Source organism: Tetrao urogallus, assembly GCF_951394365.1.
Source record: "Tetrao urogallus genome assembly, chromosome: 12".
Taxonomy (NCBI): Eukaryota; Metazoa; Chordata; class Aves; order Galliformes; family Phasianidae; genus Tetrao; species Tetrao urogallus.
Genome location: NC_136825.1, coordinates 4,196,472 through 4,427,402, shown reverse-complemented (window position 1 = coordinate 4,427,402; position 230,931 = coordinate 4,196,472). Strand labels below are relative to the sequence as shown.

The 230,931-nt window shown below is 43.1% G+C and overlaps 3 protein-coding genes across 3 annotated transcripts; 2 read left to right on the top strand and 1 right to left on the bottom strand.

Moving 5' to 3' along the window:
* Window positions 1-25,308: 25,308 nt before the first annotated feature.
* Window positions 25,309-146,241, top strand: CMIP (c-Maf inducing protein; the record flags this gene model as incomplete). Its single annotated transcript, XM_079541225.1, has 21 exons — window positions 25,309-25,614; window positions 90,264-90,389; window positions 99,718-99,768; window positions 114,754-114,915; window positions 116,035-116,076; window positions 118,802-118,864; window positions 119,913-119,993; window positions 123,226-123,371; window positions 123,936-124,040; window positions 124,808-125,161; window positions 132,758-132,823; window positions 133,815-133,841; window positions 134,322-134,370; window positions 135,816-135,923; window positions 137,704-137,820; window positions 139,123-139,263; window positions 140,104-140,151; window positions 140,918-141,064; window positions 142,564-142,669; window positions 143,652-143,722; window positions 146,188-146,241. 21 exons carry the CDS (start codon window positions 25,309-25,311, stop codon window positions 146,239-146,241), a joined length of 2,370 nt encoding a protein of 789 aa, XP_079397351.1.
* A 21,445-nt stretch (window positions 146,242-167,686) lies between these two features.
* On the top strand, window positions 167,687-223,032 carry PLCG2 (phospholipase C gamma 2; the record flags this gene model as incomplete). The annotated part of the gene is given in 34 exon segments (XM_079541678.1): window positions 167,687-167,800; window positions 172,148-172,165; window positions 172,167-172,389; window positions 185,376-185,516; window positions 187,657-187,750; window positions 189,254-189,301; window positions 192,700-192,784; window positions 193,238-193,321; window positions 194,596-194,639; window positions 195,644-195,716; window positions 196,893-196,994; window positions 197,163-197,281; window positions 197,876-197,961; window positions 198,870-198,990; window positions 200,211-200,379; window positions 203,003-203,107; window positions 203,302-203,391; window positions 203,759-203,937; window positions 204,752-204,952; window positions 206,187-206,306; window positions 207,220-207,400; window positions 208,320-208,388; window positions 209,376-209,485; window positions 210,281-210,377; window positions 210,810-210,876; window positions 211,157-211,314; window positions 213,297-213,399; window positions 214,596-214,805; window positions 215,399-215,544; window positions 216,553-216,667; window positions 217,917-218,084; window positions 218,962-219,050; window positions 221,996-222,180; window positions 222,990-223,032. Coding segments are annotated over 34 exon segments (3,957 nt in total).
* A 5,924-nt stretch (window positions 223,033-228,956) lies between these two features.
* On the bottom strand, window positions 228,957-230,674 carry SDR42E1 (short chain dehydrogenase/reductase family 42E, member 1; the record flags this gene model as incomplete). The annotated part of the gene is made up of 2 exons (XM_079541243.1): window positions 228,957-230,064; window positions 230,607-230,674. The coding sequence occupies 2 exons, from the start codon at window positions 230,672-230,674 to the stop codon at window positions 228,957-228,959; spliced, it is 1,176 nt and encodes a 391-aa protein (XP_079397369.1).
* Between the last annotated feature and the right edge of the window lie 257 nt (window positions 230,675-230,931).

Sequence of the window (230,931 nt, the reverse complement as noted above, 5' to 3'; positions counted from 1 at the left end):
AAGACTGACCTGGTGATTTTTATAAAGAGAAAACTCAAAATAGGGATGTCAGCTGTTTCTAAAGGCGGATTGGGTTTTTGCTCTGCCTCTGTTCTGTGCTGGTTTGCCTCCGAGCTGGAGCCTCTGTTTTCCTAACAGATTCGCAGTTTGTTCTGTAATGCGAAATGTGGGCTTACATGGGGTTTCCCATTTACTGATCTGCAGAGAAAAGCTGCCCAAATGAACACCAACCTGCCATACCCAGGGTTGTATTTTTATCCATTTCTTTGGGACCTTCAAGCGTGCAGGTTTTTGCTTAGCTTGAAGAATTTTAGGGGAAAAAAGCTTCCCTCCCTTCCCTCTTTTTGCCTCTGAAGGTGCTGCTTTAACATACTTTTGATTTCGTTATGCTGTGCTTGGCTCCACAAAGCAACAATGTAAGCTGATTTCAGCTTTTGTTTGTGCTTTTATTGTTTGCGTGTACTCAGTGCTTTCTTAACAAATAATCCGTTTTCATTAGACAGCTTCCTAACAGCAGAAGGCCTTAATAATGCAAGGTGTAATGGGAAAGGGCTGCCTTTCTTTCCTTTCTGTCGAGACAAAAGGAAGGAATGCTGCACAGGAACTCTTCTGCAGAAACGTTTCGTGGCAGCTCATGCTAACATTGAGGTGAATGTAGCAAGTGTTGTACTGGGCACGCAAATAGGCTGAAAGAAGGGGCTGCTGGTGCTTCTGATGACTGTACCAAGCAGGAGGCTCTGGAATTAGCAGCTTGGCACTGTGGTGGCTGTTCAGTGAATTACAGCGTCCGCGCTGCCCTCATGTCATGGGAGGATGGAAAGGCTTTTGGGCTTTGTTAGCAGAGATCCAAGGAGTTCTTAGTGCACTGAAATCTGAAAGCTTGGAGGCTCTGGAGCCTTTTCTGCAGGGTGGATGAGTACAGATCTCAGTAGCCTGGGAATGCCTGGCTCCCGGTTTTTTTCTTTTTGTTTAATTAAATAAACAAACGTGTAATCGCTTCCCTCTTTGTATACTTAGCATTTAATGGCCTGAAGCAGCAGCCTTGACAGTTTGAGATTTTTCTTTTGAAGGCAAAATTAAAACAAAGTACCATTATTCAGATGAGTGCTCTGCCTTCAGAGTTTTGCCTCTGTATGTTGCTTTATTGAGTCCTAGGAATCTTGCAGAATTGGACTAACAAATTAAAATACACAGGTGAATGCTGACTAATGTATTCAGTATAATTTTGTACTATGAAAATATTTTTATTTTAGCATAGGAGAATGAAATAACCGCCTTGATTAACAGCTAATGATACCTGTATTCCATGAGCCAGGCAATAGGAGGATGATGGGGTGTCATGCCATTCCAAGCACTCTGCTGCTGCTCGTGAAGGCTCAGCCTTCTGTCAGATGTAAGATATTAGCGACTGCCAGGATATGGTCAGAATTTATTGTTGCCTTTTCTACAGAAATGTCAGTGTGTTGTGGTAGAAACTCTCACTTTCGTTGGTTGCCATTGCTGGCATGCAGTGGGACAGCTCGATTTACTGCCGTCATCCAGCTGTCACGCTTTGACTACTGTGCGATGGATGTTTGCTATTACAGGCTTTCTATATGCATGTGTTCTCTGTGTCTTTCTGTCCTGTGTGGGAATGAGCTTTTGCTTTTTTTTTTTTTTTTTTTTTGTTTTTTTGATGTGCCTATCCCCAAATCTTTGCGTTACCTCAAAAACAAACCCATTCATTGCTGAGGGCCAGGCCTTGGGATGCTCTGACCTGAGCGTGCAGTGTCTCTTCTGTGAAAAAGTGGGGAAAAATAAGAAGTGCTCTTTGGCTTCAGTCAAACTATGCAACGTAGAGCCCCAGAGAGCGGGATTCCTGCTCGTACAGAAGAAGCACGGCTCTTGTGTCCTTCCTAACCCAGTCCTTGGTCCAAGGTTAGAAGAACTTGTACTAAATGGCTGCCCAAGAATTCTTTGTCGCAATCAACTTGTGTGCTCTGGTTTTCCTCCTTCTCTCCTGCCTCTCTCTGTCTGGTTTGCTGGATGTTCTGAGTCTGAATGGCATGGTGTCACAGTGTACCCCCCCCCCCCCGTCAGTCTCGTGTTGTTGCAGTTGGAGCTTGTCTTGTAAATCCACCAGTGCAGCTCACCCACTGGGTCAGTTGGGGCCATTTCACAGTGTTTGCATCTCTTTGCTGTAGGATTTTTCGTGTGCTGCACACTCCAGGTAGGTCTGACTTGCTCACGTCCCCCATGTTGTCCTGTTGTGGTGCTGGTGCTTACAGTGACAAATACCTGTCATGTCTCAAATCCAGTTGTTTTGTTTCCACTGCTTGTGCATGTATGTGCGCGTTTGATTTTGCTGCTTCCATCACCGTTCAGGGATAAATGCTCACGCGGTCAGCACTGTTGAAAATCCTTTGTTCTCCCATTGCATCCGTTTTCCAGTGCAGGTTGTTCCTTGTGTTCCTCTTGCCCCTGTTCAATCTGTGTGCTGTTCCCCTGGTCCTGCGTCCCACGAGTCGCTCGTCTCTGTCATGTCCTCTCACCTCTACGTGCCTCCTTCTGAGCAGTTCACTCACACGTGGCATTTACTCACCCCGTGGTACCTCGTACTGCGTCTCCTTCCTAACTCCACTTACTGTTTTGTCTCTTTAATTCAGGTTGACCTTTATTTATTTTCCCTAATTCCCATCTCTTCCGTAACTTGGGAAACAGCAAATCTCCCTTCAGACATCTGTGTATATTCCCTCCCTAGCACATACGGTGTGAGGGGTCCAGAACCTCTCCGTCCCTAACCCCAGGCTCTTCATAGCACTAGGAAGTACCAAGTCTGAAGGTGGTGTTTTATTTCTTTGGGTAATTGAGAATGTGTGGCGATTTTCTTCTTTGGAAGCAGCCAACGCAGTGAGCAGTTGGTCTGCGAGAAGTTCGTTATGCTTCCATACTCAGTATTCTTAATTGAGAAACAAATTATTTATTTTGGGGAAAAACTGTAAATTTTTTTGTATTTGTATGTCAAAGTGGCCTTTATAGGAAAAGCACATAAAATATTTAGATTAAAATTGTTTAGTTGTGCAATTTTAGTGGGGATTTTTATATTGACAGGGTTTCTATGCATTTTTCAAAATCTATTTGCTGTTCTGTGTTAAAATTATTGGAAATGTTTTTAAAATGTGCATTACCACATTTTCCATGGTTGATCCCTTCGCAACCATTCCTTTTAAATACTGCAAAAACTTTAATTAACCCTGTGAATTAATTTTTGCCCCGTAACTATTTGCATTAATCAATGTAAGGAGTTACAGCATGAGTATGTAGCTGTAAGGGAATAATCCCAGTAATGTAGCTTAATTGTGGAGAGACTTTTGTGAGAAGGGCAGTATGCAGTGTTTCAATTGCACTTAAAAGGCTAAGTTAGCAAATCGAGTTCTTGCTGTACCTCACTCATGCTTTTTTAATATTATTTTTCCATCCTATAGTGTTTACATAAGCATTATTAAATATGTGCTATTTTATGCAGTATGCAATTCTCCTTCATTTTGTTGGGATAAAACTGATGTTACCAGATAGGAATAAGTTCTGAATGTGTGTGGTATCCTAATGGATCTGGTGGGAGCTTGGGGGAGGGAGAAGACCAAAACAGGTCCGTCGGTCTGTGTTTTCCATTTGGACACGTGCACATTTTCACTGAGGCTGAAATAATGAAACTTATGATGGGATTGCAAGTAATGTTTGTGCATTGGGGGGGAGGGTGGGGGACAACCGAGGGGCAGAAATACCTGTGGAGTTGTGCTGCGCCGCGTGTGCAATGGCCTCGCTGCCTATGCAGCTCTGGCCTGAGCTGGGTATGTCAGACCCTCCTGTTTGTGCTCTGATTTTACTTTCTTTTCTCGAGGTGTGATTGTAAGGTTTGCTAAGTCAACTTCCTGGGGATGGTTGTCATCTGATGCCTCCATTCCGTCATTCTCAGTATGTGTTTTGATTTGTGCTCAGTGCAGTTTAATGAGAGGTGCCATATTGCTCATAGGTGAGCGTAAGTGCAAGCTTCTGGGCAAACAAACACTGCATGCTACTGTATGTTTTCATAATTGGAAAAAAAATGTGCAATTTTGATGGCACTTTGACCTGTTGCTGAAACAATGGGTCTTGAAATGGAACAGACTCAGCAATTGAAAGCACTCTGTGTCTGTTAGATGTCGTGAAGATGAAAAAAAAGGCAGTTCCTCAAGTTGTACCCACAGATCATTCGGTATTGATTTTGGTTTTTAAGAGACTTATGATTTGTTCTTACAAAAAAGCAAACACAATAAACATGCTTATTGGTTTACTTTAGTTGCCATAAATTGCCCAGTGCAGAGTCTGGCCCACCTCCACCCGTTTGTTTTCATGGAGTGGTGGCACGTAAAGCTGTAACAGCGAAGCAGAAAGCTGTTTGCTTACACACCCGTAACACGACTTGCAGAACGGCTTTGTGGCTCAAACACACAAAAAGGGACGTGAGAATTTCCCTGGATGAAGTAGCACTCGCTTTGTTTACGTGTTCGGTATGATGTTGGGTGACTAAAGGGAGGTTCCCTTCTTAAAGTGTTTGAATTGTGCTTTGGAGACTTAGTGGCCACTGTGCAAATTGTGCTGTAATATTGTACCAAGGATCAGTGGAAGTGTTTTATCTTTTTTAATGTCGTTTGTATTTGACCGGGTTTTATAAATGTAAGAAAACAGAGTGCTGTATTTTGATCTGAAATTTGCGTATGGTAAAGTAACTTTGCTTTATGTATTGGAGGTTTGTTCAGAACTTGAATTATTTTCTAGAAGGGTACAGACCAAAATTAATTGTCTTAAAGGTGTTTAATAAACTAACCAAATAAAACATTGATGGTTTGAAAACTTGTCAACTGCTCGTATGATTTTTTTTCTTTCTGTTTTTAAAAGAAAGGAAAAACGTGGTTCAGGATTGTCTCTCAAGGTCTTACAAGGAATGAAAGAAATGCAGTAGATTTGATAAATATCCTCCATCTCCCATGAGTTAGCTGTTTTATTATTGAGCGTGCTACATACCAGAAATTTAATCAAAGAGGAAAACCCACAGGAAATAAATGAATGAGGAAAGGTGAAGGAAATAAAGTGAGAGGTGGGAGTGGTCCCTCTCGGGCTCTGTGAGGGCAGTGAGTGCTGGTGACAGCAAGTCCTGATGGCCGTTCCAGGGGCAGCGTCTGAGGGCAGAGGCTTCTGCTCACCTGTAAAAGCTTGGACCATTGCTTGAAGGTCTTCATCCTCCCCTGCAGTCGCCTTTGTTAGCCTTCTTCAAGCACTGCTGCTTTCATGAGACCTTTGAAAACAGAGGAGGAAAATATTTGAAGCAGAACAGCTCCCAAGGACAGGTACAGAGTGCTCGTTCCAGGGCTGCCAGATACTCAGCAGCCATCAGTTGCACTATGGCATGCGTACGTAAACTCATGGAGCCCAGGGAGCTGAGCTTTATGAGATGCCAGACGGCTTCCTGGAGCAAAGGCTGTGGGCTGAGTAAGGGGGGCACAGCTGTGGGGGCTACGAGTGGGAGTACAACAGGAGCAGGGAACTCAGCACTGCCGTGACGTTCGTCTTCAGGAAAACTCACGACTTCACCAAGAGCTCCACCTGCTTTTTCTTAAATGAAGAGACATGGAGGTAAGGTCAAACATGAGGTAGGTGGGATACGAAATCCGAGGTGTGGGGCTGGCTGAGGGAAGTGAGAAAGCTCCAGAACACTGCAGAAATGGGTGCTGTACAGGCTAAAAGGTGATGGTGTAGGATAGGAAGGAAAGGTAGCTATGTTTGCTCTGTGGAAGCCTCCGTCTGTTGCGTAAGAGCCGTACCAAAGTGAAGCACAGGTCCTGGACTGCCAGCCACACTGGTGCAGAGAGCCCAAGGCCTCCAGTGCAAACGTGATAGGGAAGCTGGTGTTGGTTTACTACTTTTGCTGGTGTTCCCGTGGTCGTGGCTGTGCAGATGGGCTCTGCTGTATCTCCTCTGTCTTACTGATTCTTGGAAACGGAGGAGGGTGAACTTGGATTCCACAGCCTGGAATGCTGTCTGGGGGGAAGAAGGCTGCTGCTTGATTTCCTTTAATTTCTGTGCACAGTGCAAATATGAGATGAAATTTCTCTTTATCCCCCTGAACTTTCTTCCTAAAATAACACAAAACAAATCCAGAAAAACTTCCTTTATCAAAATGTTCTCCAAATATTTAGCTGAAGTTGCCAGTGCAGGGGAACGAGGCCTCTGTACTTCCTCACCTACAAAACGTGTCACAACAGGACCTGGGACTTCGTGATGCAATCCCTCAGGAAAGGTCTGATGCCCACAGTTGAGAGTAGTTGGCAGAAAGGAGCTTTTATCCTGACCTGGGAAGGCTGCATCTCACTGGCTTTCTCCTGGCAGGAGTGTGCTAGGGGACATGGCACAGCCAGCAAGAGCGGCTGCAATCTGAGCTGCTGGGGAGACACCGGGGAGGGAGGCAGCCTTGGGTTTGCAGTGCTGGGCTCTGTGTCACTAAGGTGCCATCTGTGTTCTTTGCAGAGCCCAGGCATCAGAGCAGGTTTCCACCAGGCCAAGGTTTCCAGGTGAAGAAGAGAGGTGTTATGGGGAGGAAGAGCACCCAGCTGGCAGCGCAGTGTTTTGCAGAGCAGGTAGCTGGCTCCTGTTCTCAAGCAACTCAGATCGAGCAAAGGAGCCTTGCTTCTTGCTAAGCTGTTTCTAATCGGCCCTTTGGCACGATGACCACTGGAAACTGTCAAACTAACTGAAGAATGAATTGCTGTTCAAAATTTGTATCCTTCACCTTTTGTCTGGAAGCTGCTGCAAAGTCAGTCAAAACAAATGCAGATTCCATAGGGAAGGGAGCAGGTAATGAGTGGCGCTGACAGATTGTGGCTGCTGCTCCAGGTGAAGGCAACGGCCACTGGATCAGACCTGTTATTTTTACTTTTTCTCCAGTGTGTTTGGACTCGTGCAAGCTGGGCTCTGTCACATGTGGTCTCCGAGGAATTGTGAACCCCAACACTGTGGGCCGGGCTGAAGGAGTTGGCTGATGGAGAATTTACGGTAAGAGCAAATGTATTTTTAACCACCAGGATATGCTTATCGTCAGGAAAGGGCAAGCAGCACTCCTATCTCTCCAGGGAAGGGGAAGTGTTGAGCATGGCTTTAGTTTTTTCCAACTCTTTCCGAACTCTGAAAGGTTTTTTCTTCCTGAGACGTGTTGTCGGATTAAATCGGGGAGTTAAATAGACATGAGTCTTGGGTCACAGGTGAAAAATGCTAAATGCCAGGCATGCAGTGTTTTTCCATTGCATATAACATGTCTTTATCCCTTTTGTGTTCAGGAAAGACCTTCGGAAAGACTGCTTTGAAACTGATTTTTTTTTTTTTTTTTTAAACACACTGAGTGTCTGTCCAGAAGATTTTCATTTTTAGGGCAACTTTGATGTTTTCTGTCTCAGAGAGGGAAACAAACTGCCCTCCTTGCAGCCTTCCACCCCACCCCACTGTCTCTGCAGAAGCAGTGCACCAGGCAGCCATGATTTCAAGCTGCTTTTTGGCTCGGTCGCTTGACCAGAGCGGGGCCGGCTGTGCCGCCCTCGCTGCGGCCGGCTGTGCTGCCCTCGCTGCGGCCGGCTGTGCTGCCCTCGCTGCGGCCGGCTGTGCTGCCCTCGCTGCGGCCGGCTGTGCTGCCCTCGCTGCGGCCGGCTGTGCCCTGTCCCGTGGGGCTCTGGCCCTGTGTTTGAGCTTTGCCACCCGGGAAAGCAGCAGCTGTGTGCAGGTGGCTGTGCTTGGCTGCCTTCCTACCTGCACGCAGGGACACGTGGCCCAGCTCGGGGCTCATCTCCCAGCAGTGGGGCTCTGACGTTTCCCACTGGCTGCGTTGCTCTCACCAGCCCTAATCCTGCCTCAGGAGTAGGAAAGCCTTTAACATGCCGTGTAATTTTCTGGCAAGACAGATGATAATAATGATCCCTTTCAGGGCACCTGGGCAGGAGGGGTTTTGCTGATGCTATAAATACATCAGGTTGGGGTAGGAGTCACAAAAGGAAGGCAGGCTTTGAAGTGCTAAATGCTGCCTGCCTACCAGGTGCCTTGTGCTGCTGCTGTCTGTGCTGAGCACTGCTGCCTGCCTCCATGGGGGAGAAATCCAGTCTCATCTCCTGCAATCTGCAGCCTTCATCAGCTGCAAGTCCTCCTCCCATCCCACTTCCAGCCATTCTACAGCATCCCCTTGTTGTTTAGGGGAGGCTCAGGTTCGTTATTAACAAAAACTTCTCTGAAAGAGTGATGATGCAGTGGCACAGCTGCCCAGGCAGATCGTGGAGTCACCACCCTTGGAAGTGTTAAAGAGCCATGGGGATGTGGCACAGGGGGATGTGGGCAGGTAGGGGTGGGTTGATGGTTGGGCTTGGTGAATTTAGTGGTCTTTTCTAATCTTAACAAATCTATGACGAGAGAGAGTGCTGACAGTGGCCTGCGCAGTGAAATGGAAGGATGACCTATAGCCTGCTGTCAGCAGCAAACTTGGTTTCACCTTTGCTTTTCCTTCACGTGTTGACCTCACAGGGACAGGGAGGGCTGTGCTGCTGCTTGTGAGCAAGTCCTGGAGTGTCTTTGGCCTTCATCTCTTGCTTGTAATACGTTTGCGTTGGAGGATCCCTTCAATGGGCAAAGGGCCTGGACACCAGGCGGGGCTGTTCTCTCAGTGCAAGTCTCACAGGACTGCAGTTGAATCTTCTTTCTCATTGGTTTAGTTGCCCTTTCAGTTCCCCATCCTACTGAATAATGCTGCAGAATCCATTTTCTGTCTCTCAGTCCATCTCTTTGTTTCAGCTATGCCTGTGCTGCTCCCCTTGCTGCTGTAGTGCGAAATGTTCAGGGAGTAATGCAAAACTCCCTCATCTGAAAGTCTCATACCACATCTTAGAGCTTGCCATGAGGCATAGAACATTCCTGGTTCTACCTGCTTTGAAGAGGAAAGGAAAACTGCAAGCACAATGCTGTCTGGTCTCAGCAGAAGCTTTGGAGACCAGCCTGTTTTCATGGAAATTGGGTTGTTGCTATTAGTTTGGTTTTATGTCAGGACTTGAGTGATTCCTAAATCGTTCTTCTTCTCATAAAGCGGTTTGTGAATCACACACATGAAGTGACAGAGTAAGCAAATCCTGCTTCCCTTTGATGCATGGTCACCAAACCTTCTCATTTTTGACTAACTGTTCCCTGGAATTTTCTGGCTTATTATTAATATTTCAAGGAAAGTTATTAAAAAATAACACTACTACCTTGTTTTCTTGTTTAAAGAGAACAAGCAAGTTGTGTAAGCTAAAATGAAAACAAAACTGGTTTGCAGCTGAATAATTGTGTAACCTACATGTTAAGAAATGAGATGAGGAAAGGGTTGAGGAGAAACAGACCAGCTTGAACCCTGCAGGTGCAGGGCATTGGCTGGGGTTAAGCAGTCGCTGCTCAGTGCTGCACTCACTGCAGCCCGGTTTGGTAACGACGTTACGCCATCGTAATGCTTCTCCAAGTTGGGCAGGAGGCTCTGAGTGCAGAAATGTCCCATCTGTCTCCAGGCAGATGTGTGATGTCAAAACCAAGTTCCCCACTACTTGACAACTTTTCTATCCTTGCAGAATGGTGCTTTACATCCCGCAGGTATTGGGCTGCTGACTGACGCAGAAGGAAATCATTACATTTCTCTCTTTACCCAGATCTCTTTCTGGACTTTTATTTTTCCCCTTTTTCTTTTAAGCTGTCCTGATCAGTGGTGCAATTGCATTGGCACTGGCTCTTGCTTTGAGATGGGAGAGGCTCTTCAGATTTCACTTTGTTGTACACAAATGTATTGTTATAAAGGCCCTACAGGTTCATGTTTTCTTGCCTTATTAGCTGCTGTGAACAGTTTGGGGGTAGCACAACTATTGCCTACTTTAGCTTTGAGTTTGAAAAGCAAGGTATAACATTATCCTGAATGTTTTGCTATCTGTAGAAGTGACTTCAGCTGAAGTCTTTGCTTTTTCCATAGTTCCGTGTTGAGACAACATCTTCTTGCAGGATTTCTCTGGGACATTCAGTTCTGTGGATGCGGTCTGGATTTGTAATTAAGTAAATCAATGCCCTTTCTCCGTGATTGAATTCAACTCGGTTATCTGAGTTGAGGAGCATCAGAATAGTGTGGTTTAACTGAGAGAGCTGCCATCATCACAGCTGCAGGCATCTGCACCTTGTGCTCCTTTCTAGAGAAGTGGGCTCTTCCCTAAAGTTCACACTGTTTCCAGCACACAATGCAAGCACTGCTCTTGGGTCTGGCCCTGGGTTTGACATGTGGAAGTAGCATTAAATTTGCAAAGCAAAAAAAGGTTCCAGCCCAGCAAATACCTGGGGCTGTGGGTTAGGTTTTGTATTTGCAGAACTTTTGGTCTGACTTGCCAAGGCCCCTGTGAGTACAGTGGGCTGGTAGACATGAAAGTGCTGTGTAGAGCTGGAATGGCACTGAGTTAAAATGAGTAGAGATTGGGAAATCTGGAAATTTGGAGAACAAAGGGGGGGTCTGATCAGCAGAATTTCCCACAGACTTTACCACCACACTCACTGTACCAGTTTATTAAAGAGGCCTAAAAAAAAAGCCTTACTTCTTGCCAGCCTGGGTGACTCCTATCACAGCTATGACAGGTTTATTCTATTTGCAAGTCAAAACAAGTTTCTGCTCTCTCTTGGAAGTACGCAATAATCAAGACAATCCTTATTGCTACACCAGCTATCAATGCCTATAATATTTGGTATTTGCACTTTCCTGGCACCATCCTGATTGGCAAGGCAAAGCTTGCTTGGGTGATGAGTTTAGCGTAAGAGACTCTCCTCGTTAGCTATGGGTGCCATGAATCAGTATGATTAAGTGATTTGTCCAAAGCAGAAAACAGATTTAGTGTTTCTGTACTGCAGTCTTAATAAATCATGAGTGTCATCAAAAAATCATGTGTCAACAAATTCACAAATACTACCTAAAAATATTGCATCCTATCCCATAAATACGATCTGTTTCTATTTATACTATGGGCCTCAGACCTTTACCATTTATTTTTTTCCACAGAATGCCTAGAAACTTGAAATTATGGTAGTTTAAATCTTCTCCATGTTGAGCAAATGTCATCGGTGGCCTGAGCTCTGGTCCTTGCTCTCGTCTGCAGTGAGTGACTTGCAGGATAGAGAAGGACAGATAACCTTTGAGGTGCCAGACAATCACTGAAGATTGTCACCTGTCCTCCTGACTTCAAAGTCAGTTCATGTGTTGGAGGACGTGCCTCTCTTGTTTCCTGCTTTGAGACAGGAGGAACTGCCACACCACAGGCTGCTTGATCCAAGGCACTCGTCCTCTTGGCTGAGACTCTCCCCCTCCTTAGCAGTTTGTGTTGAAAAGAGTCATTTGGGGAGCAGAGCCCTGTGATGGAGTGTAGAGCAGAGGAAGGAGGAAAGGCTGTCCACACAGGTAGATTGGAAGGACTGTTTAGAGCTTCTTGTGTACAGAAGTGCTTGCTGTCAGCTGACTTCTTCAGTGGGATGAGCATAATTTCTACTCTGCTCCTGCTCAGAAACTCTTCCCTAGCTGCAGGGGCAGCCAGATACCTCCTTTGGCCACAGGGCTCAGCATGATGCAAACAGATCTCACCTTTAATGCCTCACTGCACAGTGATGCTGCTGGAAGGAGGAAGTATGAGCAAGGCAAAACCGCTCCAGTACCTTAGCCCTGCTCCCTCCCTTTGCTCTTCTGGTTATATGAATGCTTTTCTGCTCCTCAGCAGAAGTGTTGTGCAATGTTCTGCAGGAGAGGAGCCTTGGCTGCACACCCCTGTGCTTCTGCTGAGAGGAAGGCTGCATCCATTCCCCTACAAACTTAAGAGGAGCTACTTCAGCAAATTCACGCACTTGAATCTGCTTTCACAAGGCTAACTGGTGACAAGGGACACTAGAATCTCTTCTGAGACTTTTCACCCAAGTATTATGCAAATTGTATGTAAACTTCCTCTCACCTTGTGAGATGAGCCATGCCTGAATGCCATTTTAGTAGATGGGTTTGGTGCTGGGGTTTGGAGTTGCCCCATCCTACCCTGCACCAGTCCTGAAGCATCCCCAAGGGCAGCCCACCGATGAGCCCAGAAGCTCCCAATGTTTTCTGGGCTCAGGCTGACACTCTGAAATCCCTCCCATGTGACTTTCCACTGCGTAGCCACTGGATTTCCCAGTGGCTGGGGTCAGGGTAACTCCTTTCTGGATAGAGCCGTGATGCTGATGTGGCAGAACCAATCTCTGTGTGGCTGCTGGCAGAAGTGGCCCCGCTCCCACAGTTGCTGGTAGGCAGCTTTGGTAAGTGCTGCTACCAAAGCTTGGCCAGGACCAGACGTTCTTAGGGAGGCAGCAGAGCTGCAAGCAAGCATGGCCTTGGTCATGTACCACGGACCAAGCTCATCAGGCTCCCTGCTGCTTGCACACTGCCAAATCCTACTTCCTCTGATGCTCTTTCAGTATTAGCACACCAGGTCATATGTCTGATGGGTGCAGGGACAGGAAGTCTCACCAGAACTTTAAGGTTTGTGGGCATCTGGCTGGGGCCAACTTTGTTTCTGTCTCTCCTGGCCTCTGTGTTACTCATTTCTCCATATATATATATTTTTAATTCCCTTAAAATGGCTCAGCAGAGCCATACCTCCAAATCCCCTATTTACACTGCATTTGAGCGGATTTACGCTCTGTGCATTCAAACCTCAGTTTGCTTTGCACTAACCTCTCTGTGCAGGCAATCCCCAGTAACTGTGTTGCCCAAAGCAACTTGCCCGCTTGAATCGGGATAAGTACGTGCTTCCCAGCGGGTCCATTGTTCTGCTGCTAAATATCGCTCAGTTACCCTACCGAGCCAAGCCTGATTTGTATCTGTGGATTCTGCAAGGCAGGCTGTGGAATGCAAATCATTCTGGTGTATTTGCAGGTCTGCGCTGAGGAGGAGCACAGGAGCTTGATCCTTCTATTTCTCAATGGCTCGTTATTGTTATGTAAGTTGTGTTGCCCCACCACTTTGAGATACATTGCTGGGGTTTTGCAGGTCGCTGTTCTTTTGTAAGAGAGCCCGGGATCACAAAAATTGTGTGCATATCTAGCAGGGAACCAGCATTCCAGTGGTGATCGCACTACTTGTATGCAAACCTTTCTGCCAAAATCTCACCCAGAATCTATCTCCAGGCAAAGGTGGTGTCTCCTCAAGCACTTCACAGCGCTCAGTTGCTTAGAGAAGAGCTCTGACGGCAGATAATGCTGTTAGCATAGCAGTCTAATGTAAGGCAGACTGCTTTCCACCCTCTATCTCAGGTAAACAATATAATTTTTTTGCTTTCACTTAATAACCCCAACTACCAAGAAGTAGAGGAATAATTTGGTCATTGGATGTTCATCTGATGGAGAGCACAGAAGTGGCTGCAAATGCTTGCAGGTTTTAATAACTCTACAAAGTTACATTCCAGTCATTCTGGCTACTTGTCCCTTCTGCTCTACTTCTGAACAAAAGAAGCAATTTTATCAGCTGTCCAAATGAGAGTTTTAGGGACTTTCTTACACAGAACAAGGCAAGAGTAGGTTAAAGCTCCCCTCCCCCTCGCACACGCTTGCTCCCTCTCAAGCAGCTATCCCTGCTCTTACAGGCAGGCTGGGTGGATTAGCTGCGGTGCCAGGAAAGAATGATGATCCCACTCAGCACTAAAGTGCCCTGTGGGGAGGGATGACCTAGAAGGGAGCTGTGAGGAGGGCTGGGAGAATGGTGAGAGGAGGCACTTCTGCCTTACGTGTGAATTAAAATGTGTTTGATTACTGGATGGATCTAGGGCATCAGTGTGTCTCTGAGTCCTGCACGTAATGTCTCACAGATGAAAGGACTGTCTGGATGCAAGGATCTCAGCGCTTTTGGCAACCTCGTCCTTGATCTGAGTTGGCTCCTGTGCTGATGCACACCGCTGCATTGACACCACCGCTCTGACATCCAGGCCAGTTTTGTCACAGGCTTTGGTTTCTACAGGAAACTCACCTCCGAGTTTCCTCCATTAGCAGCGCTCCATCCCACCTCCCCTCCAGCTGCTGTATGGGGTGCTTTCCTGCGGATGTCCACATCAGGTTTTTTAAGTGCCCTCTGCACCTCACAGGCAGGACCTGTCTGGGGATACCTTTGCTTGCATTCAGAGCCGATATTAAAAAATGCTGGCACTAAACAACTAAATGCTGTCCACTCGAGCAAAGCCAAGACTCATCTTGAATACATGCTTCCTCTTCTGCTTTCTGTAATTTTGTGCTCTGAGTGGTTTCTGACTGACTTCCAGCAAGGTAATGGTCGACCTAACTGCTGTCACCTTCTATCATTTAAATACAATTTGGATTTTATTTATCTCGTATCTTTAGCAAGCTCTCTGATGTGACTTCTTCCTGGAAAAAAAAAATTCTGCCTGTTGCTGTCCTTACACAAAATAAAGTCTGTCTGTGTTCTTGCCACGTTTAGCTCTATATATATCCCTGGTACACAGAGGAGATATCAGCTTGGGAATTGGCATGCTGAGAGTAAATAAATGAATTTACAGTAAAGCCTGGTTATTGTTTTTAAAGACCTATTGAAAGGAGAAGACTGTTGTTAATTTTCTCTCATAATCTCATTTCAAGATGTGCAGCCTCCACTGGTCTGTCGGAGTGGGCCTGTGCTGTTATCTTTGCTCTCCAGTTGGAAACCCAGAGGACGCTGGCTCCTGGCTGTGCTCAGCAGCAGAAGCCCTTTCCATCATGGGACGGGATCCTGAGGGCCGCTGAAAAGAGCTGTTAATCCTGTGCTGTTTGCTTTGCACACCACACCCCTGCTTATTGCCCACAATCTAAATTACAGGGGCGGCCAAACTTGCTTCCTGTTAAAAACAATAGCCCTGGCTGACACATCACATCGTAATGCGCGGAGTGGGGGGGAATGGTGGGGTGGGTTTTATGGGCAGATGGGTCCTGGCCCTGCTGGGGGCTGTCAGCAGGGTTACCGCAGAGCTGGACAGATAGATGGCAGCTGGGGAAATACGTAGGGGGTGCTGCTGGTGGTCTGCCACAATGGGAAGTTGCTTGGAGGACGTTAATCAGGGCAAACCTAGCTGGGAATGTGGGGGAAGCTTCCTGAAAAGGATCATCTGAAGTTGATGAATTCAGTAAGAATTACTGTTGGAAAGCTAGTGAGTGTCCAGCTGTCTTAAAATCTCAGATGAGCTCTTCTCTGTAAGAAGAAGGATACTATTTTATTGCAGGAAATATTTTCATTAGGCAACTTTCATCTGAAGTATGTTACATGGGATATTAGACCTAATTTCCTGTTTCTTTTACCTCCTCTAGTCAATGTATGTAACGGTCAGAGCTGATGTTATTGGTGTCTAATAGCGTGACGGGGAAGAGTTGCACCGGGCAGGAGTTGGTCCCTCTGCAAACAGGGGCTTTGCAGCAGGTCCCAGGTACTTCCCAGGTACTGTGCTGAATCACAGCCAAAATGTCACAGAGAACATAGGTAACCTATCCAGCTCTTTGTGTGCAAACGTTTTTGCATTCACAGCATTTGGCCCACAAAGGCCAGGACCGGCTGGGTGTGAACAGGGCTGCTGTCCTTTGAACACATGGCCACCAGTGCCAAAAAACTGTGAGGTGTTTTTTTTTCTTTCTGGTGTATCAAGACATTTCTAGTGAATGTGCAGAAAATCCTTCACTTTCAGACAATCTGAAGATGTGCAGCACTTTGAAGTAGGAATTGCCTCTTTCTCCTTTGAAATAAAGAACATCACCTTCTTGCACACAGGGCCGGGTCCTTGCACACTGCTGCTGCCCCATGTTTACTCTGGTGAGGTGCCACCGAGGTTGGATGTTCTTGCTGCAGCTGAGCTGGCCCAGCACCACAGCAAAGGGGCGGTGAGTCAGGCCCACGATTGTTTAAGTGCAGGAAAACGAGCTGTAGGTGCAATGTGATCTGGGCACTGGAGCTGGAAAATCTGTAGGAACCCTTTTGCTGTTGGTTGGAGGAGACTTATGTTATGAAAGTGTTCCTGGGCCATTATTGAGGCTTATTTTTCAAGGGATGCTGGCATGTTGGGAAACTGTGCTTACTTCGATTTTAATGTTCTTTTGTTCTGCATTCTGACTCAGAATAATACCTTTCCCCTACGAGCCAGAATTACAGCTGGAACCAGGTTAGGTGTTCAAAATGAATCCAGTTTTCCAGAGATCTGCCTCGCTAATTGGAGTTAGAAGTAATTTTCCCTATCTCTACCCACAATTTCTAAGGGAAAATCCCAGGTGTACGCTGGGAATCCTGGTTGTGCTCTGGGAAGGTTCTTTGTCCCTGCTTTTATTCTTGCTGTGGGATCAGATGACGTCTGGCTCCATCGCTTTGTCAGCCTTTAGGTAATTTACTGTTTCTATCTCTCATCTACCATGATCTATACGATCCTCCCCTGAGACATGTTAATGTCTGGAATGAACTCCCCCTTCTTCCCTGGTGAACACTAAGGCAGATGATTAACTGTACCCAAGTCTACCCCTTTTTCTCCGTAAATTAGCCTTCACTGTCTTCCCCCTTCCTTTCCTTGGCTTTCGCTAACAACCTCATGAAACGTCTGACTCCTTGTTTTTTTCCTAGGGAAAAAATTTAAACAAAACCACATTCAGGCACACAGACATACACACGCAGAATACGAACAATGAGCATTCACAGACACCCAACAGCATGCTCACAGAGATGTGCTTATATAGAGATACGATGACGTAAATCAACACCCAGCAGCATTTATTAAATTACCCAGTTATATACACAGAGGCACAGGCAGATGGGTAAAGACTGCATTTTTTCTGGTGGATGAATGGAAACATTGCTCCGGTGCCCACAGGAGGATATTTTGGAAAGCAGTGGCAGCACCACATATTGAAGGCGATACCTCTTTATTCACTCTTTTGGACTAATTGGCTTATGCCAGGACATGGCAGCTACAGCTGCATACCAAGTGTGAACCCACACGGTTTCATAATCAGTGTGAAAACAGGGCCGCAGACTTTCCTGAAATCCTCCCCTCTTCCCAGGCAATGACTGATTCCAGAGACTGCATCCTAAATTCCTCCTTTGATTGCCCTGGGCAGCCTATGTCTTCCTTCTTTCTTTCTGAAGAACTATGAAAGGAAACTAATGAGCCTGCCATGATTTCCATAACTCTCATTTGGATATTCATTTACAGGTGCTAGTAACAGAAAGCTAATTCCTGGACCCTAAAATGGCTCCCTTCCCAGCTGTTTGTGTGGTGCTGCTTTAGGGTACAGGGTTGCTGTAGGCCCTGTGTACAATTAGGAGAAGATTTATTCCCAAAAGCAGCTGTACAGTTCCAAATAGGCTTCTTTCTTGCATGCCCACTGTCCTCAGAGAGTGGGGCACTGGGAAACACTGAGGTTCATTGATGGCTTATACCTGGGTACCCCCACACCCACTTACAGAGAGAAGTTAACTAAAACAGCTGCCTGCAGTAAACTGGCTCTCTAGCTGAATTTTTTTTTTATGGCTCACATACAGTTTTTTGTTTCTTTTTCCATTTAAAAATGCTGCTAAGCTAGCTGTAATCTCATTAGATGTGCTTGAACCATGAGATCCACCTGCATCCTCGGTCTGTCATTCGTATAGCATGATGCCTCCAAACATTCCAGCCCTATGATCCCTACTCACACTCTCCTGTGCAGTACACCTCCTGCTAACTTCACAAATTTTATTTCTTGTTTCACTGTCAAAATTCAGATAGTGTTTAGAACTGCTCTGATTCTTTTCTCTTTCGACAGCAGAACAAAAGAGAGGCCAAACTCACATTGTTTGTGCTCACAAACAAGACCTGCTGCACACAGTGCCTTTATTCTGCTGCTGTTGTGATACACAAATGTAAATTGATATCTATTGGTGCAACCTGCTAATGGAGGTAACCAATTTGCAAGTTGCTTTTCAGCAGTGCCATCCATAGTACTCCCAAGGTTGTACCAAAGGTGCTAAATAGGTGTTTCTTTCCTACAGTGCCCTTTTTTACCTGTCTTTTCAAACTTAATGTAGCATTAACAAAAACCTCCAGCAATATGTGTTCTTTTTGGCCTTTTTCCTATGTTATAAAACATAGCCTTATACACTGACAGTACACTGAAATGCCTCCCTTTTGCAATAGTGTGGTTTCTCAGAACCTCTGATTTCTGTGGTCAGTCTTAGCCACTACAAAACCTATATGCATCATTATTCTTTTTCATGCTCTTTTTTTCCCTTTTTCCCCTAGTTGTGATATCTGATGCATTTCTTTTAGGTATGTAGTACAGTTTGTCTATGTGGGTGAAACCTACCATTACTGACCATCTGTTCTTTTCATATAAATCTCTGGATTTGTCATCATCTTGCTCTGTTGCATGTCAGCTGGGACTGACCTAAGCAAATCATTGCGATTCTCTCATTTTCCCCTTAGATTACCAAGACTACAAGGACATTACGCTTTCAAGAAACCAGCTGTGCTTTGCTGGTAAAAATAAAAAGGTGTGTAATTACCAAAGCACGTCCCAACAGCTGATTTTGTTAATTGTATTTGGGAATCTGTAAATCATAAAAAAATAGAAGTGTGTTAAATTGATGCTCCTCTCTGCCCTTTGTATTTGTTTTCTTAGAATTCGTAGTCCAAGGACTGCCTTTATATTTATTTAGAAGGTGCTCAGCACAACAAAGGCACTAGCACCAGGTGTGCACTGTTATCAGGTGAGAGTTCACACCTCACATCAGAACCCTGTTCACATAAAGGTAACATTAGGGAAGGACTGAGAACCAGTGGGAGAGCTGCAGCTGCACTTTGTGTAACACTGCATTTAAACAGTTGAAACACACGATTTAGTAATAAAAAGAACAATCAAGGATGTTATTTAATCTTTTCTTTTGTCCTCCCAGACACCTCTGCACCAGAGAATCTGTGGATAATCCTGCTAATACTCCTGACACTTTTACAGTCTGTTTTTTTGGGTTTTTGTTTTTTTTCATGTCATTTGAAAACATCCAAGACTTTCAGCATTTCTTCCACTTCTCATTTCACTTCCCCACAGTGTTGGTTCAGTGACTGAAGATACACTTCCCTAATCTGTGGACTACCTTTTTCTTTCTTAGTTGCTCTTCCTCTGTTTTGAGGAAACTTCACCTTACTGTGGCAAGCCCACAGCTCTGCATCATATCCCATTCGCTTTGGACTTTTAATGCTTATTCTGTGTTACGGTGATCTTTTATGAGTGTTAATAACAGTGCCTTTTTGGATTGATGAGCACTCACAGCTTGGATGTGACCTATTGATGGAATAGGAAGTATTAGCTGGAGGTGGGAAGATGAGGTAACAGTAATGCAGACAGCTTAGCGGAAATGGTGACTTTCCACAAAGTGCTGCCAAATAAAAGCTTTTACGTATATCTTAAAGGAAAAAGGCAGCAGCCTGATGAATTTTGTTGGAAGCCTTTCTTTTTTCTAGGGCTTTTTCCATGCCTGGATATGTGGTGACCCTACAAGAGGGTAGAAAGAAGCACGTGAGGGAGAAGTTTACCACTTAGGGCTGCTGTCACTTAGAAGGGTGATGTGGGAGAATGATAGCTGCTACCATCTGCACTAAATTGGGTGCAGCAACACAGAGAAGAAATTTTAGGCCCTTACCTCTTCCTCTGTATCTTCTGCTGATTTCCTTCCTATCTACTTGTCAGTTTGTTTTAGTTGCCTTTTTGTTTCTGTTTGTCCTATTCAGCCTTAGACTTGAGAATACTGACTTGAGACTTCCTCTTTCCATTTAAATAAATTCCTCACCACAGCAAGTCTGTTAATGCTGGTTCAGCTCAGACATTTTTTAACCTTCACGTATAGTGCTCCATCCTACTAACACCAGGTAAAAGTCAGACTGGAGCACTGTTCAGATCAGCAGATGGCAGGCTCCTTCTAGCAATTGATACCACCAGCTTCGTCCTACGTACTCCTGCATCAGAACATCTGATGGTGACGGGCAGTAAAAAAGCAATGATTTCTGCATCATGCACGCAAAAGTGTGCATTGTGTCAGAGAGGAATCAAAGATATATGTGTTACCAGAGTCTGCGTGGCACGCAGTTAGCAACATACTGTTATTGGCATCAGCTGGGAAAGCGAGAACACAGTGAGGGAGTAAACTTGAGAGGAGTAGAAATCTGAATGCCAGAGATGGAGTCTGGAGACTGGAGTCTGATTTCCCTCTTTAGAGGTCACCTGTGGAGGTGTCTCCCAGAATTGATGCCAGGCTTAGAAGTGGGTGATGAGAAATTTGGGTAAGAGATGCTTGAAAATCTTAATTGTATGCATTCGTGATTGATGGCCCTAATCAAGCCTGTCCTTCCCTCAGGGGCAAATACAGAACTGCTCCTTTCAGGGTGGTTTCTTTAATCTTTATCTAGATAGGTTTTAAATGTCCATCACTCTTTTTGGGAAACAATTCTGTTTTATGACTTGCTGTAGCTTCCTAAGGAGCCACTACAGTGATTAACTCAAACTTCAAATGCAGGACTTCTAGCATTATTGATACAGCATCTCTTTTATGTTATATATGTTTGCCTGAATGTATTGTATTTCCCAGTTTCACCGAAGAGTGGTTTAAAAGTATTTTTAACAATACAGCATTGTTATGAGAATGAGCTGACTACCCAGTCTGATAGCAGGAATTTGCTCTGAGTCAACAGTGGTAATTTACAAGCATTGACTAACGAATTCCATAATCCACACAACACCTCTGTGAATAAGGGAAGAAAGCTCCATTATCTCTAGTATGCATCAAGGATTAAAATATGAGTGGGACAGCTGCTGTGTAAGAGTCTGAACGGATACTGAATACGAGTTGGGAATTCCTGGTGCTTGCTTCTCTATTTGGCAAAACCACCTCACATTTCTGTACTGATATCTCTCAGGGACTTGTTGAGCCTACAATAGCAGTGGGGTTCTTGTTTTGTTTTATTGTGGTTTTTGTTTTTTGATAGTGAGTATGAATGCAGTAGGCCTTTACAGCCTCCAACTGTAAAAATTTCAGTGAAACAACAGAAGCAGATTTGTTTTCTTCCTTCTTTGATTGGACTGTAGAAAGATTTTGCCTGAACCATTATTATCATATTATTCTGTAAAACAAATCAGGAATCATGCAAAGGTGGAGGAAAGAGTTATCTTATTCCTCCTTCTAGCTTTCCCTTTGAAATCATACTACAAATCCTGCTAATCCTCTTTGGGGAGAGTGCTCTGGCCCTTGTTCCTGTCTCCCCTCCTTTAGCTTGTCATACAACGCTACTGCATGGGTATACTCTCATACAAGGTGCCTTTAGGCAACAGCTTTTTTCCCTGTGTACATTTTGGCACCTCAAGTGTTTTCTCATGGGTTTTCCAGGCCCCCCACTGCTCTACAGCCTGTGTTATTGGCACTGAGCAATATTCACAAATTACCCATCTTCTTTTCCTTCAGAATGTCACATTGTTTTTGTTCTAACACACTGATGTATCTGCTCACAAAAATTAGATTCCCGAAAGAAAATTAAAAAATACCAACACAGTGACCCCTGAACTCCACTTTGCAATACTGTGATACATGTACAGCTGAGATGTCCGCTGGGCTGCATGGAGCCAAAACGATAGAACACTGAGGTTGGAAAAGACCTCCAAGATCATCCACTCCAACAGTCCACCCTACCACCGCCACTTCCCCACTAAACCATGTCCCTCAGTACCTCATCCAAGTGCTTATTGAACACCTTCAAGGATGGTGACTCCACCACTTCCCTGGGCAGCCTGTCCCAGCACGTGGCCACTCTTTTGGAGAATAAATTTCTCCTAATATCCAACGTGAACCTCCCCTGCTGTGACTTGGGGCCATTCCCTCTTGCCCTGTCCCCAGTTACATGTGAGAAGAGACTGACACTCCTGGTCACAACCTCCTCTCAGGTAGTTACACAGAGCAATAACATCTCCCCTGAGCCTCCTCTTCTCCAGACTGAACAATCCCAGTTCCCTCAGCCACTCCTCATACAACCTGTGCTCCAGATCCCTCACCAGCCCCATTGCCCTTCTCTGAACATGCTCCAGAGCCTCAATGTCTTTTGTGTAGTGAAGGGCCCAAAACTGAACATAGTTTTGAAGTGTGGCCTCATCAGAGCTGAGTACAGCTCTGGTCCTGCTGGCTACATTATTTCTTATATAAGCCAGGATGCCATTGGCCTTCTTGGCTACCTGGGCACACTGCTGGCTCATGTTCAACTGAGCATTGACCGCACTCCCAGGTCTATTTTGTTCATACAGGGAAGGCAAGACATCCGGCTTCTGCTTGGTATAATTTATATGGAATGTGAGAAGGGATTTTAGTTTTAATGTGCTCAGCCTAGGGTCACATTTGCTGCAGGTTGGATGGCTAAAGCACATTTCAGGAAGCAGCATGTTTTGATTTCACTTGTTAGGGCTTTTGGTTGCCCCATGTTGGCAGGCAATGTGAGATTTCATACCTGTTCTGTGTTGAATTTCCTTCAGAGATCACCTGCAGCCTAGAAGGGTGGATTCAGTGATCCGCAGACATAGCACCGCTATGGAGCTGTGTCCTTGGCTTGCTAGCAGTGGTGCTGCCTGATGTGCTGTCCTTTTGCAATATCTCAGTGAATTTCAACATCAAGCTGCAGATTTCAAGTGAGGGCCTGGATCTTGCCAGCTAACTCATGTGTTGGCTGCTGCAGAATACTGCTTTTTTTGTTTCTTTCTGTAATACACGAGTTGAAAACCTCTACTCTGATTTGCAAGGAAATTCACTTGAAATCACCAAACTCTCTTTGCATACTGCCCTCCTATTGTCAGACAGCTGTCAGCGATGACAATTCTGGTAGATTTAAAGCAGTGGTTTGAGCAGGTGGCTAGTTTGCACAAACCCACACCAAAATAGTCTCATTGGTTACAGTTCTGACTGATGGAAGTGTTGCTGTAGGTGAGTGTGTGCAAATAGTCTTACCATTGAGACCGCTATTGCGAGAACCAGAACAGTGCAGTGGGTCAGACAAGAACACGTCTCCCTTGTATCAGCCATCGTAGGAACTCCTAGAAACAGAGTTCCTGCAGTGAAAAGCTTACATCTAAACAAAGCTGTCCTTTTAAAAATTAGTTTCGAATTTTTTTTTTTTTTAAATTCCTTTCTTCCTTCCCTTCCCTTCCCTTCCCTTCCCTTCCCTTCCCTTCCCTTCCCTTCCCCTCTCTCTTTTCTTAATAGGAGATCCACACAAATTTACAGGTATGGGTAGATCTGATTTAATTTGTGCAAACACATGTGTCAATCACCCCTCACAGTGTACAGTATACAAAGCTTTGTGGGAGCTGCTTGTAATAGTTAGCACACAGTGGCTGGTTGGTTTAAGTTCAGGAAGAAACCAAGGCTTTTAGATATGGACAAACTGAACTTCTACAACAGAGATTTTTGTCTTCCTGTTGGTTGTATCATTCCTGTTATTAAATGAGTCTTTCTGCTAGCTTTAGCCAAATTCTGCAATTCTGTGCATCACTCTAGAAACTGGTATTTAGAAGCACTCTGGCAACTTCCTAGCTTTTTCTAGATTATTTTGATGCTGACATTCAACAAAAGTATTCACAGAGTTCGCTAGTATTGATAGGTTACAAAATCCTTCCCCGCTGAAAGTGTTTAACTAGCAATTCTGCTGTCAGATGCAAGCCTATTTCAACACAACGGCTTTACAGCAACAGTCACGATGGACATGCTCAGAATTGTGCACCATGCAGTCAGGAGTTGTTTCTAACAGCCGCCAACACAAAAGGCTGGACAGCAAAAGCTCCCAACCCTTCCAGTCGCAGCTCGCCTCTCCACTTTGTAACTGTGACTCCCGATGTGAACCTAAGTTTCAATGGGAGTTTTCTCCAGGGCAGGTGATGGCTCTGCTGGAACTGCACCCCTGCCTTTCCCATCAGCAATGAGTTTCAACCTTTAAGATTTAGATTTCCTCTGACTGTTGTGCTGAAGCAGCCCGGTACATTTCTCCTCAAGTCCTGACCTGGGCTGGGCCCAGCTTGATACATCCCAACGTTTGGTAACACGTGTGTATATTATATGAAATATACATGTTATTGGTCGTGGCGTGGTGGTTCAGTTCAGGAAAATGGGAGCAAGATCCACAGCCTGAGACTTCCTTGGCCTCTGGATTGTCGGGTCATCGCCCAGCCCTGAGGCAGGGCCGCCCCCACCCTGGGGCCTGCCCCGGGGCTATCTATCGTGATTGAACACAACAAAACCCCTTTTTCTTCCCTTTTCCAACAGCCTTTTCCTCAGGGCGGAGGGCTGCCCTCCGGGGGCGCGCAGGTGTGCCCACACACCTCCGCCCTTCCCTGGGCAGTTTGCTCAGGGTCGCACCGCCCTCCCCGGCCCCTCTGAGAACGGGGGAGGGGCGCGGCGACCGCGCTGCTTGCGCGGGAAGAGGCGCGCGCGGCCGCCAACGCCGCTGCCGCCGCTGCCCTCGGCGGCTCCGCGGCCATTGACGTCAGGGAAGGCGGCACGTGACCTCGCCGGAGCCAATCGGCTGCGCCCGGAGCGGCTTCGGCGAGAGAGGCAGTGGGCAGCGCTCTCTCCTCTCACCGCCTCCTCCCGCGGTGGCGGCGCGCGCGGGGACACCACACACACACACAGAGACACGCACACACACACACACAGATATACACACAGAAACCCGCCCGCCCGCGCCACACACACAGACACACAAATCACACACACACACACACACACACACTCACTCACATACACGCGCCCGCGCCCCGGCCACGCGCGGGCACCCACGCACCCACCTACATGCACACGCGCGCCCGCCGCCGCCCGCTGTCGCGCACACGCCCCGGGGGGAAGGAAGGAGCCGCGGCCGGCCACCCCGCAGCCCCGCGCCGATCCCCCGCCGCCGCCTTTTGTCTGCAGCCCCCGCCGGGAGCCGGGCGTGGATGTGGCGCTGCGGGAGCGGCGCGGGGCCCCGCCGCGGGGCGGAGGGGGAAGTTTGAATTCGGCTTCTGATCGCTTCCCTTGAACCCCGCTCCCTCGCCCTCTCCGGCGGCTTTGTGTGTTTTTTTTTTTTTTTTTAATTATTATTATTTTCCTCCTCCTCGATTTAAATTTTTGAGCCCGCCGCGTGGGGTCGGATCTCCTTTCTTTTCCTCTCCCCGCCTCCGCCCGCCGCCATCCCCTCAGCCGCGATGGATCGCAGCGGCGGCGGCGGCGGCGGCTCCGGCGACCGCGGGCAGCGCGCAGAGGACGGCAGGGCGCTCCCCGCAGAACCGCCGCCGGGCCCCGAGGGCACCCGCCCCGCAGCCGCGCCGTGCCGCCGGGCCCTGCTGCACTGCAACGGCATGAGGTACAAACTGCTGCAGGAGGGGGACATCCAGGTGTGCGTCATCCGGCACCCCCGGACGTTTCTCAGCAAGATCCTCACCTCCAAGTTCCTGCGGCGGTGGGAGCCGCACCACTTGACCCTGGCGGACGGCGCCGTCGCTTCGGCCACGGTGAGTGGAGCGGGGGACGCCGGCGTTTCGGGGTGAAAATGCGAGGTCGTGGCACCGCGCCGCTCTTCGGTCGTTAATTCGGGCTTCGCCGCGCCCCCCGCGCCCCCCGGCGATCAATGGGCCCAGGGCGGCGCGCGGGCGCGGCGCGGGAGCGCGCTACGGAGCTCCGCGTGCGGCTCCGCGTCGGTGGGGATCGGAGCCCCCGATTCGGGCTGACGGCCCTGGGCGCAGCGCGCAGCTTTACGCGGCTTCTGACCGGGCGACGCTGCCGTCGTGCCCCCCTCCTCCCTTTTTATTTATCTCTTTTTCCTTTTTTTTTTTTTTTTTTTTTTCATCACATGTGAATGCTTCATTTTTTCTCAATGATTTCCTTCTGGCCTTCCTATAGGACACTCATGATATCAATGTGCATTGGCTTTTGTGTGGTTTCCCAGGGAGGGTGAATGGAGATGGGCTTCATCTAGAGGTTGGATTTTTTCACGTCAATGAGCAATCCCCCTGCGTCTCTCAGAATCACAGAATCACACATTCTGCAAACGCTTGTCCCTTCTGCATCGCCCTGCAAATTGCACATCCTTTTTGCGTTGCTTTGCAAATACAGATTCCTTCTGCATCGCTCTGTAAACGCGTGTTCCTTCTGCATCACCCTGCACATACGCTTCCCCTCCTGCATTGCACTTCAAATAGATGTTCCTTCTGCATCACCCTACTGATACATATCCTCCTGCACCTCCATGCAAATAAACGTCCCTCCTTCATCACCCTACAAATACCCATCCATCCTGCACGGCCCTGCAGACAGGTGTCCCGCCGTGCCATGCCCTCAGGTAGGCCAGCTGCCTGTTCTCACGACACTCCTCGTGCCACACTGACACCTCCGTACCGCCTGCACTGCTGAGGGTGTTTGCAAGGGAATGTGGTTCTTTGCTCGGTGGAAGTGCTGTGTGAAGGAGAAGGAAGCCTTGGGCGAGTGTTGCAGGGGGAAGGCCCCAAAGGACGTGGGCATGAGTAGCTTTTTTTTTTTGCAGTTCCTTGTTTTAAGGAGATTCCGTCAGCACAGGGGGAAGTTGGATGTGATGGGGATAAGGTGATTTCCCAGCAGCATCCCCAGCTGGTGGTTGTCTGAGCACAGAAGGATGTTGGTGAAGAAGTGTTATGGTGCTCCAGCACAAACCTCTGTGGTGTAGCAATACTTAGGCATGAAGTTGTGTTCGTACAGGAGACGCCAAGCTCTGCTCGCTGGCAGAGCTGCCACCCAAGAAATCATCCCCCAAAAGATTTCTCAAGTCCTGCAGGGTGGTGCTTTAATTAATGCGATGGCATTCCTAACTGTTGTAGGCACAGAAGGAGCAAGTAGATAGCAAAGCATTGCATGTACCATTTCAGGCTCCATTTTGTTGAGCAGGGCTCTCAGTGCTTGGTATTATGCCTTATCAATTTTTTTTCCAGTGCTGGGTCTGAGTAAGTGCTGTGGTTCACAGGGATATCTACGCTTTGATATTTGAAATGCTGTCTGTTTTTTGTAGGAAGTAACTGGGGGACTGGGGTGTGATTTGCTCACTTGTTACCTGAACGTGTGCACGGTGTGCTCAGCAGGTGTCTTGGTTCCACGTTATCTCCATCTTCCTCTTTTTTGAAGATGAAAAGATGTGACTTAACCAAAACATGTGGTCCCCCTGCGGAAATGGGGGACGGGCACAAGGCCAGAACCTCCTGGAGACGTTGGTAGATATCGAGATGCAATTGATTTGGTTTTAGAAGGCTGAGGAAAAATATCCATCCCTTCCATTGACGGTGAGCGCTGGGAGTGCTCAGCAGCTCTGATAGCAAGGTCGTTTTTGCACATAGGGCTTTCCATAGCCAAGGTGCTTTATGAGCAGCTGCTAATTAATCTTCACATCGTCTCTCTGCAAATCCTCTGGCACGACGAGTTTTACTGCATTCTCTATAACATGAATAAAATCGAACAGGAAAATAACATCACTTTGTTTTGCATTTGAAAGCTAAAGTGGTGATGACACCTAAATCCAGATCTGGGAGATGGTGTCTGTGAGAATGGTGGATGGGTGATTGGGTGATTCCAGGCGTTTTCTGTCCTTTTCAGTGTCACCTGAAACGTGTGTTTGAATGGAGGTCTTCTCCACGCAGACTCCTACAAGTTAGTTTGGGGGCTGTGGAGCAGGAGCTGGTGTGTGTATGGGTTGTTCTGCAGCTTTTTCTGGTCTACACAGTATGTTCGCACATCTCAACATGAATACTGAGACCCTACCTACAGCTTTTTTGCAAGAGATGGCTGCTTCCTGGCCTCGATTCAGCAGTGATGTGTTTTGTGCCTGATAGAATAGCATTCTTTAAAGGAAGCTCCACGCAAGAATGCAGTGGAACAAGTGTTTGGGGCATCACATTTTAGCAAAGCGTAGAGAGGAAAAATGAATTTTCTTTACAAAATGTTTTTTCTGACGTTATCACAAGCGTCTTTCAACTAAAATAAGCCGATGCTCATGTAAGAGCAGTACTGACAGTGGAGTTCTGAATTGTTAGGGGGCTCAGTTACATGGAAACAGATGAGCTTGTGGAGTTCCACAGTGGAGGTGTTGGTGCTTGATGTGATTTACATCCTTTCCTTCGGGTTTCTCATTTTTCAAAGAACCGGTTACTAAAAAGCAATGCAGTTTCACCAGTAGCCTTCCATGCTGCCCAGGCTTTCATTCCTACGCTGGTTAGAATATTTCTCAGTGTAGGTAAAAACAAATCTACATTGCTTTGTTTTATTTTATTTTATTTTTTAAATTTAATGCCAAAGGCCCAGCAGGAAATTTTGATACTTACAAACTTTATATGCTTGCTTAGGGATGAATCTGACTTTCTTCTCCATGGGAGGAATAACGTTTATTTTATAAACACTTCCCAAACCCCAAAGTGTTGCCCTTGCTAATTTTTTTTTCACAAAGATCTGTCCTTGTGCAGCTTGAAGGGCAACGATAATAAAAACAAAGGAATGAAATCCAATTTAATATTCCTTCTGTGACTTTCGTTGTTGTTGTTGTTGTTGAAGAACAAACTACTGCTATCTTCAGCAGCAATGTTAAAATTTAATGTTCAGTAGTTTAAAGGTGGCAGGTGAACCTGAACTTCTGACATCCTTCTGCCCTGTCCCTTTCATGCCTCTCTTCTGCTTTTTCTTGCCCCAGCAGGGCAAGGTGTTGAGGACAGTGGGTTTTAAGGTTCTGGATTGGCAGGAGGCCCTGCGGTGTGTATGTACGTGCAGCAGACGAGGAAGGAATAAATAAGCAATTCACTTCTGCTGGCTAGGGATGACCTCTCTAATTCCCATCTGGGAAGATAAGACATAATTAAAACCATGAAGTTACTCATTAATTTCCCTCAAGGAGGAGGAAACTTTGGCTTTTCATGCTCATTTCAGATTTCCAGGTTCGCCCCTGGCAGGTAAGTTCAGTGTTATGTTCAAAGCTGGTGGCAAACCTGAAAAAATTGTGGAGTGCCTCTTACATTATTTCCAGGGCAGAGATGATCTATGAGAACAATGGTTTATTGACACGATAGCTAATGGGAAATGTACTTGACACGAAAACGTGAGTTAGGGAGCTGCATTTAATGTTTTCTTCTAGAGAAAAGAACATACACAATTAATATTAAATGAGGCAGGGCAGGATGATCTGTTTCAAATAGGAGAAGTGGAGTAGAAAATTGTCTTCTAATTGTTTTTTAAAATTCAACGATTTTGCTGCTGCATGTGTTTCAGCCTGCTGTTACATGGCTTTCCTTCCTTCTGTTATAAAGATAGAGCAAAAATTCCTATCAGGCCAGACTCATTGTTTACTTTAGTGCAGGTTCCCATTAGTTAGGAAAACACGCTTTTTAAAATCAAATTTCCCTTGAAAAACAATTAGCTCAAGTGGGAAGCATTATGCAGAACTCTGAAGTTTCAAAACAATCTTATAAGGAGAATTCTTCTAAGTCTTTCCTGGAAAGGGAATGTCATACCATTATCCAGGCTGAAAACAGAATGATAATGAATTAGCTAGAGGAATAATAGAAGAAGTAAACGCTGTGTTCAGTAAACCAAGTGCTGGCCTCAGTCATGAGCTATCGATGAGGCTCTAAGAATGTGACTTAAAATGAGCCTAATGGGCCTGCCATCATTATGCACGGAGCAAATATGAGTGCATAAATAACGAAGCAACTTCTTTGCAATCCAGCATAGCAATGGAATGTTAATTTACGTTCTGAGATAATATTTAGCATTGTTTCATACCGGTGGTGATTGTTTGCATTCAACAACAAGTGGTAGCTGTAGGTTGGGGTCTGTGTGTTTCTGCTCATTGACGTTTACCCCGTTGCCATTGATCAGGTATTTTCTCCAGACTTATCAGGAAAAGCACTGAATCTTTTCATTTGCATGCCACAGCGATCATTCAGAATTCTCTGCATATTGAGGACAAATTGCTCCCTGTTATCTGTGCTGCTGAAAGCGAGAATCTGTGTGGTAAAGGCAGGCATGTGGCTGCATTACCAAACCCCACATTTCTCTTGGTGACTTACTGGGGTCTTACTCTGCTGTGAGAAACTCGCTTTACTCAGTCCTCAGATAGGCATAAGAAAACCTAAAATGGTATTTCTTCAAAGTTGTTTAGTGCCTGTCAAACACACCTTTGAATATGTAGTTCCTACAGTGGTTAAAAAGCGTATTTACATGTCAGTAGTGTTAAGGTATGCGTTAATATGTTACAGAACTTGTATAAAATATGAAAACAGAAGCTACATTCATTGATAGAGTGAGAGCTCTTGAGGCTGTTAGTGTTAATACACAGCCAGTAAATTTTAGGTGTTTAGGAGCATAAGTAGAAGGGATAGAAGGGATACTCAGGAATACTTCTGCCTCACTTTTCCTTATGGCTGGGGAGCAAAGATGCGGTGCTCAGCACCGTGTGGGGCAACGGTGCCCTGCAGGAGCTGCTCTGGTACTCACTGGGGACCTCATCCTGCATCTGCAGGGACTGGCAGAGCTCAGCATCCCTCTGTGGGGCGGTGAGATCAGCCTTGTTTGTTTTCTGGTGGCTAGAGGTGGAAAGAGCCTGAGGGACCATCAGAGCCTGGGAGCGGTCCTTCTAGGAGAGGATGTGCAAAGCACAAAAAGAACATGTAGTTTATCAGAGGTCCTAGGCTCAGCCAAGCACCTGGTCTGTACCAGCTTCCCAAGTGACAGACTCAGGTTTGTGTTGGTACAGAGGCTGAAGCATTGGTCTCCATCAAAAGCATTGGTAGAACTGTGTATGTTGAGAGAGGTTTTTGGAGGAAGAAGATGGCAGGCTTAGTACACAGGGAGGAGTGATTCTTGGAACTGTTTAGTTATTGTACATCGTTTATTTATACATTTGAGTTTCCTAAATAACAGGTGAGTTTTAACGTGGTACAATAAAATGGCTTCTCTCATTTCCTTGTGTCTTCTGTGTTAGTAAGCATAACTGGATGGATAGGATTTGCTTCACTCCCCACATAGGATTTATGGAAGACATGATCTACCTCAAATAGTTGAAGCATTTTGGATCCTTTAGAGGTAATTAGATTGTGGGTTGCATGGGTAGGCTGTGGCTTGTTAGTGTTTTGAGCATTGCTAGTTGCATTGGTTTTGTCCTGGGTCTGCATGTGTTTATAGGTATGTGTGTTTAGTTCCATAAACATTTGCATATCAGAAGACAATTGATACCTTAGTGTGTATAACCCATATGGAGCACTAGTGCACATGTGTGCCCTCAGTAAAATAACCTTTCCTTGGGGTCATGTTGAGAAAACCTGTGTGAACTGGGTTGGGGAACACTTGCTCTATTGGAACTTTTTTGCAGATTTTCTTGTCTTTTTTTTCTTTTTCAACTGGGCTGGGGAACCGATCTGTTTCAGTGCAGACTTCCACCAAACTGCTGAGGAAGAAGAGAGGGAAACATGGCAGGCTGGAGTTGCTGCCAAAAACAATGTATTATTAAATCATTGCGTAAAATTTTCCTGTTTTGCACAATATTTAAGAATGCAGGGGCAATACCAGGAAAAGGAAAAGACAATTGAAAAGCATACATTATAACCAGGCACGTCAATGGTGAGTGAAGTTGAGCTCTTGTGGTTGCAGAGAAAAACATGAAGTCAGAACCAGATGCTAAACTAAAAGGCCTTCACTTCATGGGCTTAAAAACTAGGGGAATTTAAAAATACCCTCCACTTTTGGGAAAAGGGGTTCCTAGTTCAAAGCCTGGGGACACCTGCAGTTAATAGTGCTTTCCCATACTTACAGTCATTTCCTGACTTTGCCCTTGGGCTGTCGCATGACTGATGGGACAGAGCCATGGAGTGTGAAATGCAAAAGCAGATGAGATGCCAGGTGGCAGATTGAAGAGTGGAGTTCAGTGTGTCTACTAGACACATACCTGTTTTGAATGGAACTTAAGAAGCTCATCAGGTTGCAGTGACTCAGATCTGAACTGGAAGTATGCTCAGTGATGTACATTCTTGACTTGCTCTGTTGGCTTTGGTTGGGTAATGTGAGGAGGGGGATTACCACTCACTGCTCGTGGCATCTCCAGTAGGATGTAGGGTCCAAGCAGCATGAGGGGCTTAATGAGGCCCACGTGGGGCTGTCGCATTGGGTGTCTGCAGCAGTGCAGCTCCACAAAACGGAGCCCAGTTCTTCGGCTGATGGACTGTAGATGCTGAGCAACCTGCACTTGGGTGGATGGCTCTTTTGTGGGAGACAGGCTTACTGGAAATACCCTTGTGAGATAGAAGCATATGGAAACTGCTGCTGTCTGACCCATTTCATGCCATCAACACTATCCTGGAGGGAAGTCAGTAACGTGACTCCCTTCTAGGGGAAGAAGATGTGGCTGAGGACATGAGGACTGCTCACTACAATCTAATAGCCCTGGTAAGGACAGTACTGAACACCTCCTTCAAGGTGTAGTAGGACAAAGATTTATTTTGGACCTTCATATCCTGCAAAGTTGGGGGGGAAAAAAGAAACACACATGGAATCTGCTTCATTGTATTAGCATTTAATTATCCAGTAGGGTTGTGGTGCAATAAACATTGCCTGAAGAAAGGTGAATGTAAGTCTTTTCTGTTTTTTGAGAATCCATAATTCATTCATATGTTTTTAAGCCTTGAAGTTGTGTCTGCAAGGTATAATAAGAAACGTTTTTTTCTCTTATCAATCAGTTAAACTCATTTTTGAAGGGTATGTCTCTATGAATAGGAATGTGTCTTTTCTGGATGAGATTTCTGGTGATGTCAACCCAAATATAAGGCAAGAATTTTGCAAACAAAGAAGTCATCTCATACTTTATTTGTTTATAAGCATATAAATTAGCTAAATGCATGTGCAGGATGGTTTTAAAAACAACACTTTTGTTTTCCTAAACCGCTTGAAGATACCCATGGTGTGTTCCCAACAGTACATTTGGAATGATACGGAACAGAATTTTCTCAGCATTGAAACTGTGATTTTGCTGTGTTTTGGAAGACAGAGTTCCTTTCCTCCCAGCCTGTGTCTGTTTTGGCTATTTAAATATAAGCTTTTGGGGTCACCAGGTGTCTCCTGCCAGTCTGGTTCCTGTTGTAGTGGGGTTCTGTTGCACCACAAAGGTTTCTGTTTGCTGCTTTAACACAGTTAGTGTGTATTGGTGAGCAGGCTGTGTTCTTGCTTTATCTGTGCAAGCACCTAAAGTAAGACTAGAATGACTTTGTTATCCCTTTTCAGGCATGGGCATTATTAATAGTGAAGTAGAAAATGTTATTATTATTATTATTTTTTAAAACAAAGCACTTCTGTGGCAATTGCCCAGTGAAATCCAAATTTTCAGTCAAAATACTAAGAGTGTCTAAGTTTTACTTCCCCAAAATGTGAATGTTTGACCTTCTGTGAACAAGAAAAATAAAAAGTAAAGATTATTTTTGGCCCTTGAAACAATCAGAATATATGATTTTTGAATGTAGTGTAATGCTTCAATTCTGCAAATCCTTGGATTTTGACTTTGCTGTGATCTAATTGTCTCCAAAGGCATTCTGGTCAGTGTTTTTGGGAAAACAAAGAGTCAAAGTCTACACTTGTCTGCTGCTATTGATTCATGCTTCACCTGCAGCTCCTTGGGAGAGGTACACCTGTGGTTGCCCCTGCAGCATCCTAGGTGGGACTCCAGGAACCCGTGGCATCTCCTGTTAGCTTTGACTTGACGTAACGCTTACGATAAATCGGGTGGGGTTGGAACAGAAATGAAGAGTCTTTGGCCACCAGGCCACGTTGTCTCTTCTGATGTTGATAGCCATTCGTATTCTTAATGGTTGTAAATGTCATAAAAAATCAGTGGAGGTGTGAGAGAGTGGCACCAAGACGTGGCCCACAGGGTTGTGCTTTTCTAAGTGCCTTTCAGTCTTCCTGCACAGAAAGTACCTCCTGGGGAGCCAGGAGCAATCAGTTCAAGGTTCTTGCTGCATGTATGCTTAGTGCATTATTGTACTAGTCTCTTCTGGCAATCTACCACTGTACTTCTACTTTAGGGGATGTTAAGGTTGATTTCAGAAGAGTAAAGAGTAAGTCAGGGAAACCTTGACTGCACTCACATTGCAAAGTTTCCATAGAATCAGTGTTGTGGTCTGTTTTTGAAAAATGATCAGCAGTTTGCCCTCATGCATTTAATGCACAGACATCCTCAGGTTGAGATCTTAAATTTGGGAACTGTTTGAGAAGAATATGATTGCAGAGGCATCTCAAAATGTGTTTCCCTCTACTGTGCTATAAGCTGTCAACAGATAGGAAACTGAGAGTGGAAAGTTGCGTGGCCTCTTACCTACTGGTCTCTGCAATGGGCTTAGATGGTGCAAACTGATGCAAGTCTGTAGGCTTTTCCCCTGGAGCTGGGATCTGTTACTCCAGTTGGAGATCTGAGCATTGAGTTGTTCCTGGCAGCCTGGAGAGACTGTTGGACAAGGAAAGCTTTCTTTGCCCTGGTTGTTACGATGCCAAACCGGGCATTGGGTGTTGGTGATGGAGAGCTGTGTGGGGCTCCCTAGGATGCTCCATCTGCCCCAGTGGCGTTCTGCTATCTGAGCATTCCTTCAGTGCCCCAACTCTGGGAGACAGTGGGAGGAGGGAACTAACTTGCAAGAACAGCAGCATTTGCTTTTGCAGCATAGGAGATTTCCATCTGCTTCGATGGACTTTATTGAATGAGATCCACCATTGTCTTTGCTGTGCTGCTTAGCAGCCAAATATCTGTATTTTGGGTACGAACTGACTGTTGATGGCTTTTGGAAGATGTACCAAGTACCGTGTTCCTTATCTGAGAACAACATAGACCAGGGAGGGCTATTTGTATGTCTGGGGAAAGAGAAAGAAACATCACGTTGCAGACATAATTATGTCATTGTTTAAAGCAGAAGAGAATCCATGCAGTTGCTGTAAACTGCTACATTTAATGAAGATGTTGTGGTGGAATGAGTATAGCATTGGAAAAGGAGCTAAAGCTCTTCTTTTTTGTTTTTAGTGCAGGAGGGCTGGTGTTTCTTCACATCCTTCTTGCAAGAAGGATGTGCAGCTCCAGCTGTGTACTGAGGGCTCCGCGTACAATTCCTAGTCCTTTCTGTTTCGAAACACAAGCAGAATATTTTCCTTCCCAGTGTATGGAACTGAGGAGCACTGATGAAAGACATTATAAAAGAGCAAATCACTGGTCATTACTTTGTTTTGTTGTTCTTTCAGCTCTTTGTTGTTATCTTAGGTCCATCTTTTTTATCACCGCTACTGAGTGACTTTTGAGGAAAGTTTTAACATTTTTAGTGAAAGAGCCTCTGACATCCATGGGTGAGGAACAGGCTCTTTATCCTCTCGCAAGGCACAAGAGGCTTGAGTGGAGCTCTGGCGCTGAAAATCACTTCTACTTTGCAACAAAATGATGTGGACATTGAAAAAAGCATAAAACTTGTGCTGGCACAGAACTTTGTTACTGAAGGTGAAAGTACGGACACAGTCAGCATGTCTCGTCTGACTGAAAACACATTTTCTAAGGTCAGATAATTCGTCTTTTGTGATTGCAGTGATTGAAGCAGGAAATAAAGCTGGAAAAGCTTGAAATGAGGAGCAGTGTGCAGGACCAGACATGCACTTTGGTATTAAATATTGACATACCCCTTCTAGGTAACCGCTTTTCCTTTGGAACCTGGTGTTTGTCTGAAGACCATAATGCCTTCTTGTCACACGTTTATGGAGAAAAAGTTGCTGGCATTTAGAAATATTCCTAATGTCCTCTGTTCTAACGCTAACGTATGCTTCTTTCAGTGCTACGTCACTGCCTCTCTTGAAATTAATCTCGACTGATTTATTGCAAGTTATTTCGAATGTCCCCAGTGACTTGGATTGACTAATGTACTTTAAATCTGGGGAAATCAAATCTGCCGTGGGAGCTGACCATGTATGAAGCTGCTCGCTCACGGAGATGGAAGACATGGGAAAGCACCGAGCCCTCCGTGGCACGCTCCTGAGTAGGGCCATCCTCTGTTGGTTTGAACCCAAGCTGTTTCTAGGACAAGGCCTGGGTTGGTGGGTTTAATGCCTGGGTTGGTGGGTTTAATGCCCCGGCGGAGCTGGGACTTTGGCAGTGCTAGCTCTTGTGTATTGCCTGTACATTTGGTATATCCAAGTGGGTTGAAGGTGGCAGAGAGTGCAAGGAGAGGTCGATGTGAAGTGGCTTGAAGTAGGTCTGGGATCTGTGTGGTCCCACTGAGAAGTCTCTGAGGTGGTGGCTGCCTGCGCCTTTGCCGGGCCGTGGTGGTGGTGATTCACAGCGTGGGGCTGAAGTCCGTAGCCCAACTTCTTCCCCTGCTGCACAGCCTGCAGCTGCGAGGCCCCTGCTGTCTGCCAGCCCATCTGAATGCCGCTGGAAAATGATGGAAGTGCTTAAATGTAGTGGATTATGCATTTCCTAGTGCCTCTTCACTTATCGTGCTCGCTCTGACTGAGATAAAGATGCAATGTTGTGTTACATTATCTAGCTTTAACGTCAAGCATTTGGGAGGTTGTGTCTCTTTACTTGTCAGGCTTTCTTAGCAGAAATAGGAAAAATAAAGCACCCTGTGCATCTTCCTGCCTGTACAGTGTGTACCTGCAGATCTTGGGAGAGCTGCTGTCTTGAGATCCTTGTATCTGCTCTGAGGCTCTTACTGTGCTCAGATTTCACGTTGCCAGATTTTTTTTGCGTTGGTAAGAAAATCCTGAACAAACAATGCTCTGCTGTTTCCAAACACTGCAAAGTTTTCCCCTTTGCTTCCTGTTTTTGTAGTGTTTGTGAAAAGACCTTGTCTTTGCATTGGAGTTAGCATTGATGTGGATGCATTCAGCATTAGCTACTGTGTTCCAGCACGCAGGGGCCTGAGCTTTTCTTCAGCAAATGTTATTACTCTTTATTAATGGTAAGACCAGATTAAGAAAGACTCGTGCATGTAAAAGTGAAAGCACAGGCAGTGTTAAATTGTGCAGTCATGAGCTTGTTATTTCCCCTCCCCCCCCAAGCATGCGAGCCAGTTAGTAACCTAGTGATCCATACATGTGGCTTTAATTGGATATATGCCCAGAGTGCAGATTAATATGGAAAAGCTATAAAGGCATGGGTTCACAAACTTTATTTGACCACATGAGGACCGTCTGCATGATCCCATGTGGAATGTGCGAGGGATTCTCAAAACAAAGAAATACCTTCATGTACTTAGGCAGAGCTGCATGCGAGCCACAGGCTGTAGAGGTGATGTCTTGGCATGGAAGTGAATAGGCTGTTGATGAAATAGCACTTCATCAGCACAGTTATTCACCGTGTGCTTCATGCTTTAAGCAGGGCAGAGGTGCGTCCGGGGCCTCTGTGTCGCTTACCTGCCTTCATTTTTGAAATTGTTGAAGTTTTTTTTTATGATTGGATATAATCTTGGCCTCCTTTGGAAGTGAGGGGGGAGAATGTCCCTGCAGTGAAGTGAAAGCAAGCAGATGTCTTGACTGCAGCTGGCTAGAGATGAATCATTTTGTGTAAACTTGCCTGGAGAACATGATCTTTTTCCTCTATAAACCTACACTCCAGAGGGAAGGGAGAATCCTCATTAGTCAGTGACACCCTCCTGGCCTAAAATTCCAGTGATTCTAGTTTGCAGATCACATGCACAGACTACAAGCGGTATTCAGCAAAGACTTTCTTCAAGTTGTAACACAGATTTTCTGCCTCTTCTGGCAAAAATACTTCTAGGTGAGAATTATGGTATCCCTAAGTGTGTGAAAGTGGTGACAGACCGCCTCTGTGACCCCTAGAGCAGTTCAGAAGAGGCCTGTCCTAAACTGGCATAGCATTGCAATGAGGAGTTGAGTTGCGTGGGAGAGCACTGACCTGTGAGTAGCTGATGTTCTCTTTTGTGTGACTGATCAGTAAGATACATATTGCGTACCTCAAAGCTCTCTTCCTCCCTTTTTCCATTTCTCCCTGACTTTCTGGAAAGGACTGACGTGTACGGAAACAGCAGCAGTGCCCAGGATCTCACTGCAGGATGGTGCTGAGCTTGACTGGGGTCCCAGAGCGGATGGTGATGTTGTCTTCTTCAGCTTTTGCTGTTCTGTTTCTGCTTTGTCTTAGGATTTGTTCTGTGCCCTAACCCTGGGCCAGGACAGCTTTGCTGCTGGTTTGAAATGCAGCTGGGTGCTGGGGGTGTGCTGCTTGCAGGCCTCCTGCCATTCAGGAGCTGCAGGTTATCTCAGTACTGTTTGTTGTTCTCTTTGCCATACTCCCATGCGAAGGACGGCACGCTCTTCAGTTGCTCCCTGAAGAAGGTGGGATGGGAGCGTTATCTCCTGCTGCGTAAGCCCAAATCAACATGAGGAGTGGAGAGTTGGAGATAACTGTGCTCAAATAGTTGCAGAAAATAAAGTAGCCCTACTTAATGTTGTGTGCAAGTAGTTTCAGCCTTTGATTCCAGCCATTGCCTGGCTAACGAAGACTGGGGAGAGTCCTTTGCTCCCTGACAAGTATTCTCCACAGCAAGAATATGGGAATTGAAGCGACTCATTCTCAGGGACACGGTGGTGAGAATGAGGCACTGCCATGGTTGCAGGGCCATAATTCCCTGGAAGTCTCCGTTATGTATAACACATTAATTGAAGAGATTCATGAGTTGCTTAATGTCACATCACTTCATTTCCTCATCCATATAGGTAGAAATGGCTTTGTGTAAGTCTTAACCTATGTGAAAAGAAGTTCTACAGATTGTGTGACAAGTCGTTCAATGTTGAACCTGTTTCTGTGCATCCTGAGTGTTTCTTGCTGTGCTGCCAGCTAGGGGCAGAGGCAGCAGCATGAAGGCATGCATTTCTGAGTGCACAGAAGTGAGCAGTGGAGATGAGGAGGGAACTGTTTGCTGCTGGTTGCTTCAGTGGCAAGCATCAGAAGGATGGGTGCTTCCTGTTTATAGCTGATAACCATCTGCAGCAATTACACTGGTCTCACAAATGACATATCTCTACGTTTGTGTGAGCCTACGTGGCACAGGATACCTGTACAGAGAGCTGGAAATGCAATGTGATACTGTGTGGTCTTTGCCTGTTCCAGAGTGGATAGCAGCATATGTATCACGGGGAGCACGCTCCTGTAGATAGTAACGTGTTCCTTGCAGGCAGGTCTGACGTGTTGTGTAGGCAGCAGAAAACAAACAGTGCAGCCCAGTGCTTGCAGATTTGCACTGGAGAGGGAGAAGTGGTGCACTTACAGACATCTGCCTTACCTTGGGTGATAGTCCTCAGGATGTACCCTAATTCTGGCTGTCCCTCAAGGCCTGTGGTTCTGGCTGTGTTGCTCATTCCAGGTGAGCGCTGGACTATCATGAGTTCCCTGGCATTTGCCGTAGTCGATCATGTAGCTTCCTAAGGTGCTGCTTCAGCCTGACGTTTTTATCTCTTTATTAGTTTAATGACATGGGAGATATTGCATGAAAGAACACAGTTGAACGCTATAATAGCTGCTTGTCAAAAAAGTTGTGCCTTTTTTTTTTTTTTTTTTTTTAAACTAGAAAGCGAGTCAAAGACTGAGTCTCCCATATGGCGATTGAATTTTCCAGATGTATCTTTTGACTGTTGATCTGATTTTTGACCAAGAGGAGCTGGCTGAGGAGAGGAGATGCCTTTTTTGGCAGCTCTGTGCTTTAAGGCAGTGGGAGAACCAGGACCTTAGGGCTGGACTCGAACACCCTCTGGCTTGCTAGCGTCCAATTCCACCAGGAGCTCACGGTGGTTTTGGTGTGTGGCTCAACGCTGTGCTTACCAGGAACAGCTGTAATGCCCTAGCCACATTCTTTGTCTGTGGCATGCTGCTTAAGTAATGAAGAGTACCTTTCAGATCCACTAATAAATGAGTTTTCCTTCGTCTATGCCTTTGGGAACATTTCAGTACTTTCCCTGGCAGTGTATCACTGCTCTGAATCGTGTGTGGAAAAATATCTGAAGCAAATTAAACAGAATGACTTGTGAGTAAAAGATGAAGTCAAAACATTGTCAAGACAGAGATCACAGAAATGATGGCTGTGGTCTGTGTGTGACTGGGAAATACTTAATGATGCCAGGAGCAGAAAGCTGACCGTTGCAGACAAAGTTGTGCTTGAGGTTTCTGCGAGTTTCAAAAACCCCTCTTTATTCCTGTGATTTATTATTTCTGTGGTCACGTGGCACATTGTGAACACAAAGAGGCTTAGTGGATGGTCCGGTGAGCTCCCAAGTGCAGCAGAGCCAGCGTTAAGAGCAGGTCTAGAAAAACGAAGGTGGACAGAATGGGAGTTGAAAGAAATAAAACTGTTTTTCTGGCATTATTTGTGGGTTGGCACATCGAGATCTTGGGAGTCCGTTCTGTTTTTAGTCATAGCATCCTTCTCTTTGTTGGGAATCACTGAGAGTGATTTGGCATCCATACCCTACTAGTAAAAACAATCGTAACTACTTCTAATTAATGCGTTGTGTGAGCTGATTTGAGAGGATGGACACAAGTCCAGTGTGAACTCTGCATCGACTGGCAGTGTGTGTCAGAGAAAGAGCTGCTCTATTTATCTGATGCTGAATTGCTTAAATGTGTAGACTTACAAATATTCGGTGCATTAAGAAACTGCATTTTTTTTTGAGCTGAAGCCTGTATCTTCACTGAAAATTTGGCGTAATTTTATATCATTTGTGTATCAGGATACGAAATGCTTATTTCATGTAATGCTCCCATTTTTCCCTGGTGATTTTAACCTGAGTTCCCTCAGAAGGAGGATAAACCATTGGCCTCAACTGCCTATGCTGAAATAACCTTCCTGGGCCTTTTTTTTTTCTCTCTCCCAAATTAGGGCGCTTTAGCGTAAAAACAAAAACACCAGATTGAGATCCAGCAAATGAAAGAACGGCGGTTTTCAAGAGTGGGCATTTGGTTTTGAGTTTTTGTTGTTCTTGATGGCGAGAAAACAGTACTTCTGCAGTTCCTTATCAGTAGTTTATCCACAGCAAAGCTTTTAAACACAAACAAAAAGTTGTTTGGATTCGGTTTTGAAGAAAGGATTTTATTATTATTATTTATTTTTTTTTCAGACTTGGTTGGTTCATTCTCTTATGGCTTGGTTACCCTGAAGTGTCTCTTCAGGATGGATGTGTATGCTTTCTTCAGACAAGAATTAGGATAATATTCCTTTTGGTTCTCTTATGTTGTGTTTTGTTTTCCTTTTTGAGAGCAGTCCTCCCTTCATTGGGATCTTAGAAAAGGGTCTTAGAAAAGGCCTCTTCCTCTGTGCAGAGAGGAACCTTTGGTGGTAAGCTGATGTTCTGGGCAGTGCAGCCGGGATGACTAGAGGTGCTAGAGAAGGAGAGAGAAGCCTTGGGAACAATGGAGAGGCTGTAAAAAGCTGTTTGGTTTGTGCCAAGCTGGTTCTTTTTTAAGTTTTTTGGTTGTCATAGAAATGTGCCAGTCCGTGTCTCTCACAGATGAGCTCACTAAATGAATGGCTGTGCAGGATGAGTCTGGTTTCAATGAAGATGTTTATACTTGAGGAACACAGATGGACTTAAACCACAGCCCAGAATCTAAACACCCCTGAGCTCCTGGGGGAGGGGAATGATAGGAAATGAAATCTGGGTTTATAGAGCTCAGGCCTGCATCTGTCTTCCTCAGTTTGGCTTTTCTGCTTTCTCAAAAAGGAATATTGCCTGCAATAAGGATGCCTTGATGGATGGTGGATGATGGGGATTATTTTCTTGTGGGCCCAGCTCCTTTGGGTTGGAAGAACTTCACTGCCTGGCTCTGTGTGCAGGAGCTTAGTAGGATGCAGAGATGTTCCTCTAGTTTGCAACCTTCAGCAGGTATCTGCTTGGTTGAATCTGTACTCCTAGCACTCTTTGTCTTTTGCAATAACACCTTTTGAACGAGAGCTGACTATTTTAGTTCCTGCACCACACGTAAAATGCTGTGATAAGGTTGAGAGGAAGTTTGCATTTAAATTTCGCTGTTGCAAATGACTGCAAATGGTAGAAGCAGCATCAGACCTATAAAGCACTACAGAACTTTTAAAGGACGCAGCTAAGAGTGTTCAGTGGGATGTGTCACCGAGCGATGAACAAATGTAATGCCGTCACCACGGGGTGCTGTGTTGGATGGGCTGGTGCTCTGTGTAGGCAAAAATGTCCTTTGCAGGATTTAGTCTCCGGGCTGCTTGCGTATGAGCATAATTCTGTGATTTATCCTTACTTCTAAGAAGCCCATTAATTCTTGATTTTAATCTACATTTGGCATCATCAGAATGCCTCAAAGGAGCTTAGGTGTAAAGGGACAATAGCTGCAGTATCTCCAGGGTTTCCAGGTATCCCAGAGATCTGTTTATCTGGCTGCCTTGCTTTCCTTGGTTTTCTATTCCTGGAGCTGGGCTGCCGGAAATGATGCACACTGCTGAATGCAGAGTAGTCCTCGCTGTGCCAAGGCGTGCACTTAGAAGAATGGGAGACTGTGTCTTATTAATTGGTATAAATAATCAAGATTATGGAGCGCGTTGATTACTGGCTGGCTAAAAAAATGTACCCCCGGCAAGCAGCAGGTAGTAGTGAAACCACCCCCAGCAGAGGTTTTCACAGTGGGTGAGTCCTTTAAGGGGGAGCTGCAGATGTGCATAAAGCCCAATTAGCTGATTTACCAAAGGTAACAAAAAGGGCCGGCATGACAGCGTCCACTTTTGCCATCTGCAGAGCTGTGTTTAGAGAGCTCGAAAGCGATCGGTGCAGCTCCTGCCAAATGCGTGGAATTAAGAGGGGAATAGTGAAAGGACTGTTTTGCAATGAGATTTTTCATTTATGTCCTAGAACATGACCGTGATATTTCAGCCAGAAGGGAGCCTTTCTGGTAGCACCGCTGGTTTTGGTGTTTTCTGGATAGGTCAAACGTCAATGTCAGAAGAATACCAATGATCAGAGGCCACGCTTTGCAGCACGCTATCCTGGCAGGAGAAGCTTGCAGTGGTGCATTATTAGTGGAAATTACCACTTTCACTGTAGGATTTCATCTGAGATCATTACAACCTTGTTTTTAGTTTTGTAATTGGCTCAGGTCACCCTTCTTTGGGGGAGGGAGGCTTTGAGGGTTTTGTAGGTTTTATTTTTTAACTTTTAATTTGAAACAGTTTTAGCATTTGGATTGTTTGAAACAAAAACAAGAGAAGTCCCAACACGAACAGAATATTTTTAAAGGTCTTTATGGCTCTAAGTTCCTAACGCAGTCCAGATGTCTCCTATCTCTGCTCTTTCTGTAGCATTTTCTGGCTCAGTGTCATTTTGTGTTGAACTTGGTCCAAGCTGTGTGCCAAGTTCTGAAATAAAGTAAATCAGTGAATTGTTCTTGGATGTTTCTCCTTAATCCAAACCAACCCAAATCAAACTTTAGCTCTGACCTCAGGACTGCACATTCAAATATTTTCCTTTGCCTCCTCAGTTTCAAAGTAGCAAAAGCAGGAGATTACCACTTTGCAATATTTAAACAGACGGCTTGTGTGACATCCGTGCAGCTGAAGTAACTGCTTTACTTGGGACCTGGTGCCTCTTAAACACCAGTGATATTTGCCAGGCCTGTGATTCTTCGCTGTGATTCCCATTGTTGGGTCAGGATGCGCTCGATGGCCGCGCTGGAAAAGCATTTCTTTGGAGGCATGCATCATGTCAACAGATAGTAACCAAAGGAACTGTTTTGCAGCGCTCTTTTGTGAATGTTCCTGCCTAGATGTCTTAGAAATTATTAATAGGAAAAGAAACATCAGAAGTGAGTTTTAACATAACTGACTGTCGTTTATCTTCCCTTATGCAAGCAAGCATCTCCATTGTAATTAAACACTCCACTGAAGTTGGCCTGTCGTGCACATAAGCTGAATTGGTCACCTATTGTTGTTCTAGTGATTACAGGGCAGCTTGTGCAGAAAGAAAGTAATGGGCAGTAATGTTATCTTTAACAGCAGGACAGTTGCTGGCCATAAGGAGATTAAAATACGTGATACATTTGTGGCAGAACGTCAGCAAGTTTGGGATTTGCTAGTTTAATTCTTAGCAGGTTTGAGGTTTGCTAGTTTAATTCTTAGCTTTTGTCTTCTGGTTGGCCAGTTTCAGGTAAGTTAAATTAAACCTGTTGTCCAACCCTTTGTTAAACACAACTTCCACTGAAAGAAATGTGAAGCTTTGCTTTGACTTAGTGTGCTTTGCACTGGGTCCTCGAATGTTATCTACCAGGTGGTCTGGTGCAGCAGGTACCCTCAGCACAGGTGATGCTCCCAGGCAGGATGCCAGACTGGGGGTGTTGCAGATGCTGCTGCCTCGCAGTGGGGAGGGAGCTTCCAGCATGCTCTACATGGGCCTCTGTTGTTTCCCACTCTCTGGTTTGTATCATGCAAGATGATTTAGGAATCCTGTCCTGGGCAGAGCGATTGCCCTCAACACAAATTAGCCACCAAAACATATGTTGGAATCATCACAATTACTTTAATTACTTCTACCAGCACAAGCTTGCCCCCAGCCATTGGTGGATCAGGGTTTGTGGTGTGGGTGTAGAATACGTGGTCTTGGCCTCCTGCTGCAGTTGTCTGTCATATTTGACTATGAGGGAAATAATAGCATAAAGCTTTTCTGTGGAGTAGAATAAAGCTCTTTTTAACAAGGAAGTAGCAATGACTTTATTTGATAGAAATACAGTTAGGAATGTTTGCTTGCCTGATTGCATTGTGTATTATCTGGGCTACTGTGATTACTTCCTTTGTTTTTATTAATCAGCTTTGTTCCCTCTGGTCTTCAAGCCTGTATGTGTCTTTCTGGCCAGATTCTGTATAAACATGAACTGGGTAAGTAACAGAACTTGCCTTGGGACCAGACAGCACAAAATTGACCTCTCAGGAGTAGCCTGGATGGCCACGTGCGTAGAAATAATCCATAATTTTTGTGATGAACTCTCTAATCTGAGGTAATAGTTCATCAGCACTTTCCCTTGCTCTGTGGGTAATTGGACACGCAATTATGAAGTTATTATGCAGCAATGAATACCAGGGATGGTAGTAAATGAGATCTTTTACAGAGAAATGCCATAAAAAAGACAGATTTCTGCCCTGGTATGTCTTGTAATTCTTTCGTCGCTTAGCAGAGTTTTTGTAGACACATGAGTTTGTGTTTTCTGTGCACTGCCATGTTTGATGCTCATCTCTTGTTGCTCAGGACCAATTTGTATCTCTGGTACATCAGGAATGGAGTGACTTGTCACTCTGAGTTTCCCTTGTTTGTACACTGAGCAAAGGCTTTTCCCCTCACGCACGGACCTCATCTGAACCTCCATGTCAGGGCCTCTCTGCTCTGTTTATTGGCTCCTTGTGCAGGGGCCAGACCTGGTGTTTTGAAGAGTGACCTTTCTGTAAGGGCTGACCATGCAAGCGCACCTGGTGCAGGACCAGAAAACTGATTCTTGACTCCATGCAGCCTTCTGCTCCTGGTAACTTCTTGTAGCAGCCTCATCTTAAGCACTGGGAGCTCGTAATTGACCCTACGTGATGTCAAAGCGGGTTGCTGTCTGTCGTATCGGGACGAATGTGGAGGTGGGTCTTGTGCTCTTTGGGGAGCAGTTTGCAGGAGCAGGAGGCGTGTGCCCAGCTCACCAGCAGTTTCTGTCCTTGCTTGGAACTTCTCCCTGCAGACAGCTGAGCAGAGATGCTGGAAGGAAGGCTGTAGGGGTGCAACCTTTGTGTGTTTGCAGATAGATAAAAACTGCTTAGGACATCTTAAGGGCTTTGGAAAAGGGGTGGTTGGAGATAAAGCTCTGTCAAGGGACAACGATGAAAGAGCTGAGACTGAAAATGAAAGAGCTGCTGGGTGATAAGAGGGAGCTCCAGTGTTTTGAGAGCTGGACTTCAGCTAGATAAAAATCTTAAAAGCCCTGTGCAGATCAACAGAATAATGGACTCGCCGAGGCTTTGCTTAATTTTCCTTCTGCCACCCAGGCTGTGGAAGCAGTTTTCGAGCGTCCCTGGCAGGGAGATTTTTGAATGTGGGAAACCTGATAGTGTGTCTGCTTAGCTACCAGACGTTGGCCTGGTGCCCTTTCTGGTTTCCTTATGGAGTAAGTGCAGTGATGGGAAGAATGTGCTTCTTACACATGCAGTCATCTCGGTGATAGTAAACTGTAACAGATACCCTGCTTAGCCTACCTCTGCCGTGGTGCCTGGGGTACTGATGTGGTAATGAGGATCTGCTCCGAGCTTTGAGTGCCAGAGAGAAACCAAAAGGGAAACTAATGCTTTTTTTTCCTGTCTTATTTTTTGGAGAAGCTGTAGATGTTTGACCCAACCTTTCAACCCAAAAGCATGTCAATCCAATCTACTATATTGACAGTTTTGCAGTGGCTTTGTACATTTTTGTTGGACTCGATGATCTCTGGAGGTCCCTTCCAACCCCTACAATTCTGTGATTCTGTGATTTTGCTGGATTTGATTCAGCATAAATGAGTGAATGTCTTGCACCACCAGAAGGCCTCACTTTACTCTAACAGCACCCTTCACAAATTTTAATGTGACCATTTTGCCTGCAGAAAATATAGAAAATGTGCTTGGATGTTTAAAAACCTGTGCTACCACGATATGAATGACTTGCAGTAGCCAAGTAGGCAAAAAAACACAGCAATCTTGGAGGCTTTTACTTGCAGCTTTACTACTGCAATATTGTTTCAATATCATTTTGCATGATTTTCAGGTCAAATAGAAAGGAATTTAAATAATAGGAGTAAGGACAGCAACCCACTAGGAAGCCCCAGCCTGTGTATGTGACTGCTGGCATACCAAATTGAATTTGTAAAGCCTGCCAAGCAAAAGCAAAATGTTTTGAATTACAGAAATATAAACTGAAAATAGGAAGGCAGTGAGTTTACAAGGGAGACAAAAGCTCTTCTGAAATTATGAGAGAATGGTTTTATTTTGTTAGATTTTTAATGTTTATGTATGTATTTTTTTTTTACTTTTTTTAATGTGGGATATGTGTTTAGAGAATCAGGTTGCTGTAGATGTGTGCTAAATTCAGCCTTGGCTTTCCAGAAGTCCCAAATGGAAATGAAACTGCAGGTATCAAGCGTTCTGAAAATGGCTTTAAGATCCCAAGGAACCAATAGCTAGGACACTTAGCACTTGTCAGTGCAGAATAGGGCATGCTCTGAAACCCTGTTGGAAATGCAAATGTCTTTCTTATAGACATCTTTGGTGATAAAGAGTTTTCAAGTTGAATTACGTTTTAATTGTACAAAGAAGCTGATATTTTGAAAGAATATTCCATCCTGGAAATGCTCAAGGAGTTTTCCTCAATTGTTCCAAATCTCCCCCCGTGATCCTGAGGATTTTTATGAAAATTTAGTTTCTAGTATTCAGTGACAGGTTTATATCTCCAAATCTGTGAGCAAGCACCAAGTGTTTAACTACGTGCTGGTGGAAAATAAGGGTTGGTGTTTAAGTGTGGAGTCTCATTCAGCCTTTCTCTTTCCAGTTTCACTGACCAAAACATGCTAATAACAGCATATTTCTTAGTTGTTGGTGAGTTCTGTTCTGCAGTAGTGAAGGTGTTCTGTAAGCCTGTTTGTGTCTTATGTGGCATTATTGTTTTCCCACTGTAAAGGTCAGAAAAGTAGGTCTGCCTCAGTCAGCATCTCCGTCCGATGGCTGCTAGCACACCTCACCAAGTTGTGTAACTTTCTTGTTGCTGCCTGTTCCTTGTTTCTTGATCTCTGGAGATCAGAGATGAATTTCAGAAAGCAGGTTTTTTAGCTTACTTGATGAACACGTTGCCACTAGCTTCCATACGGTACCGGGCAAGCGTTGCTTTCATTAACATCACCACTGACTGTTTCCTAAAGAGTTGTACTGCTAAGTCAGGGTTTCTGTCCTTCAGGGAATGAATAAAAACACCCCTCCTAACAGCTAAGTGGAAATGAATAGCATCCAGCACTGAAGGGAGAGCAAGTGTTGCATGTCTACCTGAAATTGCCCAGCTAGGAGCAACCACTGCAAGTGACGCAAGAGGCTGGAGCTGTTCTTCATCTGGTTGGAGAAGTTCTCTAACTCACAGGATAAACATCAAGTCTGTTTCAGTGAGTCAGATTTTAGTTCTGTTTGTCTGGGTCTTTCAAACAGATGCAGAGGAATGATAAACATCAGGACTGGGACTTTCTGAAAATGAAGCCATTTTTTCTCTGGGAGGAATTGTACTGCACGTGGGTCACTGGCTCTGCCCAGAACTGCAGGCACTCAGTGGCACTGCATTATTTGGTGAATCGAGGGCATTCGTTCTCTTTCACCCCGAGCAGGGCTTTGCTGTACTTGTGGTCATCCCGGGCCAACCCGTGTGCCTTTATTGGTGTTGTGTATGTTTTTCTGTTTTGCTTCATTAGGCCAGTAGCATTCTAATAAACAATGTTAACTTCATGTAGCTGTTAAATACGCTGACCTTTAGTATTGGTTTGCACAAACTGTACACAATGCAGTCCCACTGAAATATCAAGACTGATTTAAGCAAGTATGTCTGCTGCAATCAAAATAGGACATTTTTATTACTGAACAGATGCTTCGTCAGCTGCAGCTCTAGCATTTACCAGAACTAGTTCTGTCTTTCCATCTTTTAATGCTTTGATGCAGTACTGTTTCCCTTTCAGTCTGTTTCCTCGCCTGAAAAACAGAAATAAAAATTCTGCGTCCTCGGGAATAACCAGGTTAATATTTGCTGAGTGCTTTGAAGCAGTATGGTCCCATGATACGCTGTACGGGGTCAACGTGACTATTGCTAAATCACACTGTAGTCAGAATTACAGTCATTAATAGCTCTGAGTCTGGGGAAAGAGTCACTGCAAATACTGTAACAGCTACTTTAACTGTTTCCTTTTGAGCAAACAAAACCTCTTGACGTTTCTGCTGAGCAAGTTGTAATGGCTTAACTTATTAAAACGTTGCGGAGCGTTGCTCCTTACTGGCCCCGGTAGCCTCTTTTTCTTTTCACTGAACCAACTGATTAGTGAAATTCCACCAAAAATGATGGCAGTTCTTCAGCTCAGTGGATTTGGAGAAGGTCTTCCATGCTGTTACTCAAGTTTTTGCCCTGAATACATGCAAGCTGCAGTAATTCAACAACAGGAGAAAAGGGGAACCTAAACTCAATGACGCACATTTGGTAATTCCACTTCCCACTCCAACTGTCTTGGCTTTGGGTTTTCAGCACATTAATCAGCTTTATGGGGGGGGAATGTCCTGTTTCCACAGGATTTAACTCTGTGATTGCCAATGGCTTGATGTTGCTGCTTGTGGAATCATTTAGGGATCAGGTTGGGATGTTTCCAGGTGAGTGCTTCCCTGTGGGACCCACTGAGAGCTGCGCCGAGGTCTCATGCTTCCACCGTGGCTGAGATGACAGAAGAAGTATTTCTGGATTTTGGATGTTTTGCACTCCCTCTGATATGTGCTGTGCCTCCTTGAGACGAGGAAGGTGAGAAAAATGGGAGAGACAAGAGCAGAACAACCTGACAGCTCTTGGGTCCAAGTTCTTGGCTATAAACTGACTTAACATAAATTATGGGTACCTTGATTTTGCCATCTCTGAAACTGAGGCATTTTCTCCATGTTTGATTGCTTAGTAATAGATACAGTGGAAAAACAGAACAAAACCACCCCAAAACAAATAGCAGAGGAAAATGAGGTTGGAGAGGCTATGAAGCTTCTTCAAACTGGTTCCAAGTTCCTCAGTCATCCTTTTCCTTTGTGTTTGTTTTTGCAAAACAGAAAGTATTTTTGTGGGATGAATGAATGAAAACGTTACAAATGAAAAATAAAGCTCTATAGAAGAGAACTGAAATTTTGGTGTCAAGAATGATAGAAGTATGGGATGATGTTCTCAGCGGATGACTGAAAAAACCATCGAGTGGTGACGAGCCGAAGGGATGTTTGTTTGGTGAGCATGTTTTGCAAGCGAGAGCTGCTGGGACAGGGGGAAGTGGGTTAGCCCTGCTGGCCAGTTCTCATTCTGTGGGCCCCCGCTTTCTGTTCTGTGAGCTGCTGTGTGAGATTTGCAAGGTGAAAGGTTTGATGGGGCAGGAGAGCCAGGAAGCGGATTCAAACCAAGAGGCAAATGCTGTTCTCTTTTCCACAAGCTTGATCGTTCCCAGGGTTGAGGCAGCTCCATTTTGTTATGCCTTTCCTCTCTCTCAGCTGGAAGCCTGGTAGGGCTCAGGAATGTAATTAGGAGGACTTAATTAGGAGGACTTTTCTCACAAATTGTTTGGGACTACAGTGAGCTTGGAGATAGCAGGCTGAATTACATCCCATTTAGTCATTCCGCTGGGTGGTCAGAACCAGGCCCAAATACTTGGTTTCTAGGGTTAATGCCGCCTTCCATTTCCTTTTTCACCCCGCTATGATGAATCTGAGACAGCACTTGAATGAAAGCTGGTGCTGGCACAAACCTTTTCATCCAAGCTTCCTTACAGAGCTGGGTGTTGTCGCACTGTAAGGGCCAGCAAGCAGTATTCTGAGGGTGCAGCTCCATGCTCTGGGCCTTCATCCCTGCAGCTCCCCGCGTTCCCACTCCTGTCTGCACACCTCACACAGCTGCTAAGTTGCATGAAGGATGTGGCTGATGCGAGCGATTTTTATTACTTTATGTACCATAGGGTTAATTCTTAGCCAGATCTGTTCTCCATTTAAACTGCAAAATGTAAGTCTCTCAAATTCCTTGGTGAGTGGGAAGGAGCTGAGGGTACTCAGCCCTTACAAGAAGCCCTCGGTGTTCTGCAGGATGAGACCACAAAGTGTTGTGGTGATTCGCATCATGTTCATATTTAGATCAGTCTGAGATATTTTGGATTGAAGTTTATTTGGGGAAAAGTGGGGGAGTTCCTGCTTTTCTGGTACAGGAAAAATTCATTTCTCAGAACTCCAGGCTGTGAAGGTTTTGTTTTAGCAGCGTGCATGTGATGGGTGTACCCAGTGAGGAAAGAAATGGTGTTTGTCTACGATGCAAGGCAGTGAATGACAGGACAAAGGTTAGGTGTGCGTTGAAAGGCTGGGCATTGATTTCCTAAAGAGGCTTTTTGAAGGCTTTAGCTGCCTGGGAGCTTGAGATCTCAGTCTACGCAGCAAGGCATGTTTTGATGGAAAAAATCGCTGAAAAGGATGCGTCAGTCTCACTCTTGATCTCTTTTGCAGAGATGACAGTACTGTCAGCTTTCTGATACTTTGCTGAAATGAAGTGTTGTGCTAAAGTCTGGCTCAGTGATTTTGCATGGACTTCACCCCATATTTAAGATAATTGCTGCAATACTTTTCTTCCCGAGACTAAATTGATTTCTGAATGGCATAATTATTTCTTCACTGCTTATCAGGCTGGTCTCTCCAGGCAGTCTGTTTAAAGATCAGATCCTGTATGCTTATGGGGCACTGTGGGAAGCTTTGTTGATGGACTGGCCGACAATTACAAAATCCAAGATCAGAAAACACCAGGCCTCCTTCAAGTAAAGCCTGGTAGGAGTTTATTTTGAGTGTCAGGTTTAACTAAGCTTTGAGTTCCCTCAATTCGTGAGAGCAACACGTTGTTAAGTGGAACCTTCAGAGCATTTAAGATGCCTACAGCAGTCCTGTCTGCAACATCTGCTCACTGCAGCAGAAGGATTGCTTAGTTCCTGCAAAAAAGCCACCATATCCCTCTGCTGTGTGTGCCTGTTCCATTCCAGGCATGCTGAGCTGCCTTTGAGGAAAAACAAAAGCAAGGGAGAAGTGAGAAGTGGATCTGTTGACAGCAGTGACAGAGATCAAGTTCCAAGCCAGGCCATGGGATTCCTGAGAAGGGGCTACTTAAACAGGACTCTCCTTTGATTAATTGGAGATAGGGTGACACCTTGGACGTCAGACCTGTATTTGAGCTTGGAATCAGACTCAGAGGGTCAATGAGATGAGATGCTTAAAGGCTGAAATGCAATCCCCACTTCCCTCGCTCCTTCTCCCCTTTACGGCTGTTGCAGAGACCTGCAGGTCCTGCTGCTGTGGCTTCTGTTTATGTTCAGTGCTAGTTCTGCTAACCATGGGTTCATAAATCTGCTGCAGAATCAGCTTTTCTCCACTACCCGATGTTTTCTACCACTGTCAGTCTGGAAATCAAACTTCCTTGCAGCCTCCTTGGTGCAGGCTTTGGAAGCTTCCATCTGTTGCCCAGCTCCATAAACACTGGCTTATTTTGACCTAAGCAAGTTTCTCATGGAGGGCAATGTTTTTTTGAGTGGTTAGTGACTTCTGCTTATCTGCCCCAGTAGCCTGTTCCTTTTTTCGAGTGGTGATTGCCAGTATTAAAGAGAAAAAAGGAAGGAAGGAAGGTTGATGGAAATCAGGATTTACTGTATTCAATGCCTTGTTAGTAGATATTGCAGGGCAATGCAAGAAAACAACCTGCGGTATAAATCTCAGAGTGGATTCTTGCTATCTCTTCTGGAAGAATATTTGGTCTTTTCTTCTTGCCCTCGTTCTTACCTTGAGATGTGGACTTTAGCCAGACTGTTGGACCAGCATGAAAAACTCGGGATGGTGTTCAGTTTACTAGAATAGTTGAAAGCTAGGCGTCTAATTAAACTGCTCTGCTAAAGTGCTGTTGTTGTCAGCTGACTTCAGTAACTGCTGAAAGTAACTCATACTCCTCAGCTTTAATTGTTTTGTGTCCAAAGGGCAGCCAGCCATTTCATAGGGACTGAAGTCAGTCCTCTATGGAGCAATGATACTCTCAGGCAACACTGATTACAGAGACTGCCTTTCTACCTAAGTATTTAGGAGCTAGCTGGTGGGGAGCAGAAATTACTGCATATTCCTCAAGCTGTTTTTGAGCAGTGCCTTATGAGCCTTGTCTGTGTTTTCATTAATTGAAGAAATACAAGCCCAGTTCTACACTAAACTTAGTCAAAAGGCTGACAAATGATTTAATGCAGTGAACAGTGCTGTTGGTGTCAGTAGATGATGGACTGCTCTCGATAAATTTGCCTGACCTTGCTTTTAAAGCAAGTGAATTAATTGAAGTGATCCTGGTGGGTGACCTGCATTGAAAACTGTTGAAGATGAAAACTCTTTTTTGGAAAAAAAGAAGCAAACAACATTTTGTTATGGCCAGAAGGGCCCTGTGTGGTAGCGTACCCTTCGGAGAAGAAATAATTATGCAAAGACACATGCCAAAAACAACATAGTTTAGGAATTTGATTCATTACCTGACTCTAATGACCAAAGTTTGAACCCAACATGCAACCAAGAGGCTGTTTGAAATAATTACTTTTTTTAAATGGGGAGACATAAAAGGCAGCAGAAGTGTAACTCCTCTTGTAGTTTACCTGTGTCCAAAGGCCATTTCAGCTCTATGCATGCCATAAGAGGAGCATCGTGGAAGTTGCACAGGGGGCACCCAGTCTTCAGAAGCACACTGCAAGACCCCAGACGTTTACTAGCTGTGCAAAGCCTTCACTAAGGTGGGATTCAAAACTCAGGGATGACAGGATGAAGTCCTGAGTGTTCTGTGGCCTAGATGCCCTGCTGCTGTCCTCCTAGGACCTTAGCAGCAGGCTGTATTTGTATGTATTGACTGTTGGAAGGGAAGAGATAATTAGCTCCATCAGCCTGTTTACAGTTGTTTTGAGCATTACAGGTTCAACTGATAATGCTGAACAAAGTAAAGACAATATGAAGTTGCCTGGTTCGTAGCTTTTGAGTCTGACCTTAGACTAAGCTTCAAGTGGCTGCTCTTTTTGTGGCTGGATCGTTATATCTGGAAATGAGCAGTACTGCAGAGTTACCATGGAAGCAGTGCAGATGGGATTTGAGGCACACAAGTTGCAGTGAGAGGGAGACAGGACTTTTAAAATAAACCCCTCTTTTTAGCTGTAAATGGCATATGTTGTTGTTTGCATAAGTCATCTATGAATATAATAATTAATGTTTGTTCTGTACGTTGGGCAGTCCCTTGTACAGTTAAAAATCTGAATATTTGTTAAATGGTTTTGAGGTCGTTGGGAAAATCTCAAAACTGAAATTGTTTCATAATCCCTCAGTCTCCCACAGATGGATTTGGCTGAGACTTTGGCTTTCTCTAGTGTGTGTTTCTCAGATTTGGCAGCCCTGTAGTGCTGTTGTTCAACTAATGCAACAATAGATTAATGTGAGGCAGACTTGCATGCTAGAAATAACTAATTTAGTTGTCACTGAAGCCCTTGAGATTTCCATACGCTTCTGAGACATGGCTACTTGTCTTCGGTGCAGTGCTGTCAGTGGGAATGCTTCGTCGGCTCACGTTTGAGCCCCATCCTGGAGTGATTCTCTGGTTCCCCAGTGGCTGTGCAGATGTAGAGCACGAGGGTGTCCTCTCCCAGAAGCTTTGCAGTCAGTGTGAGGAGTCACCTGGTCAGTTTAGCCATGAGTCACAGGAAAGTTCCTTTCCTAGCCCTGTGTAATAGATCAGGCCAATACAATGGCCTTGTGTAGTATTTTCACTGTTATTTTAACCTTGGTTCTCTTCCAAAGTGTCTTTTTTTTTTTTTTTTTTTTTTTTTTTTTTTTTTTTTTTATGCCATCAGCTTTTCTTTCACGTTCACTTCTAAATTGTGAGTGCTTGCCATTTGCTTGAGTCATTATATTTATGGTAAGTCATGAAAAAGCCGTGAGGATGGTAGTGGTGTTGGATGAGTGCCTGCCCTTTTCTTTCCTTCACTTTGGAACAGCAATAGACCTTGGGTGGGCGTCCTCCCATTTTTAGGCAAGATATTGTGGTCATTACACAGTTTAGGTATCCTAGATGAAAATAACGTATTACCTAATATAGAACAGTCCAGGAAACAATATGATGCTGATGCTGCATTTTCCCAGTTGTGTTTTGAGGTTGGTTGTTTCCTTGTAGATGAATATGTGTCCTTGGATAAGGTTGTTTGTGCCACGTAAATAACCGAGCACTTCAACTTCTAGGATAATTCTCTGATCAGAACAGAAGATAGTCCTGGTTGTTACTATTTTAACAGGGGTAGCCACACCATCTTACACCACTCCAGGATACAGTTGTAGACAGCAGACCAACCTGAAATAAAACAGCAACTTTTTTGCTGATAAGGAGTAAACGCAAGATTGCTAAACTGTTTTCAGGGGTAACCTATTCCTCTGTAGTATTGATTACTGAACAGGTCTTATGTGACATCTCAGAATGTGATTCATACATATTGACCCACACAGTAACTTGGCAGGCGGCTGAAAAACAAACAAACCTCGCTGCCCTGCCCCTCCACCCCTGCAGTCCCACATTTGTTCCTTTGCCATCCTAATCCTGATTTGTTGAAGCTGTGTGCTCACTGAGCACTGTGGGTCTGCTCCTAAATGAGCTGCTGTGCAAGTGATGCTCAGGCAGAGGGGTGTCTGATTCCCAAGTCTTCAGCCTTGCTGGTTGCTTTTGACTCCAGCTCGTACTCCTCAGGCATTGAAGGGTCTATAACAGGCATACATGTTCATTATTTTCTGTTTGATTTAATTTCAGATGAATCAGAAATTGGGTATGAATTCAATGAAAAGCAACGCCGGAGGGATAAAGAAAGAGTTGTTGAGATGCATGAGGAAAAATAATTCTGTACCAAAATCCTCAGCGCGTAAGAAGGATTAATCATAGTTCCTCAAAAAGGGGCAGTTCTCTGTTCACCTTTCTGATGAATGGATTTTCAGTTAATCAGTTGTCAGTTGTGCTCAAACATGAACCCTTTGGATAGGTGTTTACTTCTGGGCACTTGCAGCAGCTCTGTTGTGACACAAGTCATGTTCAGATGTTGTATGATAGCGCGTTTCTGTTTAGCTGAGTGATACGTGAGGAATTTGCTTTGCAGCCTACCCTATGAGTAGTCTTAAGAAACATTTATTTTCCCTACCTTCGTTTCTTTCCTTGTAAAACACTATTAATCTTTAACACTTTGCACAATGGCTTATGAAAGCATTAATCATCGGGTGCTGTCGCAGTGCCTTTTTGGGCTTGTCTTCGATGCAGTCGTCACTGAGTGAGTGCATGATGCTGTTGTGCTGGAGCTGAGCAGTGAGTGAGTGCTGTGTGAAACATGGGGAGCGGGCAGGGAGCCGGCCGAGCAGAGCGGCTGGCTCAGCAGGAAGTGGTTGATGAGTTACCAGCATTACAGGCTTAGGATGAAACTGGAGTTACGTCTTGAGCTTGCAAGTATGACAAAGAAAAGCCTTCACAGGTAGAACTGTAGCTTTATTTCTGTTTGCTTTACAGAACTTGGCTTGTTCCTGTGTTCAGAAAACAGAGTCCTAGCCTAAATGTAATAAAGTAGTCAGCTGTTCCTAAGTTAATTTCAGGGAGGAAAAAGCAATTAAAAAAACAAAAAAACAGCAATAAATAATGATTTGTATTAAAAACAGCTTCTTTTGGTCAACCTTGCCATGTTCATTTGAAACCTGCCATTTTTCCAAATGAAAACTCTGTGCTGGGAGTAGAAATATAAAAACAGAATGGTACGTTTTCATTTACTGCCTGAGTTCTTTCAGTAGTTGCTGGAAGCTGTGGATTGCTTCTCTGCACCATTTCCAGGTTATGCCAGGGGAATTGTAATTCCAACCTTGAAGAGGGATCTGCAGCCAAAGGAGGGAAAAGGGCCTTACAAATGGAGTGTGATACTGAAAAGTAGCTTTTTGTACCTTGATTTTTATTGTCACTTCCTTAGTTTTTGTTTTTGTTTTTTTTAAATTAAACTTAGTTTGAGGAATTTTCCAATGGACCTGATTTACGTGGCTTTTCTTTCCAGAAAAGCTGGCAAATTATTATAGGAAAAATCACTATGTTTCCCTGTTCGTTCGTTCTTCTCCAGAAGTCCATTGGTAGGCAGTGCTGGAGGCAGTGACTGACTAAATGGACATTTGGGCTCATCAGTAGGGTCTCCTTATGTTCCCTCTGAGTAATGGAGGGCGGTTCTAGGAGTGGATACTTGGAAAGATGAGGATGTCGTTTGGTCCGGGTACTTCGCTGACGGAGGGAACCTGGGCTTTGAACTTCTTTCTTCTGAGGACATTTCTACAGAGATAAGTTTCCGCAGAGTGGCTGGTGCTGGGAAGTACAGCTGAATAGCTCCTTCTGCATGATCTCATTCGTGGACTATTGAGACGTTTATCAAAGAGAGAGCAACCCTTCAACCTGAATCTCCACATTTTCATCTGGAAGCTCTGATTTTAAAGATGTGCTTGGCTTGCACATCTGTACTTTTCCTCAAGGTCTGAGAGGAGGAAGGCAGGATCATTTGTTTGCTTTTACATAGGTTGTTCCAAAAGTAATGTATCCTATTTATTTCCATGAAAACAGATACAAAGAACAAAATAATGCAGTTTGATAGAGCAAATTCTCACCTACAAAACACTGTTTTCCAACAGTCACCACCATTAGCTGAGCGTTTTTGCCAGAGATGAACGAGAGCCTGCATGCTGCACTCACAAAAATCAGCGTCAGCAGAGGCGACCCACTGTTTTGCAACTGTTATGGTGGTGTCATTGCTAGAAAAATGTTGCCCCCACACAGGCTATCTTTCATGGGTCTGAACAGATGGAGGTCAGAAGGTGCCAAATCTGGACTATATGATGGATGTGGTAGGACAGTCCAGACAAAATTGGCAGTGTGCTCTGCAGCCTTCAAGCTGGTATGGGGCCTGATGTTATCATGTTGCAAGAGAAAGGCTTGTCTTCTGCTCTCCCCTGGCACTGGAAGTTTGAGCCTTTAGTTCAGTCAGTGTTGCCATGTAGCAGTCAGAGTTGATGGTTTGTCTGAGTTGCAGGCAGTCTGGAAGGATCACCCCTTTCCTATTCCAGCATACTAAAATAGGAGGCAGTACTTGTGGAGCAGCCAACCTATTTTGATCGTATGTTACTTATGCTTATTGTGGACACAAGGCTACTGTAGAACAGTTCAGAACTGGAAAGTGGGATTATTTGTGTTAAAAGGAATACTGTTTGCACCTCCTAATTAAACATTCTTGAATGAATTAGAATTCTTTTGAGTGAGAGCAAGAACCAAGTGGGCATCCTTAAACCAGTGCCGTGTTTGTATAGGAAGGGGAGTGGAGAATTTCAGGGAGGTACTGGCTCATAACTCACAATTCAGTTTTAACTTGGAGATTCTTCTGCTAGTAAAACAGTCGCCAAACTCCTGATCCAGATGGAGTCCTGACAGTAATTACTTGTACGTATGGTGCAGTCGTCGCTACTACTTGCACAGCTATTCTTGAAGAGTTGGGTGGTTTTGTGTTAAATATCTATTACTGCTCCCTCTGCTTTCTAGGCATAGCATAACAGTGTTTTGTGGGAGTATTGATCTCTACTGGCATTGATATTGCCTGTCTGGCTTCTAGCGCAGCTCAGGATCCAGCAGAATTGGTTGTCGTTTCCGATGACAGAAAGACACATTTTGGATATTTTTTTTCCTCTTTTTTAAAACTTTCTCTATAACTACCCAAAAGACTTTAAAGGATCGAGGATGCAAGTGAATTAATGAATCTCACAGCTTGGAATACCATTGTGTTCTCACATCTGTGCACATCGGGTCACAGGGATGTAGGATTTATTCTCTCCAGGAGTGCACGCGGACACCTCTTGGATAGAGATGGCTGAATCTCTGCTGTTCTATTGCCTGGTAAAGGCCTGGAAACCATTAGGTGAGTGGGCCCAGTGCCTGGAAGCTGGGTGCTGCAGGGCCCCATTGTGCATCTGTCCCCAAGTATTTATGCCCTGTAAAACTCAAACAAAATGTCACATAACTGTGGTTCCACAGCAACTATCAGTGTGCTTGTTGGAGGACTTAGATCAGAGACCAAAGAGCAAAGTATCACTGATGCTTGGAAACAAGACTTGGTCCTGCCTTGACTGAAGGCCATGAGCTGTATTGCTATTTTGTTGGGTCTTGGGTGGTGAAATAGGGCGGTGACATCACTGTGAAGCCTTTCACCTGCTCGTATCTGCTGCTCAAGTTCACCTTTGGAGCCAAGTCTCCAGTCTGAGTTTTGCTGTGACAACCAGGTTACGATCAGCCCTTGTTAATCTCTGTTCAGCAGCAATGCCAGACGGCTCTTTTATGTCAAAAGTGATGGTTTAAGAGCTTCTCTCTTTTTCAAGTGTGGCACACCAAAGTTCACAAGTAGTTCAACTGCTGCAGGGGCCAGAGGAAGAGCCTACGTGACAAGAGTTTCAGGTGCCCTCCCAGTCCAGTGTTGCCGGTGGAGCCTGTCCCATGGAGAGAATATCAGCATCTTGCCAGGGGGTGCATTGGTGAACTCTGGGGCCAAGAGCTGACAGAGCTCTGGGACTGTGCCTGTAAGGTGGGGAAGGAGCAGTGTAAGCCAGAGAGCGTGGATGGAAAACCACAGCTAGGAGAAGTATTCCTCTGATTTCCCTGTCCTTCTGGCAGAAAGGTAAACCCTGAGTTTTATGCAAAACTTGGGCAAAATATTTTCATGAATTGCAGTTGAAAAACAAAACAAAACAAAAAGCCTCACAAGTATCACTGATTTTAATTGCATTTTTTAGATTCTCAGTGCTGGGTCATGTGCTCAAATTGAACCATTTTGAGCAGAAACTTACAAGACTGGTATCATGCATGGACTTGGAAAAAGCTGGTTGTATTCTTGGCATTCAGGTGATGCCAAAGCCTGGCAGTCTACTGCTAGTTCCTGCTGTAGAAACAGAAAGTTTCTTTAGATTTCAGTGAACGTTGCGATAAAGTTTTATGAGGCTCTGGCTGTTGAAACCGCCGTACTTCTGTTACCCATATTCTACTTCTTGTTCTTCATCTCCTCCTGCAGCTCGTGGGTTGTAGGGTCTTTTACCACCTTGAGCCCAAAACATATTCTAGTAATTTTGCTGCTGGAGCCCAAATAAGCATAACTTTACATCCACTAACAGTTTATCTTGATCGTCATTAAACAGTAAAAAGCATTTGCCCTCTGCCAGCCCTTCTGAAGTGTATGCCTGTATGTGCTGCCACTGAAGTCAGTAAGAATGTACATCTGAAGCCTCTTTATTAACTTGGACCGTGTTTCTTCAAGCTGAATATCCCAACATTTTTTTCTAATGACCTACTATGATTTGTTGTTGTTTTTTTTTCCAAGCATGACTACTGAGAAGTTTAGTTCCTTAGTTTCTTTACGTTGCAGGCTTGTGCTGCAATGAGATTTCTGGTATCTGGGTGTCATTGTGGAGATGCAGTTTTCTTCTGTCTCCACTCATTTAAACTTTTTCTGTTGGATATAAAAATGCAAAACTGATAAAAGCAATTGATCTTACGGTTCAGATTTTAAATAACACATTGTACAATACTCCCGGTCTCTTCCTTCCCTCCACCTCCCAGCTTATCTTACTATCGGGTAAGGAAAGTACCAGTATCTCATTTATGCAGTGGAGAGGTTATTGCTTTAAATCCAAACACTAAAATTGGTTTATAGAGTTATGTGCCAGCAGAAATTGAAACAGCGATTTGCTGCTGGTGTGGTATTTGCAGCTAATTGAACTGTGGATACAAAGAAAAGAGTGGCTCAGTTTGACTTCTTGGCACTTCGGAATTTTTACCCTGGTTAGTAATTTTGAAGACTTGCTTGCAAACAGTGGTTCAGTGGGCACACTCACAGAACTGTGTGGGTAGCGATGTCAAAAAAAATTCACCAGCTGCATGTTACCCAGAAACCTGAATCTTCTGCCTCAGAAACATGGGGAGAATGGGAATGAGAGCCGAAGTGATCTGTGAGCTCCATAAGAATGCCAGTTAGGAGTGGCTGAAGGAGATTCTAATTTGATTTTTTGCTAACAGAAAGCTAATGGTAGAAAGCTGAATGACTGGATGTATTTTTAATAGTTCTCTAAATCTTGACCAGTACATTATATTCAATGAAAGGTACATTCGAAATGATTTGGCTTGCCATTATGTTCTATAAATTTGAGTAAGCACGCTAGCAGTTAGCTAACACAAATAAAATAGATAACATGGGAGTACAGGCTAGTAGAAGCATTGCCAGCAGGAAAAACACAAAGCAAAAGGAAAAACATAGAAGTAAATACCTTTAAAGTTGCAGTAGGAGCTGTTATCTTCTGTCCTTACTGACTGCTTTGCTTTTCCCCCTATTTGGAAGTTTCTTACCTCAAAGGTAACTTGTTTCATGCTCATCCAACATTAATGGTATTCATCTTTAATTAATTTAACAGTAGCATTGTCCATCTGTCAGTGCAAACCTAATCTGTTAAACAGATAAAATCTACATGTCTGCGAGTTCATGGTAGGTCGAGGGGCAGCAGTTGTGTATATGCATTCAGGGTTCTCTGTTTAATAATGCAAAGGTTTCTGTACAAATACACAAGTGAAGAGACTTTTGAAGCCAAATGTGCCTCAATCTGCTAATATAAAATGTCAGATAAAGTGTCCTAGGTTGTGGTTTGAACATCCCTAAAGCTGGCCAAAATCTGAGGTTGGTCTCTACAAATGTTTTTTCAGCAGCCTGTTGCCCTTTGGAGATGCTGGTGAAGAACCCTACAGAGTGCTCAGCGTTTCTTCCATGTGGCTTCTAGTTCAGCATCTGTATTTGGAAACCCCATTTACTCCATCCTCCTTCCCTCCCCCCATTTTGGATCACAAAAGACATTCTGAATGGAAACAATTGCTGGATGTGCTTTTATTTTGCACTTTTTAAAGATGGTTGTCTGGTTGTGAACAGGGGAGCGTGTGTGTGTGGATCTGTGAGAGCACTCAGCTTCTGTGGAAATACAGCTTGTGCTGCTGAGGGCTGAGAGCTGCTCTCTGTTAAAACAGTTTGAAGTAAGACGAGCATTTTAAAACTATTCCAGTTTCCTGTTTGGATACTAAAATGTGCTTTTGAGTAACAGTTAAATATAACAGTGTGTTTCTGGTTTGGACAGAGATAAGCATCAGCAGCATGAGGAGAGCTGTTTCCTTTGCTACACTTCAACCTGTCCTTATGAAACACCAGCCAGATTGCTGCTGTGCGCTCAGGTGCTGGCGGGGCTGTCCCAAAGTGGGCAGGGGTTATATTCCTCAGGAGCTCTAACCTGCACAAGAACCTACTCCAGCAGCCACTGAAGTGGGGCCTTGCGCCTCGCTGTGCTGTTGGAGCTTTGAACTGTGTTGATTGACCAGAGAGCCTTGGGCAGAGGTGTCACTCGCCTTCATCGCTGGTGTAGGACAGGTCCTGTGCTCTTGGCTTTTGCTGGGTTTAGGAAGGATGAAACACAGATCATTGCTACTTGAAATTCTTTCACAGCCAGGCCTGGCCGTAGAGGAAAACAGCTGCTTTCCTGTGTGGCTTCAACAGCCTCCTCACAAAGATCATTTTGCATGAACTCCGGGCTCTGGCAGTGGCTTTGAGTCGCTCTTCATCATTTGTCTAAGCAGAGCTCTTCAAAGCTGTGAGCAGGTTGCTGGTGCTGAGCGGTGTGGGATGCCCTGGTGCTCATTTCCTGCCTGTGCTTCTGCACGGAGCTGGGCTTAGTGCATTCACATTAGTTCCCAGTTTTTAAACTGGAACTCTCTTAAAAAAAAAAAAAACAAGCCAAAATGGAGGGAGACGCAAGTTGGTAGGATTGGGGGATTATTCCATGTGTTGGGAAGTGTGGAAGCGAAGCTGAAATTACTCATTGGACTTACTGCACTGGATCAGTAGGTTTGAGGAGGGGTGAAAACTTTAGTTAACTATACAGCTTCCATCACAGTTGGTTTAAAATATGAATAGTAAGGAACAAATCTTGCTTGTTTTAATTTGAGTCAGAGTAGCTGAGTAATTAGTTGAAACCGGTGTCCATAAAGCTGCCATTGGCTAACCAGCTGAGTATGTCTTGTGAAGCCAAATCAGTGTCTGAAAAGAAAGCTGTAAAAGAATACTAGACTATACATAGAGATAGGTCTTCTCTAATGTAAATGTTGCTGCTGAGCTGGTGCGGATCTGGTTCATCATGCTGGCAGAAGCTAATAAGTTGTCCCTTCAAGTGTGGGCTGGAGCTCTTTTTGTGTCCTGTCCAGTCATTCCTGCCCCCACCTCTCTTTAGCTTGGGTGGTCCAGCTGTTTGCAGGCAGCCTGGCGAGCGAGATCAAAAAATTCATCAGAGCTGGAAAAAAAATGAGGGAGATTATTTTTGGCCTGGATCAGTTCCCTGATCCCATTTACCTTCCAGGCCTGTGAAGGATTGAACTAGCCCAGCTGAGCGGGTTGTGGTAAGTCTGAAATGGGATGGAGGAGGAGGGAAGGCATTAGGTTACGACTCTGCCCGGGAGAACCAGCCCATTTTCACTAGTTGTAGGTTAAATAAAGAACTTCAAGGTTGGCTTCTCAGCCAGGGTTTATTTTATGTTGTGCTGGCTCACGTAATCCAGAGAAGCAGCTCTATCACATTCATTTTCCAAGCACTGAATTCTCTTTCAAAATAAAACCCATTTAATCAGCCCAGTGAATTTCAGCCCTAAGCCGTTCAGCAGGGATGAGGCTTTGATTACCCTCACATTCATCGTGTTCTGGCTGTGTTAGGACAAATTCAACCTTAGGAACTTCAGTATAGGTATATCTTGCCACGCAGTTCCCTTAAAGATTACGGATTAACTAGAGTGCTGTGATAACTACAGTTTTATTTTATTATTGGGCATTTTTAGAATGAAAACTTGAATTCTCCCTTACAAAAAAAAGTCTAACAAAAGAAGAGGGGTTTCTGCTCCTTGTTCTGTCTTTTCTACCACAATTTGCCAGTGGGACACACATAGCAAGGTGGGGGGTGGTACTAGTAGGTTACCTACAAGTGTGCTGCAGAGAGGCATGCCCCTTCCATTGCACGCTGAAATTCCAGGTATGTTAAAATGTACGTCTCCTCCCAGCACCCTGCTGCTGGGAAAGGTGTGGTGCAATCTGGAGTGTGTGAGAAGGATTTTTTTTTTCCCTTTGTCAGGTAATATACTAATTTTGGAGGCAACACTGCAATTACAGAAGATTAACTTCGTGATGTCAGCTTGGTTTTCTGGGTTGCCATTTTGCCAAGTCTTGAGTTACGAAAATAAAATGTAAAGGTGGGTCAGTGACCTTGTATCCTAGGGAAACTCTCCCTACATAGAGCCGAGCTCATATCAGGCCAAGAATTCAGAGCTGCAGAGAAGAAAATCAGATTCTGCCCGCCTCTGTAGTTATGAATCACAGCACCAGTTGTAGATTCATCCTAAAATACCCTCTGTAATGCTTAAGAGCATCTGGCATGTGGTGCTAGCCTTTTAGATCAAGAGCCGAAATTTTGGTTTTAAAATCTCAGATTTCCTTAACAATTATATTGCCAGACACTGCTAACCAGCTCTATTTCTTTTTCAAAAGAAATGGCTCTTCTTTTCCAAATGGTGCTTCCAGTTCCATTACAGAGCCAGGAACCATTACTTTTATCAGGAGGAATTGCTTTCCACCATGCATCGTTTGGAAATGAATTGCTTGTCATCGCAAATTCCACTTCGAGAACCTCCACTGAGACCAGCAAACTTTCACTGATACGCAAGTCTTGCACAGGCAAGATGATACTTGAGCTCACTCACTTGCTAACACAGATATTGTGTTACATTTCTAAGCCTAGGGTCATGTTCTGCACAAGGGTTTGGAAGGTTATACTGTAAATAGGTAAATGGTTGGCCAGTAAGCACATGTTGAGAAGGAACATTGCTCTTCTGGTTGCTTTTTCCAAAATCATTGTTCTGTTTTGTCCTGTCACTATCAAACCATGTTAAAAGTTAGTCTCTATCTGAATTATAAGCTCCCTTTAAGTACTGGAAGGCCACAAGGAGGTCTTCCCAGAGCCTCCTCCATGCTGAATGCTGAATGAGCTCAGCTCCCTCAGCCTTTTTTCATAGCAGAGGTGCTCCAGCTCTCTGATAATCTTTGTGGCCTCCTCTGGACCTCCTCCATCATCTCTGCGTCCTTCCTGTACTGGGGGCCCCAAACCTAAATGCAGGAGGAGAGCCTGTGAGCGTGATGCTTCTTGTAGCAGAAGCAAGAAGGCTTCATCTGGAGGCTCTCCTTGGGCAGTAGGCCTGTAGGAGATCCTGATCACAGTGTGATCTTTAACACCCCACACTAAAAGAGAGTACATGGTAGATCTCAGTCCTGCATCCAGTGTCTAGAATGAGGCAGTGTTGTGAAGCTGAGTCTTTGATGAAGTGATTTTACTTATAAGTACTTTGCTCAGGCTTGCTTGGTGGCTGTAAGAGGCCTCACACTGGAACACTGCAGGAGCGACAGCTCAATTTATCTGGCTTTACTCATCCTGTCTTTCGCCGAGCTGAGAAACTGGCATCTGTATTTTTGCTTTTGGTGCCAGCATCAGCTGCCAGGAACTGCTGCCTCACTGGGCAGGGCCCTCTGCTGAGTGGAAAACCAAAGGAGCAGAGAAGAGCTGTTAATTGCTGCCGATAGACAAATCAGCTTCTGAAGGACCACCCATAGCCTAAGCACACCAGTAAAGATAAACTTGGGCAGGGAGTATTTTATGGTGTCATTGACCCTATCTAGGCAAGTGAATAAACTTCTCAGGCTTCTTCGACACAGTGCTGTGTGTGTCTGACTCCTCTCTTGGGAACTCTGGGGAATCTTTTCATTGAAATATGAGCAGAACATTTGTTTTCCTTTTTTTTTTTCTTTCAGTATCTGCAACACTCCAGAAGTATTCATTGTCTTAGAATCACAGAATATCCTCAGTTGAAAGGAACCCATAAGGATTGAGTCTTTTCAGTACCGAATGAAGTTTTCTAGTGCTTTGAGAGAAAGAAGCAAAGAGAAATGATGTGGATGCTGAGATGTGGTGCGGCATTCTGTCATTCTTATAAAGTGGGTTTTGATAAAAGTCTGGGCTGATGAAGGTCACAACCTGTGTAACTGATCTGCCAGCAAACTCATGCACCAGGACTATGAAACTCCTCCATCAGTTACGTTCCAAATACTGCTCTGCATCACTGTCTATGTAATTAACTTTTCCTCCTCTACGTGCCATTAACTAGTTCATGGCAAGGGGAGGTGAATTTGACTGCTGCAGGGTGCATCTTCCCACTTGTCAGGAAGGTTTTTTGATTTTCACAGAGGTTGCTCATGGGCATTGAACTGTGCTTTTTTGGGAATGGTGCTTCTGTTTTAGCATATAGGCCAGAGTAGAATGCAGTCTCGCACTCATGTGAACTACTTTGCCTCTCAGTAGAAGGAATGGCAAAGGTTGTGTGTTTTTGGTAGGTAGCTGAGGGTACATGCATGCACCTGAGGTGGAAAAGCTTATAGCTGTGCGATGCGTACAAGTACAGCTATTCTTATTATCTGGCTGGTACTTTGTTTCAGCAGTGACTTTGGTTTCAAAGGAAAATCAATTTAATGATGACTTTACTTCTGGGTTACCCACTGAAAAGAAAAAATATCTTGGAAAATTTAGAGGGAGAGACAGTGTTCTCTGCCTTTGTGGTATGAACTACTCAATGACAGAATGTGTTGTCCTTTCTCTACAGAATGCCCTTGGAAGTATTGCAGGATCCCAGCCTGTTTTTTCTCCATCATCGCTGTATTTCTCCTATAGCATATTATTAGGCCTGCCAGCTCCTTGACGTGTGGTCTCTGTTCAGACAGCTGTGTTTAATGGAGAGCATTTACCCAGAGTGACAGCATAGTGTGAATAAGTCTCTGGAGCTGGAGGGGAAAATAAATAATAAAAAAAAGCTCTTGCCAGGACTGTCAACCCTTTGGAGCAGATTGCCATTCTTGTACAGGCTGTGAGCTCAGAGCCCAACCAATAGTAGAGCAGCAAGCAAAGAGTAAAGAATGTGGAAGCAAGTGAACAGAAATACTCTCTGATTGCTAGAGACATCACTTGCTCAAGTTCATCAGGAAATCTGATGGTAGGACACATCATAACGTAAGTTATACTTTGTAACATCCACTTCTTCCCCCAAACCTCTGTACCATTTCCTCTAACTTTTGTCGGGGTCACAGTGCCGACTCGGGATGAAGTATGTTAGGAGTAAGTGTAGGAAGAATCAGTATTTTACGCACGCTCAGGGTGTGTGGCTTCTGTTATGACATGCGTTCCCAGTTCAGATGGGTGGGGATGTTACCGTCGTTTCACTGCTTGACATATAAATAGTAATTACAAGTAGAACTTGAACAAATAATCATTTCTTACAGCGTTGTTAGAGTGCTCTGCTTTTGTGACTGTAAGGATAAAAATTATGCTGAAGATCTCTCGTCTTCCAGAATCCTTTGTGTATGTCTATATGCATGGGCTGTACAAGTAGGAGAGAAAATTGCTTGCTGAGATCTGATCTTGGTGTTCTTGGTGTAAATATTCTTGTAGTCTGGTTTCCCTCATTGTTTTGCTAACAGCTGCCATCTTCTGCAGAGGGAGCACTGGAGCATGAAGAGAGGCAGGAGGAGAGGAGATCTCTCATGCTATGTGCAAATGTATCCTAATTGTTTACATTGGTGTTTAGTTTGATTGTGAGTGCAAATCTTGTAATTCCCGCATCTGCTTTGGGCACTTTCATCCAAGATTGTGACAAAACTTTAATGAATAGCTCCTTTCACAGTTTAGATTTAATTGCCTGGCTTAATTGAGGGGAAACTGATATGCTGAAAGATAAGCTCTTAAAGTGGCTGGTTGGTTGGGTGCCTCCAGTTTTGGGTGAGTGGGTTAAGATTACTGGTGAGTCTTTTTCAGACGGGCTGTGTTTCTGCTGCTAAACTGATTGTGATAGGGATTGCAGGCATCTGGATCATATATGGCTGGTTCTGTAGGCTGCACATATGTCACCAAAAATTAATGGGAAATTCCAGAAATGTTTGATTGTAAGAAATTTGGTCACATCTCAAATATCTGGTAGGTCGGAGAGTGGAACACAGCTTTGTGCGTGAAATACAAATGAGTCTTTCTGCTTTCTGTTGGGAGTTTTTAGTATTTGTTTTAAAGGATTGAATGAGCAAATAACTAGCTGTTAGCCCTGAGTATTCTAGTTTCTTCTTCATGTGCATACATGCTATTTCTCTCTCTCTCTCTCTCTCTCTCTCTCTCTCTCTCTTTCTCTCTCTCTCTCTTTCTTTCTTTTTCTCTCTTTCTTTCTTTAGAAGCTAGCAGTTATTTTCTAGTTGAAATTAATTCTGAAAGTTGAGGTTTTGGTCAATTGCAGGCCTAGGAAGCTGATGTCCTGGGATGTGTAATCTCTCCCTCCTTCACACTTGTTAGTCATTTGATTCTTCTTCGTCCACATCTCATGTTCCTACTGGGATTTTTAACATATGGAATTTGAACCTTGTTTATCTTTCACACAGAAAAGTTAGTTAACATTTTGCTAGAGGCTGACAGCAAGGACAACAAAAATAATCTCCAGTCAACAACTTCTATGACGAGTGGAACAGGAAGCAACACCCATGCTGTGCATTTACTGACTAGCCCTCAAATTAGAGATGCTGCCATTTCCCATCAGCGATCGATTTTGCTGAGAGGCAGTGGCTGTGTGTGAGCGGGAATCCTCCCGTGAGTCCCTGTGCTGCGGGTCTCTCTTCCATTGTTTGCACGCAGGCAGCGCTGACCTTCAGATCATCTCTCCCCTCTTGATGTTGAACTCGTAGGATGGCCACGTTTCATGATAGAAGCAACCCGAAGATGTCAAGCTAGACCCAAATGCATGGTGCATAGCTGGTGTGTCGGGCCTGAACTTCTGCAAGAAGTGGTCATTTCTCACAGCGGATGGGTGGGATGTGGGACATGGTCAGACCTACAGGCAGGCTCTGCTCGTTCTGCCATGCCTGCTCTTCTGTAGTGGCAAGAGTACTTCTTCACTAGCTTTGCTTTGAGTTTTTATTTATTTGTTTAATCTATCTTTGCTGTAGTGCTCCTGCCTCTGGGTACTTTGTACTTTTTAAAACCGAGGCAAACACACCTTGTTAACTACAGTAGATAAAGCAACTGTGTAAATACACAGTGGCCACACTTTTGAGGCCCTTTATTGGAACAGCCACATTTATGAATGATGCCTGTGTTCCTCAGCAACCAGCTGAGGATGTCTGCCTGCAGGTCTGCTAGTGGGCTGCCCTCTGCCTCTCTGATTCTACTTTCTGGCAGTGGGTAGAGGAGAGCAGGATGCTGCCCTTGCTTTTTAGTTCTTTTTTTTTTTTCAATTGGTTCTCTACTTCCATAGTGTTGTGCCGGGGACAGACTGATGTTGGCTGATCTTTGTACACCTGAGTTGAGTGTTGGGAAGTGCCTATCCTCGTGGGGTGCAGCACAGAATCCAGCAGCTGTGGTGTGCATAGAGTTGATCAGATTGGGTTTCTTGCTGGTGCTCACCAGTTCTGCTTTTTGGACTGATATTCCTCGTAGGGAAGTGAAGCTCTTAAGAAGCTGGAGTCCTGGATGCGAGTCCTGGAGGCTCTGTGCTGTGAGGATTTGCATTAATGCAAGAGGCTTTTTCTGATGTCCTTTTCTTTGAACTAAAATCAGTGTTTATGACTTTGGGTAATTTTCCAAAGTAACTCATCAGGGTGTGACAGCAATGTTCCTGTGAACTTCCCTGATGTGATGTACTGAAGCCCTGCTTCCATCTTGGCCAGTCAGCCACTGGCCTAAATGCAAGAGATCAAGGTGGCTGACCAAAGTCCATTCAAGAGATACTTAGCATTTTGGGGCAGTATGCAAGACAGAGATCACCCTTATTGCCTGCTGGCTTCTGGGAGCAGCAGTGGGCTGTGCCAAAGCTCCTGTGGGGCAGCGGAGATGTCCTGACTTCTGAGTGCTGTGTGGCAGCTGGCCATGCATGGTGCCGTTGGGTTGCTGCCGGCTGCCTTTTCATCTCCTCCTCAAAGAATGTATAAGTTGACCACAGTCACACACATGATAATGTCTTGGTTACCCATGTTTGCAAGAGCTGCAAAATTTTTGTTGTTGTTTCTTGTCTAAACACTAACAGATGTAACCAGTGGACTCCATGAAAGATCGACGTGAGTAAGGGAGCATTTGTGTTTAAAACTCATCTAAATATATCAATGCAAATAAACATATAAACGAGAGTCAGTCCATAAACAGTATTGGGAGAACGCTCTGCCCTTTAATGTGTCTGCTTTTCTATTTTCCCTATTTTGTTCTCTGGCAGAAGCCAATTGTACAAGAGGAGGATTGCAGTGGTGGTTTGTGCAGCTGGTGGATATGGCTGTGCCTCTAACAGGTTATTTTTCATTTCCCTTTGGCCAACCCTTTGAGGAAAGCCTTTTCTCTCAGCTTCATTTTGGTTTTATGTTCACTAGAGTTTAATAGAATTCAGATAGGGAGAGAAAAGAGAGGGCAGCAGTTTTATATAGTTGTATAACTTTTTGTGTTACAGGATGTGGTTTGGTTACATGCATGTAATGTGTAGGGCCATTTATATACTTTAAGGAATGTAGGACGTACAGAATGGGCTGGCAAGTGGAACAGCTTGCCACAGACCTGTGCCCTTCTGGATCCTGCCATGTGCCAGACAGCAGTGGACATCTGCGTTTTTGGGGGAAAAGGTCTGGGACAAGTTCAGTGGTAGAAATCGCAGCATCTTGGGCACCTTTAAGCAAAGCATTCTTTTAGCCTTTCTCCAGCTTGCTATGTATGAACAGAGAGGACTGGTTTCTGCCTTAGTTTCCCAAGCAGGGAGGAGACCACAGCTCATCAGAGGGAAAGTTCTTGTCGACCAGAAGTGAGACAGACCTTTTCAGTTTGTTACGAATTTATAGACTCTCCATCCTTTTAGTGAAGGGAAATTAGGTTTGCTCTGATTGTTTAAAGTGGTTGGCAGGATTTGCACCTCATTGCAAATCATAAAATAAATTCACTTGTGGTTATGTTGCTCTTTTTTACTTAAATGGTCTTCTGCTGCCATTTAACCAATAAATTCAGTAACAGCTGACATATGTGAGATAGAGGAGGAAAAAACCTTTAACGTTTAGGGCTCCAACAGAGACTTTTCATTTTGAGTGTATCATCTTGATGTGACTGGAGATCGTCCAGGCTAGCATTAACCCTTCGGGTAGCAGAGAAGATTGGGCAATTATCTGCATCTACTTTGCCACGTTTCCAATATCAAATATCCTTTCCTATGCTTTTGCATATGGAGTGCACCTCTGGATGGTGGCTTCAACCTTTGCTCTGTTTGTTGCATACTGGGAAGCAGGAGAGGAGAAGCAGGACGGTTCTGTCTCATCATAGGTGACAGTAGCTCTGAGAGCATCTACAGTTTCAGTCTCTTCCCTGCAAGAAGTTGCCGGTCTCCATCCTGAGTTCAGTGAGCAACCAGAGCCCTCTGCAAACATACCAGCTCTGTCCTGCACAGAGGTATGCAAACAGGAGGGACCGAGTGCCCAGATGAATCAAATGCCAGCCGTGCACTGCTTCCCGCACTCCTTCCCTCTTCCAGGAGCCAGGGATCCCTGTGTTTACCCGCGCTGTACTTACACAGTGAAAAAGCTCTGGGCTTCGGTTTCCACTTCAAAGGCAGCATTGGCTGCCGCGTTGGAGATGGAGCCTGATAATTTTGGTTACGAGTGGCTGGTATGTTCCTGAGGCTGAAATTACTGCTGATGGAGGAGTTGCACGGATGGCCTCGCGGGGTGATGTCATCTGCGCAGACAGGGAGAAACCTGAGCTGTGGCTGGACCACCTCTAAGCGGTCCCGTGCCAGGCGTTCCGGGCTCCTCCACCGATGTTCTTTGAAAAGGAGCCAGCAGCTGCCAAGTGGGATGGCGGTTTGTGTGCTGCGTCGGCTACTCTTTGAAACGGGGAAAAAATGTGGGATGTGGTTCCATAAGAAGAAAAAGGAAGAAATGTGTTCATTGCGTTATCATTGCATTCCATTCCAAAGCCAGCAGATTGCTTGTGCCGTTTGAGGGCGGCCATTTGGAGTGACTGGCTGGGACGTGTGGCTGTATCTTTGGATATGGTGAAGCAGCACTGGAAGAAACCCACAACTTGGGTTTTGGTTTGGGTGCTGTATGCAGTGGCTTGAGCAATAGTGCAGCTACTTAGAAGGATCTCTTGAAGTGTAACTATGCTTGCTCATGCAGTGGTTAGAGTACAGGAAGTTTGTGTCGGTGTTGTTTTTTTGTTGCTGTTTTTTTTAAGGGGTTTTGGTAAAGTAATGGGTCATAGGAAATGACGCCACTGCTGGCTAATCCCTAGATTTGTCCTCTGCTTTCTTCTAAACTGCAGCGTTTACTCTAAAAGCTTATGCACGACGGCAAATCAAAGTGTAAATCTACCACCCTGTCTGATTTTGAACAGAATCTTTGAGAAAAGCAATCTAGATTTTTAATTACACTTTCCAGTCATGTAAATTGCAGAGATAATTGTATACATCACTGTCTGACCTAGTTCTGCTGTCATGCCTTTCATCTGCGGATCTCAAAGTGCCTCACAAAGAAAATTCCTTTGTATTTGAAGATGAGGAACCTTGGGGCGTAGAGCAGCAAAGCAAATATCCAGCCCGACGGGGAGCGCACCTTGAGGGGAAGCAAGTCCTAGTGCATGGAGAGCCCTTGCTCCTTGCACAAGCACCCACTGCTCGGGATCACTCACCCACTCACATGCTACCTGTGTTGTCACTGCGTGCCTGCATTTTTCCAGAAGATCTGCCTTGTGTTTTTTCTCCTAACTGAATGAATGTTGTATGTAATTTTCTTCTAAGTTTCCAGAAAAGAGTTTGTAGTTCCAGAGATTGCTGCTTTATGTAAATTGTAAGTTTTCCGTAGGGTTTTCTGTTTCTTTCCCAGCTTTTTCTAGAGTTGATAGTAGCATAGTGAGGGGAGCAAAGACAGTCAAGTTGCATTGAATTTTCTGCAGCAGTGGCTTTCTGACGCCTTTTTTTCAGAAAAGGGCTGGTGGAACAGTGGCTTTGTTGCCCTACAGCTGTGTGACGTAGGTAGATAATCCCACATATGGTTAGGCAAGGCTTTGCTTGTCTAACAGGAGAGTGGTTTTTAGCTGCAATGCAATTTTGCAGCATCTAAGCTGATCTTTTTCTGAAATTGAAATCAGAAGGGGGCTTTCTGATAGGGATCAGTGCCGTTTGCACACTGCTCTGAAAGTGTGTGTTTTAGTCCTGATGAAAGATGTTTGCTTATCTGCTTCCAGAAGTAAATCTTTTATTTATCTATAGAACTGGAGTATCAACAACAGCATCATCTCCCACTGCAGCACATCCCATCCCTTGCTCCCTGGGGACACTGGGTGAGGTCAGAGTGCTTTAACACTCCCGACCCAATTTATTTTTGCCTTTGTTCCCGCTTTGCTCGTCACTAACAGCTCACGCCAAGTGCAGTTGAGCTGGACAGTGGTTATTACCAATCCCTTTCTACAAAGGCAGACCTGCGTTGGCTTTGTGTTTGCTGTTTTCCACGCCTTTAGCACAAAGAAATTAAGTGGGATAGACAAAGAGATTTTGAGGCTGGATGACGTTGCTTCCCTTGTGTTCACTGACAGCCAGCTGTCACCTCACAAAGCCTCAGCGCTGTGTTGCAACAGGCGTGCTCAGCTCTGGAGCAGGAGTGGTGCTCCGTTCAATGCAGTTTGTTTTTCCCTTATTCCAGCAACTCTTTGTGCAGCAGGAAAACGTCCTTCATGCTCTCGTGTGTGCTTGGGTGATGTTATCCCGGGAGCTTGGGGGACAGCTGCTGAGTTGGGGAGCCAGTAGGTTAGCTGCTGCATTCTGAGTCAGACCTGTAGCATAATCTTGTACTGCACCGCATGCGAGTGGTGCTGGTTGGGCTTGTGCCAAGTTAATTGGGAGGTTTTAGAAAGCAAACTGAGCTCAGCTGTTGTGAGCTGCTTTGTGATAAAGAAGATAAAGCATCTTCTGGGTGAAATGATTTTACTTGGACAGACTCTTCTAGTTTGAGGCTGTGCGCTTTCCACTGTTCATGCAAAGTAAAAGCAAAGCGAATGTCTGTGTGACAGCAAATGGGCTTGGGTTGTCTATTTTTATTCATTGCTTTGACGAACTTGGTTTCCTTTGGCCAAGAATGAAGGAAACACTGAAGAGAGAAGGCAGGTTCTGTGTCTGAGACATCTCAGCATGAGCTAAGCTGGTGGAACATGGAAACCATCAAGAATCTCAAAGGGCAGAGCAACCTGATTGCTGGAAGCTGGGCAAAGCTGCCAGAAAGTCAGAACCATGCTGTCCAGCTTTGCTGACCAGCTCGTCTCGGTTACTGTGCAATTAAAGAGCTACTATTTTTTGGGTTTGGTGGCTCACAAGGCCTGTCTCTCCCCACCCCAGCCAGGAAATGGCTTGCTGCATACAAGGTCGCCCTTATCTCAGTCACTTGCAGGGCCGGCGGAGATCGAGCAGCATTTAACACACAACCTGCAACAGGGCACTTGCACTCAACAGATTTTCTTGGCTTTCCCAGGAAATAACAGCAAAAAGTCCTGTTGCTGACGTGTGTCAGCCCCTGCTGAAGCAATCAGGGAGTGCTTGGTGCAGGGCTTCAGTGCCCCGAACCTGGAAGGCCACGCAAGGGAGGAAGCCGCTGGGTTACCGGCGGTTTCTTAATCTTTGATGGGAAGGCAGACGGCGTCACGGCCGAGAAACGGCTCCTGGAGCCAGCATCACCCTGCTGATACCATGTAGTAAACACAGCTTCTACCCATGTGCTGGCTCACGGGGCTGATACTGCAGGAATGTGGTGGGGGAAGCCTCATTTTGCCCAGGGCTGGGATGTGCCCCTCAGGCAGGGATGCTGCTGCCCCACATCCATCACTGGAGCTGCGCCAGAGCATCCATCTGATAGCCTTCATGTTATACAAAGTGCTTAAAGGATAGGCTGCATTGCCTACAGCCATGGAGGGAAATTTTAGGCTTGTTGTCTTCTAAAAATAAAAATTTTGCAAAAGAATGGCATTTCATATTCTTTTCTGAAGCTTTTGTTTTTGCTGTTTGGAGCATCCGAAAGAAAATATATCTGATTTCAAAGCTAGTTGTCCAACATTGAACTCCTGCTAACTACTCTCATTGCTTTTGTTGAACTTAGCACAGAAAACTGAGGGAGAGAAAATTGAGATGAGAATTGGTAAATCAGAACAGCAAGGGCAAAATGCTGCTTCTGAAGGTGATGGGTGTCAGTTGTAAAAATCATTTTGTCCCTTGTGCTAAAAAAGAGAAGTAAAAGTCAGAATTCAGGAAAAAAAAAGCTTTTATTTAACAAAATTAAAGCTACTGTTTAAGTGTTAGTTTTAAATGGGAAGCAAAGCATGAAACCACAGGCCATTTGTGTGTGTGCAGTGTTGCAAAAGACACAAAGGAGATTGCCAAGCACAGCAAACTTAAGTTGAAGAAGTGAGTGTTCAGAAAGACTGTCCAAAACAGTACAGTGAAATCTGACAAGTGTGCTGCATTTCTTTTCCTGTTCTTTTCCAGCATATAGAGAGTGGATGTTAATCTCCCCTGTGTGTATTTAAGGTCACCATCTCAGGCTCCCAGCCCTGTGTACAGGCACATCCTGGTTTGAAGCAGCATCACTTACTGGAGTGTATTCAGAGCTGAGGCCCTGCCTGAGTGTTGCTGAAGTTTTGCTTGCTGGCTTGGAGCATTTGTTCATCTGCACAAAGTTCTGCAGTTACTTATCTTCTGACGTTGCAGGCATCACGCTTCAAAGGCTTTCTTGAGTGCCAGGTAGAATGCTGGCACCTTTTTATTTCTAATGGGACCTAAAATAAAAGGATGTTAGAGGTTCTGAGCTGGAAGGAGTAAGTTTTGTTCATGTTGGACTACCACTGAAATGAGAAATCTCATTTGTTCTTTGAGAATAATTTATCAAGAAGTTCAGCGGAGCTGGAAAGGCAACTCGGTTTTCTGTTTTGCAGCGTTGAAATAATTAGCCAGTAATTGAAAAGGGAGCCTGATTGTGCAGACACATCATTGCTTTGTAGCATAATACAAACACTGTTTTAACAGAAGAGGACTGGAAGAATAAGCAGGGGCTGTGTTCAGTTCTGCTCCTGTACGTCATACAGTGACTTTTCAGTTTCTGCAAATACGGGTGAGACCTTCGGTGCAGCATTGGATAGAGAGAGCACAAAGACCTGCTGTTGTGGTTGCCAGATCAGTGATTGGAGTTTTTTGGTGTTCTTGCCCTGCTCAGGAATTTAAGGCTTGTGTTTGAACAGCAGTTGGAGAGAGCTGTCCTGGATTACCTTCCTCTGCAAGTTTCTGATGAATTCCTGCCAGCATCTAGGAAAGCGTAATTTCTGATCAGTCCCACTGGATTTTCAATTTCACTCGTCTGTTTGCTGGTGATGCATGTTGCTAGGAAAGAAAAACAGCAGAGAGATTTTTTAATTTGATTCTTTATTTGATTCTTTTGGTTGGCTTGATTGTTTGTTGATCTCTTACCATTTCTGTTGGGGGGTGATGAACTCGTCTCTCAGTACTGTTTCATATAAATGTAGTGAAAGAAGAAACCTGTACCAACTGACAGGTTCAGTTGGCAGGGTTTTGTGTTTTGTGGGCTGCAGAGCCTTAATGAGAGCAGCTGAGTGACCTCTGCTGTGGCTACCATTAGCTTTAGGTCTCCAGTGCATTGCACAGCACTAATTAATATTAAATACTACTAATAATCTGTACCATTTCATAAAGTTTTTCAGTCAGGATGAGAACACAAGCGCGGAGGGAGGCTCGGGCCAGCAGGCTGTGTGCAGGCCTGGCCAGCTGAGCAGGTTGGGTCAGAAGGGCAGCTTTCCCACCTGGGTGTCTTTTCTGGACCGTGATCTCGCTGGGCTTGGCTGCTGGGCGGCAGGGTGAAACACAGGGACTGGGACATCCTGCAAAACCAGGGCACTCGATTGCAAGGCTAAGCAGCCGGTTCACTGTGTGCTGTGTTTCCCTGGGCGTGGTGGGATTGCTCGTGGGAACTGGGCAAACGAGGGCTCACTTCGTCGTACTGAATTCTCTGGTTCTGTGTGTGGCTTAAATGATGTTCCCAGAGCACTTTGGGGCCATCCAGGAGAAAAAGGAAGATGCAGGATTATGTGCTTCTTGTTTTCCATAACACAGCTGCATGTGGCTGTACTGGATTTACTCCGCTCGTGTGTTCACGTAACTCAGAGGGATGTCTTGAAGCCTCTTCAGTTCTGTCTGCAGTCTGAACTCACGCCTCTGATGCTTCTCTTTGTGGAGGGCATTAGAACTGGTAACAGCTCAAGGCAAAAATGGTGATCTCAGTAAGTCACACCTGGCGCCATGGAGACAACTCTTGGCCTTTCAGTCTGCACCTTCTCAAAGATGTTCATGCTTGAACTGCTGATTCCTGTGTCCCCTGATGACGTCGGTGTGTATTAATGACCACTGTAAATTGATTAAAATAGTTCATGAGACAGTTAAGATCTTGAGAAGGCCCAAACTGAGTATAATGGCTTAGGAACTGCTGATGGTGGGCGTGTGACTTGGATGGCAACTGGAGTCACCTCTGAGAGCAGTTGTGTGATGCAGATTGTTAGGGAGAAGTGAATTCCATAGAGCTTCAATTGTGGGACTGCTGCTTTTCTTTTCTTTTTTTCCCATTGACATCATCAAACGTGAACTGGATCAGAGTACTCAAAACTGATGTCAGTGCTGTTAAGAGGTCCAGCCAAGTCAAGGGTAGCACTCCTCCTGCGGCTAGTGATGACATGCATGATCCTTTTTTCAGTGTGTGTGCTTTAAACAGTTTTTGGCAGTAGCAACGTCATCTTCAGCTCTTCTCACTCATCACTGTAGAGGGCTGACATGGCTGTTTGTACTTTTGTGTCTCAGAAGGCTGATGGGCAGTTCTGGTGATGTGCCTTGTCAATAGCTGTGTGTGTGGTGGCGGTGCTCAGCGCTCCGGAGGCACAATGCAGTTGCCATTCTTCTTCATCCTGTTGTGATTTTTTTTTTCCTGCTAGGAAAACAGAATGGATGCAGCACGTAGTCAAAGACCCTAGCTTGTAACACCTGCCAAGAAACACTGTGATTGTCTGCTCTCAGGTCTTCAGAACCTCATCCAGTGAGTTTTGCATTGACTTGGAGCTGACAGTTAGCTTTTCTTTCTATTCAGGACAGTTTGAAGGAGCAGATGACAAGGCTGAATCTCAGCTCTGTACTCGTTTGACGAAGGTTGTTGCAACCACCGGTTGCTTGACTCAGAATGCGTCTGCAGGATCCAGGCTTCTAAACAAAGTGCACCAATAATTTGCCTAATGGCTTATTCAGGCTATTGAAGGGCAGAGTCAAGTCTCACTTTGTTGACATCAGTGAAGCCAAAGAAATAACCAATTTCGCCCTTCACAATGCAGTCTGTTGTTGAAAGTACATAGGCTGGTATTCATCCTCAGAGCAGAACTCTATGTGCAATGCTATTTAATATTGTGTGCGTATCCAGCTGTATATTTAGAGGCCTATAATACTTCTCGACTGACAACAATGCATTTAATCTAGCACTAGATTACTGCCAGGATTACACGGCAGGCCGTGTTTCAAGAAGTGCTGTTAGAATTCAGTGACATCTACAGTACATGTGCTGCCACTGAGGCATGACTGCTGCGCCGTGGGCTCTTGCAGAGGTCACAGCAGCAGACTGGAACATTGTGTTTCCAGCTCCCTGTAAGGGCCTTCTGAATGAAGGATATGCTGGAAAGCATCTGAAAATATTGATGAAAATATTGCTACAAATAAAAGCATACAGGGCTTGGTGACTAGGTATTGCTCCTTTGTAACCAGGCATGTAGAGACAGTGTGCTCAGAGAGATGAGATAAAAATGAAAATGGGAGACAGGACAAGAATTTCAGAGGTGTGGCATGTCTGGCACTGGCGGTTGTGGCTGTGCTCGTAATGCTCTGATATGCAAAAGATACGCTTCTAGGCAGTTACACCTCTGAAAATCTGATGCTCTCTTTCTCCATGCCTAATCCTTGCATCACGGGAGAGGCTCTGAACGTACAGTAAAGCCTTTGATCTGCTTTGAGAGAGGTATTGGCAGAAACTTTTTAGGACTGGCTGCAGAGCTGTTAGGATGTGGGTCACAGCAAAATGCTGTATTGATACCCTGGAGGAGAGTCTGAACTTTTTATTCTGCACAGAACAGAACCTGAGATTAACTGTCTGCCTTACATCTGGATCAGAAAAGTGGATTCCTCAGTTGTTCTCTGCGTTTCTGAGTTGGGTTCAGTGATCCAAGATCTTGCAAAATGTTGCAGTATTTGGAAATATTGTGCTGCAGTGCTTATACTCCAGATATTGCATTTGATTTTGCTTTCTGTTTTATGCATTTCCAGTAAGAGTTGTTTTTGTTTTTTGTTTTTTTCCCCAAGGAAACAAGAAAAGAGTTAGTTTTGGAATTCAAAGATATATGTTTTTAGGATTAAATATGTTTCGGAACCAGGAAGAAACAAACTCTTTCTCAGGATGATGAAGGCTAGAGAAAAAGGCAAAGTTTATCATGCAAGCTTTATGTTTTCCTGCTATTAATGATACTTCCTAAAATGCCTCGAGAAGTTCCAGTTGGAGCTTGCCAGTCACTGGAGCCTTTTTCAAAGGGTAACATGGGTGCTGTACCTTATTTTCAGATGCTTTATATTTAACCTGTTTATCTCTGAGGAAACAATTGATAAACAATCTCTATGTTAAGCATTCTTCTGTAAATGTCACCGGGGAAAGTGCAGGTAGGAAAATGAAGCTAATGCATTCTCAGTGCTCTACCCTTCCTACTAATTCTGCCCTGGTGGTTTTTCTGATAAGCCAGATTTTTCGCTATAGCTGGAAACGGAGCAGTGCTGTGACATTGTGTTAATGCTGCAGTAACGTGTAGCCAAAGCAATTAGAAGGAAGAAAGCTGATACCGACAGTAAGTTCACATATACTTTTTGTTCAGACATGTTTTGCTGGAGTTGAGTTTATCAAACGAAATGTTAAGAAAGTGAAAAGTGAGAAATAAGCCTGTGTGAGGCTCTGTGCAGGTGGCTGTGCCTCAGGGCCCATCTATCGTGTCCTTGCTCCTTTGCTTAAGACAAAGCTGCTCTGGACTGGATGGGGCCCAACCTGTGGAGCGCGGATCTGCAGGACCTGTCACCGTTACGCTGCGTCTGCAGCGGCGATGATGCACAGTGATGTGGTGGCATTTGTGGATTTCAGTTACAGAGGGGAGGGCAGGAATGGTTGTCCTTGTTTCCGTTCCTGCTGTGGGTAGAGCTGATGCAAGCAGAAGTAGTCAAAAACCTTCATGTGTGTTCAGGTACAGAGTTCAAACATACCTCTAATTTGGAAGCTTTTGTATTCTGCTGAACCCAAAATGCCATAGAGGAGAAACAAGTCATGTTTTCATCGAGGTTTGGAGCCCAAGCCATAACACTCAGTGGTAGCTGCAAGTCCATGGTGGTTTGGCTTCAGATTCACGAGTACATGCTAAAGCACTTTGGCAGTATTGGCTTTTTGAGAGCTTTCTGCTGGAAAATCTGCAGCTAGTTTAATTCTGGGCACACGGCTTGCTGAAAACAGTTCAGATTTTCTTGGTAGAGATTTCTTGGACTAATAATCATAACTCTTTGGTTGTTGAGGTCAAAGCTCAGAAGCAGTACACTTAACTTGCCCGTTCCTCCCTGGGTGGAAAACTCAATGTACAAAGTTATGGTTGCAATATTTAAGGATTTATAAAAATGAGCTATTTCCTTTGGAGACAACAATTAAATTAATAAAGTAATCTTGACAGAGGGCAAGGAGATTGCTTCAGGAACGTGAACAGGAAAGCTGACTCGATGGCATATTTGAACTTGGAAAGCCAAAACGTGATTTCCAAGGGTGGGGGTGAGATCTGCAGCCGTTGAAAAGGTTAGAATTCTTTTAAAGCAATTTCATTTATTTTATTTTATTTTTTTCTATTTAATGAAATGGGGAGGGGGGTGTCAGGGGAGAAAATTAACCTATTGTAGTCTGCCAACCTGTTCTGCTGGGAGGGTATTTCTTTCATGGATTACCTAACACGCCTAAGTGCTATTGTATAAGCCATCTCTATGTTGATGTATAGGGCACCACATAATGTTTCCCTTTTAAGTGGTAGCACTGTGGTCTGAGGATATAAGTAAAGCCAAGTAAATAGGGAGAGGAAATCAAGGAAGCTGAGTGACTTTTCCTGCAGCCTTACTACCCTTGTGTTGCATCTCACCTTCAGATGTGCAGCAGCAGCTGCTGTCTGGGCATGGAACTGTTTCTTCCAAACGTGCATCACCCAGAGAAGCGGTAGGGGAAAGCCTGCTGGTGTCCTGATTCAGCAGCTTGGAGCGTGTGATCCTCATTGCCTGCGTGTGAACCATCTATCGGAGAGTGCAGAGGAAGTGAGTGAGTGCATTTAGTTGAGGGCTGAAACATTTAGTTCAAAGAGGAATCATGTTGGAGGATTCAGGCAGCTTAGTCTTCCAAAAAACAATGTAAGATAGAATATGATGGATTAGTTTCTAGTAAACAAGGCTTCTCTGGAAACATATCTCACTGGAGCTGTGGTCATCACGGTCCCTGGGGGAGACTATTGCAGTTCCTTAGAATTCTTCTCTGGCCTTTAGAGAGCAGCCTGGATGAGCCAGTTTCACAGAAGATGATGGCAGCGTTGCTCTGTGTTTTTCCTTTCCAAGTGTGTCTGCTGAGATGACCATAGCAGGTGCTCTCACTTCATTTTAGGCACTCTTACTTCATTATCTTAAGAAATAATGTGCCAGGCTAGTTAAGTATTGCATCGGAACAGAACAGTTACCTGTTGAGCATGCAGTTTCATACTGCTGCATCCTTCACGAGCTCAGTGTTCTTAGGATTTTAGTAAAATATTTGGTTCATTTACTTGTTTTTAAACAAAAGAGAAAGTATCACTTTAAATCCTCCAGTGTATCCTTCATACTCAAGGAGCTTATGGAGGTAATTTAGGTTCTGTGGTGCACTGCGTCCTCTCCATTACGTGTTTACCATTCAACTGACACTTTTCTCAAATATTTGCTCTGCTGTTTCACTGCAGTTGCCCTCTCCTTCTCCATTCCCTCACCATCTTTTTCCATGGAGGTATCGCACATATTTCAGTCACCATGTATTTAAATAGCAGCACTCCCTCCCAGAGCAAACAGGCAGTCGTTAAAACAATGAGGAAGACCAACAGTGGAGGAGGGTATGGGTGAGGCCAGGAGTGTGCAAGCACAGTTTTGCAAGAGGCTTCCTTCTGAAGGAAAACTTTCCGTTAGTAGCAGGCTATCAGTCTGTACTGCTTGGTGAGACTGAACAAAGGGGAAATCAGTGCTGCAGAGAGCTGGGCATCACTTAAACTTCTGGAGAGTTGTCCGAATTATTGCTCAAGGTGAGACATAAAGCAAAACAATGGGACCGCCATGTTTTCTTACCTCCGCCTGGAGCAGAAAGAAGGAAGAGGAGGAGCTGCTTGTCCTCAGGAGGTCCCTGCTTCTTTCCCTTGAACAGCAGAGAGCTTAGTGAGACTATGAAGAGCACCTGGGGCTTTTTTGAAGGATCCTGTATGCGTCAATTCTCTTCTGTAATCCAGAGCAGACAGCTGTATGCATACTTCACTGGCAACTCCAGACCTGTGCATCCTTTCCCTGAGTGGAGAATCCGCTGTTGAGAATTAAGCAGCACACTTGGGTTACTGCAATCTCTGTCCTATGCCCAACCATCAGGCTGAGATTGGATGTGGTGTCCTGGGAGCGATGGGGCTAGAAGTGCATTAAAAATAAAGGAAAAGAAAGCATAAATTGAAACTATTTCAGCTTTTCAACTATTTGTGGTGTTTAATGGTTTTGTGTCTCTACAGATAAAAAGCATGGATGTGAAAAGTAGTGTTGGAGAATTCTTGTTGAAGCAGAAAACAAGAACTTAATATATGGCACATTTATGCTTTGTTTAGTTTTGCAGTTGTTTAGTCTGTAGATAAAAATCAGTTGAGAAAGGAGCTGGGATGTGCATGATGAAGGCAACGTGAGCTGGCAGGATTGCACTCTGAGTCAATCCTACACTTCTAATGGGATGTGTGATACTGGGTTATCTTTGCTTCTCTGCCATTCAGTGTTTCATACTTGGAGCAACTTGCAGGTTAGTCTTTGTACTGACAGACAGTGGAGATGAATGCCTTGCTTCCCTCGCAGCTGCCCTAGGCCTTTTGAATTTTCAGCTAAAATTTTCCATGGGAGCTGCAGATCCTTGTGCAGCGGATGTGACCTTACTGATAACAGATGTGGTTTTCCTTCTTCACCTTCTGCTGACCTACTAGAGGTAATGAACAGCAGGCCCTTGGAGGTCTGCAAGCCTACAGTGAAAACCACTGTGTGTGCAAGCACAGTGTGCAACAAAAACATGCTGTGGTGCTGTTACCTACATCAGTGATTTCTGATTGTCGAGTCCAGTCGTGAAAAACTCAGCTGAGCAGAAGTTTTCCTTTTGTAGTACAGATCAATAAGGTTCCTTAACAGACTGACTATTTCCCAGGTGCCAACTTTGTATCTGAAATCAGCTGATAGTCTTGCATTTCTGGCTCTCAGGGCTGTCCCTGGTTCAAATAGTCATCAAAGGGTAACATTGTTTTAGCACAGATCAGGCCTGCTTTGGTCCTTTCTCCTCTCTCTGGTTTGTCAGCGTTTGTTGCATTTCATAGCATGCAGCAAGGCTGATACGTTGAGAGAGGATTGAAAATAGAGAGCGGCTTCCACTTGTGAACAGTTTGTGGATACAGTTTTGTTTTCTGTCACATCATAGTTGCTATGGTGACTTAGCAAAGATCTCCTTAGCAGTCACGAGATGCTTCATGTTCTGGGCAAAAGACAGAGTTTTGCCTGTATTCTCCAGTATTCTACTAACAGTTGTTCTGCAGAAGAATGTGTGCATATAGACCAATGCAGTAAGTCTGTACAACTCCCATTGCTTATTCCTGCTGCTGTAGAAAGGTGTGTACCTGCTGTGCTATGCCTGTTCCTTCCTGAAGTAATTTCAAGGAAGGCAGAAAAACAACCTATCCATCTTGTCAAAATCATTGGGTATTTCTTCCAGAGGAGAGCAAAACTGCTGTAAGTGACATATGAAAGGGAACATGAAGCCTGATGGAGAAGGGTCCTCCTCACAAGTCGGTTGTGCAATTTTGGAGGAGGAGGAAGCATTTGGGGCTGATTCACATGGTTAGATTCAGGAAGTCTGAGCTGTGTTCCCACATCTCCCCGAATTCTCATGTCACCTAGGGCATGATCAAGAACATGATGCAGCTGCAGTCTTAACCGAGATTTTCTTCTAGGTCGATAGGTGGGGGATAATAATCCTTCTTTCAGTTTTTCTACGTGGGGGATAATAATTCATCTTTTCAATTTTTCTAAGTTTACTGGGAGGCTCAGATTTGCAGTTATTCATGCTTTGCTCTCCTCTGATGGTGGATACTGTGCAATTACAGAGTACTTCAGAAATACGGTCTGTGCAATATAAGAGTGCATTCCTAGGTGATGAGCAATCTGTTTTTGTCACTGTGCCCTTCTGATCTGCAAAATGCTCTGCCCCCAGCACTGATATCAGCAAAGGCTGCAACAGATGCTCACAGAGCAGAGGTGTTCCACCTGGTGCCTATGGAAGCCATGCTGTGCCAATAGGTCGCGTTGACCAGCTCTGTCCCCTTCCTGTCCTGGTGAGGTGCAGCTCACAGCAGTCCTCATCCCTGTTAGCAGCAGGTTGGAATAGGAGACAAAGCTTGTTGGACTCCAGTAGCATTTCTCCTGAGCATCCGGTATTGCTGTGAATCCCAGTCCCTTTGACATGTGGGGCTTGTCAAAAAAAAAAACACAACAAACCATTGATCTTTTGTGGACTCTCAGATACAGCCCTCTTGATGATGGGCATCTTCAGAAAGTCTGGAAGATACAGGTTTTGTTTTAATCCCAGAAATTCAAATAGTTCTGTTGGTAAAATGACTGAATATGTTTAAGTGCTTCTTCAGCTGGTTTTGACAGTAGAAGAGAAGTATCTCCATTTAAAAAAAAAAAAAAAATCCATATGCATTTCAAGGAGTATAATTAATGCTTTTTTCCTGCTTATTTGACTTGCTTGTCATGATACATACCCCATCACATGACCTTACTTTCTCATCTTCTTAATGACGAACCTCTGTTCTGTTCTTTAAACATATTTCAGACCTGAATTACTTTGTAGTTCTCTCTGCCAATGCCTCATGCATGGATTTCTCAGATGCTGGCAACTGCATGTCTTAGCATGGAGAGCAGTTCTTTCCCACCAACCCTTCAATGAATGGTTTTGTCTTGTCCATTTCCTGTACCTCCACAGAGCTAATCAGCCCACTACAGTTCACTTTTTTTTTCCTGCACAGCCTGGGATAATCTGCTTCTTCCTGGCAGCAGTTACATTTTTATCAGTTTTGTAAGGTTAATTAATGTAGCAGCCTTCAGTCCCAGTCCTCTTAAATATGTAGTGGAAGAAGCTGCAAAAAGCTAGCTGCAAAAAACAAGCTGCAAAGCCTGACTTGGTTGAATTGCTGTTGAAGTTCTGAGTTGCATTCCCAGCTTGAGGTTTTCCTCCAATGCGTTCCTACTCACCATGCACAGGACGAGTGAGGTCTTTTCCTATTGTGAAACATGTGAGACCTCCAACTCAGCAGCAGGACAGGAGGCTGATGGTGACCATGAGCAGGCCAGGGGCTGGGAGGCGTTCAGATGTGGGAATATTGCTCCAAGGGAGCTCAGAAATTCCTTTCTGCAGCTCTGGGACGGAGCTGGATGTCTCACCACTGTTAGTCTTTCTGTCTGTCTTCTTATCAGATTAATCTCCATGAGATTAACATTGACTTTAAACTCTTTCAAGTCATTATGACAAGTGTACACGGCAGTAAATTCTTCCATATCAAGAGTGAAACAAATTGCCCTGCGCTGTGTATTATGGTGCAGTACTGCTAATTGCTTAACTTGATAAATGCCTTCTGATAGGTTATATAGTTAATGAATAAAGATGTTAATTGCTCTTATCAGAAACAGCTACATTTGCAGGGGCGTTCTCTGGAGCCATGGATGTCTCCTAGGAGAGATTTATTTCAAATCGTCCATTGTTTTCAGCAGTTTCAGAGTCCAGGCTGAATAGTCTCCACCCCCATCAAAGTTTCGAGAGCAATCAACTCTTCCTACACATTATTCAGCAAGGCTAAGTCTTAGTTGGATATGGGTATGGCAAACTTACTGCAAGTACAGCATGCTCGTGTTCCCTCTGTACAGCAGCATGTTAAGCCTGTTAAGAGCAGCCAAGGGAGAGCTAAGCACCTGAGAGTGGAAGAACAAGGGCCTGGAACATCCCTATTTCCTCCCATCAGCTGTAGTGCTTAATTGGAAAAATCATTCTTTATTGTTGTTGTGTTGGTGGAAGCTGTCAGTCCAAATATACTTTAATGCAAATAACCATCTATAGTTGTAGAATTCATATTTTCTAGATGCTCTTTTTGGAAAATATGTAGCTGAAGGTTTAGTACACGATTATATGAGTAAGTGCCTAAAAACATCATATTAACAATGGACGTCATGTTTATTCTTTCCCTTTTAGAATTTCCCATGGAAACAAGTGGGCAGATTTTTGCATTATTGAGTAGTCTGCTGCTGCTGACTTTTCCCAGAAATGCTGAGAGAAAGCTACCCTTACACGTGAGCCTGAATGTTCTTCCAATTTTGGGAGCGCTGATTCCCCCAAGATTTGATTTATAGTGGGTTTTGGTGCGTGGCTATTCTGGAACCAAGTTGTTTCAAAGCTGTGTGATTAATAAATCTTTGCAGAACTGAAAAAAAAAAAAAGAAGAAGCAAAGTTCTCACTGAGTTTAAAACATACCTGATTTCCCAATGGAAAAAGTTGCGTGTTTCGTTAGGAGGCTAAAGGCTAACGTGAAGGGCAAAATGATTCCATGTCTTTGGGTTTTTGTCATAATAAATTTCTGTCTCATTTATGAGTCTCTTAGAATTCTTCAGGACTTGTTCAGCAGCAGGTAGTTAGCCAGAAGTTAGAGCTGTAAATGGAAATCTGGAAATTGACACATGCAGGTTCTCTGGACAGAGTTTTCTAAGTCAGGCTTAATTCTGTAGAGTGAAGGAGAAGGGTGCATTATCTTGCTTCCTTTGACAGATTTCAGGCTTTGCCAAGAAACATAAATTCCCTCTTCAAAAAATGACAGCTATAAAAATAAGAATTATTATTTTCTTAAATAAAAACGTTTTCAACTCAACTTGATTTATTGCTCCTTTAAGGTGCTGTGGTTTTGGAATGTGAAGTGTCTCACACTGCTCATCAGGGGTGCAATATTCTGTTCCCCTGTGTTATGTTAATGTGCACGTTTCTCTTTCATGTTACAAATCAGATCGAACCAGCTAAAAAGTATTCTGGTAAATGTCTGAAATGTATTTTCAAACATCTGAATCCACATTTCTGGTCTTCCGTGTTATGGTTTGGGTTTTCCATGGAGTGAGCTTTGGGTGGGGATGCAGCTCCTGAGTTCATGTGAGTGAGACCTGCTGGCAGATGGGGAGGTTGAGGACTTGTGCTGCATCTTCGTCAACTGCGGTGATTCAGTGATTGACATGCACATACCTGAGCATCAAAATTGCCTGTGTTTTAAGATGAACCGATGACTCAGTCTGCAGTTTTACCTCAGGCCATTTCCTGATAAATGGCTGAACTGTGCTCGGTCTTGTGAAAGCACAAGGAGCACCCCTCTGTCCTCGCTTCTGTGAGTGCCCAAGGCTCTGGGAGGGGACACTGGTGTGGGGCTGACCTTTGGCCTCTGCACCCAGCATCTCCTCGAGCTTCTGGGACTCCTCATGCTCCAGGGCAGCTTTTGAGTATAGGACAGCAAACAGTTGTAGTAAGGCTTTGTGTGAGGTGTAGCTGGACACAGAGGATGGAGATCATAGAATCATAGAGTTGGTAAAGACCTCCAAGGTCATCCAGTCCAACTATCCACCTACCACCAATGTTTCCCACTAAAGCACGTCCTTCAGTACAACATCTAAATGCTTCTTGAACATGTGTTATACGAAGGACTCCATTGGCTCCTTTCTCTGGGTGGAAGCACCATGTCATCTGTATAGTACCTGTTCAACAGCTCAAATTCTGTGAGAATTCAAGTCTTCTTCAAAGTTAATGGAGTGTATTAAGGGCAGTCAGCACCTTTGTGAGAGAGAAATTTAAATTGCCTTGATTCATCTCATTTTATGTTTGCATCGTTCGATCTGGGATTTCTCCCTTCTCCAGTCTTTCAGGGCATGTTTTTGATATCTTTGCCTCCTGAGTATACTAGATTTTCAGCTGGCTGTTTTCGTATTTTTCCCTGAGTGTTGTAATGCTGATTACCAAAGGATCTTGGGCCTTTGGCTTCCTGTGAGAACAAGATAATTACTCTCCAGTAGGCAACGCGTGACGTACAGTATCAGCATTAAGCCACTGGGATTCCAGTTACTAGTGTAGAACAATATTGCGGTAACGAATAAGCAGAAGTTTATCATACTTCCTGCATAACAAGGTTTTTGTTAAAGAGACAGTGAAAATTGTTTTCAGTGAGGGCTAAAGCAAAATGAGCCCTCCTGTAGCAAGCGTTGTTTAAAATGATATTGAAGTTCAGTTCGTAGGCTTGCTGACTGACTTTGTTGCAGCAAAGTTCTGTGGTGGGGTCACCAGGTATGTTTTGAACAGTGCAGTTCATGGCCTTATGACCATGTATGAAAAGAACTTAAAAGTCATTTCCAGCTGTACCACCCACATAACTTACAGAAGAAAGCCATGCCAACAAAATGTAGGGACCTTCCAAATGCAGCTTGCTAATTTCACACTCGCCCCCAGAATCTCGTGTTGTGATGCTCAGAGTTGGTCCCATTTGCCCCCAAGCATGATGTGTTTTTTCTTTTGGTTTCTTATTTTGAGACCATCAATTAAAAAGAATCTGTATATTGGGCACAGTGGGAGTAAGTTTATGAAGTTTCAGTTAGATGTAAGCCAGCAATAATAAGAACATAATTCATAAGCATAATCAGCTCCATTCACTTGCAAGATGTGGCCATCACAAGGGCTTATCCACGTGGGGGGATTAATCAGCATTCCTGCAGAAGAACAGTTAACTCTGCCATAGCAGTATTGATCAGTTTGCTTACAGTGTAGTGCAGTGAAATGGATGTTGTCTTTGAGGGCATCTGTTAAAACAACACAAAGTGCAGTGTGTGTATGTGTACCCAGCACGTACACACCTATAGCTCTGTGTATTTACTCATGTGTGGGATATAACTTTATGTGAGCTTGTGTATATACATTATTTCAGCTTATCTCTATTTCAGATATAATTGTACTTCTGCAATGCTGAAGAGCTATCAGGATGCTAATAAGGAGTTTCCTTATTTCCTTGCTGCTATCAATGTATGTTGTACATGTGACTGCAATGTGTGGTTATGTATGCTTTAATTGTGACTTTTGCTTGAAATTGGGCGTCAGCGGTTTCTGCAGTTTGGAACTGGTACTTGCATATGAGCAAAGATGAGTGGGTTGGGTGCTCTGCTTTTGATTGTGTTTTTATGAGATGAGGACAGCCAGGGAGAACAAGGATGTTTGGAATAAAACCACCTAAACACAAAATACCGCCATCTATGTGATTAAGATGCTTCTTACGTTGAGTGCATGAGTGTGGTCAGACACCTTCACAGCTCAAGTTGGTGGTTTGAGACCCAAGTGAAATTTAGTTAGACGTTTTAGTATTCCATGCTTCTGAATCTGGTCTGTTTGGTTTTTGTTTGTTTATTTATTTTTGTGGGTAATCTTACTTGAACAAGTTGGATGAAGTTGATTAGGCTGATCTCTCTGCTGAATGGCCAGTGTAGGTATTTTATTTCACAGTTTTACAATGTATTGCAGCTATTTTCATCATCAAAAATAACTTTGATGGTACTGTTCATACTTTGAAATTGTGGATCTTCTGATGATAAAGTAAAACTTTTTTTCCCCTCTCCTTTGTTTCCTTGCAGCCAACTGGGTACATGGAAAACTCCATTTCCTACAGTGCTATTGAAGATGTTCAACTGCTGTCCTGGGAGAATGCCCCTAAGTACTGTTTACAGCTCACGATCCCGGGGGGTACTGTCTTACTTCAGGTACAGTAAACACAGAAGTAAATTCTCTTTCTTTAACTATGAATCTCCTTGATTTTTTATTTGCTGTTTGCGAAATCTAGTCCTAATTACCTGGGCTCAGAAAAGGCAGAGAACTCTGTGCTGTGAAGTTCTCTTTCTGCCAACAAATCAGCTCAGTGATCACTCTGGAATGGTCCACGTTGCTTGACAGTCAGATTGAGATCTGTGGGGCACGATTTAATCTTCTTGTTCATCATACGCATCAAAGTAGTGCTCTATGAAAAGGAGCACTAATTTGAACCTGGAACAATCAAAACTCAAGAAAGATCAGCTTGTATAGGAAACCTATATCTGGCAGTGGAACAGACACCACGTATCCTTTTTTAAAGATATTTGATCTTCACTGAAAGATTTCAGATGAGGCTGTGTATTGCAGCCTGCAGCTTCCTCATGAAAGGGAGCAGAGAGGTGGGTGCTGATCTCTGCTCTCTGATGACAGTGATTGAGCCCAAGCAAACAGTGTGGAGCTGCTCAGGAGAGGGTCAGGTTGAATACTGGGAAAAGGTTCTTCACCAGGGAGTGCTCAAGCACTGGAGCAGCCTTCCCAGGGCAGTGGGCATAGCACCAATCTGCTGGGGTTCAAAAAGTATCTGGACACTGTTCTCAGATATATAGCTTGAGTTTTGGTTTGTTCTGTGTGGAGCCAGGAGTTGGACTCAGTGATCCTTATGGGTCCCTTCCAACTTCATCTGCTCAGTGATTCTGTGATTTGCATGGGACACTGCATTTTTGTTATTCCAGGTTTCTTCATCCACTGGTGAGGCTATACAGGGCTCCTTAGGTCACTCATGTTCTAGTGATAGAAGAGCATTCCACAGCTCTGACCTTTGGAATTACTTCAGATTAAGAAAAGTGACTGAACACCCAGCTGATTGATCCTCCCAAAATTATAAACAGCCATAACTTGAAAAAGACTGAAGTGACTCCAGCTTAGCTCAGAGAGTATTCTCAGCATTGTCGCAAAGACAAATTGTTCTGTTTCCCTTTGTTTTTTTAGATGAATATACAGTCACAATTGTGTATATGCACTTCATGTGGCTAGGATGGTAAACAGACTGTTGAGTGATTTCTGCAGAAATGGTGTAGAAAAGATTAGTTTAAACTGTGGGAAATCAATACGAGTAAGACTTGTAGTGCTAAGATGACTCCAGCTCTCCTCTGCCTTTGTTTTGGATGGCTGGTGGGCCCATTCATACACAGAGCTGTTTCCCAGTAGCTCAAGGGAGCACGGAGCTTGACCTCAGCCCTCCAGGGGGGATTGGGATTGTTTTGGAGTGTCATAAAAATATCATCAGGTTGTGATGACTTTCAACATGGCAAACATGTGGTCACTCAGAAATGGTTACATGTGTATGTTGAAACATCCATGGCCACATCCTTTGTGGAGGATGTTTCTGGAGCTCCTTTTCCTTTACCTTACTGGTGTAATCATAGAATCGTTTGAGTTGGAAGGGACCTTTAAAGGCCATCTAGTCCTGCAGTGAGCAGGGACATCTGCATCTGTCAGATTGCTCAGAGCCACATCCAGGATGACTTTGAATGCCTCCAGGGATGGGGCACCCATTACCTCTCTGGGCAACCTGTGCCAGTGCCTCATCGCTCTTATTGTAAGAAACTTTTTCCTTTTGTCCCATCTAAATCTCCCCACTTTTAGTTGGAAGCCATTTTCCTTGTTCTGTCAGAACAGACCCTGCTAAAGAATCTGTCTCCTTCTTTCTTAGAGCCCCACTACAATCCTGGGGTTCTACAGTCCTGTGAACGTGGGATACAGACCTTCCCCTAGTGCAGCTCTAGTGGGTTTGGGATGACCTAAGGATGTCTAATCCTGTAGGCTCTCCTGGTGCCAGGGTAGCATTTGCACAGACGCGTGTCCCGTTGCATACAGTGCACGCACACGTGCCTCTGCTTGATGCCCAGCAAACATTGCTGTGGCTCAGAATGAATTGCTGAGCTGATCTGAGGCGTTTCCAGGGAGTGTATGGAGCCTGAATTTCAGGCAGGCTGCTGCAAGTCCACCTAAGTCCTGATTGTGTGGTAGGAAAAGCCTCTATAGTGTGTGACAGTGGGGAAGGCAGGCAAACAAACCATGGTTTCCCAACAGCTAGATTAGGGTCCTCATTATTGATAAAATCTTCCTTGCTTAATTCATCAACTGAATAAATTAGAGAGAAACTCATTTGTCAAGGTGAACAATTTTGATTTTTTTGTGAGGTAATTCTGATTCTTCTATAAATTTGCTTACTAATGCTGGCATTTGTGTTGTATCCATTTCAACAGCTGGAATGGTTAAATTTGCCTTTCAAAATTCTGTCTTTATTGCATAGCTTATGGTGGCTGCCTTTACTGGGCTGCTTAATAGGAAAGAAGATAAAATGTGAACCCACAGCTCCCTGCTGAGTTTAAAGGCAGTGTGTTAGGGCATACAGAATTGGATCTGGAGTGGCCTGCCATGTATTTCTTTAAAATAAACAAACTCCACAAATAATTATGTTCTTTTAAGAACGAATGTACTTTCTTCAAATAGATTGATGCCTTTATGTAACCTCCTATGAACTGATACAGAAATGCAGTCAGCTCTTCTTCAGTTAGGTTTTTTGTGGACTGTCTGTGCAGAATGGATCAGTTACTGTATGACTCTGTGGGAATTCCAACAGAACTGAAAACACAAGCTTTGAAAATGTTTTTAGTATTATTTAATCCCCAGCGGTGTCTGGGTTCATCAAACATGACCAGATCAGAGGGAATGTCAAAATAGATTTCTCATATACGGCTGTAATGTGTATTCACAAATCTGAAACATTATTGAAAATGATACAGTGTACATAAGAAATCAAAATACAGGAGTGGATTTCTCTAGTAGTTACGTTCAGCAGACGTACTCTGGTATATGTGACACTCCTGAGTATCCAAAAGAACTGTTCAGTGAGGCGCTGAGAAATTGAGATGCTGAGAAATTAGCTCTTGCATGCTCCAATTATTTTCAGATTTCTGAGACGCTTCGATATATTTATGGGAAACTGGGACTTCAGATCTTTTATAAAGTCATTCAGCCCTGCTAATCTGAGCAGCAGCACTCTGATGTAACGTCAGGCACCGCTGTCAGGAAGTGTCTGATGGTGGAACAAGTCAGACAGGTCCAAAGTGTGTTCCCAAGGTTTCTTCTGAAGTGCACTTGTGAAATCTGTTTGCTGCTTTTGTTTTTGTTTCCCCTCAAAGACTTGATCTAAATAAGATTTATGTGTAAGAAAATGTTTAAATGAATTCTTTTGACTTCTACTCCATGATTTATTTCATGTCGCTGATTAATTTTAGTTCTGTGTTATGTCTTTGTTCGTGCTATGTTTCACGAACTCGTTAATACCACAGGATACTACTGAGATAATTTGACATGAAATGAAGCACATCAATAGTTATGAATCACAAGTTTTCCAGATTGCAGAGAAGTCTAGAATTTTATCTTCTGTTTCACTGGTTTGAAGCAGAAGCAAACTTCAGGTTGCTGGAAATTCCCTCAGAATGGAAATTCATTCCCAGCAGTTCTCGTGGGAGGCTGTCAGTGTGTGGCATTGGGACATCCTCTGTGTGTGTCTGCGGTAGGCATGAGAAATGCCACCAGAGAGACTCGAGTCCGTGTTGGAGCTCTCATTCCTCTATCTGCTATCACCAAGGCCTATTTCTGGCTTATTACTGCACAGCAATGAGTCAGAGAAGGAAGAGTGCCATTACCTTTCCTTACATCATCCCAATGTCCTCCCCAAGCAGTACTGACCCATCCCAACCCACCTGAACACGTGAGATCTGACAAGTAGTGCCGGAGGTGATGCAGCTCTTGGGAAATCAGATCGTGATAATGGGACACATCTACCTGGGTTTCAGGGGAGGATTTGGTTCTCAGGCAGCACATGGCTTCATCTGGGCTGGGCTGGTGTTGGAATGTCAGCATGGTGGGTGTGCTTTCTGCTTGGGTTTGCCTGAGCGTCCATGTATGCCATGGGTTGGCAACAGCACTGGGGAGCTCGGCCCATGCATTGTTTGTGCTGGGACTGCGGGGACAAGCAGGGATGGTCAGAGACAACTTCTTCACCAGTGTGTCATGCTCTCTTTTCTCTGGCCAGCTGGTTTTGGTCCCTGGTTCTCCCAACATGAAGCTGTCAGCTCTCGTGGGCTTTTTCTTTGCTTTTCTGCAAAGAAGATAGCAGGTGTGACAGGGCTGGAGCTGGCTTGTCGCACACAAGCTTTTTAGGATAGGAAATAAGAGCTAAATAACTGTGAGCTCTTCAGTATCAGTAATAGACTGTCCTCTTTGTCTGTTTTCTTGCTTTCTGTTTGTAAGGCACGATGTGCTTTGTGGTGCTGCGTGAATGCTAATGAAAGCGATGCTGCTATTGATAGTGAAATAGCTGCAGCAACCTATTGAAAGTGACTGAGAGGGGGAGAAGCTTATAATTTTACAAGCTGTTTAGCAGCAAATGTAGGAAGAGTCTCAGAAAAGAGGCTTTGGTATTTTGGCTGTGATGGTGCTCTCCCGTAGTGTCATCTCTTTTTGGATGGGTTGTGAATGCCGTGGAGCTGCTGCCTCCATCCCTCTGCTCGTGGTGTATTCATGTCTTGGGGTGGTCAGAAGGAAGGGCAGGCAGGGCAGGAAAGCCCGATGGGCACAGCAGCCGCATGCTCAGCTCAGCCCTGTGTTAGCCAGAGAGTCCCCATGGTAAATATTTTCACTGGAATTTTTGATAATGTTATGTTTCAGTCTCCTTGGAGGCCCCTGTCTCTGTTTAGATGTGATGAGGAAAGCATGACAAAAACTCATCCTGTGATGACATAAAACCATAAAGCCAGGACATCCTGCTGACCAGAGAGCAAGCAAGGGAGAGAAACACAAATACAGAGTAAACCTAGGGAGAACGAAAAACAGAGTCTGGATCCTCAAACCCTACTTATTGCCACATCTCTTCAGATGGCAGAATCCCATAGACTGTGTGTGAAGGGTGCTGTTGTAAGGAGAAACATGGGAACTTTCTGCTATGTGGACAAGCCTGTTCTTGCATTCTGAGTAACACACATGCCTGTAATGAATGATGCCGTTGTACTGACTTACTGTTAGAGAGGCTTGGTAGCATGGCACATGTAGTATGATGGATGGGATGTTTTCTGCTGTTGCTGGCTGCTGCAGGCACGTTATCTCAGCAGAGCTGTGAATATCTATATTGGCTGTAGGTCTTCACCATCGTTCCTCAAGTGCTTGCTTTCTTGCACAGGTTCAGATGCTCTGTTTCTCAGCAGTGCACAAGTTCCTGCTTCGTCTGTTTTTACTTGGGTGGAAGTTGCTGCAGGGACTTCAGTACTGGCATGCAAAAAGAGTTGGATTTCATAGGAAAAAAACCTCACCTTTCTAGAAGTTCAATGCTTTTTAATGACAAAGTGCATTCTTACTCACTGGCTAAGAAGTGAGGTGCTTTGGGTGCAGAAAAAAATACTTCCCCTTTTGAACAGAGGTGCACGTTTGTTTATGTCACCAAAGCTCAGTATATGCAGGTATTTAATCTCCTGTGCAGCTTTCCTTCTGTGAGCAATCTTTTCTAAACTGTTGAAATGAATGCTGTGAATGATGCTGGCACTGCAGCTGGTCCCCAGTGGATTTTCCTCTCTATCTGAGCGTTTGCACCCCAACGATTGGAACATAAAACCTTTCAGGACTCAGTTCCAGGATGAACTCATCTTTGAAAACAAAAAACAAGAAACCCCACCATACAGAAGTACCACTTACAGCAGGCTTTCTTCAAGCAGCTGTTCTTGCTGCTCATTGGGATCACAGGTAGACAAAGGAGCTACGTGTAGTTTCAATCTTCTTGCATGTTCTATAGATTTTACTGCCTAATTTTCCTGTTTTCTAAAGTTCTTCCCTATGAGAGAACAGTGGAGGGCCTTAACTATGCAGACAGCTCCAAACTATGGGGCACCCACCAGCCTGCTAAAGCCATTGAATTTGGGATCAAAATTTGGAGCAGAACTGAGCTCTACAACACACATGGTATCCAGAGTGTCATTTTATGTAGATAGATAGGAATGAAGTACACTGTATGGTTTGGAGCTCACTGTCTTCAGCCTCAGAAAAGTACAGTAACCTGGACCCCTGGGTGAGTGTGGTGTGTGCTGTGGTGGCCAGTGAGCATCCAAAATTCTTCCAGTAAAAAAGAAATATTCCTGAATGCTCCCTTTGTTGGTGCAAACCTGGAGAAGAGGGAGGGATGTGGGATGCTGTGCTGGTTCGTGTTGTTGGCTGAGCCCTGCTGAGGTCAGGTACTCCCTGCAGCCAGCTGTGGTTTTGTGGCTGGCCAGGAGGAAGGCTGTGCAGCAGGATTAGTGCCCATGGGGGGAGCTGCTGCCAGGCTGCTCCATCCTGATAATGCTGCTGAGGTTAAAGGAGCTCTGCCTATCTGTGCTGAACACTGTTGAAAGAGCTGCTGAAGGAACCACTGGTGTTCTAGGTTCCTCTTGCTGTTGACTCCCGATCGCTAATAGAAGAGGGAATTCCCTAAAGGTTTGGTTTTTTGTGTTCGCTTTGTCTTCTTTGTTTTCCTTGGAAGTGATCTTGAAAAGATGCTTGAACTCTGGCAGGTTCTAGTTTGAGAGCTGTTTGTGTTGTAACATGTACCCAGATGCAAACTTCCTTGCAAACTATCACTTTCCAATAGCCAGCGTGTAGTCTACCTGTTGATGATGCATTGTTACTTTCCTAATTTTCCTTTTTAAATGCTATTTGAAGGCCACTGCTTTCAAGTTTCAACTCTTTTCCAGTTTGTTTTGTGGTCTTTCACATTGTGTTTCCTTTGTTTGCTCTGTATTTGCATTCCACTTGTTGTCTCTGACTGATGCTGTTGTTCTCTGTAACAGTTTCTGTCACCCAATTTAAGGCTCCAGTTGGTTGCAAAATCTATCTGTACATATCTACAAATTCTATTTATTTATGGCATTCTTACAATCTGCAGATAATGACATCCCCAAAAAAGGCAGGTAACTACCAGTTCTCAGCAGTTCCCATTACAGGGCTCCAGCATTTGCTCTTTCTTTAGACTCAAATGACTGTTGGCTCAAGGCATGTAATGGTCAGAGCAGGGATTGAGGCAGGGTGGCATTTTGCCTGATTAAGAGAAGTACTGCTGGAATACGAGGGTTGGTGTAGGAGTGGGGTCCAAGAAGCACTTTGGGGGAAGTTGTTTCTTAGCTTCGCACGGGCCAAAAAGACAAGAATTTCTTTCAGAACAGAACATTTCTGACTTCCTAGAGGAGAGTGGCTTAGTCTGGTGGCAGGAGGAGGTCACTGGAAGTCACTTGCCCAATGGCTTGTGGGCTTCTGGCCTCGCTTGGGTTACTGTGCTTAAAAATACGTATATATACCCTGACAAAGTTGTTAATGGACTTGTAGTTCCGGACAGAGCACTACAAATACCAGCTGTTGCAGTTCTTGAGAGTCTTACTGGCAGTGACGATGGTTCCAGCTGACAGTCTGTACTTCAGCTGTGGCCACTTCTGTTCCTCCTCTTCTCCCTGCAGGCTGACAGGTTTTTCCCATGGGTAACAATACACGAAACTCGAACTAGCATCGTCATGAGCACTCACTTTGACAGGGATGTTTGTCCAGAAAACACAGCTGGAGTTTTTATTCCCCTTCAAGAAGGACATTTTTTGAGAGAGGGAATGAGAGCATGTGTTGGAGAAAGAAAGTGCCTGAGCGTATTTACTTTGTGCCTTTGTAATTGTGTCCAAAAATGATCTTCATGTCCTATTGCATCACATTATTTTGGACCTTTTTGTTATATTAAAATAGAGTAAGAGCTGCATTAAATGAAGTTCAATCCTGTAACATATTTAGGGAAAAGATCTATCTTGAATATATACGAGTGGTAGCAAATTTGTGTTCTGAAGTGTCGACATTCTGCACGAGGTGGAAATTCTGTGTTTGATAAATGCTGTGATCAGCCCAGACCGTGATAGATTAATTCTGCTGTAGTGCCTAGAGATCTACTGGGGAGCAATCCATTGTCATCTATGTATAAAAATAAATAATGTGTAATACAGACGTAAAAAGAGCATTACTGCATTTAGTCCTGAGAAATCGGTCCAAAGTTGTGTCACTGTGAGATCAGTATCTGACCTTGGGATTAAGCACAGGTTTGGTAACCACGCAGCATTTTTCCTTCTAGTATTCTTGACGTTATCAGTGAACTTTGTCAGGAAGTGAAATCCATTCTGCAGCGAATACTTATCTAAAAAGGTGTTGGAGAGTAAAATTGTTGAAGGATGCTTTAAATTGCTGGAAGCATGTGGTTTTTCTCTAGCAAAGAAACCATACCCTTTTAATACAGACAGACAGGCTGTTCTTTCTCACTGATTGTGTAAAGCATTTTGATTTGCAAGTAAAACTTGCCCACTGGCAGGGACAAGATAGAGCTGGAAAAGCCAAAGGGCATCTCTACCCACTCAAATATTTCAAACTTATGTCACCTTGTTAAGGCATGTGTATTTACGTCACTGTGGATGCTTTTATATTTTTTGATACCGAGCCTTTTGACCTTTGGGAGTGCTGAACTGTTCCTTCGTTGGCTATGAACACTGGGAATTTCTGGCAGCTCTGCTTAAAACGGGTGATCCCTGGGAGCAGTTATTGCAACATTTGTGCAGTTGCTGGGAGCAGCCCATGCGTGTGTGTGCATGTCTGCCTGTGCTGTGCTTTTCCCTCTGTTCTAATATCACTGAAAGAGCTGAGGTGTGATGGAAGCACGTTGTGGCCAGCTGGGGAGCAGCGCGAGGAGGGAGGCTGTGAATGGAAAAAAACAGTACGTCCCCAGTAAAATGTCAGCCTGTCTTTTTCCTCTGTTTGCAGTGATTAATGGAGATAGCGAATGTCCTGCAGATATTAAAGAGCTGATCAAAACCTGATTGAAATCACTGAGGTTTTTTTACAGTCTTTGGTCTGGACACCATTTCAAGGAGGTTAATGTTTCATACGGTTTTGGTTCGGTGTTTTATATTTGCAGCAAGGTCTTCATGTCATTGCTTTCTATGAAAATAAATTGATTATAATGTAAAACTGGAGCTCTGAGCAGAGTTTCCCTCACTCCAATTAGGCTGGGGTTGGAGTTGGCCAAGGTCATAGAGTTCAGAATAACACGGCGAGTGCAACCTTGCTGCTTTTAGGCCACACATGGGTGACTTGCTTAGCTTTGGCTCAGTGATCTGAAACACTGATAGAAACTAATGATTCTATTTGTAACTTTTTTTATTGCAGGCTGCAAACAGTTACCTGAGGGATCAGTGGTTCCATTCTTTGCAGTGGAAGGTAAGTTCTGCACTTTACAGTTTCCTTGTGTATCTTTAAGAATACGTTTTAACAGTGCTCTTTCCTTGGTTGCAAGAGCCATGAGTGTCTCTTTTCATCCACAAACCCTAAATCAGAACGTCTGTGAGTTTCTTGGATGAAGTGGACACATCCGTTTGTTACACAGCTTGATGTTATCAAGATGTGATCTTATAGATGTGAGTAAATTCATATAGAAGCAGAATGGTTTTGGATTTGCACTGTGAATTGTAACATATTATGGAATGACTGCAGCCCTGGCATATGGTCAAGGCTCTTGGTATACTTGGGTTTGTATATATTTTTTGTTTTTGTTTGTTTGTTTTGAGAAATTTTGGAGAAAGAGCATCTCTTAGAGTTACTTGTTGTAAGTAACATCAGCCTGTTATGCAGAAGTCTGTGTCCACACTTTGGAATTATTTCGTTCTCAAGGCAGTTTCCATTGCAGAGGTCTCAGCCCTTTCTTGCACTCTACCAGAACAATGAGCTGCTTGCTCTGAGCAGGGGCAGTGGGTCACAGTGACAGCGTTGTGTCTTGAAGCAGAACATTCCTCATCACAAGCTGAAGCTGCTGACCTTTGGATGGAATCTGTATGGATGTGAGATGCAGCTGTAAATCAGCTGTGGCCAGATGCTGAGCACGGCTGTCCACCATCCTGTGGTGCAATGCCAAAGAGCAGCTCTGTAGCTCAGGCTTCTCCTTTCAGGGTTTCAGTGAAGTCAGCCAGGTTAGCTGCACAGTTTATCAAAAGTTCAGCCTGCTGACAGCAACCACATGTGAAAATAGAAGGAAGTCCCTCCCACCAAATTGATTTTGCTGTGGGTGTTTCTGATACTCCTGCTGTTGGAAAATACTTGGGTGACAAAAGTGCAGTGTTTGTGTGCTTTGCATAGCCATCAGTGTCTGTCAGAATTGTGTTCTGAGCGGGTCCAGGTTCTTATCAGCAGGAGCCAGGTGTCGACAACTTCTTTTCCAGACCACTGGCAAATTCTGCAACCTGTTTCCCCAGTTGTTGAAATGAGCATGGGACAGTGGTACTGATAGCAGAAGGCTGGGCTGCAGTGTGGCACTGTAATTTGGCTTCTTGACAGCATCATTAACACAGTGCTGTTCTGGTCTTGCTTTCTTTGCAACTCCTGAGGATAACAAAGAGGCAATGAAGCTTAAAGCGTGCAGAAAGTATCTCCCTTAATTCCCTTCTCTTTCGACAGGCAGAGATGATCAAAAAAAGGCAGAATTTCTTATTCTACGTGGTCACCAAGCAGGACATACGAGGCACTGGTGTGATGCCAGCACATGCTTCCCTCTTATAACAAAGCAAAAATCAGGCTTGGAAGCGCAGCTCTGAAAAACGTGAGGAATGTAAAGATGCAGCCTGCTCACCCCCTGCCCACCCCCCAGTTCCCATCAATGTAATGATGAAGAAAACGTCTGGGCAGTGACCTGGTTTGCTCACATGCCTCTTGGTTGTGGAGAGGGAGAGTTGCTCTGTGGGAGTTGTTTTTAAAAGAGTATTTCTTAAACTTTCCAATGCTTCTGACCAAGCCTCTAATTTTGGGAAACTCTGAGTGATTTGACTTGTTGCAAAGTAGATTTTATTTTTGCTTCCTTGCTTCCCTCCCCACCCCCAGTAAGTTCACTTTTGAAAAACAAGTGAAACATTATCTTGATTTGAAAGACCTTCCCTTTACCAAGAATAGCAAGTAGCTTTTTCCCATAAGAACAAGGACAGGGTTTAGTCACTGCTCAGGTACTTTACACTAACAAATTCCTCTTTGCTAACATGGAGGTAGTTTTGATGGGGTTTGTAGCTTAGCAGCGAGAAGGAACACCTGACAACTTTCTCCTCTGTACTTTGGAGGACACTGGGCAGCTGTAAGTAAAACCACTGCAGAACTAAGAGGCACGATAAATGTTGTGCCCAGGGAGAGACCAGAGCAGCACAGTTGCATGAGCTGCCCTTGAGAAGCTTGCTGCTTTAGCCTATGGCTGTAAGAGCCAGGTGCCCATGAAATTTGCATGTTTTGATGATTAAGCAGGTAGTGAGGGAACCCGCACAAAGCTACGAAGCCTATTCTGCTGGAATGAGTCTATTTACACAAAGCACCAGCTGGCACAGAGATCGCCGCAGCTGTATTATAATTGGGCGGTTGTGCTGATGAATGATATATTTGTCCAGTGGTCTTGCAAATAATAGGTCAGAGCATTTCTGTGGGGATGTAGAACACAGATGCAAAACGGTGCAGATAACTGTAGCGTAGTTACTTGGAGGAAAACAAATACTCAGCAGAGATGAGCTTGCTGTTGTTTGTATTCCTGGGGTGAAAGAATCTAGTGGGTCTGGCTGAGCCCAGCATCGCTCCCTGTGCCCCATGTAAACAAGGCTGGAGGAACCCATTTCATAGCTGGCAAACCCATATGCAGAGTTCCCAGCAGTGAGGACTAGCCTCCAGCATACCCCTCTGATCTCACAACAGGAATACTTGTGTTACAGCTGTGGGAGCAGACTGGCGTTCTGTCAATGTCTTTCCGCCTCCTTTTCCTATGTGTCAAGCCTTTGGAGTTGGTTGTGGTTTGCACATTGTCTGAGCTACCAGGAAAATGGCTGGGTCCAGTCAATAGCTGTATTGTTACACATTCGGGGAAGCTTCTTATGTTCAGACATTTTCTGGGTATCCCTTGGTCTTGTAAGAAGGTGCCAAAGTCAGTGAAAGCTTTCTTGTGGCAGTTTTAAGGACTGGGATGCTGTGGGAATTCAGTTTGCCAGCTTGCACCCTGGAAATCATTTTTGTTCCTGAACCAAACATTGACATAAAAATGAAGAACAATTTCTTTCTGCAGCTTAGGGAATAATAAAAGAGATGCTTCAGATAAACAGAACTAAAAGAAAACCAAACACGTAATTATCCATGTTTTAGATCCAGTTCCAAGAGGTTTTATGTGTCATCCAGCTAACTAGCTGTCAGGATGCTTACACAGCTTTTTAGGTGTGACTCTCTTTGAATGCTGCGCTCCTTGAAGAGAATCTTGATGTCAGGGCAGTCTGCTTCTCATCGGCTCATTTTCTCTTTGGGTTTTTCATTTCAAACCCTCCCACTAAGAGCGATGCATAATTCCTTTTTTAATCTGACTATCAACAACTCCTAGAGCCTTTTTGGCCACCTCATCCTATTTTTAGAAGTACCGATTCCCTTCGGGTCATAGCTGAGCCAAACTGTCTTTGTCCTCCAGAGAATAAACAGAATAGGTTAGCAACTGTCCAGATCCTCAAACATAAAAAAAAATCATTAATCTGTTGTGTCAGAAGTGTTCCTTTCAACCAGGGAGGTTGGTTTGAAACCGTGATAAGTAATCTCTGGTACTTGGAAGCTGATTAGTCACAACAGTGTATCAATAAAGATAACAGCATTTTCTGTGGATATGCAACAGGGAGTAACACACGCGGTTCACTGCCCGTTCTGGATCTAGGCTTAGGTATGGTGGCAACCAGCCATTGCTGTAGGGGATGACTATGGCCAAGCTTGGCTTTGATTGGTGCTGTTGTAATTTTGTGACGCACAAAGATACCCAAGTATGTACCCTGGCATTTTCCCAGACAGTATCCATCTAATTTGTTGGCCATTTGTATTTTGCTGTCTTTGGGGTAAGGTCTGTTTCTATGTACTTGCATAATGTGTAGCACACAGAGGTGCTGTCCCCTGAAGAATCCATTGAGTCCTACTACAGGGTGCTTCAAGTACTGATCATGGAAAGACCCACCTTACTATTTTAGTTCCACACTGCGCTTGAGTTCAAAATGACAATCTCCAGGTCTTCTCATGTTGGGTCTGGTCTTCTGGTAGGCAGCACAAGTCTAGATTTACATTTGTTGGAAATGCACCTGAAGGTTCTTTTTAGCATTCTGGATAGTAAACTCTGAACATCACCTGCGCTGTGAGATGTGGGTTGCTGGTGTTTCCTAGTTAGCTGAATGATGCAGCAATGAAACACGTCAGTTGGAGGCCTTGGGGGAACGTCCCGAGCTGACACAAGACACAGAGCATAGAGCTGGGGCTGAAGTATGACTCAAGCTGGGAGCTTTGTGTGCCTGTGACCTGGATCTTCTAGATCTTCTAGAAAGGCTTGCCTATGTCTTGTGTTTCCTACTGATGCTATTAACCAGTCCTCAGTTCTCCTCTCATGCTGCTTTGTCAGGGATTTTACCCATCTGTTAGCAGGACGGTGAAAGTACACCAACTGCAGAATAGTTTAGGCTGGAAGGAACCACTGAACATCACCTGGTCCTCTCATCACCCACATCCTTTCCCCCCATTGCAGGCTGTGCTCCTTGCTTGTGTGAGGTTGCTCAGGGCATGCCCAGCTGTGAAGCCCAAAGCAGAACATGAGGTCCACCTGTGGTCTCAAGTGCTGAGGGGAGCAACTTCCTCCCAAAGCTGCCTTTGCTGGTGCAGCCCATTGTGTCATCAGCAAGCACAATCTCTTTGTTTTAAAATGACTTCTCTGCACAGACTCCATGTTTTGATTCCCATGAATTAGGAACTGGAACAATGCTGTCATCTGGGATTTGCAAGCATTTTGCATCGAATGCTAAAACAAGAATTGTTGGCCCTCGTTCAAAAAGTTTAATTTTGATTTAATATTTCTCTGGTTCCCTTAGGTATTGTTTGATCTGTGTCTTCAGGAAATAGATACTTCAATGCACAAGCGGTCCTATTAATTGCAGAGGGATTGCTTGTCATGTAAAATCATGCTTGACCTGAATAACGATACCCTCTCTGCTTTTTACTGTGTGCAGGTTACAAATTCCCTATCCATTAACACAGAATATTTTTATACAGTAGGTGATTTACTCAGCTGTGTGAGAGTATCAGTGTCTGTATCTAACAGGGAAAGTTCAGAGGGGTATTTTTCTGTGCTTTAACCTACAGAAAATTAAGAGAAAGTGTTCTTGAAAGTGCGGTGAAGCTTTCCTTGTGTAGAAGCACCTTTACGGTTTTGTCACCATGGTAATGATTAAAAATAGTGCTGATACAGGAGTGGGGCTTATATAGAATTTAAATTATGACATTAAAGAAATTTATAGCCTTAAATCTCAGTAAATCATGCCTCAAAACTATGAGATCAGGAAAAAAATCACATCAGTTACAGCTAAAAATGCCCACATCTGTCATTTGTATTTAATCACCTGATTTACGATCTGAGAGAGGAAGCCTTGATACACTGCAACAACTCAATAGCTCAGTGCTGTACTTCATACTGAAAGTATTATTCATCAGCACACTTCGGAGCAGTGGCTGCTGCTCTGTACACCCTCTCTGTGGTGGGTTGCACAGCACACACAACTCCTTTTTCTTGACCATAACTTTGCTTGCTTTAGCCAAAAACCTGAGGTATTTTAGCAGGGCACAAAATTTCACATTTTCTGTTACTGGGAGGTGAAACAATTAATCATTCTTATTCAATTAGGCTGATGAATGTTCCCCCTCCCCCCCCCCCCCCCCCCCCCCCCCCCCCTTTCTGTGTCTGTGTATGATTCAATGACAAATTGGTGGGAACCCAAGCTGTGGAATTCAGTTTTGCCTCTGAAAGCCTCAGGGCATTAGAGAGATAAAAGCAGGCTACAGGTGTGTGCTCGTGGTTTTGTGCTTCCTGTGGAAAGGCAGCATGAAGTGCTATCATAAGTACACCTTTTGTTTACGTCACGGTTGGGATGTGCTGCTAGGTGCTCTCCCCCACTGCTTTTGGCTTAAGGCATTTATATAGTGCATGAAGCTTGCTGGCTCCCTCCACTTTCCCTTGCAGGTTTGGCCAGTCTCAGGCTGTATATTATCAGGTGTTACTCAAAAAATCTCAAGTGTGGCTTCTCATTGCTGAGATCTTGCTTTGCTAGAGGTGCTATCAGCAGCTGACAAGCATCACTCTCACTTTGGGATGTGAGATTTATAGAACCATCAAGGTTGGAAAAGACCAGTAAGATCACCTAGCCCAACCATCAACCCATCCCCACCTTGCCCACTAACCATCAGTGGTCCCTCAGTGCAACATCTACCCTTTTCTCAAACGCCAGACTGTTTTTTGAGGAGGCAGAGCTCAGGGCAGTTCATCCGCTGGTAGTGAAATTCAGGTAGAAGCTGGATAGTTATTTTCTGTCTTGCTTTAGCAAAGTCAGGACCGACTCTAAATTTTCAACTCTGGACTTGGATGCTATCCTATTCAAACTAATATTAGGTCTGAAGATAGAAGGGTGTCAAAACAGCTGAATAAACAGGCCAGATTGTTATTGTGTACTTAGGTCTCAGCTCTGAAGAGGAGTAAATACAATTGCAGGAGTATGCTGCTTCTCAGGAATGCTGAACTACCAGCCAAGGGGATTCTCATTTCTGTCCTGACAAGTCAGTCTTCAGCATAATAATAATAATAATATTGCAGGGCTGCCCATACAGCTAATTCTTTGTAATTCAAGATTTCCAGGTCAGGGTGACCACTAGTTTCACTGAATCACAGCTTCTCCTCTAGAGATGCCATAGTGCAGTGCTGCACCAACATTAAACCCTCGCTCAGGTTCCTAGCTGTAGAGGAAAGCTAAAAATCGGGTGCTCAGCAGGTCTCTTACAAACACAGCACTGGCAGTCTTTCCCAGGAGTGTAATTATCCTGCTCACACGATGCACTGGGTGTGAAAGCCTGACTCCGGGAGCTGGCATGCACTAAGTGCCTTGTTAAGCTGCTGTATTGGGACCCAGTTCTGCATTATTGATGCTTTGAGGACTCTTGCCAATTACTTCATGAGTATCTGGAGAAGACTTAAAGGAGCCCGAAGCAGCAAAGGAGACCTAGGTGTTGTTTTAGATTTCTCTTTCCTGTCTTTCACATTTGTTTCGTATTTGTGTATCCAGTGCATACACATGTGTCTCTTTACTATAGTATTTGAGATGGGAAGCTTCCATTATTAGGCTGTGGCCTGATAGGTGCATTAAGGGCAGCAGGTGGTTGTATGACTTGTTTGGATCAGCCCCGCTCTGAAGTGGTGGCACCTCACAGTCTGGAGTCCCCTGTGAGGACACTGGCCTTAGGGTCACGCAGGCTAACTGCACACTACTGGTCTTGGTTGGGTCTTGCGTATCACACAGTGTTTGTACAAGGTAGAATTAAGAACGCAAATTGCAGATCTGGTGGCATTTTAGTAGGCTAAAGGACTGCAGTAGATTTGGTGATTTGTGCTGATTTGGTGCAGTGAGATGGGATATAAAAATGTGGAAAATGTGGATATAAAAATATCTCAGATGCAGGTGCTGTTCTGAAACCTGGTATTTCCCTGTGAGAAAGTGGGAAATTCAGAGCTCTGAAGCCTAGGGATCTGAAGCCAGAAATACCCTGTTTTTTTTCAAGGTCCTTTTAAGATGCTTGCAAGCATCAAATCAGTATCCAGTATCCATGCTCTCCCTAAGGCTCTGCAGCAGCTCTCTGACACAAACACGCTCCTCGAGCCGTGCACATCTCTCTTGCTGACGACATTGATGATGCAGGTGCACATGAGAGAGAAGCCAATCTCAAAGCCATTTATGGTGCTGGAGTGCTAGAAACTCAGCAAAATAATGCATTTGCCAAGGAGGAGAGAGTGAAAAAGGTGGGTAAGCGTCCATTTGAAAGGCTTTGCTGACTGGCGAGTGGGGAGGAGGGCAGGAAAAAGTGAGGGTGCCCACTGCTAGCAGCAGAAAGTAATAATGAAAGGGGATGATGTGGCTTTTTAATCTGATTTGCATATCTGGGAAGAAATAATTCTCTCATGGTGCTACCAAAGCTGACTGGCATCTCCCAGAAGACAGAACTGGAATGGATTCTCTTCCAGAGATTATCTTTTGTTAACAGTTCCTACCACATGTAGCATTAGCAGCTGCTTAATCCTAATTTGAGGTGGTTTCTCAGGTGGCAATTTCCCTGATCAGGGTGCCTCTGTGCCGGAAAGGACTCGCATAAATTCTGCAGCCGTGCAGTAAGGCAGTGCCGTGCTTTCCCGGTGAAGAATGGCTCTTGTGCTGCATGGAATGGGAAGGGTGCTGGTCAGTGGGGTGGTTCTGCACAGCAGGTATGTGCCTGGCTGTTCTCCACGGTGGCCTTGTGCACAGCTTTTTCTCTGGCAGACCTGGCCAAAGTGCAGTGATAAGATTGTGCGTGTTCGTTTTTTTCCTACGCACTATCTCTTCTCTGCAGTGGCAAAGTCATTTATTCCCACCGCAGCCTGAGTGCTGGTGGATGTCAAGGACCAGGCTCCACAGACACAGCCATCATGAGTGGAATATAAAGTGCACAAATAGGTATTAGAAACCTGGAGCAGTTCTGTTTGGTGTCAGGGGCGTTCTGTAACACAGCTGGTTGCGTTAGGGCTGTGCACAGCAAGTGCTGCACCTGTGTAGCAGTCTTAATGTCACAGTGCTTTGTGACTTTTGATTTCTTTGATTCATGCTAAGCTCCTCAGTCAGGCAGTGCCTGCTGTAGTTGAATGCTATTTGTTTTCCACACACACTGCATTGCAGTTAGTCCACTGCAGGTTTGAGAAAGTGTATATGGTACACACAAAGTCCTGCTTTTCATCCGATAGCTTATTTTATTTTATTTTATTTTATTTTATTTATTTATTTATTTTGATGGAATGTGATTGTGCTGACTGCAGCGTGTGCTGCAGAATCTCAAATGCAGAAGCATATCAGACTTACCACCGTCTGCAAGCTGTGGGTTGTGTCCACAGCAATCCTGATGCCCAGACAGGGTACAAACCAAGCAGTGGCTGCTCTGGAAAAAAAGGGCCAAAAACACTGCAGCAGAGAGCAGTGGGGTCCTGCAAAGGGGGAGATGGCTGTGCCTCAGTGCAACTGAACCTTCCCCCTGGTGATGAGTCAGAGGCTGTCACAGAGCTGCAGATGAAGCAGGTGTCTGGCTCCTGCCCTAACTGTGCAACTCCTGCAACCTCTGCTTGGGGAATTTTCTCACTCTTTCTCCTTAGGATTTTAAAGCAGCTCAGGAGGGGTTTGTGGATCTGACCAGTCTGCAGCAGAGCAGAGCCCTCCAGTACATGAGGGACAACAGTGGTGGTCAGTTATAATGAAGTTTTTCATCCTGCCCAAGATTAGGAGGAAAGGTACCATGCAACTTAAGCTTAAAAACAAAAGAACGACCACTGCAAACCTCATCTTCTAAAACATTTATTCTTTTGGGGAGACGTTGCATGGGGTTTGCAATCCAAGACTACAGCACTGTCTCTACTAATGTTTTTTTGCAAGGGAGGAGCATCTTGTGCTTCTGCTAGAAACCTATCTGCAGTCATAGTGAAATTCTGCATAGCCAAAGCAACATTAAAAACAAACCCTAGCTTGGCTCCAGTATGAGAAATACAGAACAGCAGTTGCTGTGTGCAGGATGAAAGCTGATGTTTTGCCAACCTGAAGTGTAAAGCTGATGCTGGAACCGTGGCCTGAAGAATGGGAGTGTTTGCCAAAAGGAAATGGAAGCAGGGATGGAGGGTTTCGGGGAATGCATCAAAGTGGGCCCTGCCAAAAGCTCTCCCGTGTGGACAGGTCTGGTTACGAGAGTAACCGCATTAGCCCATGCAAAGTGCAGCTGCAGCTGCTGTTGGCCTTTTGCATTTTCTAGCTGGGGAACAGCATCTCAAATACACAGCTACAGGACTTGCTTTGGGATCTGCCAGCTGCGCTCCTGCATCTTTGTGACAAAAGGCTTCAGGCAGGGATTTGAGAGAAAGGCAAGAGACCAGTGAAAGCAAAGCCCAGATCCTTGCTTGCTCGTGGGAAGCTCACCACTGGCATGCTCTTTCTTCCCCACATGGGGCTAGAAGGAAGCCACGGTTTTTCAGTTGCCTTCAGTTTTTGGAAGCACATAAGCTATATTCACGTGCAAATTTGTTTTCAGTGGGGTCTCTAAATTTGAGACCTTTGGTGGGCTATCCTTTCCTTCTCATCCTTTCATCCTTCCTTGTTGATGAAGGGTATCTTTGCAGTGGTCTTGAAGGCATCAGAGAGCACAAGCCCGGAAGCATGGTCAATCAGGGGACGGTTCTGATCAAAGGAGGTGGGTGTGTATGTAATGCAAACATGATACACTTTGGGAGGGAGTTCTTCAGCACGTGGACATCACAGCTGCAGTGAGGAGCTGTCCTGTGAGCCCCTCAGTCCTTTTCTTCCTTTCCCCCAAGCTGAAATGGGATCTGTGTTTCATCCTTTTAAAATTCTGTTTACTTCAGCATTCTTCTGCTCCTGCACTGTATTGTCCCAGTGGTATCTGAGCAAAGGACAAGCTCTGCGCCTGTGGCAAGTGCCCATTCAGTTGTTCCAGCTTTTGTATTAGTAACAACTCAACCCACGTCACCGCTTGCTGAACCCGTTGAACTCAGGTAGCTTTGAAACAGTGCTGATTTGGGTGTCCCGGGTTTCTTGCCTGGGTTAGCTGAGGTCTGGAGCGAGGTGGTAGACACCAGTGTGGGGGGGGAAGGGAGGAGAAGGGAAGAAATAGGAAACAAAAAATAAGAGGTTAATGAATATAGGCTGAAGAGGTTTCCAGGGAGATGTTGCAATTGGGAAACACAGCAAGGGGATATCAGCTTTCAGCTCGCTCCCTGCTGCCCAGTGCTTGTTGGTGGTGCTTTTATTTAGATGTGAGTTAGTGATTAGCGGGGAGACAGACGACTTCAGTCTCACTCTGGAAATCACAAGGAGATCATCTCAGTGTACTTGCACTGCTTCTCCTTCCTACCTTTAATCATCTAGACCATGAGCTGCTCAGGGCAGAGACTGCCACTTGATGTATTTATTCAGGGTCTAGATTCATGGGTGCCAATCTCAGTGCCATAAATAATCTCAATTTCTTCAAGAATTTTTAATGCGAATTGGCAGAAACTGAAGAATTATGTAGACCTTCACTGAGTGAAGATCAGGAAGTGTTCAGCTTATGAAACTTCAGCTACAGTAGGGAGCCGTGCATAAGTGTTGCTGTGCAAAACCTTCAGAAGGTCAGGAGTTTGCTGCAATAAGAGCAGTCCGAGCTCCCTGATTTGTGAGGCTTTATGTAAATAGCCTCAGCCCTTTACCTTGAATGGAACTTTTTGTGGACTTAGTCAAGTAAGTTGCTTTTCTTCATATTGGTAGATCTAGCTGCTGATTTGAGTCTATCCCTGGATAATGGGGAAGCACAAGTTAGCGACAGGTTATTCTTATGTTGTATCAGAATGTGGATCTAGCTGAGTTCTGGGGATGCCATCCTTGTTGTCCTCAAGGTATTGGGTTAATAACCAAGATGCCAGCAGGTGGTGCTCAAGAATACTTGGTATAGCTCCTGGCTTTTGTAGGACAAGCCAAAATGAGTGTTGAACATTGCCAGCAAATTTTCCCATTTCTTATTATACAGCATTTTAACAAAGTGTTCTGCAGCAGAGGGGAAAACAGTTCCAGTTCTCTGTGCTTTTTGTTCCTCTGTACACTTGTGTCCAGCCAGAGATACCTGCATTTCACATAAGCTCCATCCAAATAAAGCTATATTACCAGCTTGGCTCTGCCACCCCTCACTGTGCCAGGGGACCTCTGTGCAGGAGGGTGACCTTTTCCCTTCTGCTGGAACTGCCCTCGTTGCCCAGCAAGAAATAAACAATTGCTGGCACACGTGGCCCTCAGAGCCATGTACATCCCTGCCATGGCTCCTGCTTGGCCATAAAATAAGTGATTAGTAGGGTGTTGTGTGGAAAAGGATTGAAGAACAGAGAACTAAAACTTAACTGGCTGTTAAAGATTAGAGTTAGTTATTTTTTCTAATGTCATATATTTGCTGACAGGAAGACTGGATCTCAAAAATACAGAATGTGGCAAAGCAGGGATGAGGTTTGGTCATCAGGATGGCCGACTTCATCCTGTCCTTTTTGGCTCAAGCATGCTGGCTGCTTTAAGGTATTCTTTACATGAGTATTCATGTATAAAGGTATTTCTTTACATGAAAGGTCTTCTTGGGGTCAAGAAAAGCAGCTGTGCCATGCCTTACATTTTTGTGCATTAGAGTTCCTATTTCTTAGTTCTCAACAATACAGTATTATCATCCCTGTCCAGGGAAGTGGTGAATGAGCAGGGGCTATAGATGAGTCCATCATGGGATAGAATAGCATATGAAGATGTCATTTAAAAAAGCTGAAAGTTTCCTATGCCGTAGACTCTACTGAGCATTCTGTTCATAGCAATGTTCAGAAGCTTTTGAACACTGATGGCAAAAACCACTGCCTACAGATTTTTGTCACATGCTTGCTTAATAACATTGGAAAAGTAATTTTTCTCATGTGGGCTTCAATTCCTCCTCCTCTAAAAGAGGATTTAGAGTAAGATCCTTGGGTTTCTGCAAGACTTAATTAATTAGAGTGATTTGAGAATGAAGGATGCCCTGTCAGTGTCACTTATTCCCTATGCTGCTGCTTCTTCTGGATACTTATTAAATTCAGTGGTTTTGTTTTAAGAGTCAGCTTAGCAAGGTTTTTGGAATGACGTTAGCTCTGTGGTTCTGGCTGGTCAGTAACTAGAAGGGTCAAATTCCAAGCTGGCATGTGTTATTTTTGCTCACATAAGTGGTCTCAGGAGCTGCTGCTTTTAGCAAAATCCGTGTGAAGCTGAATTCCCAGCCCAGGATTTTTCTTGTACACATTAATCTTGTGATGAATGCCGTGTGAGCAAGTGAAGGCATCTTTCGCACTGTGTTCAGGCAAGGAAGCTCCCTGCGCATGTCCACATGCCTGTTCTCCACTACAGGTCTTTGCCCAGCAGCTTTGCTTTTAAGCTCATGAGCAATTGTTTCTCCCTCACTCCGGAATCAGCGCAGGTAGAATAGAGCAGATGGCTCGGTGTTGGCCAAGTGCACGCTGATACAAAGCAAATTGCTTCTGTATCTGACTGATAGGGTTCAAGCTTTAATTGAGGCTTTCAGCAAGGCACTCAACAGTGAAAAGCGTTCCGCTGAGAAAAACAGTGGCGTAACCATGGGCAAAGGTTCAGGACAGCAGAGTTCAACCTTCTTCAGGACAACATCCCTATTCATTTATTAATTTCCAGCTGCTTTCCCACCGTCACTCAAAAGGCTGTGTTCCTTCAAGGCTGTAGCTTGGTGATGCACTCTGATGTGCTGAGATCCGGAAGCAGAGGCTGTGAAGTGTGTGGTACTTTTTGCTGGTGTGCACACAAAGGCGGTTTTCCCTGAGAGTTGCCTGTGAGTGGCTGTCTGCTTTTGTAGGTCTCCGCAGCTCAGCAGGCAGCACAGCTCCTTCTGTCTTCTCTCTTATGTGCGTCAGCATCAGGAGAGCTTTAATTTTTCGTGGCTGTCTCTAAAAAGGAAAGGAAGCCTCCCTTGCCTTGGATACTTGGCTTTCTTTTGTGCTGGAGTAGATCCAACAAAAAGACCCTAAAAAGAGAACTGTGGATAAGCAAAATCGAGCTCTGTGTGATTCAGGTTTCCTAACTACTCCAAGAAATCTGAGGTGATATGGAAGCAGTGCTGGCAGCTTAAAGCCATCAGTGCATTCTGCCTGCCCCAAGGAGCTTGGAAGTACAAAGTTTTTTGCTCTGTTCTGAAATCCAAAACATTCAGTAGCGTCCACAGCATGTTTTGCTGTTCCTCTGCTTTGTCAGTGGCTTAAAATGCACTGGAAGTGTGAACTGCTGCCAGCATGCTTTTGTACTTGCCTGAATTCAATTAAAAAGATAATTGGATTGCTTTATCAGCCTTTACGTGTCAGCCCAATGCCAGCCTCTTCTACCTCCTCCAACAGTGCAGAAAAACCCAGAGCATCCAAAATCTGTTTTTCTGCGTTGTTCTCTTTTCTTGTGTTTCAGATAGGGCACAGAGGTGGCTGTGCTTTGTGTTGAGCATTCTTAGAGCTGCTGCTGTGCTGGGGAAGGAGTGAGCAGCCTGATGGGATGGGCCCAGCAGCGAGGAGAAGGGAAGATGCACGTAGCAAAGCCCCAAACCGAAACTGATCCAAGCAGGTCAACCCTTTGCAAAGTCTGCTTTATCACATTGATGATTCAAGCTCAGCCAAATCTTCGAGCTGCATGAAATGGGCAGTTTTTGTGACCCAACGTGAGCCAATGCAGTCCTGCAGGTCTCGAGGCCCGTGCCTTGGCAAGCCCTGCTCCATGTGCTTCGTGCTGTCATCAGGAGTGGTGTTTGGACTCCAGACATCGCTTCCTTGATATTCTAGAGTTTCATTAAGTCACCTCTGGGGATTTGGGCGGGTGGACTTCCTCTGGGCAGCACTATTTATAAGAGCCAGCAGCCTGCAGTGCAGTCGTGTGGCAATGTGGCTGCCGAGGAGCTGGTGGGAGCTGCCTGGAGCTCAGAGCAGCCAGCAAGGAGTGAGGAATGATGTTGTTGGGCAGCCTGAGCATGGAAGTGCTGACATGCTGCTGCAGGGAGGGCTTAAAGACCCAGCCAATGCGTTCCTGTCACCACTGGAGAGTCATGAAACAGCTTCTCTTGACCTTCAAGGAAAGGCGACCTGTGGATCTGTGGGAATTTGTCACCGTGATGAAGTTCATTTTTATTTGTTCTGAATGCAAGTTCGTCAATGAGCAACATAGAATAAAACATCTCTGGAATGATATTTTGACCTCCTCATCCCTGTGATTAGCTTCCTTAAAAAGTCCTAGAGCTTTGGAACCAGTGCAGTAGCAAGTATCGGTGGTTAGGCTGAGGAGTAAGGTGTTCTCAGGAGAAAGTGGTGGAAAGAAATGCTGTGGAGTTTAAAAACTGGTTTCAAAATCAAAGGAAACCATTGGTTTTATTTTCCATTTAGAAGTGTTTAAGTACAGCCTTTTAGCAAACAGGAAAGGCAAAACTCAAAATACAGAGCAATCCACTTGAAGGTCGAATGTAAGTATACATCTAAATCAGCAAGATGCTGTTGACACGAGCCTTTCCTTTTCCTTGTAGAAGAAGATATACAAGTACAAGAAGGTGCTCAGCAACCCCAGCCGCTGGGAGGTGGTGCTGAAGGAGATCAGGACACTGGTGGATATGGCGCTGACGTCTCCGCTCCAGGATGATTCAATTCACCAAGCACCACTGGAGATCGTCTCAAAACTGCTCTCAGAGGTATGGCCGTGCTCCTGCAAGACACTGTCACTTTAGATGAGGGACAAATAGTTTAAAAGTTCATGCGTGGGTTTTATTTTAACTTGGTCTTTCAAAATTCTTCTGCTCGTGATTTGAGTGGAATTTGTACTTGTTGGAGAAAAAGAGAATTTGATCCATGTTAGGTTTATTTCCAGAAACAATGTGTTTTCTCTTGAGGCTATGGGGTTTTCTTTGGTTATTCATGGTAAATTTGTTATGGATCTGATTCAAGCCTTATTTCAAGTAAGTGGTGAAACTCCCCTTGACTTCTATTCCACTGGCTTTGTTTGCATGGCTGGTAACGCTTGAACAAGGCCAACAATATGTATTTGCTAATAAATTCATCGTGCAACTTTCTATTACAAGTTATCTCAAAGAAAAGTACCCTCCTTCTTCAGAGACATTTACATCTGTTTCAGATAATTAACTTTTCATGGATAGGAAGTATAATGCCAGGCAGGTTTTCGGTGTCCCAGTTCTGATGTGCAAAGATTTGTGATAACCATAAAAGTTGCTAGCTGGTGTTCTTGCAGTCAGCTAAGATCACAACAGCCTAAAACTTTGTGACCTCTGAATGGATCATGCTGTGGAGAGAGCCAAAACCACCGCATTAGTCAAAACCAATGACTTCCAGTAGGTTTATTGGCTTGTACCAGGTCCATTTTAGAAGAAGGAACTTCAAGAAAACTGTGGCAGTTATTTTACTACCAAAAATGGTATCCAACAATTCTTTTACTAATTTTCTTAGAATTGTACAGCCTGGTGGCAGAAAACGGCTTAAGAAGTTTATCACTAGCTTTAGTTTTCCATTTAATTGAATTCTATTCTGGCATCCTGGTGCTTGCTCAGCTTTCATGGCTGGGGAGCCTTGAATCTGATAGTGCTTAGGAAGAAGTGGAAGCTTGTACAGCCTCTTGTACCAGGTGGTATAAGATCTTCCTTAAGAGAATGATTTTAATAAGATTAATTTAATTCTGAAATAAACAATTGCAGCCTTGAGCATTTCTTCTGATGCCTGATGGTAGCAGAGTACAGTGTATGCTGGTGTACCAGCTCAGTACTGTTTGCTCACTCATTCCTTCTGTTTAATCCCTTCAGAACAACAACTTAACCACTCAAGACCATGAGAGCATTATTGTGGTGAGTAACTTTCTGTCCAGATCTGGGGACAAATCTGTATTGGTTGATAACACTTCTCTTACTGCTTAAGCCTCTGTCCTAGAGAAGTAGGGGAAAGCACTTCTATCAATGTCAAGAAGTTTTGGGTGGATCAAACCCACTTGGACTATCGGTTTTCATGTGGCTTGTGGTTCCTCTTTTAATGTTTCATGGTAGTTTCCTTGTATGAAACAGCACAGCATAAGTAGGGTTAATCCTCTCTCAAAATGGTCTTGTTACTGGGCTATAGAGTGCTATGTTTGTATCTGTATACGTACTTTAAATAGTCAAAAAAACATCATTTCCAGATGTGCCCTATAAAACCCTTAGGCTTAGTAGTTTCCTGAGGGGCTAATGCTGCCATACACAGAATGTCTCAATTTCTGGTGGTATGTGAGCAAGTGCTTGTTTTTTGCAAGTGTAGTTACGTGCATGCGCCACTGCAGTTTAACCCCCTGTTCACTTGGTTTGTAGTAATACCCTCCTCAACTTTTATCTCTTCTGTAAGTTGTGTTTATTTAGGCATAGAAATAAGTGAATCAAATGGCAACCTCAGTGTAACAAAATACAGAATCTCAACAATTTATCAGAGAGGTGGAAATTGCTTCCCCATCACTATAATTTAATTTCAGTCACTGGCAATTTCCAGGAGATTTTCCCAGTAATCAAATCTAGAACTTCACCGCCTGATGGTATCACATCTCCTTGGATCTTTCTGCAAAGTGACAAGGCAGCATGGTGCTGCCAGTAGGTGTGAACTGTGTTTAGCTGCTGCTTAAGATACCGTTTTAGCTGTGATCAGTCACTGAGATAAGTTTCTGAGGTGGCATTTACTTCTCTTTGTGATCTGCTGTAGCTTTTGTTTTCCTCCAGTTCAGACTTCCAGTCAGAGCTGTGTTTTGAGGGAAGGACTTTATAACAAAAGATGTCAGGTAGCCCTGCTGTGAGCAGGGAGCTTTGGCTAAATGGCCTCTAAAGGTCCTTACAGCCAACATTTATCAGTGGTTCTGAGAGCTGGCTGCTTCATTCAGTCATGCCCTGCTGCAGGTTGTGCCCAGCCATGAAGGAGTTGGTATTTTCTGCTACTGTGCAGCTAAACTGTGTTATTATTAGGAAGTACTGCTGTTACTGATATATGTGTCATGTCATAGAAGTACACAGTGATTTGCTGTGCGGATGAAACCATCTTTCCTTCTCTATATGATCCTGGAACAGATCAATATTACTAGTCATCCCTTCCTGGTAAGGGATATTGCTCACAGCTGGGTGACGTGAGACAGCAGGGTTCTGCCTTTAACCACAGGGCACAGAAAGAACACAGGCTTCTCTCACGTTGTCCCTCTTCCACAGTGACTGTACAGGCAGAGTTGGGACGCGCTTGATAAAGTCTGTTACCTACATCCAGTAGGGACTGGGCTGAACAGAACAGCTCGTTTTTTCGTAGGCTGACAGCCAACCAGCTCCACCTCTGAGGCAGTGATCCTCTGGCAGTGGTCACACAAACACAAAGACGTGGAGTTTTTGCACTGCCTGGCTGGTGGAGGTTGGCAGGTGCTATGACTGACGCTGCAGGAGGTGAAATGAAAAAAGTTCTTTAGCTTGGGTGTTGGGTGGGTAGCAAAGATGCTCTAGTCTCATTGCACAGCGTTGCCTTCTCCATCGGGCCACTGTTGCTGTGCTGCCAGCAGAGGTAGTGACTAGTTACATATAGTTGGCACACCACAATGAACAGAAGCTTCACAAATATTACATGGTAGCCCAGACAGGTCTTGCAGGTGCATATGGGTTTCATTGTTGAAATTCACATTAATCTTAACCTGTTTGCTTGTGAACGTGGCTGTTGTGAAACACATTTTGAGCAAACTCAGAGGCTGAAATACTGAAGAAGATGAGAGGGAGAGCACAATGCAAAATAGGCTACCATAGTAAAACTGCAGACGCCATCCAGATAAAATATCTGGTGTCCAGTTGCTCAATACAAAATGTCCTAGCTGCTATGTTTAGAGTCTTTTAAATGGGTACTGGGAATCCCTTTAGCTCAAGATTGGAAAAGCCCGAAGGCACCATCAAGTAGAGAGAATACATTGTTCTAGTACTGTTTTCTAATTTACAAGGGAAGTAACAACAAAGTAGGTTCATTATGCTCTCAGTGCCAGGTATGACCTCCAATGTATTTGCTAAGCATAACCACATTGGTTTTGCACAGCAGCAAAAGAGGAATGATTTCAGAAAGTTAGATGCTTGATTTTGATAAATAGGGTCTTTCCAGGTAAGATGAGTGCTTTATTTCTTCTCATGATTTGTTGGCTGTGTGTGAGCTTGAACTCTTTCATAAGAGACGCATGTTTGCTTGAAGTTTTTCTGTTGTATCTTTTAGAGAGATGTTATTACTGAAACAGTGAAGCAGAGTTGTCCTTGCTGTGCTACATACCAAAACAATGGATCTGCTCTTGTTTTCATTCAAACCCTTAAAAAAAAGTGTTGTGGGTTTACACTGGTGTATTTAAAAGCAAAGGTTTCCAGAGGGTTCATAGTAAGTGTAAGCTTACACGTAAAATGCACAGCCCATCTCTAATTTCTATATAGATACTTTTGTCCTTTTTTAAAAGTAGAGTGACCTCTCTTTTTGGGGAAAAAAAAAATCCCCTTCAAAAAGCTTACTGCTGTTGTAGTCTTCTAATTAATTTACTTCTCTGTTTTTCTAAAGGCAATTGCACCTTTGCTGGAAAACAACCATCCTCCTCCTGACCTCTGTGAATTCTTCTGCAAGGTATAAAAACAACCTTCTGAAATCTCCTGCTTATACCTGAGTGTAGTTCCCAGAGGGGTGTTTGGTTTCTTCTTTAAATCCTTACCTCATGCCCAAATCTTCTGGTCAGCAATCAGTGATATTGAAATAGCTGACAGCAGCAGTCTGATAAATGGATCCATATTTTTACTGCATCAGCCTGCATAGTACTGATAATTTATAAGAGTTCAGATCTTCAGACTCCTCCACCTCGATCAGGATACATGAGTTGTCCTACTGTGTTCTATTTAGTTAATGCAAAATCACTGAAGTCAGTGGGTTGGTAACGTGGTGTGTAACTCAGGCGTAATGGTACTGTGTCATTGGGTAATGTCAGCAGAAAGATCCTAAGGACTCGTCCTCTTTCCTGGTAAATCCATGCTTCTGCTTGCATCTTTTCTGTACAGTTTGGAGTATTTTGGATTGCAAAGCTTTGGAATTTGTAAATATTACTTTTCTTCTAGGTTTCTTTGCGTTTCAGATTTAAGTCTGCTTTAATCTGCTTGCTGATGAGTGGATGTACATTTGTCAGACTGTCTGGATCTTGCTTAAATTTCCTACCCAGAGTTACTTGTTAGCAGTCACACTGGAAATTAGGTCAAATTTCAAGAAACAGCACTGACTTTGTTTCACTTTTGTAAGTCAGCCTTAGGGCTATTTCTAGACTCAAACTGAAATACCTCTAAGACTCTTGTTGCCCGCCTCCAACCTACATGGGCACTTTCATATTTTTTCATGCCTTTGGTCTCCCTTCAGAACTTAATTATCTTTAAAGGTATGAGACAGGCTTTGTACAGTTGCAGCAAGGGAAATTTTGATTACAGTCTACAAACTCTCCTTCCTTAGAGATAATCAGAACTTGAGTGGGCAGGTTTAATGAGCAGGCTCATGTGTCTTCAGAACTAGCCCTGCCTCGAGCAGAAGTTTGGACCAAATGACTTTCAAGAGCCCTTTGCAGCCAAAATTATTTGGGCTGAGGGAGACCCACGTTGCTAATTCTGCAGCTCACTCAATGACTTGTTCCTTACAGCACTGCCGAGAGCGCCCACGGTCAATGGTTGTGATAGAAGTGTTCACGCCAGTGGTACAGCGGATTCTCAAACACAACATGGTGAGTGCGTGCTTTACGGGAACCTGGGCAAGTTAGAGCAATCTTACTGTGACGTCTTGTGTAATGAGCAACTGCTGTTTTGTCCATAAGGCACGAAGCAATGTGACACCAAAAATCAACCCCCCCAGTGTGAATGTAGCATGTAATCACGTATTGCTTCGTAATACAGAACTAATGAGCATGCAGTGGCATTCAGGCAAAGCTGTGATTCGATGAGTGTTTCTCTGGGCAGCAGTGCCAACTCGTTCTGCTCCAGCTTTCTCCCACCTGGCTCCTTGTTTACGCTCTGCATGTCATCCTTACTGTTATATTGGTTTAAAATCAATTAAAAAGCAAAATCAGAATAGGGGCTTTTTTGATTTTTGAACTGAGACCCTGAACATTTTATCTTTAAGACAGTACTAACTCTGCAATTCCATTTTTCCTTAGACTCATGTCCAATGTATTCTTATGCAAATTTCCTGAGTTTCCTTATGTTTTCCTACTTGTTCTCCATACTTCTCATTCCAGGCATTATGAACTCCTGTCATTTAAGTGTTCTTTCCTAGGCTGCTTTCCCTCTTCATGTTGCCAATCAGTTCCATGGTAGCGATTGGAATAAGTGCTGGGGACTGCCCAACCAGCCTCTCTTTCCACCCTGTATACCAAATTTTCTCCCTTCACTGAACACTGAATACATTCTTGCATGATCTGTGTTCCTTTCCAAAGGGAGATCGGAGTGCTTACTGGTCCTCCATTCTTTGAGGCATATTAAATTTTCAGCCTTGGTTTTTATGTTATGCAAATAAATTTTACTTCACAACGCTGTGGCAAAAAGTTAACAAGTAAAATATTTAAAGCAGTCAGTCTAGCTGTGATGTCAGGGATGGGTCTCATCCCTCTGTAACTACAGAAGCAATTCCATTTCACTAACTGGTATAATTTTGGAAACCATCCCGTCTTCCTGTGTACAGCATGGATCCAGTAGAAAACAGTTCTTATTCCTTATTTTTATAACAGTATTATTTAACTCCTTGAGTTTACAGAACTGGCTGGGAAACCTAAGATGGCGAAAAGGTCATATTCCTGGCTCTGTGCCTGTGCTCTCCAGACATGTAAACATTTTTGAATATTCTGTAGCGTTCAATGAAATATTCTGTAAATGTTATTCTTGGATTTCAGGCTGATTTTTTTTAAAGAATCCAGAGCTCTTGAGGGGTCTCAAATAAAATCTAAATGCATAGTGTAATGCTTGTATATGGTTAGCTTCAGAGAATTGGGTATATTTACTGTACTTAACATTTGCAGATTGAAAATCAACATGTCTGTACCGCAGTGTGTAGTCAGAGAATTTACGGTGTCATATATTAATTGGAGTGGATTTGGGCACTTTACTACTCTCTGGGGATTTCTGTACTGAATAGTCTTTTAAAGAATGTGTGTGTGTGCATGTAAATAAAGTAATCCTTCAGGGAGACAGTGCTGTTGGCAGTAAACTTCATAACCTTAGGAGGCCACGTGCAATTTAGTGTGCTTAAAGCAGGAAAGCTGGCTGTCTGCTCCAACCTTTGCCACTACTTTCCTCTGTAATCTCTGGTAAGTTGGTGGCAAATTCTGCTCACATTTTCACACTTATAAAACAGAGAGAGAGTGCTTTATTCGTCTATCGTGCTGAAGTCCCAAAAGAGTAAGGATAGCATTTGTCATGCTGATGCTCACTAGTAGGTGTAGGCTGGGGATGTGCTGAGTTGCTCTGGAAGTGCTTGAAGCCTCTCTGCCTTCTGATTTCAGCTCTTTGAGGGCTCAGCCCAAATGTTTGAATACAACCATTATTGCTTTTTATCTTAAGAATGAACAGTATGGATAGTGTACATCATTTAGCACCTGATGTGGTGACAGAGCATCATATTATTTTTGGAGGTATTTTATTTTAGAGCTTCCAGCAATGACATCCTCTTTGCAATCTCCTGGGCTTTTGTTCCAATTTCAGTTATAGGGCACTTACGGGGTTGCAAATATTCATACACTGTAACTGCATGAGCTATCGTGTAAGGAGTTCCCATGAAGTTAAATGGCACCAGGGGAGGTATGAAGTCTGTGTGATCTCGTGCTGTGGAACCAAGTGCATTTGCACTGCCAGGAGGAGCTGTTAGATATTCAGTGGATTTAATTATAATACCAACTGTGAAATCACTGACAGTCCTTTTCCTGTGTGAAGTTACCACGTATCCATTCAGCAGTGGCAAAGAGTGACATGGAGATTTGAAGGGATCACTGTTCTGTCTAGGCTTGCACTCACATTTTTGGTAATTTTCTCTAGTTGTAAAACCTATCAGATGTTATGCTCTAGAAGTCCCTGAAACCAAGATAAGTAACAGAAGCTGTCGGCACTTTGGAAGCATGTCTTCTCTTTCACAGAGCCCTGGCATGTTAACAAAGGTGCCATTTAGTTTTTCGTGTTGACTCCTCTTCCCCATCCAGGTGCTGGAGGGAAAACTAGGAGGTGTGCAGTGGGTCCTGCTCAACACTTAGAAATTTAGTTCTGCAGCTCTATAAAACCTATATCATAAGGTTACACCTGCAAAAATGTGAGGAAATGTGCTGAGGAATAGCACTTATCAGACAGCAGATTGTACTCCTTTCACATCTCAAAATAGCATGGAAGGTGAGGAGACGTGAGATTTCAGTTAGCAGGTGCCTTGCTGACGGCAGGACTGAAAGCAAGCAACTGTTGAGCTCACCTGTCAAATTCATGTTGTACCTAAGGTAGAGATCCCTAGAGAGAGAACTGATCTGTGTTTTATACTTAATCACTTAAAGGTCATGTGTCAAACAAGATTCTCACTTAAAACAGAATAGACAGTATGTCAAATGTTGAAGTAAAAATGCATACGTAAGTTGCCTTTCTAAGAAACTCCCCACAGCCTTCTGTTCTCCAAGCTAGAGCTCAGCTCCCTCAATCTGTCTTCATAGGAGAGGTGCTTCAGCCCTTTGATCATCTTTGTGGCCCTTCTCTGGACCTGCTTCATCAGGTTCACATCCCTCCTGTTTTGGTGGCCCTGGGCTTGGACTCAGTACTCTGAAGATCTGAGTGGAAAGAAAATTGTAAAGCATGCCATTATTAGGGAGCAGCGCATTACTTCAGCGTGCAGTGGTACTGTGCTCCTGAAGCTGTCAGCACAGCAACAGAGTGAATTCAGTTGTGTTTGAATGGATTTCTTTTGAAAACCCACAATTTCAGTGTACATTGCAAGCATGTTTCACCGTCTTCACTGAGTCTCTCCTTTTTGGACAGGATTTTGGGAAATGCCCTCGATTGCGTCTGTTTACTCAGGAGTACATTCTGGCTTTGAATGAGCTGAATGCTGGAATGGAGGTGGTGAAGAAGTTTATTCATAGGTTAGTTACATTTAATGTTACGCTGTATTTTCCAGTCCTGTCTGCATGCTTACTCCCATTACTTCTCCCAACCCTGCTCATCTCTGTGCTTACCTGTGAGTAGCTGGTTCAGTACTGGCAAACAGCAGATAAGTGAGAGGTGTCCATAAGGAAATATTGCTGAAAACTTTTTTTTAGCTTATTCGCAAATATGTGAGAATATATGGGGTTTTCTGACTGTATACACACTGGAGGTGAATGGACACCACTGTATGTACATTTCCATTGTACAGTGAGACTCAAAGCCTTTATAGAGAAATTCCCATCAACTTTAGACCCCATAATGCTCAGTCATGTGAGCTTTCAGAGGAACTGTAGAGATACCACATTGAATGAACTGAAGAAGCAACTTGGCCTTCTTCTGAAGTAGACTATTTGATGGCGATTTACAATGTTAAAATAACTCTCTTATGACCTTCCTTAGGATTCCCCAAGACTGCCTATTCCAGCACCTCCTTCTGTCTGACTCTTTTTGCCCACAGAAATCTTCATTGCAGTGATGTCGTCTTGGCTTTTGTTTTTCAGCATGCACGGTCCAACGGGACAATGCCCCCATCCTAGAGTTCTGCCAAATCTTGTAGCTGTCTGCTTAGCAGCCATTTATTCATGTTACGAAGAGTTTATCAACAGGTCAGTATGAATTTTCAGCTCACCCTGTATTTCTCACTTTCAAACCCGTGGCATCAAAGAGTTTTCATTCAGGCTGTAAACAAGATTGCTGTGAGCATGGGTGTGTGGGAGCGTGTCTTCATTCTCACTCCACCCATTGCTAGAAGGGGTTGTGTGTAAATCCCTGCATATCCACAGCTTTGAACCTGAGCTGGTTTCATGATACTGTCTCCACTATTGTGGAAAATCTGATTCCTGACTTACCACAAGATAGGTGCTGCAGCTCCTGACATACGAGCCAGTTTCCAGTAGACACGAAGGGTTCCTGTCTGCTGTGTTTCCTGTTTGTTTATGGCTATCTGACTTTCCTCATGGTAGAGCACGGACAGGGGCTGCGTAGTGTCCAACAGAAATTCCAGACACGAGGGCTGCAGACAAGTGTCTGGGCATGCACTGTAGCCAGATACATACTTGGGCATGGATCCTGTTACAGCTTTGCTCAACTTCGATGAGAAAGTTCACCTTTATATTAAACTGGCATGTCCACTGGACTAATGAAAAGCTGAAATCTCTGTAGCGTAGGGCTGCAGAGTAGTGCTGTTACAGCATTTTACTATTTACAGTTGATTTCAATAATCCAGTCACAAAGGAGAAAGCAGTATGGTGGGCTAGGGTGAAAAGCAGTGGGAAATTGCGACAGATCTTGGTTTCTCCGTGTTTCTCTCTCTGTCCCACTCTTCACTGTTATGTCTGGCTATTGAAATTATTTGTTTATTTTTAAAATTCAGTCGAGACAATTCGCCAAGCCTGAAGGAAATTCGGAATGGCTGCCAGCAGCAATGTGACCGAAAGCCTAATCTCCCCCTCCGCCTTCTTCACACGAGTCCTGACCTGGTCTCTCAGGAGGCTACCTTGACTGAATCCCGGCTCAAGCCAGTCATTGTCACTTCAAATGAGATCCATGTGGAAGTGGAGCACAACAACAAGGCTAATCAGAAGATGACAGCCAACGTGGGCAATGACAGCGAGCCCAACCTGATTGACTGCTTGATGGTCAGTCCCACCTGCAGCACCATGAGCATTGAGCTGAGCGCCCAGGCAGACAGGATCCTTGGCTGCTATGTGGAAATACTCAAGATGCTGTGAGTAACTATTTTAAACAGCTTTTTGAACAGTGTCATCTTAGCAATGGGGGAGCTTTTCCCACAGGCCTCTCTTCTTCAACATCTGTGGCCAGCAAGCACACGGTTATAAATCTAACTCCGGCACTGGCGTCTAGCCTCTGAAAGAGACATCTGGCACTGCCAATACATTCTAAAAATAGCATTAGGAAGATGAAAAGGGAAAGCTTATTTGTACAGTGAGCCTCACGCATGTTACAGAAGACAGGACGTTGTTGCCAGTGGTTTCTGTTTTGTTCTTAGCTGCCAAAATAAAAGATCCATTTATCTCCTCCAGGGCTCTTGGGATTGCCCAAGACAAAGCTCAAAAATGTAGACCCATGTTAGGCATGTGGCTTGTGCAGCAATATGCAGCACTGCTGCCTTGGCTTCTTCAGGAGCTGGATGAGGACAGTATTTGTCATTTAGGTATTCTCCTTGCATGTTTGTAGAATTTTTATGGCCTGCTCAAATTTACTTCTGTTATAATAGATCCTCTGTTTGTTGATCGATTGCTTTGGTACAGCAAACCTGTATAATGAACGAGTGCTCAAATAACCTTTACTGTATGATGGCTTCATAGTTTCCTGGGAGGCAAATCTTCTGAATATGTTCAAGAGGAATGTAAAATACAAAGTTCTCTGGGAAATGCTTGCTTATCTCCTGGATAAATAAATAAATGAAAGAAGTAGTAACACAGAAAGTGGACTGCAGAATAGAAGCTTGTAATAGAACATATGTTCATGCAGGAAAACAACCTGAAACAGTTTTGTTGGCTTTGACATACAGCTTTCCTACTGTGTTGCAGTATGTCTATAGGCAAACACTAATGATTTTTAAACAATGAAAGGCTTAATGAAGTAATAGTTGATTTTTTTTATTTTAATATTACACAACAGTGGGTAAAATTCAGACTCCTCTGTAAACTGTATTTAACTACAGTGGAGTCAAGTGCTAGCCTGGGTGCACATTCTCCAGGAACTGCATGAAGTCCAAATGCCGTAATGAAGGATTTTGTGAAAGTTTTCTTTCCCCACATTTTCAGTATTTTCACAATATTTAACACCAATTTTAATGTAATTACTTCACTCACCGTTGAGCTGTCTTGCAAATACAATTGTAAGGACAAACAGAGTTGGAGACAGGACAAATGAATCCAAGGTACCGTTCCCATTAGATTCTTGAGCAGGAGTCTGATGAAGGATAATTTTTGTTTCCTTACCCTATTCTCTACCTTCAGGAATGTTAGCATTTAGAATTGCAGGGCATCTGTCTTTCCTCCATCTCATGGTTTCTAAGTCTTCATGCACTGAGACCCAGGTGCTGCATTAAACATGTTGTGTATTTATTCCTGTCCCCATGACTCTAGATGTTTTCCATAAACACTGTGAACCCTTTCAGTCCTGATGCTGGCTTGGATGCTGACTCATTAAGCACTGACGGTTTTGGTTTCATCACGCAGCTGACACACACTTACAAACAAATTTGCGAACAGGCATGTTCGTCCTCACAGTCTCTCTAAATTTTCAAAGTTTGATATGCCAGGTCTCCATTCCCATATTACTTCCTGCACAAAGAACTCTGTATTTCATTCTGTACCTTAAAACAATTTTTAATCAGTTTTTATTTTTTTTATTTTCACGATCACAGTTGATGCAACTTCCCTTAGACTGCCTTGCCGGAACCCACACCCTGCTTAAGAAATCACAACTTGTGACAATACAAGGCAGTGTCTAAGCCAGCACCACAGCTGGTCTATATTGTCACACAGCTCACAGTTCCACTGATTTGGGTTCCCTTCCATTCCTGTTCGTCCTTGGATTTATTTTTTATTTTTGGTCCCAAAAACATTCATGCACAAATGAGTTCCATTCGTGATTCTGCTGCTAGCTTACTGGGAGGTCTTAGATGAGTTGCTTTTTTCATGTGCATCATTTTCTTTATTTGTAATATAATGGTAAACTAAATAAAGCATTGGAAAAGCACTGTAGAAGGGCTAGTACTTACTGACAGAAGTGCTGGACAGTCCTGTTACGATGCTGATTTTTTTGCATGCCCAAGCTCTTCTTGAACAAAGCCTTTCTGAGGTACTGAACACTGTTACTGTACTTTGAAAAATGGAGAATTTGAAGAAAGGGAGTTGGAGATCATGCCAATAGGAAGAAAACATTCATTATGAAAACAACAGCTATCCAGAAGCTGAGCTCTCAGCGGGCAGCCACTAAAATAATGTTCTTATTAATAACAGTGGTAAGCCAAACATAAATAAGTTGCTTAGCATTGAATTTAATTGTTCTTTTAGGTGTCTGACTCAATATCATCATTAAAACAAGAGAGTCACCAACAATGGTATTCTTTTTTGCATAATTAACTTAGGGCAGCAGGGAGTAATTTATTTAGGCAGATTTTAATTATTGAAAGTCTAGCAAATGAGAATTCTTAACAGTTTTCTTCAGCAGAGGACTTTTTATTGTTCACCTAACACCTACATGATACATACTTTTGAATAAAAAGCTCCTAATAGTGATTAAAATGTAACAGCAATTATTTAATAGCCACTGTAAGGCCTCACTTTTTGCACAGAAGGCTAAATGTGCAGATTAGAGAATTCAGCTGTTTGGCTGTATTCACAGCACTAGAAATATCTTTGAACCTTTTGTAACATGGTTGAGTAACAATACACAACTATTGCATACTACAGGAAAATGTGAAATCATGGATTGAAAGATGTTGGCAGAGGAAGGGCAGTCTTTAGTGGAACATAGTATTTTTGTCCTGCACTCAGAAGTAGATCAAACTCCTGTGTCAATATCCCCTAACGCAGTCTGGATTCTGATAAGGTTATTGATGCCAGCCTGAATGCTAACGGTCTTAAATTGGTGCTTAGAAAATGCACTAAATTAATTGAAATCTTTCCATGCATCATATTGAATCTGGGGATCTGAGAGCTGCTTAGCATTGCCCAGCTCCTTACTTGAATGCTAATCTTTCTATGCATTAGGGAATTTCGTGTACAGTCGAACTTAGGCTTGAACATCACATCTGTGGTTAGAAAAATTTGTGGTAAGCAAGGCGGTGTGTCCTCTTCTATGGAGTGAATAGCATCAAAACCTGATGTGGTCCGAAGAGCTCCAGATGGCACTTGGTGCTGTACCTAACAGAGGGCCCGGGGGGCTGTTTGCCTGCCCCAGCCCTGAGCTCAGCCCCGTGCAGTGTGATGCAGAGCAGCTGGACCCAGGGGCACATGTGGTGGAGGACTTGGCCATCTTTTTACTGCCAGGTAACAAAGAAGTTGCCTAAAAGATGTTTGATCTTGCCAAGTCTCTTGATCTAGAGAAACAAGCTATTTCTGTATAGTTGCTCCTTGTCTCCTTATTGTGCTCTAAAAACGAAGAGGATTTGGGGCTTGCCGTCTCTGGGCGGTAAGACTGCCAGCCTTCCAAATGCAAGTCTCTGCCGGAGCTTCCCCTGCCTTCCCCGCATTCCCCAATAGGTCAGGGGCATGCTCTGCATATCCCAAGAGGATTCTCTTGTGTCATGTTTATCAGGGTTGCCCTGGGCTGCTAATATGTTTTGGATTGTTTATGCCGCACATGACATATGGGCAGGTTTTCATTTTGGTGAAAGGTGATCCCTGGCAAGGAAAATGTATTATGTCGACAGGCCGATAGCAACGATGGCCCGAAGGCGAAATCACTGTGGAGGGGGATTAGGCCATGACAGGTTGGCCAAGGCTGCGGGCTGTCCCTTCAGAAGGGCTGTTCTGTAAGCCCAGTCATGGGGTTTGAGCTCTGTGCAACTTGGCACCCATTGAGGGGCTGTAATGGGACTTTGTTCTCCAAGCCCTCCCCGTATCTCCGTGCTCCATCCCCTCCTGTGCAGCCTTAGGGCCAGGCTTCTCAGCTGGGGCAAACGGTGGCCCTCCCTCACTGCTTCCAACACCTCTGCTATGTGCCAGAGCTCTGAATGGGCCCGAAAAAAAGACAAAAGAGGCAGCCGTCTGAAATGAAAGGAGAAGTCAGATGAGATGAGCGCAGACAGAAAGAAAGTGTTTTTGAAAAGGGAATAGGTGGGAGGAGGAGAAACACCGTAGGCTTTTAATAAGTAGTTTAGTTTTATTCTTGTGCTGTGTTTGTTTCATGTTTCCTAGCATAGATTGAAGGGATTACAGGTTGTATAGATTTTTTCTTCAGGTCCCACTCATGTGACCGAGTTCTGTGTTTTTCACAAGAGACAGATTTCTTCCTTTCTTCTGCTAGGAAGATACGCAGTGGTTGGTTCTCTCAGGCTTTGCTCTGCAAATGGATGCAGCACGTAACTCCCAGCTCTCATCAGGGTGATGCTTTCCAATTCTGTCAGCAGCGTTGGTCTATTACAAAGCAGCTTTTTTTCTGCTTGTTGCAATTTCCTTTGAAGAGCAGCCAGGAAAAATTGATTGGTTCCCATTATTACTAATCACGGTTCTTCAGATTGCTCAGGGAGGAATTTTAGTGGTGTAACACTTAAACTGAGATGTCGCAGGAGCTAAGCCTCAAAGTGCATCTCAGGAGAGATTGGTGGATGCTTTATTTCATGTGATGTGAAACACCTTGAGCACCTTCTGAATTTTCTCATGCAACCTTTTGACATTTGGGTCTCTCCTGCTCAAAATTCTGCCCATGAAGTTCTTTGCACTACACGGAACAAAAAAAACCTGTCATTTTTGAAGGGAAATCAGGTGCGATTTTAGGAGGAATATTCAAACGATAACAATAATAGTAGAATGGGTTCATTAGATTTGTCAGTTCTTTGAGGACACAGACTCAGGAGCTGAAGTCCATTCCCAAGAGAGCATCATCTTAGAGGTGTTAGCTCAGCACCTCTGCAAGTGTTTCGTGACATTCACTTTACACAGGCAAAGTGGGAAAAATGGTTCCATGTAATGAAGCCCTGCCTCGCCTCGGGCTGCTTGGAGGCACCAAACAAAATTGGTCATCTTCACAGTTTGTTTAGCATCTAATGATGGTTGGACCAGATGATCTTAGTGGTCTTTTCCAACCTTAATGATTCAGTGATTTAAGTGGGTAATGGGGGTTTTTGCCTCTGCAAAGAACTGTGTGATTCAGCAGTCAGTGCTCGCTGCAGGTAGGTGTAATTCAGAGTTACTCCTAATTTAAACCAGAGGACAAAATTTTTGAAGGAGGAGAAAATGAGGCTCAAATGGCTTTTAGACCAACTGGCATGGGCATGAAGTTCCTTTTTTTGGATTACTGTAGCTTGACGTGCGTTATGCTTTGGTCCCTCCAATGCTAAAGATAACATGAGGAAAATAAACAAGTTGTATTTATCAGGGGACATAGCCAAGACTCTCATATGTTATTTGTTTAGTGTTTTGAGAAGAACCAGCACTAAGATTTTTGCCTTGCAGTGCCTCCTCAGCTGCTGGCCTGACTGCCTTTAAGCTCCAGCCTTGTCCCTAAACTCATTTCTGGTCATTTAACCAGTGCAGCTGCAGGAAGAGACAACCCCTTAACTCAGCACGATGTTGTGGTTCTTACTTAGCCTGTTGGCAGAGGAGTTTCAGGAGGAGGGTGGGAAATTACATGCTAGAATTGTCTGAGAAAGCACCTGTGAAAAGGGCAGGGCTGTTTGCTACAGATAGCTACCGAAAGGCAAATGGCATGGGAAATAAAAGTGCATGCATTGAATGCAGAACTTCTGTAGAGTAGTGAGAACAAAAAGCTAACTCATCTCACAGTGCTTTTGTACAGCACTCATCTCCTCTTTAATATAATAAGCTACTACCAGATCCTAGTTGTTCTTCTGAATTGGTTACTTGCATGAGATATTATATATTTTTGTAACCTGGAGTCATACCACTCTTGGGCAAGCGATGATTGCTCCTCTGATTGACTTTTTAAATGCCAGTTATTCCTTCAAATAAAATTTCTCTGTACATTGCTTCATAAGAATTAGAATGCTCAGGCACATAAATTGTCTCTGTGTCCATGAACATGCCTTGGTGGACTGTCCAACTTCACGTCTATTAACCTGCTCTAGTTTATGGAAATCACTGTTTCATGTCATTCAAAAAGTGGATGAGACTTTTGGAAATGCATCCATCTAGAACCTTCTCTTTGCAAAAAATGCATCATTTTGGAATGGTTCCTGTGCATATGTTGTCTGTTTGTAATGTTATCAGTTGTACCGTCCATTTGAGAACATTACGCTTCGTTCCTTCCTAAAGAAACATCATACTTCTGTGCCAAGTTTGCAGCAAGCTGCAGCCAATAAGCTAGCTTTTGAAACTGAAATCCAAAGGGTAACAGCAGTGAGAGGAGACTGTAGGATCTGCTTAACTATCTTCTACAGCCATTCCAAAGTATTTCACCCCAAGAGATGACATGCTGCCAGGTCGCTCCACACTGCCCAGTGTGTGCTGTAAAACTGGATGTTATCTTTGCCCTATGTCAGGCAAGCATCCTCTTAGGGATGCTCCTCCTAGAAGGGCAGTCCTGCATATTGAAAGCAGATAATAATAAATAATACACAGCTGGCACCTATGGCACTAACACACCAGAGACATCCCTTTTGAGGTCCTTTGGCCTGAGCCCTCTGCATTGGTTATCCCCATCTGTCCTCTTGCACTCTTAATTTTGGCAGTGCTTCCTTCTCTAATATCCTCTCAGCCAAGCAAAGGTCTCTGTCCTGTTTAAACTGACCTGTTCCCTTGTGCCATGTTTCCTCTCCTCTCCTCTCCTCTCCTCTCCTCTCCTCTCCTCTCCTCTCCTCTCCTCTCCTCTCCTCTCCTCTCCTCTCCTCTCCTCTCCTCTCCTCTCCTCTCCTCTCCTCTCCTCTCCTCTCCTCTCCTCTCCTCTCCTCTCCTCTCCTCTCCTCTCCTCTCCTCTCCTCTCCTCTCCCTCTTCCTGTTCTCCCAAGCTCTGGTTCCTGTAACAGGTTGCTGCCCATTTTTTCTTGCATATTGCTGTGCAGGAATATAGTAACAGTAACTGTTTTTGAAGCAGGAGGAGAAAAAGGTTAATGAGTTGTGAATGTGCACAGCAATCTTCAGAAAAGTTCTGAGTGAAAGCATACAAAAGAAAGTAGTACCAGATGTATGTCATGTCATTATTTTATAAATCAGACTGTAAAATTGTATTTGGTATGTGTAGGTTAAAAATGAGGGATTATCTTTGTTTCCACAACTGGGCTTATGCCTTCTAGCAAAAGAAAATAAATTCCAATTAAATGCAGAGCAGAGCTGTAAATAGCAATGGCCTGGTAATTGCTGCACCAACTTAGATGAAAGTATTACTTAGCGATTAAATGTCAACAGGTTTCATAAACAGCAAATGTCTTTAAGTTGACATAAAGAAGACCTCTCTGGAGGTCATTGTAAATACCAGATTTATTGTGCCTCAGTGGAGAATGTGCTGAAAATGGAAAGGGCAGTGTCACTGCGGATCTTTGGAGCAGTGTCTCACTACAGCAGGAGAGCTGTTAATGCCTGCAGTAAGATAGTTTTTATTCCTCAAACCAACTGTTGACAAACCATATTCCATACATGCTGTATTCATGAGAAAAATGTTCCTTTTTCAGGTCAGACTATGATGACTGGAGACCAGCCCTGGCCAGCTTGCTTCAACCTATCCCATTTCCCAAGGAGTAAGTTTGTTCTGTCTTAGCATTTACTTGATTATTTGCATTCCTGTTGTTTTATAGTGCAACATAGTGTAAAACATGATGATAAGAAGAACTTTGTGCCCCAAGTATAAGTTTAGAATATAGAGTTGAATTTACTGATATGGAGATACTTGAAGTCTTCCCCATCCTCATTTCTTTAAGAGGACCCTGAAGAGCAAAATGGTTAACAGACAAGGAAGGAAGGAGAGCTGGTGAGGAGAGCTAAGTGAGAGGTGTAGTGGAGGAAGATGCTTTACTGGTGTGACAGAGACTTGTATCATTTATACTTACAATTATGTGAAGAAGCTACCCTATGGATCAGCCTGGCTCCCTCAGAAACCTGTTAATGAGCAGTTGTGTTCATAAAATGCAGACCTCCACGGACAAACATTACAACCTATAATTGTACAATTTGCTGGCTTATCACATCCCCTAATGACCTAATGTCTTGAATCAGAGAAGTCTAATCCTCTGCGCCAGGTTACCTGGGCTACAGCAAGAGCTTGGAAGTAGGCAACAGAGGCATGATTTACCTAAGTTAAATTTGAGCCCTGGGAGAGCTGTAAGCCACACCATGAGCAAAACACCTCACAGAATGACCATTAATTGTTTTCCTGATGTATGATGTTAATTAGGTGTGACCATACCTTAATTGCAATGCAGTTTGAGTATTCATCTGGCTGTTGGAGGTAGCCAAAATTCTGTTTATAATTATGTAGCTGTTTTGCTAGTCTTTTGTTTGATTCCATCTGACCCTAAGGTCCCTCTGATGTTAATGGAAAGATGCTTTACCTGATATTTTTTTGAAAGATTATTCTTTTTGCCTTTTGTGTTGTGTTGTGTTTGTGTCTAGTAAGTCCATTTATTATCTGGAATGAACTGAAAAGTGTGTCGTGTTTTGTTTTGTTTTGTTTTGTTTTGTTTTCCCCCTTCCTCTTCCCAAATTCTCATACCTGTCTGTTTTAAATTTCAGGGCACTTGCACACGAGAAATTCACAAAGTAAGTTGATGCTTGTTTGTTTTGTTAAGGAGAGCAATTATTTAAAAAACTTGTTCTAGTCAATAGCAGTAATGATGTATTATTCAATATTGTATCTCTGAGGTTTGTTATCTGTGTGGTGCTGTGAGCATGTTCTGTTAGCAATAAAAAGATGTACTTTTCTTTGTAATTTACTGTGACAGCAGGAGCCCAAGGACTAAAGGCACTGGATTCTGATAGAATTTACAAACCAGTTTGTCACTGCACATCTCTGAAAGCTTTTCTAGACTGTTTTGAATAGACTCTCTTCTTAGTGATCACTTTCAGACTTCATATTTCCTTCTGTGGAAGCAGCTTGACTTTTATCTCTCTAAAGTACATGAATATATATTGTGTAAAGAGTAATCCAAGGGAGCTGTGACACTTGTGTGAATACTGCAAGCAACAGCTGCCTGTACTTGTCCTTTTATATTTCTTTTTTCTTTTTTCTCTCTTTTGTAGAGAGCTGAAATACGTGATTCAGAGATTTGCAGAAGACCCAAGACAAGAAGTAAGTTTATTGCCCGTTTGCCCAGTGCATTAATTGGAAGGATCTCGTTCAGAAGGTCCTTCCTTAAGAGGTCTGTTTCTAAATGTGTGCTTTGGCTGTGCTTGAGGCTCTAGGGAGAAATACCCACTCAGATACTGTTCCATGAGTGGTTTCTTGTCTTATGTATGAACATGCATTTGTGACCTTCTGGCCTGAGTTCAGTTAATGTCCTTGCTCTGCAGTAAAGTGCAACCAGTCTCTAGATTCTCTCCCAGTATTTCATATGAAAAAAGGGAAGCAAACTGCATGGATCCGTGCAGCTCAAAAAATGACAGGTTTTAGTTAGCTGTTTTTTAAGTTACACTGTCTGCAAATGACCGTAATTCGCGTAAATCAGCAGGAGAAAGAGGGTAGGAGGCACGTTACTGGGATGACTGTGTAGCTGTAGCCTCTCGGTGGCTGACTGCTTCCTAGCTACATATGTAACTTGTTTAACGTGAGCAGCTTTGGCTGAATCAGAGGGAACCTCTCATCTGCATTCATTTTTGGTGTCAGCACAAAGGAGAGAAAGCTCGCCTGAACTGTGGGTGAGGAGCCTACATTGTCGTCATGGCCCAGACTCAACGTGTTCAGTGTTTCAGCTTTTGTGAGCAATAGTCACCTGTGTTGGATAACAAAGACCTTCTTGTTTTAGACTGACATCAGGATTTCATCTCTATTGTTGCATACCCAAGTAAGGGTGCATGGACCTTACCCCCACCTCCTCAAAAATGAGAACGTAATTTCTGTGTCCCTTCAGGGGAAAAAAAAAGAGGAAGAAAGCTTCATGGTGATACTTCTGTTAGAATGTGAGAGTAGATATAGTAATCATTCTAGTGGGCCAAATTTAGACAAATGATTGTACACCAGTTTATATGTACCAGTTCTTCTGTGCAACTTCCACCTTACGTATTCCTGTTGAGTTTTCTGTGTTGGCTTCCTTCATCCTGACTCTAATAAGTCTTATTACAGCAGGAGAAATGAGAACTGTACATGATTGGAATGAGCAAGCCATCCGCCACTGCATTCAGTATTTGTATCACGTCAGAAGTGTAGACACATGCTGGGAGAACAGGGGGAGAATGGCAGAAGCTCAGAAATCTAGGCTGCTTTTTTTTTCTTTTTTGTTGCATTTTTATTCCCAAGTAAAAGGAGCTGTTCTAGATTAGACCCATTTTCTGTTTGATTCCTGTACAGCAAATAAAGAAGGGCATGCAATTAACAGTGGCATAGCTTCCCTCCTTCTTTGTAGTGGAAAGAAAGGGTTTCTGTGTGTGAAGACTTCCTAACGTGTAAATTGTAATATTAACCATGAAACTTCCAGTAGACCCCAGGTAGGCAGGGTTACCTCTATTGGTGCAGTGTGGGAGACACTGGTGATTACTGGCAGGGTCTGTAACCTTCCCAATGTCTTTGCTTTTTGGCAGGTCCACTCATGTTTGCTGAGCGTGCGGGCTGGCAAAGATGGTTGGTTCCAGCTCTACAGCCCTGGAGGAGTGGCATGTGATGATGATGGAGAGCTGTTTGCCAGTATGGTACGTGTCTGCAATAACATGGGTTTAGTAACTTCTTTGCAGTAAGTAGGTAATGCATAGCTGGCAACAAAAAGTTTTACTTGCATTTAAAAATATATGTGTGTAAGTCATACTGAACATTTTAGGACATGCCTGTTCTCTTAAATTCAGATTGACCTGTGAAAGAGTGGGCAAAGACTGTTCACAGAAGGGTTCATCTGTTTTCACTTTTCTTCTTATGTTTGCAAAAAAAAAAAAAAAAAAAGTCCAGAACTAAATCATTTATCCTGAGAGCTTTTGTGGTCCATGATATTTATAAGCATCAGGAGGTGGTGTGCATGAGAAAGCACAATGCTAACATACATTAATATGCAGTATTCTATGCCTTTTGCAGAGATGCTGATAAATACTTAAAGAGCTGCTAATGACTAATCATAAAATCCAAAAAACATCCTGTTCTGAGATGGGCTTTATATTAATCTTAGCATCAGTATTTTCCATCACTTCCATCACTTTCCATCACACATTTTTACATCACTTGGAAAACCTCCAAAAATCTTAATGCTAATGACTGCATAAAGTAAAATCTTTCTTAGCTTGAAGCTCACTTCCTTAAAGGTGTTCTTCTAAAGGCCTTCTTGGTAATGCTGGTAGTGAAGCCATAAGGAAGAGGAGTTGTGTGATAACACTTGGTCTTCTTTAGAATTGACCTCATCATGGGATGACTGTGGCATTTTCAGTAGTATTGAACATAGCCCAGGCAACACTGTGGACCAAGGAACGTGATTTACAAGCTTTTTGTAGAGGGGTTCTGGTATTCTACATGGTGGACCTCTTAGTGCCCAGGTCACTGGAAACTACACATTGTGTTCTGCCAGCAATCTGGTGAATCAGCCGCCTGGGCCATGAAATGAAACTTTCAGCTGGGAACCCAAAATCTTCTGAAATTAATCTCTAGGGTTTTTAAATGAGAAAGGACATTGCCATCCTCTTGTGAGATGAGACTTCGATTGGTATGAGTAGCTTTGCATTTCAGCTATGGATGTCACTGGGCTATATCTTCCATTCTATCTGGTGCTAGGAGAGTGTCTGCAGAACACTTCTGTCTGCTAGGAGTCTTCCTGAGGAGTTTTCTCAGCATGTCTTTCCTTTCAGGGCAAATAAAGCAAAAGGGAAAGGAAGACAATGGCCCAGGTAGAGCAAATGAAGTTCTGACTTACAGGAACATAAGGTTGAGGATTGCTGGATTTTCACTGGGCACTTCTTCCTTTCCTCACCAGTTCCATTTTCTTCACTTTGAGAGATGATTTTCTCCGTCACCACTCCTTACCTTACTAGTGCTCAGCCTGCAGATTGCCAGCACCATTTTTACATACAGCCCTTACAACCCTTGATTTCCAGCTGGCATTTCCAGAGAAACTGAGCTGCAAACAGCAAGGAAAACAAATTCTCCTCTGCTTCCCCTGGAGCTGGGGTCATTGTGTTGCTAGGGATGGGATGGGGACAGTTGCACAGCTGCTCCGATATTTTCTGCAGAGATTTTATCAGGCTGTCAGCTGGGCTGCTTTGCAGAGGAAAGCTGCCCATTCCCTCCCATCATTCCAGGCATTACCTTGTTCAAAAACTGACTTTTAGTCAGCTATACAGCTACAAAGAAACTGCAGCCCTAATAACAGTGGAGACCTCCTTTTCTTTATTTGTCACAAGTACTTCTGTTTGTTTGAGTGCATAACAGTGTCCATTCTAGATATGTGTTTCTTAGGCTTACACTTCTAATTTAAGCTATTTGTTTCTCAAATAGGTTCATATTCTAATGGGATCTTGCTATAAAACAAAGAAGTTTCTGCTTTCACTGGCTGAAAATAAATTAGGACCTTGCATGCTGCTGGCCTTGAGGGGTAACCAGACGATGGTAGAGGTAAGCCCGTAACATACGTAATCATACGGTTTATGAGCAGCATTAAGATTCAGTTTCACACTGCCTTCTCCAGAATTAGATCCCATGGAACTAGAGAAGCTGAGTTCAAGTCTGTCATATCAAACACCAGTAGCAGGCAGTTGTGTTGTGAAATATTGTTGCTCTGCAGATATGTGTGAATTACATGAGAGGTGAGTGCAAGAATTTTTGGACAAAGGGATCGTTTGCTCTAATCCACTTGGAGGGACAGTGATGGGAAATAAATGGCAATGAATGCACAGGCTGCAGCAGGGGATCAGAATTCAGAGCAGTGAGACTTTCTGTGACTAAATGCTCAATGCTTGTCCTGCCACCTGCAGAATCAGCACTGAAAGAAAGTGCATTTATCAAAAGTATTTACTTGTATTTTCAGTGTTTAGGACATGTTATTTTTCTTGCATTAATAGCAAATACTATTTTTTGCATTCCTTCAGAGAAGTTTCTTAATAAATGCCAAAGGGAAATAGAAATTGATTAACTGAGTGGAAGAAGTCACAGTGTTTTGCAATTTAATGTTACTTATCTTCATTAAAAAGTACCTGCAATTAAAATGGAAAGCTTTTATTGCCTCCATAGCTTCAATGACATAAGTAGCTGAAAATGAAGGGCAGCATGGAGAGTACAGGCTGTGTCCCACTGTAGCATCTGCTGGGGTCTGCCTTGCTTCTGGGGCATCAGGCACAGTCCCAGTGATGGAGGGTGTCTGGCTGCAACATTCAGCTCCCCGTGCCGTTTTCACTCAGCCTCTCAAACCTCTCCCCATCATATGTTGGGTGCACTCCACATGCACTTTGTTGGTACATAAAGCCCAGCTCTTAGGGACAGAAAATCCAGCACTTGGCTGGCTGCATGGCTCTACTGCTCATGCTAATATCCCAAATCTGCTACTCAGCAGTCCGGCCAGTGTAGCTGGGAAATACTGAATCGATTGTACCTGTTCTGATGAGGGCTGTGGCATGAAGCCATCTTCCAGCACTGATGCAAAGTAATTGCGCCTCTTGGTCAGAAGGAATGAGCACTAATGGAAGCCAGGATAGATAGGGTGACTTTCAGAGACTGGAGGTCATTCTTTACAATAAAAAAATGTGTTTCTTGTACTGGGAAGTCAGTAAATGTTAAGATCTCCCCCAGTCTAGCCTCTATAATGCATCCTCTAAAAACATACCCAGTGACTTAAACTAGCATGCCCAGGTGAATTAGAATATTTGGAAAAAAATGAATGCAAGCACTGCAGTGACTGCTCTTCTTTCATTCTGCTGCTAGATTTTGTGTTTGATGCTGGAATACAACATCATCGATAATAATGACACCCAGCTCCAGATCATCTCTACTCTGGAAAGCACAGACGTGGGAAAGAGAATGTATGAACAGCTGTGTGACAGGCAGAGGGAGTTAAAAGAGCTGGTATGTCACCCTGCATGCAGTATTGCCATAGCACACTGTGGTCTGTACTCGCCAGAAATGGAGGTACAAAAGAAAGACAAGCAGGGTGTGAAATTCCTGGTTAACAACAGGATGGGAGCAGTGTTCAGGGGATCCCATTGTGAATGTATATGCTGTGTGATATTTGCTGAAGTATCTGATCCCATACTAGGTTTCTGAGTGATAATCAGGAAGCTGCTTGGAATCTGTGTGAAAGAAAAGGGGTGAAATCTTGCTGTCTTAAAATCTTATAAGTCAGCTTGTCAAATTCTGCCACCTTTTGACATGTGAGTAGCAAATGGTCCTAGTGCTGGCCAGCATTTCTTAATGCTTTGACATTCGGAACATTTCTCTGAGGTCTAGTTCACATCACAAATTTTTCCTAATTTTAAAGACGGGGTCCACAGGCAGTAGATAAATCTGCTCTCATTAGCACTTCATCTGCAAATGTACCCGTGGTCTTCCTCTTCCTTTTTTCTTACTTGTATTTCTCCTCTTTGACCCCCTTCTTTCAGCCTGTAAAGAATGTGTTTTTTATAGTGAAGTAAATGATTTTATCAGCTGCACAGTCAGAGGCTGAAGCAGAGATGCTGACCCATGGCATGAAGACCACTGGCTGTGGTTAGTTGCGGTCCCCAGGGAGGCATCTGGCACGCACAGGAAAAGTCTGTTGGTGCAGAAAAAGCAGGGAAGGGGTGGAAGGGCTGGCAGGGGGCTTTGAAATCAGAGCAGGGTTCGTTCTAGGGAAAAACTCCCTCTGCTTCAGTTGGTTTGAAATGTAATTTGGCAATCTCTTTGACCAAAATATCTTCTCTCTTGCAGCAAAGAAAAGGTGGTCCCACGAGGTTAACACTGCCATCAAAGTCCACAGTAAGTTAATCTTGCCAATAAAACAAACAAGCTTTGTCTTTCCATATTTAAACACTTGATTTATGTTTGCCATGTGGCACAGTGGTTTTGGTCAGTCAAGAGAGGAGCCCTTCCACTTGCTCTGTCAACATGACTGGGGTTTACATGAGCAAGGGCACATTGCTGTTCTTGCAGCAGCGTGCAATGCCAGTACAAGCAGCAGGTCGTCAGGTTTACAGTGGTGCACAGGCTTGGAATGTATGATTCAATCAAAATATAGATCTGAGAACCAGATTTTGCATTTAAAAAAGCAGACTTAATAATGTGCAGTTCTACATTTTACACACTGACTTCTGCTGAAAGAGGTCCATCTCTGGTGCAGTTTGAGGGCATTGTAAACCCAGAGCAGCATCACTGAAACCCAGGTAGCGTATCAGAGCACAGTGTGGGTCTAGGATGTGCAGTGACATCTGCATTAAGCTGAGAAGCTCATCTTTGGGGTTAGTTCTGAAACTCATGCCTTGGTGTCTCGTAAGGATACGCACTCCAAGAAGATTTCTGTCCTACTGTCTGGATGCATTTTTCCCAGGGTGTGTGAAGCAATGCTGCCACAAGAGCCCAGCTGCTTGCCAACAAACAGAAACTTCTCTGTGTGGTTCTCTGTTGCTGTAAACAAGTGGTGGAACTGTGCAATCCGTGCTGGTTAGCAGGAGCAGTGACACCACTGCAGATGGTTGCAGGCTGAGGAGTTGATAATCTTGCTCATCAATCTGATGTTTGCTTTCAGGATGCAGACCTGGCCCGCTTGCTAAGCTCGGGATCTTTTGGAAATCTGGAAAATCTCAGCCTGGCCTTTACCAATGTAACAAGTGCTTGTGCTGAGCACCTCATTAAACTGCCTTCACTCAAGCAGCTGAACCTGTGGTCAACCCAGGTAAGTGCTTTGCAGACTGAAACTCAGAGCAGGAACCCGTGCTGATTAATTCTGAAATTTCACGTTACGTCAGCATGAGACAAATGTGTGAAGAGGTTTGCTTGGAATGAGTTTGCCTTCATGCTGTTTTTACAGGGCCTATAAAAAATGGTCTGCCTTATCCCCAGGGTTCATTTTTTTGTAATTTTTATTTTAAATTTTAATTCAGTTTTAATTATTAAAGGATTGCATTTGTCTGGGGTTGGAAGCACCAGTTTGGCATTGTTGGAACTGCGTAGTTCACAGTACGTCTACTGCTGTTTGTTTGTTGGAGAAGAGTTCATGCTTTCACCCATTCAGGACACACAAAAAAAAAACCAACACAAAAAAAGATCACTGTGCAGCTTAACTGGTCAAGCAAAGCAGACAGGCTGTGCATTGTAGGTAGTGAATGGCCCTGAATGCTGGTCAACTAAAATTTCCTCAAAAACAGCAAGAAAATAAACTCAAATAATGAATAAATATAAGGAAACTGTAATGAGAATGTAGTTATTCTGTAAGCAAAAACAGGGCTGCTTAACTGAATAAATCATTGAGCAGTTAATGGAAAGAGTTTTGAAAGTAAATTTGTTCTTCTGCAATTCCCTGCTGGTTTTGGTCTCTGAGATCTCCCCTCAAGAGTTTTTCCCCGTTTTCTATTAGCACCTATTTGTAGTGCTTACTGAAAATATGAATGTTCCCAGTGCAGCCACAACAGGCAGTACTTTTTTTTCACTGAAATGTCATGTAAATATCTTGCCTTGTTTTCCTAACTATTTTTATACCTCAGAAATTTCCCCTTTTTGTCTGGGGAGTAAGAAGCAGAATCTGATTCCTTGCAAGTTTCCAGACTATCTTGTATCTGTCTCCTCCGGATTTGTCCCAGCAGTGTAACTTCTGCATCTGAAAACTGAGTGTGATTTCGCTCAGCACAGAGCTGCGTTTTGTGTGATAAAAAAGAGCTGAGATTCCATTTTACTTTGTGATATCCTGGTTTCCATTAATCAAGAATTTAGAACCAGCAGAAACGAAGTGGGTCAATAGAACAATTACTAATCAATAGGACATTGTTCTTGAGACCAAAATAACTAATTAATACCACTTGCCTTTTATGCTTTTTGTGATGTGGTTGGGAGCTGGCTGGGACTGCCATAGCCATCTTGTATAGCCTGGGAGGGAGGGAGCCCTCTCATACAAAGTCCTGACTTCTAAGGCACTGCTCTAATTAAGTGGTGTCCTGTGGTTAAGCGCTGGGTAGCCAGTAAGCAGACCTGTATTCAAACCCACAACAATTATCTGCAACCATGCACAAGTTAGTTTTTCTATTCCCCATCCACTAAATACGAATAGAACTATCTGCTTTCTCTCGTGTTGCTGGAGATTCAGGTAAACAGCCTGAGCTCAGCCCCAGTTCTGAGTGTGCGTTGTCTGCGCAATGATGTCCGTGCACTGTTTGAACACAACTTTGCTTGCTCCTGCAGTTCGGAGACGCAGGGCTGCGGCTCCTGTCTGAACACCTCACGATGCTGCAAGTGCTCAACCTGTGCGAGACGCCTGTCACGGATGCTGGGCTGCTGGCCCTTAGTTGTAAGTGACCAAAGCGAGCCGAAAGCCACGTGGGTGCAGGAGAATTCACGTGGTTCACACAGCAGCTTTAGTTCTTGGCTGCAGGCAAGGAAAGGAGCGCTGTCGCCTGAGCCTGCTGTGGTGCTTTGTGGTTTTATTTTTTCTGTCCCAGAGTGTACTCTCCCTCTTGCCTCTAGCTGTATTGATGTCATTTGTCTCCATCTCGCAACATGACCTGTGCCCTGGGACTTCCCAGCCATTTTCACACTCCCTGCTCCAGGCAGGAGTCACAGACCATCTTTTTAATGAGTTTAGCGACTGTGTGCGGCAGGTTCCACATCTCTGACATGTTTTGCTCCTTCTTTTTGAGGAAGAGGCTCAGGCTGTTCTCATGTGGTTTAATATTAGAGCTAAGTAGGGCAAGGCAGACTGGGGTTGTCTGAGCAACATTCAGGATTCCCCTCTGTACCAAATGCTGCGTCATGTGCCGGAATAAGACTCTTTCCTATGTCCAGCAGTGAATTATAAACCTCTCCTACTGGGTTTAAAGGGCTCCTTTAATAGGCTTGATCTTACACAGACATGCCAGACAGGCCAGTAGTTACAGCTCCTCTTAGGAAACTATTCTGCTAAGTATTGGAGCCCAAAATGGAAGTAGGTCGGGGGGAGAAGGGCTGCTGGACCAGCGTGCCCCCTGTGCACAACAAGCAGAGCACTGAGAACTGCTCAGAATAATGTGCAGGAAACTGATGATGAGAAGTTCCTTGAACTCCTTTGAAGTCAGCAGACTAAAGCATATGCTTAATAGCCCTTCCTAAGTAGCGACTTTTTCCTGGATGAGGGCCCAAGCAGCTGCTTATCCATTTGTAGTTCTATATTTTACACTATTCAGCTTTTTCTGAGACACACAGTCACGTTTTGTTTATGCTTTGGCCTACTGAAAAACTGATATTTTAAGAAAAAAGCAGCATGATCCTGAATACCTGTGTATTTTCTCTTTTAGCCATGAAGAGCCTGTGTAGTTTAAACATGAACAGCACCAAACTTTCAGCAGATACCTATGAAGATCTCAAGGTATTTCTGACTTCTGTCTGCTAAAGATGAGCAGTGGCTTGCCTGGGAGACTTGGCAAGTGCGTGTTGGTAGTGCCTAGCACAGAGAGCACTGGGCTGGTGGCATGGGTGGCCATCATCTGAAGAGGAAGGAGTGGATTATTTTGGGGGGATAACGCCTGAGAGCTGCGTCCTGAGGTTGCTGGCTGTGATGGACTCGGGGAGTGCTTAGTCTGTTGAGTCAATGAGTACTATGGAGAACAGGGAGCAAAAGCCAAGTTCTTTTTTTTGCCAGAGCTATAAATTTTAATAAGTAAGAGCATAATGGTTGTTTCCAATGGGGATGCATAAAGAGGGAAATCTGGTGCACACCTCCAAAGTCATCTTCTACACTATGAGCAGGAACAGAAGTAATGTTGATGAGCAGCACTGCGAAGCTTTGATTCACAGTGCAAAGAGGGAATGAAAGACATTGGGGAAGGTGCAAGTTAATCTTGACACCTCTTGGGCTGGAACTGTGCTTTAAACAGAAACATCTGCACAAGTGCCTGGTTCCTTTGGGTGTGAGATGTAAGAAGTCTGGTGTTATCATTTGTACCGTGAATTTACAGCTGCTTCAGTGAGATGGTAAAGAACGAGAACAGCTGTGGGAGGGGAACAGCCCCAGGTGGTTTCAGGCAAAGACTGACTGAGATGTGTTGGCTTTCATGACTTCCCATGGACTTTTTCTTCACTCTGGTGTTACATGAGTCATGTCTCTTACCTTACCAACCTGAGTGCTCAAGATGAAACTCTAAATTATATTTTCTTGTGTGTTGAAACCTGAGATTGCGCCAGGTTTACTCAAAAAGGTCACAGCCTTGGGTCGAGCTTCAAACTTGTGGCCAGTCCTGAAACTGCTCTGCTTTCAAAATTCACTGCAAATGTATATCTTCAATTCTGGCTGTGGAGCCCGGTTTTCTCCAGAGACTCAGTTGCAACGTTGCTAGCACTGATTTTTCAAGATGAAGTTTTCAAAACTTGTGTCACAATTGTATATGCAAAGAAATCCTTGGAATTAACAGCTGGCTTGCAGATGGGTTCACACAATGGAGCTTGTATCAGGCGCCAAGCTTTTGCAGACAATCAGGGTCAGTGCTGCGTTTGGTCCAGGGCTGTGGAGGGAAGTCTACTGAAAGGCTGGCCCAGCCGTAGCTTGCTTCTGAGCCCCTCTGCTGCTCACTTGAGGCTGAAGCTCACATTTTCCAAACTGCTTCCCTTTGCTCTGATACTGCATGACCCAGTCCTCAGCAGCAGTGAAAGAAAGTGACTGCCAGGGCAGACAACAAAGCCAACAAGGAGCAAAGCCCGGATAATTGCACAGATTTAACGAAGCTGAGAGAACAGGCGCGTGTCACATTTCCCCCCACACCCTTCTTTCACTGAGGTTAATATCGGTGGTTATTGGGAGTGTTGCGCATGCTCAAAGGGAGGGGAATAGCTTTTCTCCCTGGGCCGTGTGCTTACAGGTCTGTTGAGAACAAGTTGGCCTTCAAAGAACGCATTTTCGATACAAATCTTCCCTTCTTCTCCCTTTGGTCTGTGGGAGCACCGGGGCATGAGCCGGGGTTGACATTTCCTCCCTGCCCCACCACACACTGCACACACAGACACCCCCGTATGTACCAGGCGGGCTGAAACAGACAATAAATAAACACCCACCACTGAAGTCATTATTGCCTAACTGAAAAATTATTTGCTGGCAGTGTCTGTAGGATTATGACTAGCTCTTATCAAAATATGTGCGCACATAAATCATGGGGTGAGGTAATAACGACTCCTAGAAACTTCCAACTCCTCAATTATGCCCCAGCCTAATTAAACGTGTTTGGTTTTGGAGACTTAGCTGTATGGATCTGGACAGGAAGCAAGGAAGCGGCACCAGCATGTAGGAGGAAAACAAACAGCCAGTGGCCACCCAGCAGAAAGCCTGAGTGCTCTGGAGGTGTGGAAGGGAGACCATGGTGTACTAGTGATAGGACAAAGGGGAACGGCTTTGAACTAGGACAGGGACATTTAGTTGAGGTGTAGGGAAGACATTCTTTACTCGGGGCAGCGAGATGTTTGCACTGCCCAGAGTGATGTCTGCCCATCCCTGGAGGTGCCCACGGCTGTAGATGGGCCCTGGGCAGCCTGAGCTGGTGGTTATCAACCAGCCCATGGCAGCGGTTGGAACTGGGAGATCTTTAAGGTCCTTTCTTCGAGCCTAAGCCATTCTGTGACTCCATGGCACCAAAAATTGTTAGCGTTTGTGTAACAAACAGAGGGAGGAATCAGGCAGTGATGTAGCACGGAGCATGGCTGTGTGCTTTGGGTCCGCTGCAGTCACACAGCTGAGTGCTTGTAGTAGAAATAGGGGCTGGGCTCTGCTCACTGCTGCTGTTGTAGCAGAGCTGGAATCCTGAGCACACGTTATGAACTCTGACTTTCTCCTCTTGCCCCACACAGGCCAAACTGCCCAACCTGAAAGAAGTGGACGTTCGTTACACCGAAGCCTGGTGAACTCTGCCTGCCTCCGACTCTCTTTTGCTTCTGATGGGAAGGCAAAGATTTTTAAAACAAACAAAAGAAAAAACAAACCGGAGAAATAACTTTTTGGTTAATTCCTGTAGAGCGGTTGAGCGCTGGGACGTGGTGGGAAGGTCGTGGTGTGAGGCGGAGGAGTTGTGTGTGTGTCGGGACATAGCAGGCCTGGACCCGAATCCTTGCAGCTTTGTGATTTCGGAATCAGCATTATTTAAATTGAAAAGGAGAAAATCTTTAAAAAAAAAAAAAAAAAAAAAAAAAAGAATTAAAAAAAAAAAAAGAAAGAAAAATAAAAGGACTTTGTAGCAGCAGCAAAGAGGATTATAAAGAGGAAAAAAAAAACCACCTTTGTGGATTTTATTTGCCTTTGTGTTTTATGCCGTGTGGAGAAAAAAAATATATATATTCATTTGTCATTATTTACCTGGGTTTCCTTGGCTGGCACCCATCCAGCCCAAACTCCTCTGTGACCAATTTTGCTCCAGAAAAATCAAACTTAACAAAAATCTCCAGAGAAGAAAACCAAACGCGATCTGATTTCCAGCCCCTCGCCCCGTGTCCTCACAGTTGTTATGCAAAGTAATTTTGTTGTACATAAGATTTACATAATGCACCTATTTAAGAAAATGGTTCACAAATAACAGGTCTGGGACCTGTCTTTTATTTATGAATTGTTAATTCTTTTACCCTTTTTTGCGTATAGTACTGTATAAACTAGTTTGCTGTCTTGTTGTTATTATTATTTTTTTTAAAGGAAGCGTCCTTGAAGAATTGCCTTTTAGTAACGCAGACTGTATTATAGCCCCTCTGTCACCACATCCATCGCTTGTCTTTTTGATTTCCAAATGTTATCAAACAGGAAGGAAGATGCTCACCTAGAGGATGCTGTTGGGAGGGGCACAGGGATTAATAAAGTCAGCTTTCCTTCTCAAGTCCGCACCGCTCTCTTTAATCTCTTCAACCCCGTCAGATTTACACAGTGCAGTGGGGAAAACCCCGCCGTTCCTTTTGCCGCTGGGGGACTCGCAGGACTCTGCTGACTTGACCAAACTCCGTCGTTTTCTGTTTGCGTCCAGTATTTCAAAACGAGGAGAAAACAAAGCTCTCCCTCCGTGCTGAGCAGCAGCGTTTCACTCCGACGGTTTCCCCTCTCCTCCCGCTCCGCTCTGTGCGCTCAGCTCCGCGTGCTCCCATCGCACGGCGCCACGTGGACCCACAGCTCCGACCCCTCTGCAGGTGGGACGGCCAAACCTTTGGGATTTTCCTTCCAGTTCCTTAGAAGATGATTTTATTTTATTTTTTTTTAATGGGGGTTTCTTTTATAACGACGCTGTTGACTTTCGGGTTGTGTTTTTTTTTTGTTTTGTTTTGTTTTGTTTTTTGGTTTTTTTTTCATACTGAGCCTTGGTTGTACAGAGCTGCTTATTTAAAAAAGAAAAAAAAAAATCCCAAACACAGTTTTTTCCTCTGTTTAACACCTTTGTTTTATTCTTCAGCACCTCAAGGTTTCACATACAGCCAATGTAATTTTTTATATATAAATATATATATATTTAATCTTATTCAAATGGAAGCCAAGCTTTTTTTTTTTAAATTTTGTTGCTATGTAGATGATGGCCCTTACCCAAAACTTACCTTGTTTTCCTTTAGGTTTTTTTTCCTTCTTTTTTTTTTCCTTTTTTAAACAAATGAAACAAAAATTGAGTCTTAACTCACGTAGTGTCCCAGGTTTTTTTTTTTTCCCCTTCAAATCCCAAACTGTACGCAGATACAGCATGGGGAGAAAGAAGAAAAAAAGTATCTATAAAAAGGAAGAAAAATGACGCCAACGTTTTCCTTAGCACTGTTGCTTTTACCAATGGTTTACTACTACTGTTCTGTAGCTGTGTACAAAGAGATGTGAAATAATTTCAGGCGAAAATAAACTGTAAGCGACTATCTTTTAGCTGCGTGCTTTGTGCTTTCTTTGAAGGAAGATCTCCAGCCCGGCGCCGTGGGGATGCTGCAGGAGCCCAAGGACAGCATCGCACTGATACGTATTTTTGGACTGCAGAGATGCTGAGGTGTGTTTTGGGACAGTGTCCCCGTGGGCAGATGTGCTGCACTTGCATTGCCTGTTGGCCACGGTGCACAAAGTCCAGCTGCAGTGTCCCAGCTCTGCTGCAGTCCTTGGGACAGTTAGCAAACTCTTCGAGCTCTTAGGTTCCAGTTGGAGCTCTTGGGACTGGTTTCATGAGCAATCTATGTTACGTGGTCCATATTCTCATCCATGTTTCTGTGTTTCCAGACAAGGTAAGAAGTGCTCACCCCTTGATAGAGAGAATTAACTGTGCCTTCAGCCTTCCCACTGAAGTGCCGCTCTGCCATAGCTGAGGCAGATGATCGTTCTGCTGTTCACGTAGTAAAGGCTGGAGCGTCTCTCCTATGAAGTTAAGCTCACAGATGCCCATCCCTGGAGGCATTGGAGGCTGGGCTGGATGGGCCCTGTGCAGCCTGGTGTGGGGCAGGCAGTCCACGGTGCAGGGCTGGAACTGAGTGGGCTTGCCCAAACCATTCTGTGCTTCTCTGATGTCTGTGTCTGACTTCTGACTTCAAATGATCATTGCTCTGCCCTGCCAGGTGCCTTTGGCATCCAGCCAGCCCCAAATGCTGAGCACTTCGTTAGGAATTTCTAATGATTGCATTGGACAAGGGGTTCTCATATCAGTCACAAAATGTGAGCATTAGAGGTGGTATAATAGGAGATGCTGCGTCTCAGCTTGTGCTCAGAAAGGTTTGTCTGAGTTCTATAGTAGAACGCCTGGGCTTGTGGGGCACCCTGGCAGTTCCTCCTGGATAATGATACCTTTCTGCCTTCCTTTCAGCTGTAGCTTGTTGAAAATAGGGGCCATTAAAAACTGCTCAATTTCATTTGGGAGGTTACTGCAGCGCATCTGTGAGTACCTGTGAGTACCGGGGCTTTCGCTTTCAACCCAAACTACCACGGTGGCTTTGATGCAAGTCCAAAGTGCACAAAGCAGCAGCACTACTTTGTTTCTGGGGCAATTTTCTCACGTCCTCATTAAAAACCTGCAGTTGTGCTGCCTTCCTATGGCTTCCCCCACTGCTCTCAGCTACGTGTAGAGTTGTAGAAGGCCAAACACAGAGAGGAATCTCACAGAGCGCTGGTTGCTTCCAGTTTCCTAAGCGAATGGATACTAGTTAGGCACTCAGAAGGCTAAAATCCTGATAATTTACGGCTGCTTTGCTTGGTGTGAAGTGCAGGCATCCCAACAGCTGGTGAGTTGGAGAGCTGTCCCGTGTTTGTACCAGGAAGAGCTCGGTGTGTCACATTTGTATGGCTCTCTTACCAGGCTGAGCTCAGCCCTCCAAACCTTGAGGACCTGAGCTCTGCCCAATGCCGTGAGCCCCACGGAGACAAACAGCAGGGCGGTTTGTCTCAGGATTGCCACCCCCCTGGTGACCCACATCTCATATATGTATACATACATAAATGTATCTCATCTGGAAAAGAGCTCCTTGAAGCCTTCCATACGTCTATATGCAGTGAGGGCCGTGGAGCATCTCCTGTTCTCAGGCAGTGCTGACCTCTCCCAGGCTCGGTGAAGCCGACCAGATGCCCCCGTTAGAACACATCAGTCAGCTATATTGCTGTCTTGAATTTTTAATGATTTTTGCCAACTCAATACAGTACTTGCTTCAAAATATCTTAAGTGGATGTTAACATCCAGTTTTTTTCCATTCTCCTTCCTACTGACTGGGGAATATTAAGTAAATATTTGAGATGAACCATTTTTATTAAAAACAGATCTTGGGATATCCCTATTTGAGAGGAGAATTAAAGATGTTTCTCCCGCTGATCCAGTTCCTGGTATTGTTTGTTGGGTGATCTCACTTCTGTGCTTTTCGCCTGTCAGGTAGAACAACTACTGTCATATATTTGTCCTTATAAAATAGATCCCATCAGATTTTGAACATATTTGCACACAGGTCTCACCGTGACCCACTGGTCACGAAGGACCCATTGGTCAGTGTAGCTGTCAATGTAAATATGTGTCCTCTTTCTACGAATCTTTACGTGGATGGAACCAAAGGTCTGTATATGGGGTATAGCTTACAGCTCATTTCCAGTCATTTTCTGTCACTCACTATCACAGAATCGCCAAGGTTGGAAAAGACCTCCAAGGTCATCCACTCCAACCCTCCATTCCCACTGCCAATATTCCCCAACTAAACCGTGTTGAGTTTGCTTCACATATCCAGCAGTTGGTACAGAAATCAGCTTCTCCTTAATTCCTGTTCCAACTGGGTGGGATATCAAAGCAATAATCCCTTATTTGTATCACAGTACACACTTTGAAGTTGAGTTGTTCACAGTAGCTAAATGAGGTGCTTTAAAATCTTAAAAGTCTCTTCCCCCCTGAAAACTCCCATTCTTAGGTATGCTTTTACTGTAAACTCAATGCTTTTGTATTGTTGTATGAAGTTCTTGGGGGGGGGGGGGAGAGAATGAAACTAAAACACCAAAGAAAAGTTTGCTTTGAATGTGGGTCAGAAGTGTGCTAATCGTCTCACTTCTGTTCCTAGTGTCTTTGGTATGCAGTGTGTCTCATACTCACCATACAAAAACCTCTGTTTTGGGATACTTTTATTCCCACATTTTACCAATTATGAAGACATTAAGGATAATTAATGTTACTGACTCATTCTCCAGGTGCTTTGAGATCTTGGAGCTAGGTTTTGTTGTTTCTTGCTGCGCTAAGATTCAGTGTGAACCTTGGAGGCTGTATGAGCCCATTTACCTGGAATGCTTTGAATTTGGGTTTAAGCATTGTCATGTCAGAAGGATGCGAGTTCCACTTCATGGTTCTTTACTTGCAAGAGAGAAGAAACATTGCAAAACTGATCTCTTTATTGGGACTTCATGTGGTTTTCTGATCTTATTTCCCCAGCCACCTCCCTCCCATGGGTGCTTTCTCCAGTCAGGCTGGATGGGATGGGTAGCAGTGGGGTTGGATGAGATGGACAGCAGTGAGGTTGGATGAAATGGGCAGTGATAGATGTGATGGGATGGATGGAATGGACAGCAGTAGGGTTGGGTGGGATGGATACTGGTAGGTTGGGTGGGATGGATAGTGGTGGGTTGGGTGGGATGGATAGTGGTGGGTTGGGTGGGATGGATAGTGGTTGGGCTGGCTGAACATCCCCAGAGCTATGCAAGGTGATGACAACCGGGAAGATTGCTTTCTTATTGATGCATATGTTGAGGGGATAAGCCCCTTGATGCTTAGTATGGAGGTTGGGTGCCTGCTAAGTATTGGCAGTGGAGCAGATCAAACCTTTGTAGAAATCCCAGTGACACCTGAAACAAACGTTCACCGTGGTGCAGGCACAAGGGCTGTGGATAAGGAGAGCAGTCAGAAAAATTCAGTAGTGCGCCCTGAGCTCCTCCTGAATTGAATAAAGAGAAACTCTGGGCTGGGAAGAAAAAGAAAAAAAAAAGAAAAAAAAAAGAAAAAAAAAGTTGTGCTTGAGGTTAGCGCTGCTCTCCGCCGCAAAGCCGATGACATCAATGTTGCCATGGAGACAAAATCTTCACTTAGGTATGGTGAGCCCCGAGCCTGCGGCTGCCAAGGAAACCCGCCGAGCACCAGGCAGCCCCGCGCTCCCGCACATGGCCCCGCCGCCTTCCTCCTCCTCCTCCTCCTCGCCCTGCCCCATGCCAGCACTGCCGCAGCTTTCTGCCACCCGGTTGTTGCCCCGTAACCCGCTGCCCTCAGCCAGGAGCAGTCAGTAGGCACCAGAGTGAACCGTGAGCCGGAGGGAAGGAGCGGGGCAGACGCCCTGCCTGGTGTTCGGTGGTCTGGCTGAGCATCACCATCACCAGCAGGTCCCCTGCTCCTGGGGCTCTGCACAGCGTGGCCAGGAGGATCCCAAAGGCCAACAGCCCCAGGGGCTGTCAGTCAGTCTGTGGGCCAGGGCAAAGTCCTGCTGTGCATTCACATCCAACGAGCAGAAACCAAAGCACCAAAGGTGGTGAAAAATGTTCTTTTTAAGCTTATTTTAAGGCCGGCCTGAGAGTTTACTAAGCGCCTGAAGTTTTGTGTTTCTTTGTTTTGAAGTGGCCGCTGAGCAGCAGAGGTGCTTTGCTGCTGTGGCCCGTGGTGCCCTGCATCGCTTCGGTGCTGGCTCAAAAGCAATGATTTTGGGGGAGAAAGGATATGATTTACTCAGAGGCAGATCCAGGTTAAGCCAACCTTCTCCTTGAATTCCGAAATATATTTTAAAGTAAATATCCAATGGTTTTACAGTGAAATTATTCATTTTTATTTTAGAGCTGTGGTAGGGGCAAGGGGACAATGGACAGCAGATCTCCATAGCAAAAAAAGGCTTTTTTAGGCCTGAATTTTTAAGGTTAATTATTGATATCCTCTGAAATCAGAAATTTTACACAGGACCAGATCTCCACTGCATGATTTCTGGTCACAAGAGATGAGCGTAGCCAAGGGGAAGTGACTCATGGCTGCCTGTGGTTGAAATTAATGAGATTTTTATCTGGAAATATTCCTGTGAGTGCCTTTTTCTTTGTAGTGTGAGTCAGGACAATAGCATGGAAATCATCCTCGAGGAAAACGGCGACCTCAGTGTGATGGCTGCAGAGCCGGGATGCTCACCATGATCAGCGCTGGGACAGCTGAGCTGTGGGTGCAGGAATCCCTGTGATCACCCACGAGAGGCTTTATTACAGGCAAAAAGGAGAATATGAGGGAAAAGGAAATTGGATGGGGGAGTTGAGGTGGGACTTACATTGCATGTTAACTTATTTATTGCAGATAGGAAAGAGTTAACTGCAGATTTCCAAAATGATTCCAAAAGCACTTTCACGTCGTGCATCATCATCTCTGCAAGGTCTTACCAGGCTCTGAGCAGCCTGATGGAGCTGTAGGCATCCCTGTTCATTGCAGGGGAGTTGGACAGGATAACCTTTAAGGGTCCCTTCCAACTCACTCCATGATTACAGGAGAGCTCATTTTAATGGAGGGGAAATCCTTCCCAACCTGTGCTTGCTGCTGCCTTCCCAGGGAGAAACAGCAGCAAGGAGGAACCATGCGGCCGTGCGGTGCTTCGGATCCCAGCCCCACCAGTTTGGTTATTGATGGAAAGCGGGTGGCGGTGCTTTGGGAGCCTCCCACGAAGGCTTGGAGGCCTCGTGCTGCACGTGCGTCACTGCGGCTGTGTTTATCTGTGGGTTTTCCAGCACGCTGAGCAATGTGGGGTCGCCCAGGAGGGACCCTGGTGGGATCTCCCCTCTGTGTGAGTCACAGTCGTGCCGTGGGAGCGCTCCGGCACGCTGCACTCTTCAACTGTGATTCATGGCACTCTGGGAGAATAAATAAGACGGTGCCGCACGCAGTGCAGAAAGGTGTCAGGGCAGTGGCACCACCAGCAAACAGCAGTGGCTGTAATGCAGCTGGCAATCTCCTAAATAGGGCGGAATGCCTCGCCGCATCCATGCAGAGATGTGGTCGCTGCTCGGTCCTGCATGTGCCAAGCAGAGATGCTGGGCTGATGTCATTGCACTTCGGAGCTGGTTTGCTGGAACCCGAGGATGTTTGTTAGCAGTGCAGGGCTGGCACTTCTCAGGCTGAATCTGCAGGGTGATTCAAATGGCAAACAGCCTCGTTTGTCTGGATGGCTCCCAAAAGCAGGGTAACCCGGGTCACTGCTGCAGGTGTTGGTGATTCTGGTATCCGAAGCACCATAGAGACAAAAATCGAGAGCGGATTTTTTAACAGGATCCAAACGAATTATGTCTCTAAAATCGGTTGTTTGGGGGAAAAACTTCAGCTGTCATTGCTGGTACCTGAGTGCTGGTGAGTCATCCAATTACGTCCCTGAGTCTGGGAAATGGAGAACGGGAGGCTTGCTGCCTGCTCAGCCAGGGAAGCAATGCTGCTGCAAAGCCTCACACGTGGCTCAGGCTGTCTCTTCACTCCAATTTAATTGTGGCTTTGGCCAAAGAATGTCTCCAGGTGCTGCTATGGCTCTGCCCAGGTGGGCTCCTGCAGCGCCGTGGCCACATGGCCCTGTAAGCTCAGTGATGCAGCAGGAGAAGCACTGCAGGAAATGTGCAAAGGGGAAGAGCTCGGTGTCTGCTGGGAGCTGGGCGTGAATGCACACCTTTCATTCAGTCTGCTCCGTCATTAAGGACACCATGCAGGTAACTGTCTCTTCTCAGAGCAAGGCAACACTTCAGGTGGAGATGCACACAGGTCAGCCAAACAGAGGGGCAGAGGTGAGTGAGCGAGTGTTAAATGAGCTGAGTGCTTAATTGCCAGTGCATATCTGTTCCCCCCATCCTTGGGCTTCAATCTGTCTTTTTCTCAAACCTGCAAGAGAGAAATAGCATAGGGCAGCATAATTAGTGAGTGCTCCACCGCATCTTACATCACTGTAATGTTGCCTTTCTTTCAAAATAAAGCAAGAAAGAATTCCCCTCATTTGATTACATGTTCTGTTCTTCCTTTCAAGCTTGTCAACGTGAAGCACGGAGCTTGCCTAATCCCTTCTTGTTATTTAATTACGTGGCGACGGTGCGCTGCTCTGGCTTCTCTCCATGCCTCAACACTTTTGGCACTGCATTCTTCCCCGGCCTCCATGTGCTCCAAAAACCTGTGGGTGAGGGACACACATCCCTGCACCCCAACCTGCAGGGTGTCACTGCTGATTTGCAATGGCTGCAGCTCTGGAGAGGGCCAGTGTCTCCCTCACGAGGCCCATGACCTCTGCATTGACATTTCATCCTCTGTGGCCCTCAGCAGTTTAAGTGCGATGCTGGTGAGGAAAGGAGAAGATCATCCCCACGGCCTAAAACACCGTGAGTCAAAGGAAGCAGGTTTCCATCGCGATGGTGAACATGCTTAAAGCAAAAGTGTTCTGGGTGAGGATATACTGGAGGTGGGATGGAGGAGTGATGGTACACGGATCAGCTTGGATCCATGGCTTCACACACTCTTCTTTAGCCATGAAGTAAGCACTGCAGAGGCATTAAATGTTGTGTTTTTCACTGCCAGCCTCATTGCCTGTACCAACATAGCTTTGCCTTGGTGCTGATATGGACGTTGTGGGGCTGCCACTGTGGTGCTGGAAGTCAATGCTGGGCCACAGCATTCTCATGGGAGGGCTTCAGAAAGGGTAAAGGATTTTGGCTGGGATGTGGTGCTCATATTTTGTAGGCTTTGGGCATCCCCACCTAAATCTGTGGGGGATGGAGATTCTGTTCTCCTCTGCTTGCATTTCGTTTTGTTTGCTTTATTTGGACCCCATCACAGCATTTCTCAGGCTCAGGCCCAGCACTTACCAGCAGTAGCACAGGAATTGATTTCAGCAGAAGTAGGCAATTCCCTAAATTATTAATGCTAATAGTGGACAAACCACAGGGCATAGGCAAAAATAAACAAGACAAAGAGCTGGAGAAAAGCAGGGGGAACAAGCATCTCACATGCAGGAATCCGCACTGTGAAGACATGCTTGATGCATATCCCAAAATCCTGCTTGGGGTGGGATGCCACCGTGCTGTCCCCATCCCTGAGGCTGCCCGGTTCATACAGGCCATGCAGCTCAGTGTCAGCTGCCTGCTGTGTCCTACTTGTGCTTCTCAGAAACCCTCTGTGTTTTTAGCTGATTTGCTTTGACATCAGCAGCCGGCAAGAAGTTCTCTGTGTCGGGGTGCGTGGGAGTGCTATGTGACACCTTAATCATGCTAAACAGGAACACACATTCAGATTTCCTCAGTGTTTCAAAGAAATGTGATTTCCTTTGTGCTGCAAAGAAAGAGTTGCGTTGATTGCGACTGGCAGAGGAGATGGGCTGTGTTGAGGTGAGTTAGGGTGCCAGGGAAATAAAGGACCCTTTGCTTCCTAGCTGCAACTCTCAGGGTTTGGAATATGGGATGAAACAGAGGTAGGGAGAATTTGCAGAGCAGGAGGTGATGTACAGCGGGCAGTGTGCTCCTGTGAGCTGTGACACGCACACAGGTGAGGCTCGATTTTCTGGTGTGCTCCTTTTGCTGATGGTTTTGCTCGCTTGGCTGTGCTCACATTGAGGCACATGACCAGGTCCCATTTCCATCCTATAGTGCTATGGTGCTATGACTCTCTGATTCTGTGATTCCAGGTGTGTGCCCCACAGCCACGTGCAGTATTGCCCACGAGGCGCTGCCATGGGACAGCTGTGCTTCCCACCAGGTTCACCACCACGTGGCAGCTGTTGTTGCAATCCCTGCCCAACCATTTGAGCTTTCAGCACCGAACTAGGAACTGCCCAAAGCTGCATGCAAGAAGTAGGTCAGTGGAGGTAGCAAGAAAAGGCACTGCTGCAGTCTTGGTGCATCACCAGGGTCCAGTCCTGCTCCTTCTGGCAGAGCCAGGTGTCCATTTCTAAGCCTGGGGGGACTGATGGCATTTCAGAGCAGTGGGTGAGCACTCACATGAAATCACCTGTGTGAAAGTGCAGTGCAGGCAATGCTAGCTGTGCTGCACTGAGATCACTGCAGACGTGTTATTTTGGGACAGCATTCACACTGTGCTCCTTACCCAGACAAAACGGCGATTGACGTCATTTTTTCCATAATGTTGCTTTTATTTGAAATCATATCTATACATCTTGTACAAATCAACCTAATAATAAGCGCTCGTGACAGATTCTACTTATGGATTAGTTTTGGAATTTAGTTTCTAGACGTGATTTGACTTCAGTTGGAATTACATCCATAAAAGGGCTGCAAAAACAGAGGGCAAATGCGAGAAAATAGGATTTTGTCTATAACTCAACATATTTGTTTGTGGAACCCTTAACGATGTTTTAATCTTCCATGTGAAAACTGCCTCATCACCTCTTGATTTACAGCATTTTCCCTTGCCTTTCCTCTCTACTACTCCGTTGGCATTTCTTACGAGGCAGGTATTGTCAAACCTCTTTCTTCAAACATATAATAACCACCTTTTGTATGGAACAGGCATATAAATTACTCAGCTTATATGACAGAACAGAAAATAAAGAGCTGAATATCTGGCAGAGATGCCAGAGAGTGATGTTATTATAACCTTCCTATGGAAGATTTGCCAACAGCAAGTTACGCCTTGGTGAAATAACCAATGACAATGTTTGCAGGAGAAGGCTTTATTACACCAAGTATTAAGAAGCATCGTAGTATGTTGTACTTGCAGACCAATCTCACCTCTCTCATCAAGATGTTCAATAGCAACCCTTGCTCATAATAGATGGGATTTATAGCTTAAATGGACCACAGGTGTGGAAAGACAAAATCACAGGGTTTTGCTTGTCAGTTCTACAGCCTGCTTGCGTAGACCTTCATGGGAATTTTCCTACATTGCTTTTTTGGTTGTTTTTCAAATGAAAAATTTGAAAATGTGCAGTTTTTCAGTTTTCCCTTAAGCAAATGACACCAGGATCAGAGTAGTTCCAAGGCGGAATGATCCAAAGGAAACCAAATCACAGTGCTTGATGTTGACCAGTTTAAAACATCTGCCCATCTTTGCTGGTGCTGCCATCAGACATACGGGCTTCATGCCCAAGTGCCTTGCCCCCTAGAGCTTCTGCACTTCCCCAATAAGCTGTAGGCATCTTCTGGCCGGAGCAATGCAGCCCATGCCTGCAGCCAGCAAACAGAGAGCCCACCTGCACCATGTGGTAGCAAGGAGCAACAGCAGCAGCAGCTCCTTCTGCTTAGTTTGCTGGCAGGTGGCAGCAAGCAGCTGACCTTGGGTGGATGGAGGCTTAGGGTCAGCCTGGCTGGAGCAGAAAGAGCTGGGAGCTCTTGTTGGTGCTCGGTGGCGATGTGCAGTGGGTGCAGTGCTCCATCTCCTGGCAGCCGCTCTGATATGCAAGGGAAGAGCTCCAGCTCCAGCTGTGGTTTGGCCTGGTGAGATGCTGCGTGGCAGCGTTTCTGTCTTCGTAAAATAATTGCTGAATCCAACATTCGTTGGTCAGGTGCAGCTGAAATCTCAGTGCTGAGCTCTCTCTGACCAAAGCACGGAAGCCCCATGAGGGTTCTGGCTGCTCTGTATCATTGCCCCCTGGTACAGCCACCCAGCCCTTCCTGTTTGCTTATGGTTTTCATGCCTTTATAAATATTTGCTCATCTGTTTTAGGGAGGATGAAAACGTGCAGGCTCACTCTTTGCTTTAGGTAAACTTTCTGCTAAAAATCAACCGGTGCGTGACAACAGGGTGAGAGGGAAATCAATTCTCAGGTAGATTTTCAAACATTACCATTTTCCTGTTCACCTGCTGATGTTCAGTGAGGGAACGTGAAATCGGTGGCTGTACTCGAGCTGCCTGCACACGGCCAAGCACGATCTCTGCTGCCCTCACACGGCGCAATCGGGGAAGGAAACTGGAAATGGAAGCTTGTGAAAGGGTCAGTGATGTGAAGCACACAAATGCCAAATCACCCTATCGTGGGACATGGGCCGTGCTCACAGATAGGTCACATATGCAAGAGCAGATTTGAGGAGATAAGCTGCTAACCTAGCCTATCTCAAGCTGGCAGATTGGAGAAGCTGAGCTAATAGCTGAGTTTGCTCTTTAATCCATCTTTGCTGTAAACTATCTTGAAAGATCACCAAGCTCTATGCAGGCTGTGAGCATGAGCTAAATGAGAAACACTCACCAAGTCACTGAGAAATACAGGAAGACAAGATTCCAAAGCCCAAATAGCACAGTGCTGGCATGTCTGTACAAAGTGCAAGGCAGAAGGAAGGCAGCCCTCACTTTCTGGTGCCAGGCAAGCAGAAAGCTGGCTGTTAATCTGGATTAGTTCCTGATCCAGTGCACTGTACAAATGCTGTGTCAGGGAAGGCTGCTCACAGCAAGGGAGAAAGGAAGCCTGCTTCTTTCTGTATTTTTTTTTTCTTTTTCCAGTTTCAGCTGAGCTGTTTTGCACAAGGAGATACTTCAGTGTCTCTTGGGGTGTTCAGAGGTTTCCAGTTTTCCCCCAGAAGATCTCATTTTAAACTGAGCTACCAGAAAGTGATGGTGCGATGCAAGGGGATCTGTGATCCTGAGCTGGCTCCAGGGGAGGCTTATCCACCTGAAGGTGTTAGCTTAACACAAACCCAACTGCTGGGAAGGATCTTTCAGCAGTTGCAGGCTTGGGATGCGTGCCTGGCTGCCTCTGCTCTGCAGCCAGAGAAGACCCTTGGGAAGAGCAGAGGTCAGTGGTGAAGGTGGGGTGAATGTGGTCATGTCGTGCAATTCCGTCTCTGTGGGTGTGCCATGGAAGGAAAGAGCTTGTTTTGCTGGCTGCTGTGAGGTTTTCCAGCTGCTGGAGGGCTGGAGCTGACCCTGTGTTGGTTGCTGCTGAGTGTCTGGAGGTAGAACTCCTAACGCAGTTACACTCAGCTGCTAAATTATGTGAGCAACTAGTCTGAAAGCACAAATAAGGGTGCTTAGAAGACAAGCCAGTGACTTGCAAGCTTCTGTTGAGGTAGCAACACTTACACTAGAGGAATTCCAAGCAGAAAGTCTGCTAGTACTGGATGCAGGCAGTGAGTGGCATCGTGGTATTGTGGATGGAGCAGTGCAGCAAGTGATGGCACACAACAGAGGCAGAGCAGAAAAGCAGCTGTGCTTTCCCCTGTGAACTGAGCTCTGTACCTTCTCTGTTGTTCTTAGAAATGGCCAGCACAGGTCATGAGTGCGTCTGAAGAAGGACAACAGAGCTGGTGAGGGCTCTGCAGCGCAGGTCTTATGAGCAGTGGCTAAGGGAACTGGGATGGTTCGGTTTGGAGAAAAGGAAGCTCAGGGGAGACTTCTCTGCTTCCTACAGCTGCCCAAAAGGAGGCTGTGGAGAGCTGGGGTTGGCCTCTTCTCCCAGGTAACAGTGGCAGCACAAGAAGGAATGACCTCAAATTGCTCCAGGGAAGATTAAGGCTGGATATTAGGAAACATTTCTTCTCGGAGCAGTGACGCAGTGGCACAGCTGCCCAGGGAGGTGGGGGAGTCAGCATCCCTGGAGGTGCTCCAGAGCTGTGGGGATGTGGTCAGTGGGCAGATGGGGGTGAGCTGGGGTTGGACTTAATGATCTTAGTGATCTTTCCAACGTTAATGGTTCTATGAGCCTGATGATGATCGCCTGGTGCACTTGGACTCACTGGTTTAGCATTAAAAGAGTGACTGTAGGAGGTGCTAAAAGAATGGGTATGGATTCTGGTGCGTGTAATAAAAGAAGTGTTGGGGGGTGTGCACATAGCACTTGTGATACTTCAGGTACTGCGGATAGAACTTTACGGATCTGAATCACGCAATGTCTTGGTGAAGGTGATGATGGCAGAAGGGAAGGGAACCTGAGCTGCCCACACAGACAAATGGGAACTTTGGCCCAGAGCACAGAGGGGTGTCTTGGATAGTATTTATCTGTGCATCTCAGTTTTACGGCCCTGGTTGCAGAATATTTGCACAGTGACATTTTTCAATGATTTCTTTTTTTTTTTTTTTTTTGGCCTACATTCCTCTCCTCCGTTCAGAAAGCCGAACTCATACCAGTGTAACAAAGCAAACACCTTTCCTCTAGGAAGGGAATATGGTAAGAGGAGCTGTACCTGAGAGCTGGGGGCAGGAGGGGCTGGGCTGGAGCACGTCTGCTGCTTTGGGCTGCCAGGACACAGCCCATAACTTCTCATCCTAGGAAAAGCAATGGAGGGATGTATAAATGTAATGGGAGATAGATGAGTAGGAGCACGACTTGGACAGCCTCCTTCTGTGTTGTATTCTCGACGGCAGTGCCAGCATATCATCCCCTCTGATATGTTTTATTATCTGTAAGTACATGATAAGGCCTGTATTGTTTTAAAATTCAATTTATCACGGTAATTTCAAACCCCACTGCTTAATATTGACTTTCTTTTTATTACATAATCCTTTGCCTTCAGGAAACCAGCAAAAGCAACATTAAAGTTGATAAAAACAAGCAATGTTTTAAAACATTCTTTTTTTTGCTAACACGATTCCATCGTATGGTGGCTGAGAAACCAGAAACACAGCTGAGTAAGCTGGCATACTGGCCTCAGAACTACAAATGGTTTCTGCAGTGTTGTACTCTCTCAGCTTTAGTTTCAAATGAGCAAAGAAAATGAGCCTAATGATGTCTGCCCCCATGGGCAGCAGTGGCTCGATGGTGGTCCTGGATCTGGCAGTGCTTCCAGTCTGATCTGATGCTGCAAAACCGCAGCCCAGCCTGAGCTATTGCTCTCAAGGACCCTAGCAAACCCTACAGAGATGGAGTGCTTGTGTTTGAGGTTTGAGAGTATGTTTTCAGAACAACAAATCAGCTGCTGAAACGTGCCTACAGTTTCTAAACAAACTTCCTCTGTGAGTAAACTAATATTGTAGCCTTGGCAGATCTCTTTTCTCCCTCTGTAGCAGCCCAGCATTCAGTGCAAGAAGCATGGCCCTTTTGTCCTTGCCTTTTCTAAACAAAAACACATCCAGGAGGATTCTGTGATTCTATGATTCTGTGACTGCTGGCCTTCTCCGTCTCAAGAGAAGACTGATTACAGAGCACAGTCATTGTGCCCTGCTGGAACAAGTCTGTCCCCAAGCCATTTGTCTTTGCTTCAAACAGTAAAAATGAAAAGAAGGAAAGGTCAAAGCAGCACGACATGGGAGCTCTACACACACTGAGAAGCAATTGCATTTTGTTTTATCTTCAGCTGATGCAACTTCTTCTGTAGAGCCTGACTTTCGATACAATGATTAATTAGCCCCCTTTTTTTTCTCCTTGCAAATCAATTGTGATGTGGCTTAATTCATTTTCAGGTATTCATAGCTGCCTCAGCAACACAGATTTTCTGTTTCCCTCCACCACAGTAAGAACCAGCCTGCTGACCAGGAGGATTCTTCGGTCAAATTTGAAAGCACACATTGCTTTGGGTAACAACCAAGTCAATTTTCCAGCTTCCTCATCAGAAGTCAGATGTAACCAACCCGTGCTACATGCAGCTTGAGTTCCAGGTATCTCAGCCAACCATGCTGCTCAAGGACTATTGCTGAACTCTTCTGTGTGTTTTTATTGCATTCATTTTTCATGAGCACCTACAGCAGTAAAGATTATCAGCTAGCTTAAGGTTAATAGGTAACGATCATGAAAGGCCAAATTAAAAGTGGTTTCATAATTTAAAGACATACAGCCAATCCTCTTTTCCTCCATTTGCAGTGTTCTTAATGCCAGCTGTCAATTTGTGTTCTCAGATACCTTCGCCCTCTTCTTATCTTCATGAGCCAACCCTGAAACTGCTTCCCTCTTTGCTGCACGTTTGCGTTCTTGCAGATCAGGATGATTTTATGGCACTTGCACACACTTGTGCCAGCACCAGACACCAGGGCAGAGCTGCAGACAGGGGCAGCAGGAGAAGGAACTGCCTGTTTCCGTTACAAGTGCTGGGTGAAAGCTCCACTCCAAGTTGTATTCATAGAATCATAGAGTGGTTTAGACTGAAAGGTGAGTTCTAATTTTGCATGTTTTTAATCTAAGAAAATGGTTTTCTTGCTTGCGTTTGGTTCCTGAGAGCAACATATAATAAAAATATCTGTCTTTTAAATACCCAGCCCCAGACTTCCTGACTGACCCACTGCAAACCTCTGCGGCTCTGCACTCATTATTTCCTCCCTTTGAAAAAAAAAAAAGAGAGAGAGAAAAAAAGCACAGACAAACCCACGATCTGGCAACACCTTGCTCTCCCAGTTAGCTCACCTCTCATTTTCAAGCTGCTCTTAACAAGCCAGAAAGCTAAAGAACACCCACTTCTCCAGCCTGGGTCCTGATCTCCCCACCAAAGAACTCTCTGATATTCCCTGTAGGAGGAGGCTGAAAACCTTCTGTTTTTCTTTCCCTGTTAATAGGAATTTCCTTCTGCTGTATTTTTTGCTTGGCTGTTTTCTTATCAAAATCCATCCTTTCTGCAACAATACTGCTCTTGCAATGCTAGGAGTGACAGTGGAGTTTGTTTTTAATCTGTTCAACAGCTGAGATTTATTTACAGATATACCTACGTATACGTGTTTACTTGTAAATCTATAACATCTGATTGCTATTTGAGTACAGATCACTAGAAAATTAGCATTATTCAGCTTCAACATTTTCATTGTATTCAATGGGAACAAATTTTGGTCAGAATTATGTTTCCTTTTTCTTTCAGCCTATTTCCAGCTGAGCTGACAAGCAAGGAGTTGTCCTCTGGCACAGCCTTGAAATCCCAGTTTCCATGTGTAGCTATTCGTTTCCATACAGCATGAGGCTGAACGCAGGCTGTTTGCTAAACGCACACCTCAAACCAGGAATAAGAGCTTTTAATTTCCTTGTGTTCCTTTCTGGATTAAAGATATGAAATGTTTTACCTCAAGCTCAGCTGCTGGCATTGGCAGAGCCCACGAAACTCCCAGCATTTGTCAAAAAAGTGAGTTATGATCCCTTTTGGTTACAGACATCTAAAAATCAGGAACAGAGGGCACTGCAAGGGCTTACAAAGCAGAAAGCAAAGAATTGAAAATTTGCCCAGAGAACACGAAACCTGTTACAATTGCTGCACCTATCTCAGGTTGGGCATTATTAATGAGTTATTAATGTCTGATGCTAGTGGCACATCATGAAAGAGCTCAGCCCATGAAGATTGTAATAGTGTCCTGCTAGTTAAAAATGACATACTTCATGTGTTCCACTTTCCTTCTCATAACTTCCTTTTTTTTTCTTTTTTTCTATTAGTGACAGCCAGAACCAAATCTGTGCTCCTGAAGGAGGAAGAGAGCATCATAAAAGGTGGCAGGTTTATTTAAATCACATTTAGTGTTAACAAACAGCTCAGGCTAGTGAAAACACGATTAGAGATTTTGTATGCTTAAGGGCTATTAACAGCATGCTTCTACCCAGGTGGAATCAGAGTACAAAGAGGAAGAAACTTCCATTTGACGCTGCCTAGCTAATCTCAGCAGTACATCGCTCGTTACTGTGCCCAGGATTGAAGGTGAGCTCTGTAGCGCTGCCTTTGAGACTCAGTGGGGCAGCTCTCCTTCACAGCAACGGGGGCAAATAATCCCAGGTGTGTGGCAGGAAGGCTCTGGAGTGAAGACTGTTGGGTTTAAATTACCCAGTTTTCCATGTTCTTTTCTCTGTTGGAAAAGTTCAACTGTAACATTTGCTCTTGAAAGAGTTCACACAATGTATAAATTTAGATTTTTCAGTCAAATGTTGCTGATTGAGAAAGTGTTGGTAGAGTCGGTACTTCTAGATGTACCGCAAAGTGTGTGAATTCATTGCACAAATAAAATGTGCTGGGAGGTGCAGGAGGCTTCTTACACATGGTTTTTAATGTATGTGAAATAATATGACTCTACCAACGTATGAAAGCATGGATTTGGGAAATGGAGCATGTCATGTAATAGGTGATATACGTCTGAATTTCTGAAAAATGGGTCCTTTGCAAAGGCTTTTCTGAAGAGGTGAAGTTAAATTGAGTTAGCATGGGTACATGAGCCTCAGTGGAGTTGCACAGGTTGCAGTGTAAGCTAGCAGAGCACACTGCAGACACTGACAAGCAAGAATACAAATTTATTCAGGTTTTTAGTCATTAGTAGATACATTATCTGTATTTTCTCCTTCATTTACCCCCTCCTTTAAATTATTAATAAATATGTTAGTAAGACTGGGCCCCCATGCCAGGGTCTGTCATACCTCACTCAGTACCAACTCCCACCTTGATCTGTTGACGTACAGATCTCTCATGCTGTATGTCAGGAAGATGCTTATCATCACAAGTAGAACAGAAGGTTTTGACCCTTTTATGTGACTCACTCAGTTATAACTACAGTGCATAAAGATAACAGCCGTTGCGATTATGATTTGCATTCTATGCAACCATGCTGATCCTGGAGATACACCAGATGGATGCTCTTCCAAGGCACACGTGCCTGCAATGCATATCCCAGCCGAGTCTCTCTCATCCTACCCCTATTCAGAAAATAAATCACTCAAGTACCTCACGAAGTTTTCAATCTTATTTTCATTTCAGTGAGATTTTGATGTGTGCTTTGCACTATTTCATGCCTATCTGTAAATAGCAATGTGCTCTTCTCGTTCCACAGCTCATGCTAAAGCTTTGGTTGTCTGGAGGGCTCTCCAAAACTTTTCTGATGTAGCGTGGTACAGATTAAAGGTGATCTTTGCATGAGTGAGCACTGATGCAAGAAACTTCTCTTCCCTTCCTGTGTGCCCTGAGGGAAGGCCTTGGCCAATAGTAAATCCTTGCAGTCAGCCATGGAAAGAACAACAACAACAACAAAAAAGACTGGGCTATGTCTTTCTGATGGTCCCATAGGGACTTCCACCTGCATCAGCAAAGTCAGTGTTAAGAAGGTTTCAGCAGGATGAGAGGAAAATGGGAAGCTCTCAGTGTTGCTCCCACAGCATGGTGCTCCATCAGGACCAGCAGCCTGTGGCTTAAAAACCACAGGAGGAAAGTTGTAGTGGTTCCATGTCCTGCTGAGACCTTGTTGAGACTGAATTGATCTCTACTGATGGTGCTGGAGAAGAGCTGCTGGCACTGGGGCTGTGGAGGAAATATCTGCAGTGCCTCACGTTTCAGCTGAAGGTATGATTGCTGGCCCTATAAGTATAGTGGTGTTTTGTGTAGCCAAGCAAACCAGCCCAAGTCACTGAGCAAGGAGTTAGCAGGTGTGCAAAAAACCCACACTTAGTTCATGTGTTTTTACATCTGCTTTTAGTCTTGTATCGATCAGCCCAAATCACATGACAGAGTTTCTGCTAAACTGGAACTTTAAAAAAACATGGTTCTGAGAAATGAAAGTTTTCTTCTGCAATAGGGAGTTTCGCTGTGAGGAAATGCCATTCCTCACAGTACAGGAGGTCATGGTGTGAAGCTTGGGGATGTGCTCTGCCCCAGGCTGGCTGCTGCTGGGGACCTCTGCAAACCTCCCTCTCCACACCTCGATTCCTTTGGAAACGTGAAAAAAATAATTTCTATTCTGTTTTAAAAAATGTTTTGACACATGCAAACGAAAACTGCTGCAGAAATGCTAAGGGATGTTATTGTATCAAGTGTACGAGGACAGAGGGCAGTAATTTCTCAAAAGATTTTTTAAATGTAGAGCCTGCAAGTAACGAGGGGCAAAGTCAGTGAACCGAGAAGCAGCTGAATATCGCACGGCTCAGATCTTGCAGCAGGCCAGCCAGAGCTATGACCTCCCTTCCTTCCTGTCAGCTTGTTGCTAGCTACTTCAGTTTACCTTAAATCAATATTTATTATTTACAATATTGTGATGGTGACAATAATTTACCAAAGTTATAATGAAAATATTTTAAGAGTGGAACCAAGTGAGCACCGGAGCACTTTTCATGAGAAATGCACTTTGCCAGGAGCCCAAACTCCACCAAGCTGAGATGTGCTGAGGCTGTTGCAGCTATCAGTGAACATGCTTGAAGGTGGCTGCTTGGGAAGTTCATTATTTGAGTTGTGCAGCTACAGCTGGACAATATCCTCCAAGTTCCTTGTGCTGATGGCTCTTCAATTTTTATTTCCAATGGGAATCGACAGGATAAAACTATTCAACTTTGTCCTCTGCACAAAAGCTTTATTTTCTTTGTGGCTCCTGTAGTAGCTGGCACTAGTTTTGTGACCATTTTTTATTGCATGCAGGAGGCCACCTGGCCAGGCCTGCGATCCTCTTTGACGCCTTGCTTATTCTTAAGGGGAAGTAATCAATTCAGCTCCAAATAAGGCAGTAGGACAGGGCTGAACCTTTCGATACTGTAATTAAAAAGTGTCAGTGTCAATGTCCTTTTTGAGGTATTTATGACTGAAGTGTAAAAGCCTTCAAGTCAGATGGCAGGAGCTGCTGATTATGACTTTTAATCTTCTGTCTGATGGTGAGGGCAGCCAAGTACTCGTGCTTCTGGGTGCGCTGAGCAACAGCCAATGTTTCCAAAAGTCACTATTTTGCTGCGTCTTTTTAAAGAATTGCTTACCCCATTTATATGTCTATGTTGATATGGTTTTGTTACAGCAATTCTCAGGATTCCACGCTAAAACGCTCCACTGAAGAAACGATTTTCTTCCACAGGTTATTTCCTTTTACACAGCTCTCCAGCTGTAAGAGTTCTATCAGTGAAGCCCGAGGTTGCGCAACATTGGGAGCTGGTAGGTTTAATCTTCCTTGCAGGACAACCACACTGAAGCGCATCTACACGTGAGGCTGCTACATTTTGCAGTGCTGCTTCACTTCTGCAGCAAAGACTATCACAAAGATGGTCAACTCCGTGCCTGTGTGGCTTGCGGGTTGCTCAAGGGTGGTTCCTGTGCTGAAGCGATGATGTATGACTGGTGAGGAGCATGCTGGTACTGAGCCCCGTGAAGCAGAACCAGGAGGGGCTGCTGGGGCTTAGGTTCACCGCCAACATACCCACATTAACACTGGATTTGACAGCTGGGATTTGGAGAGCAGAGGTACAAGGTTTTGGGCTTTCTTCTTTTTGTGGTGGTTTTGTATGCACTCTTCGGTTCCTGGTCCTGAGAAGTTGAAATTATTAATCAAAACCAATCGGGCTGCAAGCTGAGGTTGTTGTGGTGTAATGGACGCGGATCCCATTCAGTGAATCTTAAGCCTTCCACCTAAAGTCACCCATCATCGTTTATTCGGTGCTTAGGTTGATGACCCCTGCAGAAAGCCCATCGCTACTCCTCACAGGGGCTTCTCAGGGGGCCGCGGCAGCTTTATCCCACCTCAGAGGGCGGCTGAGGGCCAGCGGGCAGCAGGGAGGCGGGACGGCATCCGCCCCGCGGGCGCTGAGGGGACGCGGGCGCCGGCGGACGGGAACCCGATCGGGCAGCGCCGCCCGCCCGCCCCGCGCACCAGGAGGTGGCCGCCGGGGTCACGTGGCCCGCCCCTTCCCGGGTAGAAGCAGAAGTGGGAGCCCCGGAGAGACGCGGCCGGGCGCGGCGACACCGCCGCCACCAGCAGCCCGTGTTGACACCGGCAGCGCCCAGCGCCGCGTCGTCCGCGCGGCCGGCGGAGGTGAGGCTGCTGGGCGGCCGGTGGGCCGGCCGTGCGTGGGGCGTCGTGGGCAGCGGGAGGCGGGCGGGGACGGAAGGTGCCGCGAGGCGCTGCGGGGAAGGAGGCGAGGATTCGGGGGGCTCGCAGAGGGGACGGAGCCGCCCGGCACCCCGCGGTGGGCTTGCTGGTCAGCGCTGCTGGCCGGTCTGCTGGAGGGGGAAGAAGCCCTGCGCGGCTCGGCTCGGCTGAGGGCCGCAGCCTGGGCCCGCCTTCGGTCCCTAGCAGGTGTTCCTTGCGGCCGAGCGCTTTGGTTCCCCCTGCTCGGCAAAATTCCGTGCAAACAGCCGTCTGCTGGTTGCTAGTAATTGTTAGCGAGGTGGTGCTGCTGCTGGTGCTGCGCCCGGCTGGCTGAGCTGCTGTCCTGAGGCAGGGCTGGGGCAGAGCGTGCAGCGACGCGTGCAGAATGGGGCCGGCAGCGCCCAGAGCTCATGGGAAAGTGTAGAAATTGGGGCGAGTCTGACTTCAGATTCCGCTTTTTGAGCGACCTTTGTGTGCAGGGAAGGCACCTGCGGTGTCCTGTGGCTCAGGAGCGGTTCTGCTGTGCTCATCTGAAGCGTTCATTGCCAACCTGCACATCTGTAATTTCACCTGTCTGCAGCTCTTTCTGTGTTTTATCGAATGTCTACATAGTACAAATTGTAGACTGATCTTTGGATAAAGGTTTGGTTTTGAAATTGAGAAGTACTAGCACTAAATAAGCAGGTTCTTGGATAGCACCAAGTACATCTTTCTCCATGTCTGTGTTCACTTGGCTCTTTGCAGTGGGTCTTCCTGACCTTTTTGGTACAAAGTGTTCAGGCTCTTCACTAAAAGGCAACGTAGAAATTACTGTTGTGTCACGACACAGTAAGTAATGGGTAACGCCGATTCTGCTTTTGATACAGGACAGCATTGAAGTTTTGCTCCTGTGGTGCTTACAGTTGAAGGGAAAGAGTCATATGTTCATGTCTGTGCCTAAACCAGATCTTGTATGTTATGTGATCAACTCTTTGAAAGGGTAGATAACAGCAGGACAAGGGAATATGGTTTTAAGTTGAGGGAGGGAAGACTTAGGTTGGATGTCAGAGGGAAATTCTTTACAGAGAGAGAGGTGAGGTGCTGGAACAGCTGCCCAGAGAGGTTGCGGATGCCCCATCCCTGGAGGTGTTCAAGGCCAGGTTGGATGGGGCCCTGGGCAACAACCTCGTCTAGTATTAAATGTGGAGGTTGTTGGCCCTGCATGTGGCAGGGGGTTGGAGATTCATGATCCTTGAGGTCCCTTCCAACCCTGGCCATTCTGTGATTACCAGATCACTCACTAAATCATTTAGACCTTTCTTTCTGCTTTAGGCTTCAGGAACTTTTCCGTAGAAGAGCAGTAATGCTTCTGCTTCGCACAGAGGTGTCTTGTAGCTCATGGTCCACTGATTTAGAGGCAGCCAGGTACTGTGTTGATGAGGATTATAATGGTGTTCTGCTGGGTGAATGGGTAGAAATATTGTAGGTTCAAGTCATTGTGCAGTGAAGGTTGTAAGAATGCCGAAGGGCACATACTTGTGTGTAGGAGGCCTCTTAATGTTGAGAAGGTTAGGTCTGGTATCATGTGTTCCATTTGTTCTTTTGGGAGGTCTGGTGTGTTCCATGGTTAGGAAGCTTTCTGTGGTGTTTGTTCTAAATTATGGAACAGGTAAACGGATGATAAAGGGATGGTTGGTTAGGTTGATGAAGTGCTATGATGTTCTTTTCTTTTTTTTCTTACTGATGAAGTTGGTGTCCTCAGCTACAGTGTTGCTTCACTGTAAGTTAAAAGCTTGGCTTCTAGCTTAAGATTTTAGGTAGGCTAAAAGCAGTGTTCACTTTCTTTTTTAAAGAAAGAGCTACTTTAAAAGAGGAAGTCCAGTCTATTATGTTCAGCGGAAACTGCTTAAGAAGCCACCTCTGAGAGGCAGTTCCTTTGTTATTAAGGGGCTAATCCCTTAAAAAATGCTTCATTGCCTTTTATTAATTAGTATGTTTAGAAGTTCCTTTTTGTGTTCTTTAAAGACACGTTTCATTTTACAGTTGCAACACAGTATGCTTTTTAAAGACTTATTTTTTATTTTATTTCTGTTCTCCTTGTATTTTTGTCGTTGTAGCTGGACGACTGTGCCTAAATTGCTAGATGCAAACTGGTGATGATTTCAGTGACAAGCTGGATTTGTTCCAGGGAGTCAGAAAGGATCAGCCGCATTCTGACTGAAATCTGCCACTGTGTACAATCCTTAAAAGTTGTCCAGAAGTCTCAGTTGTAGCATTGGCATATATGTATTTTTTAAAGTAGTAGTAGGACAATGGAGTACCCTTTTCTTACACAATAACAAGCTAATTAAACATGGTATAATCTGTGTGACTCTTTGCAGAACACTAAATGGGCTTCAGGTTCCGTGTAGGCAAAGCAGAAGAGGCCACTGCAGATAAGAAGGGCCTCGTGTTTGCTTCTCTGATAGCCTAAAAAAACACAGCCCAGTGTTCATTGAAGTTGTAGATTTTAAAAAGAGATTGGGAAGATTGCACTGGACCACTTCAGAGCCTGACAGATGGGACTGAAACTGGTTAGTGACAGCACTGAAAGACAGCTCTGTGGTATTGATGAGAGAGCAGAAAAGAGAGCTCCTTAGTGAAGCACACATCAGGAGACTGACATGGGGTGAGGGGGAGGAGGGTTGGAAGAAGTTAGCAAGGGGGAAGCGAGAAGTGACACGGACAAATTAGTTATCAGTGTAGAAACTGAAACTGTGATGGAGAGTAATGGGCTGAGGAGACAGGAGGAGAACAGAACAGCAGGGATGCTGTGGCTGAGGGAAAATCGTGCAGGATGCTTAGACCTGTCCTGCCCAAGGGTGAAGTTAAGGGGAGTCATGGGGAACTGCGTGGCAACAGTGGCAAAAATGGTATCACTTCTTTGTACGTGGATGATAGAGCAGGGTCTAGGGCTTTCTGTTTGTAGATAATCCTGCTGAGAAGTAATCAAGCTTGTAATTCGCTGTTAGGTTTTTGGAATTCTCTGCAAGCAGGAAATTAATGCTTCTGTATTAAGACAAGGCAAGGAAAACAGCAAACCTGCTGCAGTTCACCAGGGGCGCAGCATTTTGACTGTCTGAAGTTGGTACTGTGAATGAAATAATAATAAAAAAGAACAACTAAGGGAGAGGAAAAAGGTTTTGATTGTGCTTCAAATGTTGCAAGTATTATTAAATATTATTTTCCATATTGATATCTTGATTGTTAATACTTAGGACAAAATCATTTTCCAGATATTCTTTGCAGTTCCACAAGTTAAGTTACCCTCAGTTTCAATCAAGAAGTGAAGATTTAACTTCTAGCATAACATAGAACTCACAAGGTTTTTATAGCACACAAGTCTACAGGTACTCTAAAACAATAAAGAAACTTCTGTAGGAATGACTGAAAACAGCCAGTTCTATCTCTGTCAAATAGAAAAATGTCCATGAACAGAGACTTACTCGTATTTTACGTGCTATAACATGGTAAGTAAAAACTGATCTGATACTTGAAAGGACCCTAAGCTTGAAGTGATACTTTTTTGATGTCTTACGAGACTCCTGAAGTCATCAAATCAAGATAAATATAGTCAGGGTTTGAGCTTCGTTACTCTATATATGGATCTACCAGTATCTTTAATTTTAATAAATGTGGTTTTAAAGGAATAAAAATACTGTCTTAAATACTGATTATTTTTTTTCCTCCTTTTTTCTTTTCAGCGCAGTGAAAACCATACAAGTTGGTTTGAAAAAGAAACCTAAAACAATGCCCAGAAAGAGTATAGATTATGGAGAGCTGCCGGAGTATGAGAAAAGCCAGATCAAAAGGACATTGGAGCTGGGAACTGTTATGACAGTATTCAGTATTAAGAAGAGTAGTCCAGAAAGGAGGACTATTCAGGTTATAATGGAAACCAGGCAGGTAGCCTGGAGCAAGACAGCTGACAAGATCGAAGGTTTCTGTGAGTATTTTCAAAGCGTCCATGAACTTGGAGTTTCTAATAAATTAATGTAATTGTCAAATATTTGTTTAGTGAGCCTTCATTAATATGATTAAGCTTTTGGCTAAGAAGAGTTTGGTAATTTGCCAAGAATGTGCTGAATAGTCGCAGTGCTGGTGAAGGATCTTCTGCAGCTCGTTAGTTAGATAAATAATGCTGTGCTTATATGTAGTTAACATGCTTTTTCTCTAAATCCTGCTCTCCAGTTTTTCATCTTTAAGTATGGTGGTGCTTTTGCTCTCTGCTATGAGTGACAACTATTTTCCACAGTTAAGCTCAAGAGGTCTCGTAGCTTAAAATGATCAGTTCTTCTTTACCTCTTCTTTCTCCAAAAGCAAAAGCTCCAAATAAAAGGAAACTGAATTAAAGTTTGTTTTCTTGAGGAATTTGCCGTATCAGGATAGGAATCATTATTTAGGACCATTGTTGGAAAGTACCAGTGTCTTGGGGGGGTGTAGGTGTGAGGTATAAGGCATGGGTTGAAGATCCTGAGTTGATGGAGCCTGTTTGGCTGATATCTAAACTGTCTGTAATTAGGTGGGGAAATAAAAGTGGAGTTTGTAGCTATATAGGACTGCAAAAGCCATGGTATAAAATAAAGCCATAGGACTGCAAAAGCCATGGTATAAAATAAAGTCAAACTAATTTTCAGTTCTTACTGAACAAGGCTGATATCAACCAAGCTCAGCCTGCAGTTTTTGGGATTCTTGCAGCTCCCATTGTTATAATGTAACTACAGCGTTTGCATATGAGCACATGGCAGCTATTTTATTTTACTTTTTTATTCTGTTGTGGACATGATTTTACTATGCAGCTGCTAAATGCCTTCAGTAAAGGAATTGAATTGTTTGTCTGGGTCACCAGAATCATTTATTGCTCAGCCTCAGATAATATGAGAAGCTCGGTGCTGAGTTTAGGAATTGAAATTGTGATAAGAAGTTGGAGTTTGGAGGTGGAGAATTCTCAAGGCTGTAGGAAAAAATTAAGTATAGCATGGGGAATCTCAGAAGTGAGACTAGAACCTGGTGAGAAGAGCCAGAACTCATGAGAAAAAAATTAGTCCAGGCCTGGGAGAAGGAAGAGGGGTTAAGAACATGAGGGAAACTGAGAATGAATTGAACTGGGGCGAGGGAAGAGGTCACAGATATGGAGGTGCGTGTGTGGGGGGGTGGAAATTACATTGTAATGTGGGAGAAACTGGGGAGAAAGAGAATGGGGTTTGACTGTTGATTTGTGGATTTTTAGAAACTTCTTTTTTGCTAAATCTACAGTAAGCTAAAAGTGCATCAGTCTGTGAGGTTGTGTAGATGAGCACTGAGAATGTACGTGGTTTTTGAATTGTCTGTGCAACATCATGTCATGCTACTTCCAAGCATTAAACTTCTACTTGTTACTGTTTCTGCTGGCTCCTGTCTGGTTCCTTGCATGGCCTGGATCTGCAACAGGAAATCTGCTGGAATGGAATGAAGGACTGGTTATCATGCGAATGGGTTTTCTCATTGGTGATGAAAATGTGCTTGTATGTAGTGATCTGCGAAAAAGCAAACAGATCTGGAAACGTTCATTAAGATTGATTAACTGTCTTGCTGTGCCTCAGTTACTCATGTAAATTGAGGGTAATTATCCCTTCCTATAATTATGAGTGTGAATGCAAGTACTTTAGTAGTTCTGATATGCTCAGATCCTGGAATGAGGCAAGCTGAAAATAAGTCCTGTGTAGAGGAGTAATTCGGTTATGAGAGCATGGCTTGAAGGTACCTGGTAAATAAAAGCTAGGGTGAAGCATGGGTTAGAACAAATTAGGAAATGCCCATGTAGTGGGTGAATAAGGCTTTAGAGTCCTCTGGCAAAAATAACATGGGATCATGGAGGAAAAGACTGCTGCAGCCAGTTGTACAAAGTAGCCAGACCTGAAGAGGTGTGTGCGTAGAACTACATCCCATCAATCAAATCACTTGCCCTACGCAGAGATGTTGACAATTTAAACAGAAGGTGAATATTGTGTTAGACTGACAGCTGGGTAATCCAGCAGGGTAATGACTTGCCTCCAGATGCACTGGTTACCAGCACAGGGAATTCAGCTGTAGAGCTTCAATTTATCCAAAGGCCCTCTGCCTGAAAGTTCCAGTGCTGCAGCAGGGATTTTAATTTGGCAACATGCAAGTGACCTTTACAACAATGGAAACTTTAGATCTGAGACCATGACCTACCGAGAGTATGTCATTTGCACAAATGTGCACAACATTATTAATACTTATTTATTTTAAAAATTAAAGAACCTTCCCTAACCCTGAGAATTATTTTGCAGGCTTTGCTTCAGAAAACTATGTGAACTGTTGGAAAGGTTCTGTCTACTTGAACTGAAAGCCACTGCAGCTTTAACTCGCTGGCAGTACTTCTGCTGAAGAGGAAGGAAATCTTTTTTTATTTATTTATTTAATAAATTTGCTATTGTGTCTCTTGACTGAGACTCAGGCTTCCTTTTTTGCTTGAAAATTGGAGTATTTATGGATTTGTACTTTACATGTATTTGGTAATTTAAAGCATAGGCTGCTTGAATACTGGTGATAAGGGGAATTCAAGTTTTTATTTCTCTGGAGCTGTACAGAAACAATACAACCAGTTTTATGATAAGAGAAAAATTGTTTCCACTTATGTGTATATAAATGTACACATGAATGACCCCAAATATTCACTGTTGAATTGTGTTGACCTTGTGAAGAATAAAAAAACCTTATACATTTGCAATGTATACATGTATTTAGTGGCAGAGGGAATTAGGATCTCAAGTTCTGCTATTCAGTATCCTGTGCTTTAATACTGAGTAGTGCTTTTCAACACATAGTTTTTATGATGTGAATTTTAATGGTTGCTATTTCCACCTGCCGCACTCCAGTAAGAATTGGTATTTATTAGGGGTGAGAGTAGAACAGTAACTGTAGCAGTTCAGGAGAGCATGGTAGGGATAGATACAGTAATCATTTACTGTGTCACTGTGTGTTGGATGCCTGTCTGCAGCCCTGGATTTTGGAAATAACTGCACAAATGAGTGGAGGTGATTCTGCTCCGTGCTTGTTGTGGCTGAACCCTCAGGTTATTACAAGGAACTTTTTCAGTTTGGTTAGTGTTGTTTTGCAAGGGATTTAAGTTAAGCCTCACACTAATGACTAGGCAGCAACTTATATTTGGATTAAATAGGTCTGCTCAGGAGAGATATAGGATTAGCTATGCTGATAGAAATGTTTAGACAACCCTGTGGCCTTCAGTGTGGTAGTTCTGCATGTTCTTAATTGCATTACCTGCAGAGAAGGCTATCAGCCTTTATGTTCAGCATGGACTTGGCTGCGAGCAGCCTGATCTAGCTATAGATGTTCCTGTTCATTGCAGGGGAGTTGGACTAGATGACCTTTAAAGGTTCCCTTCCACTCAAACTATTCTGTGATTCTGTGAAAGAGCTGCTGAAATCAGAACTGTTTCTGCTCAGTGTAGATGTGTTACTCTGGATGAGTAGGTTAAAATGGAGCTACTCTTCTTTGTAAAACTCCTAGTTCCAAGCCATTGCTGTGGTAACAAGTGATGATATACAAAGGCAAGAAAATCTGGTGTAAGCATTCTTCTTTGCTATGTGGCTTAAACTGCATAGTGCCAGAGTATTGGAGGTTTTCCAGTGGCCATCTGAGAGAGTTGGGTCACCAGATACAAAAGACATTTTCTAACAAAAGGAACTGGTGTGAAATCTCCGTATTGTCCCCTGTGCAAAATAGTGCAGGTGTCCTTGTAGTAGGCTATGCTGTTTCAACAGTAGATCAGGGAGCCAGATTTTCAACTGCTACATTCATGGAAGTTCTCTTACTTTAATAGAGCTTCTGAGGGTCTTGGTAACTTTTTTTTTAGCTTGACAGTTGTGTTGGAGCTGAATGGTGCTACACAGCTTCTCAATTTTGCAAGCACAAAGTCTTATTTCAGCTGGTGCTTCCTTTTAGCTCTACACATCAGGCTGTGCAAAACACACATCGTAACCTCACTGTTTCCCTTAGAGGAGCCTCATGTTCCACCTCTCCTTTTAGTGTCAGTCCTCCCTGCCCATCTGCAAGGGAGGGAAAGGTGCCCATTTGTGGTTGTCTTAATGCAGTGGACAACCTGTGTGCAGCTGTTCTTGAGTGATGGCTCAGTTTTCATGAGGACAATGTAGCTGTTGAGCTTGTCCAAGCTGTGGATTTTTCTCTATGTATGGAAACTCAGATCCTCTTGTGAGACTTCCCTTTCTTGGGTTTACTGTGGGTTTGCTGTTGGAACATGTAACATGTTGTAGGACCAAACACACAGATTAGGTGAGATGACTTCTTTATGGCCTGCAGTGTTTGAAGAGACTACTACATGAGTACCTTTCAAGAAAAAATAATGACAATTTGTCCATATTTTACATTCTTTGGAAGCATTAAGTTGTCTTTTAAATGGAAGGGGAAGGGTCAGCAATGGAAAGAGTGGAGTGGCCTGACCTGAAGTTTCCTAGGTTTAGTAAAGGTCAAGAAGGTTCCTAGTGCTGCCTTTCTATGTCATCTTATAGATGCCTTTCCTGGATTCGCTTGGGTCCAAGGAACCCATTGAGGAAAACTGAAATAGATAGGAGGGAGCAATGCACCTTTTAGAAGAGCTGTAATCACAGATGTTTGGCATGCAAGATTTCATTGGTGTATTAAAATTAATGCAAGTGACATGTGCTTCCTCACATGGGTCTGCAGAGAGCTATGCAAAAAGCTGAGGGGGACAAATCTGTGCTAGATATCACTGTGTTCATCCATGCTTGGACTTATTTTGTCATCTTGCTATAGTGCTGTACAGAGAGATGTTTCAGGTCCCCCTTCATAGCTCTGGAGTCATCTGAGGGAAACATTTGTAGGTGCAAAATGTCGGGGATTTTTCTTCTGCGTTCTACTTATTAAAGGCATTCATTTTTATTCTGCATTGTCCTCCATCATTTTAAACTACGAGGATAGTGTTTGCTAGGAGGGCTATGGGACTGCTTGTGGGGCTCAGAATATCAGAGCTCTCAATCCTAAGTTACCAGGCCATCAGTGGTCAAGCATTGATTTAACTTCTGATGAGAATGTTTTTGCCCTCGAGTCTTTTATTTATTTACTTCTTTTACTTCTTTTCCCTGTTGTGCTTTGTACTGCAGTGTGGTATTAACACATGTGCCTTGAATGAGACCCAGTATGACACATCCATGGATCATGTACCCATAGGTTTTAGTGGCCTATGACTGAGTTTATGGATTTGCAACTTCAGAAGTACTGATCTTGATGACTGGAACAGAGCTAAACTAATGTGTTATCAACACATCAGAAAATGAAGTTTCAGTTTCCTGGTATGGAGGGAATTGATTTGCTTATTTAATTTGTAATGGTTCTTTTCTGGCAAACGCTAATTTCTGCATGCTGTGTGCATGACTGTGAAGCTGTGACATTACTGTGATGCACTGCTCAGCATGTCACTTCCTGTAGTTCTGCCCTGTGGTCGTGGAGCATATAAACCCTTTACAGCAGTGCATGGGTCTGTGTGGTGGCTCCACTGTCGTCGTGCCTGTGCTGCTCTTTAAGCTCTGTCCTCTTTAGGTTGTTGCAGGCTAACTACACAATAGGTATGTTGAGTGTTGCTGTGGTTTCTGGGGTCACTTCTGCCTCCATGTCAGCGACCCTGCTGCTCTGTGTCTTTGCTGGGATAGCACGTGGCCCACAAGCAGCTGCACTGTCATAGCTGAGGTGGCAGCACGGAGAACTTCTCAGCAGCTGTGAAAAGCAGAGAGGAAGGAAAGGGTGACCAGGAGTGGGAACTGCTGATGTCAGTGTTCTGCCAAGAGATGTGTTTGGGGTCCAGCACCTGGCGTTTGCTGACTTGGAGTGTATTCAGTGCACCCAATATTTATTTGTGCCATGATGGACGTACTTAGATGCACGTGGATAAACTAAGGCACAAAGAGTTTATGGTATCTAAGTTGGTGTAGCAAGTACTTGAGTTGTAGGCCTTCTGAAAGGTGAGCTGGAATGGATATTTCGTTCTTTACTGATGGGAAGTGCTTTAAGGAGAGCTGTTAAGGGAAAGTTTGTGACAGCTGGAGTCTGATTAGTCACTGGAAAACATGGGAGTTTCTGCATGCTCCCCCATCAATCCTTGTGTGAAATGGTGATTCATAGCTAGGAGAATTTATGCTCTGAGATGTCCATGGCACCACCACAGCAAACAGGAATAAAGCCTGCTGAAACTGAGCTTTTGTAACTAATTATGTACTTTGGTTTAACAAATCTTCAGTCCAGATGTATATTAACGTAGCAGGAATACCTTATACCTTTTTCATTTTTAATTAACATGTAAGACTCACAGTGAATAATATTTTATTTTAGAATTCACATGAGCTGCTAATTTCATGCTATCTTTCTTCTCTTGATTTTTTCCTGCCATTTTTTTCCAGAGTTTGTAGAGCAAAATGGCTGTGGCTTTAATTCATGACTTCTTTAATACATTTACCATCTCAGGTTCACTGAATGTTACTAACTGAATTAGTTATTTGTCTAATGTGTGAAAATAAAAAGAATTATCAGAGACTGTTAAAAATCACTTATGCTTTACTTCCTGCTCAAATAGGAGATTTTTCAGAATTAAAAATCCATAAGTGGAATTTTCATATTTCAGGGATGTATTAAGAAAGGGGGTGAAAGAAACAAAGAACTAACTCAGTAAATTCATGTTGTACACAGAATTTAGACCTGTGAGTACTGCTCTGTTTCTTCCTTATCTGCAGGATTGCACTGTGTTTGTTTTCAGGTTTTGTCATACAGCCAAGTAGAAACCACATTTCTGCAGAAACGCTGCACCTGGATAATGATCAACATTCCCTGAAGCAGCAGTGCATCTATAATGCAGTCATGTAGATAACTGGAGCATAGCAGGCCAAGTGCAATTTACAGGTTGAGGTGAAATGCAGGGATGTGTAACTAATATAATGGCAAACTTATGTGCGCTGCCACAGATGGTGCTGTTCTAGCTAACAAGGTATTTATTTATTTAGATCTTTATTCTTGTATTTTGTGAATTTTATCCTGCAGCATGTTATCCCTGAGATCAAATTTTGCTGAATTTGCTTTTAGTATCCCTGCTAAAATGATGCGCAGAAGGAAGCACGTTCTGGTTCTGAGCATTCCTGCCAGCTGTCGGACCAGCAAGAACCTAAGAGGCTGTTTGTGGAAGTGGCTCGCATTCTTAAGCATAGTTGAGGGATTTTTTTTTCTTCGCCAAGTTAACTCGTGCAGTCATTTAATTGGTAAAATTTGAATGTCAAGGGGAACTCCTTCTGTTCTGGGAAACCTTTCTTTCTTTCTCTTTGGAGAAAATGGTATGAATGTTTACAGTACCTCCACCTTTCTGGGTGAAGTAGTGAATATCAACATATTCTGCAGAGAAGTGTGAAATGCTTCTTTTGGCTGCAATGTTAGACTTCATCTTGCTAATTTTCAGCTGTCGCTATTTTTTTCTCTCTAAATTTCTGTACTCTTTCAGCCATGTAGTTATAAGTAAACAGCAGGAACAAACATAACTCCCACTGAATGCTCGAGAATTGTATTCTGTCATTTTCGTTCTATTGTGCATTCTAAAAAGAACAAAATGTCATTGTAGAAGTGAATCTACTTCTTGCTCTTTGCAGAGTATCACTTCAGAAGGATATTAAAATTCACCTTTTTCTAATTTGAAACTGATGTGTTTCTGTTCTCCTACCTAGGGGATCTTCGTGTAAGCATCCAACTGAGAACTTAGACCATGGTTTCTGTGGTCAAATGAAAAAAAATGAATGTGTTTTAGCCTTTAGCTGTCTTCAAATCATTTTTCAGCAATTCAGTTCTGTGGTGTTTAATGCTAGCTTACAAAGACCAGAGTTCCTGCTGTGGCTGGCCAGTGAAATGGAGATCCAGCATGGTGATCTTTGCAGACCAGAGCTGCTAATAGGGTTGGTTGGAGTGAGTGGGGGATGTACATACTCCAGTATATTATACCCAAAGTCAAAGTTTTGCATGGCAACCTTTTTGTTTTGATTGACGGAGTAGAACATCAACTTCTACGGGCACCTATGTACTTTTTTCTCATTTTCTGAAGGTGCCTTTTTCTTTTTAATATGAAACCAACAGCCATTTGAGGTCTGTGGCCCTTTGAATTCAGAGCCCATCAAACTGAGAAAGGCTGTAACGTGCTGTTGCTCTGCTGAGCCGTCCAGCAGGGAGTTGTTAATCCACAAGGTGTAGCTATCATTGGTAGGATGGTAATTCATTGTTTCTGTAGATGGTGGCACTGTGTGACATGAGGACCCCTTGGGAAGGTACTCAGGTGCTGTGCCAAGACCCACCACACCATTTCTCGTGTTGCCTCCTTAAACTGTGCTTTCAGGTACTCCTGTGACTTAGCTGTAATTCCTTGGGCTACGGCATGTCGTATTCAATTTCACTATTTGTATGTGCTGAATCACTTTGCATACCACTGCTGTACTCACGTGCTTCAGCTTTCTTCCTTCATATGACTTTGCCCTTCTGTGAGAGAGGCCTCACTTTTTTCTCTTCAGAACAGTGCAGAGTGTTTCGCTGCTGTTTTGAATAAAATAAGAGACACACCTTGTGTAGTTAATCTTTAATTCTGTGAAACTGAGAGCAAAGTCATTGTCCTCACAAACCGTGGTGAAATCCATTTGCAAAAAGATACTGAAGGCCTTCTTCGTTCAATGGGTGCTCATTTGCACATTGCCTATCTGGAAGGAGGCAGCTTCTGCCTTTCTGAAATGAAACCTTCTTTAGAGTATTTTGTAATGCAAATTGTTGAGAAGATGTGGATTCTAAAAACTAGTTCTGAAATGCTTGTGCAGAACATTATTATGTATACACATAAAAATGCAAAAATAATGCCCACCCTTGTGTCTGGGTCTGTGCCGTTTGGATGATTAGAGTCCCTTATTTTCCCTTCTGAAACATTGCCAGTAGTTTCCTGGTAGACTTCTGGGGCCTGCTGTTGAAAATAGCTAATGAAGAAAATAATGCATTTAATGTATTATTGCATGTTTTCTTAGTGTGACCTTACATGGTCGCTTCCAGCTAACATATTACAGTTCTACTGTTAGCATTGGCTGATTTCAAGCACAGTTCCTTCGTGCAGTTATCTGCTTGGCCACTGAATAGTTGTGCTTCCTGCAAGCAATGAGTGATGTGTGAGTGCTAGGGCTGGAAGGAGGCAAACCATTCCCTTTGGGTAGCAGTTCTTGTTTGTTCCTGTTTAAATCTTACCTGGAATGGTCAGCACAGTGTTGTCATATACAACAATGTAATGTTTTCTGCAGTTCTGTTTGCGTCATTCCTGCACCTCCTAGTTCTGTCTTCCCATCTGCCTCTTGGGGAAGCTGAAAGAAAGGTAACAGCAATTCATGATTTTTGCTGCCAAGTTATTTGAATGAAGATCAGTGGAGATGTTATGGATCAGAAGGTGGTTGTTAAGTTTGTGGCTGTGAAGAGTTCTCGGAGGCATTCTTAGTTGCACAGTGCTGTTTAATCTGTGCAGTCTTTGGAAAGTTGCTGTGTAGTGGTGTAATGATCCACTGAATTACTGATTTACTAAACAGACACAGCATCAAGAGCAGACGTGCAGCTGCCACAAATGCAGTGCAAACTGCATATCCAGATAGGAGCCTGAAACAGAATGGGAACTGAGGGTGCCTTGGAGTCCAGTCTGGTTAAACAGTCACCTGAGGGAGTTGTCAGAATCAACTGAGGACTGATGAGACTGCCAAGAAGATTCTTTTAACCCATGGAAAAAATAACATAGAAGAATGGGTGAAATGTGAGCTGGTGTTGTAGGATTTTTGAGTGGCACTTAGCTTCTTAACTCTTTGGCATCTTAATGAATGCATTAACAATGTCCTCTTTATCTTGTTGGGTGTTAGTCAGCTTCTCTACAGAACGCTTTTTGAACTGTTTCTTTGGGGAATTCAGTAATCTTATACTGTTACTTGGAAATTGCACTTGCAAGCCTATTGCACTCAATCTTACAATTTGCAAGCTGCATATGTTCAGATCTGTGTTTTTTCAGATATAAATGGCGCCAGGAATATCAGTCCATGAAGCCAGGTCAGAAAATGACTGCAATTTGCATGTAGGATTGAGAAGAAGAAAGGCTCCATAAGATCAGTGCAGTAAGAAGATGGAGTGTCCGAGGCACTGTGCTGCTACTTCTAGCACAGGCATGAAGTTGTATTTTAATTGTTCGGTGATGGATTGTGCTATAATAAGTTCACAGTAACAGGCAACTTGGTACAGTTGATTTACTAATCTGAGTCTGAAACATGTTGCTGCTTTTCCTGGCTGTTCCCTTCTTGGATCATTGGGATCAGCCATTCCGGATGCAATGGGCGTTGGGTGGAGGGTGCTGGCAGCTCTAGTCCCTGTGGGGGGGACAGCAGGGCTTAGCTGAGACCCGAATATATCCTGTCTGTGCACGTCTCTCTCTTTGCCCCTCTGATGCTTTTTACCCCAACTTTCCTATCAGTAGTATGAAATAGACTCATGTTAATGGAGCTTGTTCTAAAGAACACATGAGAAATCCCATAAGAGCAATATAGTTCTTGTAAAGCCTTATTAAATGAACAAATTCCAACACTTCAATATTACTGCACATTAATGATACAGCTTTCTCTAAATTGATTACCCTTATAAGAAAAATAATTTACATTTATTTTCTTCTATTGTTAACAGCATCTATCCCCACAGTCCAGTCCTTAAAGCAGCGTGAGTAAAAGAAGACTGTAAGATTAGCAGTAGCACCATGAAAGCTGTGTGTGCAAAAATCCTTGTGCATATATATGTAAACACATACATTCACACGAGAGAGTGGAATGGTAGGGCTGAAAGATTGTACTGCAAAGCAGAGGAGTGTAGTGAGTGCATATGTAACTGAGGGAAGACATTAAGCAAGGCTGCGTGTTTGTTTCAGAGGTCTGGGTGAGGAAAGAGGCACTTGAAATGACAACAGCAGTGCAGATTGTGAAACTGTTCTATCGCTGCTTATAGGTTATGTTTTGAGGGTCTCTTTGTGGTGTGGTGTTTTCTCTGCGTGGATTTATGGGAGTGTGAAATGAAGAGTACACTTTGCTTTCAACTTAAAACTGTGTTTTTCAGCAGAGATTTGTTGGTTGAAGGGAAAGAAAACATACCTGGTGTTGTTCTTGTTCATTATCAGCATGAGCTAGCGTGGTGTACGGTCCCATGCTGTATATTGTGGCCACTAACCTACTCTCTTTCTTTGCATCCTGAGTGATGAATGTGACTGAGTGGGCTTAGCCTATCTTTTTCAGATGCTGGCATGTTGGGATGCATATCCAGGTACACTGCTGAGGATCTGTGAGACTGTCAGAAGATTTGAGTCATCAGTGAGAGCTTCTGGTTGTGGATCATTTATGGTTATATCATGAATTTATATTAGAAGGTTACACATAATCTTAGGGCTTTTGTCCATCCAGATATTAGGAGATGATCTAGTAGTTTGAAAGAGTGACTGAAAAGGTTGAGCCATTAGCTGTGCTCTATCTTGAAGATATTACACTAGGAAAAATAAGTTCAAGAAAGATGCTTGTGTATTAGGAACAATTTAGGTTGACATTTAAGGTCTTGTTTTCCCAAGAGAAGTCAAAGAATAAGGAGTATTAGGTGGGAAGTTTGGCCTAGGATACTTTGTGAGGAATAAAAAATTGAATTAATAAATGAATGTTTCTTTACCAGCATCCTGTTGATGGATGTCCTAGCTTGTATCCCCCTCCTTTTCACACTGGCCTTTTCACACTGAAACCCAGTGATAATGGGCCAAAGCTTTAACCAATGTTTAGCTCCTTCACCCTGTTGGCAGCCGGGTTTCTTTTTGATTATGTGTTAATAACTGTGATGAGGTGTTCAGTTAAAACTTGATTTTTCTATTATGGAGTTCTTAAGTGCATGAACAGAAATCCTCAGTTATTTTCCTTGGATCTTGCTGGGTTTGATAAACACATTTCAAGAACAGCCATTAAATGTTTCTCTTCACTCTTCATTCTGCAGCTCGTAACTCAAGATTGTCCAGAAGTAGGAAGAGCCACTTGTTTGGTTCACAGGCAGAACAAACCACTTCCTCAGTTTTTTAATAAGTATCTTATCTTGAGACTGCACATATTTCTATTTCAGTGCAATCTCGCTGCTCTTATGCAGGCAGTATAACGAGGGTTGGACAAAAAGGGAGCTGACTTGAGAAAATGCATGCTTATGCATTGTTCCCACTTGGCTATGCTGTAATCAAGTCGAAGGTGCTACAACAGCTTATGTTGAATGACAGATACCTGTTTGGAGATGGCTGGGAAAAGGCTCATAAATGCTTTAATTATCAGGCTGCATTTTCTCTTTACTTTCTGGAGGGTGCCAGACACACTTGTTTAATGTACTGAAGCAAGCTGACTTTCTGAGATGTGATGGATACTTTTTAGTTAGGTAAATTAGAACCTATATCATTCTTCTGTCTCTGAACGGTTGGCAGTTGGAAATTTCTTGTTCAATATAAATTCCATTTGTGAAAACATGTCTTCTGTACTCCAAAGGGACTATGTGTATAAGCTTTGTCCATTGATAGACAGTGAAAGGTATATGATAGGAACAGGAGAATTTATTTTTCTTCTTCTTTTGGTCTTTCCCTGCTATTATCTTCTGGTCAGTAATACGCCGAGTCATTTATTTGTGGATTGCAAGCTGTTGCAATTTGACTTCTTGTCATATAACCATCTATAATAATACACATATATATAATACATGCATACATGTTTTGAGTCTTTTGTCTTGCTACTTCAGACTCTGCTGGAAGGTAAGTTCAGTTCTGCTGACTGACTTACTGTTGTTTCCTTTCAGTGGATCTGATGGAAATAAAAGAAATTCGCCCAGGAAAGAATTCAAAGGACTTTGAACGATGCAAAGCAAAACACAGAGAAGAACACTGCTTCACTATTTTTTATGGTACCCAATTTGTCCTCAATACCTTAAGTTTAGCAGGTAAACTTTTTTTTTCATTTGTTTGCTCTTTGAACTAACTACTGAACAACCAAATTCACTAATGAATAGTAATGTATGCAGAGTATTATGATTTTTGACTTCTGCAGTTCAGGAGTGCACCAAATGCTTAAAACCTGAAACCTTTTACTTGGCCCTAAACATCTGTGAACTGACGCCTTTGTAATGTTTTGCTGCCCAAGTGTGTTGTATGAGACTTTTCCTTATATTGTCTAAACAGAACAGTTGTATAACTTGTGGATGTAGTACGTGAGTCAGTTGCCACAGTCTGTCTTGCACTGTAATGGCCAACACTTCTGTATGTTTTAGTAACTTTCATATTTGTTTATCAGAAGACAGCTACTGTTAAAGCACTAATAAATGACATGTCTCTTAGTGTATGTTTATATTAATATATCACTTCCCAAGATCACATTGACAGAGGTTTTTAGCACAGTTTCTGATGTGCTCGATCATCTGTAGCAAGGAAAACTTTTGATGGTTAAATCTCTCTTGTAAAGTTTTCAGTGCTGAAGAGCAGGGGTGATGTTGTCCTCTTTAAAGCCAGCAAAGGATCTGGCTGCGTTAAAGATGAGAGCAAAATATTGCCCTGGCATTTTCAGTATGGCCAAACAATTCTGGAATCAGTATCCATAGAGTTACACTAAGTCTGTATCGCAGAAACTTTCCTATTACCTATAAGCAGGCTAATTTGAAAATGAAATTCTAGTTTAGTTTGTGTGGGTGTGAGTCACTTGGTAATACTAAACCTCCTCTAAAGAAGGATTAGGGGACCATAAATAACATTGGAAGATGATAAATTTAAAGTGAAGAAGTGGATGGGAAATAAAGAAATAGTGCATCCTATATCTTGGGTAAGGTTTGGAGCACTTCTTATTTCAGGTGAGATTATTTAGGATGGCAAAATCAAAGATTTTGAAATGAAAAAGGATATCAGCTTTTATAGTGCAGGCTGAATACGGTTTCTGTTTGTGAAGAGATTCTATTTTGAAAAGCTTGTAATTGAACTCACTTTGGAATCATACTGAGAGTTTATGCACAGTGGTAGTTCTCTCTGTCCTTGCCATGCAGAAATGTGCCCACCCATTTCATTCATCAAAGTTGTTGCAAAATCTTAATGGGAGAAAAGAGGAGTGCTTTTCTAAGCACTGCAATACTAACAGTACCTTCCTTTTTTACTTAATGATCATTTTTTTTATTATAGAAGCTATATACTCCAAGTAAGCTAACAGAGCTTTCATGTATGTCTGAGAATTAAGAGCTTGTAGATTGCAGCTCTGAAAACCTTTCCAATCTGATGTGCATAACAGTATGAGTGATATAACTTTCAAGTAAGGGGGAAATCCTGTTCCTTGCTAAGGCTTTGTCTTGGTTTCTTTAAACTATATTGAATAGTTGCCACTTAGAAGGGAACGGTGGCTGTCATAAAGGCCAGAATTGTCTTGAGGGAATTGGTTTGTTATTTCCAAAATTGTAACTAAGTCAAAAACATTTCCATAGGGAACTGTTGGGCTATATATGGGCCCATATATGCTAACATGCTGGGCTCTGGCTTCATCTCAGGGGATAAAGCATTGTTTGAAAATGTGTTTAGATAAAAGTTAATCTTCATATTTTGAGAAACTGTTTTACTTTGAAGTCAGTTAAAGAATTTGCACGGATTAGAACTCCCAGTTTTGTCAGAACTGGTTTAATTGAAGAATGCCATCATGCTGGTTCAGAACAAGCATTCTAAGAAGTACTCTACTTTGCCCAACTGAAAGCTGTAAAAATAGCATCTCATCCAAGGCCCCCCAAAACTGATTTCAGTTTGATTGGTATCTGCCAGGGAAAGCTGAATCCAGAATGCAGTCCAAGATCTTCTGTTGTATTCAAACTTTACCAAGCGATGATGCTAAATGATGTAGAAAACTGTTCTCCCATTAAAAGACAGTGCTGCTAGGATTAGGCAGGTCACCCCCAAATTTATGCTGTTTTGTATTATTAGTTCTAGAATTAGCAACATGAAGCTATGCAATGAGATTGATCAAAAAGAAAGGTTGACCTGCAGCTCTGTGTACTGGGGTTTAGCAAGATTTCACGAGTTATGTCCTACTTTCTCATAGCATATTATTTTTTTCAGCTGATTCTAAAGATGATGCTGATAAATGGTTGTGTGGCTTGAATATCTTGTATCAAGAGGTCATGAGAGCTCCAACACCTGCGATCATGGAGAGGTATGCAGACATTTTTTTCACTTTGTGGGATTTAACATTTCTTTGGAATTTGAAGAATACCTGAAATAAGTTTTTAAAGTGCAACTAGTGGTGCGTGCCAGTTACCTTAAGAAACAACAACTTGCCAGTTAGTTGATGATACAAAAAGATCCTATGGAAATTCTCCATGCCTATTTTTCTATATGCATGTTCTGGATTTGCTGTTAAGAACTTGCAGTTTACCTTGCTCTGTGTGCCACAGACACACAGACACAGACACACACGCACACACACACACACACACACACAAGGTCTCTGAATGAAATCTCAAGAGCATCTAATCTAAGTTCTTGGAAAATTCACGTTGGGCAGTTACAGTAGGCTTGATCTGGTAGGTGTGTGTTGCAGCTCTTGTGTCCCAGTGATTCACACGTGCACTTTTGTAATTTCTCCTGTTGATACCATTGCATCACATGGCATTGTGATTAGTTCACTTGGTAGATGGGCTGAAAACAAACATCTTGAAGGCTTACCTTTTAGCAGACGCCAGCATGATGGTGCAGTGGCACCCTTAAAGCTTCTGAAGATGTCACACTTGAAACTACTTATATTCAGAATGTGAATTTTCATGACAAGCTTCTAAAACTGTTTCTGCATTTGATTGCTGTTCATCACTGCTGACTTTTCTGTTTAGGATGCGTCACTGTTACCTGTTTTATGGACATACTGGGTCCTCAAAGTCTACTTAACCAAATTGCCACATTGACATTGATGTTGGCTGTACCTGCTTGCAATTCCAAGCTGGGGAGAAAGTATTCACTTAATCCTCCCTTTATCTGTTGTATAATATAGCAGAGAGCTGATACACAAAGTGTTGCTAGGTTTCAGTCTCTTTGTGAAGTGGACAAAGTGATGTCCTTAGAGAATTGAGGATAAGCTTAACATTGACATGCTGTGAGCAGCCTAAGATCAGTAGTGTGTGTAGGTATTTACTATTAATACTGCTAACAGTATTTTGCTGGGCAGCTAAAGCTAACATGCATTCCAATGAGGCTTTTCTTAAAAATTATCTAAGCTGTTTTTCCCTTCCCCCTGCTTTTAATTTTTATGCATATTAACAGAACTTTGAGTCAGGAGCCTAATCATAAATTATTGACTTGGTCAAGTAACTCTAGTTTGGGTTAGCTGAAGTCTAGGCTCACTGTAGCAAGTAACATGTTTATAGTTTCTGTTCATTCTTTTGTGCTGTGCACACCCTTCCCTTTCCTGTATTGTTTATCTGGCTTTAAAATGCAGTATTATGTAGTAAAAAAAGTATGTATTTACAAACACAGTTACAAAACCATTTGAAAGCTTAGATGCTGCGCTGAAAATATTTCTGCTTTATCAAAAGACATGCATTTTCTGATTTTTAAATGCTTCTGTTGAATTTTGTCTCCAGATTTTTGATATTTCATTTGTTATATTTTCTTTATTATTCTCAGATTAAATCTATTTTCCCCATTTTTCCTCCTTTCCCCCAAGCTGGCTAAGAAAGCAGATCTATTCTGTTGATCAGACTAGAAGAAATAGGTAAGAAACTCTCTCTTTATGTTGTTTGTTTTTAATGAACTTTTATTGCAGGCCCTAACATAGAGCAAAGAGAAATAAATATTTCTTCACCAGAGTTGACAAGTATGACATCCCTTGAAATGGTGTTTGCTCTTGCTTTAACAACTTGAGTGTTGCCTTTTGCTAGATGCAACAATAGGTTCATGTATGTGATACGAGGAAACAAATGATGAGAAATAAATGCTTTTGCTTTTAGCCTAGAATTACTTTGCTAGAATAAGGAAAGGCAATCACCTCCCCCTATTCTTTCTGCAGAGACTCAGCTCAGCTGTGCAGGTTTGTTAAGTTGCTTGCTTTACAGAGGTCTTTACCCCTTAATAGCCAGCTTGGCCCCCAGCAGCATTGTTTGCATAGCCTGCTGTTCGTTTTCCTGCGCAGACTTGCTGTGAAGAGTGCTGGAGTGACTATGATCTATTGTAGACAGACTAAACCCAGCTCTTAAAAGCCTTCTTGGGCACCTGGAACAATCAGACTGCATAAGGAGAGTTCAGCATGGGCTGCTAAAGACCCAGGGTCAGTGTTTAAATGAATAGCCTTACCTGGTTTCAGACCATGGTTAGTGTGTGTGGTATCTGGTTTGAGAATAATCAAGGCAGCAGTGTCAGATACATCCAGAGACAGGGCTGTCCCAAGCAATAACATGAATTCTTTCCTGCAGGGGGTCACAGCTCAGAAAAGAACAGAACAGAGTATTTAGAGGATGGAGAGATAACAGAGATACTTGATGAGTGTATTGGGGAAGACATTGTTGTGACAGGGTAATACTGTGGGAAAAAAGTTCCTTTAACAGTGGGAAACCAGACGCTTTTGATGATGGCTACAGAGAGAAACGAAGTTAATTATTTGGAATAAGGACAAAAATCTTTGGTTGTATGTTGGTTTTTTGGGGGGTTGTTTGTTTTGTTCTGCTTTTTGAAGGCTTGCTGTTGAGTGAAATTTTTGTGCAGTTGTGCTAGATACCTGGGTTTGTCTGTGCCACATATTCAGATAGGCCAAAGCATCGCTGTGCTTCTCATGTGGAAAAAAATGCCATGCGCTTGCAGGTTCCCTTGTGCTGTGTTGCTTTGTAGTTTGAGTTTCAGGACCTTGTTTCAGCTCAGTGTGTGCAGTAGGTTTGCAGCTTTTGCACAACAAAAGGGACTTTCTAAATGTATTCAGCTGCACATTTCTAGTTAAAGTTGCCAGAACTTGTAGAACACTGGGAAGAACATTAACCCCTTTTCATCCATATGTATTATATTACCATGATTTTGCTCTTTGGAATGTTCATTTCTTTTCTAAGTCTGGAAAAGAACATACGTTTCCTCTCATTTAGACCTTTTCCTTAAAACAAAATAAAGTGTGATGTTTCATTGTGTGAATTAAGACTGTTATTGCAGGAAATAACACCCTTCTGCAGACAGCCCGTGGTGTTGTGCAGCTGGCTTTGGTGTGAACCAACACAGTTTGAGGAATGGTGTTTTCAAAACCGCTCAGAACAGTGAAGGGCCTTGACTGGATGCTGGCTTACACCTCCTGATGCATTTTGTAAAACTAGCTCACAATTGAGGTATTTGGAGGGGGATCGTGAAGCAAAAACAAACTTTAAGGTACAGAAGCTGTAGCTGACAGGATGCCTGCTGAAGAGGTTTCATTTGGTGCTTAAGGGTTGTTTCATCACTGTAAGACAGTCTGCTGAGGTTCGAGGGGGCTTGCAGGAGGAGAGGGCAGTTCTTTGTTCTGGCAGATGATTCATTTAGAGAATTTCAGGAAAGGAGTGTGAGCTGGACTTCTTTTTGTTTAGTGCTGCAGTTTCTAAGGAGGTTGATTGTAAAGGTTATGCTTCCAGGCAAGTCCTATTTACTGTGCTGAGTTTTTGCCAGTGGTGATGAAGCCTCAGCTCTTTGTTTTGGATTGTGCTTGTTCAGCCAGAGTAAACTGCTTGTTCTTGGTGTTTGGGGTGCGAGCGGAATGATCGTTCTTGCTCCTACAAGGAGTTCTTTTCCAGAGATCTGACGACAGGGAGGAAAGCCAGGAATTTCCTGACTTCTAATCTGGCTTTGGCGTAGATTTTGGCTAAGTTCCTTCTTGCTTTGCCGTTTTCTCTCTGTGCAGAGCAGAGATGAGGATCTCACACAGGGCAGCTGCTTGCAGGGACACAGTGGAATAGAAGTGTTATTTTCATCTAGATGCTTCTTGCTTTTGTTTCTTTCAGGTTACTCTGTTCTGATCCCATGTTTGCCTAGAGTTAATGGCTTATGAATTGCAGTCGGGCTAGAGGCAGAGCACCTTAGCCTCGTTTTCTTGGGTACTGTTGGTACCCAACTGATGTTGGCTGTAGCACCTATAGATGTGTTTGTGTTCTCACCTCTTGCCTACTTCAATTTGCTGCTATGAATCTTTATTCCCTTCATATTCCAGCCTAGGACTTGCCCTGGTGCCCTTCACACATCCCATTTTAATGCTGTGACCTCCTTGAGTCCTCATACCTGCCCAAAGTATGAAACTCTGTACTAAGACACGCAGCCTAATTTCTCTTCTTTCCTATCCAAAGACAAATGGAGTAGCAGGCCACTGATAAGGAGCTGCACGGAATGGATTATCTGGTGTATCAACTTGGTGCTGCTGGGTGGATGAAGTCATGCTCTTTCCTTTTTCTCCACCATCTTTATGAGCTTCTAATCAGGCTCTCACTACTCTTTGCTTATTCCAGCTATGATGCTGTTATGGAGCTGGGTGAGCTCATAAAGCCAGTGGAAGATGTGAATACTTGTTCTCCCTGCAGCTTTAGACTTTTTTCCCGGCCTAACAAGTTCAGTCATATTAACTGAAGGTTTGATGAGAGCCAGAACTGGTCAGTGGAAACAAAGAAGGAGAGGAGCACAACAAGAGGGGTTGGAGTGACTTCTTGTATCAGCAGGGTACAGTCAGACTGACTCACCTGTACCAGCAGCACATTTAAAGTGTTTAGGCATCTAGCCCCTTTGGAAATCAACCCTCAACCAAGAGTTATAATAGTATTGCCTTAGCTCCTATTTACACCATGAGGATAACTACAAGAATTGTGATTTGCTTTGAGACAGCACTGTAGAAGGCCATAGCAATAGTAGCTGCAAGGCTGGAGTAAAGTCTGAGGTTGATGAGAGAATGGAAAAATGTGATTGAAATGCCTGTTTGTCCCCTCTAACTAGAAAATGTCAAGCTTGCTCCCATATAGTTGTTATATTTACTGGAGTTTATAATCATAAAAGATGTCCTACCAAAAATGTTTCATTAGTAACATTTTTGTGTTGATTTAAAAATACATCGGTAGCTGGCCAGATACAACATAAGTGTTTTATTGTTTTGTTCTGTTTTTTGCTCTATTTTCTCTTTTTCAGTATCAGTCTTAGAGAGCTGAAAGCTATCCTTCCCCAAGTAAACTTCAAAGTGAGCAGCATGAAGTTCTTGAAGGATAAATTCGTGGTAATAACCTGTTAAATTTAATCTGTTTTGTATTGTCTGATAGATGTTGATATTTCTGTTCAAGTAATTCCATACCCTTTTTTGTTATTGTGTACAGATAATTACATTATATTCACATTGTTCATTAATTTCTAGTTTTGACTTTGCCTGCATGTAAGTCTTTAAGAAAATACAGACATAACTTTCACTCTCTTTGCAGACACTACTTCATTCTCAGTAAGGGTACAAAACCAAATGTCAGGGTGCAAAACAAAAGGACAAAAATCCAATTCCCTCTCTTCCCCCCCAGTATTAAAAAGTAATAATCCCCAAATGTAAAAAAAAAAAAAGAAATCAGATGGAATTCAATGTGTGTGATGGTGGCAGCAAAAGTAGAAATAACTTGTATGCTGTGCAAATGCTGTGCAAATTTCATGGAATTCTCAATTCGTTACATGCAACTTTCTGTTGTAGGAAATAGGTGCTCACAAGGAAGAGCTTAGTTTTGAACAATTTCATTTGTTCTACAAAAAGATCATGTTTGAACAACAGAAATCGGTAAGTTTTTTAATGAGTAGTCTTCATAATGTTAAACTGATTGATCAGATTAAAGAGGGAATGCTATTCTTGTAACAGCAGAAAGTAGAATGCTTGACATCTGGGCAACAATCACCATCAGCAATTGGCTTAAGAAGATGAATAATGGCATTTCTAGGAATAACTTTTCTTGTGAGATTTTGATGGTAAACAGAACGTCTCCAAATAGAGTTTGGTAATCTCTTTAATGATAGATGCAATGATTTTTCATAGTTCTAGTGATTTTGCACCACATCATTCTGTAAATCACTGGGATGTATCCTAAATATCAAATAATGGCTCATGCTCAGAAATTACAAGCATGCTTCAAGTGGTGCTTGGGCAGTATGAATGCGGTGGAATAAATGCCTGACTGTCATTTTCTTGTGTTAATTGCATAGTTTGATAGGGCTGGTGAAACCTGCATATATTTAGGGCCTCTGAAAATTAGGAACTCTTTGCAACTGTGAAGTCAACCGATTTGAAATTACTTGCATGCATGTCTTTACTGATGATGAATGTATTGTTGATTCAACTTCCACTTGTTAAAAACAGAAACATTGAGAATCAGTGCTGTTTCTTTTTGGCAGTAGTGCTTTCTTGTGCTACTTAAAAGTGATGCTGAAATTATTTCGAATTAATAATCTCTGTTTACTGCGAGGATTTTGGTTTTAGTCATGAAAATCTAGTTAATTAGCCTGAGTAGAAAGCTGAAGAGTAAAACACAAAATAAGGAGATTACCTGACTTCTTAGACTCTGGTTATCATCCCGTGTGGATCATTTCAAAGAAATCCTCAGTTCACTCAACAACTGCTACGATTCAGTTGATAAGTTTCCCGTGATCTCTTGCTAGGGTTGCTCCAAGCTGGAAGCAATATAGATTCTAAATTCAAATGAACAAATATGATGGAAGATACGCAATTCAATTTTATGTGGGATATAGAGCAATAAGAGCTCCCCAGAAGATTGACAGGCTGTGTGTGTGAGGTCCTTTATCAATAGCACATTTTCTGCTGCTGGTGTTCGGGCCATCATGAGCCAAAATCTCAGCTGCACGTACAATAGTCAAACCCCAGTTCAAGTCTGTTCCCTATTGTAATGATTTTATGACACATTTTTATGATGAAGTTCATCAAGGCTGATATGCAATTGTCCACCTTGGATGGGATTAGATGGAAAATGTCATATTCTCTTATTTTTTATCTTACCTCCTTACCTCTTCTCTCTCCCCACTCTCTCTTTTTTTTTCTTTAAGATTCTTGATGAATTCAAAAAGGATTCCTCTGTGTTCATTCTTGGGTGAGACTCCTCATTTGTATTATTTCTCCAAGTATACACATGGCTGCAGTGCTGCAAGATGGTTTTTTAATTAAATCACAGTTTTTTGTTCCTGTTCTGTAGTAAATGAAAAGGAAAGATGCATCTTATTGTATTCAGAAAAGTGAATTTATCATGGAAGTACATTCTGAATACTGTTTGGTAAATGTTTTCACTCAGAGGGTGGTGGTGCACTGGAACAGGTTGTCCAGCGAGGTTGTGGATGCCCCTTCCTTGCAGGCATTCAAGGCCAGCCTGGATGTGGCTCTGGGCAGCCTGATCTAGTGGTTGTTGACCCTGCCTGTGGCGGGAGGGATGAAAATAGATGATCTTTGAGATCCTTTTCAACCCAGGCCATTCTGCGATTCGTTCTGTGATACCTTCTGGCTAGAAAAATGGCATAGATTTGAACAAGCAAATTGACCTACCTTCAGATTTTATTAAAAAGAGACTGGAACTTGTATAGGACAATTTGCTGGAAAAACTTTAATCTGCAGGCTTTGCCTGGACTCAAGCAGAATGCTGACACTTGCCTCCTTTTTCAAGAAGGTTTTGCCTTTCACAGTAGATCATCTGAATAATACATGGAAGGAGTTACTTATGGAAGTGGGACTCTGTGGTAACTCAAAAGAATGATCTCTCCATATGCCTCAAATAAACTTAATACCCCTGTGAAGTGAATGCTGTTCATATGCTACAAAACAGTGAACAGAGATTCAGTACTTTTCTTGGCGAATCACTATCAGAAATATATCAAGAATGTAGGAGGTTTAAGGGCTCAAAATGTAGTGATAATACAACATTACAAACCTAATCTAAATTCCACTGCGGTTATAAAAAGTTTCTTAGTGCTAGCTGCACATTTATACTGCAAATGCAAAATAGAAATCCCAGTCATCTTCTGCTGTAACATCTGATGACACTTTTTCTGTTGTTTCTTTAGCTTCACTTTTTCTTTCTTACTCCTTTTCTTTATTTTTTTTAAGAAATACTGACCGTCCAGATGCTTCAGCAGTTCATCTCCATGACTTTCAGAGGTTTCTCCTACATGAGCAGCAGGTGGGAAAGTTGCAGAAGTTGTGAGTTACTTTTTCTTGAGGTTGTCTCTCAGAATTGCACGTGGCTTTAAAAACAACAACAGAACAACCGACAGAAAAGTTATGTCGTAGTATTACATCTGACATAAATCAAATTCTGGGTTTTGGAAAGATTTCTCTTTATTCATCGCTATTGAATTTCACAAGAACTATTATTTATCCATGTAAAGACTCTAAGGGTGCACTAGAGGAAAATAGGATAAATGAGGGTCTTCATTTAGTCATATAGATAAACAGAAAAGTTTGGAAATAAACGCTGCATGGTAGCCTGACCTAGTTAGAGCTGTCACCATGGATTCATCTGGGTATTACCGTGTCCATGGCCCCATTTTGTCAGCTCATAAATAAAAGCTGAGCTGACTGCCTACATTCAAGTTAATTTTCTTTTGAATGAGGCTAGTCTGGTGTTCAATTCCAGCAAGCAGATAACGATGGAGGCAGGAATTAGATCTGTCTTCATAGTCTTCTGTGATCTTATTTAGCACAGACATTGTGGAAGAAAAATTATAATTCAATATATAGGCCAATCTTTAAGGCTAGACATTGATAAAAGCATATGATGGAGTGACTCTCAGGGGAGTTGGAGCTGATGATCCTTGAGGTCCCTTCCAACCCAAGCCATTCAATGAGTCTGAGACTGCTGCTGGAATCAGTCTGTGTTCTGGTTCTCTATCATTATGCCTTTTATATAGTGTGGTATTTTCTAGTTGCTGCTAAATTCCAGATTTGCAAATATGATTGAAAATTCAGAGGTGCACTTCCTGTATAAAGTTGCTAGTTTCTTTTTCTCTTATTTCACTGTGTTAAAAGGGCATTCAGATTGCACTTAGAAGTGAAAAGAGGTTGTTAAGGCATATACTCACAGGAGGCCACATTTTCCTGTGTGTATGTGTATATATGTAGTGTGTAAGTCGTAGGCCTTCAGCATACATAAATATACTTGACTGGAAAACTTGTTTCCTTCCTGAGCAACTCCTGAGAAACTCCTTAGAAATGTGCATACAACAAAATGCATTGGCAGTAAGATAGCTGAGTGGTTAATTATGTCTATCTGTAGGCCTCTCTGTTATTTATTGAATTTTATATAGCATATCACCACATCTAAAGCTATTTTCTACTTTATTGTTATAATTTGAAGGAATCTTGGGCACAAGATCTGAGTAAAGTCCGAGAACGAATGACTGAGTTTGTAGATGACACTATGAGAGAAACTGCTGAACCCTTCCTCTTTGTTGATGAGGTAAGATGGTGATACTTTCTAATAGTTCTTACAAACATTTTTCTTTCACTGCTAGCACTTGGTTTCTTAACGGGTTGACGGAACCTTTAGGATGCTTCTGCTACATTGTTGGATTTCTTTTAGTCTTGTATGGTCAAAACATTTGAATTCTGTCTCCTTGTATTTTAGTTCCTTACTTACCTTTTCGCAAAAGAGAACAGTATTTGGGATGAGAAATATGATACAATAGATGTGCAGGACATGAATAATCCTTTGTCCCACTACTGGATTTCTTCCTCTCATAACACGTAAGTTACCAGAAGTCCCACTGTTTATCCCCATTCAAGCAGACTTGGCACATGTTAGGAGGAAGTAAAACTTTTAAATTATGATATCCAGAAATGCACTGTCTGGTTGTGTGAGATCTTCCTGAAGTGTGGTGTAAATGTGGCAAAGACAGCTTCTGGGATTCCTTTCTCCTCTTCTTTTACTGTCTTATGTAGGGTTTGAGATATGATTGAGTTCTTCTGCAAAAATCCTGAATCCTGTTAGAAAATAAGCCTTGAGCTCAAATTGTTCCAGAAATGAAAGATATTGAGTGAGCTTCAATTTTTCCAAGCTCTGACAGACTTTTTGAGGTCATGTTAACATTATTTGTACCTGAACTTAAAAATGCTGTAATGACCCACTTGTCCTGTGGAAAAATTCTGTACTACTATTGTGACTTGAAGAGCATCTCGTTCAGTAGAATCTGGCTATTCTGCAGCAAATTCTTAAAAAAGAAGTCAGTAAAATCAACATACTGCCTTCATAATGGAAGAAAACATTTTGCCTAGTGGGTGAGTGGGAACTGATTGAAATTAATTGCCTGTGTTCTGTTGCAATTTTCCCCTATTCCTTAGATATCTGACAGGAGACCAGCTTCGAAGTGAATCCTCCACTGAAGCTTACGTCAGATGTCTTAGAATGGGATGCCGATGTATTGAGTGTAAGTAATGAGTTCATGGAGTGGTTTATAACAAGTTCTCCTTATAAGCACTGTTTCTCTTGTTTACTAAAAAAGAACTGAAATAAAGAACTAGGTGTTTTTTTTGTTTTTTTTTTTTTTTTAATTGAAGTTAGTCACATTCAAACACCTATTCCCTAAGTTCATTTTTGTCATGTCTCACTATTACCCTGTTTCCTTGCTTGGTTCTTCTTCCCTTGGAATTCCAAGACAGTCTGTCTAAATCTCATCTCACTGTACACAAGCTATTCAATCTTTGTTTGCAGTATGAAAGCATAAGATTTAAATTTGGACTACTTGTTGTTCAGTGTAGATGCATAAAAAGTTTATTTGCCTTCATCATAATACAGACAATCCTAAATCTCCAGATTTTCATAATTTTGTAGTATTTGTCAGCTTGTTTAATTTGCTTGCAAAGCAATTGATATCTTGGTATTGTTCTCCACTAACGCATTATCCTTCTTCTACCCCTGTATTTGTTTATCTTTTTGAAAGGTTTGACTAGAATTTCATGTTATTTCACCAGTTTCTTGATATGCTAGTTTCTTGGTCAACATTTGTAATAATTAACAAGAGGCCCCCTTCAATTTGAGAAGTACAAAACCATGTCAAATTAGAGCTTTGGGGTTGAAGTCATCAAAACAAATACGCTCCTAGCTTATTGGGATGTATTTCTCCATGGAAAGCTCATGTAATCGAGTAAAAAGACAGGTAGCTGCCTGAGTTTCCCTTTTTCAGATTCCCAGGTAGGAATGCTTTGTGAAAAAATTGTATCTTGTTTTCTTTATTAGAACTCAATGTATGACTCAGTGTGTGAAACCGAAGGACTGGATGTGCATTATATTCTTTCTACTGCTTGATGTCTTCATTTTTCCTCTCGTCTTTCCTAGTGGACTGCTGGGATGGTCCTGATGGGAAGCCCATCATTTACCATGGATGGACACGGACAACAAAGATCAAATTTGATGATGTAGTGCAGGCAATCAAAGATCACGCTTTTGTTGCATCTGAGTAAGCTTTGATTTATTTTCCTTAATCTTGTTTTTGAATGCTGAGACTTTCCTGAATTATTTCCATCTGTGATTTGAAGAAAAAAGAAATAAGGGAAGAATGAAATCGTAGTCTTCCTCGTTACTGCCAAATATAGATTTTTTTAATTGATTCAGTTTTGAGTAAAGTGAATACCAGTCTCTTTGCTTAGGTCTTCTTTTATTGAATTGAAATATGAAACTTCAAATTCTGAATAGTATGTCTTAAACTAACAGAAAACAAGAAGATAAGTGACAAGCTACTTATCTATTGGGTTGCTTGTAGGGAAGATCATAGAATTCATTGATCCATAACTCGTAATTCCTGAACTGGCAATGTGAATTTAAATCTGCACTTCTGCTGTGCACTTCTTCTAAACGTCGTGCTGAGATGTCCTTAACAAGAAAATTGGGAATGAGCGAGGGCTACCAGTCTTCTGATTTTTCTCTTTATCAACTGGATGTAGAGGACAAGGATTAATTTCTTAAACACAGGAGGCATACTTGTGTTAATGAAAACTGTAGGGCAAGTTGGTTTCATCAAACCATTAGTATGGTGTGATGCTTTCCCTACATTCATTAAGGGATAGGCTTCTCAGGAGAAATATCAAAGCATTTTCTGAATGTGCAGGGACAATTATAAAAGCCAAAGCTCATCTGGAGATTAAAGCACTGAGAAATGTGAAGGACAATAAAAACTTCTGCAAGTAGAACTGCAACAAAAGGAAGATTAAGAAAACTGAGCCTTCTGCTGAATTGGACAGGAGACTTACAGAGAAGATTAAAGTGCTCTATATCTTCTTTGCCTTAGTTTTCAATATTAGAGTCAGAGCACATGATGTCCAAGGGTAGGCTCACAGAATTAAGTTTGTTTAATTTGTAGAAGAGATTAATGAGAGAGACTGGTTGCTGTCTTCTGACACTTAGGAAATATTTGTCCTTGCCTCTATTCAAAACTTGGTTGGACAAAGCTTTGAGCAGCCTGATCTAACTTAGGAATTGGGCCTTCCTAAAGAAGGGGTTTGGAGTAGGTGGTTTCCAGAGGTGCCTTCTGACCTTATCTGTTGTGTGTATAACTTCTCCTTTTGCCATCTTGTTTGCTTTAAAGATTTTCTTTATTTGGGAGTTGAGATAGGGTGGTGTTTTCCTTGCCTTCTCAGTTGGAGCAAGAGGAATGACTTCATTCGTCTCTTTTCTTCAAAGATACCCAGTCATTCTGTCAATTGAAGAGCACTGTAGTGTGGAACAGCAGCGACACATGGCCAAAGTGTTCAAGGAGGTATTTGGGGATCAGCTTTTAATGAAACCTGTTGAGGCTAGTGCAGATCAGCTACCATCACCAACTCAACTGAAAGAAAAAATCATCATCAAGGTAAGTTTGTGTTGTGTGCTGGTAGATAAAGTGGGAAGGCAAGCTGGAGCCAGAGTACTTCTTTTGAGTTCACAGCTTAACCATTGGTTTCTATTGAGGAGACAAGAAACCCCATTCCAATCTGCTATGTTGGATGGAGTTCTGTAAAAATGCATGCTGAAGTGCTTGCTGGTAGTTTTCTTTACAAGTATCGATAATTTACGTGCAAGATGGAATGTCAGCTCTTTTCTAAAGGTCTTCCTCCTTCTGAAATGCCATTGTTAAATTTTAGCAAGACTTAATTGCTGCAGAGGCTCACAGACTTCTTAAACAATTAATGATGGGCTAAAAATATTGAAAGTATGTTCTTGGATAGAAAGTAGGCTTAAGGTCAGCTGTTTTTTCAAAGAAAAAAACCTTCACATGAAACCTAAAGCACTTGCAGTCTGATATAAGCTGTCAGGATTGCTTGCTTTGAAAACTGCAAAAATTGATTGGTGTTTACTAACTCAGTTTTTACACATACAGTTTTGTGATCCACTTCTTAAAGACTGCAGTGCTTCTCTTGGAAGGCATTCACTGTGAGGGTCTCCTACCTGCTAGGCAATACTGATGTTTTACTTGGTAGTCTAATGCAACAACATGAAACATATAATTGAAAGAAGTTGTCTTAGATTGAAACTGCAATAGAACTTTTTTGAAAGGCAAAATTAGGTGGATAATCTGAGGCTGCTCTTGATCTTTTCAGTGAAATAAAAATTGTTTTTTGCCCATGTTTTTGTTTTCCAGCTCTTGTCACAGTACTACGTCACATGTAATGAACTGCAAAACAAAAGAAACAAGGGTAGATGGGTATAAGCATAGTTCTTTAAAGCAGGACTGGAAATGATAGAACCCCACTGTGAGGTGCAGAAGAGCAGGAAGTAGAAAGTCTAAATTTATGTTTAGTTTTCTCTTTTTTTTTCTTTGTTTAAACTGTCTTATTACCATGCAAAGCATAGAAGGGGAATTGTATAGACACATGAATAAATAACGTGACAGATCTGATTTAAAGGGAATTTCAAACTTTGCATGAGAACATCCATATCATTCTTTCCTCTCTAAAACAGCATTGGAGAGTTTTTATAAACAGATCAGCACCTGTCAGTAAGCCAGTTGTGTTATTTGGCTTTTGCCTGGCAAATGTTGTCAGTAAACAGAGTCGATTCCTGCTCTAAGGGCCTGTGGGATTTTTCAGATAAGCCTGTCAAATTGAAGTCTTCCTATAGTGGAGTTTGCAGAACTGAATGTATTTGAGAACTACTACCTGTGAGAGGATTAATCTTGTCATTAACTGCAGTTTAAGTATTTGATATTATCTTTAGCCCCTTGAGCCTCTGTTTTTCATGAGCACTTTAAAGATAGTAGATATTGCTGAGCCTCACCCTTCAACATAGCTTGCATTGTGTTGTTTCAGCATGTAGTTAAATGAGAGTGTACTGAAAGCACACTGATCACTTACAACTATTTCTAATGTACTTTTAAAGAAACAATGTTCTTACAAGAAGGAAATTACAGAAGTTGCAACAAGTACTGCTCTCTAATTTTTTTTGTGTTTTTTTTTCTTTTTTTTTTTGCTCTTCATGCTGTGGCCAGCCTTTTCCTCCTTTTACAGTCTGCTTTCAGAATAGTCCAGCTATTGCAATTTCATCTGTTCAACCTTTTCTCCAAGGATTTGCTCTGTGGGCTGTATTTGATTGCTTTCTTCTCTTTCCTATCATGCCCTGTCATAAGCTTTTCATTGCTGCATTGGGATTGTCTAAAGTGTCATGTCATCATTTTTCATTGAAACTGAGGACTTTTTTCAGTGTGTATATAGCAGGAGTTAGATGTGAAATACTTCTCAAGGGTACTGGCTTGTGCTTTTGTGTCAGCCAAATTGTGTGCTGCATGAAAACCCCATGAACTTTAGTAGCTATGAATTGAGAGCTGTCTTCCCCCACCCCCTACAAGCGCTGGTGCTGTTCCTGACCTTGCAGTAACTTGCCCTTCTTGTTTATCCATCTAGTATCTTTCATACTGCTTGAATAAGTTACTTGAATAAGTAATTCTGCTTGGGCTAAATTGCGTAGCACTGCTCAGGTCTTTGCTGGGTTTACCTCTTTCTGCACTGGCGTAATAGTGTGCTCCATAGACTAGGATTTAGGTGGCAAGGAGAAAAAGGTAGAACTTAACCCCTTTCCATAAAATATTTCGCTTCCGATAACTTTTGTTCTAGGACAGTGTGCTTCATTTTATTTTTTTGTTTGTTTTGTTTTTGTTCCTTATTTCCTGATCTATGCAGAATCTGTCTTATCTGGTCCTTATTTCTTGTTATGCAAGTGTCCCCTAAGGAATTGTAAGCTTATCAGTTTCTTCATTGCTTGAATGATACCTGTACTATCTTTTAAATCCTTGCTTTGACGTTTAAATCTTAAAGATAAATTCCACTACTGTTAAGTAAGGCTTTGTGGAACAGCTGCTGTTCTGGTAATACTATAGAAAGCTGAGCAAAGGAGGGAGATAATTCCATTAATACTGAGTATGTGAGATTGTGTGATCACCTTTGCATGTAATTCTGTATGACTGTAATTTATACACTGTCTTTTTTTCCTTTTCTTTTTAGCACAAAAAACTGGGGCCAAAGGGAGACATTGATGTCAACCTGGAAGACAAGAAAGAAGAAAAGAAGCAACAAGGAGAACTTTACATGTGGGATGCAATAGAACAGGTACAGCTTATATGATGTTTGCTATGGTTTGCTACTATGCTGTGTAATACTGGAGGAAGTGTACATGAGTTTTCTTGGTATTTGTATCCTCAGTTCATGATATGACTGAGGGGAAATTTGTTAGGTGCTGGAAATTGTCACTTAGAGTCTGACTGTTATTTTATTAATAAGTTTTCATCTCTCTCAACTTTTAGCAGTGGACTCGGCACTACTGTGCTATTGCTGATGGAAAGCTTTCATTCAGTGATGTCATAGAACAGAATGCAGAGGAGGATCCATCAAAGGTGATGGCTATTTTTTATTACTTGTTTTCTTTTTAATCTCTCATTTTATTGTTAACAGATATGTATTTCTTATGTTGACATTATTGAAGTTAGAGAGAATCTGTATCTGATAGTTTGTGTATCTACAAATAAGTTTTTGAAAAGGGATCTTTGCCAAGGTACTCCAGTTATCTCTGTTTTTAATAAAAAATATATATTTTTTCCCTTGGCTAATTGAGGACATACAAATGACGAGTACAAAGACAAAGAAAAGTGATTTTGATAGTTAAATTTTAATGCTGATGTATCCAGTCCAAGTTCTTATATGCCTTTGGCTAAGTATTATTAATTAGAAATGGACAATAAAAATTCTTATTTTATGGTCTAGGAGGTAAAACGTACTGAACTGCACTTAAAAGAGAAATGGTTCCATGGAAAAATGAAAGAGGGGAGAACAACTGCTGAGAAGCTGCTCCAAGAATATTGTGCTGAAATGGGTGGCAAGGATGGGACATTCCTAGTTAGGGAGAGCGAGGCTTTCCCCAATGATTGCACCTTGTCATTCTGGTATGGTGATTGTCATAAAAACTTTGTATAAATTTTGTTTATCATATTGCGTTGCGTAAAAATATGTATCTTGTAAATATGTGTTTGTATCTGAGAGGAAGTAAGAAAATAAGTAGTTTTTATTTATCAGAATGGTACTGATTGGATTTGACAGAGTATTGCTGCATTGAACTTTGATGCACAGAATAGCGCCTTACAGCAGAGCAGGCTGCACTTGCAGGGTTGCAGTTATCAATAGGGGACTGACTGCTCTGATCTATTTTTCCTTTTCTCACATTTCTATTCTTCCATCAGGATTTGTTACTTCTACAAAAGGCCAAAACTTGATCTGGCATAAATTACAAGTTTGCACACTGATCTGCCATTTCCACGCTCGTGGCCTTTATATGCTTTATTAGCAGAGATTTCTCTTTTCAATGAAAATATCCACTGGAGGGAAAATAATAAATAATTCTGCATGATAATTTGTTGGGTGTGGTTTTGGTTTTTTTTTTTTTTTTTTTTTTTTGCTCTTTGCTGAGGAGTCTTTGACGTTGATTTCTGAGCCATCAGAGTTGTCAGAAGAAATTCTGAAGGAGTGTTTGTGACATTTTGAACAACTGTGTACTGACAAATAGTATTTTGGGGATTGCGATAACACTTGTCAGGATCTTTGTAGCTGTTGCTGCTTAGGTTATTTTAAGAGATAATACAGATTTCTTGCCTTTTCACAAGTTTACCAAGTGGATAACTATTAATGGGTGAGGAAATGCTTAAGAATAAAAGCTGTTATAATGCCTTTCTTTTCCTCTTATCCCTCTCTTTGCTTTTTTAGGAGATCAGGTAGAGTCCAGCACTGCCGTATCCGTTCTTCAAGTGATGGGGACACTGTGAAATACTACCTGACAGACAATGTCACTTTTGATAGCATCTATGATCTCATTCAACACTACAAGGAGGTCCACTTGAGATGTGCTGAATTTGAGCTGCGTCTGACTGACGCTGTGCCCAATCCCAGCCCTCATGAAAATAAAGAGTACGTACAACAGAAGGCAAGCAGCAGGGCTGTGATCCTACAGAGTATTTTGCATTTCTTATATGATCTTGGATTTTTGCTCAGAAGATTCTCCAAATTCAAGAGCACTCCTGAGTGTTGGTTATTTGTGGATGTTAGAGGAGTAAACCTCTTTGAGAGATGGCAAATAAGATCACTGACTTTGTCAGAACCTGTTGAAACAGGGCAGTCACTGGGAGAGCAATTTTACTAACAACAACTAGAAAAATCAGTGAGAACTGTATTGCTGTGGAAGTGTGTAATCTCTTCCTTCTCTGCTTAGTGATTTATAGTACCCGTTGGGTTGGGTTAGATATTTAGTAGTTGACAGTGATATAGCAACTGTGCCATCTGGAAACTCTTACAACTGGAGCAGTGGGCCCAAAAGAGTTCCTTCCCTAATCCTCACTTCCCGCTGACCCTTGTCAGAATTGGTTAGGCTGACTTGGCCCCATGCTAATTGGAAGTAGCATAGCTTGATGTTTATTTCCAGCTGCTATTTACCTGACATAGATCACAGGCAGAGCTTGCTCCTGTTTGATGGGAGAACACTCTCATCACTGCCCTTTGATCTGTTTTCTCTGCAATCAGAAAAAAGAATTCTCCTGTGCTTGAAAAATACAGACCTATGACTTTAAGCTTCTCAATCCACTGTCCACGTCACCAGCCGTGATGTTAAATAACACTACTCCCAGTGCTGACCCCTGAGGGATGCCACTTGTCACTGGTCTCCACTTGAACATCGGGCAGCGTTTCGAATGCAATCACTGAGCCAGTTCCTTATCCACTGAGTGGTCCATCTGTCAAATCTCATGTCTCTCCCTTTTAGAGTCAATTACCTAGCAGGATTAAGGAAAAGCCCAAATACAGATAAATGAAAATACTGTGTCAAAACTGTGATTGTAACTACTGAAAACTGAATGGCAGATGAGAAATAGAATCCAGTGACTTTACTTTGTGAAGAAATGCTGATTTATGTTTTATCATTGCAGGGAGGCAAGGTGTTCTGCCGCCTTGTTGATGATTTAATCCAAAACAAGCTGTTGTGTTATTTTGTAATAAGATGCTGTTGTAGATGGCAAGGTGTGGAAAATTGAATGCATAATTCTTCTTGTAGTGTTAGAGATTCTGTTGTTAGTAACGCTACCTGTTAGTGTTACTGAATTACATTAGACAGGCTTTGTAATCCTTTGTCCATTTTGATTCTTGACTGTAGTTGGTACTATAGCAACTTGAGTCGAGGAGAGGCAGAAGACATGCTGATGCGAATTCCTCGAGATGGAGCCTTTCTGATTAGAAAGAGAGATGAGCCTGATTCATTTGCCATGACTTTCAGGTAAGAGAAGTCAGATATGAATACGTTATTTAATAGCCAGCAGTGTTCTTTTTGTTTGTGTTTTTTTATCTGTCATTTAAAAAGGGGCTTTTTTGAGTCATAAAGTCATGCTGTCAAATTCTGAGTAATTAGTAAGGTGTGAGAAAGTGTACAACAGTAAATTGTCAATGGAATAAACCTTAATAACTTTATGAAAGTATTTGGGCACCAGTTGCCCCTTTTTCCCAGCGCAGAGCTGTGCATGACCCTTCTTTACTTCCTTGACGTTCCCTGCAGCAGAGTGCTGTTTTGAACTTCTTTCTGGTGTTGGTTCAGCAATAATTCTAGGTCCTTACCCTTTGGAAATTCCACCCTGTCATCTAACTGACTCAAATCTGTTTGGTATCTGTCAAAACAGCACTGTTTTCTATCTATTTGTAGGCTTTTATTGCCAGGGAAAATATTTTTGAAGCTCTGGTGCCTATAACAATATTAATAAAAAGTATAGAATTACAGTATTCTCCATTGTGCCTTCAAATGAAACTGTGTTTGAGGTGAGTTTGACTCATTGCTTAGGGACAGCAGCAGATCAGTAGCAGTGGATTCCGATGAGACTCTCAGTCTGATTCTAGGCATTTATTTAGTCTGAAAGTGACAGAATACCCCTGTGTAGGGGAACAAAATAGGGAAATTTAATCTAGGCAAAAACGTGGATTTTTCCCAAGGCCCTGCACATTGTGGGAAAATCAGAATATCTTTTGGTGAATTTAATCAAGCAAATGGAATTCTATTTGAATAAAAGATGTTTTGGAAGAGGGAGAAACTATTTCACACGGTTAAGATGCATAAAGCAATTTTGGTCTAGTTTGCAGCACTGGTGCTTTCGCTGTGCCAAGTACCAATACCTTTAACAGCACTTGTACTTGTTTCACAGAGCTGAGGGGAAGGTGAAGCACTTCCGAATTCAGCAAGAAGGTCGCCATTTTGTGCTGGGAACATCAGCCTACTTTGAGAGTTTAGTGGAACTGGTCACATACTATGAGAAGCACCCTCTGTACAGGAAAATGAAACTGCGTTATCCCGTGACTGAGGAGCTGCTGGAGCGCTACAGCACAGTAAGTGATGTCCCTTGTATGAGTGCCAAGTGTTTTAGCAGATGGAGTCCCAAGTCTGGGTCTGGTGGAGCTGGGTTTGGTTCTGGCTATGATAGATGTCCTTCAGGGAAGCTTAAGCAGTCTGTGAAATCAAGATGGTTACGCTGACTTCTCTAGAAGTTTTTGAGACATGGGAAGGAAAAAACTTCATCTTTGTCAATGGGGTGGCTTCTGTTTTCCTCATGATTTGATTAGAAAAGCTCCTCCATGAAGTAGGACATATTGCTCTGTTTTTGATAATAGCCTTACCTGCAGTTGGCCCTCTCTTCTGTTTCTGGAGTAAACAGAAATCTTAAAGATTCTGCTGTGCCTGTCATCTGTACAGACAGTAGCTTTTACTTCACCACTTTGGAGCTTTCCCAGGGTGGTGTCCTGCTGCCTTTGTGGTAAAAGGTGAGAGGTACCTCTGAAGGCTCACTCTTTGAGATAAGTGTGAGGAGATTTCCCCCAGAGATACCTGTCTGTTTGCTGACTAAAAGGGGAGACCAGATAATTAGCTTAGGAGAGATGTCTGCTTTTTGGGATGGATGTATTTCATGATGAGAGAGCTTCAAACAGGTAACTAACTTGAAAAGCCTGAGATGACCTCATCTGTTTTCAAATGTGTGGGTGTTGGAAGGTGCAAAAAAAAACAAATTTGCCATCTTTCAGGAAATTCAAGTCTCTTTTTTTTCTGTTTCTTCTAAGAGGCTAAAAGGGGCAGAAAGAATTTTAGATCTCGTTGTGTTAATATTGCTGTTCAGCTGTGTTCAACTACAGAGATGAGGAGGAATCCAGACACATGTATTATGATCTTCAGTTTGCATCTCTATTGTCAGAAAGGTATTTTTCTAATTTTTGATTACTGTAATTTACCTTTTTTCCTTTTTTCCATTTTTAGGAAAAAGATATAAACTCTCTTTATGATGTCAAGATGTACGTGGAACCCAGTGAAATCACCCCTACAGTGGTATGTTTTGGGAGAGATGGCCTTCACGTTTTCTCTTAGACTTCTGAAAATGATGAGAATTGTTTGTGGATTTCTTGTTATCAGTAATGAAAAGGTTAACTGAAAGTGTTAGGCTGCTTGATTTATGGGGGGACTAGACAGGTGAACTTTTGAAGGGTGTGACTTTTTTTCTAATATCTACTCAAAATTTGTACCGACAGTTTCTCTGTGCAAATCTTGTGTTGATTCCCCCGTATTGGGAATTCAGGCACTTCTTGCTATTTAGTCTGTGGAGGTGGCTTGATTTGTACATGTGCTTATTCAGGTATGCTCCAAAATTTAATAACAAGTGGCACAGCAAACATTTCCTTACCTCTAATTCTTGTTATGGTCTCCTATTAGATTCTCCTAAAAGTTCGTCTGATTGTTAATTCAGTGGCTGTAACTTTCTTTCAGTCTTTTTGGCTAATGTATTTACATTGCTACTGAAGAATTTGAGTACTAATAAATTCAAGATAAAGTAATTATTTGTTCTACTGAAACTAGATGCCTTCCTAAAGGAAACGTGAGCAGCAGGATAGCTGATGTGGTTTGGAAGTGCAAGCTCTCTGACTGCTTCTTAAGCCTGTGTGCTCCAGCTGCATTTGAATACATGGAATGGTGATAGACTGACACTTCACTTTTTTTTTTTTTTTTTTTTTTTTTCCTACAGTAATTACAATGCAGTGCTCTTCAAAAAACAAACAAAACATTTTTTTTCAAGCTGATACTTGAAAAAGTATTTTTTCAAGTAACAGCTTGAAAAATAGCAGTTAAGTAGCATTACTTGCTTCCAACAATAGATGTCGCTATGGAACTTCAGTACTGCATTTTCTGAGCTTCACAACAGCAACAAAAAAGGATCCAATTCCACCTTCTCCTCCACCTCTTAAAAAAAATAAAATTGCATTATTGATCATTTTATGACCTGTCCCCCTAGATGACCTGTTTGCTTTGTTTCTCTTAAAGCCTCAGAGAACGGTGAAAGCCTTGTATGACTACAGAGCCAAACGAAGTGATGAATTGAGCTTCTGTCGAGGAGCTCTAATTCATAATGTCACAAAGGAAACTGGAGGCTGGTAAGGACAAAGATTCCTCGTAGGAGAACTTCTAGTGACTTAACGGATAGGAGAGAAAGATTAAACTTTGGATAGCATGTTTTTAAAAATCTTTGCTTGTTAAATGTGGCCTCATAAATGTTAAAGCTGATATACTAAATGAAAGCAAAAAAACTCAAATGCAAGTCTCCTATCATGTCTTTTGCATTGTTTGGCTCTACAGAACTAATCTCACCTTGCAGAATCTTCATTATGCCAGTGTATCCCCTACTTCTCCTTTACTACTTTCATACTTCCTTAACACTTGTGTGTTCTGAGAAGTTTTGCATCTACTATCTTTGTCATCAGTACTGTGTTTCTTCTGCTCTCTTTAGTACTTTTCTGGAATGAAATCCATTTTATTTAGTTGTCGGTATAGTTTCCTTTCATAAGTGGTTTTGTTTCTTAGCTGCCTTGCAAATTGCTTGGGAATCTAATATTTCCCTCTAGTTTCTGCAGGGCAATCAACCACATAATAGTATTTTTAGTACTGGAGGGGGAAATGCCTCTTAAGTCATTAACTGCGGTATACAGTAACTGTAATCCCTCTGAAATGATCTGTTACTACAGTTAATGATCACTTTGTTGGATCTTGCAACTACTTAATCACTTATATTTTTGGTGATTGCCAACTAGAGAAGCCATTGTTGGGTATTAATGACCAATTTCTTGAGGATTGTTTCATAGAATCATGGTATCATTTCTTCATTAATGGCCTGTTGAAACTCTTAAGCTATTTTTTTTTTTCTCTATGTATGCTTTTCTTTTTAAATTCAGGTGGAAGGGGGATTATGGAGAAAAAGTCCAACACTATTTTCCATCCAATTACGTTGAAGACCTGTTGTCTGATAATTCTGCTGAGCTTGAAAGCCAGGTGAGGTTTAAGGTTTGTCTGCTGTGTTTTCCTAGAACAAGCTGCCTGCTGGACGTGGAAATCTGGTTTATGGAATTAGAATGCTGTGTTCAAGGGAATGCAGAATAAAGAAATGAATGCATTCTTTGCTGTTCTTTGTGCTGTCAAGTGTTTTTGTCAGGATGTCCATCATGGAAAACTACTCAAGGAGATAACTGATTTGCTTGGATTTTAGGAGGTTCTGTTTTCCTGTATATTATACTGGTATGGATTTTTATTTCAGATAGCTCATCTAAGCTATAACTTGCCTGAAACTTAGAATTACTTTGCCTTTTAAATATTACAGTGCACGTGCTTTCAGTGAAAGTGCAATTAGATTTAGTGGTGTGTATTTATTGTTTGTTAATATTCTGTGCAGCAGGCTATGTCAGCTGTATCTCCTGTTTTTCACAGATTATTGAGGACAATCCATTAGGCTCTCTGTGTCACGGCATATTGGTACTAAATACGTACAATGTGGGTATGTACTTTCTGATTTGTACATGTTGACTCCTGAACTTTCTGTGCTGAAGAGGATCCCTTGTGTTTAGCATAAAATGCTTGGCTGTGAAAACTATTTGTATTCATGTAGCAAATACTATTGATATTATAAAATATTCTGAGACTAATTGTTCCAGCCCCATGAGAGCACTTACTGCAGTGGCCAGGACTTGGCCACTAGTTGTTGCAACAATTCGACAATGACAGCATTAGGAGAACAGCTGGATTTTAGTGTAAACTTCTTGCTACTTACCTAACAGTGAAAATGCCACAAGGGAAACACAAAAAGCCTTTTGTCTTCATTTTGGAACCTAAGAATCCAGAAGATCCATGCGTTGAATTTGCAACTGATAAAGTAGAAGAACTGTTTGAGTGGTACCAAAGCGTCCGTGAAATCACATGGAAAACTGCAGAAGAGGTATTGTTAAAAATAAACCCCTTTATTGGTTTTTAGTATGTAGTGCTGTAAGTTTACAATAGGATTTGTTTTATGCTGCTAAACCTTGCTAAGCTCTGTACCTAATCTATGTACCTGTACTACTACTTCCACTTAAAAACATTCTTCAGGACTTCCTTTTCCTTCTCCGTTGTATTAATTTACTTTCCTATTGTCTTTTTTAGTACTTAAGGAGTCTTTGACATGGCCAAAATGCCCTTGTGTTGACTATGCTTAAGAATACTGTTTTCTTTGCTGTTTCTACTCTTCATTACTGAGTGGGTGTTATGGATGATGGACAGTATTTTTCAGTATTGTGTTGGCTTGTGCTGTTTGTCTTTCATGTAGAGCAGCAATATTCCGAGGGTCATCAGAATCCCATTTATAGCAAGCAAGTTAATACCTCAAGCAGAGGGGCCAACAAATTCAGCAAGGGAAAAAACAGCAGGAACTGTTGTTGAGGGAGGAGAGACGTGGTTCTTATGCCAGGCTTCTGTTTAGAAATAAAAATGAGAAAAAGAGAAACCTGGTCTAGAAGGAAGTGTCTCTAAATGGGTTGTTTTTCATAGCACATCAGTGGCTCTTCAGGAGCTTGGCAGCTTTCTCTCCCTCTGTACAGTTAGGGAACTATTAAACAGCCTGCATTCAAAGATGCTTTAAACTCATTTCTGTCAATCAGGAGGCTTTTCTCAGTGTAGCCTCTTGAAATCCTTGCAGCATGGGCAGAGGAAAAAGGCAAGGAAAGGCCTTCTTTGCCAGTACAATTAACAGTCTAAATTTGGGGAAGGAAAAAGTATAATGCTGCAGTATGACACAGACATGTTTTCAGTTTATTTTGGAGATGTGCACGTTGTACATAAAAAGGCTTCCTGTACTTCGTTCATTACTAGCTCTCCTGGCTGAGTATCTCTGGTGTGTTATGTCTAACACTGTGGAAGTGCTCCACTGCTGTATGGAGCACTGCATACTCTTGAGCTATGTCTGGGAAACTAGTAAATCCCTAACGACACTTGTGTTTACAGGTTTGGGGTTTTTTCCAAGTCTATTTTAGTTCTTAATGCTGTGTTCCTCCTTGCCTTTCTTAGACTTCAATGTAATCTCTGGTTCAGGGAAACATTCTAGCAACTCATTGGCTTCTCTGATTTTCTTTCCTCTTCAGTTCATCTTGTTGAGAGGATTCTTTTGGAAGACTTCCTAATTGCTGCTGCTTCATAATCTCTTGTACCAAAGCTAGTAGCTGTTTGGTATGGGGCTCTTCTAACATTTTCTGTCCTGTAATTGCTTCTTGTGTCTGAAAAGCCTCCAGCCAAAACATCTCTGCTCAGGGCAAGTCTTGCTGATTTCAGTAGCTTCCGGTCTGTGGCTGCAAGGACCTTGGCTCAGCTTCCACATAGCAGGTGCTTACAAACAGGAAAGTATATCGTGGGCTTATAATTGGTGAGGCCTACATGATTACATGTGATTTTCTATAAGTAACATTTCTAGTTTCATGTGCAAATAGGAAATTACAGGAATGATGCTCTTGAGGTTTGAATTTAGCTGTCTGGGACTTACTAACAAGACGTAGGTCCTGCTTAAGATGGTAAATAGAGAGAAACTTCACTATATATTTTGCATTTTTTCCTTCATACATTTACATTTACATGAGGTATAGAGTCAGGAATCTAATGAAAATGGAATACAAACAAGATAATTTTTTTTAAAATTAAAAAAAAAATGTTGCCAAGCTTCTGAGTAGGATTGATTAAGGGGACACTCTGAAACACGTGCTTTAAAAAAAAAAAAAAAGCACTTGGTTAATCCATTCTCTGAATTGAATACGTTACATCTATGGAAGTGTTTTAAGTATCAAATAAGAATCTGGGCAAAAAAGAATGCATCAGTTTTGTCATTTTATTAGAGTGGAGTTACTGTACCATATTGCCTAGTGTGTCCATAATCTAAAACTTTATTACATTTTACAGGAGAACAGGAGGAAATACTGGGAAAAGAATCAATTGATTGCCATTGAATTATCTGATCTGGTAATCTACTGCAAGCCAACAAGCAAAACGAAGGACAATTTAGGTATTTTCTTTAATGTTACATCTGAATTTTAACTTTTCTACTAATCTGTACAGATGTTAGTTGAAATTCTGGCAATGGAGATAGAATCTATTCTTTCTCTACTAGAGAATATTGAGCCTCACCCATGGAGAATTTTCAGTGACAGTTTGAATTGTGCAGTAGTAGGGGAGCTTGAAGCTGTTCATGCTATAAAGTGTCAGGTAAAAGACCCTAATTTATCAGAATTGTTTTGAGCACGTATCTCAATCTGTTTTGGTTTAAGTGTGGGACCAAATGCGGAACTAATTAATGGTATGAGACAAAGAAACGGGAGGCCATCAATGAGGAGGTGAAAGCTTGGGTAATTTCTCATTGTTCTCATTTCCCACACCATGTTTTCGTAGTCAGTGCAATCACAGTAAAGACTTGGAAAATTCTTGGGCTTGGTGAATTTCCTTCAGAAAGGAGGCTTTGAAAGAAGAGAGATCTTGAAACTGTCCCAGGTTTCTTACCTAACTGATCAGAGACATCGTCTTAATACAGCTTCAGTAAGGAAGTTCTCTAGTTTTACGTCAGGTGGTTTTTTTCTGAGATTAAAAAATCTGGCTGAACACTTGACATTTGTTTGTCAGAACTCTCAAAATGGTTCTGTAGCACCTTTGCCATAGATGTAAGCTGTAGAAATGATATATAGTTCCATAATATAAATGAGAACTAGGATCTACATAAGTGTGCAGATAGTCTGACACTGAAATATGTACTTTGTGTTCCAGAGAAGCCAGCAAATGTGCCCTTCCTCCTTAAGTTTCTTTGCAGATGCTTTTAATAAGCTGTCACTGTGGCTAAGACATTGTAATTACACTCGTTGTTTGAAGCATTGGGTAACCCTGGCTGACCCTTTCTTCTCCCCATTTAAACCCAGGAAAAGATGTCTGGTTTAAATATGTCCTGCAGTGGTCAGAAGTGCATTATTAGCAATGATGAGATAAGAGCATGGCTACAATCTGCCCTGTTGCAAAGCATGTGGCAGGCAGGCAATTTTAACTTTCAGACCTGGCATTCAACCAGTTTATTGTGTCTGCATTAAAACAGTACCAATTATTTCATTACAGGACAAAGCAAACCAAAGTAAAACAAAATGTTATTGGAAATAAGGCATAAATGTCAACTTCTTTCTTCCTGTGTAACAGCCCTTTTTTTCTCTCTCCCTTGTGTAGAAAATCCTGATTTCAAAGAAATTCGTTCCTTTGTGGAAACCAAGGCAGAAAGTATTGTTAAGCAAAAGCCAGTTGAGTTGCTGAAATACAACTTGAAGGGACTGACACGTGTCTATCCTAAAGGACAAAGGGTTGACTCATCAAACTATGACCCATTTCGCCTCTGGCTTTGTGGCTCTCAGATGGTGGCTCTTAACTTTCAGACTCCAGGTAATATTCCCTTTAAAAAGGATTTAGCCCATATTCTATTTCACCACTAATGGAGCCTCTGCCTTCTAGTCACTGTGGCTGTTGTATTTATTTGTAATTCACTGTGAGAAGGGAGATAAAAGAAATAAATTTGAGAATTTGTGAATGTGTGAATCCTCTGTTAAGAGCAGATCCACAAAAAATCAGTCTCTCTATCTCTGAGCCCATTTGTTACCTCTGAAAGGTTTATTCCACTTTGATTTCTTCATGATAAGCAAGCAGAGATATTTGCAGTGAAGTTCAGTTGGATGAACAGTTGTTCACCCACAGGGAAAGCTGTACACAACTTCCCAGTAAGGGAAGCTAGCTAATGGCACTCACAGGAAACTAGTTTTGAATGGAGATGGGTTTATTAGGATTAAAATTGTTGAAAAATGGCCTGTCAGGTTCAGTTACTGAAGGGAAGTTCAGTAACTGTGTCTTCCATCTTACCTCTCCAACTCTTTCTGGGAAAGCATCAACCAGGAAGAATTGCAGAGAGGAGCCATTGATCTGGTACTTCCTTTTATTCAGATAGGGATCTTTCTGTTGTGACTGTTTAACTCTCTTCCTAGATAAATACATGCAATTGAACCATGCCTTGTTTTCACTTAATGGACGCACTGGCTATGTTCTGCAGCCAGAAAGCATGAGAAATGAAGAATATGACCCAATGCCAAATGAATCGAAGAGGAAATTGCAGATGATTATGACAGTGAGGGTAAATCTCTTTTGTAAATTATGTTTTTTACAAGTCATAAATATCTATAAAACTATAAATTAAGTTATTATGTTTCAGAGCAAGACCTGACAGATTGTCAAAATGCTGTTTTCAAATGTCGGAGTGTTTGAGAATAAAACTAGTTTCACTGGTTCCTGATAGGAAATACATATCTTTATCATACTAATGAAGCACATGCTATGGAACTAAAAACACAATCCTGGGATAATTTTATGCAATTGCTAATAGAAATTCCAAATGTACTAACTTGCATTTCCAACCTAGTAACTTCTTAGTAGAAATGTCCTATTGGAGATTGATTAGCAGCAGACTAACTAGTTCCAAAATTTCCAGTGTGGGGATGAAAGACGTTTATAATGAAAGAGAAAAACTGAACAGAAAAAATAATAAACTGATTATTTTTTCCTCATTCATCATATTATTGGGTATGCTGTGACTTAATCAGAATGTCAGTCTCACTTTCATGGAGAAATGGATGTATCGCTTGAAAATTATACCTTGTTGTCTTCTAGTGCCAAAAGTGAGATGAGCTTGTTTCTGTTGTCAGTTATTATTCAGTAAGAGAGATGTCCTTTAAAAATATGCCTTTTGAGAAGGCAGAAACATATTAATTGCTTTTTACTACAGTTTAGAGGAGAGGTAAACAGGTGGTGTGAAATAAAGCAGGAATGTTTTAAGGTAATAAGGACTGAATGAAGATAATGTTACAAACTTGATCTGGAACTGCATACTGTGTACAACGAATGTCAGCCATAATATCTTTCAATGAAAATCATTGAGTCACCCAGACAATTTGGAGTGCCATTATGAGTGACATAGTATGTTTAATAGATGTAAACACATTCAAGACAGGGAGTGTGCATTTCTGCATACTCCTCTGGGTTTATTTTGTTTATTCTCTAGTGAAATTCTCTTTTAGTTCTGTAGGCCACCTTTCCATGTGAATTTTCCTCTGGATGTGGTTATAACTCATAGTTTCTTTTGAAGGTTTTAGGTGCTCGTCATCTCCCAAAGCTTGGTAGAAGCATTGCGTGTCCCTTTGTAGAGGTAGAAATATGTGGGGCTGAGTATGATAATAACAAATTCAAGACAACAGTTGTGAGTGAGTATCAGTTTTCTGTGTAGTGGGGTTGTACTTTCAGTGCACATAAAGTGGGTAATGATAAGGAATGTATAACGTCTATAATTGGCCAGCAACCTGTATGGGGAGTAATTGGGTAACCTGCTCTCCTGCCTTCCTGAGTTAATTTGCAAAACTTGAATGAATATCTGATTTTTCAGGGAAAAAACCCGAACTGTTCACAGAAAGTTGCGACTGTGTTATGTTTTGGCCTATGCAACACTTTGTGTAGTCTGCATGTTTTTTTTTTTTTAAATTGCTGCCCTGAAAGTGCTTCCTACAGAGTTAGTCAATTGCCAAAATTCTGGCTGAAATGGGGAGTTAGTGCTGTGAGATCCAGACTGTGTTTATTTCAAGTTGGGTTCGAAGGCTGGCATCCCCTCAGAGACAGCTTGGGTAGATATGGCTGTAAAGTTGTATAACCTGCAATGCAGTAAAATTTTGATCAAAGCTTACTCCTGGTGAGTTCTGAATAAGGAGTGTGTGCCTGGTGTGTGTGTGTGCACATGAACATCGTGTAAGCAAATGAAATGGGACAATATCTAAGTGGCAGTCAAACAAAAATTGATTATTGAAGTTTTGTATGTAAGAAGATAAGACAGAACAATCTTTAATAAACTGACTGGCTGTCTTTTCACAATTTAATATATCTGGATGCAGCAGTGTTCCTGTGGTAGACAAGAGGCTTTGAATCTAATTATCTAAGCTACTGAAACCTACAGCTCAGACAGCAGTGGAAGATAAATACAAAATTAGGAGCAGAATGTACATTGTGGCTCTTCAGTACTTCAGAGAAGAGGATTATGATTTTAAATTTTTGTCAGGAGTGACCAAGACCTTAGACAGCAGAATTCCTAGCTGCTTTGCAAGTGCCAAGTTACTCAGTGTTCCATAAATGAATTGGGCCGTCGTACACTGGCATTGTACATCATACATGCTTTTCCTGTGACACGGAACAAGAGGCTCATGAATATGGTCCACAGAGGTTTTGTATATATAAAGACAAATAATAGCTTTTTCTTCATAGATTTCCATCCATGCCAACTTTCCTCCTATCTCCCCTCACAAATAAACAAATACAAACTGTCTGCAGTGAGGTTACAACATGAGACAGATGGTAAATAGGATTTTTTGGCCTCTGTATGCCCAGAAAATGGCCTGGGATACATACCCGTATATGAATGAAGTGAATTTATTGCCTCATACTCTAAATGCTTCCTTTTCATTACAGATGACAATGGCCTTAATCCAGTATGGGCACCTTGTCCGGAGCAAGTGAGATTTGAAATTTATGATCCAAATCTAGCATTTTTGCGCTTTGTTGTTTATGAGGAGGATATGTTCAGTGACCCCAATTTCTTAGCACATGCCACTTTTCCCATCAAAGGAATCAAATCAGGTAAGAATAGGAGGGATGATAAGGGGCTAAGTCAGAATGACGTTAAAAATTATTGTGGCATGAGTTTGCTCTCTGCAGTGGCAGCTATAACACGCCAAATGAGAAGTGCTTTGTTGACCTGAATTCCTTCAATTTGTTGTTTATTATGATGTTAGCTGTGTAGTGTGAAAAGCATGTAAAATAATCCTCTTGCCTTCTGAATTTATTTATTTATTCATTTTTAATTCTGTTTAGATAGGATAGAAAAATTTGCAGCAGCAACAAATCACAACAAAGACAGTTTTAGAACTGCTACTAATAGTGTGCCATGACTCTGTGAAAGCTAAATATAGTTCTTGTGTACTGATAAACCCAGGGGTTTCTTTGTTCTGAAAGTAAGAGATTCCATTGAAGTTCTTCCTTCCACTCCCACTTGGAGCTGTTTTTCAGATGAAAGCAACAAGATCAATGTTTTGATATTATTCCTATCTCCTTACTGATATGATCCCTGTGTCTTTAACTATCTTTATCATGGACTCCATTTCAGCAACAGAGTTACGTGCTCTGGGTAAAATGTGGGAAGGTTTGTTTTCTGATTTTGTGTCAGAATATTTGTTTAATTCATTGCCTTAGACATGGGCATGTGCAGAGTAAGTTTGCTGATTTTTCTCTGCATCTGGCTTTAGTTTCTAAGAGTATATGAAACCTGTTTCTTGGTTCTACCATTCTTGTATTTTGTTTCTCTGTAATTCACATAATTCACATAAGAAAGCTTGCTCTTAGCAGTGAAGCATTTGAACAGTGAGGGATCTTTTGGTCCTTAGGCCCACTTGCACCATTTTTTGATCCTTGACTCTAGTACTTCTTTGTATATGCTTTGTTTCTGTTTTTCTTTCAGGTTTTAGATCAGTTCCTCTCAAGAATGGTTACAGTGAAGACATAGAGCTAGCCTCACTTCTGATTCACTGTGAAATGCAGCAAGTTCTGGTGAGAACCTCTCATTTGTTTTGTGCACTCACAGCATGTGTTAGCAGTTCTTTGTGGAAACCAGGAAACAAGGATTTAGGTTTTTGTTCAGTTTATGGTGTGGTATTATCTGATTTTTCTTCTTTAGGTATTGGGGAAGACCAGTAATGCAAATTGAGCTACTCTCCCACTGAGGAGACAAATTACTCATTTGTTAAAATAAATAATGCACAAACAAAGCCTAATTACCTCCATTGTTTTTTGCTGTACCAGCACGGTTGTTGCATTTCCCCTATTAACTGACTGATGCCATGCAGAGCTAGCTAGCTAAATTCAGGCTTTCACCTCTGAAATTCAGGCTTTTTGCCTATTGAAATTCTAGTTAGTGTTTTTACACATTCAAGGAAAAATGATGATGATGCATCCTTTGCTCATGGAACCACACATTCAAATACCTGGTCTGTGAAGAGCATTTGTTGGTGCTACAGAGGTGCTCCTTTCTATGTTAATTTAAAGCAGGCTTATTCTCAGACTCTCTTTATATGTCAATAATATTTTATTCTATATATTTTATATATTAATATAACTATATATAACTAAATATTCAATTATAACTATATATGAATCTATGTTTTATTGTATCTTATTAAATACAAAGGCACAGGGAACAAGTAATGAAATTTTACAGTGCTTCTGGGAAGTGAGGATTTCTGGGTGCTTTCCAGTACCCTTCATATTCAGAGGAGGAGGAAGAAGTGCAACTCATCTGTAGTTGTTCACAATCGTTCAGCTAATGCTGTAGTTCACACCAATATGTGCTAGTTTTCATGATTAAAACACCAGGTTCTGCTAACAGTAAGTTGTTATGTCTCTGGAGAGATTTGTCCCTACGGTTACGGACACTGAAATGGAAATCATTGAATTCTCAGTCACATTCTTCATGGAGGAGTGGAAACCTTTTTCAAACATTCTTATGATTTTTGCAAAGCCACCTAATAAACACATAATGTAATACGACTGTGTGTAATCAGCTCTTGGCAGCCATAGCTGAGAGAAGGAGAAGGCTAGGAGCTGAGACAAAGAGTGTATGTTTAAAGAAAAGAGAGGCATGAAGATAACATTTGAAATGTTCGTATTCCATGAACATGAGTCTGATCCAGGAGACCAGATAAACTCATATATTTACATATCTTCTGGCTTGTTGCCTCTGAGAAAACTGGTAACAACTTGCCGTTGCCTAATGTTGACCATGGGAATGGTGCTAGATATATTGCTGATTCCTCTTCAGAAATTCATTCTTTGCCTGGGGCCCGTGTATCTCTTAGTGTTGTTCATAGCAGCAGCATGTCTCCCGGTCTGTCAGCACTAAGTCCTTTGGTGGTAGCGTATTTCACACTCTTGAAACACCTTCAGTTTGTTAGGCCAAGGGATGATGCAGCATTGCTCTGTATTTTTGCAAGGTCTGATGTTTCTGGTGGTAATGCAGTAGCAGGAGAACTTGCAAACAAATTTGCTTTTGTTTGGCAGTCTGTAGCAAATCAAGGTTTGCCATGGTTAATCAACTTCTGGAAGTTCTGCCAGATCATTCAAGAAGCATCAGGAATGATCAGGGCTATATCCATCTGTTCTTCTGCCCTTTTTTTTTTTTCTTTATTTGTGATAATGACCCTTCACAAAATGGTATAATTTAATAACAGGCCTGTTTATATACAGGACTCCATCTGTATTCTCTTGGAGATGAAAAACACAGTTATAAAGAGGAATGAGAATGGCTGTGAAATTTCCTTAGGAACAGAGTAGCAAGAATATAGCAAATGTAAGCATGTATATATGTATATATGCCCCTGTTATGTGGGGCCTCATGCAGTTTTTGTTCAAGTTAACCAGTCTTCTTGACGTTGTAGAAACTTGGTTACACTGAGATTTTTACATTTAGAAGCATGTATTATTAGCCTGAAAATTGATTCACTTGCATCAGAAAGTGTGTGAATCTCTTTAGCTTTTATTTGCTTCATCCTGTACCAGGGAACTGTAGGAATTTGTTTTGGGAGGAAAAAGAAAGGTGAGGAAAGGATCTTGTTCCTTTACCTGTAAAACTCCATGGCTGCAAGGAGTTTAGAAACATGGAAAAACTCCATGTTTCTAAACCTGTCAATTTTTGTGGATCTGGACTGAGTCCTAAAAGAGGCATTCTTATTAGTATGCCATCTCTGAAAATATTTAGATTTGTTACATTTATTGATTGCATGTCATTTCTTTTAGGATATGTATCTTGTTTTGCTGCTGATTTGAAAATTAAGACTTTGTTGCTGCCAATGCTGTTTCCCAGAAGTAACACTAGAAAAGAGGCAGCTTGTGCGTGCAGAGTTTTTGGAGTATTAAAATAATTTGAAGTCATGAGAGGAATCATATTGATTATTTATGCTTGAGGAGAATTTTGAGACATTCTGTTGTGGGCCACATGCAACAGAAGCTCAGACCCCCTGTAAATTAATCTTCAAATACTTAGTCTGTTCCTCTGAAAGCATGAAATGGCCATAGATCCTTAGTACAAAGGACGTGTCCTCCCTTGGTCATCTGGTGCTTGCTGCTGTTAGGGATCCTATTTACTCATCAGTATTTCTACTTGTGGTCTGGATTTCAATAGGAAAGCACCAAGATTGTTAATGTCACCTAGTACACAGATATGATGGAGCTGTCAAAAGCAAGAACAACAAAATTAAAAAGTATTTTAAAGCACATAATCTGATGTCCCACGGTGATGTCCTTTTGCTGTCCTTTGCTCAACACACTGACATGATTTGTTATGGGAGAATATTTTCCAAAATGTTATCTCCAGATAAAGCTAATGGAATGTGTTTAGGAAAACAAAATAGCCCCCTGAACTCTGTTGATTCTGTATTGGGTATCTCTTACATTCACTGATTACCAGCATTATTACATTGATTTCCAATATTCTTTCAAAGGAATATGAAGAAGAGCTTTATTCTTCGTGTCGGCAACTTCGGAAGCGCCAGGAGGAAGTTAATAACCAGCTGTTCCTTTATGATACCCATATGAACTTAAGGAATCCTAACAGAGATGCATTATTAAGAGAATTCAATGTGAATGAACATAAACTACAGATGTGTCAAGAAACGTGTAACCGGAGGTGGGTTGATAATCAATCTTCTTTCCAAGGTAGCTCCATCTAAGTATGGCTTAATGTTAAGAAAATCTCAGGTTTATTAAAACAAGCATCTAAGAATAGTCAGAGCAGGATTGGCATAGCTGAAGTGAGGCAGGGCTGCAAACCACTAGAGGCCAGCAGACTCAGTGAAATGTCTGCTCAGTGAAATCCTGGTTTCAGTAATCACAGTGTAATCCTGTGAGTTTATGTTCTTTTATCCTGCTTTCTAGGAGAAAACCTTGGAAATACATTCTGTATAGCCAAATAAATAAACCACCTCTCCTACATTGTTAAAGTTATGTCCCTGGTGGTGTCCTTAGTGTATTAAATATGTGGAAACAACATGCTTCCAGAGACACATACTGCAAAAGATAAGAACACTTTTAAGACCACAGAACTGTCAGTTAAGTGTCAGTGTGCTATCCAAAGCTGAGGGGAGGGTATGTCTCATTTGCTGCCACCTTTGGGTTGGGTAGGAGGAAGAGAGAGGCTTCCTCTACCAGGTGACCACGTGGAAGTATTGAGTAATCTTTAGGCCTTTCTGAGATAATGAAATGGGAGGAAGACTTTTCTTTAAATAGCTTTTTTTTTTTACCTTTGTGTGTGTGTGTGTGTGTGTGTGTGCTGAACAGTTGTATGAATCCCATCTATTGCAGGAAAAAAAATGTACAGTCCTTGTTGCTGATACATTACTTAGACATTGAATGAACATAGTAAACCATTCCCCTCTGAGAAATATCAAGGAGACTTAACTCTTTTTTTTTTTTTCTTTTTCTTCTTTTCCCTAAAAGATTAAGGGAGAAGAAAGTCAGTAACAGCAAATTCTACTCTTAAAACAGTCATTCTTTGATGCATGCTTTATGGAGCAGTTCAGGTAGAGACATTAATTTATCCTGGTCATTCTATTCTGTGAAGATCTCATCGTGCTGAATGAATCGAAGAGGAAGAAGAGGAGGGAAGATGGATTTTCTTATTAATTTCTTGTTATAAGAAAAACTGTTTTAATTCCAAATAATTTATATTCTGTACAAGGTTTGGCCAGTACCTCTGTGCAGGCCAGACTTCCTGTATATGAAAGAATCTGAAGGTGGGTAGTTGCATAGACTTCACTGCTTATCAATACCTGAAGTGCAAGTTTAAATTGTTCATGGTGTCTGTGTACGCAGGGTGTAGATAAGACATTCACAACAATTTGCATGCATGGAATCACACCACTTTAACAACCTGGCTCCTTAAGATTAACTGGGAGTGAGTTTTTAATTTATTAAATGCTGTAAAAGCACTTTTGCACCAACATTTCTTTTTTAAATGTATATTACCTTACCTTAGGCAATGGATTGTACTTCTGATACTGTATAAAGAATTTTGGGCAGCTAATAGCTCATACTGTATTGTCTCTTATTAGTAGTTCTCTGTGCCCTTCTTGAGTAGCAGATAATATGTTACTTTTGTTGAAATCAAATATCCTCTTTGACTTTGGATGCTTCCTTGTGAAAGGTTTAAGAGAACAGTGTGTGCACTTGTTTTTGTAGTCCCTCTGAACTTGTGTTCCTAAATTAAGGTATTGGAGGGAAAGGTTTTAATGTAAATATGTGCTAAGAAATATGTGGTGTTTTGTTATGTTTTTCTTTTTTTTCTTTCCTGAAAGGCATTTCAACTCTGAAAAGCACTTACTTTGATACAGCATCATTTTGTAAACCCTTTCAGCTGCTAATGTGCTTAGAAATGATTTTTTTTAATGAACTGTCCATTTTTAATCTTGCAGTCCTACTTAGATGATAGCATCAGATGATAGTGTTCTGTAAATGTAGACTGTTTTACCAAAATACATCTAATCCAAGAATGATAGTATGCACAAATATAGAGGTACATTAGTCTTACATCTTTAATCAAGTGAAGAACATTGAGCTACAGATGCGAAAACTCAGTAGATTAGCAAGTGTGCTTTACTGCAGCAGTGAAACGGAAGCCCTTGAATGGCATATTTAAAACCAGTTATGGTAATTTGGGTGCATGTCAGTTCTTTGCGCTAGCACTATCTTATTACTCTCAAATTCCTGGTTCCTTTCTCTCTACATGGGTGAAGTTTTGCTGTCTATATAAATGAATTTCTTTCACAGCTGTGCACAGGAGTTAAGTTCTGTCTAAATGACTGTCTGAATCATAAAATTTTGCATACATCATGCTGTATTTCTCATCACAGAAAACAGGCATGCGTTTGGGATTCCTGGCCTGATGAAGATGCCTCAGCCATTTTTGGTTTCTCTTGCTCCCTGTTCTGTTGTTTCAAGGTGTGCTTGATTGATGCTGTTGTTTATTCACATCTGATGGTTTGAGGAAGTCCACTGAGGTTTTAATTATTACAAAAAGAGTTGTGTCTCACTTATCTTGAGATGGAAATGCTATTATAGCATCCCATACTTGATTGTCTTCTTTAGATATTTTTAACAAAGGAATTAAATACCAATCAGCCATCTGAAAAAGAGGAGAGGGCAAAGTTAAAGGTAATTCAAGGGTCTTCTTTTCTTCTTCCTGCCTGAAATCTCTTCAGTCACCAGTTCCAACTGGTCTGTCCAAGGATTAGATGAATGCAATTTTTCTTTTTTTTTTTTTTTTGGGGGGGGGGGGGGGGGGAGGGGGAAGGGGGAGGGCATCAACTGTGGATTTTAGAGGTACAGCAATAACTTAGCCTGCCATACAAACCTGGGCTTACCTGCTGATCCAGTTGCTGTGGGTGGTGAGGACCTTTGGTGCACATGCATTTTGTACTGTTTTCCAGGACATATTTTAGTGTGTCATACAATCAGTCCCTGTGCTGTATATTTCATTCAGCAGTCAGTGTGTGTCGCGTTCCATGTCCTGAGAACACAGTGTTGTCAGGATGGTCAGATGAGGTGGTCCAAAGTTGTGTCTGGAAGGTCCTGAAGCTGTTTCCACAGGTGGAACTTTTAGGTAGCTGAATAACAGCTGGGCTTGTACTGATTACAGAAAGTAGGGGACCACAAGATGCTAATGCTCAGGGAGACCAAATTCTAGATCTCTAGACTGCTGTGGTTTAATTTTATTATTTCTAGCTCAGTTCCAGGGCAGACATAGCCACATGGCCCAGGTGAATCATTTGGCTCAACTACTTTCCTTATTCTATACCTGACCCAGAACAACTATTGTATGATGAACGTAGGAGTTTCTTGCTGCTGTGCAAATGTTTAAGAGTTCTTCAGAAAGTTGTGTGTATATTCTGCATGCAAACATCATATTTAAAGTTATAAGAGGTATTCCTTGGCATTTATGAAAATCCATTCAGTTTCACAGAAAGAATTTTTTTTTTTCCCCTGAGTATATGAACATGTTACATTCAGAAGAAAATTACTGCTTTGGCTGCTTGGTTGACTTGAGTGTTAGGCAAGGCTATGTACTGTTTCTTGTATCTTGCATTGTTTTAACTCCAAAGGCCCATCTCTCAATTCTTTGTCAAGGTGGACTCAAGCAACTTCTTCACAGTTGCAGCTGTTTTAATATGAAACAAGGTTTGAATGTGCATGCTGATTTTATAATCTAGGAGGAAAATCATTTATAAGAATGTTATCGGTTGAATTGTTATATTCTTATGGAAACTATTTTGAATTCTTAAAATAACTTATTTTAATAAAAACGTTTTGATAGCAGTGATGAGAATGATCCCAGAAGCCTCTTCATTAAAGCGTGGTTTACTGAATGTCTTGACTTCAAATCTCCAGGTGGTGTGCATGAGTTCTAATTGAACAGCGGTCTGCTGGAATGTTACGCTGTGTTGCACCAGAGGTTGGAGGAAGGGCATTTCTGTATTTTTTAAGATGAACTGACTTAATGGTCGTTTTCATGAAGTCATTATTGTTGCACTTCATCTGGATACAAACAAGCACTGCAGAAGAAAAAGGCCAAAGATCATGTTTAACATGCAACTCCTAACTGACCTTTTCCACTAACAGGTAGATACTTCAGCTGTAGTGAGCATCAGGTTTGTATCAACTCAAAAAATGAAGTCTGAAGAAGGCAGAGCTGGAATTTGTAGTCATTTGGAACCGTCATTCACAGTAGATTTGTATTAACACACTTTCTGCTAATGAGGGTGTCTTAATTGCATGGGCGTGTTTCTGGGTGAAGGCATGATGTCTTTGTATTGTGATTTTTTGTTTTGCTGAGATTCTTGGGAATCAAATTTTTCTCAGTCTTCTAATAAAAATTGTGTATATGTTGAGCTGGAATCAAGCATCTATGAGGCATTTATGCTGCTGAGGTATCACTGTATTGCTGCAAGTAGCAAGTAGCAAGTAGCAAGGCAATTAGCGATAGAAATGAAAGAAAAAATTGGTAGGGTCTCCTAGGAGGTGATGCTACAAAAAAACATACTACTTAAGGATGACTGACATTTAAACTTCTAAAACATATATACACACATCATAAGTCATTCATGTACATCTGGCAGGCATTAGTTTTATGCTGACATGCTGCGTTATGCAAGATTAAGCAGCTGCCAAGAGATATTTAAAAACATCAGAGCCATTCTTTTACCAGTTGCTAAATAACTCTGAGCTCTAGCAAACTTTCATTTCTGCTTTTTGAGTTTTGAGGTGTATTTCTGGTAATTCACTTTCAGGAAAACAAATAATAGATAAAGTTTTGGAACAGACAAAACAATTGAATTACCTTCATTTACTCAGTCGCTGATATAAAAGTAGTAATAACAGAAAAATAATTCTCATTTTAAAAATACTTGAAACAGAGCAGCCGTGACTAGCTTTGTGCACACCTAAGTCTTAAGTAATTCTCATAGAGTAAGTAATTGTAAAGTAAATCCTGAAGCCTTACATTTCTTCTTTTCATTTTGGAACGTAAAACAGTATCCTTGACCTCTTCTGTAGTTTACTTGAAGAGCAAACACGACTCTGGCTTTGTTTACTAGATGGAGCCAAATAGGCTGCTGTTTGGTTTGGGGTAGGCATTGCCAAGTGGCTGCTTATTTCTCTCGACTAGGGCTGATTTAGTACCATGTGCTCAAGCATAAGTTATGGGCAGTTAGGACAAAATAGCACCTCTTGCTGTGTTATCAGTGAAGAGTTCTGTCCTTGACTCCAGACAGATGAAGAGCTTCACATGTTGTGCTTGTTCTGCAGGAGGTTGAGCTGCTTCAGTTTTGGTATTTCTGTCTTTGCCACCCGTCCCAATTTTTCTTTGTACATAAACAGTTATCAGGACTTTCACCTCAGCCAGCACTAACAGCATGTGTTTACACTTTGGGACACTTTCATAGATGATTTTTTTCCATCAACCCCACCATTAAGATAAGTATACATGGCAGTGGCTCTTTTTTTTTTTTTTTTTTTTTTTTTTCCCCAAATAAGTATTGCAAATAGGAAAAAAAAACCCTCTGGGGCACAGGAGTGGCATTCTACATCTTAAAAAGATCTGCTTTTTACAAGAGTTAGCGTGAAATACCAATGTTATGGTTGTAGCTAGCAGGCATCTGCAATTTCTTGTACATTGTCTTTTTTCTGTTGCTTTTGTTAGCATTAAAATTTCTTAATTTACTTTTGCTAGCATTGCATCAGAACCAGAGGATGGAGAGGAGGAAGTAACCAGTGGTTTTCATTTGAAAAGCGTGGCCCTCCAGGAGAACAGCAGGCCAAAGCTTTTGTGAGGTCACTTTTTTATTCATCTTTTATTAAAATGAAGGATTAATCTTCCTGCAAACTACGATGATGTATATTAATGGATTCTGTGAGTGACCCTTCTGCAGTCAGTATGGTAGTGAAATGTCATCTGCTGGAAGCGCGGTAGCTTTTGATAAAGGAGTTCAACGCTCCTAGGATGCAAACATTGCCTCAGTTTATTCCGTTACAGAAGGGGGAAGAAAAGTGAGTGCTGCCTTGAGCTGTCCCTTCACTATTACATTTAGTTTCTTTTGGTTTATCATCCTGCTATGAAGTTGAAGTTGTAATGATATCAAGCACTAAAGGAATGTTATCAGAGCTATAAAAATTTTATAAGGAATGGAATATGAGTGTAATCACTTAACAGGAGTCCTTTAAATATGATTATTTAACCGTTCAGTAATGCTGGGAAAAATCACAGCTGTTTCATAATACACTTTAGCTAACTCATTCATCTTCAACAGGAATATTTTAGTTAGAAAATCTACAGATCTGTGCTGCTTCAAGCACTTAGCTGCAACTGAGGTACACAACTGTACATTTTCCAGAAGTGTATTAGATCTAACACAGTTTATTCAGAAAAGTACACCACAATGTATTCGTTTAAAAAATAACAATAATTTATTGTCTAAAGCCAAATTATTGGTTAGGCATATATGCACTCAAGATGGAAAGCAGAACTTGGTTTGGAATGTGATCAAAGAGTAAGTTTTTTCCCCTCTGGATCATATAGCACAAACTTCCTAGGAATAAAAGGTGTGGACCAAGAGTATGATGCTATTGGGTAGAAAAGGTCAGTCTTAAGGGTACCACTGCAGCAGAAAATAACACGCTGCTTGTAGCAGTACAGTTAACTTTTTAGTGGCCTGATCAATTTTACTTTGAAGAAGAATTATAAGATATGTTACAAAAATTAAAGGCTTTTGTTCCACCATTCTATTCACTGGGGATAGAACTGTTAAAGGTATTTACCCAAGAAGTACAAACATATGTATTTTTTTAATTCGCTGTGAAAACAAAGAGTATGCAACATAACTAAATCCTGTCCTCCATACTCAGTGTTTCATTTCAGGGTGAAAATATAACTGCAGATGGAAACCACGAGACGAGCACAGCAATCAACAGCAAGAGCAGTCCTCCATCCCTAAGGAGATGTGTAATGGTATACTTCCCTGGCTTTGGTCCACAGCCCTGAGATCTAAACCACTCAACCACTTCATTCAGGCTGTATTTCTGAGGCTCGTACCCCAGCTCTTTCCTGGCCTTCTCCATGCTGAAGTAATGTGTGACACCCGTTTTATAAACTTCTGTGCGAGTGAGGAGAGGCTGAAAATTATAAACATGGCCTATGAGAAAATGAACTACTTCAGTAAGAAATGCAAAAAAATAGACAAGTGACAGAGGAAGGCGGCAGGTTGGGAACTTGTATCCCAAACCTTCTACTAGTGGTCGGAAAAACTCAAAGTTGTTTACTGGCCTGCCATCTGAAATAAAGTAGGCTTGGCCTGCAGCTATGTGCTTTTTGTTGGCTTTGAGGGCCTCAAAGGCAAGGATGTGAGCCTGAACGAGATTGTCAACGTGTACAAATTCTACTAAACTAAGAGGATCTCCGTATACGAATTTAAACAGTCCCCTCTCAATGTAACTAACTATTCTTGGAAGATGTCTTTGCTCTCCTGGCCCATAGATGCCCGCTGGTCGGAGAGCACAAGTCCTCAATACACCTTTCCCATTTCCAAGCTCAGTACCATTTGCCTTCAGCACCTTCATTTCAGCTAAAGATTTGGTCCGGGAGTAGTGATCTGGATGGAGGTGAAGAGGTAGATAAGGCAGAGATTCATCCCCATTTTCTATAATCTGGCCTCCAAATATCACGTTATATGTACTTGTATAAACCAGACTTGACACTCCTGTACTCTTGCAGGCCTGGATGACATTTTCTGTTCCTTTCACGTTAACATCTTCTATAAGTTTTCGGTTCAACTGCTCCCTGCCAGACATTCCATAGGAAGCGATGTGGAACACACAGATCACATCTTTAAGAGCCTCTTCCACTTCAGCCAGACAACAGACGTTCCCTTGTATAAACTTTATCCCTTCTGGCACCGGTTGAAGAGGCTTCATGACATCAAAGAGAATCACATCAACTCCCTTTTTGTATATGGTACAGCCTAAACTAAAACAGGACAGAAAGCGTATGTTATATACATAAATGCATAAAACACTTCAACAGAGATAAGAGAAGCCCTTTAACTATTTCAATACCTTTTTTTTCCTAATCGCACTCAGTTCAGCCATCTACTGTGGTGATGAGTGAACCGCCTAGCTTAAGGTTTAGAATCGTTTCCTCAGTCTCTAGAGGAAAGCAAAACAAAGTGGGTGAACTGCCAGTAGGGAAAGCTCTGAACAAAACCAACGTGTTTTCAGCTGCTCTTTGGCAGAACCCAGCTCGTTCTCTCCTTCTGTCCCCTGAGGTACCTGAGGTAGCTGAACGATGGTAATCTAAATCCCCATCACAAAGCTGATCAGCCCCGTTAAAAGTTACGCATGGAATCAGAGTAACTGAGTGCTTAAAGCACTCAGAAACGCAGCGGTGCGACTGCCGACAGGGAGCCGAGACCAACAGGCACGGGACGGGGTGACGCAGGTCCCAGCCCGCCGCCCCACCGCCCGCCCTGCTCCATCGATCCGCACGTCGCCGCTCTCCAGCGCACTAACCGGAAGCCAAAGTAACCACCTCCTCCCGTAATCAGCACCGCTTCCTTGGCGCTGCTTCCTGCTTCCATCCTCTTTGCTTCGGTGCCTTTTCAGGAGATTGACCTACGGAAGACGCAATACAAACACACATTAACGCCAATCTGAGTTGTAAGATCGCTTCGCGTCCAGCTGTTCACAGCTGGGAAAGCCGGCTCCGAGGCACAGGTTGGACCGGCGCACCGTCAGAACCGACCCGCGGGACCCGGCACCCCTCGGTCGGGCGGTGCTCGGAACAGCCCGGACCCGCAGCCCGCCGTCCCGCCCGTACCTGCTCGGAACCCGCGGC